This window comes from Bos indicus x Bos taurus, chromosome 12 (assembly GCF_003369695.1).
Source record: "Bos indicus x Bos taurus breed Angus x Brahman F1 hybrid chromosome 12, Bos_hybrid_MaternalHap_v2.0, whole genome shotgun sequence".
In the NCBI taxonomy this organism is placed as follows: Eukaryota; Metazoa; Chordata; class Mammalia; order Artiodactyla; family Bovidae; genus Bos; species Bos indicus x Bos taurus.
This window is the reverse complement of record NC_040087.1, coordinates 54,381,660-54,670,017: the sequence shown is the minus strand read 5'-3', so window position 1 is coordinate 54,670,017 and position 288,358 is coordinate 54,381,660. Positions and strand designations below refer to the sequence as shown.

At 40.9% G+C, this 288,358-nt stretch overlaps 3 long non-coding RNA genes across 4 annotated transcripts; 2 read left to right on the top strand and 1 right to left on the bottom strand.

Annotated features, from left to right (window-relative positions):
• Window positions 1-60,292: 60,292 nt before the first annotated feature.
• LOC113902456 lies at window positions 60,293-281,077 on the bottom strand. 2 transcript variants are annotated; one of them, XR_003513827.1, is made up of 5 exons: window positions 280,895-281,077; window positions 258,798-258,868; window positions 231,031-231,090; window positions 63,917-63,979; window positions 60,293-60,415 (listed from the first exon to the last, which is right to left on the bottom strand). It is a non-coding gene; the product is annotated as an uncharacterized LOC113902456 (long non-coding RNA). The 2 variants fall into 2 exon arrangements; XR_003513828.1 differs by lacking the exon at window positions 231,031-231,090.
• LOC113902457 lies at window positions 168,533-172,086 on the top strand. Its single transcript, XR_003513829.1, has 4 exons — window positions 168,533-168,732; window positions 169,682-169,792; window positions 170,941-171,112; window positions 171,419-172,086. It is a non-coding gene; the product is annotated as an uncharacterized LOC113902457 (long non-coding RNA).
• LOC113902458 lies at window positions 200,429-204,388 on the top strand. Its single transcript, XR_003513830.1, has 2 exons — window positions 200,429-200,692; window positions 201,955-204,388. It is a non-coding gene; the product is annotated as an uncharacterized LOC113902458 (long non-coding RNA).
• Window positions 281,078-288,358: the final 7,281 nt, after the last annotated feature.

Genomic DNA, 288,358 nt, shown 5'->3' with positions numbered 1-288,358 from the left:
AAAAAAATAGAAATCATTCCAAGCATCTTTTCTGACCACAATGCAGTAAGATTAGATCTCAATTACAAGAGAAAAACTATTAAAAATTCCAACATATGGAGGCTGAACAACACACTGCTGAATAACCAACAAATCACAGAAGAAATCAAAAAAGAAATCAAAATTTGCATACAAACAAATGAAAATGAAAACACAACAACCCAAAACCTGTGGGACACAGTAAAAGCAGTCCTAAGGGGAAAGTTCATAGCAATACAGGCTCACCTCAAGAAACAAGAAAAAAAGTCAAATAAATAATCTAACTCTACACCTAAAGCAACTAGAAAAGAAGAAATGAAGGACCCCAGGGTTAGTAGAAGGAAAGAAATCTTAAAAATTAGAGCAGAAATAAATGCAAAAGAAACAAAAGAGACCATAGCAAAAATCAACAAAACCAAAAGCTTGTTCTTTGAAAGGATAAATAAAATTGACAAACCATTAGCCAGACTCATCAAGAAACAAAGGGAGAAAAATCAAATCAATAAAATTAGAAACAAAAATGGAGAGATCACAACAGACAACACAGAAATACAAAGGATCATAAGAAACTACTATCAACAATTATATGCCAATAAAATGGACAACGAGGAAGAAATGGACAAATTCTTAGAAAAGTACAACTTTCCAAAACTCGACAAGGAAGAAATAGAAAATCTTAACAGACCCATCACAAGCATGGAAATCGAAACTGTAATAAAAAATCTTCCAGCAAACAAAAGCCCCGGTCCAGACGGCTTCACAGCTGAATTCTACCAAAAATTTAGAGAAGAGCTAACACCTATCCTGCTCAAACTCTTCCAGAACATTGCAGAGGAAGGTAAACTTCCAAACTCATTCTATGAGGCCACCATCACCCTAATACCAAAACCTGACAAAGATCCCACAAAAAAAGAAAACTACAGGCCAATATCACTGATGAACATAGATGCAAAAATCCTTAACAAAATTCTAGCAATCAGAATCCAACAACACATTAAAAAGATCATACACCATGACCAAGTGGGCTTTATCCCAGGGATGCAAGGATTCTTCAATATCCACAAATCAATCAATGTAATACACCACATTAACAAATTGAAAAACAAAAACCATATGATTATCTCAATAGATGCAGAGAAAGCCTTTGACAAAATTCAACCCCCATTTATGATAAAAACTCTCCAGAAAGCAGGAATAGAAGGAACGTACCTCAACATAATAAAAGCTATATATGACAAACCCACAGCAAACATTATCCTCAATGGTGAAAAATTGAAAGCATTTCCTCTAAAGTCAGGAACAAGACAAGGGTGCCCACTTTCACCACTACTATTCAACACAGTTTTGGAAGTTTTGGCCACAGCAATCAGAGCAGAAAAAGAAATAAAAGGAATCCAAATGGGAAAAGAAGAAGTAAAACTCTCACTATTTGCAGATGACATGATCCTCTACATAGAAAACCCTAAAGACTCCACCAGAAAATTACTAGAGCTAATCAATGATTATAGTAAAGTTGCAGGATATAAAATCAACACACAGAAATCCCTTGCATTCCTATACACTAATAATGAGAAAACAGAAAGAGAAATTAAGGAAACAATTCCATTCACCATTGCAACGGAAAGAATAAAATACTTAGGAATATATCTACCTAAAGAAACTAAAGACCTATATATAGAAAACTATAAAACACTGGTGAAAGAAATCAAAGAGGACACTAATAGATGGAGAAATATACCATGTTCATGGATTGGAAGAATCAATATAGTGAAAATGAGTATACTACCCAAAGCAATTTATAGATTCAATGCAATCCCTATCAAGCTACCAACAATATTCTTCACAGAGCTAGAACAAATAATTTCACAATTTGTATGGAAATACAAAGAACCTTGAATAGCCAAAGCGATCTTGAGAAAGAAGAATGGAACTGGAAGAATCAACCTACCTGACTTCAGGCTCTACTACAAAGCCACAGTTATCAAGACAGTATGGTAATGGCACAAAGACAGAAATATAGATCAATGGAACAAAATAGAAAGCCCAGAGATAAATCCACACACATATGGACACCTTATCTTTGACAAAGGAGGCAAGAATATACAATGGATTAAAGACAATCTCTTTAACAAGTGGTGCTGGGAAATCTGGTCAACCACTTGTAAAAGAATGAAACTAGAACACTTTCTAACACCATACACAAAAATAAACTCAAAATGGATTAAAGATCTCAACATAAGACCAGAAACTATAAAACTCCTAGAGGAGAACATAGGCAAAACACTCTCTGACATACATCACAGCAGGATCCTCTATGACCCACCTCCCAGAATATTGGAAATAAAGCAAAAATAAACAAATGGGACCTAATTAACCTTAAAAGCTTCTGCACATCAAAGGAAACTATTAGCAAGGTGAAAAGGCAGCCTTCAGAATGGGAGAAAATAATAGCAAATGAAGCAACTGACAAACAACTAATCTCAAAAATATACAAGCAACTCCTACAGCTCAATTCCAGAAAAATAAATGACCCAATCAAAAAATGGGCCAAAGAACTAAATAGACATTTCTCCAAAGAAGACATACAGAGGGCTAACAAACACATGAAAAGATGCTCAACATCACTCATTATCAGAGAAATGCAAATCAAAACCACTATGAGGTACCATTTCACACCAGTCAGAATGGCTGCGATCCAAAAGTCTACAAATAATAAATGCTGGAGAGGGTGTGGAGAAAAGGGAACCCTCTTACACTGTTGGTGGGAATGCAAACTAGTATAGCCACTATGGAGAACAGTGTGGAGATTCCTTAAAAAACTGGAAATAGAACTGCCTTATGATCCAGCAATCCCACTGCTGGGCATACACACTGAGGAAACCAGAAGGGAAAGAGACACGTGTACCCCAATGTTCATCGCAGCACTGTTTATAATAGCCAGGACATGGAAGCAACCTAGATGTCCATCAGCAGATGAATGGATAAGAAAGCTATGGTGCATATACACAATGGAGTATTACTCAGCCATTAAAAAGAATTCATTTGAATCAGTTCTAATGAGGTGGATGAAACTGGAGCCTATTATACAGAGTGAAGTAAGCCAGAAGGAAAAACACCAATACAGTATACTAACACATATATATGGAATTTAGAAAGATGGTAACAATAACCCTGTGTACAAGACAGCAAAAGAGACACTGATGTATAGAACAGTCTTATGGACTCTATGGGAGAGGGAGAGGGTGGAAGATTTGGGAGAACGGCATTGAAACATGTAAAATATCATGTATGAAACGAGATGCCAGTCCAGGTTCGATGCACGATACTGGATGCTTGGGGCTAGAGCACTGGGACGACCCAGAGGGATGGTATCGGGAGGGAGGAGGGAGGAAGGTTCAGGATGGGGAACACATGTATACCGGTGGCAGATTCATTTTGATATTTGGCAAAACTAATACAATTATGTAAAGTTTAAAAATAAAATAAAATTTAAAAAAAAAAGATGAGCACTGGATCTGAAAAGTTAAATTCTCTGAAGATAATTTGAAACTGGAACTGATCAATTGATTTTCTTCTTGAAAATACTGATGTTTCCTTACAATCCTTATTAGTACTATATTTATGATAAAGTACAATAAAGGAACCAGACTTGGATTAGATATGTATTTTCAAATGTTTAAGCATCTACTTATCCAACCTGGACATCCAGACTAAATGGAAACAGATGTGGCATAAAACAAACAGAAAAGGCAGAGGTAAGACAGACTCTTACCTAGTTAATGACCTGGATAACCATGATGGTATGGTCACTCACCTAGAGCTAGACATCCTGGAGTGTGAAGTCAAGTGGGCCTTAAGAAGCATTACTGTGAATAAAGCTAGTGGAGGTGACGGAATTTCAGATGAGCTATTTCAAATCCTAAAAGATGATGCTGTTAAAGTGCTGCCCTCATTATGCCAGCAAATTTGGAAAACTCAGCAGTGGCCACAGGACTGGAAAAGGTCAGTTTTCATTCCAATCCCAAAGAAAGGTAATGCCAAAACATGTTCAAATTACCATACAATTGCACTCATTTCACATGCCAGCAAGATTATGCTCATAATCCCTCAAGCTAGGCTTCAGCACTATGTGAACCAAGAACTTCTAGATGTTCAAGCTGGGTTTAGAAAAGGCAGAGGAAACAGAGATCAAACTGCCAACATCTGTTGGATCACAGAAAAAGCAAGGGAATTCCAGGAAAACATCTACTTCTGTTTCATTGACTATGCTAAAGCCTTTGACTGTATGAATCATAACAAACTGTGGCATATTCTTGATGAGATGGGCGTACCAGACCACCTGCCTGCCTTCTGAGAAACCTGGATGCAGGTCAGGAAGCAACAGTTAGAACTGGACATGAAACAACAGACTGGTTCCAAATAGGAAAAGGAGTACGTCAAGGCTGTATATTGTCAGCCTGCTTGTTTAACTTATATGCAGAGTACATCATGCAAAATGTCAGCCTAGATGAATCACAAGCTGGAATCAAGATTTCTGGGAGAAATATCAACAACTTCAGATATTCAGATGATATCACTTTAACTCCAAAAAGTGAGGAGGAACTAAAGGGCCTCTTGATGAATGTGAAAGAGAGTGAAAAAGCCGGCTTAAAATCCAACATTCAAAAAACGAAGATCATGGCCTCTGGTCCCCATTACTTCATGGGAAAAATGTAGAAACAGTGTCAGATTTCATTTTCTTGGGCTCCAAAATCACTGGGAATGGTGACTGCAGCCACAAAATTAAAAGATGCTTGCTCCTTGGAAGAATAGCTGTGACAAACCTGCTGCTGCTGCTGCTAAGTCACTTCAGTCGTGTCTGACTCTGTGCGACCCCATAGATGGCAGCCCACCAGGCTCCCCCGTCCCTGGGATTCCCCGGCAAGAACACTGGAGTGGGTTGCCATTTCCTTCTCCAATGCATGAAAGTGAAAAGTGAAAGTGAAGTCGCTCAGTCGTGTCCGACTCCTCGAAACCCCATGGACTGCAGCCTACCAGGCTCCTCTGTCCATGGGATTTTCCAGGCAAGAGTACTGGAGTGGGGTGCCATTGCCTTCTCTGATGACAAACCTAGACTGTATTAAAAAGCAGAGACATCATTTTGCCAACCAAGTTCTATATAGTCAAGTTTTGGTTTTTCCAGTAGTCATGTATGGATATGAGAGTTGGACCGTAAAGAAGGCTGAGAACCAAAGAATTGATGCTTTTGAAGTGTGGTGCTAGAGAAGATTCTTGAGAGCCCCTTGGACTGCAAGGATATCAAACCAGTCAATCCTAAAGGAAATCAGTTCTGAATATTCATTGGAAGGACTGATGCTGAAGCTGAAGCTCCAATACTTTGGCCACCTGATGCAAAGAGCTGACTCATTGGAAAAGACCCTGATGCTGAGAAAGATTGGGGGGCAGAAGAAGAAGGGGGTGATGGACTTCTCTTTAGTTGCAGTGCCAGAGGATGAGATGGTTGGATGGCATCAATGACTCAATGGGCATGAGTTTGAGCAAACTCAGGGAGATAGTAAAGGATAGGGAAGCCTGGCATGCTGCAGTTCATGGGGTTGCAAAGAGTTGGACACAGCTGAGCGACTGAACAAGACAGCTCTCAACTCTCTGACAATGGTCTTGAACAAAAGGAAGCAAGGCCGTGAGCCCCATTCCCTGGGCCCTGAGAGATACCACAGACTTAAAAGTAAAATGCCCAAGACTCTCCAGAGAGTCATCCCTTGTTATTTAGATCAAATATGTTATAACTTTGATAACTGATGTTTAAGTACTTGCCCTATAGCAGGCTGGTCTAAGCAAGCACTTTATTGTATTACAGATGAAGAAACTGTGACACAGAGGAAACATAATCACAGATGAAGTGATATGCCCAAGGCTACATAGCTAGCTAGTGACAGTGAGGATACCAAGCCAGACTTGCATCCAGAACTCTTGCCCCAAAGCCACATGCTAGACTCCTCTCAGCACACAGAAAGAGTCCCAAGTCAGTCAGCTTGGCTCATGCTCTATGTGGTCTTGGTCACGTGCTGCTTTTCTTTTCTTTTTAATGGTTATTTTTTACTCAGTATATTTTTTTTCATTCGTTCTTTCTTTGTTTCATTGCATCAGGTGCTCATTGCGGTGCATGGGCTTCTCGCTAGTTGCAGTGCCTGGGCTTACTTGTTCCTCGGGCATGCGGGATCTTAGTTTCCAGACCAGGGATCAGATCTGCATCCCCTGCACTGGAAGGCAGATTCTTAACCACTGGATGACCAGGGATGTCCCTGTGTTGCTTTTCTGAAAGTGAGACCACTCACAGATGGTCTCTGTGCAGCCTCTGATTGTTCCATCAGGGAAGATGAAAGGCAGCAAGAAGCCTTGACTTCTTATCTTTGTTTACTTCTTGGTTAATTTGGTTAACTTGTTAACTTGGCTAACTCTTCCTAAATCCTAAATCATTTGGGGAATAAAGTTAAGTTCAGAAACTGATTTCTGCACAAGGGGTACACAATGATTCAGCACATAGTAGGCAGTCAAGAAATGCTTGAATGAATAAGTGACTGTATTAAATGGATCAACTCAGTTAAGTATCTAGATAGCTATGGATTTTATTACCTGCTTATCTCATTTTACAACCATTTTCCCTGCATCATTACCACATTACCCTTACTATACATTATCTCAAACTACTTCTGTTGAAACACTTCAATCAAGTTTAATTCTTCATTTGCCACAGCTTTCTTCTTCCTTTTTGTTCTGGTGTTATTGCTCACGGGTCTTAACTGCACCCAGAATGTCCTACTTTACCAACACTGCAAATTCAAGTCCTACTTATGGTTAAGACCCAACTCAAATACAGCTTATCTGTACTGGAGAAAAGTAATTTATCCCACCTCTGATTATATTAACATTACTGTATACCATAGTTGGTCTTCCCTGGTGACTCAGTGGTACAGAACCCAAGTGCCAATGCAGGAGACATAGGTGTAATCCCTGGGTGGGGAAGATCCCCTGGAGAAGGAAATGGCAACCCTCTCCAGTATTCTTGCCTAGGAGATCACATGGACAGAGGAGCCTGGCAGGCTACTGCCATGGGGTTGCAAAGGAGTCGGACACAACTTAGCCACCAAGCAACAACTACATACATACCATAGTTGGACATGAATATGCCTTATCTCCCCACAGAAAGTTGATTGACAGAAATAACTCTTCTGCTTTATTTTCTCTGTGCCTCTTTGTGTTTTAGGGGTGGAGGTGGCATCTAAATCAGATAGTACTGGGTTTGAGTTGTTAGCGGTTATGAATAAATTCTATATTCCATGTATTATATTCCTTATCAACTTTTTATTTATAATTCATGTTTTATCAACAGAATGTCTCAGCAATTAGCTACATCTCTGGTAGGAGTATTTCAACCTCTTTTCTCCTGTATTCATAATTGTATGTGCCATTTGTGAATTACTCAACAGTGATAAAATCACTTTAAAATGTATTAGAAGTGAGATCAATTTTGTTTTATTATCCTCAAAAATTTGGGGTTATTAATGAGAAAAAGACATTTGTAATGTATAGTAAACTTTACATTTAGTACAACATCTATCTTTAAATAAAAAGTAAGCATTAAATACAAAATTCAGAATCAATTTCCTGTGATTCTTTTATCAGAAAAAAAACTCAGAGTTGAATGCAGAAAATTTGAATTTTCTGAATTTCATTTCAGAAAATTCCATTTTCTGAATTTACATATATATTACATGTAAAGAAATTAGAAAAGAAACAACTTATCCTGAATATTCAAAGAAACTCTCAAAGAAAATAATAATGGATATTATACTTAAATTTATTGTTTCAAAATAAGTTCACATTATTATACTATTCTATTCTGCAATAGAACTATACATTTACATCTGAGAATACATTTGAACCATAGGTAACATTTTATTTTTTGACAAGATATTATTATTGTAATCCATATTGTAATGAATTGTTTCCTTTTTAAAACTTGATTTAAAATGGAAATACATATATAATTGCAATGCTTATAAATACATAACACACACCTTTCCACCCCAGAATGCATTATATTCAAAGAACAGCCAAATAGATATTCCAGTCTTTACTCCTATATCTCATTCAATCCTGTAGTGAGTTAATTTTTAAAAATTCTTATCTCTTTGGGTCTCTGAAATTCCTGGGAAACATTTTCTTCACCCAAAGAGCTTCATCTCTTCCCTTACTATTCTGATCTCTCAAGTCTTCTCCGTACTGCCTTTTGCCACAGAACATCTTATAGTTTCTTCTTTCTAATACTCCTAACACAGAGACACAGGCCCATCCATGTACCCATGCATGCACACATGCACACATATGCACACCATCCCACCATGAACACATCCCAGAGAGCACTATTCTCAGTTCTGAATTCCTCTGTAGTGACAATCTACCTGCATAACTTTCATCCTTTTTCTTCATGGAGTGTTGGATGTAATCCAGGAGAAAAATGCAAGAGTGTATGAAGACATGCATGATGCATTTTTTCTTGTTCAGTTCACTTCAGTCGCTCAGTCATGTCTGACTCTTTGTGACCACATGAACTTCAGCACGCCAGGCCTCCTTGTCCATCACCAAACTCCCACAGTTTACCCAAACTCATGTCCATTGAGTCGGTGATGCCATACAGCCATCTCATTCTCTGTCTTCCCTTTCTCATCCCGCCTTCAATCTTTCCCAGCATCAGGGTCTTTTCCAATGAGTCAGCTCTTCGCATCAGGTAGCCAAAGTACTGGAGTTTCAGCTTCAACATCAGTCCTTCCAATGAACACCCAGGACTGATCTCCTTTAGAATGTACTGGTTGGATCTCCTTGCAGTCCAAGGGACTCTCAAGAGTCTTCTCCAACACCACAGTTCAAAAGCATCAATTCTTCAGCACTCAGCTTTCTTTATAGTTCAACTCTCACATCCATACATGACCACTGGAAAAACTATAGCCTTGACTAGACGGACCTTTGTTGGCAAAGTAATGTCTCTGCTTTTGAATATGCTGTCAAGGTTGGTTATAACTCCTTCCAAGGAGTAAGCGTCTTTTAATTTCATGGCTGCAATCACCATCTGCAGTGATTTTGGAGCCCAGAAAAATAAAGCCTGACACTGTTTCCACAGTTTACCCATCTATTTCCCATGAAGTGATGGGACTAGATGCCATGATCTTTAAGTCAACTTTTTCACTCTCCTCTTTCAGTTTCATCAAGAGGCTTTTTAGTTGTTCTTCACTTTCTGCCATAAAGGTGGTGTCATCTGCATATCTGAGGTTATTGATATTTCTCCCGGCAATCTTGACTCCAGTTATTGTGCTTCATCCAGCACAGCATTTCTCGTGATGTACTCTGCATATAAGTTAAATAAGCAGGTGACAACATACAGCCTTGACAAACTCCTTTTCCTATTTGGAACCAGTCTGTTGTTCCATGTCCAGTTCTAACTGTTGCTTCCTGACCTGCATATAGGTTTCTCAAGAGGCAGGCAGGTGGTCTGGTATTCCCATCTCTTTCAGAATTTTCCACAGTTTGTTGAGGTCCACATAGTCAAAGGCTTTGGCATAGTCAATAAAGCAGAAACAGATGTTTATCTGGAACTCTCTTGCTTTTTCGATAATCCAGCGGATGTTGGCAATTGGATCTCTGGTTCCTCTGCCTTTTCTAAAACCAGCTTGAACATCTGAAAGTTCACAGTTCACATATTGCTGAAGCCTGGCTTGGAGAATTTTGAGCGTTACTTTACCAGCATGTGAGATGAGTGCAATTGTGTTGTAGTTTGAACATTCTTTGGCATTGCCTTTCTTTGGGATTGAAATGAAAACTGACCTTTTCCAGTCCTGTGGCCACTGCTGAGTTTTCCTGTTACATTTATCTAAACTAAAAAAGAATAATGAAAAATTACCTGTATAATGCCTGGTGTTAAACTAATGACAGTAGAATCTGTTAGTAGTACCAGCATTTCCTGCTGAACGAAAGGAATATATTATTTCTTTTAAGTCTTGGTAACCTATGTTGTTAATAAACAAAGTTTTAGAGCAGTTCCAGGGTTACAGAAATATCGAGACAATAGTACAGAGAGTTTCCAAATACCCTGCCCTCAGTTTCCCTTATTATCAACATCTTACATCAGTTTGACAACTTTGTGACAACTAGTGAGCCAAAACTGATACGTTAACTAAAGTCCATTTATTTCAATGACCCTAGAGAAGAAAATATTAGTTTTATCGTCCAGGATCTCATCCAGGATGCATTATTATATTTTGTTGTTATGTGTTCTATGGAGAAGGAAATGGCAAGCCACTCCAGTATTCTTACCTAGAGAATTCTGTGGACAGAGGAGCCTGGCGGACTACAGTTCACGCAGTCTCAAAGGGTCAGACACTACTAAGTGACTAACACTATGTGGTCTAAGTCTTCTCTTGGCTCTAAGAGTTTCTCTGACTTAGTGTTTGATTATTCGGACACTTTAAAAAAGTATCAGACAGGTATTTTGTAAAAGTTCCTTCAATTGAGATTTGTCTAATTTTTCTCATGATTAACCTGGAGCTGTGTGTTTGGGGAGAAAAAACACAGAGAGGAAGTGTCATACTCATCTCCCCACATCAGGGGCACATACTATCAGCATTCCTTATCACTTTCATGTTGATCACCTGGCTGAAGGATTGCTTGTCAGGTTTCTCTACTGTTGTGACCTTACTCTTCCCTCCCCCACTTTTCACAGGTGAACTTCTTGGACTAGATTTTCTTGAGTGCAAACATGGATTATATTGCAGGCTCCAGAGTGTAAGATTAGCTGATACTATGAAAAAATATATAGCTAAAATGTTAAATAATAGGGAATTGGCATAATTTTTCCTACTGAAACTTTAGTTTGCTCTCCACAATTTTAAGGGTGTATATGTATTTAGCTCTATTTTCTGGAGAAAATAGCATGCAGCGTCTTTCTCAAGTAAGGTCAAATCATTTCAGTGAAAGTTTACTCAGTCATATATAGAGAAACTATTTGGTAATTGGAAAAAATCAGATTTCATTTGTAACAAAGCAAAAGGACTATAACATATACACACATGCACACACGAAGTACATATATGTAAAAGGAGAAAGGGTCTATCTAAAACTTAAAGGAAGAGCTCTGGTCATAACAGCTGGATAAACTTTTTTTTTTCCTATAGTATGATGATTTTTCATTATTATTAACACTACTTATGACAAGTCATTAAACTAAAATGAATTAAACCAAACTTATGAGGATATGAAGAAATAACTCTGTATTCTTCTTGTTACAAATTCTCTTAACATCTTTTATGCTTCTTTCTTGATAGCTTGCTTTCTCACTAAATGTCATGTTTAAGAACACATTTTTAAATGGTTTTATCTTACAATGGATTTAAAAAGAAGACCTTCAGTAAAGGGATCCCAAAAGTTTAAACTTCTATTTGGGTTAAAATTGAAATGAAATTTTAGATTCTCTTGTTATTTTACTTTCTATGAAGTTTTAACTCATATAACATTAGGAAACTCACATCTATGTGAAACCACAGAAGGATTAAGAAGCAACTAGACGGCAGGGTCCCAGGGCTCCAGTCTGAAAGGTCAATAAAACTTACCAGAATAAATCAGAAATATGGTGCCAGTTAATTCAGGTTTCCTCATTTAACTTCTTAAATAACCAGAAAAATAAAAGGACATTGAATGGAAACAGATTTTTTTTAAGTCCTCACTGGTACTCCCTCTATAAAGAGCCCCATAATCTCTGGAGTAGGCTTGCACATAGTTGCCTTAAGTTTGCCATCTCAGCAGAATATCTGAACGCTAATAATGTGAACCTAGTCCATATTACCAAGAAGAAGTTATTTGACTACCTAAATCTTGGGAGTTACAATGCCTCTCAAGAAGATGAATGATATGAGAAATAGCATGTAACAAAAACATGTGATAAACTTCTCAGTTTGCTTTATTTATTTATAAGATTTGTGAATTATTAAAGAGGATTAATACATATGAGGTGGAAAGATGCTCCATGGTGTCCAGTGAGAAGTCTCCATTTTTTCCCCTGCTCCCAGCTACCAGTTCATTCCGCAGAGATAGCCAGTTCCCAGTTCCTTGGATAAACCTCAGGAGATATTTCATGCATTTGTAAGTTTATTCACAGAAATATTTCCACATTCAGACTTAAATTGAAGAAAGTAGGGAAAACCACTAGACCATTCAGGTATGACCTAAATCAAATCCCTTATGATTATACAGTGGAAGTGAGAAATAGATTTAAGGCACTAGATCTGATAGACAGAGTGCCTGATGAACTATGGATGGAGGTTCATGACATTGTACAGGAGACAGGGATCAAGACCATCCCCATGGAAACGAAATGCAAAAAAGCAAAATGGCTGTCTGAGGAGGCCTTACAAATAGCTGTGAAAAGAAGAAAAGAAGAGAAGTGAAAAGCAAAGGAGAAAAGGAAAGATATAAGCATCTGAATGCAGAGTTCCAAAGAATAGCAAGAAGAGATAAGAAAGCCTTCCTCAGCGATCAATGCAAAGAAATAGAGGAAAACAACAGAATGGGAAAGACTAGAGATCTCTTCAAGAAAATTAGAGATACCAAGGGAACAATTTCATGCAAAGATGGGCTCTATAAAGAACAGAAGTGGCATGGACCTAAGAGAAGCAGAAGATATTAAGAAGAGATGGCAAGAATATACAGAAAACTGTACAAAAAAGATCTTCATGACCCAGATAATCATGATGGTGTGATCACTCACCTAGAGCCAGACATCTTGGAATGTGAAGTCAAGTGGGCCTTAGAAAGCATCACTAGGAACAAATCTAGTGGAGGTGATGGAATTCCAGTTGAGCTATTCCAAATCCTGAAAGATGATGCTGTGAAAGTGCTGCACTCAATATGCCAGCAAATGTGGAAAACTCAGCAGTGGCCACAGGACTGGAAAAGGCCAGTTTTCATTCCAATCCCAAAGAAAGGCAATGCCAAAGAATGCTCAAACTACTGCACAATTGCACTCATCTCACATGCTAGTAAAGTAATGCTCAAAATTCTTCAAGCCAGGCTTCAGCGATACGCGAACCGCGAACTTCCAGATGTTCAAGCTGATTTTAGAAAAGGCAGAGGAACCAGAGATCAAATTGCCAACATCCACTGGATCATTGAAAAAGCAAGAACGTTCCAGAAAAACATCTATTTCTTCTTTATTGACTATGCCAAAGCCATTGACTGTGTGGATCACAATAAACTGTGGAAAATTCTGAAAGAGATGGGAATACCAGACCACCTGACCTGGCTCTTGAGAAACCTATATGCAGGTCAGGAAGCAACAGTTAGAACTGGACATGGAACAACAGACTGGCTCCAAATAGGAAAAGGAGTTTGTCAAGGCTGTATATCATCACCCTGCTTATGTAACTTATATGCAGAGTACATCATGAGAAACGCTGTGCCGGATGAAGCACAAGCTGGAATCAAGATTGCCGGGAGAAATATCAATAACCTCAGATATGCAGATGACACCACCCTTATGGCAGAAAGTGAAAAGGAACTAAAAAGCCTGTTAATGAAAGTGAAAGAGGAGAGTGAAAAAGTTGGCTTAAAGCTCAACATTCAGAAAACTAAGATCATGGTACCTGGTCCCATCACTTCATGGGAAATAGATGGGGAAACAGTGGAAACAGTGTCAGACTTTATTTTTCTGGTCTCCAAAATCACTGTAGATGGTGATTGCGGCCATGAAATTAAAAGACACTTACTCCTTGGAAGGAAAGTTATGACCAACGTAAATAGCATATTGAAAAGCAGAGATATTACTTTGCCAACAAAGGTCCATCTAGTTAAGGCTATGGTTTTTCAAGTGGTCGTGTATGGATGTGAGAGTTGGACTGTGAAGAAAGCTGAGTGCCGAAGAATTGATGCTTTTGAACTGGTGTTGGAGAAGACTGTTGAGAGTCCCTTGGACTGCAAGGAGATCCAACCAGTCCATTCTGAAGGAGATCAGTCCTGGGTATTCATTGGAAGGACTGATGCTGAAGCTGCAATTTCAATACTTTGGCCACCTCATGCTAAGAGTTGACTCATTGGAAAAGACCCTGATGCTGGGAGGGATTGGGGGCAGGAGGAGAAGGGGAAGACAGAGAATGAGATGGCTGGATGGCATCACCGACTCGATGGACATGAGTTTGAGTGAACTCTGGGAGTTGGTGATGGACAGGGAGGCCTGGCATGCTGTGATTCATGGGGTCTCAAAGAGTTGGACATGACTGAGGGACTGAACTGAACTGAACTGAACGTGTTATATAAGGGATTCTGTGACTCAGAGGGCAAAGCATCTGCCTGCAATACTGGAGACCCAAGTTTGATCCCTGGGTCGGGAAGATCCCCTGGAGAAGGAAATGGCAACCCACTCCAGTATTCTTTCCTGTAGAATCCCATGGACGGAGGAGCCTGGTAGGCTACAGTCCATGGGGTTGCAAAGAGTTGGACACGACTGAGCGACTTCACTCGCTTCACTCACAACATGTTACGTATGTCATTATGTACTTTGTATTTTTTCAATTAAAACACCTGAGAACAGTTTATATTATGTTGTTGTTGTTCAGTAGCATGTCGGACTCTATGACCTCATGGACTATTGCACACCAGGCTTCCTTGTCCCTTCACTGTCTTCCAGAGTTTGCCCAAACTTATGTCCATTGAATCAATGATGCCAGTCAACCATCTCATCCTCTGCCACTCCCTTCTCCTCCTCCCCTCAATCTTTTCCAGCATCAGGGCCTTTTCCAATAAGTTGGCTCTTCACATAAGGTGGCCAAAGTATTGGAGCTTCAGCTTCAGCATCAGTCCTTCCACTATTATTCAGGGTCGATTTCCTTTAGGATTGACTGATTGGATCTCCTTGCGATCTAAGGGACTCTCAAGAGTCTTTTCCAGTACCACAATTTGAAAGCATCAATTCCATATCATAAATGCAGAATTTTATATTTTTAAATGCTCATATTATATTTCATTGTGTAGTTTACATAATTACTATATAAACTCCTACTGATGAATATTCAGTTGTTTATGCACTATGTCTATCATAATTGATATTCCAGTTAACCTTTGTGAATGAAAAAGTGAAAGGGGTTTTCCTGGTGGCTCATATGATTAAGAATCTGCCTGCAATGCAGAAGACCCATGTTCAATCCCTGGGTCGGGAAGATCCCCTGAAGAAGAGAATGGCTACCCAATCCAGTATTCTTGCCTGGAGACTCCCATGGACAGAGGAGCCTGGAGGGCCACAGTCCATGGGGTTGCAAAGAGTCAGACATGACTGAGAAAAACTGATATTCCAATTAATTTTATTATGTATTATTTTTCATGAAGTTCATAATAACTGTGCAAAATTCCCTGTTGTATGTAATTTTTGTTAATTGGAAACCAGATTGTCTTTAGACTCCAAATAAATATTAAACCAATATTTATGGAATATTAAGTATTAGGGCTTCCCTGGTGGCTCAATCAGTCAAGAATCTGCCTGCAATGCAGGAGACCTGCATTGGAACCCTGGTTAGGGAAGATCCCCTGGAGGAGGGCATGGCAACCTACTCCAGTATTCTTGCCTGGAGAATCCCCATGGACAGAGGAGCCTGGTAGGCTACAGTCCATGGGGTTAGAAAGAGTCGGACGCGACTGAGCAACTGAGCAGCAGCAGCATGAGCAGTTAACCCACTGAGGGTTTCCACATGCCCTCAGCTTATCTTGGTATTTTAGTATTCTTTCTAAGATGCATCACATATACCTGACACAAATCAAGATACTGAATCAATAAAAAAAGAAAAATTTTTAAAGATTTATAAATTTATTTATTTATATGAAAATTTTTATTTTTATTTTAAACACTAGGGAAATTAAGTCCTACTTACACATTTGGAAAGTGATCAATTTCTTGAAATTGGAACTCTACTGGAAATCCCAAGACTCATGGTTACCACCCACATAGATGATACAAAGTGGCGAAGGTCAGTGGCAGCATTTGATGTGCTGAGGTGTGAGAAACCTTGCCATCCCAGGCAAGCGTAGATTGACAGAGACCCAGTGTTGGACATCAATAGCTTCTAGTTACTATAGGTCAGTAGGCTTCTGTTCACAGTAAGGTAAGAGAATTTCCTGCCAGAGAAGATGAGATACTGTTTGAGAAAGAAAAATCAAAACATCTTTCTCATTAATGCTGAGTTCTTAAAGGGCTGTCAGGGGAATAGACAAATGAAACTTTGAGAACATGGCTCATAACCAGAGTGATAATTTTCAAAGGAAAACTGTGGAAATCAAATACAATATTTTTGGAAATGATATTCACTGGAACATACAGATCCAAGTTGTAACATAGGAGACCTTCAGTCAGTTCGTTCAGTTGCTCAGTCATGTCAGACTCTTTGTTACCCCATGGACTGCAGCACACCAGGCTTCCCTGTTTATCAGCAATTCCCGTAGTTTACTCAAACTCATATCCATCAAATTGGTGGTGCCATCCAACCATCTATCTCATCCTCTGTTCTTTTCTCCTCCCGTCTTCAATCTTTCCCAGCATCAGGGTCTTTTCCAATGAGTCAGTTCTTCACATCAGGTGGCCAAAGCATTGGAGTTTCAGCTTCAGCATCAGTCCTTCCAATGAATTTTCAGGAGTGATTTCCTTCAGGATAGACTGCAGTCTATCAGGTACTTGGATCTCCTTGCAGTCCAAGGGACTCACAAGAGTCTTCTCTAACACCACAGTTCAAATGCATCAATTCTTCAGTGCTCAGCTTTCTAGATAGTCCAACTCTCACATCCATACATAACTACTGGAAAAACCTTAGCCTTGACTAGATGGACCTTTGTTGACAATATAATGTTTCTGTGTTTTAATATGCTGTCTAGGTTGGTTATAACTCTTCTCCAAGGGGCAACAGTCTTTTAATTTCATGGCTGCAATCAACATCTGCAGTGCTTTTGGAGACCAAGAAAATAAAATATGTCACTGCCTTCACTTTTTTCCCTTGTATTTGCCACAAAGTGATGGGACTGGATGCCATGATCTTCATTTTTTAAATGTTGAGTTTTAAGCCAGCTTTTTCACTCTCCTCTTTCACTTTCATCAAGACGCTCTTTAGTTCTTCTTCACTTTCTGCCATAAGGATGGTGTCATCTGCATATCTGAGGTTATTAATAGTTCTCCCAGAAATCTTGATTCCAGCTTGTGCTTCATCCATCCTGGCATTTTGCATGGTGTGCTATGCATATAAGTTGAATAAGCCGGGTGACAATATACAGCCTTGACGTACTCCTTTCCCGGTTTGGAACCAGTCTGTTGATCCATGTCCAGTTCTAACTGTTGCTTCTTGACCTGCATACAGATTTCTCAGGAGGCAGGTCAGGTATTCTGGTATTCCCATCTCTTGAAGAATTTTCCACAGTTTGCTGTGATCCATGCAGTCAAAGGCTTTGGCATAGTCAATAAAGCAGAAGCACATGTTTTTCTGGAACTCTCTTGCTTTTTTGATGATCCAGCGGATGTTGGCAATTTGATCTCTGGTTCCTCTGCCTTTTTGAAATCCAGCTTGAACATCTGGAAGTTCATGGTTCACATACTGTTGAAGCCTGGCTTGGAGAATTTTGAGCATTACTTTGCTAGCATGTGAGATGAGTACTATTGTCCAGTAGTTTGAACATTCTTTGGCATTGCCTTTCTTTGGGATTGGAATGAAAACCAACCTTTTCCGTCCTGTGGCCACTGCTGAGTTTTCCAAATTTGCTGGCATATTGAATGCAGCACTTTCATGTCATCATCTTTTAGGATTTGGAATAGCTCAACTGGAATTCCATCACCTCCCCTAGCTTTATTCATAGAGATGCTTCCTAAGGCCCATTTGATTTCACATTCCAGGATGTCTGGCTCTAGGTGACTGCTCACACCATCGTGGTTATCTGGGTCATGAAGATATTTTTTGTACACTTCTTCTGTATATTCTTGCCACCTTTTCTTAATATCTTCTGCTTCTCTTAGGTCCATACCATTTCTGTCCTTTATTGTGCCCATCTTTGCATGAAATATTACCTTGATATCTCTAATTTTCTTGAAGAGATCTCTAGTCTTTCCCATTTCCCATTGCCTTTCCCTTCTCCAGGGGACCTTCCCAACCCAGGGATCAAACCCAGGACTCCCACATAGCAAGCAGATTCTTTACCAGCTGGGCCACAAAGGAAAACCTATAGGAGATCTTGGAGAACACTAAACTAGAAGTCATGGGTAATCAGCAATGTTTAATCATTATTATGTAAAGGGTTTTGGTTGAAGGATCTATATAATAACCTGTTTTTAAGGGGTTCCAGTGTCAGGTACTTTTACTCTTTTTAATCAAGTGAGTATTATTGATATTATTATTATTATATGTGTATTATGATATATACATGGAGATGTTAGATTTTATTAAATATTTATAAATTAGAAATAATTTTTAAAAATCTGCCTTTACTTACTGAGCATGTCACATTTTACTTGAAAATATGTGGGTTATTTCCACAGTGCTAAGAGAACAGACTGTATGATTTCAATACCCCGAGACTCTGAAATATTTGCACCTTGTTTTATGCCCCTGGATATGTTTCACTGTTTTCTGGTTTATAGTTTATGGGAACTTGAGTAGAATTTGTATCCTGCTGCTGTTTTCAGTTCAGTTAAGTCGCTCAGTCGTGTCCAACTCTTTGCGACCCCATGAATCGCAGCACGCCAGGCCTCCCTGTCCATCACCAACTCCCAGAGTTCACTCAGACTCACGTCCATCGAGTTGGTGATGTCATCCAGCCATCTCATCCTCTGTCGTCCCCTTCTCCTCCTGCCCCCAATCCCTCCCAGCATCAGAGTCTTTTCCAATGAGTCAACTCTTCGCATGAGGTGGCCAAAGTACTGGAGTTTCAGCTTTAGCATCAGTCCTTCCAAAGAACACCCAGGACTGATCTCCTTTAGGATGGGCTGGTTGGATCTCCTTGCAGTCCAAGGGACTCTCAAGAGTCTTCTCCAACACCACAGTTCAAAAGCATCAATTCTTCGGCACTCAGCTTTCTTCACAGTCCAACTCTCACATCCATACATGACCACAGGAAAAACCATAGCCTTGAGTAGACAGACCTCTGTTGGCAAAGTAATGCCTCTGCTTTTTAATATGCTATCTAGGTTGGTCATAACTTACCTTCCAAGGAGTAAGCATCTTTTAATTTCATGGCTGCAATCACCATCTGCAGTGATTTTGGAGCCCCAAAAAATAAAGTCTGACACTGTTTCCACTGTTTCCCCATCTATTTGCCATGAAGTGATGGGACCAGATGCCATGATCTTAATTTTCTGAATGTTGAGCTTTAAGCCAACTTTAAAATTGTATAAATCTTAATTATGTTCAATTGGTTTTAAAAGAAAGAATTATAGCTCTTACACTCTGCTAAGTGTTTTGCATATATCATTAAATAGATACCTCATCAACAAACTTAAAAAATATGCCTTTATACCAAATGAAAAACAGGCAAACAATCTGAATAAGCATTCTTCAAGTAAAATACACAAATGGTCAGTAATACAAGAAAAGATACTCAACATCATTAATCGCCAGGGAAATACAAGTCAAAACTATGAGGTATACCACTTCACAACTAGTAGGATGGTTAAGGATATAGAAAAACAAGGACACCCTAGACTGCTGATGGGAGAAGGCAATGGCACCCCACTCCAGTACTCTTGCCTGGAAAGTCCCATGGACGGAGGAGCCTGGTGGGCTGTGGTCCATGGGGTCGAGAAGAGTGGAACACGACTGAGCGACTTCACTTTCACTTTTCACTTTCATGCATTGGAGAAGGAAATGGCAACCCACTCCAGTGTTCTTGCCTGGAGAATCCCAGGGACGGCAGAGCCTGGTGGGCTGCCGTCTATGGGGTCAAACGGAGTCGGACACGACTGAAGCGACTTAGCAGCAGCAGCAGCAGCAGACTGCTGATGAGAATGAAAATGAAGGAGCCGCTTGGGAAAATAGTCTGGCAATTTTTCAAATGATTAAACATAGAGTTACAATAAGAGCCAACAATTCTACTCCTAGGTATATATCCAAGGAAAATAAAAACACGTGTCCACAGAAAAGCCCATGCATGAATGTTTATAGCAGCACCATCCATAAGAGCCAAAATGTGGAAGCAGTCCAAATGTTCATCAGTTGATTAATCAATGGATAAACAAAATGTGGTATACCCATATAATGGAGTATTATTGGCATCATCGACTCAATGGACTTGAGTTTGAGCAAGCTCGGGGAGATGGTGAAGGACAGAGAAGCCTGGTGTGCTGCAGCCCATGGGGTCGCAAAACGTCAGACATGACTGAGGGACCGAACAACAACAACTGGCCATAAACAGAAATGAACTATTGATACACGCTGCAGCCTGGAGGAACCTTGAAAACACCTTGCTAAGTGAAAGACGCCAATCACAAAAGGCTACATATTATATGATTCTATTTATGTGAAAGTCCAGAAAAGAGAAAACTGTAGAGACAGAAAGTAGATTAGTGGTTGTTTAAGGGCTGAGAGATGGCACCCCACTCCAGTACTCTTGCCTGGAAAATCCCATGAACAGAGGAGCCTGGTAGGCTGCAGTTCATGGGGTTGCTAAGAGTCAGACACGACTGAACAACTTCACTTTCACTTTTCTCTTTCATGCATTGGAGAAGGAAATGGCAACCCACTCCAGTGTTCTTGCCTGGAGAATCCCAGGGACGGGGGCGCGGGCTCCGTCTATGGGGTCGCACAGAGTCGGACACGACTGAAGCAACTTAGCAGCAGCAGCAGCAGCAAGGGCTGGGAGGAGGGGACTGGAGGTAGAAAAGGACTGCTAAGGGTACATGGCTTCTTTCTGACGTGATTAAAAATAGACCGTGGTGACGGTGGTGGCATCTAAAACTGAAAATGTACTGACTTAAACATCCTAAAAATTATTGTGACGTATACTTTAAAAGTGTGCCTTGCATGGTATGGAAATTATGTCTTAATAAAGCTGTTTTTAAAAATTCACCATCCCCTGGGGGTGGAGAAAAGAGGAAATGAGTAGAACCTGATGGTGTTACATAGTACTTATTCTGCTCTAGTTTATTTAGCTAATTTCTGGTTTCTGGAAGAATTAGCAGTTTTGTAATAAGACAAGGACAGTTTTACAAAGAAGGAAATAATCACAGTGGTCTTTTAACCTTCCATATAATCAAGCAGCATTGAACACCCAGCAGGCTACTGTCAGAGGCAGCTTCTGCCAGCATATTATACAGTATTTATGAAGAATGAATTACACTGATTTCTGAATTGTCAGAATGAGAGAAAGCACAGCTGCTTTCAATGGAAAGAAAATTAGATTGAAAGGAAAAGCAGCAAAGAAATCTTCCAATTGTTTGTGAAAGTCTCTTCCTCTCTCGGTTCACTTAGTCCATGGCCTCCTAGGAAATTAAACTCTTAACCTGATATTTCTCTATATCAATTTATAGCTACTTCTGCCCTGCACAAACAGAAAATCAGTAAGGTATTCCTCTCACTGAAATTATAAGAATTGAATGTTTATTGTGTGTGCAGTCTGCAGTATAAGATGGATATTTTTAGGAAATAGAAGAGAAACTGTAGATAATTTCTTATCACTAAAATATTATGTCCAACGCGTTTTCTTCTTTAAACACAATGTTTTTCCAACCCCACAGACCTGCATACACTTCAGCCAGTGAGCTAAATGCTGTACAGAATTTCTCCTTTAATTTCAGACTAACACTATGAAGCAAGTGAGATAGTACAGATCCTTAAAATGCATGGCAAAAATGATAAAATAGTGTACAAAATACCCACAGATTCAAGGGTAGGAAGGAGCTTATACAGATGGCTCGTTCATTTATTTACCTGTTCACTCATGAGTTTTGTACCTTGTCTCGGTGACTGGTTGTGCAGTGGTAAGTGAAACAAACTATCCCCCTATAGCTTGATGAGATGATAGTCAATCAAACGATATTTACAAATTATGAAGTGCAATAAGAGAAGAAAGTGTGCTACAGTGGAGAAGGGCGAGGGACTGTATTTAGAAGGAATGATTAAAGAAGGCTTCATTGGTGAGGGGGCAGGGATGGAGGGCACGAATGTATGAGAAGGAGTCAAAAATCCAGGGAAGAGAAAACCTTCCTTGCAGAAGGAAGATCATAGACTCAAATGTCAATCAGGGAAGTGAGGAGCAGAATGAAGGGCCTGTGACTAGCACCTAGAAAGTGAACGGGAAGAGTTGTGAAATCAAATTGGAGACATCAGCAAGGATCAGACCTCAAAGGGCCATGATGGACAAGATCCGAGGCTGCTCCATTCCTTGTGCCTTGAGAAGCTAAGCCTGAGAAAATAGAAATGCCTGGAGGCAGCCTCGACCCACCATTGATCCAAATCTTGGGTTAACTGAGCACCACACTTCTATCGCATTGCAAACATTGCGATAGTAAGTTAAATGACATTCTTTAAAAAGCATGCGATTATCATAGCTTTCACACATTTAAGACAACTGAAAAATAAGATAAACTTAATCTTCCAAGAAAAATGTATTTAATATCCCTGTCAAACATATCATCCTTGAAGTGCTGAAGCTAAAACTTTAATCAGACATTCCAAATCATTGTATAACATCATGAAAGATGATTGGGTTCCTTGAACCCAATCACAGTACTCCAGCATTTCATTTAACACGGCATTCACCAGAACATCACATGCTTGAATGCTGAGACCTTTATAGGTATGCTCTCATGGGGTAAAACATTCCAGGATTCTGACAGCATTATTTGACTACAGTATCATCTTGCTTCATTGGCTTTTAAATGTTACAGGAAATCATATCTTCCTATGAGATCTCTATTCCTATGTGATCCTCACAAAAAAACATGAAACTTCAGCCAAGTAAGTATTCTGTCTACAAATTATAGATGAGGTGCAAGGTGACCTCACTGAGCTTCAGATTTCTCACCTGTATAATGGAGATGATACTGCTCACCTGCAAACCTCTTATATCTTTACCAAGAGGACCAAACAGAATAATGGATGGAACAGTGCCCAAAAAACTAGAAATCAAAGGTAACTTGTTATTATATAATCATAAAAGAGGGCACATTTTTACCATATACCTTACAATACTGTAAGGTATTGTGCAAAAGATGTGCAAAAAGATGTACATAGTATTCATGTCAGATCTACATCTTGTTCTGAGGCCCCACGATAATGGACTGTGGGAGAAGACCTAAGCCTGCCAACTCGGAGTGACTTAGTCTCTTCCAGCTTTAAACAATCCCCTTTTAGGTTAATTGGGACCATTTTTAGCAGAGCCAAAGTAAAGCTGCAACTCTGCATCGTGACTGTCTCCCCTGATTCACAGATCCCACCGCTCTGTTCCCAGATAACAAGTGAGCACAGAGGATGCTTACAGAATTTTATGGCTTCATGGGAGGGACCCTGGTGTTCACCCAGCCCTGATCTCTTCTGGTTCTCCTTGGCCTTAGGCTGAGGTAAACTCATTTTTTGTTCTCAGTCCCTGAGTTGTGACTCTGACTCTGCAACCCCATGGAATGTAGCCCACCAGGTTTCTCTGCCCATGGACTTTTTCATGCAAGAATAATAGAGTGGGTTGTCATTTCCTTCTCCAGGTTATCTTCCCAATCCCAGATCAAACCCACATCTCCTGGATCTCTTGCACTGGCAGGTGGATTCTTTACCACTTCACCACCTGGGAAACCCTAAACTCATTTTTCCCTCCCCATATTGGTTTCTGTCCTCTCTGCATCTGCTCATAAATTTCTCTAGGTGATGTCATGCTGGTTTCTTCTCTCAGTCTAGCCATGGTCCAGCGGTCCACACTCTGCACCTCAGCCTGACCTCAGCTTCCTCTGAGAAACAGTTTCCTCAGTGTCATACCATCTGAATCTTGGCCCTGGACTCCAACTGACCTCTGATGAGGCTGTCCTCTCTTCAGCCTCTGTGTGGTGCTCCCCACTTCCTACTGCAGTGCTGGCTCCCTATCTTACTCATCACTGGGAACTTGTGGGAAATTCTGGATTTCCCCAGTGCAAACAACAGGTGCTAGGGAACAGAATATCCTCTCTCTCTCGCTCATGTTATGCTACCACTTCTACAGTCACTGTGGCTATTTCTTGTTGGCAGAGAACAATATGCCACCTATCTCTACCTGGAGTCCCAAATCAGAAATGAGACATAAGGGACTTCCCTCGTGGTCCAATGGTTAAGAATCTGCCTGCCAATGCAGGGGACACGGGTTTGATCCCTGGTCTGGGAAGATCCCACATGCTGCTGAGCAAGTAAGTGTCTATGCTGCAACTACTGAGAGTCAGTAGCCAAAATAAAAATGCTGCAAGATTCAATGAAGATCCCGTGTGTTACACCTAAGACACAGTGCAGCCAACTGAATAAATAAACCACTAAAAATAAAAAAAGAAATGGATGCAAGCCCATCCTGGCTTTGGTTTCACAGCTAACCTATTCTTTTTATTTTGCCTCCATTCTTCACCTTGAGTTTCAGTGAAAAAACTTGAAGAACAAAGGATGCTTGCTGCTCTTCTCTCTCTCTCTCTCTCTCTCTCTCTCTCTTGCTGTCTTCTTCAATTCTTTCCCCCTTCCAGGAATTGTCATGAACTGCTTTACACACATTTTCCTTCTTCTTTCCATGTGGTGAGTAAAAGAGTAGCAAACCTGCTGATCAAAAAGGTGACTTATGCTCATTCCAGTCCTTGACACATTTGCCCATATAATAGACCCTCAAAAGTTAGAGACTCTGTTACACATATTTGCATCAACTGCATATAACCCAGTACTTTGCCTATAATTGGCACTCACTGAAAGCGTGCTGAAGGAATCAATGGATCTCCTTAATTTGTTGGTACTCAGTTGCTCAGTCATGTCCTACTTTTTGCGACCCCATAGACTGCAGCACACCAGGCTTCCCTGTCCTTCACTATCTCCTGGAGTCTACTCAAACTCATGTCCATTGAGTTGATGATGCCATCCAACCATCCTCCGCTGCCCCTTTCTCCTCCTGCCCTCAATCTTTCCCAGCATCAGAGTCTTTTTCAATGAGTCAGCTGTTTTCATCAAATGGCCAAAGTATTGGAGCTTCACCTTCAGCATCAGTTCTTCCAATGAATATTCAGCACTGGTTTCCTTTAGGATTGACTGGTTTGATCTCCTTGCTTTCTAAGGGACTCTCAAGAGTCTTTTCCAGCACCACAGTTTGAAAGCATCAGTTCTTCGATGCTCAACCTTCTTTATGGTCCAACTCTCACATCTATACATGACTACTGGAAAAACCATAGCTTTGACTAGACAGACCTTTGTTGGCAAAGTGATGTCTCTGCTTTTTAATACACTGTTTAGGTTTGCTATAGCTTTTCTTCCAAGGTCTAAAATCTTTTAATTTCATGGGTTCAGTCACCATCTGCAGTGATTTTGGAGCCCAAGAAAAAAATGTCTGTCACTGTTTCCATTTTTTTCCCCATCTATTTGCCATTAAGTGATTTATTTATTTTATTGGTAAAGAAATTGAGGTGAAATATATTGCCCAAGTGAAATAGTAAGTTAGACGCTTAACTAGGACCAGGTCAAGTTTTCTTTTCAACATGACATTCTGCTTTTTACCTAGTCATCCTTCATGGTAATACAGAGCCTAGAATATAAGACCAAATGCAAAGAAGGGAGTCAGGAAGAAATAATAAATCAAATGTTCTCCCCTCAAGGAAAAACTGAGCTTCAAAAATGAAATCCAAAAGCAAATATCTGAAAGTAAAATAGTATGGTTTTTTTTTTTCTTTGTCTATACAGCATCAAATCTTCTCAAATCTGTACTCCTCAAATCTCTGAATAGGCATCTTAGAGAAGGCTGTGTTTTTGCCATAATCAACTATTTGGGCTTAGGGGATGATTTAGAACAGAAATACTTACAACCATTTTCCCCTACAGATATATATATAAAATTAGTAGCTTCTCCACCTCATAATAATATATGAAACATTTAAAAGAAATTAAATTTCCTTGAAAGTGGAATTCTCTCATTTTGCTGAATTAAAAATTAATTACCTGTTGAAAACAGTAACTGGCCCTCTCTCCCTCTAACAGATCTACCACATTCAGAAATCCTTTCAGATAAATGGCTCACTACTGCACACAGAGTAGTAAAAAGATTTGAAATTGCAGCGTATGTTCAAATCCAGCATCTTGATAAACACGCACCAAAGAAATTTGGGCAGCTTAAGGTTTATGAGTGTGAAAGGTTATTTTCTTAACGAACAACAGTAGCACTATTCTCAGGAAGCATACCACAGGGGGAGGTGGGGTTTTAGATCTATTTGTTGATGTTTCCAAAGGGGATTTAAGCAATCCGATTTTGTACAGTACATGCTCTACCGGACCAAGGCAGCCACCAGGATATTCGTGGGGCATGTTTATACCAAAGGTTATGGTCCTTTTGAAGAACACAATGGTGAACAAGCAGGAGGAAGTCTATTTGCTCCGCCTTGGTTTCTGCTTTGTTAGTTCATCATCTCTTTATCCTCTACATTGTTAATTTCTCCTTTTGGGGGGGCTCCAAGATGAGGTGACGTGTTGCTGCTGAGTGTTTGGGGCCTCTAATCTCTTAAGACAGTCACACACACAGGTACTAAGCAGCAGAGTTTGCATACACAATGACATCATGGTGAAGTATTAAAATTTGTCACCAGAACTGTTTTCCTACGCGGATACTGTAATACTACTACAGATAGTGCCACAGTGTGCCTGTGTGTGTGTGTGTGTGTGTGTGTGTGTGTGTGTCCCGTTAGGGAGAAAAAAACACTTGTAAAATTCTTAGAAACTGAAAATGCATCAGTGAATAGGCCTTTATGTTGGATATTTATGGGGAATTTGGTTTGTTTTCTGATTCTGTTTCAACTTTTAAGGAGCACTGTTAATGTGATTAATTAGCAAGAATTTATTGACTTGAAAAATCTCGACAGCCAAACGTATATGATTTTTTTAAATGTATTTTTTCAGGTGAAACTATAAACTGGAGGCCTAATTAAGACCTGCTGTTTCCTGAAATTTTGTGTGCACAGCTCTGGGAAGGAAAGTTGCATGGAACTTTACTTGAAGGGGTACGTGTAATCTTAGGAGAAAATCCTAGCATTCTATTCACTTCTTTCAGACGTAGTCCTTACTTAAGAGCCCTGGTGAATTTATGTCCGTGGTAAACATGAAAGCCTGCTATAGAGTCAGCTTAGGGAAAACTCAAATCAGCTCAAACGTCATGAGTCAAGGACTTCGGCTGTTCCCAGCCAATATTTCCAAATTTATGCTCAAACACCATGATGGATCATGCAATTTTAGTCTTTTGACATTTTCTTACATGTTTCCTTCCCATTACTTTGTTGAGGATGAAAATCTCTCTAACAAGAGAGAGTAAATCAGCCTGCAAGAAACACAATAATAATACAACAGTATCTAATGCAACAAAAAAATTTTGACTTTTGATTGAGGTCACAAAAGGCCTTAAACTGAGTGATTTCTGACTGCTACCCACTTTATATATTTTCATTAGAAAAATCTATTTTCCTTTCCTAAGGCTGCCTTTTTATTAAATGTTGTCGTTCAGTCACTTAGTCGTGTCTGACTCTTCGCGACCCCGTGGACTACAACCCGTCAGGCTTCCCTGCCCTTCACGAACTCCAGGAGTTTGCTCATAGTCATGCCCACTGTGTCAGTGATGCTATCCAACCATCTCATCCTCTGTCACCCCCGTGATGTAAGCTGCAAGAATAAAAGAAATTTACATAATTCTAAAAACTCTAAAAGTTTTCTTAGTTCAGCAATAGATTTATATGACTTCTTCCCAGATATCACTATCCAGAGGTGATAAAGTTCTGAAGTCAGCATTGCTTCAAGAGAGTAAGCAACTTTTTTTTTTTTTTAATTCACTTGAAGGAAGCTTTCTTCTAATGTCTCATGTAGAAAATATGAACTACTTACAACTTGAGAGCAGAAACCAGTCTCATAGTTGTCATTCAGCTGGACATTTTTTTTTAATTGGAATATAGTTGCTTTACCTGCTTTGTCAGATTCTGCTGTACAGCAAAGTGATCCATACACATATATCTCCTCTTTTATGGAGTTCCTTCCCATTTAGTCCACCACAGAGCACTAGGTAGAGCTTCCTGTGCTGTATACAGTAGGTTCTCATTAGTTATGTATTTTTTATATAGTAGTGTATACATGTCGATCTCAATCTCCCAGTTTTTCCTATCCCTCTTTCCCCCACCTTGGTATCCATATGTTTGTTCTCTCCATCTGTGTCTCTAATTCTGCTTTGCAAGTAAGATCCTCTATACTATTTTACTAGATTCCATATATATGTGTTAATAAACAATATTTGTTTTTCTCTTTCTGACTTACTTCACTGTGTATGACAGACTCTAGGTCCATCCACATCTCTGCGTATGGCACAGTTTCATTTCTTCGTATGGCTGAAAAACATTCAATTGCATGTATGTACCACATCTTCTTTATCCATTCCTCTACTGGTGGATATTTATGTTGCTTCCACGTCCTGGCTATTGTAAATGGTGCTGCAACAAACATCTGGGTGCATGTTTCTTTTGAAATTGTGGTTTTCTCCAGGTATATGCCCAGTAGTGGGATTGTTGGGTCTTATGGTAGTTCTATTTTTAGTTTTATAAGTAAACCCCATACTGTTCTCCATAGTAGCTGAATCAATGTACATTCCCACCAATAGTGAATGAGGGTTCCCTTTACTTCACACTCTCTCAGCATTTATTCTTTGTAGATGTTCTGATGATGGCCATTCTGACTGGTGTGAGGTGATACCTAATTAGAGTTTTGATTTGCATTTCTCTGATGAGTGATGTTGAGCATGGAGTGGAACAATTTTTTCTTAAGGGACACAAGAATCAGAAACCATAAACAAAAGACTAATAAATTGTGCTATAAAAAATTGAAAACTTTCTGTTCACCAAAAATTGCCATTAAGAGAGTGAAAAGGCAAGCTTCAAAGTGACAAAATATGATTGCAACATAGATAACTCATAAAGGGCTTACATTCAAAATATACAAAGACTACTGTGATTCAGTAAGAAATAGACAAGCAAGCCAATGTTCAGAAAAACTGGCAGAAGATTTCAAAAGGCTCATTAAACTACAGAACTTTCAAGTGGTCATAAGCATATGAGACTGTGCTCAACCTCATTAGTAATCATAAATATGGAAATTAAAATCACAATGAGACATCACTACTCATTCAAGGATTAGTAATGGAAACTTTAAAAATATCAAAATATCACATGATTCTAAGGATGTGTCCCCCCAAGGCTGAACCGCGGAGTCGTTTCCTTTTCTCAGCGAGCTTCTTGGGTCCCTGCCCGTGGTGGTAAGTCCCGTGAGGGGCTCTCTTGGTGGGGAGGGGGGAATGGAGACAGTGAGGGAGGTGTGCCTGCCTCTCCCCCACTGTAGGGCCAGGTGCCACCTCGTCATGGTTGTCCTCACTATGTGCCATGGGGGATTGACTTTGGGTACCCACCCTTGTTCCCCTTTGATGGGGGTTGAACTTGGGTGCAAGGCAATCGTGGTGGGCGGGGTATATGAAAGGTGCGTCGTCCTGATACACTGTGCCACTCAACAATGACATCTTGCTTCTGTGGTGTCCTAGGCTTCTTCCACAAACGTTCCTGATTCTGGAGATCCTTACTGCTGTCCCTTCAGGCTGTCTTCTCACAGCCAACAGCTCTCTCTTTCCTGGATAGGCTCTCCAAACCCCCTTTCCAGCACCCAGACCTCCTCTGCAGCAGGAGATACAAGGCTCAAGCTGGGATGCGCAGGGCTGCGGCACAGACCATGTGCGCACTTCTTACCCTGCCCTGCCTTCCGCAGACCACCCTCTATGGCATCCCCCTTGGATCCCCCAAAGGTCCCTTTCTGTCCCAGCTGATATTTCCACCATCGGGGGGGTTTTTCTGAGTGTGGGGACCTCCCTTTACCTTCAGCACTCCTCTGCTCCCTTTTTTTGATTCCTCTTATCTTTTTTCTTTCTTTCCTTATACCCAGTTGCCAGGGCATTTTTCTTGTCCTTTTAGGTGTCCTGAGTTTTCTGCTTGTGTTCAGCAGGTGCTCTGTGAATTGTTCCATCTGTAGATGTATTTTTGATGTACTTGTGAGGAGAGATGAATTCCATGTCCTCCTATTTGGTCATGTTGACTCTTCTACCAGCTACACATGTTGAATTTTTGGCTTTGTGAACTTACATAAACTGTAAGGAGATGGGGGAGTACTCACAGAATTTTAATTTCTTTTTTCAAGTGTGGCAACCTCTGCTCCAGGCTGGGACCTGGGAGGTACCATCTCTAGGCTGGGTTAGGATGAATCCAGACAGGAAGATGCTTGGGGCAAGAGAGCAGGCTGCTTTCTTTTTTTCCCTTTTTAAAATTTTTTAATTATTTTATTTTATTGTTTGGGCCATGCCTTGTAGCATGTGGAATCTTAGTCCCAACTAGGGATTGAACCTGTGCCCCCTGCATTGGAAGCACAGAGTCTTAACCACTGGACCACCAGGGAAGTCCCAGAATTTTAAATTTTTAAAATTATTTCTAAAAAAACATACTGTGAAAAGAAAATTGTCCAGCTTGCAAATCTCAACCATGAAACAAGTTATTTTCTTTAGATAAGGCATGGAATTTTGAGCAAACTCCAGGAGATGGTGAAGGATAGGGAAGCCTGACGTGCTGCAGTTCATGGGATCCCAAAGAGTTGGACACGACTTAGTGACTGAACAACAGCAATGCACTAAATATCAGACAAGGGATAAACTGACAATTTACCATCTGAGTACATAATTCTACAGCCTGTAAGCTTGACAGAGCCAAATCACTTATAGATAATATTCAACACAGAGCCCCCTTTTCCACTTCATGGGTAAAGCCTCATTATGTGCTTTCCTAAGTGTGGAGGGAAATACAGGCTCTTCTTTCTCTTTACAGTACTGTAGATACTGCATTTGTCTCATAACTCTTGCCCCAGAAAAGGTCTTGGTCATATCCTATGAGACGATCTCCAGCGCCCTCAAGGTCCTGGAAATAGAAGCATCCATACTTGCCTCTTCCAACAAACAATTTGGCTTCCCTGGCTTCACCTTGCTGTAGGCCTGCCTCATCCCAGATCCAGTGAAGCCCTTGCTGGGGAGCTCAAAGCCCCAGGCCACACAAGGGTAGAGCAGCCACGTCAGAGCTGCTCCTGGCACCAAGGAAAATTATTTGCCCTGAGAGGCAAAGACAGACAGGGCAGTGTCCAAAGTATCAATCCCTCTCTTCTGTGTTATAAAAGGCCCTATTGTAGAAACACAAATCACTCAGAGATGGCATGTACAATGCCTAATCACTTAATAGCTGCTGGGCACCCACTGGGTATGGGGCCTAAACGAGACACTGTCTGTAACTTATTCACCAGAGGAAGGCAGGGGAGAACGTGAAACAGATTTCATTCATCTCCTGTTCTAGCACTTCACACCATGGCAGGCACACATCCTTTCAAACCAGTAAACAATTATAATCATAATAGACATGAGACTGTTTTGATCTGCGTGTGTGTGTGTGTTAGTTGCTCAGTCGTGTCTGACTCTTTGTGACCACATGGACTGTAACCCATCAGGCTTCTCTGTCCATGGAATTCTCCAGGCAAGAATACTGGAGCAGGTTGCCATTTCCTTCTCCAGGGGATCTTCCCGACCCAGGGATGAAACCCAGGTCTCCTGCATGGCAGGCAGATTCTTTACCGTCTAAGCCACCAGTGAAGCCCCTGTGACTTGTGAGTAGCAAGGTAAAGGGATCACACACAACCTTGATATTCACCCTCATCTTGTTGTGAATCCTGCCTCTATAATTAATCAACCGTATAACTTTGGGGAGTTTATAGAACCTTTCTGGGACTCTCTATCCTTATTTGCAAAATGATAATGACATCCTAACTGCTACGAAGAATAATTTCTCTAGTGCGTAGAAGTACCAAAAGTTCTATGTGGCATATAATAGGCAGGCAACAATTTGAGTTCCCTTCCCCATTTGTACAACTCTAAATGCTTGTCAAGACACCTCATTTACATGATCTTATTTGATCCTTTACACAAATCCTACTCACAAATATTTTAATCTTTGACGCAGAACTTTAGGTCTCTGCATTTCTTTTTGTTTCCTTTCAGGAAACACTACTGAAAGGATATGCTTGTTTTCTCCAATGACCTTCGCTCTATTCTTGGGCAAGTTTTACAAAGTACCCAAAGCAATAAAAAGGGTTAATTTTATTCCAACGTTCCAGATGTCTTCAGCACCTTGACTTTAGTAATACACTAAGAACAGTAAGTCTTTTTAATGAAAGTGAAAGGTATGCATTGTACTTAAATCTGGAACTTTTTCCTTCTGAAGAAACGCTGCCACTGGGACTGTCATCCCGCCATTTTAGACGGGGCGAGAGATGTTTTTGCTCAGGCTTACCCTTTTTCCAGCACATTTTCAAGCTACGGCCGTTGGTATCCAAGCAGTTAAAACTACATCAGCACTAATAGCTATGAGCTCATCTTGTATAAAGACATTTTTAGTGAAACACCACAATCTTGGGGCGGTGGGGGGAGGAGGAGAAAAAAAGTTAGCGTGCTTAACCAGGCTGGCTTGGAATAGCTCACAATATGACGCATACCACAGGAAATAGAGTGGTATGAGGCACCTACAAAATATTTTTCAAACAAGTCATTGACGCTGTAAGCCCCATGCCTCAGCTTTAGGAAGTCACTTATTAAGAATCAACACCAGCCGTGCCAAGCTAAGCTTTTGCTCTTGGTGATTTTCCAATTGAATATTCAGGGCCCTGTTTCAGTCTTGTTTTCAGGGGAGTACATGCCTGGAATGTTAGCAAGCTATTTGCTGGAAAAAATGCCCACAACAGGCCCAATGTTGATCACATTAATGCGTTTGAGTGAGTATGGAGTGCAAATGATTGAAAATGCTTCCAGATCCCCATTGCAAGGGACAAAGCAGGCTCTGTTCTCTGATCTGATGGTCATTTTTTTTTTTTTTTTTTTCCAGCGGAGGATGTGGTGCAGGAAGAGGGAAGAGGGCCAATCTCTGTCTAATGGTTCCAAACAGGGCCTGGGCCTAGCTCTCTGGACGCTGACGAGTGGGAAATGAAACACAGATGGGTCAGGTGGTGAGGAGAGGGGGATTACAGGTCAGGCCAAAGAGTTGGAATAAATTAAGTGCTTAGGAGGTAGAGAATGGCACATTGTTGAAGTGAGTGGACAGGGAAAAAACATTCCAGCATTGTTCGGTCCGCAAAGTGAACCCCAAGTTCCTCTTCCCAGGCGAGCATGGGCCACAGAGAGCCTCACAGTCAGGATGCATGTGACCCCACAAACAAAAACATGGCCCAGTGGTGCCTGAAACATGTTTCAAGATTCGAAAGAAGCCAGTTATGCTTTATTACACATGAGATGTAATTTATTGGGAGAAATCTTTGGGTTCATGTGTCAGATCATAGAAAGTCAGATTTGGGGTTCCCGGGGGATCTCTGAGGAGAAGGTGAGTAACCACAAATTAATACAGCAGGGAAATAAAGTGACAAAAGAAATGTTTCATTGTGCCTGAAATATTGAACCAATTTCCCCCCTTTTAGCCTTTTAAACCTTTGCTCACAAATCAAAGAGTAGCTCAACTGAGAAAACATAGCAGAAGCCTGTAATGTCCGATAACCAGAAAAAAATGGCGGGGCCGCGTCCAGTATTCTTCCTCAGTTTTAAGTGCCTTCATAAAGTAGGGGAGAGCGGCAACAAGGACTTTTTCAGAGTGTGAAAACAGAACCCAAGCAATTAGGTAACTTAAAAATAAAAAGGAAGCACTGGCAATAGATCTGTCCATTTTGTATTCTAGGTGTATTAGAGAAATCATGAAACCCCGGAAGGTACACACGCCAGATTGTTTCCTAGCAGGTCGTTGGAAGCTAGGCTGGAGAAAGTGCGTTTTCTGGAAGGAACCAAACCAATATAAGGTGAGGGTAGAAAGCGTCACCTCAAAGGAGAGAGCTCGCGTCACAGCTGCCAACAGAATTAGAAAAGTTCTGAAGCTTGGAATTAATGGTTTCTTTTTTCAAGCGACAGAAATTATTTTCAGAAGTTTATTTTCATACCAGCCATGTTTCCATTTTATGGGTCTGACCTTTAACAGAATATCCCACAGGCAAAGCTGGAGACAGTGGTTGTCGGCCGGCATCAGGGCACTCACGCTGTATGAAAAGCTTCTCAGTTTATCAGTTGGGGCCCTGCAAGTCCAGAGGTTCAGGAGGGTGACGCCAGACAACCAATGTGGAGAGTCTGGAGGCAACCCATCGTTAAAAGGCCGGTGATGTGCATTGTTAATACTTTAGTAAGTTGGTTTCGTGAGTGATACCGATTTAGGTACATGTCATCTTCAGCTGTACTGGTTAGAATGTAAATATTTACCTCCCCCCACCCCCCAATCATCTCCTTTCCAAAGCTTCTATTAGCCCTAGGCTCTGAGTCTTGGAAAGGAACCCTGAGAATAAATAACCTGGTTCCTAAAGCAAATTTGAAAAACGATCATGACACCAACATCAGTATTAAGAGCTGGAGAGGGAAAAAAAAAAAAAAAAAATGACTGCAGAGAAATTTCTAGCTTATGCTGAGCAAAAACAAAAATCTGTTATTCATGGTAAGAAGGACAGACCCATAGGAAACTAATATCTGGTTTTGGATATTTGCTTTTTCCTTTCCAATCAAATGGATGAATTTTTTTTTTAAGTATCCTTTTCTCTCTTGAATAAAAAAATGACCGTGGGAAATAACTGTGGAAGAATCTGAAGGCAAGAATTATTTTGATAGTGCTGAAATGACTGTGTGTTATAATGTAAAATAAGAGTTAATCTTTTTCAGGAAATAAAGTATACATAACAGGACAGGGTTCCCAGGGGGCTGCTGGTTCATCTGGAACACACATCCAGTGAGGTGTCTGAGTAGCTGGGGGAGGCCACTACAGAACTCTCAACCTGACTTTCTGGGTTTGACCCGGAAGTACTAACAAAGGGGGGCTGAGTAGCCTCTCTTGTACCTCTGAGGATACTTGCCAGAAGTTACCAGAGGGTGGAAATGTGCTTACAAGGTAGCAATAGAGCCCATCAAATCTCTGTAAATAAGATATAGTGGATGTACCTAGAGCCTATTATACAGAGTGAAGCAAGTCAGAAAGAGAACAACAAGTATCATATATTGACGCATATATGGAATCTAGAAAGACAGTATTGATGAACCTATTCGCAGGGCAGCAACGGAGACAGAGACATAGAGAACAGACTTATGGCATGGGTTGGGGGGGTTGGGGTAGGCGAAGGAAGGAAGGAGAGGGTGGAACAAATGGAGAGAGTAGCAAGGAAGCATGCTGCTGCTAAGCTGCTTCAGTCGTGTCTGACTCTATGTGACCCCATAGACGGCAGCCCACCAGGCTCCCCCGTCCCTGGGATTCTCCAGGCAAGAACACTGGAGTGGGTTGCCATTTCCTTCTCCAATGCATGAAAGCGAAAAGTGAAAGTGAAGTCGCTCAGTCGTGTCTGACTCTTAGCGACCCCGTGGACTGTAGCCTACCAGGCTCCTCTGTCCATGGGATTTTCCAGGCAAGAGTACTGGAGTGGGGTGCCATTGCCTTCTCTGGGACAAGGAAGCATATTCAACAGCATATGTAAACAACAGCCCATGGAAATTTGCTGTGTGACTCAGGGAACTCAAACCCTGGCTCTGTAACAACCTAGAGGGGTGGGATGCGGAGGGAGATAGGAGGGAGATTCAAGAGGGAGGGGACTTATGTACACCTATGGCTAATTTATGTTGATGTATGGCAAAAATGAAACCAATATTTTAAAGCAATTATTCTTCAATTAAAAATAAATTTAAAAAAAGGTTACAATCCTAATGCAAGATGCAGAAGCTTCCATGTTGACACACACCCTCAAGCAGGCAGTAATGATGAGGCCGTTGTCACCTTCAGCCACTGCTACCTGGCTGCAGCCCTGCCTGACTGTCCTCTCACACCTGGGGACATCTTCTGAGGGCCGTGGCCCTCTGACTTACCAGGCTGGAGGAAACCATGACAGCACAGCTCCCTGGAGCAGTGGTACAAATCTAACATCGTTGCTATCCCCATAGTTAGCATGGTACAGTAGACAGCAATTTCAAGTGAACCTCTTGAAAAGCATCCCCAAATTTTATAAGTTCCAAATTCCATGAAACCTGAACCCATCCCTGGGATTACCATTTGTGAGGTGGAACTACAGAGAGAGTTTTTGGAGAGGAAGGGAAGTACACTTGATTTCTTGATATGTCTGGCTTGAGGCCTTGTAGAATTCATACAAAGCCAATTGGTTGGTAAATACATGATCTGGAGAATAGCACTAAAATCCAATTCTTCTGATCCTTGGTATATGACTGTCATAAGACATCAGAAAACTTTCATTTAACAAAGGACCCATGGAGAAGCCTTCTGCCTAGTCTAGGCATTCTCCTAGAAGTCACCTAACAATCCCCAAGTCTTATCATTTCTTTTTTCTTTTTTGTCTTTAAAAACATAATACAAACAAATGTGAGGACTTGGGGCCACAGTGTAGGAATTCTATTTTTCACCAACAAACTTCTGAAACAAGGAAGAAAATACAATATCCCCTCTTATCCACAGCTTCACTTTCCACGGTTTCAGTTTCCTGTGGTCAATCATGGTCTGAAAGTATTATCTAGAAAATTCCAGAAATAACCAATTCATAAATTTAAAGTTGCATGCTGTTCTAAGTAGCATGACAAAATCTCATGTTGTCTTGCTTCATCCTGCCTCATCCAGCCAGGGACATGAACCATCTCCTTTTCCAGACTATTCAGCTGGTTAGTCACTCTGTGGCCACTGTGTTATCTGCTTAACCGCCATGGTATTGTAGTGCTTGTGTTCAAGTCACCCTTATTTTACTTGATAATGGCCCTAAACCACAAGAGTAGCCATGCTGGCAACTCAGTTATGCCAAAGGAATGCCATAACATCTTTTCTTTAAGGGAAAGGTGAAAGTTGACTTCAGAGAAAAAATCACATGCTGAGGTTGCTAAGTTCTATGGTAAGAATGGAATTAGAGGACGAGATGGCTGGATGCCATCAGTAATGCAATGAATATGAACTTGGGCAAAGTCCAGGAGATGGTGAGGGACAGGGATGCCTGACATGCTGCAGTCCATGGGCTGGCAAAGAATCCAGTACAACTGGGCGACTGAACAACAGCAACAACATGATAAGAATGAATCTTCTAGCCATGAAATTGTAAAGAAGGAAAAAGAAATTGGTGCTAGTTTTGCTGTCTCACTTCAAAATGCAGAAGTTACAGTCATGGTGCCTGAGAAGTGCTTAATTAAGGTGAAAAAGGCATTACATTTGTGCAATAAGATATTTTGATAGAGACACCACATCCTCATAACTTTCATTACAGTATTTAGCTATAATCTGTGCTGCCGCTGCTGCTGCTAAATCGCTTCAGTCATGTCTGACTCTGCGACCCCGTAGACGGCAGCCCACCAGGCTCCCCTGTTCCTGGGATTCTCCAGGCAAGAACACTGGAGTGGGTTGCAATTTCCGTCTCCAATGCACGAAAGTGAAAAGTGAAAGTGAAGTCGCTCAGTCGTGTCCGACTCTTAGTGACCTCATGGACTGCAGCCCACCAGGCTCCTCTGTCCATGGGATTTTCCAGGCAAGAGTACTGGAGTGGGGTGCCATTGCCTTCTCTGTATTCTGTGCTATTATTAGTTATTGTTAATTTCTTACTGTGCTTAATTTACAAATTAAATTTTACCCTAGGTATATATGTATAAGAAAAACATAATATATATAGGGTTTGGTACCATCTGTAGTTTGAGGAATCTGCTGGGGGTTTTGGAATGTATCCCCCTTGGATGAGGGGGTACTGCTGTATTGACCAGTTAACTGCAAAGCACAGGTTTAATATTGCTTTCAAGTTATGGGGACAGATTCACACTTTTCTCCCTTGCCTCTGTTATTAAAAAAAAAAACACACACACACACAAAAACCAGGTGTTCACAAAGCAGCTGATCAGGACAGGATGTGTTCAGCAAAGCCATCTGTACTATATAGACAGAGCCACACCCCAGACTTGATCCTTCTTAGGAGAGGTTTGAGATGCTCTACACAGTGGTCAAGGATGCTCTGTCCACTCAGAGGCTAGAAGGGAGGCTATAGTATTCCTCCACCAAGGGGAGGCCCCGACATTACTACTCTTAAAATGATTCTTTGGTAATAAACTCAAGGAAAATACCATCATCCTGAAGACAAAAATTAATGCGCAAGAGGTACACGGTAGAGACTGCATTCAAATCAAGGACTTCTGTTACCCTGTCTGCCAGATCAGTATCACCTGCATCCAGTCAGTTTGCAGCACTGGGGTGTTTGCTGTATGCTCAATTAAAGTCATACTCTGGTGGGAAAAACCAGATTTCCAAATGGTGATTTTATTGATTCAATAAAATTTAAGAAATTCTGCTTATGGAAAAACTCATTAACCAAAACTAATAAATAAGAGTTTACCCTGCAGTCTGGTTCCTCTTTATTTGACAGAATTAAAAATCACTCTGGTACAACTTAGTTTATTTTTCACTTGTTAATTAAGCTTAATAGTTTAGTAATTTGCTTTCTGCTCTAAGCTTGCGAACCCTTCATTCTTTGCAGCACAACTGGCATTCTCCTGCTCTTAACTTTACAGAGCACAGTTACAAAAAAGTTTCACAGAGGTGAAGAGCATGGAGAAGAAAGGAGTTTTACTTGGGCTGATGTAATGACTTAAGGCTCAGACCAGCCTTGAGGGATAGTGTCAGATTGCACCACATGGTTAAGATTCTACAGCTTAATTTCAAGTGCAATGTCCACATGAGGGACAATATTATTATTGAATCCATGTCCCAGCAAATTTCCACTTCTGTTCAACATATTCTAAAAGAAAAGCCAAAATTGTGCATGCATGGGACACAACCTTTCAATCAATTTTATCCTTTGGCACAAAGATTTTTCTTTGGGAGGCTCCTACTGTACAAACGCTTGTTTGTTCCTTCTTAGTATAAAACATATCAGCTTTTGGTAAAGCAGGAATTTGTTAAAAGTAACTTTGATGGAGTATGAATACGTTATGATCTTTGGGAGAAAATGCAAAGCTTGAGGGGCAGCACTGGAGTCGTCAAGATATTTTGTCACTCCTCAGTTTTCCCTTCAACCTCAGGATAGATGCCCCAACCTCAGGACAGATGCTCCGACCACATCCATTCTAGCCATATAAGTCATACTCCAACCAACCTAGAGTCTCCGGACCAGCCACTGCCCACTAAACGGTAGACCACTAATCAACTCTTACTGCGTAAATCTTAAAATTTAGTAGTTGTAGTAAGTCAGCTGGAGGTGTAGAATCTTTGAAATATATCATATGGTTTGATTTTATAGCATTCTATTATCCCCTTTCCTCCTCCTTAAGCTATATTGAATTAGGCAAAAAGGATTTTTTTTTAAGGCAGGCAGGAACATTCAAGCTAGTTCAATTATACAGATAAAAGTAAATTATTGTTTTGTCTATGGATACAAATTGAGTAGTACTACTGTAAAAAAAAGTGAAAAGATACACTCCAATGTTCATGCTGGGCTGTGCTTAGTCTCTCAGTCGTGTCTGACTTTTTGTGACCCCCACGGACTACAGCCCACCAGGCTCCTCTAACCATGGGGATTCTCCAGGCAAGAATACTGGAATGGGTTGCCATGCCCTCTTCCAGTGGATCTTCACAACCCAGGGATTGAACCCAGGTCTCTGGCACTGTAGGCAGTTTCTTTACTATCTGAGCCACCAGGGAAGCCCAAGAATACTGGAGTGGGTATCTTATCCCTTCTCCAGGGGATCTTCCTGAACCAGGAATCAAACTGGGGTCTCCTGCATTGCAGGTGGATTCTTTACCAGCTGAGCTACCAGGGAAGCCCCTAATGTTCATAGCAGCACTATTACAATAGCTAAGACACGAGAGCAGCCTAAATGTCCATCAACAGGTGAATAGATAAAGAAGATGTGGTATAAATATATATGTGAACACACACATACACACACATATATACACATACATACATACATACACACAGTGAAATATTACTTAGCCATAAAAAGAATGAAACAGTGCCATCCATAGCAACATGGATGAACCTAGAGATTATCATAGTAAGTGAAGTAAGTCAGACAAAGAAAGACAAATGTTCTATGATACCACCTATATGTGGAATCTAGAAAACATGTTTATAAAACAGAATCAGACTCACAGGCATAGAAAACAAACTTATGGTTACCAAAGGGGAAGGGGGGATGGATAAATTGGGAGTGTGGGATTAACAGATGCACACCATTATAAATAATAAAGTACATAAGCAATAAGAATCCACTATATATCACAGGGAACTATATTCAATATCTTATAACAAGCTATAATGGAAAAGAATACGAAAAATATAGAGAGATATGCATATATAACTGAATCCTTTGCTGTACACCTGAAACTAATATAATATTGTAAGTCAACTATATTTTAAAAGAAGAAAACAGACACAAAAACAAACATAAAAGTGAAACGACAAGCCTGCACAAAATAGTTGCTGTTGTTGTTTAGTTGCTAAGTTGTGACTAACTCTTTTGTGACCCCATGGATAATGCCAAATCAGTTTGCAAAGTGGTTGTACCAACTTACGCTTCTACCAGCATTGTGTATGTGTTTCCATTGTTTTACACACTTGCCAGTTTAGGTCTGATATTGTTCATAATTTTAAACATGCAAACTCATTTGAAATATGCAAAAGCAGTGGGTGTTTCCACTTCTCTGTGAAGTTATTGAGATAAAGTCAAAGGGAAAATTCATGAAGTATCTTGGCTCAGTCATCAGCTCACTTTTCTCTGTCCTCATGTTCAGAGTGAATCTCACTTAGGTCTGTTGGGTAACCTCTCACTGTTGGGTAATCTCCCACTGCTGGGTAACCTCCAAATTCCTATCACCAGGTCTCTTCTGGTTCTCACTCAATTGCCTATTTGGGATCTCCTTTTGTATGTTTTTTTAAACAATAGCCAACATTTATTGATCACTAATGCCATGCAAGGGATGTTCAAACCACTTTGCCTATATTGACTCATCAACCCCACAGTAGCCTTAGGAGATAGATACATATATAGACAGATACATAGAAAGATTATTGTTCCATCTTAGAGATAGAGAAACTGAGGCAGAGAAAAGCTCAAAAAGTTTATGCAAAACCAACATGTCTGTTTCAAGGCCATACTTGCATCCGTTTCTCTATACTGCCTTTCAATATTGAATGTTTAATGTGCATCTCCTTTACCTTCCCATTTCTATACTGGTCACCTGAAATTCATAGAAAAGCTAATAACTATAAATGGCTAGATTGACTCACCTCAGCTCACATGAAAAACCTTCATTGTACATGTGTATTTTTTATCTTTTTTGAAAAGGATTCATTCTTCTCCCCCTACTACTGAGAGGTTTTACTCTTTAACCATTTTGATCTAAGTAACAAGTGGATTGATTTTAGAGTTTTTATATTTGCATAATTTCCTCTCAGTTGTTAATCTACTTAGTATTTGATTTGGAATCTTGAATTTTTACTTAACTTTAGACACCTGACTTACTGTCACAAATTTTCCTTAAAACAAAAATAGAAATACGTGCCTAATACTCCATCACACAGATAAACTATAAATTACTTCTTTCATTTCTCTACTGTTAGACACTTATATTATTTCTAGATAGATTATGTTGTTTAATACAATTAATAGTTTCTTTTTGTACTATGTTTATGCACATTATTTTTGCTGGTGCATAGAAAAATTATTAAATGTTATTTATCTTATGCCAAGTCAGTTCACTAAACTTTTAAAATAATTATAGCTTCTACAAATAATAGTCAGTTGATTCTTTACTGTTTACAAGAGTGTACAAATAATATATAATAAAAATAATGAATAGAAATAATATTTTTCCTTCCCTAAAACATAATTTTTATTTGTTCCTCATTCAAGTACATCCAAACTAACATTAAGTGATAACATTTATCACTTCTTGAGCATGAAATAGTTCTAGACGCCATCTTAATTGCCTCAGAAACATTATATATTATTTATTAGTTCATCATTTCCTAGATTTTTCCTACTTTAAAAATATCTCCAATATTGTTTAGTATCTGATTAGCTATTGGTTTGAAATGGATATAGTTTATCATGCTAAGAAAAGTAAATTCAGTTTTTTAATTATTTATTTTAATTGGAGGCTAATTACTTATAATATTGTAGTGGTTTTTGCCATACACTGACATAAATCAGCCATAGGTGTACATGTGTTCCCCATCCTGAACCCCCCTCCCACCACCCTCCCCATCCCATCCCTCAGGGTCATCCCAGTGCACTGGCCCTGAGCATGTATCGAACCTGTCTCTGTCTCATGCGTCGAACCTGGACTGGCAAGCTAGTTCACATATGATAATATACATGTTTCAATGTTATTCTCTCAAATCATCCCACCCTCACCTTCTCCCACAGAGTCCAAAAGTCTATTCTTTACATCTGTGTCTCTTTCACTGTCTTGCATATAGGGTCATCGCTACCATCTTTCTAAATTCCATATACATGCATTAATATACTGTATTGGTGTTTTTCTTTCTGACTCACTTCACTCTGTATAATAGGCTCCAGTTTCACTCACCTCATTAGAACTGATTTAAATGCATTCTTTTTAATAGCTGAGTAATATTCCATTGTGCATATGTACCACAGCTTTCTTATCCATTCTCCTGCTGATGGATGTCTAGGTTGCTTCCATGTCCTGGCTATTATAAACAGTGCTGCGATGAACATTGGAGTACACATGTCTCTTTCAATTCTGGTTTCCTTGGTGTGTATGCCCAGAAGTGCGATTGCTGGATTGTATGGCAATTCTATTTCCAGTTTTTTAAGGAATCTCCACACTGTTCTCCATAGTGGCTTTTCTAATTTGCATTCCCACCAACAGTGTAAGAAGGTTCTCTTTTCTCCACATCCTCTCCAGCATTTATTGTTTGTAGACTTTGACAGCAGCCATTCTGACCAGCATGAGATGATACCTTATTGTGGTTTTGATTTGCATTTCTCTGATAACAAGTGATGTTGAGCATCTTTTCATGTGTTTGTTAGTCATATGTATATCTTCTTTGGAGAAATGTCTGTTTAGTTCTTTGGCCCATTTTTTGATTGGCATTTATTTTTCTGGAATTGGGCTGCATGAGCTACTTGTATATATTTGAGATTAATTCTTTGTCAGTTGCTTCATTTGCTACTATTTTCTCCCATTCTGAAGGCTGTCTTTTCACCTTGCTTATAGTTTCCTTCATTCTGCAAAAGCTTTGAAAGTAAACTCATTTAAAAAATTTTTTTCACAGAAAAGTTCTAAGGCTAGTACTATGAATTCCTATATATCCTCACCCCATTCCCCCTAATTTGACAATTACATAATCACAGTGCATTTATCAAAACTAAGAAATTCATACTGGTATATACTATTAAATAAATTCAAATTTTAAATCTCCAGTTTTCTCACTAATTTGCTTTTTCTTCCCCAGGATCCCATGTAGGGTACCGTATTGCACCTAGTCCTCTTGTCTCCTTCATTTCCTATAGTCTCTGACAGTTTCTCAGTCTCATTTTTTATGAACCTGATAACTTTGAAGAGCTCTGGTCAAGTATTTTCATCAGTGCTCCTCAATTTGACATTCTCTGATGTTTTTCTCATGATTAGAGTTATGGGCTTGGGGAAAGAATACCACAGACAAACCCACCTCTTATCACATCATATAAGTTAGTACATTCTATCAGTCTCACTTGTCTCTGGTGTTAACCTTGCTTAAGGCAGTGTTTGCTAGGTTTCCCCATTACAAAATTACTACTTCTTCCCTCTTCCATACTCTATTCACCAAGCCAGTCATTAAATCTAGCCTACCTTCACCTTCTGGAGGAGAAAATACTGATATATATTATTTAAAATTATTCTATAAGGAAGATTGGTCTCATTTCTTCCATTTCTTGATTCACAAAATATTGATTTCTATTAGTATGGACTCATAGATATTCACTTCATACTTTGGGTTAGATTCCAATTTACATGCTGTGTGCTCAGTTGTATCCGACTTTCTGCAACCCCATGGGGGGTAGCCTGCCAAGCTTCTCTGTCCATGGAATTTTTCAGGCAAGAATACTGGAATAGGTTGCCATTTCCTACTCCAGGGAATCTTCCTGACCCAGAGATGAAACCCACGTCTCCTACATTGGCAGCAGATTCTTTACCATTATGCTACCTGGGAAGCCATCAGTTCAGTTCAGTTCAGTCGCTCAGTCGTGTCTGACTCTTTGTGACCCCATGAACCACAGCACGCCAGGCCTCCCTGTCCATCACCAACTCCTGGAGTTCACTCAGACTCACGTCCATTGAGTCAGTGATGCCATCCAGCCATCTCATCCTCTGTTGTCCCCTTCTCCTCCTGCCCCCAATCCCTCCCAGCATCAGAGTCTTTTCCAATGAGTCAACTCTTTGCATGAGATGGCCAAAGTACTGGAGTTTCAGCTTCAGCATCATTCCTTCCAAAGAAATCCCAGGGCTTATCTCCTTCAGAATGGACTGGTTGGATCTCCTTGCAGTCTAAGGGACTCTCAAGAGTCTTCTCCAACACAACAGTTCAAAAGCATCAGTTCTTTGGTGCTCAGCCTTCTTCAGCCTTCTTCTTCAGCCTCTCACATCCATACATGACCACAGGAAAAACCATAGCTTGACTAGATGGACCTTTGTTGGCAAAGTAATGTCTCTGCTTTTGAATATACTATCTAGGTTGGTCATAACTTTCCTTCCAAGGAGTAAGAGTCTTTTAATTTCATGGCTGCAGTCACCATCTGCAGTGATTTTGGAGCCCCCAAAAATAAAGTCTGACACTGTTTCCACTATTTCCCCATCTATTTCCCATGAAGTGATGGGACCGGATGCCATGATCTTTGTTTTCTGAATGTTGAGCTTTAAGCCAACTTTTTCACTCTCCACTTTCACTTTCATCAAGAGGCTTTTTAGTTCCTCTTCACTTTCTGCCATAAGGGTGGTGTCATCTGCATATCTGAGGTTATTGATATTTCTTCCAGCAATCTTGATTCCAGCTTGTGTTTCTTCCAGTCCAGCGTTTCTCATGATGTACTCTGCATATAAGTTAAATAAGCAGGATGACAATGTACAGCCTTGACGTACTCCTTTTCCTATTTGGAACCAGTCTGTTGTTCCATGTCCAGTTCTAACTGTTGCTTCCTGATGCATACAGATTTCTCAAGAGGCAGGGAAGCCATAGTACTACATTATTTATCTTATTGCTCAAATTGTTTTCAAGTTTTGGCCAGTTGGCTTTCTCAGTTGACTCCAGTGTCCCTTGACATGCCCCCAGCATTTGTTGTTGTTGTTTCATTCATTCTTTTTGCCTCTTTGAATATTTCATTACTTTTTGGCATGGTTCTCCAAGCTTATCTTGTACTTTTACTGGTCCAGTCCTAGAAACATCCATTTCTTAGAAGAGTCTTAGTTCTTTTTATTGGAGAATGGTATTTAAAAAACAAGATCTGAACACTCTATGTTGTGTTCTGTTTTGCTTTTAAAGTGCTATTTTGCATCCCAATGTTCATGGCACCATTATTTATAATAGAAAAGATATGGAAGCAACATAAGTGCCCATTAGTAGATGAATGGATGAAGATGTGGTATACATATACAATGGTATATTACCCAGCCATATAAAAGAATGAGATTTTGCCATTTGCAACAGCATGGATGGGTCTGGAGGATACTATGCTTAATAAAATAAATCAGATAGAGAAAGGCAAGTACTGTATGTTTTCACATATATGTGGAATGTAAAAATTTAAAACAAAGAATGTATATAAACAAAACAGAAACAGACTCACAGATGCAAAGAACAAACTAGTGGTTGCTGGAGAGGAATGGGAGGAGGGGCAAGATAGGTGAAAGAGGATAAGAGATACAAATTACTAGGTATAAAATAAATAAGTTACAAGGATATGATGTATATAGCACAAGGAATATAGCAGGTATTTTATAATAACTTCATATAAAGTATAATCTATAAAAATATTGAATCACTATGTTGTATACTTGAAACTATTACCATATTTTAAGTCAGTTATACTTCAGTGAGGGGGCTTCCCTGGTAGCTCAGACAGCAAAGTGTCTGCCTACAATGTGGGTTTGATCCCTGGGTCAGGAAGATCCCCTGGAGAAGGAAATGGCAACCCACTCCAGTATTCATGCCTGGAAAATCCCATGGACCAAGGAGCCTGGTGGGCCACGGTTCATGGGGTCGTAAAGAGTCGGACACGACTGAGCGACTTCACTCACATACTTCAGTGAAAAAATTAAAGGTCTTGTTTTACTTTAAAAAACTGTAATATATACATATAACATAAAATTTACCATCAATACCATTCGTATGTGTACAGTTCAGTGACATTAAGTACATTTACATTGTGTGGTATGCTGCTCAGTCTCAGTTGTGTCCAACACTTTGTGACCCTGTGGACTGTAGCCCGCCAGGCTCCTCTGTCCATGGGATTATCCAGGCCAGAATACTGGAGTGGGCTGCCATTTCCTCCTCCAGGGGGATCTTCCCAACCCAGGGATCAAACCGTATCTCCTGTAGTTCTTGCAGTTGGTAGGCAGTTTATTTACCACTGAGTCGTCTAGGAAGCCCTACATTTACATTGTTATGCAACTTTAACCACCATCTATCCACAGAACTCTTTTCATTTCATTGCAAAAATGAGATTCTATGCCTACTAAACAATAACTCATTGTTTCCTCCCTCCCAACCTCTGGCAAGCACTCTTCTAAATTCTGCCTCTATGCATTTTACTACTACAGGTACCTCGTATAAGTGGAATCATACAGTATTCATCCTTTTTTAACTGACTTCTTTCACTTAATGTAATAGCCTCAAGGTTTATCCATGTTATAGCATGCGTCATAATTTCCTTCCTTTTCAAGGTTGAATAATATTCCACTATATGTATGTATGTATATACATATACATATATATATATACACCACATTGTGTGGGCCCACTCATCTCTCGATAAGACGCTTGTGTTGTTGGCAGTCCCTACGTATTGTGGATAATGCTGCTATAAACATGGTGTACAAATATCTCTTTGAGTCTCTGCTTTCAATTCTTTGGGTTATATACCTAGAAGTGGAATTGCTAGATCATATGGTAATTCTATAGACCTTTTTTTTTGAGGAATCTCTATACTATGTTTTGGGCTTCCCTGGTGGCTCAGATGGTAAAGAACCTGCCTGCAATGTGGAAGACCTCGGTTTGATCCTGAGGTTGGGAAGATCCCTTGGAGAAGGGAATGGAAATCCAATCCAGTATTCTTGCCTGGAGAATCTCATGAACAGAGGAGCCTGGCAGGCTACAGTCCAGGGGGTAGCAAAGAGTCAGACATGACTGAGTGACTAACACGTGCGCGCACACACACACACGCACACACTATGATTCAGAGCATGTGCATCATTTTACATTCACATCAATAAAGTCCAAGGATTCCAATTTCCCCACATTCTCCCCAGCAACTCCCAAATCATACTATGGACAACACCAAGAGTGAGCCCTAACATTTGTACTTTAGGTGATGATGGTATGTCAATGTAGGTTCATCAATTTTAACAAATGCACCATTTGAGGTGGTTGTTGATAATGGGGGAAGCTATACATGTGTAGGGGCCAAGGTATGTGAAATAGCTCTGTACTTCTCTCTCAATTTTAATGCAAACCTAAAACTTCTCTAAAATGAAGCCTTTTTAAAAAAGATTTAAAAACGTAAACATAATATTTCTCAGCATTTCTTTATGGCCACAGTGAGTCTGTTGAATGGGTTGAATTGAACCTATGGGAATGGGCCAACAACTGCATTTGGACAGTGTCATCTGAGAGAATTAATATACTCATTTTTAACAGCCTCAAATGAAACAGTCTATTTGACTTCCTTCTAGAAATCTCTCATAGTAGTTAGTCCTTAGCTCTACCTGCAAATGAAACAGTAGACATTTGATATTCATTTATTAAATCTCTGGGATGCTATTTGCAGTGAAAATGCTATCCAAGCAATCACTAACAGTATTTAATACAACTTTTTAAATAATTGGTATGAGAATAAGCTGACAACTTAGCAAAGAATGTTGAGAGGTGAACAAACTTTTTGGAACCATATTGCTTTTCTTTGACAGACTCAGAAAGGATAAACTTGTAAGGGGAAAAAAAAAACAAAACACTTTTCAAATTGGCTGATTTAACAGCCTCTTCTCACTAGAGAAAAATCTCTTCAGTCTGATGAGGATAAAGCAATCTAAATGGAAATATTGGTTCCCACAGATTTCTATCGGCTTTGATGATAAAACCTTCTGCCTCATCTATTGCCTTTTGATCTAGCTGAGAAAGGATGCTGGGAGAGGCTTGGGCCAGGCTCCTTCAATGACCAGCTGCTGATACAGCTGTGGCTTGTTAAGGCCACAGGACAAGGAAAAGTTCCAGCATGTTTCCTGTTTTATCACATTCTTAAGTTAACATTATATTACTGAGAAAAGTGATATCCACACAGATGCAGAAATATGGTATGTACTGAAGGCCAAACGGATGGTAAAAATGAGAATCCAGCTACATATTTCAAGAAATTATTAAGATGTAAAAGCTTATCAATAGCACCTTTATTCCAACATAGCAGTTTGAAACAAAGATCTGCTTTTAGATAGTTTACTCGTCTAAGATTGATGGGGAGAGAGTCCGAAGTCTCCAGAGAAACATACTTTCTGCTCTCAAGTATCCAGATGGATTTGCATCCTAGATCCAACCTCAGAGGCTTAAGGAATGCTGCAGAAGGCCTCCAGCTGATAGGGGGGATCTTAACTATGACTCTCCCTGCTTTCCATTAAGGAAATGAGAAGCAACTCACTTTTTACAAGGTGTTAACTAAGCTTGGCCGAGCAGCCCAACTGAAAAATCAAACATGCCCAAACACTTCATGTTTATGAAAACAAACTCCATTAACGTGCCTGGCTTCCCTTTTCATAAAATTGCAGATGATTTACTGCATATCTTAGTGCAGTTCCAATTTTCCTGTAAAATATATGTTCTGTATTATGTTGGGCACATTTTAGGCGATCAATGTGTGATTGTTGAATTGAATTAGAATTGATTTGTTTTCCATGAAAATTATAATAGAGGATTTTATAGAACCAGTGACTATCCAACTGGCATAAAAGAGAGTATTTATACAAGCTATGAGAGCTGGTATGTACTCCTAAAAGGAAGTTAAACATATTTTTTTAATACCACAGTGTTCACCCTTCCAAAGTTGGACTTAAAAGGAAGAAGAACAAATTCTCTAACAATATGCTCCATCAAGTTGCATCTCATTACAACGAGTCATTCAGAATCATTTAAGTGTCTCCAAACCCCTATATATCTGATTATTTAAATTATGCTAGTAAACACAATTCTAGAATTTTCTCATTAAAAACATTCTTTCCAGGATAATATCTACTCTCTCTTTGTCCATTAAAAAAAGATATTCATTAATAAAGCATTTTCTCCACATGGCCAAAGTTACCTTTCTGCTCTTTTCTAACTCTCTACCATTGTTCTAAAGAGGAGAATGGATCAAGAATAATGAGATCCACAACTGTCCAGTCACTTCTCTAGAGCTATGGTCTGTTCCCAAGAGGGATGTTCGCACCCAGGACAGGGCAAGTCAAGCCTTCAGACTGTGGACAAATGCCATTTGAATTGTTATTTAAATTTATTTTCATCTAAAGTTAAGAAGAAATAGATTAAATACAAATAGAAGTACATGTATAACTTATGAATAAGTATATCCATATATATGTATATGGGGACTTCCCTGGTGGCTCAGATGGTAGAGTCTACCTGCAATATAGTAGGCACAGGAAAAGTGCCTGAGTCGGGAAGATCCTGGTGGAGGCAATGGCAACCCACTCCAGTATTCTTGTCTGGAGAATCTCATGGACAGAGAAGCCTGGTGGGCTACAGTCCATGGGGTCACAAAAAGATGGACACAACTGAGCGACTAAGCATGCACATGCACACATATTTGGCAGGTTAAAATAAATTATGTTCCTCTATAGCCATGTAAAGTGATACAGTTCCTTGAATTTTTAGTTCAGTTAAGTAAATAAAACTAAACTTTACTGATTTGTCACTTGCACACTCTAGGTCTTGCAATCAATTTAAAACACTGTTTTACCCTTAGTGCCAAAAGCCACGTGGAAGGGCTAATTGTATAATACACTTTCAGTCCTAAAGACTGTTGGTTTTTGAGAATCAGAATCTAGAAGAGTTTTCAATTAAGGGTAGTCAAGCTAAAATTATAATCATATGGTCTTCAAATATTTATGGAGCACTTAGTATGATCCACTGAAGATAAAAAAGTTAATAAATATTACTTAGTATTTCCTTCTCTCAAGCATTAGGTAATGAGATTAAGTGATGAACAAAGTAGAATTGGTGATTCCTATCTTTATGGAGTTTAGAGGCTAGTGGCAAAAAGACGCAAACTTAAATAAAATGGAGAAAGTTTTAAGCAAGATATGAACAAAGCCTTGTAGATAGTTTCTCCATGATTACCCCTCTCTGCTCCTTCGTTCAGATTTCCACTGCTTTGGCCTCTTTGGCCACTCCTCAGCCCCCTCTGTATGTATTTTACCTGACCATTGTCATTTAGGTGACAATGGATGATAATGAGTTTAATCTGATTGAAAAAGGCCCTGATGCTGGGAAAGATTAAAGACAGAAGGAGAATAGGGCCGGAGAGGATGAGATGGTTGGATGGCATCACCGATTCAATGGACATGAACTTGGGCAAACTGCGGGAGATGGTGAGGGACAGGGAAGCCTGGTGTGCTGCAGTCCATGGTGTCATGAAGAGTCTAACACAACTTGGTGACTGAATAACAACAGTTTGATTAATCCTGGCCTTTCTGAAGTTCCCTGGAAATATAACAGGGTAACTCAACAGAAATGAGATATCCACAGAAAACCTAAAGAAGGGAAGCCAGGGGCAGGAACTGGGAAAGCCAGAGTAGGCAAGAGGTGAAGGATTTTTATGAGATAGGCTTCTGAGAGAAACAAAGATAATTTCACAGAGAGCAGCAAGCTCTGAAAGTCGCAGGTAGGAAACCCTGTGGGTCCCACTCCTGTAGGATATTTCCTTTCTCTTGAATGATTCTTAAATGATTCAAAGTAATTGTCTTTTATTTATTTTAATTTTATTTTCATTGATTTTTGACCATGCTGGGTCTTTGTTGCTGCACACGGGGTTTCTCTAGTCGTGATGAGCAGGGCTACTTTCTGTTGGAATGTATGGGCTTCTCATTCCAGTGACTTCTCTTCTTGTGGAGCCTCAGCTCTAGGTGCATGGGCTTAGGAACCCTGAGGCTTGTGTGATTGTCCAGGTCCAGGGATAGAAACCATGTCCCCTGCACTGGCAGGTGGATTCCTAATCACTGGACCACCAAGGAAGTCCCTAATAATCATTTTAAACTCATGGATTCTCTTAGATTGGAAGTCTCTTTGGATGGTTATGGCAACTTCCTTCTGATTTTTTAAGCTCAGCTTCTTTCCAATTAGCACAAGGCTCAATACAAAGCGAGAAGTTAGTCCTTCCAGAAGCAGTTATTGGATGGTACCTCAAACAAGGCCAGTGACAGTCATGTCAGGGACACAGAGATGTATGTAAAAAGCAGTAACATGCCATTTTGACTGAATGAGAGAGGACTCACTTATCTCCCTCTTACAAATGCTCAGAAATGCTGTGAGCATTGGGTATTTGAAAAATGACTTTGAGAGATTGCTTTCAGCCACCAGGCAGCACCAACAAATATATCATGTCAATATAATATTACTAGATTTCCATCGCATATCTTCAGTCACAGCCTTGTCTGTGTTAGGCACTATCCTTTGCAAAGCCTTCAGGAGACTCTATGGTGGGTAGTGATTTAGGAAGAGATGCGAAGAGTTGCCCATTTCTCAGACGTGGTGGGTGCACTTTGTGGGAATGGTGATGATCATAATCACAGCGATAATGATAAGGTCCCCAGCTGTCGGCTGAAATTCCTTTCTGGGAAACAGCTGGAGATTCATTCTCTAAGGAGCGCATCTGGCTTGATTTGCCAGCACTCAAATCCCATTGATCTGGTTCGGTTCCAGCCCTCTGTACTCACAGTTCAAAGAGCAGGGAGGCCTGTAAAGAAATTACTGCCATATTGTTCAATCGGCCACAGTGAGCCATATATACGATTATAATTAGGAACACATTAAGGGAAGCAGCTCCGTGGAGATAAGCTACTTGACTGCATACGCTTTTTGATGAGGGCTTAGCGCCAATCCGAGAAGAAAAAGATTAAATGTTTGTTACCAATCCTTTTGAACTTGTGGCAGAACATGTGGTAAAGTATTTTTGATTCAAATTAAAAGCATCCTAGGATAAAAATAACCCTGTTCTCCCAGGCCTTTCCAAGTGAAACCATTTGGAGGCTGATTTATTATAGAGCCCTTAACCCCCTTTCCACCCGCATGATTAACGTAAGCATTTCTGAATCCCATGTAAGCCTGGACAGGTATTTGTCTTGTTACACATCTGTGGAACAAATGGCAATACAAATTAGACACTCAACAGATGTAAGTTTTCAAAGGCTGGGCAAATTTAATTTGACTGTGCATGTAAATAAAAAGTTCACTGAGCACTGAGGTCAGGGATGTGGGTTACAGGTAGAGAGGGTGATGGCTTCAAATGTCACCCAGAGGCCAGCCATTCAGAAACTCTGAAGAAGGGGCTTCCTAAACCAAGCAGGGAAAACACAGACTGCTATGGCAGCCCCAGTGAGCCAAGTGTGGGGAAGGCTGAAAAAGAAAAGATGGAGTTTGAACCACATCATCAAGAAAGGCTTTCCATGGTCATTGGGAAGAAAAAAAAAAAGGCCAGATGACCATGTCAGATATTCTAAGCTTCCATGTTGAGAGAAGCATGGTTTAGTGGTTTCCTCTGGGTGTGGAGAACAGAAAGTTTGTTCCAGATTCAGCCTGTTACTTCCTCTGTGGCCTTGGGCAAGTCTCTTAACCTCTCTGTGCCTGTTAATTTGCAAAACTGGGTTACTGGTTTTTAACCCACTGCCAGGAATCTAAGGTTCCTGAATATTCTTCGTAAGTGACTGCTGACCCATTGAAAAGAACATTACATATTTTTTACAAGTTGGAAAAGTTTGTAAATGCATGACATTATTTGTCAAAAGAATACTTTAGCTTAAGTTGGTTTTAATTCTATCATGTGTTATTTTAATTTCCATAAACAGCAAAGTCCCTAGAGGTAAAGGAAAAAACAATACAATATTTTCTCACATCCTCTCACCTAACTTCCATCCCACCCAACATACACACATACACACACCACACCATTTCCTCTTCCCATTGTGAATTCTGAAGACTTTTCCCTGTATAATTTCCTCCCTGATAATGTAGTCAATAGCAGTAATGCTAAACTTCTAAAAGCAGTGCAAATCAATAGGTATTACACAAGTGCTTTTTGGTACTTAAATTATCAAACTGTCAAGATGCCCATATTCTATTATCTAAAGTAGGCTTCTCCAAGTTCCCAAGGATGTTCATAGGTGTTTAATGTACAGAGCTCTTTGATCATATCATTTCAGAACATATTTGATTAAATCCAGTAATATGACTTGCTTGAATATGATAATATATATTGTGAAATTCTAAGAGAGGAAAATGTCATGTTTTCCTAACTTTTTTGGATCCTCTTACCACTGAATTCTCTCAGACTTCTTATTCCGAGAAAACAATTGGGGAAATACTCATCTAAAGGGTTTTGTTGGACTTTTGCTGTTTGAGAAAGGTTAATAAATGTGTGGCTTTTTAAACTGCAGGAAAGTTATGTCCCATCCAAATAAGACTGATGGAGAGTGAGAATTTCCCTTTAGAAAGGACATTAAGATAAATGGACAGGTATTCTTTCATGCTCTTACTTCCACCAAGAAGATACTGTTGCTATTACAGTAGACCTGAGTTATGGTTGTTGTTCAGCCACTCAGTTGTGTCTGACTGTGACCCCATGGACTACAGCAAGCCAGACTTCTCTGTCCTTCACTATCTCCTGGAGCTTGCTCAAACTCATGTCCAGTTAGTTGAATCTGCAAGAAAGGAACCTCCAACGTGGAAGGAAGACTACAAAGGTATTCTTGGATTTTTTTTTCTGTTATGATCCCTTTATTATTAAATGGTATCTTCTTTTATTTCTTTATTTGTTATTTAAAAATAGTTGAATTATAATGTGTGTCAATTACTGCTATATAGCAAAGCAACTCAGGTATGTATAAAAAGACCCTGATGCTGGGAGGGATTGGGGGCAGGAGGAGAAGGGGACGACAGAGGATGAGATGGCTGGATGGCATCACTGACTCAATGGACATGAGTTTGAGTGAACTCCAGGAGTTGGTGATGGACAGGGAGGCCTGGCATGCTGCGATTCATGGGGTCGCAAAGAGTCGGACATGACTGAGCGACTGAACTGAACTGATACATATTTTATTTCATATTCTTTTCCATCATAGTTTATCCCAGGATATTGAATATTGTTCCTGTGCTATACAGCAGGACCTTGTTGTTTATCCACCCTAGATACACCAATTTGCATCTGCTAATCCCAAACTCATTCTAACTCTCTCTCATCCCTCTCCCTTTTGGCAACTACCAATCTATTCTCTATGTTTCTGATCCTGTTTCTGTTCATTTGTGCCATATTTCAGATTCCACCTATAAGTTATATCATATGGTATTTGCTTTTATCTTTCTGACTTACTTCATTTACTATGATAATCTCTGGTTGCATCCATGTTTCTGCAAATGGGATTATTTCATTCTTTCTTATAGTTGAGTAGTATTCCATTGTATACATGTAACACATCTTCATCCATTCATCTGCCGAGGCTGTTTCCATGTCTTGGCTATTGTGAATAATGCTGCTATGAACATAGGGGTGCATGTATTTTTTTAAATAGATGCCGAGGAGTGAGAGTGCAGGCACTTATGGTAACTCTGTTTTTAGTTTTCTATATACTTGAATTTTTGACTGCAGGGCCTATCCCCCATTGTTCAAGAGTCAACTGTACTCTTTTGCTTTGTTTGGTTTGGTTCTTTGCCATAGGAATAATAATAATAAATGTATTTGAAGCACCCTAACTCTATTATAAATGAGTGCCAGTTACTAGAAGGTCAGACAAACCAAACCTGTACTTGATAATAGTTTTATAAATAAATATATTATGTTGAAATAATCCTTATTTTTCTTTGAAATGCCAATTAGTCAGGAAACTCTTGCTGCTTTATAGCCATTAGTCAAGGAAAGTGAGACTTATGACTCCATAGCCATGTAAGAATAACTCACTGCCTCACTCTTAAGTGGCAAAGTGAAAAGGGAGCCAGGGACATCTTTCAGGTCAGAGCAGAATACATGAAAATGAAAACCCATTAACAACTTTTACAACCGATAGTTAGGTAACCACAGTGCCCTTCCTGTGAGTACGTTTACATCATGTGTTTTTCAGGTCTGGCTTCCCAATTAAGCTCTGAGTTCCTTGAGGTCAGAGACGGCATCTTATTTGCAACCTTTTTCCTGGAATATTCCATAGTGTCTGAGTCACAGTAGGCACCTGTCACACATTTACTCAACTGAACTGACATTAAATTATTTGGAACAAAAATATTTATAAAAATATCTCCTATAATACATAGAGTACAGAGGTTGAATCATATTTTCAAACTGAAGTAGATAAATTTTATATTTCCCTAGGTATTTCTAGGCAGAATATACAGCTCATTTGTGGCTAAAAAAGATGACATAAAAGCATAAAGACCTCATCATATCTATTCTGGGTCATAGCAACCTTGATCAAATGCAATGTTTATCTACATGATTTTTTTTACATTTCTTTAAACTTTTTATTTTGTATTGGGATATAGCCAATTAATAACATTGTGATAGATTCAGGTGAAGAGTGAAGGGATTCAGCCATACATATACATGTATCTATTCTCCCCCAAACTCCCCTCCCACCCAGGCTACCACATAACACTTCATGTGCTCTACAGTAGGTATTCATTCATTCATTATTCATTTTAAATATAGCAGTGTCATTTATTTTAATGACATGAGGAATTTTACTAATATCCCAAGTAAATGTCACTCTTTGATTATAACCTAAGGAGGTGTTTGGAATTTTGATTTTTCTACCTGTCATGGAATTACTCCTGACTACTCTTTTTCACCCAGGTATGTGATAACTCTGTCAATGTTATTGTCAAGACTTTGACAAAAATTTTAAGTCCGTGGCCAAGGGAAGAATTCAGTAGTATGAAAACAAGTTCATTTAACTGATTGACAGCATAAAGAAGGCTGAGTGCTGAAGAATTGATGCTTTCAAATTGTGATGTTGGAGAATACTCTTGAGGGTCCCTTGGACTGCAAGGAGGTCAAACCAGTCAATCCTAAAGGAAATTAATCCTGAATATTCGTTGGAATGACTGATGCTGAAGCTGAAGCTCAATACCTTGGCCACCTGTTACGAAGAGCTGACTCATTGGAAAAAACTCTGAGATTGGGAAAGGTTGAGGGCAAGAGGAGAAGTGGGCGACAAAGGATGAGGTGGTGGGATGGCATTACTGACTCAATGGACATAATCTGATCAAACTTCAGAAGATGGTGAAGGACAGGGAACCCTGGCATGCTGCAGTTCATGGGATCACAAAAAGCTAGATATGACTTAGCAACTAAATAACAATAATCAACAGCATTGGAATGTGGGCTTTTTGTTGGCAGTTATGTTCTTATCTAGCCTGCCTTCCTTTGATACATGCAAGGATATTCCAAAAGTCTGTCAAACCTTTGCTGACAAAGATATATTTGAGTCCACTGTTATTGTAAATTTGTTACTATGACACCAGTCTCAGAGCTGACACCAACTGCACAATTGAGCTAAAACGATCATAAAAATTGACGTGGTCAAAACTCATGAACAGAAAGAACAATGCTGGTCACCTCATGTCTAGCACAACACATATCTTTACACTCCTGTCTTGGCTGACAATAATATGGTCACTGCTATTGTGCTCACAGTCATGAAATGTGTGGCCAGTGATGTGGCTCCCTTACACTCCTTTGTCCTTGGGCTGTTTATGATGTGAATCCTATACTTTACATTTGTGGGTTGTAATGCATTCATTTTCCTCTGACTGTCAGGTAATTGCCTTTAATTGAAGGCTTTTGGATTTTGAGAACAGCCCCTTGAATTATTTTACTATTTATTACAATCTACACCACAAACTCCAGGAGTTACCATCAGGCAGATTGTGGTGCCAGATTATGAATTAAAGGATACATTTTCTATCAGTTTTAAGAAGATTAAAAAAACACACACAATTCATCAGAGAATTAAGTGAAAGAATGCCAGTACATATGAGAATTTAATAAAGACAAAGTAGTAGTTTAATTCATTGGGGAAAGAATGGGTTATTTAATCAATGACAATGATACAGAGAAAGAAAATCAGTCTTGTAGCATTTAGTTCAGATGGAGTGAAGATAATAGTAAATAATACATTGATAAAAAATATTTGAAGAAGATTTAGAATACCTTGTGCAATTTTAAGCAACACAGGAAACAGAAGATATTAGAGTCAAAGGACCAACTTAGAATAGGAAAAATTAGCTTTCAGTTAAATAATAAGGGGCAAATACATAATGTTCATCATGATAGATATATAGATAAACAAGTTATAGATAGGTGCATGATCAGTCTTTCAGTCATGTCTGACTCTTTGCAACCCCAAGGACTGTAGCCCATCAGGCTCCTCTGCCCATGGGATTTTCCAGGCAAGAATACTGGAGAAGGTGGCCATTTCTGTCTCCACGTGATGGTCCCGACCCAGGGATCAAACCCGCATCTCCTGAGTCTCCCACATTGGCAGGTGGTTTCTTTACCATTGAGCCACCTGGGAAGCCCCATAGATAGGTAGATATTACCAATAGAAGAAAAAAAGAACTATCCCATTTATAGGAATGGGATAATTGTAGGCAGTTCATGGAAGAGCAAATCCAAATGACAATTGTGTGAAAGGATGCTCCATTTCACTAGCATTCAGGGAAGGGAAACTTAATGGGAAAATAATGTATTACTTTATCAATTTGCCCTCAAACTAGCCAAAGTTATGAACAAGAATACTTGTTACAGATTTGGATAAAAGGAAATAATACAATTTGAATAAAAAGTGAACACACACACACACAGAGTGTTGGAAAGATAAAGGGCTGCAGTCTCTTTTAGAAAGCAATGTGGCAAAATCTATTATATTAAATATACTCTTCAATACAAAATTCTGTCTGGTCATCCTATAGAAAAAAATATATACACTATATAAGTATCTCAGGCAACATTGTTTGAATATATTTCACTTAGAATTGTTTCAAGTAGTAAAAAGAAGACTAAGAGGAAACAAATGGAAGTCTGCTTATAAACGAGTGATTGAATCCACATGGCATAACTCTATCACGGAATATTATGCAGCCACTAGAGATAAGAAAATAGAAGTAGACCATTTGATAGAGTAGAAGTATTTTCATGTGTTATTGGTAATTTAGCAAGTACGTGCAGAAAGGTTCTGATACAATCTCTTAATAAAAATGATTAAAAAACCCCCATTATTCATGTGCATAGGTATGTGTGTGTGTATATGTGTGTGTATTATGTATATATTTACATGTGCATGTATGTATATCTGTGTATTTTTTGCAATTACATGGATGTGGTCACATATATAAAAGATGAATGAATATGTGGTTTTTATGGGCCACTGGATGTGGGGGGAAAATGTGAGAAAAGAGAAAAGGGATCACAAGTAGAAAAGTATAAGAAAATAGTTCTGAACTATAAACCTCTAGCTTATGTACAGCTATACATATCTGTGTGTGTGTGTGCATATATGTTTATACATTATGCAAAATAATACATGGGTATTTAAAGTTGGGTTGAGTGAAAAGGTGGTGTGTGAACAAGTCAAAATTCTGCTTCTAACAAGTTGAAACTACTCAAATGACAAATCAGGGACTTCCCTGATGGTCTAGTAGCTGAGATTCCATGCTCTCAATGCAGGGGGCCCGGGGTTCAATCCCTGGTTGGGGAACTAGATCTCACATCCCACAGCTAAGAGTGCGCATGCCACAATTAACAACTAAAAGACCCCCAATGCAGCAACAATTAATAAGACCCGGCACAGTCAAACAAATAATTTTTTTTAATTTTATTTTATTTAACTTTATAATATTTATTGGTTTTGCCATATATCAAAATGAATCTGCCACAGGTATACATGTGTTCCCCATCCTGAACCCTCCTCCCTCCTCCCTCCCCATACCATCCCTCTGGGTCGTCCCAGTGCACCAGCCCCAAGCATCCAGTATCCTGCATCGAACCTGGACTGGCAACTCGTTTCATATATGATATTATACATATTTCAATGCCATTCTCCCAAATCATCCCACCCTCTCCCTCTCCCACAGAGTCCAAAAGACTGTTCTATACATCAGTGTCTCTTTAATTACAAATTAAGTGAAACAATTTCTGACACTAGTAGCACCCCTGTCAGCTCTCCTTATTCACTACTTTGCTATGCTAAGTCACTTCAGTCGTGTCCGACTCTGTGCGACCCCATAGATGGCAGCCCACCAGGCTCCCCCGTCCCTGGGATTCTCCAGGCAAGAACACTGGAGTGGGTTGCCATTTCCTTCTCCAATGCATGAAAGTGAAAAATGAAAGTGAAGTCGCTCAGTCATGTCCGAGTCTTAGCGACCCCATGGACTGCAGCCTACCAGGCTCCTCCGTCCATGAGACTCTCCAGGCAAGAGTACTGGAGTGGGGTGCCACTGCCCAAGACCACCAAATGCTTTCCCATCTCACGTAAAACTCACAACCTTGCCTAAGGATGAAAAACAGAAAGCAAAAATCACTGTCATTATGTGCAACTTGTATCTAATTTTGCAAATTTAGTTTAAGAAATTGATACACTTTCAGGTCAGATTTTAAAGTCCAAAAGTTTAAATTATAAACTTGTCTTCAAAATTCCCTGCCATCTCATAAGGTCATAAAATCTAAATGATGGTAAAGGCCACCCATGGAAAAGAATGCTTAGAGGCAAAGGCTGTGCTGAGAATTTCAGCATTCTACCCATGAAGCTGTAGGCACTAACATTCTGGTAAAAAAAGACCCAGCTGAGCTGGGAATGAAGACACAGCTTCTTATCTTGGCTTTGCTGAGAACTTGCAATGTGACTCTGGGTAAATCACTTCACCTTTCTGAGCTCCTGATTCTCTTGCAGGTAATTATCCCGGCCTTATCTCCTTCGTTGTTTCAAAAAGAAAATGAGATAAATGATTTGTGTAAAAGTACTTTGAATGGTAAAACGTGGCATGTTATTATTTAAACAAGGCATTATCCTCCCAAACCTACTTAGAGGGGGTTGTAAATGAAATACTGCATATTAATATGATCCTGGGCTTTGGAGAATTTGGCTCCTCGGGGCTCCATTACAGCCTCGGCTCTTTTTCAGCGCAGCATAAATTATGTCCTCCAAACAAGTCTTCAATACCCCTTGGAAGACTGAGAGGCGAGCATGAGTCTGCTTAGTGCCCCTCAAATAGGTACCACTGAAGAGAAAGCAGAGCATTGAAGAAAACACTGAACAGGTTCTGCCTGCCAAGTCTGTGCTCCAGTTGCAGTTTCTCACATGCATGGGTGTTGAGAACAAAGGAAGCATGTCTGTAAACCCAAGTCTAGGCTGGAATTTCCATACCCTGTGGGTATTTTTCCGAGTTACTATAATAGATGCATGTCCATGCGTAAGTGTGAATATACACAAACATGACATTATACAAGCAGATGGCTTTGCCACATTACACACCCAATTCATGAAAAGCTATCGGTTCCGCAAACCTCATTTGCTATTGTAATTGGGTCCTTTTGCCCGTTTGTGTTGTGTGTTTTTGACCCTGGTCATTCGCCCATTCTGTAGCCTTCTAGGTATTCAGAAAGCGCTTTTACTCCCCCACAACTCTAGGCATAGATCAGAAATAATTATTTTCCTACTTACAAATCTCAGAAACGCCTGAACCATTTGTTATTGTTGTTTTTAAATATGAGAGCTTTGGAATAAGGCAAGACTTGGAAAGTTTTGATCATAGAATTTTCTCACTCTAGGGACTCTAACTCAATCTAGGATATCTCACCGGCATTATATTAAAAGCACCAGATCTACTCATTACCTATGAGGTTTCAGAGGACGTGCGATCCCTCGAACAAGGTTCCCTTGTGCGTCCTGATGAACCTTGGGTCTGACTCTCCCCACAAGCCCATAAAGGTGAGAGCAAAGCATTCTGCCATGCACACACTAAAAAAAGTCTCATTCCTGATTGCCAGAGCCCTTGAGCTGTCACTGTTCACCCCCTCAGGGATCCCAGAGGCCCTCATCACCACCAAGAAAGAGTTTTTCCTCCACACAACAGGTTGGTGGGGAAGCATCAGCCTGGGGTCTGAGGGATTCCCACTGACATCCCAGATCAAACACTTATGTGACTTTGGGCAAGTTTCTTAAGGTCTCTGATCCTATGTCTTCAGCTGTCAAATGAACATAATACAGCAAGTCCCCTACATACAAAAGGTTTCCCCAATGGCTCAGGGGTAAAGACTCCACCTGCTGACACAGGATACACAGGTTCAATCCCTGGGTCGGGAAGATCCCCTAGAGGAGAGCATGGCTACCCACTTCAGTATTCTTGCCTGAAAAATCCCATGGACAGAGGAACCTGGTGGGCTACATTCCAAAGGGTGGCAAAGAGTCAGATACGACTGAGCGAATACAAAACACCCGCACGCCTACAATATGAACCTTCAAGTTGAGAACTTTCAAAGAGGCGAACGTGTGTTCAAATATCCAATCCTGTATGCTCACTCGTGTCTGGGGCACACTGTCATGTGCTTCCATCCTCTCCAAGTGGCTGTGGCACTGTGTACTTTACTGTGCCCTCCTGCATAGAGGATAGCAGTAGCGTCTCTTTATTTCAAGCCCCAGTGACGGAGCTGGTACTACTGTACTTTTCAAGGTACTGTACTATAAGATGAAAATCATTTTCTTTATTTTTTTGGTGCTTGTTTTTCAAGGTATTATTTGTGTGAAAGGTACTGTATTACAAACCTATTACAGTACTATAGCCAATTGTTTTAGTTGGGTACCTAGGTTAACTTCATTGGGCTTACAAATATGTTCTTGGAACAAAACTCATTCTTAGGTAAGGGACTTACTGTGTGTGTGTGTGTGTGTGTGTTAGTTGCTCAGTCATGTCTGACTCCTTTTGACTGCATGGACTGTGGCCTGCCATGCTCCTCTGTCCATGGAATTCTCCAGGTAAGAATAGTGAGTGGGTTGCCACGCCCTTCTCAGGGGATCTTCCCAACCCAGGGATTGAACCCAGGTCTCCCACATTGCAGGCAGATTATTTGCCATTTGAGCTACCTGAAAGGATGGTGGTGAGGATGAAATGAGATGATGCTTGCGAAGGGCTTAGGATAATACCAGCAACATAAATGAGTACTCAACCCATGGCAGCCAGTAGTTACAGTAAAACATCCGCCATCACAGCCCTCCTCACTACAGCTGCAGTAGGAAAAGTACTCAGTTACGGAGGGGCCTAACCCCTTTAAAAAGAAAAAAATGTACAGTCTCTACTTAAAGGGAGACAAGCCATGCACATCAATTAGTAAGAGTGAAACTACGCAGATGGCTTTCCTGTCCATAAATCACTAGTCAAGCTACATAAAATGTGTCCAAGGAAACAAGGAAGAGGGAATCCGCACTCCTGGGGTGATTCCTGAGCAGCTCCATGCACAGGAAGAAAGAAAAAATAAAAGTACATTTGGAGCATGTTCATACCTAGTTCCAGACGTAGGTGCACGACAATACAAACTACTGTAGATCGTATGTGCACCGGAAATTATCAACTCTAGGTGTGAGGCACCAGTGTCCCCAGCCCTGGCCTGACAGTGTGGGCACAACAGTGTCTTTGGTTTCCCAGCTTGTCTTTTACAGAACAAATCAAGCTGATCTGTGTGGATGCTGTGGTTGCAGTGGCAGCACAGCTGGATGGGCACAGCTTGGGGTGGGAGAAGCTGTGATTTGTAGCAGCTGCCAATTTCCATAGTGTAAACACTCCCATCACGAGACCTCACTGAGAGCAAAACTGAGAAGCCCATACATACAGCCAGGACAAGCCGGCTCCACTGCACCGCTGTGTGAACGGACCCAGCACTGAGGGAGCTTTTAGCTCTCTAGATCTCTCTCATCACTTCTGCTCTATAATTACTGGATTCTGTTTCTCTGTTCAGTCTGAATTATTTCCATTCCCGTCATTTTTCCCACTGATCTTACCTTCTTGTCCTTGGTCCTTCCTATTGTTCTTCTATGAATCTGGAGGAACCTGCATCCCTCTGACTGTGAAGATAAAGAAAAATACACAGCAATGAGTCATTTAGGGACATACAGACCTGGGTTTATAAGAATACTGTTACAAAATAAGCTTATTTTAAGCAAGAGTCACTGTAATATGCGTCCAGAGTGAACTGCTGATATTCAAGCCCAGGTCCTCACAGCTGCACATATGGTCTATTTTCAATATGCATTAATGTGGTTTATCACCTTCTCTCTCCACCCGATCCGGTCTGCGCATTGCTGCCAAAAATAGCTTCCTGAAATAATACTTGGATCACATTTCCTATTCAAAAGTTCCAGTGGTTTCTCCATCCCTCTAGGAAAAAGACCAAACTCTTAGCTCACAAGTTCAGAGCCAGAACTCCAATGGCTTCGGTTGCTCACATCTCTCTTTACACCAGCCTACTTGCCATCCTTTTCTGCACTTGAACTCCAGTGTTTGTTTATGTAGGGAATGTTTCAATTTACCTTTGCCTCCTAAATCATACTCTTTCTTCATTCCAACATCAAATCCTCCAATTTCTGCAACTCTCTTCTGAGTACTCTCTGCAATTTGATCTTTCCTCCTCTGACCTTATTCAAGTGTCTTGTCTTTACTTCCCAAATGGCTCTTAATTCACACTGCTTGGTATTGAAGCTATTTGTTTGCATAATCTCTAAAAATGGATTACTAACATGAACAGCATAGAACCGTGTCTTTGACTGTTCCCCAGCACTCCCCAGGAGAACTCTCTGTGATGATGTAGATGTTTTTATTCACACTATCCAATATGATAGCTACTAGCCACAGGTGGCTACCAAGCACATGGCAAGTGGCCAGAGAGACTGAGGAACTGGACTTTATTTATTTCAATTCATTGAAAGAGTCACAGTGACTGGTAGCTCCATTTTGGACTGCATGGCTAGACCCTCTACAAGATACAGCACAAGTGTCTACTACTCTGCAGTCATTCAACCACTATTTGTTGACAGAATCAGTGAAATTTCCTAATGTCATAACATAACCCTAGTTTCTCTCTCTCTTTTTTTTTCTACAGCCTGTGGCCTTGTCCCTATCACCCAAAACCTCCTGGTGACCTTGTTGGCAACAGTCGTTGGATGGGATTTAAATGTTCACTAGAACACAGTCCGCTTCTAGCCTGTGGAAGCATTCAGAGAGGAGGGCTGAGTTGGTCAAGAATGAAGCATTTGAAAGCCAGCTGTTTTTCTCCCCAGGGCCACCTCCACTCTCAAGGGCCAGCGTGCCAAAGTCTGTGTGTCTTAAAGTCTCCACTGAGACCTTAAGAAATTGTCCCATCACTTTGGGTCAGTTTTGACGTGCTGTTTAAACTCAGTAAGAAAATTTCAATTTCTCATAGCTGAAACATAGTTAACTCTGGGTAAAACATACATACATACATATATATATGTGTGTGTATATATATATATATATATATATATACACACACACATATATAGACACACACATGCAATTGCTTAATTTGCAGCAAATATTCTGGTGCATTTTTATGCATTCGTTTGCACAGATGGGACAATAATTCATTCATAATTTACAGATTTTTAAAATAATGCAAATACTCTGTTTCAGCAATGTTGAAGAAAAACTCGAAAATTCTTCCTTTTAAACAAGTTAGAAAATGCTAAACTTCATTGAGGAATAACTCCACAGAGAATTTGAAAGCCCAAAGGACCTTAAACATCAGTGAGCCCGACACACCCCCTCTACACTCAACACATATAATCATGGTCGCTTAGAATTGTCTGTATAAAGTTTTAGTAAATCTTTGCCCACAGCAGAGAAACCAGAAACGTATTCTATTTCTGCAGTACTCTCCATTAATTAACAGAATCCTAGTTTATAAGACGATTAAAATGTCTTTTATTTAAAACAAGCAAATTAAATTAGATCACTTCACTTTACAAACATAAAAAGTAAATGTTATTTTCGTTCCCCACTCTGCAGTAGTCATTTAGAATAAGGTAATGTAATAACATTCATCTCATACCAAAAAAAATTAATGTAAGAAAAGGAAACATTTACTTACTTGCCTTATGTTTTTATTAGACACTGAATTTGCAGATGTCACTTTCCATGAATAACTAACCCCAGAATTTGACCCAACTCCTTAGTATTAATAGCTTCTGATTCTCAGAAGACATTTAGAATTGCACTGCATGGTGACCTAGCATATTCCCATACATACACACACACAAAAGCAATGTCAAATGTAGTTAACTGTTTTATAGTACAGCCTAATTCATGGAAGATATTTCTTACCGAATTTGTATCATCTTATTAATATTCTTTGTAGAAAAGTTAGAAAACACTCTTCAGTGACTAGTCATTATGTACTTTGCTTCCCATCCCCAAGCAATCTTTGACCTCTAATTATGCTGAATTGTGGGACCTGTCATGCTACACAAAGATTATATTGTGCTACTGCAAATTCCCAATTTAACAAAAGGAAAACAGATTTGCCTCCAAGAGAGTGATAGTAAAATATACCCACTGTCAATTGATTTCCCTAGTTCTAATTGCAAGAATTATACTCTAAAAAGAGACACTTCTGATAGCCAGATTAATTATACAGCTTTCTTAAATAAATGCAATGTTATTATGTTTGTGCTCACATAGTAACCAAACAAAGTCAAAAGATGCTATCAGAATATTTTCTCAGATAGAGGCTACGTGACCCTCCATGATGTGGACAAGAATATGTACATAATTAATAAGTTTATATAGAGTGCCCCAATAAAGCGGAGAAGGCAATGGCACCCACTTCAATACTCTTGCCTGGAAAATCCCATGGACGGAGGAGCCTGGTAGGCTGCAGTCCATGGGGTCTGGAAGAGTCGGACACGACTGAGCAACTTCACTTTCACTTTTCACTTTCATGCATTGGAGAGGGAAATGGCAACCCACTCCAGTGTTCTTGCCTGGAGAATCCCAGAGACGGGGGAGCCTGGTGGGCTGCCGTCTATGGGGTTGCACAGAGTCGGACAGGACTGAAGCAACTTAGCAGCAGCCCCAATTAAGTGCTTATTAAGTTACCCGCTCTGAGATTCCCCTATGCTCATCCACCTACCTTGGTTTTTCTCACTAATGTGCTTACAGCTTCTTTCTACACAAAGTACAATGGTCCTCTTTGGCTTAACTTGTGATATTTATCTGACATTACAAACACATGGCAACTGTTTTCTTATGATATTACAATGAACTTGGATTTTTTTTGCATTGTTCTATTTTGGTTTAAATTTTCAGTTTAGCTTCCAGGAAAATCAATTTAGTCTGAGACTCAGGTACTTCCTCTTTGAGAAATACCTATATCTATGCAACCTGTTGGGCTTCCCAGGAGGTTCTAGTGGTAAAGAAAGTGAAAGCCACTCAGTTGTGCTCGACTCTTTGTGACCCCATGGACTATAGAGTCCATGGAATTCTCCAGGCCAGAATAACCAGAGTAGGTAGCCTTTCCCTTCTCCAGGGGATCTTCCCAACCCAGGGATTGAACCCAAGTCTCCCACATTACAGGCGGATTCTTGACCAACTGAGCTATCAGGGAAGCCCAGTGGTGAAGAACTGCCTGCCAGTGTAAGAGACGTGAGACACAGGTCCACTGTTGTATCAGGAAGATCCCATGGCGAAGGGCACGGCAACCCACTCCAGTTTTCTTGCCTGGAGAATCCCATGGACAGAGGATCTTGGCAGTCTACCATCCATAGCATCACAAAGAGTCGGACACAACTGAACAACTAACACTTTCACTTCATGCAACCTGTTGGACAGATGGGCTGAAGACCATTTGGGGTTCAGGTATGGAGCAGAACCTGTTCTACGCTCCTGAAACACCCGCACTTGTGAAGAGCATGTTTACAGCGCAAAAACTTTCTTTACTTGAAGCCCCAGCATGAGCTCTGTCCACATTTCAACAAATTAGTTTACATTTATATTCAGGACAACAGACATGAGAGTTGGCTAACATGTTCCCACAGTATTAAGATAATCTAATGGCAGAATGTGGGTCTCTCTTACAATTATGATTGAGCCTATGACTCAAAGCCAGGCCCAGGGCATAATTCACGAACCAAATGCATAGCCCAATAAAAATCATTTCTCATGTTTAAAAACGAAGGAACCCCTAAAAACACCACAGATTGCTTGAATATAGTGGAAAGAAAACTCTCCTAAATAAAACCAAATTCTTTCTTTACCAGGAGGGGGAAAAAAAAAACATTCTAATACTGCATAAAAATTGAAAGAAGATATATTGAAGTCAGTAAGATTTAGCATTTAGAATAGAAAAAGAAAAATATATGAGATGTCAAAATAATATTAAGTCAAACCAAAAGCACTATGCAAAACAGTAAATACAACTTGATGTCATTTTTAAAAGAAATAGGTAGATTGAACTATTAATGGTGATTATCTTCACAGTAAATTATCTTTTGTAATCTACCTGTGCTTTCCAAATTTTTCTACAATAAATAGGCATTAATTTTTAATTTAAAATGGTTTAAATTTTAAAAAGAAGAGCTATTGACTGGAGCTAATAGCAGTACCCTTTGCAGTAATTTATTGTTGTTGTTATCTAGTCACTTAGTCATGTCTGACTGTTTTTCAGCCTCAAGGATTATAGCCTACCAGATTCCTCTATCTATGGGATTTCCCAGGCAAGAATATGGAATGGGTTGCCATTTCCTTCTCCAGGAGATCTTCCCAACCCAGGGATAAAATCTGCATCTCCTGCATTGGCAGGTGGATTCCTTACCACTGAATGAGATAATAGCAGTACACTCTAGTAATAACAACAGCAATAACAATAATGATGATAGGAAATATCTAGATACCCTCTGCTTATTCCAACTATGCTTATTTTGTCATAAAAATATTACTGTAGAGCCCATGTTCATATTGGAGAAGGAAATGGCAACCCACTTCACTATTTTTGCCCGGAGAATCCCAGGGACAGAGGAGCCTGGTGGGCTGCCATCTATGGGGTCGCACAGAGTCAGACACGACTAAAGCAACTTAGCAGCAGCAGCAGCATGTCCATATTGGTTGGATATTTCATTTTCACACAATGTACATTGTCAAACTTGATGAAAATTATTTCAAGTGAAGTTTTCAACCTGCAATGATGTACTTCTCATGAGTTGGTGTTTGTGCTGAGTAACATGCCTGCACCAGAGCCCTGACACTGATAATGAAACAAGTTTCTTTTCTCTGCTGCTTATTTGCTAAAAGTGTACTTAGCAAACCCCTTGACCCATTCATAGACTGAGTAGTTACTGTGTTTCAGGCAAATACCTGAGATACACATGTGAAAGATACAGACACATCAATGTCAAAAGATTCTGCCTCTTGTAGTCCTGTGTGGTTAACATACATATGGAGAGATGCTGGAAGAGGAGAAAGAAGAAATGGAAACAACTAATTACAACATGGTATAATATGTGCTAATAGAGCAAAATACAAATTACTAAAGGAATGTTGGGGGAATCCTTTCATCTGGGAACTAAAGCATTCTTTCTTCTGAGTCTAATCTTCTGAGTCTATTAAAAGTATCTTATGAATACTGGTGTCCACAAGGATCATACTACTTTAGCTCCCAGGGATTCATCAAATGAATGCACACAATTAGGTATAAAATTCAATTGAGATTTACTGAAATTCTCAAGTGATATCATAATGCGTGTCAGTGGGATCTATATGTCTACATTAGCACAGTTCTATTGGAAGGTACAAAGGGAATAGCCAAGATATTAAGTCAGTGTATTTTCCTCCTAGGTAATCCTTACTTCCTAGTTTTTCCATGATTCCTTAAAGGGAAAAAACCACACCTAGGTATGCATATTTTATTTATGGATTTACTTATTGGCCATGCTGTGTGGCATGCAGGATCTTAGTTCCTTGACCAGAGACGGAACCCGAGGCCCCTGCAATGGAAGTGCAGAGTCTTAACCACTGGACTGTCAGGGAAGTCCCCACTGCATAGAGTTTCTTCCCTTGTAAAGAAAGGATATGTTAGTACCCAGGAAGGCTAAGAAATGAGGCTTATTGAAATAGATGTAGCCTAAGATATATTTCAATTGGAAAGAAAGTGCAATGCAGAGTCACTTGATGAGCATGGCAGAGTGTGAAAACGAGAGAAGCCTTAGGCAATGATGGCAGAACCCGATTCCTTAGTCCTGCCTCGCACCCTCCAATATCTTGGAAGATCTGAGAATACGAGTCAATGATCTACTTTCTCTGGTATAATTGGAAGGATGACGAATTTGACTGAATTTGATGGATTTGTCTCTGTGTCTGGTCCAACATGCCACTCACACGACAATGCTGCTATTGGAGAGACGTCCCTTGAGAGCCTGAAGTGGCACTTTTCAACATGGGACATGCCTGGATCCTGTAAGCAGCAAATAGAGCACACAGAAGTGTCGAGAAGGCTGGAGGAAGTCTGGGTTGGAAGTGAGGGCAGCAGAGCATGGAGCCTTGAGACTGCAAGCAAGCGGCCAGGCCCACCCCCGTCAGGTGTGGATATCAACATGACCTCCCCAGAGGCTGCGTGGAGCCAGAACTTGTCAGCAGACCCCAGGGGGGCCGCACAGATGAACTTCCTCACCACAGAGCCCCAGATCTGCACACAGAACAAGGACCTGCATTCATAGACGCTCCACTTGCTGCTACCACAGGATTACAGGATCTCCCCCCGGCCCCCGACCCTGAGACATACGACACCATCTTGGGGAAGGGCAGGGAGATGGTTGATAAATCCGAAAGACTGAACATTTACCCTAAAGAGACTGAGTCATCCAAGAGAAATTATCTAAACAGGAAGAGACAGAAATGCAGTTAATTAGCAAGATTAAAGCACCCCAACCCCTACCCCTATGCCGCTAATAAGCAGAGTTAACAAGCTCAGGAGAAAAATTAAATCATTATCAAAAGATTCCCCCAAGCTTCTGAAAAGCCCAGGAGAGGGAATTATACCAAGTAGTAGTCACAGGGCAAATGTCATTTATCCTATTACACTAACACCCAGGGCTCAAAAGCTGGTCTCTTTGATGCACGGTGACCCTCACTCAGTTGACAACTTGGATTGATCATGGTAGAAGAGAAGAGATCCTCAGTCAGTAATCTGTGATGTCAATAGAGATCATTTTTTCATCAGCTGCTTGCTGCTACTTGCCTAATCCTGCAAAGTGGGCAGTCAGTGATGAGAGTTAGCCACAAATACCTTACTTCTGTTTCTCCCACATTATTACCCCTAGACTTATATGCCCCAAATATTATGAGATAGATAATAAGGGAAAATAAAAGGCATTCATGAATTTGGTAAATGTTTTGGTAGAGCTTAAAAAAATCTAAGTTAGGAGATAGTAGATATAGTTGGAGAAAGCAATGGCAACCCACTCCAGTACTCTTGCCTGGAAAATCCCATGGGCAGAGGAGCCTGGCAGGCTGCAGTCTATGGGGTCACTAGGAGTCGGACACGACTGAGCGACTTCACTTTCACTTTTCACTTTCATGCATTGGAGAAGGAAATGGCAACCCACTCCAGTGTTCTTGCCTGGAGAATCCCAGGGATGGGGGAGCCTGGTGGGCTGCCGTCTTATGGGGTCACACAGAGTCGGACACGACTGAAGCGACTTAGCAGCAGTAGCAGCAGACCTAGTGGCTAATAGGTCATCAACAACTTTCCAAGTTTCCACTTAAGTTCTACCATTCTGGAGAAAGAATGTTGTCACATAAGTTTGGAATGCTGGGTTAAGTAGAAATAAGCAGACGTCTTATCTGAAGAGCTACCTCTAATAAATCGAATGTGCAAAGTGAAAAGGGTTAAGTGTGTAGTTTCTTAAACATATTTCAGTAGCCTCTTGCAGCTGGCCAGTACCAGCTAATGAGAGATTGTAGGCTACTCTTTGCAACTCAGATAGAACTGGGAGTTTGAGTGCAGCCATGCTGGGAACATTTACAACATAGAAATTGACAGCACTAAAGAAAGGCAACTCCAAAGAATGCTCAAACTACCACACAATTGCACACATCTCACACACTAGTAAAGTAACGCTCAAAATTCTCGCTCCAAGCCAGGCTTCAGCAATACATGAACAGTGAACTTCGAGATGTTCAAGCTGGTTTTAGAAAAGGCAGAGGAACCAGAGATCAAATTGCCAACATCCACTGGATCATGGATAAAGCAAGAGAGTTCCAGAAAACCATCTATTTCTGCTTTATTGACTATGCCAAAGCCTTTGACTGTGCGTGGATCACAACAAACTGTGGAAAATTCTGAAGGAGATGGGAATACCATACCACCTGACCTGCCTCTTGAGAAACCTATATGCAGGTCAGGAAGCAACAGTTAGAACTGGACATGGAACAACAGACTGGTTCCAAATAGGAAAAGGAGTACGTCAAGGCTGTATATCGTCACCCTGCTTATTTAACTTATATGCAGAGTACATCATGAGAAACACTGGGCTGTAAGAAGCACAAACTGGAATCAAGATTGCTGGGAGAAATATCAGTAACCTCAGATATGCAGATGACACCATTCTTATGGCAGAAAAGTGAAGAGGAACTCAAAAGCCTCTTGATGAAAGTGAAAGAGGAGAGTGAAAAAGTTGGCTTAAAGTTCAACATTCAGAAAACAAAGATCATGGCTTCTGGTCCCATCACTTCATGGCAAATAGATGGGGAAACAGTGGGAACAGTGGAAACGGTGTCAGACTTTATTTCTTGGGGCTCCAAAATCACTGCAGATGGTGACTGCAGCCATGAAATTAAAAGATGCTTACTCCTTGGAAGGAAAGTTATGACCAACCTAGGTAGCATATTAAAAACCAGAGACATTACTTTGCCAACAAAGGTCCATCTAGTCAAGGCTATGGTTTTTCCAGTGGTCACATTTGGATGTGAAAGTTGGGCTGTGAAGACAGCTGAGCACCAAAGAATTGATGCTTTTGAACTGTGGTGTTGGAGAAGACTATTGAGAGTCCCTTGGACTGCAAGGAAATCCAACCAGTCCATCCTAAAGGAGATAAGTCCTGGGTGTTCATTGGAAGGACTGATACTGAAGCTGAAACTCCAGTACTTTGGCCACCTCATGGGAAGAGTTGACTCATTGGAAAAGATCCTGATGCTGGAAAGGATTGTGGGCAGGAGGAGAAGGGGACAACAGAGGATGAGATGGCTGGATGGCATCACCGACTCAATGCACATGAGTTTGAGTGAACTCCAGGAGTTGGTGATGGACAGGGAGGCCTGGCGTGCTGCAATTCATGGGGTCACAAAGAGTCGGACAGGACTCAGTGACTGAACTGAACTGAAGAGGTTAATTGTTTATTTTTCTTGGAGATCTGGTTCTTAAACTTTTAGGAGCATACCATTGTCTTAGAAATGCTTTCTTAATAAAACATGTGATGGCACTCGTGGATTAATACACTATTGCTGCTGTAACAAATAACTACAAAGTGAGTGGCTTAAAACAGCACAAATAGGGGCTTCCCTGGCAGTCCGGTGGTTAAGACTCTATGCTTCCAATGCAGGGGGGCTTGAGTTCAACCCCTGGTCAGGGCATTAAGGTCCCACATTCCTTTTGGCCAAAATAAATAAATAAATAAAATTTTACAAAAAATAACCTAAAAATATGTCCTGACAGTTCTGTAGGTTAGGCGTCTGATACAGGTCTCGCTGGGCTAAAATCAGGGTGTCAGGATTCCTTTGTGGAGGCTTTAGGAGAAAGCATATTCCATAACTTGTTTCCAGCTTCCAGAGACATCTGAATTCCCCAGTGCATGTCTCTTTTCTCCATTGTCATAGCCATCAGCAGCAGATCAAGTCCTTCTCATGTTATATCACTCTGACCTTCTCTTCTGCCTTCCACTTCCACTTTGAAGGACCTCTGTGATTTCACTGGGTCCACTCAGATAGTCCATGATAATTTCCCTATTTTCAGATCAGCTGATTAGCAACCCTAATTCCACCTGCAATACTAAATACTCTTTCAATGAAAAGTGACATATTCACAGGATCCAGGGATCAGGATATGGAAATCTTTGAAGGGCCATTATGCTGCCTAACATGGAGGAAAAGCTATGACAAACCTACCAAGCATATTAAAAGGCAGAGACGTCACTTTGCCAACACAAGTCCGTATAGTCAAAGCTATGATTTTTCCCAGTCATTTACAGTGTGAGAGTTGGACCAGAAAGAAGGCTGAGCACTGAAGAATTGATGATTTTGAAGTGTGGTCCTGGAAAAGACTCTTTAGAGTCCCTTGGACAGCAAGGAGATCAAACCAGTCAATCCTAAAGGAAATCAGTCCTGAATATTTATTGGAAGGACTGATGCTGAGGCTGAAGCTGAAACTCCAATACTTTGGCCACCTGATGAGAAGAGTTGACTATTGGAAAACACCCTGATGCTGGGAAAGATTGAGGGCAGGAGGAGAAGGGGGCAACAAAGGATGAGATGTGTGGGTGGCAAAACCAACTCAATGGACATGAATTTGAGCAAACTCTGGAGATAGTGAAGCACACGGAAGCCTGATGTGCTGCAGTCCATAGGGTTGCAAACAGTCGGATGTAACTTAGTGACCGAAGGTCAACAAAAAAACACGGGTAGTGTTTTAAGGAACACATTTTAGGGAGTCACAAAAGTCCTTAAATGGAAAGAGTTTTGGGTTACTCACTTTCTAATTTATCTTGCATACATTATTTATCCTTTTAGAACCTCCATGAATTGCTCCATGAAATGGGGATAATGTGTTCTTTACTTTGAAAAATTGTTTGGCTTGATCAATTAAAATAATAGCGGTGATAATGTTTTAAAAAGTCATGATGCTCTACTTATATATCATTATTATTCATAATAACATAATACAGGGTTTTCCTTAAGGTCAAAATCATTTTTATAATGTATAACTCAATTATTCCCTACATGCATATAATCTCGAAAACATGCATAGGACTGACTCTGGCCCTTTGCCAAGAGGAAAGTGCAGATAAATAAGGACTCCAGGTCACTTTAGATTTTCACTTGTGCCTGCATCTAGATTAGACTTCCCAGAGTTCTTTGACTTAGTGAAAAACCTGGATAAATGCAAGATCTTCTGGACTCTTTGAGACTAGATCTGGGCAAATTCCCCTTTATAAGCTATTCTTTCCTCTCTCTCCTACTTTACCTTTGTCTGTAACACTCTTAAGCAATAACACAGATAAGTGGGTTGAGGTGGGATAAAGAATGAAAATCACTTTTAATAACCTGCTGCCTTTTAGACATAATCTGAACCCCAGATCCTTTCCAGAGGGAGTCACAGAACGAAACATCTCAGTCCTAACTGTTGATTACTAAATTGTTTGGTGTTTCTCTGTATTGCAAATAAATGATTTTATTATTACTTAATAAAATGAAATTTTTTTTTGCTGTTTATATATTTGACACCTTGTCTTCTTTTGCCTGTGTGTGTCTAGGTTGCATTACTTAGAATCACTTTTTGCTTGTTAATTCACCAAACATGGATCCTTTATCTCCCCACTGATTCTCAGCATTCTAGGGGTTTTATTACACATATTGTTTCCTGCACCATCCACCAGCCTTGACAAAGAATAGATGCACAGCTGGAAAAGAGATTATTAAGGAATGTGTTTTTAAATGAACCATATATTCTACATGGAAAATAAATCTTCATAAACCATGTGTTCATTTGAGTCTGTAGAATTTTGAACCCTTTTACTCTGCCTTACAAAGAAAAACAAGATCTCTCTGAATGTTTCTGGCAAAGGCAAGTAGCTGTAAGCTGTTAGCTATCAGCCTCTGATAAACCTGACACTACCCCGGGTTGGTTATATAATCCACCACTCCCCGGTCCTGGAGACAGTTCCACCTTTAGAATCTGAGTCACGTTATGCTGCCATCAACAAAACCAGCCAGGCAAGATGGTGACCTGGGCAGAGCTAAGATTACAAGAACAGGATCATTTTCTGTTTTGTTTTAACTCCATTGTAAGGATCACAAGTATCAGGGTTAGAGTCTTTGGTGTTGGGGCTTTTCTGATAACCCCATCATGGCCCAAACTAACTTGTCCTTTCTGGGCTTTATTCCAAGGAACCACCAAAGGATTAGTAGCAGCAGCAACATCTTGGCAAAAAGAGTCTTGAACCAGCCTTGGCCAACCAGTGGGACTTCTGTGGGCTAGTCCTGCCTGTGAACCAGTGTGATGGGTGCATTTTCATTTCCTTTGCCTTGTGACCATGACTAAAACCCTTGGATGTGAAATGTATGGAAGGCATTTGCAGAAGAAGCAGCAGCAGGTCTTGAAACCTAGAATTGTTTCCATAGGAAATGAGAAAAGAAAATGTTAAAACCAAAAATGAATTAGGTGGGGAGAGGAAAAAATAATTCTACACCCTGGATGGGGCTTTTTTTTTTTTTTTTTTACAAATTCTCATGAATATTTTGAAAGCAGATATGACTTTCAGTTTCTTCCTTCCAGCAGGGAAAAAATAATATCCATTTGTACTTTCTATTTTTCTGCTTTTTCTGAAAAGTTTGGCTTAGGCCCTGGGCTCATTCAACAAGGATTGATATGCCTCCAAAATAATAAAGCATAACCAGCATAATATGACTGCTCAATAAAAACAGCTGTGTAGACTTTCAAAGAGACAGTATTGTTTTATGCAAAGGCTTCAGATTTTAAAACAGGTCTAAGAATATCCCCAGGGCACTTCTGGGGAACTCAGGAAATAGAGGCCTAAAAAGGTGTGAGCTGGTCAGGAGATGTCAAGGGCTGGGCCTGCTCAAGGTAACCCAGTTCCATTAAAATGTATCTAGTACATCCTGGATCCTGCAGAATATACCAAGGCTAGCGAAAAAACGAGCCTTGCTCTGATGAAATCTATGGCTTGGTAGCTGGAAGAAGCTGTGGGGTGGTGGAAGGGAATATATTACCCAGGAAATATTTCCAAGCAGTTAGAATTAGACTCAAAGGTTCAATTTGGTCAAGAAGCACACATCTCTGAAAATGGACTTTCAAAATACCTCAGCCTTTCTGAGAGACCTCTGGATCTTCTTCCTACTGTGATTTCTTTACCTCATCACCATGGAACTCGATTCCTCCCCTTGAGATTCACCTTCCTCACTGAGCATTCCTTGTTAACAGCACCTGGCTCCAATCTTTCATGCCTTCTGGCTCAGCTGCCTAGTAAGAATGGCTATACCTAGTTCTGTGTTTACACACCAAGGGGAGTTTTACACATTTTTTCAGCAGCTGTACATGTTTGAGAAGGTACCTCTGCTTGTCTACCTTTCACATAAGATGGTAAATTTATTTAAGAACGAAGACTGTATCCCTTTCCTAGGAATGTCCCACATCTTCCCGTAAAAGTGTTGGATGCTTTGCGACCTCATGGACTATAGCCTTCCAGGCTCCTCTGTCCTTTAGATTCTCCAGGCCAGAATACTGGAGTGGGTTGCCATGCCCTCCTCCAAGGGATCTTCCCCACTCAAGGATCAAACCGGAGTCTCGTGCATCTCCTGCACTGCAGGCAGATTCTTTACCACTGAGCTATCAGGGAAGCCCCATTGGCTACTTAGATATTTATAAATCTATTTTTCTAATGTTAATCAATACTTATCACAGAAACCAAAGTTTGAGTTCTTTTCTATCCTCCAGATCCTAATTCACTCAAATCAACACAATGTTGTGAGTTAAAAGAACTTAATGAACATGAAATAGAGTCCACAGGGAAACAAGGAGTAACCAATCTGAGCCTTATCCACAATACTTGAACAAAGCTTTGTCAGAGGAAAGCCATTCCTCCTCAGGCTGTTTTAAAGCATGGCTGGACAGCAAAAGGACTCAGCCGTACATATTCACCTGAAACTACCACAACATTGTTAATCGGCTATACCCCAATATTAAATGTTTTTGGTGTTAAAAATATTTTTTAAAAAATTTTAAAAAATAAATAAAGTATGACTGGAATTCTTTGATTTCCCCTCCCATGCCCTGTCAACACCACCAAGGTATGAGGTCTGTTCTTCGCCACTTGAATTCGGGTGACTTTCTGACAGGATTGACCAACAGAATAAGCAGAAGTGACTTCCAGGGCTTTGTCACAGAAGGTCATGTGCCTTCCATCTTTTCTTTTTGCTGGAAAATACATTCATAAGCCCAGAGCCACCACAGCAGAAGTTTCCTGGTGGCCACCGTGCTGCAAGTAAGCTCAAGTCACATGAAAAGCCCATGTGCTAGGATCTGGTTGGTAGAAAACTCTGAGCCAAGCCTTCAAGTCATCTCAGTCCAGGTGCCAGACCTATAAGCAGAGAAGTCTCCAGATGAATGTAGCCTCCAGCAGTCTGACTCATGCTCAGGTATTCAAATCTCCCTCCCTGGCTGAGACCTCAGACACCCTGAAGCAAAAACAAGCTGTCTCTGCTGAGCCCCTTCTGAATCCCTGACCCACAAAGTACATGAGCAACATAAAATATTATTTGATGCCTCTCTCTTTTCTGCTTACAGGGAAGATTAAAAGGGCAAGTCCGTTAAGACTGTGTCATTTCATGCATACATGCTAAGTAACTTAAGTCGTGTCCAACTCTGTGCAACACTATAAACTGCAGCCCGCCAGGCTCCTCTGTCCATGGGATTCTCCAGACAAGAATACTAGAGTGGGTTGCCATGTCCTTCTCCAGAGGATCTTCCTGACCCAGGGATGAAACCTGCATCTCTTGCATATACTGCATTGTTGTGTGGGGGTGGGGGTGGGGGTTGAGGAGTTGGTGGGGGGCGATTCTTTACCACTAGCACCACCTAGGAACCCCAAAGTGAAATGAAAGTATTAGTCGCTGAGTCACGTCCAACTCTTTGTGACCCCATGGACTGTAGCCCACCAGGCTTCTCTGTCCATGGGATTCTCCAGGCAAGAATACTAATGTGAGTAGCCATTCCCATCTCCAAGGGATCTTCCCGACCCGGGGATTGAACCCGGGTCTCCTGCATTGCAGACAGATTCTTTTATTAACTATCAAATCCCTCATTTTCATAATTCAGTGGCAAATATTAGGCTATATGTATCATCAGAAGGATGAACATCTAGTTTATGGTTTCTGATACCAGAAACCATAGTCTATATATCTTGTTAAATCACTAAAAAAAGTTTATGTCCAGTGCACAAGTTTATACTGCTTTGCTTCTTTGTTATTACACCAGAGGAACACAGGGAGGTCCTTCCTTTGAGAAACCTAGGAAAGACTTGGAGAAGGCAATGGCACCCCACTCCAGTACTCTTGCCTGGCAAATCCCATGGACGGAGGAGCCTGGTGGGCTGCAGTCCATGGGGTCGCTAGGAGTCAGACACGACTGAGTGACTTCACTTTCACTTTTCACTTTCATGCATTGGAGAAGGAAATGGCAACCCACTCCAGTGTTCTTGCCTGGAGAATCCCAGGGACAGAGGAGCCTGGTGGGCTGCCGTCTATGGGGTCGCACAGAGTCGGACATGACTGAAGCGACTTAGCAGCAGCAGTGCAGCAGGAAAGATTAGCATTCTTGCTTGAAGTTGGTATGACCTGAAGCGGAAATAGTACCAACTCAGCTTCATGAACCACACTCAAGAGATCAGACGTCATAGTCCCTACTCTTGAGCAGATAAGTAAGAGAAGTAAACAGCAAAATGTGCATCACTGAAATCACAAAACTTTAAATAGCACTGCTACTATAGTAGCAATATATTGGGCTTCCCAGGTGGTACTAAAGAACCTGCTTGCCAATGCAGGAAACATAAGAGACAAAAGAGACGTGTGTTTGATCCCTGGGTCAGAAAGATCCCCTATTTTAGCACGCCAGCTGGGAAAAATGGTATTTTTTATCTGAAGATACCTGGACTAGAGACTTTCAGAATATTCACACTTTTCGAATACTGGAAGAAACAGTATTTAGAGTGAGAAAAGAGGTAAGGTTAGACTTCCCAATGACTCAGCAGGTAAAGAAACCACTTACAATGCAGAAGACACAGGAAACAAGGGTTTGATTCCTGGTTTGGGAAGATCTGGAGGAGGAAATGGCAACCCACTCCAGTATTCTTGCCTGGGAACTCCCATGAATAAGAACAAGAAGGTCTTGGAGGGCTACAGTCCATGGGGTCTCAAAAAATAGGACACAATGGAGCAAACATACAGGAGAAAGGTTAAAAATAGGAAAAAATTATGGCAACATTAATAAAAGACAAACTACTAAATAAGAGTACTGATTTAACTACTCTGAAAAATAAAATTATATTTATTACCAGGTGTGCACTATTTCATTGACTAATTATTAATTTAGTTTCTATTTATGTTACATAAATATATCAAACTTAAAACAGGCTACAGGCCAAAATGCAATATATTTCAATGTGATTAAAGGACATTTTTATTATGAGGATTAATAATATTTTCACTAAATGGCAGTGACTTTATTATTTTTATAAATTTCATTGACCATATTCCAGACACCTGAATTTCAGACACTTGGGATTTCAGTCTTTGGAATGATCAAACTAATTAGTCAGATGACTTGAAGAGCACAACCAAGAACACCCTAACATTAATATATTTGGAATTATTGAGGAAATGGTCATGATCTGGTAAATTTTTATCAGCTATAACTGACCCAAATCTGGTTGCTGACATGGAACCCAATTCTCCTCAGACCCAATTCTGTATCCCAATTCAATTTCCTTCATTGGTTAAAGTAATTTTAAATCTGATGCATCTATTTAACAATGAGAAATGGTTCACACGTCACTAATTTTTTCATCCAGGAAGAGAGCATACAGGAGAGACAGATTATATATAGTCAGGTGCTAAGGCTTTCAAAGTTCTCATCTGTTCCCAGGTTCCTTTCTAAGATGTAGCTCCAACTTCTTTCCCGGGCTTAGAAAAGCTAACTCATAAATCTCTATTAGCAATAGGGAAGACAGTTGAAGCAGTCTGCATACATGTGTGCAAATTGATTACTGTTCCTAGAAAAAGTATTTAAAACACATGGAGCAATGTCATGAAAAATAGGACACCTCTCACCAGGAAGATTCATTCTTCACCCCTCCCTCCCATTTTGCTCTGTGGTTGGCAAGATCAAAGAGCTGTAAAGCAAGCCATCGTCAGGGATCCACCTGGAAGCCAGTAGGTTAGCCACCATGTGCCTGAGAAATGCTGGAGAGAGAGCAGTCGATAGTCACAGAGGTGTTTTTTTTTTTTTTTTCCTAATTCTAAGCATTTCCACTGAGCCCAGGTATCTTTGCCTTTAGAAAATTTAACACTTAGAAATTCAGCGGAAGTTCCTGACATCATAAATCCAGTGTAGAGGGCAAAGTCTGTGCTTTTGACAGTCCTGTTCAATAAATACATACTATTTTCTGTGAATTTTGAGTAGCTTTATGCTGGTTATATCCAGAGTCCCCCTTTTCATTAATGAAACTTGCTAGCCCTGGTGACTCATAGATAATATGCCACTGACCTTGTCTCTTCATGAACCAATCTTCTACAAACTAATTGGCAAGTAAAAATTTAAATAGTCCTGGATGGGAATGGAGAGTACACTATGAAATATTTTAAGCATAAAGTTAAACAGCAAGTTGAGCTACAAAACATGTCTTCTGCTTAAATGCCATGTTATTAAATACCTCCCCATCTATTTTTCTCTCTAAAACTTTTATGTTCAGTTCAAAGCTGGTTTGCTATCAACCTGTAAGGTGAACTATAAACTGTCGGTTTGCCTTGTTCTTAAATTCATGTGATCCTAAAGATGCCTTTATTATTAAGGCATTTGTAATTATGCCCTTGAAATGTTAACTTGCTAAAACAGTACCTTTATAACCATTTTTCTATAATCACTTGAATGAACATTGATCTATACAACTGTATCAGTTCCAGTTGAGCACACCTGGAAATAAAAAAGAAATGTGGGTTCATTCATATGGTCAGGATTATTTTATTAGGCTACATGCCCTGGTTTTAGAAGTACCATGCACCATGTATTTAAATGATTCCCTTTTCTCTCAAGAGGATAAATCCTTGATTGAAATAACTTCCTCCTTTTTTTCAATCAGCTCTAAAAGAGAAAGAAACAAATTAAGCACTAGGATCAAATGAATGCTGAATGTAGCAGCTCATAACCACTTCTCAAATTCAGTAGTCTTTGATGGGAAAAGAGATTGTACAAAGAGAAGAATCAGCTGAAGACGAATAATGGGAGAACTGGACCATGAGTTAATTGCCTAAGGGTCACCTAGGAACCTTGATTAAAAACATTAACATCTTGATGTAACAAATCTACAGGACTACTCCATTCCTCTCCCCCAAAACTCCCACAGGTTTTTGGGGGCCTTCTGGTTGCCCTGGTCACAGAAGGTTTTCTTCCTTTAATCAAATCTCCCCTCCCCCCCCACTCTCCTGCTTCACATAAAAAAAAAAAAGAGAGAGAGAGAGAGCCTTTGCTCAGCAGACCAGCTCCACTTCTATTACTCTTTCCTCTGGCCTCCAGCAGCATAGAGCCCATAGTTGGATAGCAGCAGATTCCAGGGCCATGCAAGAATTTCCAGGAGAGCTACCTGAAACAGAGACAGACACCCAAAGGCCACAGGCTGAGCAGTCTCTAGGGGATCTGCTTAGGCAGCTGTGACTACCTATCACAAACATCTGATTCGTATTTGTCTTCCATTCTCCAGTGTTCTGAAGGGTGAGTCCTTAGTGCTCAGGTCAATAGGATAGAGAGGGTCTAGTGTGATGGATGCCTCGGCAGTTAGCTTCTGGTCTGAGTCTCGCTCCTTCTGGCAAGTTCCAGTTATCTCTACTGCTCTTTTCTGTGTATTATTTTTATCCTTTTTTTCCCATTCTCATCTACTAAATTGAACAGTTCTAAAGAATTAGAAGTGGATCTCCTAAACACACTGGAGCACACTTTTCTGTAATCCGAGTTCTCCAGGGGATAATGACACATCCCTCTGCTCCCATTCTCTACCCAACACCTTGACCCTGCTAAACCAAAGCCTGAACTCCACTCTTAGAGCTTTGCTTTGTCAGTCCAGTCTTCCTCTAGTGTCAGAAGAAGTTGTTGCTGTTATTGAGTTGCTAAGTTGTGTCCAACTCTTTGTGACTCCATGGACTGCAGTACACCAGCCCTCCCTGTCCATCACCATCTCCTGGAGTTTGCCTAAGTTCATGCCCATTGAATCGGTGATTCCATCCAACCATTTATTCCTCTGTTGCCCTCTTCTCCTTTTCCCTTCAATCTTTTCCAGCATCAGGGTCTTTTCCAATGAGTTGGCTGTTCACATACGGCGGTCAAAATATTGGAGCTTCAGCATCAGTCCTTCAGGGTTGATTTCCTTTAGGACTAACTGGTTTGATCTCCTGGCTGTCCCTCTCAAGAGTCTTCTCCAGCACTGTAGTTCAAAGGCATCAATTCTTTGGAAGTCTGACTTCCTTATAGTCCCAGTCTCACATCTGTCAGAAGATAATATAGAGCCAAATCACCAGGAAAGTTTTTTTTTTTTTTTTTTTTGAACCACAGACATTTCCTTCCCATGGGAGACATATCAGAATGGTTTGGGAGAGCAGAATGATTTCTATAATTGGAAAAAAACTGATCAAGAGGTCCTTATTCTCCTCCTCTTCCCTTTCCTTCACTTCACACCCCTCCTGGAAATACCCTGAGACTACGCTGAGACGAGAGCCTTAAGCTAAGCCTGTGATTACCAAGAGAAGATTGACTAATCAAGTGACATACCTCTTGTTGGTAATGGTTTTTACTCTTTTCCTTCTTATTAAAGCGTGGGCAGGTGAAGAATCACCTTTTAAAATGCATATCTAAATAAAACCTACAGTCATTCTCCATCATCTCAGTGCCTACTAAATCACTATAGTCACGTCCGACTCTGTGATCCTATGGACTATAGCCCGCCAGTCTCCTCTGTCCAGGGGATTTCCCAGGCAGGAATACTGGAATGGATGTCATTTCCTTCTCCAGGGGGGGGGGGTCTTCCCAAATCTCCAGGGGATCTTCCCAAACCAGAGACTGAAACAGCATCTCTTACATCTCCTGCAGGGCAGTCAAGTTCTTTACCACTAGCGCCACCTAGGAAGCCTAAAGTGAAGCTCTAACTTCACACCCTGAAAGCTCATCTACTGCTGTCTCTACATGTTCCCTATGGTATAATCTTACTCTGTTGAAGGGATTACATGCCACTTGGCACTTCAAGCATGATATCCCTTTGCCTTGAGCTGATCTTCATAGTTAAACATCCTCACTCATCCTCTCATTCGTCATGGTTCACCCAGAGCGCCTTGCTCCAGGAACTCTTTTGATTCTTCCAAAGCTGGGTTACATGCTCATCTCAGGTTGGCCCACCTTGTAAACCTCTTGGACAACTCTTCTTATCACACAGTATTTAGAGTGAGGAGTCTGGCTCCATTTTGGGGGTGTTTGGCTGCAGATAGCTTTTAAGTCCCACTCTTTGTGTCCCACATGTGGACAAGCAGATAAGAAAGCCCGGTGCTCTTCTTTTGGCACCAGCAGGAGATTCAGACTATGCAAGTTTCTGTCCCTAGGCAAGACCTCCCACTCTGGCCTCACCCCCGACCACAATCAAAACTGGAGCCAGTCTCCTTCCCTTGTTCTCTCAAGCATTTCAGATCTGCTTGAGAGAACAGCTCTGCTCCCCTCAGAGACCTCAATTATGTGAGCGGTAAACCTTTTCCAACCCTCTCCCTGTGTGGGGGGTAGTCAGAAGTCTCAATATCTGAACCAAACTTTGGCTGGAGGGTCCATCTGCCACTGAAAGTGACTATGACAGAGTTGAAATCACTGCTTTTCTTGCCCATCTTCTCCTCTAAACTATAAGTTATTTGAAGATAAGAAGCTTATGCTGTTTATTTATGGATCCCGTCTCCCGACTCCATGCCTCGTTTAGTACCTGGCACAGCAATGGACAGTCACTAAATATTTGCTTGTTGAATAAAGTATGTCTTTAGCTGAATCCCTATTTCCATTAAATAAAATGCAAGTAAATTATATTTTTATGATTTTAAGGAAATTCGGTATCATTGAATACAACCCAAACTAATGAGGCATATATATTGTATCTATCACTGATAGATAATATTAATATATATATAATATATAATATCACTATTATATCACTATCACTGATATATAATATTTATATATATTATATATATATATCACTGATATATAATATTAATATATATATTATATATAATAATAGCTAGTAGCTAGTAGCTCAGTCGTGTCTGACTCTTTGCGACCCCATGGACTGTAGCCTATCAGGCTCCTCTGTCCATGGGATTTTCCAGGCAAGAGTGCTGGAGTGGATTGCCATTTTCTTCTCCAGGGGATATTCCTGACCCAGGAATCGAACCTGGGTCTCCCGCATTGCAGGCAGACACTTTACTGTCTGAGCCACCAGGGAAGCCCATATATAATAATATCACATGATATATAAGCATATATATTATATATAAAATAAATATATTGCAAAATGTATATTTGCCTGTTATAGCAAAAAAGAAGAAACACACCAAAAGGTTTTTGTTATTGTTTTTTACAGTTGGGTGTTTCAAAAAGAAATTTATTAAGGTGCAATGCTATGCTTTATGGTCCAGGCTGAGAGGTTATAAGATCACAAGCCCCAGAGGTATTTAAACAGCTGTCACTTGGAAATGTCTATTCCAGTCTCCACAGCCTCAGTGTGGTGTGTTAGGATTACCATTGATTTGGATACTTTGAAGAACCTGGAAGCAATCATGGACACAGAGCCAGGTAGCAAATTATTCATACAGTTATTACACATTTCACAATTATTTCAGAAATGCTTTCAGATGAGATGCTTATATTTCAAAGCAACCAGTATCAAAGTTAAATCTCTACCAGTAGCTGACTTTAATAGCTGCCTACAATACACTTGGATCATCATCTGCATCAATTACAAGGATAATAGGTAAAAACTCTGGTGAACAGGCTACACGGCATAGTGAAATGAAGTAGTCATCTCCAGCCATCACTGATTTGCACAGACAAGACCCCAGCCCTGTTACTAAGCCTTTTGTAGTTCTCCAGCATATCTCTATTGAGAGAAAATATATATATTTATTTAAGCTGGGGTGGGTCTTCACTGTGGCACAGGCTTTCTCTCATTGCAGGACATGGGGGCTTCTCTCTAGTTACAGAACATGGGCTTCTCTTGTTTCAGGGCAAGACCTTCTCATTGCAGTTCATGGACTTCTCTACTTGTGGTTCTTGGGTTAAGTTGCTCCACAGAATGTGGGATCTTAGTTCCCAGACCAGGGATTGAACTGGCATCCCCTGTCCTGGAAGGTGGACTCTTAACCACTAGGCCACCAGGCAAGTCCTGGAAAAATATATTGTTCTATGATGTAACTTTCTATGCTCTTGTCCATCTTCCTGCACTCTCATGTGTTATGAAAGACAAGACTGCCTCTGGCTCCCTGCTGCATCTCCAGCCCTTAGGGAGATGCTCGCCAACTGGGCTACGTTATGACTTCCCTAGGTTCTGGGCACCATAGCCTTTGTGGACCCCTCTCTCGCCAAAATAATGTGTAAAGTGATACTTTATGACTATGTTAATAGAAAGAGGAATTCTATATGAAAATATTTTCTTGGACCTAAAAATTCATCTTTTTCTTGTGATTGTAAAAGCAATTAGAACACTTTTCTGGGCTTCCAACAGTATTCTTGATATTAGTGCCCCATGGGTCAGTTGGCCCTGCTATTCATATCAAAGGCACTCTATTTTACATATGGCAGTGTATATGTTTCCATCCTGCTGTCTCCATTCATCCTACCCTCTCCTTGCCCCACTGATTCCTCGTCTGTTGTCTCTGTGTGCATCTCCTTTGCAAATAGGCTCATCAGTCCCATCTTTCTAGATTCTATATATATGTGTCAATATGTCATATTTGTTTTTCCCTTTCTGACTTACTTCACTCTGTAAATAGACTCTAGGTTAATCCACCTCACTAGAACCAACTCAAATGCATTCCTTTTCATGGCTGAGTAATATTCCATTGTGTAAATGTACCATAGCTTCTTTATCCATTCATCTGTCAATGGACATCTAGGTTGCTTCCATGTCCTAGCTATTGTAAATATTGCTGCAATGAACATTGGGTACATGTGTCTTTTTTCAATTATGGTTTTCTTAGGATATATGTTCAGTAGTAGGATTGCTGGGTCATATGGTAGTTTTATTCCTAGGTTTTATTTTTTATTTTATTTTTTATTTTATTCCTAGGTTTTAAAGGAATCTCCATACTGTTCTTCATCGTGGCTGCATCAATTTACAGTCCCCAAAACATTGTAGGATAGATTCTTATTCACATGAGGCAAAGGGCAATGTCAGGCTTTGGGTAACCCTCTGGCTTGAGTAGTCCATGTGAGTTCTTTGCACATACCAACTAGAGTATTATCTTAGGTTTATAGCACTGATGATGGCCGAGTGGTGCTGACACCTTTTATCAGGTGTGCCCCTCCTTGCCCACGCTGGCACCTGGGATGGTCACCCCACAGCCTCCAGGGCCCTACATCATGTGGCAGGCAGTCCTCCAGGGCAGCCACATCTCTCTCTGCCTGGAACATTCACTGTTCCAACACTCACAGGCCCTTCCCATCCATATAGTGACACTGTGCTCTCAGGTTGATCTTACGTCAGATAACGCACACATTTTCCTGGTTGGAATCACTTTTCTCACTCCACGCATGGCTCCTCTGTGTATCCTTCCTGCTGGTGACCATGTGTGAAAGGCAGAGTGATGGTCAAGATGAAAAGATCCAGGAATGCAGTGATTATTATTTAATGTCTGATTAAGAATTCAAGAGAGAATGTAGTTGGGAGATATATTTGTTGAATGTTTATGCTACAAATTTATAGACAATAAATTCTGTATGACCAGAAAATGAATTATTGTTCACATTTCCTGTGGACTTTTAAAATGACTTGCATTTGTGGTCATAATCCCTGAAGCCAAGTAACAACCTTTGAGAGAAACTTTCAGTTCAGTTCAGTCACTCATTCATGTCTGACTCTTTGCAAGCCCATGGACTGCAGCATGCCAGGCTTCCCTGGCCATCACCAACTCCCAGAGCTTGCTTGTCAAATCACCAGCTCCCGGAGAGAAACTTTGGAAGCTGGTATTTGTGGGCCATGAGAATGCAGTGGGATGCCTGAAATAGGCAATGAATGAGGACCAGCTTCATATAAATACAGTAAGTGAGAATTTCAGAGGCAAACAGATCAACACTATTTTAATACGAGCAGGATCCGAAGAGTCACGGTACTGTGGGTGATTGTGCCATTATGACCTTATTCTTACGGTGGGAATTATTACACTTAACAATTAAGAACAAGAGAGATGATGCCTGGTTCTTAACAGAAACAGATAATGTCTGAACACCACATAGAACCTCCCAGTTCTTCGACTGAAGAATCAGTAAATACACAAGTCCCTCTTCTCTACTTTTCAGTCTAAATCTTCACTGATAAGAATGGTGTAATCTTTTTTTGTTAAATAGTCCTGCAATGCAACAGACCTGGATTCAATCCTTGGGTCAGGAAGATCCCTTGAAGAAGGGAATGGTAACCCACTCCAGTATTCTTGCCTAGGAAATCCCACGGACAGAGAGGTTTAGGGGGCTACTACAGTCCATGGGGTCACAAAGCGTTGAACACAACTAAGTGACTAACACTTTTACTTCTCTATAGAAATAGGTCATGCAAAAAATAAAAATTTGCAGGCTTGGGGCTCCACACACCCTAGGGTATTTTCAGGTTTTGGTTTTTTTATTTTTCTGATTGAGGAAAACCAGCTGGAGGACCATCCCTTGTTTCCATGTAATATATTTCTGCAAGTAGGCCAATCACATGATTTTTACCTTGACTTTACACAAATCCCAAGGATTAGGAGGGACCATGTAATCAACACATCAAAGTTGCTTTCCCCCACTCCCCCACCAACACACACACTTGCACTTACACACACGGCTAGTGACAAGTCTGCTTCAAGCCTCCAGGCCCCAGCAGTTCATCATTTTCACAGGAATTGCTAGAAGCACCCCCATATAATAGCAGCTCTTTGAAGAATTATAGTGAAACTCAAGCCTTATTGAAAAGATTGGAAAACTGTGCTCCCACAGTAATGAGAAAATACTTTCTTTTCCAGGTGTCACTAGAAGAAATTTAGTCATCATCATCATCAGTTCAGTTCAGTTCAGTTGCTCAGTCGTGTCCAACTCTTTGCGACCCCATGAATCACAGCACTCCAGGCCTCCCTGTCCATCACCAACTCCCGGAGTTCACTCAGACTCACGTCCATCGAGTCAGTGATGCCATCCAGCCATCTCATCCTCTGTCATCCCCTTCTCCTCCTGCCCCCAATCCCTCCCAGCATCAGAGTCTTTTCCAATGAGTCAACTCTGCATGAGGTGGCCAAAGTACTGGAGTTTCAGCTTTGGAAGATTTCTTCTTCCAAAGAAATCCCAGGGCTGATCTCCTTCAGAATGGACTGGTTAGATTTCCTTGCAGTCCAAGGGACTCTCAAGAGTCTTCTCCAACACCACAGTTCAAAAGCATCAATTCTTCAGCGTTCAGCCTTCTTCACAGTCCAACTCTCACACCCATACATGACCACAGGAAAAACCATAGCCTTGACTAGACGGACCTTTGTTAGCGAAGTAATGTCTCTACTTTTCAATATGCTATCTAGGTTGGTCATCATCATAGTTGATCCATTTTCAGAGAATCAGGGGTGGGTCTCTTTATTATGTTACTATTAGCAGAAGCAAGCAGACAGTTAAATAGAAGAGAGAGAATTTTTAGATCAAGAAGCAAATACCATCTTTTTCAACAGTGCCTAAACAAGAACTTGATAAAATACCACCATTTCTGATACTTCCCATCCCACATTTTTTTCATTCACAGTGAAAAGAGCAATATGTTGGTCAAGACAAAACTCAGGAACACAGCTATTTAAAAATGAGATACTGACCTGATGAGAAGAGTCAGAACACATAAAGGAAACACATGCTGGTGTTTATGAAATTACACTGGATGATTTTATGGAAAGACAAATAATGCGATAAGAAATAGGAAGGGGGAGCTGAGGGCTCATTAATTAGCAGACTCCAGAAGCACTCTGCAAATGTCTTCAGAACAATGGAGGTCCGCTATAATGTTTTACATGAATTTTGTTTGATAGCAGGGTACATGCTACCTCATATTTCTGATTCTAAAATCCAGTTGATTATTCCAAATAAAATGTATATATTTTTCATAATCCTTGGATTTCCAACTACCCTTAAAGTACTGAGTATCAAGAAAGGGGGACTAAATCATTTGCCACATTATTCGTGAATAAGTAGGGTTGATAAGATAAAACATTAGCAAAGAATAATAATAGAACTGCACGTAGTGTATTGGACAAAGGACTTACAGTTAAATGGCAGAAGAGACTTAAAGAAATCAGAAGCTGGGCTTGTTTCTAATGATGACATTAAATAGAGAATCAAGAACTTCCATAGGTAAGAAGAGTTAATGGATTTTTGCAAGAGTGAAGAAAGGATGATATAAGAACCAAGATGTGAGAGGCAGGTATAAGAACTTTGTTTACTATGAGTTAGGCTGTCCAATGCCAGATACCATGAATTCACAGAAGAACAGATCACACTTTGACTCTCAGGGAGCTTATAATAACTGTAATGGTGTGGGTCTAGACTAAAGTCATGTACAGATGTGAGAGTTGGACCATAAACATGGCTGAGTGCCACAGAATTGATGCTTTCAAATTGTGGTGCTGGAGAAGACTCTAGAGAGTCCCTTGGCCTGCAGTGAAATCAAACCAGTCAATCCTAAAGGAAATCAATCCTGAATATTCATTGAAGGGACTGATGTTGAGACTGAAGCTCCAGTACTTTGGCCACCTGATGCGAAGAACTGACTCATTGGAAAAGACCCTGATGCTGGAAAAAAAAAAAAAAATGAAGACAGAAGGAGAAGAGGGCAGCAGAGAATGAGATGGTTGGATGGCATCACTGACTCCATGGATATGAACTTGAGCAAACTCCAGGAGATAGTGAAGGACAGGAAAGCTTGGTGTGCTGTGGTCCACGGGGTCACAGATTTGGACAGGACTTAGCAACAGAACAGGAACAGGCTGTACTTTTATGAGGACCTGAGAATGTGAATAGTAGTAAGATCTCTAAACCTAAATAATAGAAACATAAAAGGGTGGAAAATAATTTAGAGATAATCCGGTCAAAAATGTCTGTGGTGGCAGCACAATACCTCCTCAAAGATGAACTTGCAAATATGTTACCTTTGCTGGCACAAGGAACTTGGAGTTGCGATCAAGAATCTTAAGATAGGAAGAGTACCCTAGAATATCCAGGTGGGGCCTTATAAAAGCGGGGAGGGCAAGAAGGTAAGGGTAGAGCCAATGATTTTTGTGATCTGTTTCTACTTATACCTTTTCCAGAATGTTATCTACTGGGAGCTCAAATGCAGACTTTTCATTACCAAAAGCCAGCAGTTTCAATAGCATCTTCAGATCTCTCTCCTACTCTTACCTTCTTGCTTAATATGTTAAGGAGCAAAACATGACTCTTCAAAATACAGGATAATTACTTTTCTTTAAATGTATATGTTATACAGAAAGTGAAAGTTGCTCAGTAGTGTCCAACTCTTTGTGATCCCATGAACTATACAGTCCATGGAATTCTCCAGGCCAGAATACTGAAGTAGGTAGGTAACCTCTCCCTTCTCCAGGGGATATTCCCAACCCAGGGATCAATCCCAAGTCTCCCGCATTGCAGGCAGATTCTTTACCAGCTGAGCCACAAGAGAAGCCCAAGAACACTGGAGTGGGTAACCTATCCCTTTCTCCAGCAGATCTTCCCAACCCAGGATTCAAACTGGGGTCTCCTGCATGGCAGGAGGATTCTTTACCAAATGAGCTACCAGGGAAGCCCTATGTTATACAGAAGCCCCAGAACTTTCTCTTTAAAATCTGAATTGAATTTTCCCTTTAAAATTCAGTAGGCTGAGCAGTAAATAACAAACATCACTGACTGAAAGTGGCAATATAACTGAAGCCCACCTCTACCCTCTGGAAGCCCAATACTAGGTGGCAGAGAGAGGATTCAGCAGAGAAGGGGCTTCAAGCAGTTTCTCATCCTCCATCGTCCCTCTTGCCTTATTTGGAGCATGCTTTAGAACCCCTCATTTTAAAGCAAGGAAAAGGATTAAGGAACCATGCCCTGAGTTCCTATTGGGTGGACAATGCTCCATTAGACACAAAATACGGCTGGGGTTACTTGGGAAACAGGGTTCCCACGTTCAAGTCCCTGTGACGCAGAAAACATAAATGTGTCAACTACTTCCAATGGATTAACATAAAAAAAATCAATATCCTGTTTTCCTGAACCACAGAAGTACTAATTGCCTTTAAGTGAGCAATATGTTTCAGTGACTTCCGATGAGCTAATAGCCTCCCTTTCCTTCTTAGAAGCCTAACATAAGGCAGGAATGGGAAGGAGCCTCTGTTTTTATTAAGATTGCTTTAAGAGCGTAAAATGTATGCCGTGCGTGCTCAGTCAAGTCTGCTTCTTTGCGACCCCGTGGAGTGTATCCCTCCAGGCTCCTCTGTTCATGGAATTTTCCAGGCAAGAATACTAGAGTGGATTGCCATTTCCTTCTCCAAGAGATCTTCTCGACCGAGGGATCATACCCGCATCTCTGGTGGTTCAGTGGTAAAGAATCCGCCTGCCAATGTAGGAGATGCAAGTGACATGGGTTTGATCCCTGGGTCAGAAAGGACCCCTGGAGCAGGAAATGGCTGCTCACTCCAGTATTCTTGCCTGGAAAATTCCATGAACAGAGGAGCCTGGAGGGCTACACTCCATGGGGTTGCAAAGAGTCAGACACGACTGAGTGACTAAACAACAACAAAATGTGTGCCCTGAAGATAATAAATAAAGTGAGGACAGAAAAAAAAGAACAACAGAGACATAAAATATAACTCAAAAGTGGGAAAGAAGCTAGCAACTCTGGAGACATCAGGTGCTGAAAATCATCAGAGAATGTGTCCACGGGTCCCCACCATCCCTGCCTTCCTCAGTATAAAGCTAACACAATCAGGTGCTTGTTATTTTCCAGGCCCAGCTATAACCATTTTACATGGACTATCTCATTTAAGCAACTGAGTTCAGTGAGTGGTATTCATGTTCTATGTCTTAGATGCGGAAACAGAAGCACAGAGAATTTAAGCAGCTGGTGCAAAGTCACACAGCTTTTAAGAGACACCATGAATATTTTGAAATGGATGAGGGTACAAACAGTGAACCACCTCTCAGCCACCATCCTCTGGTCCACTTTGGCTTCTTTGCTTAAGGCTTCCCATCTTCTAATGGCCTTAGTGAATGCTGATGGTGAGGGTGAGGAATCCAGGTAAACCTTTTACCAGTAATTCCGATATGCAGATCTTGAGCATGCTCTCCTGGGAGGATGCTTATAAGTGGATATGAAGAGAATTACAGCAACAGTAGAATGAACTGGAGATGCTGCTGGAAATCCTACCAGATGCTGTGACATTGTCAGCACTGACTGATCTCATGTGCGTCATCTGGAGAGATACTGTGAGTGCAAGAGGGGAACAGAGGATGCCTATGCCAGTTGGATAGATGAGACAGAACAAAAAGGTACAAATGATGATTTTACAGTACTTTCTAGAAGGCGATGAGCCACATTGCAAATAGGCATGTTATTATATGAATTGCATATGATATACAGGAGACAAAAGGTATCAGCCACACTCGAATTGCTGAAGTTAAGAAAAGTAAAGGGCTTCCCTGGTGGCTCAGTGGTAAAGCATCTGCCTGGCAAGTGAAGGAGAGACAGATTCAATCCCTGATCCAGGAAGATCCCACATGCCACGGAGCAACAAAGCCTGTGCACCACAACTGCTTAGCCCGAGCTCTAGAGCCCAGGAGCCAAAACTACTGAGCCCACGAGCCATAACTACTGAAGCCCACATACTCTAGAGCCCATGTTCCTCAGCAAGGGAAGCTACCACAATGAGAAGCCTGCCCACTACAACTAGAGAAAAGTCCTCACAGCAATGAAGACCCAGCACAAAAATTAAATAAATAAATTATTTTTAAAAAAGGAAAAGTCAAGTTACGGGATGTGAGGCAAGCTTTCTTTTCTTTGCTTTTTTTCAAGTTATCCAGCTGGTTAACATCAGAGCCAAGAAGAGAAATCAAATTTCCTAACTTAGAGTTTATTGCTCTTTCCATAACCCTGTGCTACAATGTCTAATAAACAACGTCAAGTTTTCATTATCAGCATCTAAATTTCATATGAGCCATAGGCCGTACAGCCTATGGCTTTTAGATTTCTTTCTCTCCATCTGTGTGAAGTTGCTAATTACCTGCTGTCAATGGAAACAACCCTTGTGGGCAGCTGAAGAAATAGATTGGAAACATGGGTTTGAAGTCACCTTAAAAACACAGGTGTTGCTTTGTTCAATTAAAGCCTAATAAGAAACTTCGTGGGATGAAAGGGTGGGAGATGAGAAGGGAAAAATGACGTTATCCTCAGCTAGAATTGTCGGAGAAAGGAGAAAAGCAAGAAAATAGCTTCCTGAGCTAAAAGAGAATTTGGAAAGCTGAGGATGTATGGGACTAAATTTTGTCCATGGAGCAATTTGTGTTTCAGAAAAATAATTTCTGAAAGATTTCCCATTTTTTCCATTTTCAAAAAACATAAATAGGAAGTTGTGGTAGTTAAAATGAAAGAAAAGGTTAGATGCTGATTGAAGCAGGCAACAAATGATAAAATTAAGGGATTGGGGGTTTAATGGTTTTGGAGGGGAGCGGAAGAGATAAGTTCTATTTAATATTTAAAGGTTAATATTCACATGCTGTGTAACAGTATACTCTGGTAGGCACTTCACCTGGGCTACCATACTGCTACTGCTGCTGCGGCTAAGTCGCTTCAGTCGTGTCTGACTCTTAGCGACCCCATGGATTGCAGCCTACCAGGCTCCTCCGTCCATGGGGTTTTCCGGGCAAGAGTACTGGAGTGGGGTGCCATTGCCTTCTCCAGGGCTACCATAGTCAGCACTAAGAATGTCTTTTGGAAAATACCCTGATGCTGGGAAAGGTTGAGGGAAAGAGAAGGGGGTGACAGAGGATGAGATGGTTGGATGGCATCATCAACTCGATGGACTTGAGTTTAAACAAATTCTGGGAGATAGTAAAGAACAAGGAAGCCTGGCATGGTCGCAAAGAGTTGGACACAACTTAGCAACTAAACCACAATAACAAAGAATGTTTTTTTGGTTTGTTTTTAATAATGGTAATATAATTTTCAGAAGCCTCATACACAATAGGCAACGTTTCCAAATTAAAATACATCATGGACTATTGACTCTTATTCTCATTAGGAATTTCATTCAATACAAAATACCAGCAACATTTGTTTTGATTACTTATTTTGCACATACTCCAAGGCAAGGAATTCTCAGGCCCGGAAGAATATATGGAGACACTCTGGAGAGAAGCTTTGCTTAAAACTTCATGAGGCTCTTCGTGCTCCTGCCATCCCCATCATCTTTAAATCCAGGTACAATTGTAGTAGGAATTTGTTCTTTGAAACCCTGCAGCAATATTTCCCTTCATTTCCATGACAACAGCTCCCTATCAACTTCTGAAGGAATTTGCCTGTATTGTAAACAAACCTTTCTTGGCAATTGGCCTATTTTCTTTCTCTATCTCATCTTCCATCTGCTCAAAGGCTTTGCTTCAAAAAGAAATAGGTTGCAGGTGTGTACTTTTTTTTCTTCACCCCCCTCCCTATTTGTTTCTGAAAGAGGTCGATCTTGGAGATTAAAATTCTCTTTGCTAGGACATAAAGAGCTCTCTGAGGAGACGGAGTACCTGTGTGTACCTGTGAACCAGTATTTGGAGCCAATCAACAGCAAGCTTCCCTGGTTCCCTGCCATCCAAGTCCCTTCAGCAATAGGAAGCTGACTAATACGTTTCATGAGGTAAATTCTCACTGCAGAAAAAAACCCAAGAACTATGTAGTGCCAGCCAACAATGAATCAGAAATACTTTTTTTCCTCAAGATTTTTTAAGGAAAGATTAAAGTGTCCATTACAGACAATTTAATGACAGAAGCAGGTGAGAAATTGAAAAAAAATTTTTTTAGTCTTTATTGAATTTGTTACAATATTGCTTCTATTTTAGATTTTTGGCCCCAAGGCATGTGGGATCTTAACTTCCTTAACTTAACTTCCTAAACCGTATCCCCTGACTGGAAGGCAAAGCCTTAACCACTGGACCGCAGGGGAAGTCCTGAGAAATTTTTTAAAATAAATTTTTTTGAAAAAAAATAAAGTTTCGTATGTGTAACTTGAGGTTCCATGACCTCAAAATGGCTACAGTTTTATCCTCAGGGCTTGGAATATGGGTCAGTTATTTGTTCAATACCATAAATATGACATTTTCATAAGTTCATTGACTGACACTCTTAAATCTTTTTTTATTCAGTATCCCAGCTATTCGATCAAGTGACTACCAGTGTAAACACAATTATCTAGTGTGACGCTAAGTATCAAAAAAAAAAAAAAAAGTCTAGCAAGAAAAAAAAATACATTTCTTTCAACGAAACACCAAATTTGAAGAGAGATAACTGGAGAGAGAGTGTTTGGCTAGTTATTTTAGAGAGGTTTGATGCATATAAATCATGGTCTCAGGTCTCCATTGAAAATGTTGTTTTATTTGCTTGTTTTGCTTTTAATTTTCCTTAGAGTTTGGGGGAGGGACCATATTACTGGTAATATCAGAAGAAAGAGCTTTGAAAGCTCCAGTTTGGGAAGTTCAAGGGGCCTTCTCTTAGATGTATTTTCAAGTCTTTATCTCATTTGTCATATCGTCTAACTTTGATATGTGTAATTACATAACTTTACACTCATATTATAAGGAGAACATTCACTGTAGCTGTGGAAACAAACAATAAACAATAAAAAGAGTCCTTTCAACTTTCTTGAACATATCCTGCCTATTATCCAAACATCAAGCGACAAAAAAAAACCAATGATAATTATTCAAGACAAAATAGGTTCAGCAATGTATATCCTGGAAGGTTTCAGAGGTGCTTAGTTTATCATGGAAAGAAAGATTATCTGGGGTTTATCACTTAGCTCTGATGCTTAGTAACTATGTCCTTAGACAAGGTACTTACATTCTCCAAATCTGTTTTCATGTGTAAGTTTCCCACACCCAGAGGGGCCGCAATACTTCTCTTCCAGCACAGGATTGCAGGCAATAAATGTGAGCTTTATTCCCCATTACTGTCTAGGGAGAGAGTACCACCGTGGTCAGAATCATCTCGGAGAGTGGAATCCAGTGTAGAGTTAGCTGTTTTTTGTTTTTAATTAAAATGTCCAATATTGTATTATTAAAAAACAAGTTCTTGGGACTACCCTGGCAGTCCGGGGATTAAGACTCTGCACTTGCAATGCAGGGGATGTGCGTTGGATCCCTGGTCAGGAAACTAAGATTCCAAAAGGCTTGCAGCCAAAAAGTTAAAAAAGCCAATGGGAACAAAAAACAAATTACAAGTGTGGTAGCCCTCTTCACAGATACATCATCAAAAATGGGTGTGTGCACACTAAGTTGCTTCAGTCGTGTCCAACTCTATGCAATACTATGGACTATAGCCCATCAGGCTCCTCTGTCCATGGGATTCTCCAGGCAAGAATACTGGAGTGGGTTGCCATGCCCTACTGCAGGGGATCTTCCCAACCCAGGGATCAAACACGTTTCTCTTACATCCTCTACATTGGCAGGTGGGTTCTTTAACACTAGTGCCACCTGGGAAGCCCCATAATCTGGCTGCCTATGGGCAGACAGGTATAAGAGATGAACTATCTTGGAAAGCTCCACCTCTCTCCACAGCTGTCCTCTCTTACTCTTACATGCACTGCTTAACCTGTTGATAGCTTCCAAAGTTGCCTACCCTGTCTCCTTCATTGTGTTCTCACCTGGCTTTCTGCTAAGACCATAAAGTGTCTGCCTACAATGTGGGAGACCCAGGTTCAATCCCTGGGTCAGGAAGATCTCCTGGAGAAGGAAATGGCAACCCACTCCAGTATTCTTGCCTGGAAAATTCCATGGACAGAGAAGCCTGGTAGTCTACAGTCCATGGGGTCACAAAGAGTCAGACACGACTAAGCAACTTCACTTTCCTAAGGCATTCAGGAAAAGCGTCTTACAGAAAACTTCTCTCTAGGGTTTGTAAATTAACCTGAAACCTCTAGAAGATGCCTGGAGCTGTGCTTTTTGTGCATCTTCTCACTTATACCTATATTTATTTAATCATCCCGAAGTAGGTATTGTCCTCTGCCAGTTTATACTTAGGGCCCAAACTGCCTGATACAAAATGTGACACTGAGAACGTCTCTATGAAATGAATGTACTAAAATGAGTTGAACTAAATCAAAAGAAAAGGGAAGAGCAATTCAGTCAGGCATTTGCAAAGCCTCTTTAGTTGAAGGGACCAGAGAAAAACAAGACATCAAAAAAGGCCATACAAATAAAAACACTGCCTCCAGGTTTAGGGGCCTGGAGTTACAGAGGTGTTTTAAACCTGTCAGTGATGAGGCAGTGGCATCCATTGGACTTTCTCCCTCCATTTCCTCATTCTTTTTTTTTTTTTAATGAGCAGCCAAGTTTTCAGAGCTTATCTGGATTGTGATGCTGCAAAAGAAATGACCATCCTCCTCTCTCACTGTAGACCTACTACATCACCTGTGAAAACTGTGAGCAACTATTATTCTCATATCAAAATAAAAGGTGGTTTAGTATACCCCTGAGCAGGTCAGGGGCTCCTGTATAGAGATAAAATCTCTCTTCCTCCTTCTTTTCTATTTTCCTTCTTCCCTCTTTCCTGCTCCCTCCCTCCTTCAATGACTATGCAGGGCATTCTTTGAAAAGTATTTGGTGCACATGTGTAAAATACAAGAACAGGACTAAGAGCAGAAAGTATTTTGGCCTTGAGTTGAGTCCGTCAACATTCCTTGAGTATTCCCTGAATGGCCAAGTCTCTCCTAGACTTCAATATGGGGGGAGGACGCTTGACACCCCGAGCAGCGTATGTTAGTACCTCAGTCATGTCCGACACTCTGTGACCCCATGGATTGGGGACCACCAGTCTCTTCCATCCATGGGGATTTTCCAGGCCAGAATATTGGAGTGGGTTGCCATTCCCTTCTCCAAGGGATCTTCCTGACCCAGGGATCGAACCAGGTCTCCCACATTGCAGGTAGACTCTGAGCAACTAGGGAAGACTATCCCAAGCAGACACCCACTGCATTGGAGAGACTGAAACAATCACCTCAACAGAAGTTGCCAGCAACAAGATTTCAACTCACGTGAATGAATTCTGTGTGGCCTGGTATACGAGGGCACAGTACAAGAACTAATTCAAGGAGGCTTCATGAAGAACAGTGAGATTTTTTTTGAGTTCGATTTTTGAAGGAGAAGGATCTAGATCATCAGAAGGGAACAAAGAGATGAAATTCCTATAGAGAAGTATTTTTTCTTTGCATAGTGTAAGTGTTTTCAAAACCTAGGACCACTTGGGGAAAAACTAGTCACCTCTGAACCTGATACAATCACCGCAGCTCAGTGGAAAACATAGCAAACGAGGACAACCCAAAGAATGACTTCCCTTATCCCTTTTCAAGGTCAAACAGGGGTGCTATCCCTGGGACACCAGAGAAATGTGAACACATTCGTGCAAAGAGCAGCAATGGGATATTTAAGATGGATAACCAGCAAGGACCTACTGTATAGCACATGGAACTCTGCCCAGTGTGATGTGACAGTCTGGATGGGAGGGGAGTTTGAGGGGGGAATGGATACACATATGTATGGCTGAGTCCCTTTGCTGTTCACCTGAGACTATCACAACGTTGTTTGTTAATTGGCTATATCCCAATACAAAATAAAAAGTTTAAAAAAACAAGACAAACATACAAAAAAAAACCAAGAACAGCAATGGGCTCAACAAACCAGTCAGTCCTAAAGGAAATCAACCCTGTATATTCATTGGAAGGACTGATGCTGAAGCTGAGGCTCCAGTACTTTGGCCACCTGATGGGAAGAGCTGACTTGTTGGAAAAGACCCTGATGCTGGGAGGGACTGGGGGCAGGAGGAGAAGGGGATGACAGAGGATGAGATGGCTGGATGGCATCAGTGACTCAATGGATGTGAGTTTGAGCAAGCTCTGGGAGATGGTGATGGACAGGGAGGCTTGGCGTGCTGCAGTCTATGGGGTGCAAAGAGTCGGACACAACAGAGCAGCTGAACAACAACATTAAGAACCACACAGCAGCAATCTTCTTCAAACTGAAAATCTCTTAACCTAAACTACAAATTATTCATTTTGATATTAGCCTTTTTGTAAGCTTCCCTCTGCTACATAAAAGAATTCAGTACTGTGGAATACCATTAACTATTTTTTTTTACTCATATACTATAAAAATATCACACATATTCCTTTAGATAAAAAATGTAGACAGTGTTCCATTTATTAGGAAACTTATGTGAAGGTGCAAAAATAAATTCACACCGGCTCAAAATCTGTGCTTTGAGTGTTTTCACTTCTTTTTGGTTCAACACCTGCTAGTCTGGTCTTGTGTCTCTTTCACTGGCTCAGATAGTATTTCACCGCTTAGAGGCCTTTGAAAGACAACAGATAAAAAACACTCTTTGGTCCCTTGCCTTTCAATAGAATAACCTGAAACTTCTTATCATGAAGGCCCAGGCAGACCATAATATTGGGGAGGGGCTGGGAGTTCCCAGCCTAGTTCCATGTATAATTTGGTTTCTTTTAAACAAAGAATGGATTAAATTGAACCCAAAGTCATGCCCCAAATAATTTTTTACAGCCATATCAATGACCTGCCTAGGTTGTTCCATCTTCCTCACTTCAAAACTTAGCTCTCTGTTTCTATCACAGCATACGCCTGCACATGCATGACCCATACAGGAGCCCTGGCTAGACATCAAGGCATCAGGGGCTCTGTTTCAGTGAAGTCTACGGTGAGGCTGTGTAAACATGCATTTGAAGAGCTCCGGACGAAGGGGCTTTTAAATAGCCCTGAACAACTTGACCAGCCCAAGAGTCAATTCAGCAGTGACTAAGGCACACCCATGGGTGGTCAGAGAGGGCATGAAATGATCTTGTCGTGCACACCCATATTACGTGAGACGTCTGCAAAGCAATTTTAGGAGAAAACCATTAGTCCTGCTGAAAGAGCTTTGGTTTTCAAATATTAACAAACAAACGTGTGTGTGTGTTTAAAGGATTTTTAAGAACATAATATTTACTTTGCATGTTGTAATTTGCAAGAAACTGGTGCTTAGAAAACTATTGCTTTAGAGACTATGACTTTCAATGGACACAGCAATTATTCACCATACATGGTCCAGGAACTTGCATATTGTAGGTGTTCATTCTTTGTTGAATGAGTGAGTGAATGAGTAAATGAATGAATGAATGAACATTATTGCCATGCTACTCAAACTGAGGAACTCAGCAGCACCATTGAGATAGGTGAGCATGAGTAAACTGACAGAAACTAACATATAGTTTTCTCCTTGCTGAGCACACATGTGGGCTTTCCTAGTGGCTCAGTGGTAAGGAATCTGCCTATAATGCAGGAGAAGTTTGATCCTTGGGTCAGGAAGATCCCCTGGAGGAGGAAATGGCAACGTACTTCAGTATTCTTGCCTGGAAATTTCCATGGACAGAGGAGCCTGGCAGGCTACAGTCCATGGGATCACAAAGAGTCGAACCCAACTAGCACACACAGGACCAGGCACACAGGTAATCTGTCATGGCCAATTATATCTCTGGCATGGCTGGCAATGCCACTCTGACTGGCCAGTGGCAAGTTAATTAACTTCTCTTTAGTTCTATGTCTATTTTTGCAGCTTGGAAATGAAAATACAGACTGGTCATCTTCCTGAGAACCACAGTGAAGCTAAAGGAGACACTGCCAGACAGAATTACAGAAGCCACCACAATGGAATCATCTGGATAAATCCATAGAGACTGAAAGGAAAGAGGGTGGTGGCCAAGAGCTGGGGCCGGAGGTTTGGGAGGGAGGGTTGGGGAATCACTGTTTAATGGGTACAAAGTTTCTTTGGGGCTGATGAAAACATTCCAAAGTTAAATAGAAATGGTGGTTGCACAATATTATGAATGTACTAAATGCCAGCAAAGTATGCACTTTTAAATGGGTAATTTGGGGGGCTTCCCTGGTGGTCTGATGGAATAGAATCCACCTGCCAATGCAGAGGACACAGGTTCGATCCCTACTGCGGGAGGATCCCATGTGCCCATGGAGCTTAGTTAAGACTGTCCACCACAACTACTGAGCCCACGCGCCAGAACTACTGAAGCCTGCGTGCCTAGACCCTGTGCTCCACAGCGAGAGAAGCCACTGCGATGAGAAGCCGGTGCACTGCAACTAGAGAGGAGCCCCTGCGTGCTGCAACTAGAGAAATCCCGTGCACAGCAATGAAGACCCACCACAGCCAAAACATAAAATTAATTATTCTTTAAAAAAATAAAAATAAATGTCATGGTTCAGCTCAACAACAAAAAAATTATACCTTAATATTTACAATTCTAAAGCGTGTTTTGGCCGAGGCTGTGAAAAGAGAAGTGTGGTGAATGTTATCTCTCTATGTGTTTCAAAAGGACATTTTGCTATGTGTTTACAGAGAACCAGAGGGGATAACAACATCAGATATGGTGACAGCCTGACAAAGTAACACTGATCTGAGTGAGGACCTGAAATCACGGGAGATTTTGTGAGTTAGTCGTACAGATTATTTACTGGCAATTGAGAAACTATTTACCTCCTTGATTGTTTAAAAAGAAAACTCACTAATATCCATATATCATGTAGAATAACATTATTGAGCAATATTTGGGATTATAGTCTCTTTACACATAGTCTCTGAAAGCGAGATTGCTTTACCATAAGCTCAGCTGTCACAAGGATATTTGAATTTCACCAATCTTGCTCTTCAGTAAATCACCAAGTATTTATGGAGTTCTGCTCTACATTGCATATGCCCAGTACTGCTGGCAAACTCTAAAGGGTGATAGAAAACGACAAAACAGGATTTTATGTCCATTATTTTATTATTTACAAAGTTGGGCTTTATCAAACAGATAGTATCAAATGGTAATGCTTAGAATTAAGCAAACAAATGCACCCTAATCCTGCACTTATATAACTCTTGGCAACACGCTCTGGCATCTAATACTCTCACAGCCAACCCGGGGGGTAAACAGACTAGGGTTATTTCTTGGTATGCTGGAGGATTAGAAAGCTGCAAGGACCCACAGTAAGTGGTACATCCAGGAGTCGAATTCAGGTCTCAGACATGTTTTGAGTTCTAATTGTGCTTCTGCCATGAACCGGCATGGAGAGAGTCCCTCAGGCTCTTGGATTTCAGTTTCCTCCTGTCTTAAATGCAGTTGTTGTTCAGTCACTAAATCGTGTCCGCTTTTTGTGACCCCACGGACTGCAGTGCCCCAGGCAGTTGGGGCACATTTTCTCAAATATGCTTTTTTTCGGAGCCTTGTATTCTCCGTTATAAAGAGCAGAAACTGCTCATATGTTAGGAAACTCTCCTTTGCCATCATTTCTTAACCCAGGTGTGCTTTTTACTTTAATATAATGCAGTTTTCAGATGCAGTTACCCACATTTTTGAAGGGCTCCCTATGTAAACTTTGTGTTTGTAAAGCCACTTCTAACAAGGTAGCCTGACAAAGAATTTCCCTAAAACTCTTCAACAGACAAGCTCATCAAAGTCACTGGGGTCTTATCCATAGGTGACACTCTTTCCTGGCTGCTATATCCCTTACTCTATGTGACATTTTGGTCCTTGCAAAGTGCCTTTCTGTCTCTTGTCTCACTTGCCATCGCTAGCACAAGGCAAAGGCTCAGACCAATCCCCACTATCTCTCCCTACACTAACACAGCCCTACACCGAGTCCTATTGTGAGCTGACAAGGATGCCACAGAGATAAGACAGGGTGGGAACCTGACCAAGTGACAGCCAATCACAAGAGCTTTTGTCTGTGGATCTAACCAGGGTGATTCATCGGCCACCAATCCCAGAGGCTTTCAATGGGAAAACAAAAAGTCCGCTATGGCCCCAAAGGCTGTGCTTGAGTGTATTCCCTTGTGTAAAAAAAAAAGTTAGGTTAACTGTCAAGAGCAACTTCCCACAGAACAAAGCTCAAGGGAGAGAATTCAAAGCGACGAGCCAAGTGACTTGCTTCTGTGTCTCTACACTGACAGAAAGAAGAGAGACAAGTTGCATAATCCAGGATAACCTGGCCCTGAAAGAGTACCCCAATAACCTCAATTTATTTTAAATGTCAACAAGATCATTGTGAAAAATAAGTTATTGAGAGAACAGGCTCAGCATTCCAATACAGATGGAGTCTTACTTGTGTTTCACATCTATTAGACCCTCCTTGTTCTTACTGTACATGAGTGTGTGGAGATTTTTTTTCTTAAGCTTGCCTACTCCAAAGTATGTTTTAAAATACAAAATCAAGTAAACTCTTTCTTTGCCTTATTTAAATATTTAGAAAAATATTGCCACAGAATATGGTTTTATTTCAGTTGTAGAACACAGAAAAACCTCTCTCCATCATTTGTACCAGGGAACACAAAGTGCACAGAAAACCACAACCAGATGATGTTGGTAGGTAAGTATTCCAGAGAGTGGTAGACAGCGGGTGGAGTGAGAACCTTCTCCACCCAGAGAAAGCCTCTGACCACCCATGTCTACGATGAACTTCAAGAGTTATAAGGAGTAACGTTTCACAGGCCTTCCCAGATGATGCAATTGTAAAGAATCTGCCTGCCAATGCAGGAGATGCAAGAGACTTGGGTTCAATTCCTGGCTCATGAAAATTCCCTGGAGGAGGAAATGGCAACCCATTCCAGTATTCTTGCCTGAGAAATCCCATGGACAGAGGAACCTGGCAGGCCACAATCTATAGGGTGGCAAAGAGTTGGACATGACTGAACACATACATACAATATTTAATAAGGGAAGCAAAGAAACAAAGCAAAAAGGAAACTAGTGAGCAAAGCAAACAAGTGGTCCTTTACGATATGTTAACATTATATGCCTTCTTCACAGTTGAAGAAGGACTGTAAAGAAGGCTGAGCACTGAAGAATTGATGCTTTTGAACTGTGGTGTTGGAGAAGACTCTTGAGAGTCCCTTGGACTGCAAGGAGGTCCAACCAGTCCATTCTGAAGATCAGCCCTGGGATTTCTTTGGAGGGAATGATGCTGAAGCTGAAACGCCAGTACTTTGGCCACCTCATGAGAAGAGTTGACTCATTGGAAAAGACTCTGATGCTGGGAGGGCTTGGGGGCAGGAGGAGAAGGGGACAACAGAGGATGAGATGGCTGGATGGCATCACTGACTCGATGGACGTGAGTCTGAGTGAACTCTGGGAGTTGGTGATGGACAGGGAGGCCTGGCGTGCTGCAATTCATGGGGTCGCAAAGAGTCGGACACGACTGAGCAACTGAACTGAACTGAACTGAACATTATATGCAGGGCCTGCCTGCTTTATCTATATGTCAGCTTTTTAATTATTTTATTTTATCATTAAATGCAAAGTGGTAGAGCCCAAACGAGCTCTGGCAAGATGATCGAGAGATACAAGTTCTAATGGCAGCACTTCTGGCATTACAGTTATACATCCTCAGCCTAGTCCTTTCTCATTTATATAATCATTCGCCATTCAGTGGATACTTGTTATGTATGTAATATTTTCCAAATGCCATGCTGGCTCCAAAAGCCTGTCATGTTTAAGACTTCTTTCAAAAGTGGTGGTACAGGCAATTCCTTAAGTATCAATTTCAGTGATTTATACTCTGAGATCTTGCTACCATGACCATACCTGATTAGATTAGGAACTGGCAGTTGATCCAAACTCGGCCATCTAGTTCCCTTCTAGAATTTTATAAGAAATGGCTCAAATGCTTCTCTATACTGGATAATAAACAACTGAACCATTGTAAGAATTCAGGGAGGTTAAGTGTCAGATATATAGAGAGAACAGGCAGTACAGCAGGGCTAAAGGCAAAGGCAATAAAGAAGGAGAGATGCAACTATTTGCATGGCCATGATACCAGAATCCATGCCTCAGTATACACTGTGAGTGGAAGGATTGGAGAATTGACAGTAAAAGAAGTGGAGATCTTGGTGAAGAATAACTAATATCAGGACTTCCCAGTGGTCCAGTGGTTACAGCTCTGTGCTTCCAATACAGGGGACTTGGGTTCAATCCCTGGTGAGGGAACTAAGAGCCCACATGCCCTGTGGTGTGGCAAAAATTAAGGGAAAAAAAAGACTATTAAAAAAAAAGAATATCTGCTTGCAATAAAGTTCGACAGGACTTAGCAACTAAATAACACCAACAAACAAAAGGAAAGCTTCTGAATCCAATCAATACATGTTCTTTGGGCACTGTCTATGTGTGAAGATACAAATGAGACTAAAACAAGTCCCTATCCTAATGGAATCTACTGGAAGAGCCACACAATAAAGTCATCATACTAACTGTGGTATGTGCTTAGAACACAAAGTCATAGAGAGCTGTGAGATTAAATGTGTGGGGAGCTGGTTTGGCATTGGGGAGGGGTGCTCACTGAGGACTTCCTGGGGTGCTAACATTGGAAGGGAGACCTAAATAAATAAACAGCAATTAAGTGGGCAAAAGTACCTTGGGAAGAACCATGATATGGTGGAGACATTGGAGAAGTAAGAGGCAGAAGAGAACAAGGTTAATCTAGGAAGTTAGATAGAGGCAAGGTCATGCCAAGCCTTGAAGGCCATTTTAGTGATTCCGGTCTTAATCCCAGGAACAGTGGGAAGCTGACAAAGGATTCCAATAAGGAGAGACAGGCTGAGATGAGCATTTAAACCGACAACTGTGACAATCATGTGGGAATTAGTGGGAAGGGCTCAGAGTGGAAAGACCAGGTCAGAAACTTCTGTAGGATTCCAGGGGAGAGATGGTGACAGCTTGGATCTGGGGGCCGGCCGGTATCCTGAACATGCAGGGCTTTAGGGTGAGAAAATGGAGAAGGCAATGGCAACCCACTCCAGTACTCTTGCCTGGAAAATCCCATGGGTGGAAAAGCCTGGTAGGCTGAAGTCCATGGGGTTACAAAGAGTCAGAGAGGACTGAGCGACTTCACTTTCACTTTTCACTTTCATACATTGGAGAAGGAAATGGCAACCCACTCCAGTGTTCTTGCCTGGAGAATCCTAGGGATGGAGGAGCCTGGTAGGCTGCCATCTATGGGGTTGCACAGAGTCGGACACGACTGAAGTGACTTAGCAGCCATAGCAGTAGCAGGGTGAGAAAAACATTTAATTCATCTCTGCCTTCATAATGTGTGGCACAATCCTGGCACCTGGTACAATAAATACTCAGGACATGGTTATTGAATGAATGGAGATCAATTCTCTGACATGAATGGACAGTAATAGTTCCATGTTTCCCCTTCCATATTGAATCAACCCTAAGTGAGAGAAATCTCATGATGGGATTTCTGTCAGAGGAGTTATCTGAGAGTAAGGGAAAATTTTATCCCCGTGACATGACCCCAAAGAAGGGCTCTCTATCCAAGAGGCAGAAAAGAATACTGGTTAAGATCATAGGTTCTGAAATGTATGGATACTAAGGGGGAAGTGAGGTGGGTAGGATGAATAGGGAGATTGTGACTGAGGTATATACACGATTGATACTATGTATAAAATAGATAACTAATGAAAACCTACTCTATAGCACAGGGAAATCTACTCAATGCTCTGCTGCTGCTGCTGCTGCTGCTGTCGTTTCAGTCATGTTCAACTGTGTGGGACGCCATGGACGGCAGCCCACCAGGCTCCCCTGTCCGTGGAATTCTCCAGGCAAGAACACTGGAGTGGGTTGCCATTTCCTTCTCCAATGCAGGAAAGTGAAAAGTAAAAGTGAAGTCACTCAGTCATGTCCGACTCTTAGCGACCCCATGAACTACAGCCTACCAGGCTCCTCCATCCATGGGATTTTCCAGGCAAGAGTACTGGAGTGGGGTGCCATTGCCTTCTCCACTCAATGCTCTGTGGTGACCTAATGAGAAGGAAATCCAAAAAAAGAGACATATAGTTGATTCACTTTTCTGTACATAGTAGAAACTAACAACACTGTAAAGTCTATACTCCAATAAAAATTAATTTAAAAAAAATCATAGGTTATGGAGGTGAAGTACCCAAATAAATCTTCCAACTCACCAATTTCTCATTAGTTAAGACAGGTATACTAGTTAAACCCTCTCTATCTCCATGTCTTTGTTTGCAAGATGGAAATAATATGTTACACCTATCTCAAAGGATTATTATGATAATTAAACATGTTCACCATTAATCACAAGACTTGGCATATAGGAATAGCTCAGTAACCATTATTATTATCATTATCATCATTATTATTCTCACCTAGACTAACTGCTCTGAGGAGAGCACTCTTTATTAGAAGATAGGGCCTGTTGTGACATATTAGATACTCAATAAATTCATGTGGTTGACTTTACGTCCTAATCCATCATCCCGAATGTGAGGATTTCATTTCAGCATGTTTGTTTCTGAGCCATCATTTTTACCCAGGTCTCCTAACATCTTTTGTATCCTGAAAGGGAACATTCTTTTCACCCTGTAATTATCAGCCTTTCCATCACCTTCCTCTTTTCCTGTTCCAAACAAAATTATTCCGTCTCCTTACCTTTCCCCCCACAAATCCTGCCATTTCAAAGTTAATTGCTTCTACTTCCATTACACACCTGCCTTGCTTTATTCTATTAACTTTGCTTTCTTGTAAGCAGATTTGTATCTGTTTCGCTTGTCCCCTTTCCCTTATTAATGACCTTCCTAGCCCTGGCATCAGTTGAGAGTTATCCTTCAACCCGGGTTTATGAAACCAGTCTCCAAATTCTTTGCTGCTTAGCTGATTGCTTTTGGCATCCTCCTTGCTAATTCACCTTTGTTAATTCACCTGTGAGAACATCCCTTCCTTACAGAGTGCAGGAGGGAATTATTCGCCCAATTTTTTTCAACTGCTTTCTTTGGAGGTGGTTTTATTTTCCCCTTCCTTTGATTGTCTAGTACTCTGCATCTTCTAGCTAGAATTGCACATTGTCTATACCTCTGGCAGGTAAAGGAAAGAATAGCCACGCCCCCAGGCACTCTTCCAAAAGACTTCAATGAAAGCCCACCCAGCGCTGTCCCTCTGGATACCTCTGAGCACAGACTGGTCTCCTTCAGGAAAATTCATTCTACCTTTTCCTAGTTTTGTTCTCCACTGGCATTCCTTACCTTCTGTATCAAAACACTGTATAGGGTGATTGTTCTCCTTAACTGTACTCTTAACATTGATTCTATCTACTTATTCTGAACCTAGTTTCATGGCTCATTGCAAACTATTTATCTCCCCACCCACCCACTCACATTCTCTTGGATTTCTTTACACAGTTCTTAAGCTACTTGAGATTTTGTTTGTTTGAACCATGTTTTCACAGAGGGACTCTTTTTGTTTTGTATTTAACTCTTACTGGTACTTCTCTAGGGGTGGTTACCAGGAAAGGTTGCATTTTCCAGCTCTGTGTTTTTGATTGCATTTCTACCTTTACCTCTTAGTGACCCACTTAGTCTATCACCTGCCTTATAATCAAATATGTTCAAATTTGTCTCTATTTGCTGCTGGTTCAGTGAGAAGGAGGACTATTGGGTTAAGAAAGAACCTTAATCTGGCCCCAAGTTCTCTCGCAAATCATGTTCCTGACTGCATTTCGATACTGCAAGTGACAAGAAGCTCACCGCTCTACAGGCAAGATCTTTCACTCTTAGCCATTCCCAACCATTGTGTGGAATCCACCTGGCTATAATTTTTACATGTTTGTACCACTTTTGCCTTCTGTGTTTCAATGCTTTACATCGACTCACCATTCTCCATTAAATATTTTAGGTATTTTAACGAATACCTAAATCCTCAATTCCTACTCTTCTCCAGGCCAATTATCCCAAATTGCTTCAACCATTAACCAAATGTTTTGGCCCCCATCTCCCTTCCACTCTCCAATAGAGTCCTTCATGCCATGTCCCTTCTGACCGCTTCTGACTGGGAACAAAATGCAATGTTCCCCAGGACCATGGTGCAAGGATGAGCATTTCGTTATTTTAAGTAGCTTGATCATGGCTAGCTGGGAAAGAATAAGCCTGCAATGTGGGAGACCTGGGTTCAATCCCTGGGTTGGGAAGGTCCCCTAGCGAAGGGAAAGGCTATACTCCAGTATTCTGACCTGGAGAATTCCATGGATTGTATAGTAAATGGAGTTGCAAAGAGTCAGAAATGACTGAGCAACTTTCACTTCACTAATATCACATTAGCTTTTGAAAATCTTTGCCTTTTTTTTAAATTTTAATTTTTTTAACACTAAAAACAGTTTGTATTGGGGTATAGCTGATTAACAATGTTGTGGTAGTTTTACTGACTCACACAATATTTAATTTCCAAGTTCTATAAAAATTACTTTTGAATCAGATGCCTTCTACTCTAAAATTTTTGTTTTTCAGTTGCTAAGTCGTGTTCAACTCTTTGTGACCCCATGGACTGCAGCACATCAGGTGGCCAAAGTATTGGAGTTTCAGCTTTAGCATCAAGGACTGATTTCCTTTAGGATTGACTGGTTTAATCTCCTTGAGATTAAAGTCTTGAGACTCTCAAGAATCTTCTTCAGCACCACAATTCTAAAGCATCAATTCTTTGGCACTCAGCATTCTTTACGGCCCAACTTTCACATCTGTACATGACTACTGTAAAAATCATAGCTCTGACCATACAGACCATTATCAGCAAAGTGGTGTATCTGCTTTTTCATAGTTGAGTTTGGAACCTGAATAAAAGTCTCAGCACTTAAACTCACTAAGCTGCATTTTGTGATCTCAAGCCTTCTTTTCAACTTTTCCACTTATTAAAAAAAAAAATCCATCTCTAGTATTCAACATAGTTACTCTGCCTTCATTTTGCTTCAACTATAAGTTAGGTAACAACTTCTCCTCCTCTACCCTAAAGCACATCACTGGGAACAATTTTGTCAGAGTCAGGGTCAAGGATACAACCCAAAGAACCCCACATAAAGTTGATCATCATGGAAATGATCATCACTCTTTAGGTCTACCACTATTTAGGAGCTATGACTCTCTGGAATGCATGGTGGTAGTCCTCATTTCTTCAGGTGTACAAAAAGAAGATTCCCCATCATGATTACAAGGACAGCTAATGTGTATTGTGAGTCTTAGTGCTAGGTATTTTTCTAAGAGGGTTGTGTGCATTAGCACATTTAATTTCTGTAATAATTATATGAAATAGGCCATATTATTATTCTCATTCTATCTATAAAGAAACTAGGACATTGAGCAATTAAGATATTAGATCAGACAGTGGTGGCAGAAGGATTTCAACTTAGTTCACAAAGACTCCTGTACTCCTATTCTCTCAATGAGATTTTGTCAAATGACATGAAAACACCCCAGACATTTTATGATTCTCATGATTAACCCACTTAGTACTTTCCAAAAAAGAAATGCAGCTGATTTAATGTAGATTCTAAGTGAGTGTAAGAGTGAATGTGGCCTTCCTTATAAATCATCACAAATCACATCTGCAGTATCCAGAGCTATCATTTTGTCAGCAGTAAGAGCCAAGTTCACAGCTCTCTAACCTCAGGACTTAGGCTCGTTCTTTTTACATTCCACATGACATGAGCCATCCAAATACCCTGGCAGCTTATTGACAGTGATTTAGAGGCCATATTTCCTTGGCTACCCACAGAAATAATAGACTAATTTAAATGTTCAATATTTAGCCTATCACTCTTTTTTCCTCCTGTTTATTTTATTTTATCTTGTATTAGAGTTGATTTACAGTATTGTTAGTTTCTGGAGAAGCAAATGGAAACCCACTCTAGTATTGTTGCCTGGGAAATCCCATGGACAGAGGAGGCTGGTGGGCTACAGTCTATGGGGTCGAAAGAGGCAGACAACTAAACCACCACCATCACTGGTAGTTTCTGGTGTACAGCAAAGTGATTCAGCTATATGTGTGCATATACCCATTCTTTTATATTATTTTCCTATATAGATAATTACAGAGTATTGAGTAGAGTTCCCTGTGCTATACAGCATGTCCTTGTTGATTACCTATTTTATATATAGTGGTGTGCATATGTTAATCCCAAACTCTTCATTTATCCCCCCCAACCTTTCTCCTTTGAACTATAAATTTATTTTCAAAGTTTGTGAGTCTGTTTCTATTTTGTAAATAAAGTCATTTGTATCATTTTTTTGTAATTTCAGATATAAGTGATATCATATGGTGTTCATCTTTCTCTGATTTACTTCACTTAGTACGATAATCTCTAGGTCCATCCATGGTGCTGCAAAATGGCATTATTTTATTCTTTTTTATTAGCCTATCACTCTTTTAATCAGCTCACCTTTCTTGAGCCTCAGTTCTTTTAACCTTGACACATGTGATCCTCAACCTTAGAAAGTCTACTAGATTAAAAAAAAAAAATCAGAAAAAAACAGAAGTTGAGTCTTTCTAGTCTCTTGCTTTCATCTGTAAACCTTACAGCATCTTTTCCTCATAGTGAGCCTTTCTCTATTGTACTAGGGCTTACAGTGAAGAATCTCAGTGCAGTGGGTTGTCCACCCTTCTGCACCAAATATGACAGAAGGGAAGATTTTTATCAAGGCATACAGCATGCTAGGATGTCTCCAGGACAGAATATAGTTCTACCCAAATACCTTACACAATTCCTGTAGGAGAAAACAATGCTATGTGGAGCGCGATTCTACTGACACAGTTCAGAACCAGCAGGCTGACCAGAGTGGGAGTGGCCACGGCAATCAGAACCCGTGGACAGTGAAACAGAGCCCAAGGGAGCCAGGGAAGTTGAGGGTTCACAGTCACTGGCAGAGGAAAGAATGGGAACTAACGAAATGAAATATAAGAAGATAAGGACCAAAGAAAAGAAAAGAAAAACTGGGAAGAAAGTGATCCCTTTGGCCTGGGGTAATTAGCATGGGTCATGTGTGTCTTTTAACAGTCAACTAGCTTACCTTTCCAGCTTCAACTCCCAACATTTTCCTCCATGACTCCAGGGTACACCCAAATCCAAATGTGCCCCCCAGTTGAGCATCTTGGACACGACATCATGACATCATGACCCCTTGCCTTTGTTCCCAATGAAAGAAGATTAAGCAAAGAGAGTGTTTGATGCTGTGCCTAAATACAGTAGCTGTGCTGCTTCTGTTATTACTTATTTTCTCGGTGGCTCAGTGGCATTCAACATAAGGGAAAATTCACTTCTGTTTTAAATGCAGACCAGCTTTCAGAGCCTGGCAGAAAATGGCCAGGATGGGAAAATCTGAGATGGACTTTGGAATGACCTTGACCGTAGTCTGAGTATACAGACAAAGTTGAGTCAGATAGTCTGCCTAAAGTTCCTAGACATTTATTTCATGTTTAGTAAATATAGCCCAAATGCATGCCTCTATGAGCCATTGACTACAAAAAAATTCTTTTCAAAAAACCACACATTTGATCCAGGATGTAGTTAGTGCTCATTGTAGATGCAACGATGCCCCCACTGCCACACGCCACCCCCAATACATTTTCAGAGAAGATTCATTAAACACGTATTTTTTTTTAAAGCCAAATGTCTTAAAAAAACAAACAAACCGGATTGGCGGGAATCTAGCAACATGAGTTGCACATTGGACTTGACCTTTCGAATAGTGGTCAATGAGAGAATGTAGCGCTCATGCTTTGGAGAAAAGCATTGAGGAGAGCGTTGTTCACATACAGCTACTAAAACAACAGAAGTCGTTTTTGTCTCTGGATGTTTCAGGACAAATTGCATCCAAAAGAAATAAAGAGGGGGAATGTTTTTCCTGGCTCCTTCCCTCATAGCTCTCAGCATCCTGGCTTGGAGGGGGCAGAACCACGTGACAGGCTTTTTGAGATGGAGAACATGGGAACAGCCCTTTCTCAGACCATGCTTGCAATCTGTAAATTCCAGCCAAGTCAGATTTCATTCGTCCTCTCCAAAACTGTTGCCAGGCATTAACACCAAAAGAATTATGCTGCACAGACGTTTTAAAGAAATCAAAGACAAACCTCTGCTACCAGCCAAACAAAGTCAACTACCAGAAATATTTTTGTGTGAAACATTATATAAAGACACACCGTTGTTTTGAGTGGTGTTTACGGGTCAAACTTCTTTAGCCACCAAGGTAGAATATGATGAATGAAATACAACTTTTCACAATACACTGCTTTTTTTCTCATGCTTCCTCTGTGAAGGATTGTGAATGTTAAAGACCAGTGATGGGGAACCAGCAGCCAAAACAGAATTCAGGGCCATTCTCACTGACAACATTGTGGAGTTACTGAGGGAACGGCAAGATGAAGCTTTCAGCTTCTTTCAGTGTCTAGGAGAAAATATTTAGAAGTAAATGGTGCTTGGGGAAAGTTTTGTTAGCTTCAAAATCAAGGGAGATGCAATTAGGCTGAAGGAAAGAAATTGCAGCTGAGATCCCTGAAGGGGGAAGCTGAATTTTCAAAGCCACTCATCAGAAAGGGAAATGGCCTTAAAAACACAGGGTGAGTGAACTAAAATGGGCTGGAATAGGTGAATTTAACTCAGATGACCATTATATCTACTACTGAGGGCAAGAATCCCTTAGAAGAAATGGAGTAGCCATCATAGTCAACAAAAGAATCTGAAATGCAGTACTTGGATGCAGTCTCAAAAACAACAGAATGATCTCTGTTTCCAAGGCAAACCGTTCAATATTAGAGTAATCCAAGTCTATGACCTGACCAGTAACACTGAAGAAGCTGAAGTTGAACGGTTCTATGAAGACCTACAAGACCTTCTAGAACTAACACCCCAAAAAGATGTCCTTTTCATTATAGGGGACTGGAATACAAAAGTAGGAAGTCAAAAAGTACCTGGAGTAACAGGCAAATTTGGCCTTAGAATACAGAATGAAGCAGGGCAAAGGCTAATAGAGTTTTACCAAGAGAATGCACTGGTCACAGCAAACACCCTCTTCCAAAACAAGAGAAGACTTTACACATGGACATCATCAGATGGTCAACCCCAAAATCAGATTGATTATATTCTTTGCAGCCAAAGATGGAGAAGTTCTATACAGTCAGCAATAACAAGACTGGGAGCTCAGATCATAAACTCCTATTGCCAAATTCAGACTTAAATTGAAGAAAGTAGGGAAAACCACTAGACTATTCAGGTATGACCTAATCAAATCCCTTATGATTATACAGTGAAAGTGACAAATAGATTCAAGGGATTAGATCTGATAGACAGAGGGTCTGAAGAATTATGGACAGAGGTTCGTGACATTGTACAGGAGGCCACTGTACAGGATCCCACTGTATGGGATCAAACCATCCCCAAGGAAAAGAAATGCAAAATGGTTGCCTGAGGAGGTCTTACAAATAGCTTTGAATACAAGAGAAGCAAAAGGCAAAAGAGAAAAGGAAAGATATACCCATTTGAATGCAGAGTTCCAAAGAATAGCAAGTAGAGATAAGAAAGCTTTCCTCAGCAATAAATGCAAAGAAATAGAGGAAAACAATAGAATGGGAAAGACTAGAGATTTCTTCAAGAAAATTAGAGATATCAAGAAAAAATATCATGCAAAGATGAGCACAATAAAAGACAGAAATGGTATGGACCTAAAAGAAGCAGAAGATATTAAGAAGAGGTGGCTAGAATACACAGGAGAACTGTACAAAAAAGGGCTTCATGACCCAGATAATCACAATGGTGTGATCACTCACCTAGAGTCAGACATCCTGGAGTATGAAGTCAAGTGGGCCTTAGGAAGCATCACTATGAACAAAGCTAGTGGAGGTGATGGAATTCCAGTTGAGTTATTTCAAATCCTAAAAGATGATGCTGTGAAAGTGTTGCACTCAATATGCCAGCAAATGTAAAAAACTCAGCAGTGGCCACATGACTGGAAAAAGTCAGTTTTCATTCCAGGCCCAAAGAAAGGCAATGCCAAAGAATGCTCAAACTACCGCACAATTGCACTCATCTCACACACTAGTAAAGTAATGCTCAAAATTCTCCAAACCAGGCTTAAACAGTACTTGAACTGTGAACTTCCAGATGTTCAAGCTGGTTTTAGAAAAGATATAGGAACCAGAGATCAAATTTGGATTATTTAAAAAGCAAGAGAGTTCCAGGAAAACATCTATTTCTGCTTTATTGACTATGCCAAAGCCTTTGACTATGTGCGCCACAACAAACTCTGGAAAAGTCTTAAAAAGATGGGAATACCAGACCACCTTACCTGCCTCTTGAGAAATCTGTATGCAGGTCAAGATGCAACAGTTAGAACCGGACATGGAACAACAGACTGGTTCCAAATCGGTAAAGGAGTACATCAAGGCTGCATATGTTACCCTGCTTATTTAACTTATATGCAGAGTACATTATGAGAAACGCTGGGCTAGATAAAGCATGAGCTGGAATCAAGATTACCAGGAGAAGTATCAATAACCTCAGATATGCAAATGACACCACCCTTATGGAAAAAAGTGAAGAAGAACTAAAAAGCCTCTTGATGAGAGTGAAAGAAGAGAATGAAAAAGTTGGCTTAAACTCAACATTCAGAAAACTAAGATCATGGGGTCTTGTCCCATCGCTTCATGGCAAATAGATGCAGAAACAGTGGTTGACTTTATTTTGGGGGGCTCCAAAATCACTTCAGGTGGTGACTGTAGCCATGAAATTAAAAGACACTTGCTTCTTGGAAGAAAAGTTATGACCAACGTAGACAGTATATTAAAAAACAGAGACGTTACTTTGCCAACAAAGGTCTGTCTAGTCAAAGCTATGGTTTTTCCAGCAGTCATGTATGGATGTGAGAGTTGGACTATAAAGAAAGCTGAGTGCCAAAGAATTGATGCTTTTGAACCATGGTGTTGGAGAAGACTCTTGAGAGTCCCTTGGACTGCATGGAGATTCAACCAGTCCATCCTAAAGGAAATCAGTCCTGAATATTCATTGGAAGGCCTGATGCTAAAGCTGAAACTCCAATACTTTGGCCATCTGATGCAAAGAGCTGACTCATTGGAAAAGACCCTGATGCTGGGAAAGATTCCGGGCAGGAGGAGAAGGGGACGACAGAGGATGAGATGGTTGGATGGCATCACCAACTCAATGGACATGGGTTTGGGTGGACTCCGGGAGTTGGTGATAGCCAGGGAGGTCTGGCATGCTGCAGTTCATGGGGTCACAAAGAGTCGGACATGACTGAGCGACTGAACCGAACTGAGTGAAGAAATGTGTTCTGTACATAGATGATCCTGGATCCTTTAATTTATCAATGTCCTATCAACTACAAGTACCTAGAAAATTTGGCCAACTTAATAAAAATGACTGGCTGTCACAGGCAAATTTCCATATATGGGAATCCTAGGTTACATGCAACAGTGGAACAATATTAGTAGAAAAGTCTCTAGATCTTCTGTATGACCCATCCATGTCCAAATAAAAGGAAACACAGGCTCAAAGGGATAGGTGACATCCTTTGACTGGGAACTGAGGGTTCATGCCTTGAGGGAATCCTCCATATGCTAAGGAGGCCATAAAGAAAATATAATACCCAAACCTTCCCTGAGATTCTCTCTGAGAAGAGTGAGCAAGCATCTCCAATGGAACATGTTGAAAGCTAAATTCATTCATCATCTTTCCTGCCAATTCTGCTCCTCTTTTTACATCCTCAGCCCCAGCCAAGATCCACTCGTTTATCCAAGCTAGAACCCTCTTTCCTTCTGAACACCTAGTATCCAGTTCTCATCAAGTCCTACTGATTCTACTTTCCAGACATGTCTTACAACTATCCACACCTATTCTTTCCATTGCCACTACCCTTGTTTAAATCAAAATCCTCTTCTGTTCAGACCATTTCAGTGGTCTTTTAGCTGCTCTTTCTGTCTCCTGTCACGACTCCTTCCCACCTCCACCTTCACTCCATAGTTTCTGCAACCAGGATGCTTCTGAGAAAATACAACCATTCAAGAACTCCTTACCACCTTTAGACACTGGTCTGGGAACCCCACAAGCCAAAATTAGATATAGACTTAAAATCATAAATTGCTAAATGATGCTTCCAACCAAAATAACGAACTCACTAGGTCTCCTGTGTAAAAGGCAAGGCACTGACTGGAAAAAAAAGGCATCCTTACAGTTGGAATAGGACTGACGATCTACAAGAGATGAGGGGACTTCAAGAACTCTAACGCATAAGTAAATGCTTCTCACTTGTTAATCTCCTCTAACACCTTCTTATTGCCAAGTAGGTAGCCAGCACTGGACCTCAGCGTGATCCAAAAGATAAAGCATAGCAGCCAAGTCAGGAAGGAGGAGTTATTCTTAAACAAAATGACAGAAATTCTCTATATTTATCAGTATCTGGGGGAAAATAATGTCATACATTTTGAAGATGTTAAACTAAGGGGGATAAAACTTTGTTTGGACTGAGTGGCAATCACTGCTGATACAAGCATAATGGCCATAGTATCTGCATTCAGTGTGCTTGCCAGTGGTTGAGAATCTGTGTGCCAGTGTGGGGGGACATGGGTTCAATCCCTGGTCCGGGAAGATTCCACATGCCGCATGTGAGACTACTGAGGCCCGTGCTCTAGAGCCTGTACTCCGAAACAAGAAAAGTGTAGCAGCCAACAGAAACCTGCACACTCTAACTAGAGAGTAGCCCCCCACAGCCCTGCTGCAACTAGAGAAAGCCTGAGCACAGGATGAAGACCCAGCACAGCTAGAAATAAAATTATAAAAATTAAAAAAAATTTTTTTAAGAACTTAAAGGACTCTGGGGATGTGCTGGATTCCCAAAATAGGTATAAAGTTCAACCCATTGTCTCATCAGTCCCTCAAGAAGACCCCAAAGACACCCTTCTTTTTTACCATAGGGAAAAGATTGGGGACGGTAGCAATCCAGCCTTTGAAATGTGCTTCATAACAGAGTGTAGTAGGCTGGGACGATTGATTATATTCAATTGAAATGCAGAAGAGAGGAAGTAGGAAGGAAAATGGGTATAATCATCAAAATAGGCAGAGTGCCTAATTTGGAAATCAGATCTCAGAAAATGATCTGACCTACAGAGCTGTCCTACCACAGCTATTTAATCTCCAGGATGTAGGTATTTAGTGGATGGCCTCATGTGACAGAGAGAAGCTCTAGTGGTGACAAGCAGAGGCCCCTCTAGAGAGTCCTGGCACCTCCCCAGGCACCAGGTCCTACTCAGTCCTCAAGCCCAGAGCAGGTGGCGACAAACAAAGGCTGGGCTGCCCTCTTGTACCACCACACGGCTATACCGCAAGTCCTGTTCCTGTCCTTTACCCAAGTGGCAAGGAAATCCTGAAAAATTGTGACTTTTTTTGGCAACTGCCTCTGAAGTAGCACTGAGACCTGGGGTCTCAGGATGAAACTCATGGGTCTCACTTGTCAGACTTCCTGTGGGCTGAGCATTCTTGCTCTCTCCTCCCTTGTCCTTGCAGCTGTACAGGGAGACCCAGACATCCCGTGGACATTCTCCTAGTTCCCAGCGTCTAATGACACAGTGGACGTCAGCCCTTAAAATAATGGCTTAGTGGAATCCATTGGTTTAGCTCCTCCTGACATAAAGGGTATGTTGAAGCAATGATACTTCCAAAGAAACTGAAGAGATTGGTGCAATTAAAAAGCTTCTAAATGGCAGGTATGTTGCTTGTTATCAGATTATCCCTGAATTGCCTAGTTTGGCCTGGCTTAGAGGTGAGATAGGCGGGTACTAGGTGAAAGGAGAGTGCTGTGGGATGGAAGTTTTTTCCAGGAGTAACCCTGAAATGTGAGGGTTTCCCAGGTAGCTCAGTGGTAAAGAATCTGCCTGCCATTGCAGGAGATACAAGAGACATGAGTTTGATCCCTGGGTGGGGAAGATCCCCTGGAGGAGGAAATAGCAATCAACTCCAGTATTCTTGCCTGGAATATTCCATGGACAGAGAGGAGCCTGATGGGCTACAGTTCAAGGGGTCGTAAAGGTTGGACATGACTGAGCACACACACACTTGAAACCTTGAAATAAGTGGAGTGCAGAGTAATCTTAAGTGCACACTTTATTCTCCACTTTGTCTAGAAGAACATGTTCAAGGGAATGAATCCTCTGATTCCTAGGAAGTATCTATTGATCTGGTTCCATGGTCAAGAATTTGGAAAGAGGCATATTGAGAGTTGGTGATGAGAAATTTTGAGAAAGGGGTATGTGAATAGACTTCTCAAAATGGGTTCGAGGCCTGAAAGTGAAAGTCGCTCAGTTGTGTCTGACTCTTTGTGACCCCATGGACTGTAGCCCCCAGGCTCCTCTGTCATGGGATTCTCCAAGCAAGAATACTGGAGTGGGTTGCCATGCCCTCATCCAGGGGATCTTCCCAAACCAAGGAACCAAACCTGGGTCTCCTATATAAAAGGCAGATACTTTACTGTCTGAGCCACCAGAAAAGTAGTTTCAAGGCCTGAAAAATGTTACTAATATATCATGGGATGTCTATTTAAAACATACTTCCTTCAGAAGACGGTCTAATTAGGGTAGAACTGCCAGCTATTAATGGTCTCACCTGTTCTGTGTTGCAGTCATGAGACGAGAATATACCCTGCAGTCACTTCCCTAGATACTAATTTTTCTAAAAATAATTTTATTCATTTATTTATTAATTTTTGGCTGCACTGGGTCTTCATTGCTCTGCATGGACTTTCTCTAGCTGTAGTGAGCAGGGGCTACTCTTTGTTGTGGTGCGTGGTCTTCTCATTGCAGGGGCTTCTCTTGTTGTGGCGCTTGGGCTCTAGGCAGGTGGGCTTCCGGAGTTGCAGCTTGTGGGCTGGAGAGCAAGGGCTCAGTAGATGTGACACACAGGTTTAGTTGATCCACAGCATGTGGGATCTTTCTGGAGCCAGGGATCGAACCATTGGCATTGGCAGGCAGATTCTTATTCACTGCGTCACCAGCGAAGTCCTCCCTGGATTCTTGATGAGAACAAGATAGCCCATTTGATGGATGGCGATCATCCTGCTTCCCCAGGCAGTCCACTGCTTTCTCAATGGAGTCACGGGGAAAGAGGTCATCACAGGCTCTCCCATCACCAAGACTGACGAGGCCACTTCTATAGCCAAGGGCCCAATGTGACACCAGGAAAAAGACAGAGATCCCACACCCACCACAGTTCAAAAAAACAGCCAGAAACAAGTCAGTGGAAGTTGCATTTCCCTGAAGCCCTAATTTGCAACAATTCATCCTTGCTAAAATAGAGACTAGTTTTCCATGTTATGGTGTTAGAAGATGTTTTCTTTCTCTTTTCCTCTTTCTGCCCATCCTCTTAGATATAGAAAATGTAATGTGTGGCTAAGTTTAACTGTTATTCTATATGCTGAAAGGTAATGTAGTGTCATGATAGAACTAGAAGTGGAATGATATATGATCTTTGTCTCAATGAGCATCTGATGAAGTTAGGGACACTGGACAAACGAAAAAAGAACATAATGATAAAAAGGTATAAGGATGCAGGAAGGATGCTCGTGCAATAATTGCCTCCAAAAGGAGAGCTTACTGAGGATCTGAGAACTCTAGAAAGGGCTAATGGGCAGGTACAACCACCTGAGCTTCAGGGATGCTGACATGGACAGAATGAAGCCAGACAGCAGCCACGAGGGGAAGTTGCAAGAAGTTACAGGCAAGGAGAAGTGAGGAGAATGCATGGGTGACTGTGTGCAAAACCAAACTTTGGGTGGGTGAGTTTCCATCTGGATCAGACGCAACTCTAAGATCCAGAATGTCCCTATCTTCTCTTTGTGCAGGAAGTATGTTCGCAAAATCATCATGTTGTCTGAAACATGCTTTTAATAGACTTTAAAAATGCATTCTTTCCTTTTCTGCACTCTAATTCCACACACTCTATTTCAAGTCCTCTAGATTTCTAAGGAAACTGTCTTTGTCATTCTCAGCTGCTAATACTCTTTCATAAAGGGGAGGTTTTATTCAAACCTGATAGAAATGTGAAAGAACAAACAATAATGTTCTGCTTTCCATTGCGCTTCTTTTCATCCAAAGTTCTTAAAGCTCTTTGAAAAGATTAATTATATCTCTGAAGAGCTGTAATATAATATGACTGTACCATCATCTCTTTTTTTCTAACCAATGAGAATAAACCACAGAGCAATATAACAATTGACTCAAGTCAAGGAGGTCCCAGGATCCAGGCTAAAAGACAATGTATCGTTTTATAAACCAGGATGTGAAAAAGGAAAGGAACTAAGGATATAGGTCTTGCAGATTGAAAGAAGCAGAGTCTTTTCTCCTTCTTAAACACAGAAGATGTATTCAATTTCCAGTGCTTTTATCATCTGTGAAATACACATAAGTTTGAATGACTATAAGATGACAGTACATCACAGACACTTCGAAGGAGGGCAGAAAGGGAAGTTTTCCTATTTTCCAAAATTATTTTACTTCTGCTGACAAGCGCTTTTACCGACAAGACAAATTTTGGCAAGATTCTTTTTCCCCAGTAAAAAGGAAATGAGCCTCATTTGCCTGAGCTAGAAACACAAATGGTCTCTTTTGCCATTACTTCTAGCTAGAATTTTAAGTCAGCTCACACCCTCTAATTTCCAAGGGTACTGATAGAGGATTTAAAGTTCCAACTCCACTATGGAAAGGTTTCGTTTGCACCCAGAGTCCCTGAGTTTTAATCCAGCTTTGTTTACAGAGCTCTCTTGAGTTTCCAGAACAGCGTTTCATGGTTGGCAGCAGGCTGCAGGGCAGATACACTTTCAGCTATAACATTTTCTTCCTGGCAATTTCAGTGTTAAATTATAAGCAAACAAGCTCTCTTTAAAATAAAGAACTCTACCAAAGTGACCACTTAATTAAGGGCATTCAAATCCCTTGATGCCTTGGCTAATTCACCTGTGCCCTTTTGTGACCTAAAATAAGCCATTTAATCCAAAACATGAGATTTTTTTTTTCCCCTGGGCCAATGAAGCCACAATTTGTCACTCAGATCATTTAGTGCCACATATTGCCATAAGTCTCCCTAAGGCAGTGCAAAGTCATGGTTATGACATTAAGGGTGTCTGGGTAGCCAATTTTAATGAGGAATAAATAATTTCTCCTGTTTGGCTAATACCTGTTGGTGTAGAAAGGTAATCCAAATGTCACTGCTCCATCCCTTTCTTGTAGGAAAAGAATAATGGACAACATCTGCTTTGAATGTGTTCCCGGGGGCTGGGGGAGACCCAAGGTCTCTTTTCTAATCAAAAATGATCTCCGAGAACTGAGAGAGTTATGGACCTTGGACAGTCACAGTGTCGCTTAAGAAAAAAAGAAAAAGAAAAGAAAAACCCAGGAAGTTCCGGGAATATAATAAAAGACTGTACCAATATTATTGCTTACATGTGTGCACATCTGCTCAGAAAACTAGAAAAGTACCCAGGGGAAAAAAACATGTGCAACAAATGTGTTTACTGCTACACTTCAATCAACAGCGGCGATAAGACGAGCTTTTAGATATAGTTTTGGTTCCTTCCAGCTTTTGCTTTTTTCACAGGGCTGGTGGGAAGCTGGGTGGGATGCTCAAAAATGGATGACTTGACAACCTAGGCTCTGTAAAGTACTCTAAGCTGCATCTTCTCCAGACTGCCTTTGTGCCATGCTCAGCATCTGTGATGCCGGGGCACATGGGGTTAGAGCCTGACCCCCATCCCCACCTGCACCAGCTTGCTCCACTGGAAGCCAGACTTCTGCCATTGATCAGAAACTTGTTTTTTTTGTTTTTTGTTTTTTCTCTCTCTCTCTTGGCTTCTTCTTTTGCTGAAAAGTCTGGATATTTAATTTTGCTCCTTTCAGGAACATATGCCCAGATTTCTCCAGATTCAGAAACAGCAAAGTAAACTCGGTTACAAAGTGAAGGAACATAATGGTGACATTTGCTTTTTCTTGTGTTTTCATTTGGCCATTCCCCTGTACAAATCTGCAATGGACCAATGTCTAAACAAATCAAAATAGGGCCTTCTTTTAAATACTAAGTCACCAACTATAATATCCAGCTCTCTTTGGGAAAAATACATATTACATACGCAAAGGAAAAGCTGAGATGTGGTCAGTTGTTTCAGCTGATAAGGAATTAACAAGAAAAAAATGAAAAGAGCTTTGTTCTTTCCTCTTTACTTTAGATTCCATTATTCCTTGGTAGCTCAGTGATGAAGAATCTGCCTGCCAAGCAGAAGACACAGGTTCGACTCCTGGGTCAACAAGATCTCCTGGAGAAGGAAATGGCAACCCACTCTAGTATTCTTGCCTGGGAAGTCCTATGGACAGAGAAGCCTGGAGGGCTACAGTCTATGGGATGACAAAGAATCAGACATGACTTATTGACTAAATTATCACCATCAATAAAGAAGCTCAACAACAAAAAAATCACACTTTCCTTAAACAGCCTCAAATCCCAAGACCTCTTCTCATAGGGAAAAAAATAAGTATCTGATAAAGTAAAAATGGGATTCTCCAGGCAAGAATACTGGAGTAGGTGGCCATTTCCCTAGGGAATCTTCCTGACCCAGGGATCAAACCCGTGTCTATTCCATCTTCTGTACTAGTAGGCAAATTCTTTATTACTGAGCCACCTGGGAAGCCCAAAGTAAAAATGAGCATCATGGGTGAAAAAATGAAAATATGACATCACTTCAGTCTCATCTTAAATCGGGTTGCAAGTCCTTTGAGAAGTCCACATAGTATGCCAGTACATACCCATATTCACAGATGTCTTTTACATTTTGAAATTCTGTCCTTGGCTGTTCTGAGAAGGGTGTGTGGACAAACTTAGGGACCTCTTCACTATCATCCAAGCGCTGCATGAGTTGATGTAAAGTCCAACCACAGATGTTCCTAGTTTTTTGATTCGTTTACTTGTTATTTTTTATTTTTCCTTTCCCTCCTCATCATGGCAGCATGTTATAATGAACAGAACATGAGCTTTGGAATAAGGCAGGCCGGAGTTCAGAACTCTGTTCCATCTCTGAGATGTAAGCCAGTTCCTTATTCTCTTAGGTTGTTTCTTCACTCACAAAATAAGAGAAGCTCTTGTGCTTCAAAGGCATAATTCATGGATCTTATAAGTTCTAATGTGTTAGTCACTCTTAGTCACGTCCGACTCTTTGTGACCCCATGGACTGAAGCCCACCAGGCTCCTCTGTCCATGGAATTCTCCAGGCAAGAATACTAGAATGGGTAGCCAATGCCTTCTCCAGGGGATCTTCCAGACACAGGGCTCGAACCTGGATCTCCCACATTGCAGGCAGATTCTTTACCCTCTGAGCCACCAGGGAAGCCCTATAAGTTCTAAACTGAAGTCTTATTATTATTTGAGAACATCATCATATACCTTCCGGTGTCCAAGTCCAGGTAACCCTACACCAACTGAGGCAGTGCTGTCTCCATACCGACATGAAAAGTGTATTTTAGGACCCCAGCTGTGACAATCCTGGGCACACTGGAATCAACCACACGATGCTGGACCAAGTATGGGAAAGGCTGATTTTAGAGGCACTGGGACAGTGAAAGATCACCAATGACTGACATGCATCACCCGTGTGAATTTCCATTTGATTAGCAACCAATTTCCTTACAAAGAGGAAGGTGTTTGACTGGTTCCCAGGCAGAGATGGGATCATGCCCTCTGCCCAGATCCAAGTCTGTCCCTACCTAACCTGGCTCTATACTGTCAATACTGACATCTTTATACCTAACCAGGGCCCATCCTGAGAGAAGACCGCAGCATCACTGCGAATGGAACTTCTGCCCCTACTCCTCTAGGAAGTCTCCAGAATGGGAAGATTGCACAGAATGATCATCAAGGCTGCAGTGGGTGCATGGAGCAGCCTTGAATAAATGCAGGATGAAACACTCTTCACTTGATAGAAGAGCTGAACATAAAATAAGTGGCCACATGTCCTTTTGGGGAAGAACTAAGATGAAATTGCTATGTACAATTGCCTTGTTGTTGTAATTTTCACCGAAATTCACCTTCTCCTTTAGTCAATGGCTCTGAGTATGAAAATTAAGAGACTTTGACTTTATTAGAGGCTACTGCTTTCAGCTATAAAGAAGGCTGAGTGCCAAAGAATTGAAGCTTTAGAAATGTGGTACTGGAGAAGACTCTTGAGAGTCTCTTGGACAGCAAGGAAATCAAACCAGCCAATCCTAAAGGAACTCAATCCTACATGTTCATTGGAAGGACTGATGCTGAAGCTGAAGCTCCAATATTTTGGCCGCCTAATGCAAAGAGCTGACTCATTGGAAAAGACTTTGATGCTGGGAGAGTTTGAGGGCAGGAGGAGAAGGGGACAACAGAGGATGAGATGGTTGGATGGTATCATCAACTCAATGGATGTGAGTCTAGCAAACCCTGGGAGATAGTGAAGGACAGAGGAGCCTGGTGTGCTGCAGACCACAGGTCTCAAAGAGTAGGAAACAACTTAACAACTGAACAACAACTGCTTTCAGCTTGCTGGTCTCCCATTTTTAAAAAATATGAGTTGAGTAATATCCTTGTTGGCTGACTATCAGTCTTGCCCCCCAAAAACACAGTGTACTCTTAATCATTGCCATGATTCTCTGGTCCTGGGTGCCACTTTGACCTTGATACTCATTTTGAAAACTGTAGTCACTTTACTGGAGAAGTCAATGGCAACCCACTCCAGTACTCTTGCCTGGAAAATCCCATGGGCAGAGGAGCCTGGTAGGCTGCAGTCCACGGGGTTTCGAAGAGTCAGATACAACTTTCAAAAGAGTCACTTTTGAAAGAAAAGAAGTGAAAGTCACTTTCACTTTTCACTTTCATGCATTGGAGAGGGAAATGGCAAACCACTCCAGTGTTCTTGCCTGGAGAATCCCAGGGATGAGGGAGCCTGGTGGGCTGCAGTCTGTGGGGTTGCACAGAATCGGACACGACGAAGTGACTTAGCAGCAGCAGCAGCAGTCACTTTACTGCTGACAGATAACCACAGCCACCTGGCTTTTATTATATTGAGATATTTTTATCCTCATTGCTCTCAGAGAGTCCTCTTCTGTAACAGCATCTCCTACCATCATCAGCCTTGGCTTATAGAGAACAGTTATCCCTGACCTTTTTAACAATACTGGTATCCCTCTTTCCAATGTCCTCAGGGTCTTCCTATGTAATTTCGTAAGTTGGTGGGTTTCCTGTCCTTATATCCACTCTTCCATGCCTATCTCTCTACCACTGTCTTCCAGAACAGTGGTAGAGAATTTAAAGCAATGGAAAAAATCAATTAACTGATTCTTTGAATTGGTTAATAAAATTGATAAACTTTTAGCTAGCTTAAGATAAAAAGACAAAACAATCAAATTACTAAAATCAGAAATGCAAAAAGGCATTGCTATTGATCTTATAGAAATTTTTTAAAAAAAGATTATAAAGGGATACTATGAACAATTGTGTACTAATAAATTAGAAAAGCTTAGATGAAGTGCATCAGTTTCCAGAAAGACATAAACTACCAAAAATGACTCAAGAAGAAATAGACAATCTAAGAGATCTACCACAAGCGAAGACACTGAATTAGTACCCAAAAAACTATCCAAAAAGAAAAGTCTAGAGTCAGATGGCTTCACTGGTGAATTCTACCGTACATTTAAGGAAGAATTAATATCAGGGTTTCACAACTTTCTTCCCCCAAAATAAAAGAGGTGGGAACACTTTCCAATTCATTTTATGATGCAGTATTTCCCTGACACCAAAACCAGACAAAGATATCACAAGAAAACCACACACCGTATCTTTTGTGAGTAAAGACACAGAAATCCTCAGTAATATAGTAGCAAGCTAAATCCAGCAACATAGTAAAAAAAATTATACACCCTGACCAGATGGGATATATACCAGATATGCATGATTGGTTGAAAATCTGAAAATCAATTAATGAAATATACCATATCAATAAAAAAAAAACTATATATTTCAATAGATAAACAAAAAGCATTTGACAAAATCCAACCCCTTTTCATGAGGAAAACCCTTAACTAACTAAAAGTAGAATGGAACTATCTCAACCTGACAAAGGACGTGTAGGAAAAACCCAGAGTTAATATCATACTTAATGGCCAAAGACTGGATACTTTCCTTAAAGATCATGATGAAGACAGGAGGTCCACTCTCAGCCTTGCTATTCAACTTTGTACTTGTGCTTCTAGCCAGGGCAATTTGGCAAGGAAAAGGAATTCAAGCATCCAGATTAGAAAGCAAGATGGCATTTCCAGATAACATGTTCTTTACATAGAAAATCCTAAAAAAACCACTAAGAAGCTAGTAGAACTAACAAATAAGTTCAGTAAGCTTGCACGGTACAAGGTCAAGATACAAAAATCAATTGTATTTCTATACCCTAGCAACAAACAATCTAAAAATAAAATTTAAAAACAATCCCATTTACAAAAACATCAAAAAGAATAAAATACTTAAGAATAAATTAAACAAAGAACTCAAAAACTTATAGTCTGAAAACTACAAAATATTGTTGAAGGAAATTTTAAAAGATCTGAAAAATGCACCATGTTCATGGATCGGCTGATTTAATATCATTAACATGAAAGCCTTCCCTAGTTTATCTGTAGATTCAGTGCAATCTTAGTGAGAATTCCCAGTGGATTTTTTTTATAGAAATTGAAAAGCTGGCTCTAAATTTTTTTAATGTAATTGCAAGGGACCCAGAATAGCCATGGAGAAGGTGATGGCACCCCACTCCAGTACTCTTGCCTGGAAAATCCCACGGATGGAGGAGCCTGGTAGGCTGCAGTCCATGGGGTTGCAAAGAGTTGGACATGACTGAGCAACTTCACTTTCACTTTTCACTTTTATGCATTTGGAGAAGGAAATGGCACCCCACTCCAGTGTTCTTGCCTGGAGAATCCCAGGGACGGGGGAGCCTGGTGAGCTGCCGTCTATGGGGTCACACAGAGTTGGACACGACTGAAGTGACTTAGCAACAACAACAACAGAACAGCCAAAGCAGGTTTGAAACAGCAGAATCAAGTTGGAAGATACACACCTGTGAATGTCAAAACTTCATGCAAAGTAATGGTAAACAAAACTGACATAAAGACAGATATTAAATCAATGGAATAGAATTGAGAATTCAGAAGTAAAGCCATGTGTTTGATGAATGGTGCCAAGACCAGGTAAGGCAATGGAGAATGAATCTGTGCTACATGATATAAAATAGGTAAGATAAACCTGGCAATAGGCAACAATAAAATGATTTCACAGTTGTGACCAGCTCTGGGCTCAGTTTCATCCACTTAGAATTTCAGCAGGACATTCTAAGATGGCAACGAGTCCCAGCTTGACTAGAGTTGGCATATTGTCTCTATGTGGCAGGCACTCATGCCTTATCACTACCATGCATGCTAAATCACTTCAGTTGTGTCTGACTCTTTTCAACCCTATGGACTGTAGCCCTCCAGGCTTCTCTGTTCATGGGATTCTCCAGGGGTTGCCATGCCCTCCTCCAAGGGATCTCCCTGACCCAGGGATTGAACCTGCAACTCATTATGTCTCCTGCAACCCAGGAGGATTCTTTACCACTAGCACCACCTGGGAAGCCCCTTATCAATAGCAAGATGTACTAATTATTTTGGTTTATCTGAGGCAAAGGATAATATTCTCCATCTGGTCTTCTGGATGATGAAGAAACCACGCCTCCTCCCTTTGGCATCAGTCTATGAGAAGTGAGACTCCCTGAAGAAGAAAGGATGGTAGGGATAGCCTAAGTCTTCCTGAGGCTAAAAGAAAAAACCAAGCTCATCACTTCCCTGGTTAAGTTAACTAAGTCCTAATCAACAAGTAAATATCCCCTCTTTCAGAATTGTGGCCTTGTCTTGCCTTCAGTCAGGAAACTATCTCTCTAGAAACAGAAGGCACAGCAGCCCCTCCTGCAATCTCTCAGCCTCTCAGCTGAGGTTCTGTGTCAGAAAATTCTCTTGTTTAAATCAGCAAAAGAGCTGTCTTTCTTCTGCTGTTAACCATGATCGTTTGGCACTGTTTAAACTTAATATTGTTTTTATGATATTTAGGAAATAAGATAAATAGAAGGATCAAATTGTGCGGAGGAGCAGGAAGTGATTTTTACTTTAAAACTCTCCATATTCATCCTACTTTCCCTGGGAGGGTTTAATTCCAAAGTGCCAGTTGGTTATTTTCTGGTAGAAAAAAAATGACAGCAGCTTGTCTGAGTGAAAAAAGGAAACAAGCTACAGTAATATATCACCTCCCCTGCCCCCAGACTTCTGCCTGCCTTCCTCTTCCAAGGGCAACTGCCCAAGAAGCTAAGAGGGGAGGGCATTGGTGGCTAAAAGGTACTCTTATAGTTCATAATAAGCATTCTTTACATTCTTCACATTTTAAAAGTCAGGACTAGGGATAGACCAAAGAGAGAGCTGCCCTTTTATTATATAGGATGAGTTATAATGGACAAGGCAAAAAACAAGAGGATATCTGTGTCATTTTTTACCTTACTTCTCCATGGACTGGTCAATTTTAGTCTGATGACCAGTTCACAGACCACATGTAGGAGGCGGAAGTCATCCAAAAAAAGAAGAAAAGTGGATCCAGAATTTCTGCAATTTAAAATGCTCTCACACTACCATGCATAAAATAGACAGCTAGGGAGAAGCTGCTGTATAACACAGGGAGCTCAGCTGGGTGCTCCATGATGACCTAGAGGGGTGGGATGAGGATGGGGTGGGAGGGAGGCTCCAGAGAAAGGGGATATATGCATATTTATGGAATCAAGATTGCCGGGAGAAATATCAATAACCTCAGATATGCAGATGACACCACCCTTACGGCAGAAAGTGAAGAGGAACTAAAAAGCCTCTTGATGAAAGTGAAAGTGGAGAGTGAAAAAGTTGGCTTAAAGCTCAACATTCAGAAAACGAAGATCACAGCATCTGGTCCCATCACTTCATGGGAAATAGATGGGGAAACAGTGGAAACAGTGTCAGACTTTATTTTGGGGGGCTCCAAAATCACTGCAGATGGTGACTGCAGCCAGGAAATTAAAAGATGCTGACTTCTTGGAAGGAAAATTATGACCAACCTAGATAGCATATTCAAAAGCAGAGACATTACTTTGCCAACAAAGGTCCATCTAGTCAAGGCTATGGTTTTTCCAGTGGTCATGTATGGATGTGAGAGTTGGACTGTGAAGAAGACTGAGCCCGAAGAATTGATGCTTTTGAACTGTGGTGTTGGAGAAGACTCTTGAGAGTCCCTTGGACTGCAAGGAGATCCAACCAGTCCATTCTGAAGGAGATCAGCCCTGGGATTTCTTTGGAAGGAATGATGCTGAAGCTGAAACTCCAGTACTTTGGCCACCTCATGCGAAGAGTTGACTCACTGGAAAAGACTCTGATGCTGGGAGGGATTGGGGGCAGGAGGAGAAGGGGACAACAGAGGATGAGATGGCTGGATGGCATCACTGACTCGATGGACGTGAGTCTGAGTGAACTCTGGGAGTTGGTGATGCACAGGGAGGCCTGGCGTGCTGCGATTCATGGGGTCGCAAAGAGTTGGACACGACTGAGCGACTGAACTGAACTGAACTGATAGCTGATTCACGTTGTTGTACAGCAGAAACCAACACAACACTATACAGCAATTATCATCCAATTTGTTTTCTTGGGCTCCAAAATCACTGTGAATGGTGATTAGAGCCATGAAATTAAAAGACTCCTGCTCCTTAGAAGAAAAGCTATGACAAACCTAGACAGCATATTAAAAAGCAGAGACATCACTTTGCTGACAAAAGTCCATATATAGTCAAAGCTATGGTTGGATGGCATCACTGAATCGACGGACATGAGTTTGAGTAGGCTCCGGGAGTTGGTGATGGACAGGGAAGCCTGGCGTGCTGCAGTCCATGGGGTCGCAAAGAGTTGGATACAACTGAGCGCCTGAACTGTGCTGAACTGATGGTGTTTTTAGTAGTCACATATGAATGGACCATAGGGAAGGCTGAGTGCTAAAGAATTGATGTCTTCGAACTGTGGTGTTGGGGAAAACTCTTGAGAGTCCCTTGGACAGCAAGGAGAGCAAACCAGTCAGTCCTAAAGAAAATCAACCTTGAATATTAATTAGAAGGAATGATGCTGAAGCTGAAGTTCCAATACTTTGGCCACCTGATACACAGAACTGACTCACTGGATAAGCGCCCTGATGCTAGGAGAGATTGAGGGAAGGAGAAGAGGGGTGACAGAGGATAAGATGGTTGAAAGTTATCATCAGCTCAATGGACATGACTTTGAACAAACTCCAGGAGATAGCGAAGGGCAGGGAAGCCTGGCATGCTTCAGTCCATGGGGTCAAAGAGTCGGACGCAACTGAGTGACTGAACAACAAAAAGAAAGATAACATAATTTTTAGATTTCTAAAATGAAGACTGTAAAAATAAGTAAATAAATTAAATGCCCTCAAGTCAATAGGCAGAAATGGTTGGAGGTTTGTAAGGTTCTGCCAGTTAGTATTTTAGAAAATTCAGAGAGACTGTGGGAAGCACTCTTAAATCTGATACTGTCATGTCACTAATAGAACAATCCCAGACTTCTTTAAAATGTTATCAAATGATCAATGTGTCAAAACTAAAGAGACTGGGAGGAGCAAAATAATGAAGACCAAGGAGGTGGTCTTCAATCCCACTCTGTCTAGCCTCTAGGAAGTGGAAAATAATAGTGATATTTTGGCCACAGGAAGTTCCTCATATTAGCCTTTCAAATAAAATCTTAGTATCAGATTTTATAATGACAGAGTACTGTCAGAGGTGAGGTGTTGGTGCCCTGAATTCCATGGTAGGCACAAAAATATGGCCTTGAGGGCAGACTGGGAAGATTCTGTCTGCTCTGGAGAGCACATACTTAGCTGGTCCCTCTCTTTCCTTTATTCCAAGATTTGGTGTGAGAGATACTACCGTGAGGTAGTATGCTGCTGCTGCTGCTTCCAAGTCGCGTCAGTCGTGTCCAACTCTGTGCGACCCCATAGACGGCAGCCCAATAGGCTCCTCTGTGCCTGGGATTCTCCAGGCAAGAATACTGGAGTGGTTTGCCATTTCCTTCTCCAATGCATGAAAGTGAAAAGTGAAAGTGAAGTCGCTCATTCGTGCCCGACTCTTAGTGACCCCATGGACTGCAGCCTACCACGCTTCTCCATCCATGGGATTTTCCAGGCAAGACTACTGGAGTGGGGTGCCATTGCCTTCTCCATGAGGTAGTATATAAGCTGCCAAATACTATAGCCTGCTGTTCCCAACCAAGCCCCCAGTTCACTGGTTCACGTCTCATCACCCAAACCCCAGCCACCCTGGCCCATTAGCCCAGGTGTGTGAGCTGCCACCAGTGGTTGGGAACTAAGGGCACAGTGTGGGAGGCCTTTGCACACTTTGAGATGCCTATCAGAAGAGGGGAGTTCCTAGATACCCTGGGCACCAGGTGAGTGGGGTAAAGTGAGTGCTTGAGTATACACAAGTCATGATCAGCAGGACAGCTGGCAAGACTGATGGTCAAGAGCACAGACCTTGGAGACAGACTCTTCTGGGTTTGAATCTCTGCTGGGTGGTTTGTAAGTTCTGTGCCCAGAAATTCCCATGTCCAGCTTCTCTGCACCACTGTCCTGCACATACAAAATGGGGGAAATAGAATCTACCTCACAAATCTATTTTGAACATTAAACATGACATTGTATATAAAAGCACAGTATCGGGCATGACCCTAGTGCATGCGTGAGTGCTGTCATTTCAGTCGTGTCTGACTCTTTGTGATCCTATAGACTGTAGCCCGCCAGGCTCCTGTGTCCATGGGATTTTCCAGACAAGCATACTGGAGTGGGTTGTCATGCCCTCCTCCGGGGGATCTTCCCAATCCTGGGATTGAACCCGCATCTCTTGTGTCTCCTGTATTGGCAGGTGGGTCCTTTACCACTAGCGCCACCTGGGAAGCCCCTGACCCTTAGTAGATGTTCGATAATTATTGTTACCATGACAATCCCATTATACGGGGGACATTATTTTTAAATTTTTCCCAATCCTTCCTGTTCTACATCCTTTTCTCTGAAGCACCTTCTAGTTTTTAAATGGTTTAAATACACAAAAGTTAGGGATTCCTCCAGGAGGCAGAAGGCCTGCTGCCCTTCATATCTGACAAAGTTTCCCTTTTGGTGTCCTCCTGCTTCAATCATCCATGCAAGGTTTCTGGCCTAAAACTCTCAGATCGGATTTGAAGAAAAAAGTTAAAGGGAATTTATCCCCATCCTTTTCAAACTCAGGAAGATGAATTGCTCATTCGTTCTCTGAGGAAATAAGGCAAAGTATGTTCAGTAATTACTTGGAGGACAAAGCATGCTTGTCAGATTAGGAAGAGCAGATGTTCTCTTGGAGGAGTGGCAAAAGAAAACTGGGGAGGGAGAAACAAGATAAGGAAGAGCAGGGCTGTCAGTCGGGAGAGAACGCAGGGCAGCGTGAACCTGCTTCAGTGCTTATCCATCAAAAGGCAGCTTCCAGAATGTCAGCCTTCCACATGGTCTCCATTCCCGTGACTGCCTCTGCACTTGGCCCCCCGGACTCTGTGTGCAGGAGCTCTTTAAATCCTAACCTTGGAGAAAAACACTGCAACTCTGAGCTCAGTGTATTTGACTGCCGTGCACTGCATTTGGGCCTTAGCTTCTGACACCGGACTCAGCTAAGTTGCAAAATCTTCTTCTCTTTTTCATGCTTGTGCTCAGTCACATCCAACTCTTGGCAACTCCAGAGACTGTGGCCCATCAGGCTCCTCTGTTCATGGGTTTCTCCAGGCGTGAATCCTGGAGTGGGTTCCCATTTCCTCCTCCAGGGAATCTTCCTGACCCAGGGATTGAACCCATGTCTCCCGCAATGGCTGGCAGATTCTTTACCACTGAGCCAAGTTTTTTACCACTTCCCAAGCTGCAAAATAAAGTCCATAAAGTCCGACTGTTGGGGGATCAGACCCTTAAATGGACACATTTGGGTATTGTTTTGCTCATGTAGAGAAATTGCATAACTAAAATAGGAGAGAAGATGAAATATGGGTGGGCAAAAATTTTAGGAAGTGCCCATCTCACATATCAGGTATATTTAATCTTCATAAAATGCTAAAGTTGAGATGGTTTCCTACATTTTACAGACTAGACAGAGGCTCAATGCAGGCTCATCAAGAAGAAAAGGTGGTGGTTTGGTGGTGGTTTAGTCACTAAGTTGTGTCCGACTCTTGTGACCCCATGGACTGTAGCCCAACAGGCTCCTCTGTCCATGGGATTCTCCAGGTAAGAATACTGGAGTGGGTTGCCATTTCCTTCTCCAGGGAATCTTCCCAACCCAGGAATCAAACTCAGGTCTCCTGCACTGCAGGCAGATTCTTTACCAAAGGAAAGAAAAAAAGGAGAGGTCCCAAATGAATAAAATCAGGAAGAAAAAGAAGTTAAAACTGTTACCATAGAAATATGGAAGATCTAAGAAACTTTTATGAGCAACTATGTGCCAATAAATGGACAACCTAGAAGAAATGGACAAATTCATAGAAAAGTACAATCTCCTAAGACTAAAACAGAAGGAAATAGAAAATACGAACAATTAACAGTAATAAAACTGAATTAGTAATTTAAAAATTCCCAACAAGCAAAAGCCCAGGACCTGATGGCTTCACGGGTAAATTCTACCAAACATTTCAAAAAGTTAACGCTGATTCTTCTGAAACCACTCCAAAAAATTATGGAGAAAGGAATACTTCCAAATTCATTATATGAATCCAACATCACCTTGATTCCAAAATCAGACAAAGATATCACACACATGCACACAATAATTATAGGCCATTATCACTGAAGGACATGATGCAAAAATCCTCAACAAAGTACTAGTAAACCAAATCCAGCAATACATGAAAAGGATCATACATCATAATCAAGTGGGATTTATTCCAGGCCTGCAAGAATTTTTCAGTATCTGCAAATTAATCAATGTGATATATCACATTAGCAAATTAAAGAATAAAAAATGATCATTTCAATAGATGCAGAAAAAGCTTTTAATAAAATTCAACATCTGTTTATGATAAAAAAACTCTCCAGAAAGAAGACATAGAGGGAATATACTTCAGCATAATAAAGGCTACATATGACAAACACACAGCTAACATCATATTCAATGGTGAAAAACTGAAAGCATTTCCTCTAAGATCAGGAACAAGACAAGGATATCCACTGTCACCACTTTTATTCAACATAGTATTGGAAGTCCTAGCCACAGTCATCAGAGAAGAAAAAGAAATAAAAGGAATCCAAATTGGAAAGGATCTTGTAAAACTGTCACTGTTTGCAGACATGACACTATGCATAGAAAATCCTAAGTATGCCACCAGAAAACTACTATAGCTCATCAATGAATTCAGTAAAGTGGCAGAATACAAAATTAACATGCTTAAATCTGTTGCACTTCTATACATAAACAATGAACTATCAGAAAGAGAAAGCAAGGAAACAATGCCACTTACCACCACATCAAAACAAAGTATTTAGGATTAAACCTGCCTAAGGAAGCAAAAGGTCTACACTCAAAACACTATAAGAGACTGATGAAAGAAACTGAAGACAACACAAACATTTGGGAAAATATACTGTGTTCTTGGATTTGAAGAACCAATATTGTTAAAATTACCATGCTATCCAATGCAATCTACAGATTCAGTGCAATCCTATGAAAATGCCAATGACATTTTCCACAGAACTAGAACAGATCATTTTAAAATTTGTATAGAAATATAAAAGACCTGAAATAGCCAAAACAGTTTTGAGAAAGAAGACTAGAGCTGGGGGAATCGTGCTCCTTGTCTTCAGACTATACTACAAAGCTACAGTAATCAAAGCAGTATGTTACTGGCACAAAAACAGACTCACAGATCAATGTAACAGGATAGAGAGCATAGACGTAAACCCTTACACTTATGGCTAATTACTCTATGACAAAGGAGGCAAGAACATACAGTGGAGTAAAGATAGTCTCTCGAATAAGTGATGCTGGAAAAACTGGACAGCTGCATGCAAAACAATGAGATTAGAGCATTTCTTCACACCATATAAAAAAAATGAACTCAAAATGGATTAAAAACCTAAATGTAAGACCAAATACTATAAAACTCCCAGAGGAAAACATAGGCAGAAAATTTCTTGACAGAAGTTACAGTATTATCTTTTCAGATCTGTCTCCTAAAGTAGAGGAAATAAAAACAAAAATAAACAAATGGGATCGAATTATACCTGAAAGATTTTGCAGAGCAAAGGACATCATCAACAAAGCAAAAAGGCAACCCACTGAGTGGGAGAAAATATCTCCAAATGATATAACCAATAAGGGATTAATATTCAAGATATATAAACAGTTTGTATAATTCAACATCCAAAAAAAAAAAAAAAAAACAACAACAAATTGCCTAGAATAGGCAGAATAACTGCATAGACACTTTTCTAAGAGGAAACGCAAATGGTCACTCAGATCAGATCAGTCGCTCAGTCATATCTGACTCTTTGCGACCCCATGAACCTCAGCATGCCAGGCCTCCCTGTCCATCACCAACTCCCGGAGTTCACCCAGACTCATGTCCATTGAGTCAGTGATGCCATCCAGCCATCTCATCCTCTGTCGTCCCCTTCTCCTCCTGCCCCCAATCCCTCCCAGCGTCAGGGTCTTTTCCAATGAGTCAACTCTTCACATGAGGTGGCCAAAGTACTGGAGTTTCAGCTTTGGCATCATTCCCTCCAAAGAAATCCCAGGGCCGATCTCCTTCAGAATGGACTAGTTGGATCACTAGGCACATGAAAAGATGCTCAACATTGCTAGTCGTCAGGGAAAGGCAAATCAAAACCACAAGGAGATATCACTCCACACCTGTCAGAATAGCTATCATCAAAAAGAATACAAATAGCAAATGTTGACAAGGATATGGAGAAAAGGGAACCCTCGTAAACTGTTGGTGGGAATGCGAATTGATATAGCCACTATGGAAAACAGTATGGAAGTTCCTCAAAAACCTAAAAGTAGAACTACTATACGACCCAGGAGTTCCACTCCCCCTCAAAAATCACTAATTCAAAAAGATACATGCACCCCAAAGTTCATAGCAGCATTATTTACAACTGCCAAGATATGGAAACAATCTAAGTGTCCATCAATTAATGAATGGATAAAGAAGAATGGAATGTGTGTGTGTGTGTGTATCCACACACATGCATATCATGGATTACTACTCAGCCATAGAAAACAATGAAATTTTGCCTTTTGCACCAACATGGGTGGACTTGGAGGGTATTGCACTAAGTGAAATAAGTCAGACAGAGAAAGAAAAATAATGTATGATATGACTTATATTGGAATCTAAATAATACAACAAACCAGTGGATAAAACAAAAAAGAAGCAGACCCACAGATAAAGACAACAAACTAGTGGTTACCTTTACAGAAACTCAAAGAGGAGCAATATCGGGATGAGGGAGTAGAAAATACCAATTACTGGATGTAAGATAATTAAGGAGGTATTGTGCAACAAGGAGAATAAAGCAAATATTTTGTAATAACTGTAAATGGAGGGTAACCCTTAAAAACTGCTTTAAATTTTTAATTAAATAATACTTTTAAAGAAAGGAAAATGAAAGATACTCACCAAGAGGTAAAGCCAGGCTTCAAATGCCAGACACTAAATCCTATGTGGTACTGTCACCACACGGATTTGCCTCCCTGTGGTATGACCACAAACTGGGTATCTTTCATCTGGTTCTAGCTTTCTTATCAGCTGTTTCTCATTTATAAAGTTTAGAGATTGGAATAAATCCAGGTTACTTCCCAGCTCTGTCACTTATTAAAAACAGGGACCTTCCTGCAAGGGAGGGGGGGGGCCTGAAGATAACAGGATTCTTTCAATGTCTGGAAACACCCAGCCCCCTCACTCAGGGCTGGAGACAAAGCTTAGGTCCGTGGGGGAGCTGGTCATGGGTTGAGAAACCAAGCAAGTGTGAATTCTAATCCTGGTGCTGACATTGACTTCCTCCTAATCCTCGCAGGCACTTTGTTTCTGAGTTTCCATCTCTGCAACAAGGTTAGTAAGACTCATCAATCTCCCAGGATGTGTTCACGTCTGCCTCGTGTTTGCAAGGAGCTAAAAACCTCATTTCTGGGGGATTGTGGCAGTTTTACACGGAGGAACCCTTAGAAACAAAAATCAGGAATGCTAGAAGGCAAGTCATTGAAAACTGCATTAAAAAAATAACATGTGTGAGCCTGCTCGAGGATCTCTAATCTAAACCCATTTTGAGAAGCAGTCATTCCATTATGTGTTCAGCTATCAGGGGAAAAATTTCTGTAGCTGAAGTTCAACCTAGGAGAAGGCACATAGGGGAAGAGTTCTAGAATAATAGCAGACATTCTGGAGTTCACACTCACAGAAGCAGTGTAATCTAATCTGTTTCTCCTTTTCAAAAAATATTCTCTCTATCAACAGAATGGGAAAGACTGAGGGCAGGAGGAGAAGGGGGCGATAGAGGATGAGATGACTGGATAGTATCATCAACTCAATGGGCATGAGTTTGAACAAACGCTGGGAGATAGTGAAGGACAGGGAAGCCTGGTGTGCTGCAGTCCATGGGGTCACAAAGCCTCAGACACAACTGAGCGACTGAACAACCACCACCAACAGAATAATGCATGGAGTTGGAACGCAGGATAATCAATTACACCCTCATTTAAGTGGTTGATGCTTCACTCTGAAGAAACATTCTGGAAGAAATAGAATCACCCAACAAGAAAGAAAAGAAATAGAAACATCCAGAATTTGTACAAGTGCTTAAAGTTTTGAAGGGGTAGAAATAGCCAAGCACTGCAGGAAATCCCCAGATTCTATGCTTATCTATGAGGTGAAACAATTTGCCAGGTGAGCTTCATCTTGTCATGCCTTTTGTAGATGGATATATACAAAACACGCACACATTCAGAGCATACAGCTTTCATCAAAAAGTTCTTCCTTGCCTGCTGTGATGGGGTGCCTGCCATGGAAAGTGGGGAGAAAAGAATGGGTCGGCCAGCTGTGCTCTTTCTTCCATCTGTGTTTCCTCCATCCTGTACATCACAGGAAGAGAAATTTCCTAAGGTTGCCCTTCATACCTTCTGACTATCCTCAGAGGCTGATCACATCTGCACTCCCTCTTAGGAGCAAGGAGACTCAACTTTTCTTTTATGTAGGTCTTCCCTATAATTTTTTTTTTCTCCAACCTGAACTGAATCTCCAACTATCTCTCTCAGGATGCGATAAATCAGGGACTTCTGTTTCCCACTCCAGACTCCATTCTGCCATCACAGTCAGTATACAACCCACAGAGTTAAGCAAACAAAAGAATTTTTCATTTTCTCTTTCACTCAGTAAGGCTCCATTTTCTGTCACCCTCCAACCTTTTGATCTGTGTCCTAATGATGCCGGTCACTTAGGGGCAGAAGTTCAGCGGTGGGTTAAGTCTGGGTGTGTTTATGTGCAGAAGAGGGTGTGTGTGTGCTCACTTCCTGTTGTCTGTGTGCTGCACACTGCCTTTGCTCTCCCAGGGCCCTGAGATCCCACTTGCTGAGTGAGCCCCTTCCCCTGCAATACCAGTTGAAAAGAAAAAAAAAAAAAAGGTTGTTTTCCCTTTTCTTTCCCTCCAGTCACCAAACCCTTTTGTCTTTGCTGCAGCTGAGCTGACATGGGCCAGTCTTATCTTGAAAAGGTTAAGGGAATAGGTGCTGTAACACTGACTATTCCATTTGGTTGTAACGATTTCCCAGTTTGCGTTTCCTAACATCAGTGGATCCATGAATCCTGAAAATTGCATTAAAATGTGCTTGGGTCACTGGCTTTTTTTGTTTTCATTCTGAACTTTTTATTTCGTTTTGGAGGATAGCTGATTAACAATGCTGTGACAGTTTCAGCTGGACAGCAAAGCGACTCAGCCATATACATGTATCCGTTGTCCCTCAAACTGCCCCCCTCATCCAGGCTGCCACATAACACTGAACAGAGTTCCCTCGGCTATACAGTAGGTCCTTGTTGGTTATCCATTTTAAACATAGCGGTGTGTACTGCTGTTTTAAGATGCTTGAAATGAATGAGAAACTATGCATTCAATAACTGAAGCACCATGGAAACACAGACGACACGGGGAAAGCTCTGATTTAAATAAGTCACATAATTTCCCCTCTAGGACCCTTCTCTCCCGTGTGTGTATCTTGCCACCTCACCTGCTACCAGCCTACTCTGCCATCCTGCCACGTCACTTCCAGGAGATAAACTCTCTGACGGCTACTGACATCTGGGTTAAAACAACTAACGAATTTCTCAAAGCGTTGCTGTGTGAGAAATGCATTCTCCACTCATGCACTCATCCCATCCACCTGTTTATCATTCAGCCGCTCATCTTCCAGGCAGATCTGAGTTGTGGCTCCAGGACAAGGTGCAACAAACGGTAGGTGAAACTGGCCTGGAAAAGGACATGGTATTCATCAATCACTCAATACACAGCCTGGCTTATATCTCTTATCTCCCCGAGACCTTCACGCCCACGCCTCATGAGCAAGCACTGTGTACACAGCATGGTGGTACCTCCAGGGACCCCACTCTCTTGCATTTAACTGGCCCCTGAGAGATTCCACAGAAAGGATATTTAATTTGGTGGTTCTCCAGAAACACTGGTTTACTCTCCATGCTGGTTTTCTCTTTCCTCTCCAAGTCTGTGTGACAGACTCTAAGACCAAGAAAGGGTACGTAATTAACTACTTGACCTCTGCTTGGCTGCGTCGACAGAGGATATGTTATGCTTCCTTCCTTCTTTTCCGTTTGTGCCAGGATTCCAAGTTGTGTGTGTCCCTCGGCTGCTTGCACTCTTGTTTCATCTTCCCCCATATGGTGTGACAGATCTCTACCGCAGACCGTTATGGACGGGCTTCCGGTGGGGAGACTGCCCTACTGAGGCAGATTCGTGATCACCATGGAGGAGAGCCACAGTCTGTTTTCCAGGGACCAAATCCAGATGCTACTGAGGAAAATATATTAAAAAAAAAATACCTCTAGGCACTTAATTGTGCAATGTTAGACTGCCCAATGCCAGCTGGTGATTAAATTATGAAATACAGGAGGATTTATAATCCTTGAAATTTCATCTGAGCCCATGTTGTCACAGAGGCTGTCTGACCATATGGTCCATCCTTCTTGCAAGGTTCCAAGAAACTCACCAGGGTATTGAGCCCCCAAGGGTGAATTGCATTGTCTGTTTACTTCCTATGACAGCAGGAGATAAGATGCGATGGGATACTCCTATTCCATTTATTACTTTTTCTTTGAATCTATGTCCTTGTCAAATATGAGTGGTTCTCCCCCTAAAATATGTGACCCTCTTTCCCAAAATGGTTTAGCATTTCTTCCTGTAAGTCCTTCATCATACAGCTGTTCCTTGTTCTTTATCTGAACTGTCACATTTTCCTTGCCTAGGATTTCTATCACTGTCCACATTGTAGTTTTCTATTAGCATTTCCAGAATTTCATGGTGACTGTTTTACTCATCTCTAACTCAAGGATCTGTGACAACATATAAATATATGGGACATAGTTCTTCATCTATGGCTTTGCTTCAACATCAGCAGGAAAATAAAGTCATTATGTTCCTCTCCCTCAAGGTTCTTCTATATCAGTGTATGGAACTTAGGAGACAAAAATGTCTCATTCAAGATATAAATGGCAAACCTACGGTATTTAGGAGATATTATATAAAAATCAACGAGTTAAATTTTAGATACAAAAAGCCATCATGGATCTTTGAACAGAGATATTGAAAAGGAAGATAATGGCCAGCCTGGCAAAGAGTAAGCTACCTTCAATTGGATTTCATGAGTAAGTGTTGCCCCAAAATGGATCTATGTGGAGTTACAGGTAATTTTAGCAAGAAAAAAAAAGTTTTGAAGGAGCAGGAAAAAGATGGGAGATTTAAGGTCAAAGTCATGGACAGTAACCTAAACAATTCACAAAACAGAAAGCAAAAGAGGAAAGTGAAAACTGTCATTAATGCATTTTTAATAAGTACTTGTTGTTTAATTTGTTATTTGAAAACTAAGTTTACCATGCACGTCTGTGTGCTTAGTTGCTTAGTTGTGTCGACTCTTGGCAACCCCATGAACTGTAGCCCACCAGCTTTCTCTGTCCACGGAATTCTCCAGGCAAGAATACTAGAGTGGGTTTCCATTCCTTTCTGCAGGGGATCTTCTTGACCCAGGGATCGAACCTGCGTCTCCTGCATTGCAGGCGAATTCCTTACCATCTAAGCCAGCAGAGAAACCCAAGTTTCCCATAAGAGAGACTATATTCAGGTCAGAAAGGGCATAAGTAGGGGGAAAAAAAGGTTTATATCTTCAGAAACTCAAAAAAGGACTCCAGTTAGGATAGAAAGGTAGAAACATAGTTAGCTAGTTATATCCCATTGACTATATATACTTCAATGGTCAGATCTCAGCAGCTGGATGGATGGCTATATATAAGTGCTCAGTCACTCAGTCATGTCCAACTCTTTGTGACCCTTTGGACTATAGCCCATCAGGCTACTCTGTCCATGGGATTTTTCAGGCAAGAATACAGCAGTGGGTTGCCATTTCCTCCTCCAGGGGATCTTCCTGACCCAGGGATTGAACCCACATCTCCAGCGTCTCCTGCATTGCAGGCTGATTGTTTACCTGCTGAACCATCGAGCAAATGAATGGCTCTACACCATTAAAAACACAGACTCAAGCCAGACTAATTGAAATAAAAGACTGGCTCTGCCATTTACTACGGAGAAGGCAACGGCACCCCACTCCAGTACTCTTGCCTGGGAAATTCCATGGACAGAGGAGCCTGGTAGGCTGCAGTCCATGGGGTCGTTAAGAGTCGGACATGACTGAGCGACTTCACTTTCAGTTTTCACTTTCATGCATTGGAGAAAGAAATGGCAACCCACTCCAGTGTTCTTGCCTGGAGAATCCCAGGGATGGGGGAGCCTGGTGGGCTGCCGTCTGTGGGGTCGCACAGAGTCGGACACGACTGAAGTGACTTAGCAACAGCAGTAGCAGCCATTTACTAGCTGGGCAATTTAGATAGGTTGCTTGACCCCTCCATGCCTCAGTTTCTGCTTCTGTAAAACGATGATAATAATAGTATTAACCCATGAATTGATTATGAGAACTAAAGAAATATGTTAAAAATAATATTTATACATATATATGATTTTTAACAGTTCCTGACACGTAGTAAGCACTGCATAAGGCTTAGTTGCTTATGCAACTAAGTTGTGTTACTATTGGACAGAACTAAGAAGAAGGTACTTAACTCTTTGGACCTCTGTCAAGACAGCTGGCTTAGGGCCTAGCAATAAAACTCTGGACAACTTTAACTGCATTTGCAGGATGGAAAGGGGAAAAGAGCCAAAGGGAGAAGGAAAGAATAGGGATGCCTTAAAAACAATTTCTGCACAGTGCACATTTCTTCCAGGGTTAGGTCCTACTAGACCCTTTATCCCCACATTTTCAGCACCTCAACTCCCTGTAATGGAAACTAAAAAGGCAACTCACTGAAGGTATCCAAGGACATACTTCTGCCATTCTTCTGGAACCCACCAGGACATTTTGCTGTTTGTTATCAACTTCTTTTAACTATAGTAGCGCCCAGTCCTCCAACATCTCTGTGGATTCGCCCCTAATCTCACTAAAAGGCAGATGAGATTCTGAAAAGGAGAGGTGGGTAGAAAAGTTTGTCAATATGAAGGAAACAGCTTGAGCAAAGGCAGAAAAAAATAGGAACCATGAGGGTAGATCAAAAGAACATGTGGACTAGAGTACAAGTACATCTAAGTAATATAAAGGAGAAGAGGGAGCTGGGACCCGGCAGACTTGATGAATGCCGAGGTGAGGACGTCATGCTTAACCTGGGAGCCAACATGGCGAGGGTGGGAGTGGGGGTTGGCGTGGTCACCTGGGAGGAGAATATTTGATAGAATTCAGTGTAGAAGCAAATGTTTAGGAGTCAGATCTGCTCACTAATTAGATCACCTTGCTCAACATCACTGCTCTAACTCTCATTGTCCTTATTGTTTCAAGATTTTAAATATGTATGGAACTTCTACTTTGTGCTAAATACCATGTGAGGCCCTATAAGGTAGTAACTCTAACATTTGTACAGTTCAAGTTAGACCAAAAGATCCATTCTGCATGTTCCAACTCTAACATGATATTATAATCAGGATTCAGCCAACTAGATTCCCAATCCCATTAATGAAGAACAGTCAAGATCTTCACCAAATGTTGTTGCATGTATTCTGCTGCTGCTGCTAAGTCACTTCAGTCATGTCAGACTCTGTGCGACCCCATAGACGGCAGCCCACCAGGCTCCCCCATCCCTGGGATTCTCCAGGCAAGAACACTGGAGTGGGTTGCCATTTCCTTCTCCAATGCATGAAAGTGAAAAGTGAAAGGGAAGTCTCTCAGTCGTGTCCGACTCTTAGCGACCCCATGGACTGCAGCCTACCAGGCTCCTCCATTCATGGGATTTTCCAGGCAAGAGTACTGGAGTGGGGTGCCATTGCCTTCTCGGTGCATGTATTCTACAGACCATTAAACTCTGAAGAATTTTGTTCAGATCTACTACCACTGGCCTGGCAATCATTTCACTTTTTCCAGGTGAATAAACAGGTGAAGAAAACTTGATAAAGAGTGATTGATTCCCTAGACTGCCTAAGAAATTAATTACATATGAGAATAAAAAAAATAGAAAGTGTAATATATAATGAAAACCAGGAGGTATCTTGTCTAAGTCCAATCAGCTTTGGAATTATATCAATAGGTATCTAACTACTTGATTAATTCTTTTTCAGTTTTTGTGTTTTCAAGTCATCTGTGATTTTTTTAATGTCATCTCCTTTCCTTTTAGGAATTCCTGGCAAGTTGACATACATATGGTGAACATATGGTCTTCTCCTAATTGATTTAATTCAGAAGAGGACCCAGGGGAGAGCTCTGAGCACTATCTGTTTGAGAGGTTTCGGGAATGTTTATTTCAGAGTGAAGGGTCTAAGTGTGATAGCATCAGAGTAGTGCCATTGAAACAGGCCAGGCAGTACGCACACATGGTCGGAAGTATCAGTGGTATAAATCATCAGGATGATTTTAACTCAAAGTCTCTGAATTGGCAGAATAATATAAAAATAATATTATTAAATAAAAGTAAGAGTTACTGGTTATGATGTTTATTTCAAGAGGTTTTTTTAAAAAATTGCCTGTACTAAATCTCCCCTACTTGTAAAACTGTCTCTCCCCAGGTGACACTGCATTGCCTAATTAACTGGTGGATCAATTTGCCTACATTCCTAAGGGAGCCTATGTTTGCCTAATACATCCTCCACCTGATAGAGATAATGCTGAAGCTAAACGACTGCGGAAGAGCTGGGGCAATTGACTGCATTCCTTCCCTGCAGACGGCTATAAATAAAGCCATGTGTCTCTCCTCTGTTTGGTAAATGGCTCCTAGATGATAGCAATCCAGCCGCAACAAAACTGAAACCAAATTGAGTTCTCTCTCTCTATTGTCATCCCTGGTTTGGCTCTAACAATAAAGTCAAAATACCTGTCATTAGTTGATGATGACCTTGATTGATGTGGAGTTTGAATCCTTAATATTAAGTCACAGGACTCAATTTTGAAAATCTGGCATCTGGTCACGTTCCTATCGATCTAACGCCCTAGGCCCAAAGCCTGTTTTGTTAAGTGATGCGAATAAGCAACATACCAGATAAAATCAGCCTTTCGGAATCAGGCATAGGAAATTTATATGTAATATATATTTTTAAATATTTTTATATCTTAATATGTATATGTATTAATACATATTTAATGTATATGTATATTAGTGTATATATACTTACACATTTATATGTTTTATATATATACCTACACATATATAACATATGGGGGCTTCCCAGGTGGCTCAGGAGAAGGAAATGGCAACCCACTCACACAGACAGAGGAGCCTCGTGGGCTGCCGTCTGTGGGGTCACACAGAGTTGGACACGACTGAAGTGACTTAGCGGCAGCAGCAGCAGCAGGTGGCTCAATGGTAAAGAATCCCCCTACCAATGCGAGAGATTCAGGAGTTACAGGTTCGATCCCTGTCCCCTGAAGAGAAAATGGCAACACACTCCAGTATTCTTGCCTGGGAAATCCCATGGACAGAGGAGCTTGGAGGGCTACAGTCCATGGGGTCTCAAAGAGTCAGACACAGCTAAGCAACTGAGAACACATGCATGCATATAACATAGAAATGTGTAGGTATATATTATATACACACGTCCTTCATTTCTTGTCTCTTTAGCCCTTAGCCTGAACCAAGTGTTTTTAATGTTTGTTGAATGAATAAACAGTTGGGCACTTTCTACAGTTTACATAATTAACCATCCAGTAGATAATTGTATCGGAGAAGGCAATGGCACCCCACTCCAGTACTCTTGCCTGGAAAATCCCCGGGATGGCGGAGCCTGGTGGGCTGCCGTCTCTGGGGTCGCACAGAGTCGGACACGACTGAAGTGACTTAGCAGCAGCAGCAGCAGCAGCAGATAATTGTATAGTGTCAGTAGTGGTAGGACTAGTCGTAATAACACTGCTACTGCTAAAAAAGCTCTTATTAACTGAATTTTCACAAACTCCAGGCACTAGTGAAAATGTGCTTAGAACTAAATACCCTGTCTCATTGACAACTGTCCTACAAGAGAGATCTTGTTATTTCCCAGATTGTAGATCAAGGGGTTGGGTTGTGAGGAAGTTAAACAATGTGCCTAAGAACAAATAGGTGATGATATAGAATCCAAATAATCTGCTTGTAATCACAGCAGACTCTTTCAACTCAGGGAGTACATTGTCATTTCAATGGGATTTCACTGGAATGTTCAACACTATTTTTGTTTGAGTGGTATGATTTCACTTAAAGATCGTTCCTCTTTCGGAGTTAACTCGGTCATACGAAATTGTTCTGGCAAATTGTTAATAGACTATAAAAGAGAAGGGGCAGGAGTGGAGCCTTTGATTCTGGACACTGCTGCTGCTGCTGCTGCTAAGTTGCTTCAGTCACGTCCGACTCTGTGCGACCCCATAGACGGCAGCCCACCAGGCTCCCCCATCCCTGGGATTCTCCAGGCAAGAACACTGGAGTGGGTTGCCATTTCCTTCTCAGATGCATGAAAGTGAAAAGTGAAAATGAAGTCACTCAGTCATGTCCAACTCTTAGTGATCCCATGGACTGCAGCCTACCAGGCTCCTCCATCCATGGGATTTCCCAGGCAAGAGTACTGGAGTGGGGTGCCATTGCCTTCTCCGATTCTGGACACAGATCACAGTTAAGAACAGAGTAAGACAGGTGTCAGAAAATATTTCTGAAGTGCTCTTGTCCATTTCCACATGCCTAAGCAATCATCAGAAAAATTATTATTGTATCCAGTTAGCAACCATTGGGTCATCTTTGAATTCTTTGAAAAGTAGTAGAATTTCATTGCTTCAGCTTCATGGGATGTTTAGGAATTGTCCTTTAGGAATTCATCCTCAGGAAGAAGACTTTAAGATCTGCTCTGTACAGCACATCCTAGAGTATGCTAGTACATATTGATGTTTTATAAAGCGATGCAACAGAAGTGCCATAGAAAACAGCAGACTAGTCAATGACCCTGAATTAAAAATTCCCTTCCTGAAGCTCATATGACCATAGTACCAAGAGAAAAAAGAGACCCGATACATCTCTCTGTGTGTCATGACAATACACTTTGTTCTACTCAGTGGAACCCAGAGAGGGTGAAGCAATCCAAATATTATTTCAGAGCTAATTGCTAGCTCATGTGATTTCTTTCACAGAATAGAATTACAAACACATCTGGTGTCATTTCTTAATCAACTGGGACTTGACCCTCCATAATGGTTAATTACATTTCATTGCATAACTTGAGTATAAGTTGTACACTTAACATTTCTACATTATCACAGCTATTAATATTAACTTAATAAGAGGAATAATATAGCCTCACACCAGAGGCATCTTTGGGATACCTTGGATGTCATCTCTGTTTGTGAAGAGAAGCAGGATTGGAGTCTATCACTTTTTAAAGGTCTTTTCACAGAATTTCTTCCAAAGTTTTTCCAGTGTCATCTCATGAACCTCTCTTTGACTATATGGGCAAGGTGACTACCCAGTGCAGAGCTCCCAGACAGCATGGTTATAAGTATTCTTTCTCATAGTCCACTACAGCACACTCTGGGTGGTCAGATTGTGTGCCCCAATTTGAGGGTTGGAAGCCTGGACACAGGACACAGTCTGGTAGCAACTAAGCAACATAAGTTGAACACAGTGTCAGCTCTCTTCCGGGATAGGACAGTGTTTTGAAGGAAGCAGGACAAGATTGATCAGACTACAAGGGAATTCACACCATAGGAGCTAGTGATCCTGCTTAAAACAGTCCCCGTACTAAAGAACGACAATTTGAGTAAATATTTGTCCGGTGAACAATTTACATTCTTCCTTTCCCATAAATGTCTAACTTTCAGCAAATATCCACTTGTCACCTGCACAAATTGTAGGTGTTGAAGCCAGGCCTGTGACCCCGAAGACCATCTTTGCCATTTCTGAATGACCTATGTGTCTAAAAATGTGCCCGACGCCTACAAGCAGTTGAGCTCCTGAAATGTTCTCAAAGAAATACAAAGCATATGCCATGCAGCTGGCTCACATATCAGCCATGGTGTCAGACAATTGCTCTCTGAAGGGCTCTGGTTTTTGGATCAGGAGACACCTGTCATGCTGGTCATGCAGTGGAGAAAGCATGGGGCTGAGATGGCTGAATTCTGAACCTAACTTGGCCACCAGGCATGTATGGGCACGGGAGAGTTCCCTTTTTCCTAGCCTCTACTTCCTCACTTGACAGATGATTCTATGAGCTTTAAGTTTCTTAACCCAGTTCAAAACACCTGTGCCCATATGATTTTACAATCAAACAGGATAATGGGGACTTACTTCAATCAATCTATTCTGAGAGCTTCTTTGAAATTCTACTGAGCATCCCAGATGGCGCTAGTGGTAAAGAACCTGCCTGCCAATGCAAGAGACAGAAGAGACACAGGTTCAATCCCCAGGTCAGGAAAATTTCCAGGAGAAGGGATGACAACCCACTCCAGTGTTCTTGCATAGAGAGTCCCAGAGACAGAGGAGTCTGGTGTGCTGCAGTCCAAGGGGTCACAAAGAGTCACACAACTGAGCACACACAGCACAGATACCTTGGAGAATATTGTTTTGCAGAAAATTATTTTTTAGTACTTTATATTGGAAAAAAAGTCCACATTCACCCTTCAACAAATCTATGATACATTTTGAACACCATAAACTACCATAAATCTTATCACATGCACCAGCCCTCATTTGTCAGTACACAAAACTTTACAGTCAAGCATACGTATCCATTTTGCAAATTTTGTTCAGCAGATTCACAATAAACTAGCACAAAGAGATCAGTAGAACTTATTTTATGGTAACAAAGAACTGGAGAAACACAGAAAATAGTTGTTTTGTTTGCTTGAAGCATTTTGTCTGAGTCATGGGATTCATTAGCCAACCAGGACAAGTGACAAGAAGAAAATTTCCTCTAGCCATTATGAACAATTCTGAGCCAAAGTGATTTGACATCTCAGCCAAAAATGGTCCCTCTAGGGTCAAGTTGACCTCTCCTTGAGAAATAGCTCTGGTTTAAAAGCTCCCACCTAAACAGGTTTCCCTGATGGCTCAGCAGATAGAGAATCCATATGTAATGCAAGAAGCACATGAGTCTCGGGTTCAATCCCTGGGTCAGACAGACTCCCCTAGATGAGGAAATGGCAACTCACTCAAGTATTCTTGCCTGGAAAAGCCCATGAACAGAGGAGCCTGGCAGGCTACAGCCCATAGTGTCGCAAAGACTTGGACATGACTGAGCAATTAAGCACACACCCAAACAGAAGAGCTGCTGCTGCTGCGGCTAAGTCACTTTAGTCGTGTCTGACTCTGTGTGACCCCACAGACGGCAGCCCACCAGGCTTCGCCATCCCTGGGATTCTCCAGGCAAGAACACTGGAGTAGGGTGCCATCACCTTCTCCGAACAGAAGAGCTCCCCCGCTTCAAACACTGAGCACACAGACTAGGTCATCCCTAAATCATAGAAAAATAATAAAATCAGAATGAATAATTTCATGTCAATTTCACTTGACAAGGCAATTTCACCTTCCCAACTCAAACTACCCCCAGTGATCTTTAGAGGACATTTCCCTCAGAACGGGTGCTTTGTTTTGCTTTATTATTACAATTTTCTCTGCATAGGAAATAGTAGAGACACACAACAGACTGCAAAATCAAATTTTAACTAAAAGTCACAGACCTTGACATGTTGGAAGCTTTGAAAATATTTTGTAATTTCAGTAATGATGAGAAGTTATGCACCCTGCACCTCTATATCTAAAGCATGAAATGGAAACCAGCAACCATTCATCTACTTTCTGTCTGGAGCTGTAAAACTGTCCTGGGATGTGCTGAAGAGGCATCTAGGGGTGTTTCAGAAAGGAAAGTATTTGCTAATGAGAGACCAATTTAGATAGCAAAGAATTGAGAAAGAGTCAGATTTAACCCCTCAAAAGCAGATACTAGTTTGTGGGTAAAAGCTCTTAAATAAACCACAGCTCTAGTGATACTTGTTTTCATTAGGACCAATGCTGCTGCTGTTCAGTTGTGTCTGATTCTTTGCAACTCCATGGACCACAGCACACCAGGCTTCCCTGTCCTTCACTATCTCCCAGAGGTCACGCAAACTCACGTCCATTGAGTTGGTGATGCCGTCCAACCATCTCATCTTTTATCACCTCTTCTCCCCCTGCCCTCAATCTCTCCTAACATCAGGGTCTTTTCCAACACCAATAGTCCCTCATGTAGGCTTTCTAACCTAGGTTAATAGACTTCTCCAGGTTTACCAGATGTCCCTACTTGGGATGGCCTCCATAGACAATTTCTATCTACACTAACATCTTGTCCCTTAGCTCTTTCCAAGTTTCCTCCTTGTCAATCATCTACCCAGAGAACCTCCATGATCTGCCCTCCCCTCTCTCCCAGGTGGACACAGATTCCGTTGATTAAAGGACATCCTATATAACCTGCTGTCTCATCACCATTCATAATACCACTGCCTTTCACTCTCAGAAGTACACCATTTTGGAAGATAAATTAAATGGCTGCCTTCTCTTGCTTTTTTCCCTTCCTCCTTATAACATCTTTAATATCTTATTTATGCAGCACCAAAATACCATTCAATATGAATGTCTACCTGATCACTCCTCCAGCCCTGCCACTCCCTTGCAAGCTCTAGACAAACAGTTTCATTCCAGTATTCCATGTCTATTTGAGAGCCCTTCTAGAACCATAGACTCAACAAATAATAGATCTTTTTCAGACAGACCAGTTACTCTCTGGCATTATTATTTCTGTTAAAGAAACCAGTTAAGCTCAATACTGGAATATCATCTTGTCAAAAAAATCTTAGGTCATTTCCCGTAAGTCCTTCTAGATCAAGATGCTACAAACCCATGTTTTATGCTCCCTTCCACTGGAAGCACCTCCAGCCCTGATTTTGTCACTCCCAGAATATTACAAAATGCTTGCTCATGGCTGCTTAAAACTTAGCAGTGATGGGAATTTCCTGGTGGTGCATTTAAGATGCTGCACTTCCAATTCAGGGGGTGCATTTTCGATCCCTAGTCTGGAAACTATTAATAAGATCCCCCATGCTGCAAGGTGCAGCCAAAATGCAAAAATTAGCAGTGATTTCAAAGGCCTGCTAAATGAACTTAAACCTTTTGCCATGACTTTCAAAGCCTTGCATAGTATGCCTTCAAATCAACTTGTTGATCTTTTTCAGTTCTAACATACTAGAACTTTATGATTCTGAATATCCTCCCTTATTTCTCAGTAGCAATCAATAATACATTCTAGAACTCAGGTGACTCTACCTACAAATAGGTTGTATTCATTTCTGAGAATAATCTGTAATTCCTTGCCTTTATAGTTTCATCTGTGTAGTTTAGAAAAACTTTTTTAACAAATTTTATTTTTCAGAATCATTTCAGAGATTGTACAGGAAGTTTCAATGTCCTATGCCATTTCAGCCTGGAATGTTCTTACCTTTGTTTGTATTACTGAAGTCTATCCATCCCTCAAAGACCTATTTAAATACCATTGTCTCAGAAAACCTTTCTTCCTCCACTCTCCCCCAAATAATTAATATGGTCTCTTGCCTTCTTATTCACCACAATTACTATCATTCTGTATTTTCAGGACTATACATTATAGTGGCCTCTGAAGGTTCTACTTCCTTCCAGTCATAGAAATCTCCAAATGCTTTTCCACATTGCCGCCAGGCTGATCTTTCTAAACATGAACTTCATCATACTATTTCCTAGCTTAGAGGCTTTTAATGATTCTCTATTTCCCATAGGACAAAACTCAAACTCCTCATTATAACATGCAGCAATTTGAACACTATTTACATCTCCAGACTTAAATCTCCTGTTTCTCAATTTTCACTCTTTATGCTATAGCAAGGCCTACCCAGGTAGTTCAAGGGTAAAGAATTTGCCTGCCAATGCAGGAGACTCAGACCTGGTTTGGATCCCTGGATCAGGCAGATCCCCTGTAGGAGGGCATGGCAACCCACTCCAGTTTTCTTGCCCGGAAAATCCCATGAACAGAAGAGCCTGGTGGGCTACAGTCCATGGGGTTGAAAAGAGTTGGACATGACTGAGTATGCCTTAACAACAGAGCCTCATAATTTTTTCCACACAGACTATTGGGTATTTTGTTATTGTCTCTTCCCACAAATTCTTTTTCCTCCTTGTCTATCTGGAGAGCTTCCCTACACTCAACTCTGATGATAATTTCCCTGTGACCCTATCTTTGATCATCTACATTTTTTTGCCTGCTCCACTTCAGACAAAAGTAATTACTTTCTTCTCCTGGTACTACCAAATTGTGCTTATATTATTTGTTATCACAATATATTTCATTAATTAGATTTTTCTACTAGATTGTGAATGCTCTAAAGACAGGATTTATGTCATAGTTAAGAGTATGGACTCTGGAGAGAAGATATGGATTCAAATCTTATCTCTCCTACTCACTAGCTGAGTGATCTTGCATATCAATTAGCTGTTACTACAAGAATACAGCAACAACAAATTATCAGTGGTACGTAACGATTCTTTTTTTGCTGAGTCTGTGGGTTGACTGGTAGTTTGGCTAATTTAAGTCAGTCTTGGCTGATCTTGGCTGGGTTTGTTTATGCATTAGTGGTCAGTGGTGCATCAGCTGGGGCTGAACTGTCTGGGATGGCCTCAGCTGGGATAATTCATTTCTACCCTTCTCTCATCCTCTAGAAGATCTTCCTGGATTGTCCTCACTGTGGGAGCAGAGTTTCAAGAGACCTGCAGTGATATACACGGCCTCATGAGGTCTAGACTGAGAACTAGCTCCATGCTATATTTATTCCAATCAATTGTCCAAACCAAAAGGGCTTCCCTGATGACTCACTTCACTGTACACTCAAAACTATCACAACATTGTAAATCAACTGTAATATTGATATGTGGGTAAGGAATCCACCTGCAATGCAGGAGACATGGAAGATGTAGGTTCGATCCCTGGGTCAGGAAGATCCCCTGGAGAAGGAAATGGCAACCCACTCCAGTTTTCTTGCCTGAAAAATCCCACGGACAGAGGAGCCTGGAGGGCTACAGTCCATGGGGCCGCAAGAGTTGGACATGACTGAGCTACTAAGCACGCACAGCACATCAGCCAAACCAAATACAGTCCAAATTCAAAACATTGGGAAATAGACTCCAAATGTCCTAGAAAAGATGCAGAGACACATTGTAAACAGCATAGATATAGGGAGGTCATTAACTGGAGCCACTTTTGCAAGGAATTATCTCATTTTAGGCAACTACCACTTTAATAATCAACAAACTTTTTAAAAGCATTTACTACCATGTCCTGTTTCAGATGCCAAGGATACCACAGTAAACAATACTACCAAAAATCCAATCCTCAAAAAGCTTGAGTTCTAGAGGGGTAGAGAGGGAATAAATTAAAAAAGAAAGTAAAGCATGTCATTTGTTAGTAGTAAGAAGGGTTGAGAAGTCAGTGAAACATGTACATACTGCTATATTGAAAATGGATAACCAACAAGGACGTACTGTATAGCAGAGGGAATTCTGCTCCATGTTATGCTAAGTGCTAGTCCTAAGTCACTTCAGTCGTGTCTGACTCTTTTGTGACCCCATGGACTGTAGCTCACCAGACTCCTCTATCCATGGGATTTTCTAGGCAAGAATACTGGAGTGGGTTGCCTGCCTTTCTCCAGGGGATCTTCCCAACCCAGGAATTGAACCTGTGTCTCTCATGTTGCCTGAAATGGCAGGCGGGTTCTTTACCACTAGCTCAACCTAGGAAGCCCCTGCTCCATATTATGTAACATCCTAAATGGGGAAATAATTTGAAAAAGAATAGACACCTGTATAACTGAATCACTTCATTGTACACTCAAAACTATCACAACATTGTAAATCAACTATAATATAAAAAATATGAAAGTTTTAAAATTTTTATATTAAAAAAATATTTTTATTTTTTATATTAAAAAAATTGCCTTTTATTTTTTATATTAAAAAAAAACTGTGGCTACTACAAAGCCACAGTTATCAAGACAGTATGGTACTGGCACAAAGACAGAAATATAGATCAATGGAACAAAATAGAAACCCCAGAGATAAATCCACGCACATATGGACACCTTTGACAAAGGAGGCAAGAATATACAATGGATTAAAGACAATCTCTTTAACAAGTGGTGCTGGGAAATCTGGTCAACCACTTGTAAAAGAATGAAACTGGACCACTTTCTAACACCATATACAAAAATAAACTCAAAATGGATTAAAGATCTCAACGTAAGACCAGAAACTATAAAACTCCTAGAGGAGAACATAGGCAAAACACTCTCTGACATACATCACAGCAGGATCCTCTATGACCCACCTCCCAGAATATTGGAAATAAAAGCAAAAATAAACAAATGGGACCTAATTAAACTTAAAAGCTTCTGCACATCAAAGGAAACTATTAGCAAGGTGAAAAGACAGCCTTCAGAATGGGAGAAAATAATAGCAAATGAAGCAACTGACAAACAACTAATCTCAAAAATATACAAGCAACTCCTACAGCTCAACTCTAGAAAAATAAATGACCCAATCAAAAAATGGGCCAAAGAACTAAATAGACATTTCTCCAAAGAATACATACAGATGGCTAACAAACACATGAAAAGATGCTCAACATCACTCATTATCAGAGAAATGCAAATCAAAACCACTATGAGATACCATTTCACACCAGTCAGAATGGCTTCGATCCAAAAGTCTACAAATAATAAATGCTGGAGAGGGTGTGGAGAAAAGGGAACGCTCTTACACTGCTGGTGGGAAAGCAAACTAGTACAGCCACTATGGAGAACAGTGTGGAGATTCCTTAAAAAACTGGAAATAGAACTGCCTTATGATCCAGCAATCCCACTGCTGGGCATACACACTGAGGAAACCAGAAGGGAAAGAGACACGTGTACCCCAATGTTCATTGCAGCACTGTTTATAATAGCCAGGACATGGAAACAACCTAGATGTCCATCAGCAGATGAATGGATAAGAAAGCTGTGGTACCTATACACAATGGAGTATTACTCAGCCATTAAAAAGAATACATTTGAATCAGTTCTAATGAGGTGGATGAAACTGGAGCCTATTATACAGAGTGAAGTAAGCCAGAAGGACAAACACCAATACAGTATACTAACGCATATATATGGAATTTAGAAAGATGGTAACGATAACCCTGTATACGAGACAGCAAAAGAGACACTGATGTATAGAACAGTCTTATGGACTCTGTGGGAGAGGGAGAGGGTGGGAAGACTTGGGAGAATGGCATTGAAACATGTGAAATGTCGTGTATGAAACGAGATGCCAGTCCAGGTTCAATGCACGATGCTGGATGCTTGGGGCTGGTGCACTGGGATGACCCAGAGGGATGGTATGGGGAGGGAGGAGGGAGGAGGGTTCAGGATGGGGAACACATGTATAATTTTTTTTTAATTAAAAAAAAAAAAAAGAAGTGAGTGAATTTAAAGAAGGGGAAGTGGAAATGAAGGTTGAATGTAGGGGACTTTTTAGATTGAGTGGCCAAAGAAAGGGATCGGAAGGGGTAAGAGCACGAACCATGAGGATGGGGGGTCCGTGTTAGGTGAGTTTCCCAGGCAGTGAGGCAGGAGTGTGCTTGGCAGTTCCCACACATAGTGAGGCCAGTGTGGCTGGAGGATGCAGAGCATCAGGGTGAAAACGGGAAGAAGATATGCGGTGAGAGGGGATGGTGTGGCCAGGAGTCGTCTGTCTTTTACGCTAAGTTTGATGGGAAAGTCATTGCACAGTCTGCATGAGAAATGACATAATTGACTTAACAGAACAAGGAAGGCCGCTGCCAAAAATAGACTGCAGGGAGCACTGGGCAAAAGAAGGAAGAGCAATTAGGAGCCTATTACCACAATGCTTTGCTATCCCACGCAGACCTCACATTCTCCAGAGCCAAATCTGCATGCATACCCAGAGTCACTCAGTCTTTTTTGGTTTCTCTCACTGCCCACTCTTTCCTCCTCTCCTTCCTGTGCTTTTTATAGAAGTGACATAACCCAGCTTTAGGTCCTATTTCTAATACATGCTCTCAGCTGCCACCCCAGGGCAAAGGTCTTCATTGTCACGTGGTTTCTCAGGAAAATGCTTGGAACATTTTGAAAACGCACCTCTGAAATATAAAATGCCAGAATAAAGTCAACTTCTTTGCATTGTCTAAGGCAATTTGAGACATGCTACAGACAAGGGGATGTAAAAAAACAAAGAAAATTTGTAATAGAAAGAAAATTCAACGTGTCCTGCTAAGTTTAAAGTGGATAGCCAAAAATAAATAAATAAATAAAGTGGATAGCCAACAAGCGCCTACAGTATAGTACATAGAACTCTGCTCAATGTTGCCTGGTAGCCTGGATGGGAGGTGGGTTTGGGGGAGAATGGATACCTGTGTATGTATGGCTGGGTCCCTTTGCTGTTCACCTGACTGTCACAACATTGTTTGTTAATTAGCTATATCCCAATACAAAATGAAAAGTTTAAAAAAAAATAAAGTTCAACGTTTTGTTTGAGTCCAAAGGGCATGCCTACTAACTGTGTCACCTTAGTGAAACAGTCAAACTGGACTCTGCCTCCTGTACCATCCCAAAAATGGGGGTAAAAATACTGATTATGATGGATGGTGGCAAGGATTAAATGAAAGAGTGTGTATGGTCCCAGAGTAGCGTCTAGCATCTATGCTAATTCCCTCCTTTTCAAAATGGGCAGTGTGGGGATGGGAGAGATTTTATGTGTGAGTAAAGTTACAAAAAGATAGAATTTAAAGTCAGTGAATGTTAGGGTGGGGTGAATTCTTTTTGTATCCCTGAATCTGAGTGAAGATGGACTGAGAGTAGGTGTCAGATTGTAGCTCACTGGAGTACTTTTGGGTGGTTTGGAAATTTTTCAACTCTGAGAAAATTGATTACCCCCAAATAACCCACCATTTGCCTTGGCCCTGGGCTGACTGCAGCCCAGCGTTTGCCACAGTTGAGGCACTGTTTTAGACCTCAATGTGTTAAGGCCTTTGAGATTAGCCTCCACTTTGCCCTTGGAGCCCCTGTTCATTGCTAGGGTCCTTAATGTGTCAGGCACTTTTCCTCCCTTCCTCGCAGATACTTCCACTGACCTTACCTGAGCCTATCAGTGTGCAAGGTAAACTCTGAGGTAGAACACAGTATCACAAGCTCCCACTGCCTCCAGTATAAAAGCATAAACAGCAAAGAATAGGCAGGACTAACAAAACAATAAATACAAATTACAATTATAGAAATCACATAATGTGCAGCTCAAAAAAACCCACATACATAAAAGTTCTTGGCTGCTCTTAGAAATTGTATTAAAGTCTAGTCCACTCAAACCTATCTTGATTGGACTGTGTATGTGTGTGCATGTATGTGCACACACACACACATGTTCTCAGTTGTGTCCAACTCTTTGCCATCCCATGGACTGTACCTTGCCAGGCTCCTCTGTCCAAGGAATTTTTCAAGCAAGAATACTGGAGTAGGTTGCCATTTCCTCCTCCAGGGGATCTTCCTGACCCAGGGATTGAATTTGCATCTCCTGCATTAGCAGGCAGATTCTTTACCACTGGTGCCACCTGGGAAGCCCTACGTGGTCTTATTAAAATTTGGTGCCATGGTTTCCTCTAACCCCTAGTCCCTCAATTAACTGGTAGGGAAACAGTTGATGTTAATAATATCAGTAATAGTTCATATGTATTGAGTCCTTAGTATTGCTGAATTGTACATGTGTTCAGTTTAGTTCAGTCGCTCAGTCATGTCCAACTCTTTGAGACCCCATGAATCGCAGCACGCCAGGCCTCCCTGTGCATCACCAACTCCCAGAGTTCACTCAGACTCACGTCCATCGAGTCAGTGATGCCATCCAGCCACCTCATCCTCTGTCGTCCCCTTCTCCTCCTGCCCCCAATCCCTCCCAGCATCAGAGTCTTTTCCAATGAGTCAACTCTTCGCATGAGGTGGCCAAAGTACTGGAGTTTCAGCTTTAGCATCATTCCTTCCAAAGAAATCCCAGGGCTGATCTCCTTCAAAATGGACTGGTTGGATCTCCTTGCAGTCCAAGGGACTCTCAAGAGTCTTCTCCAACACCACATTTCAAAAGCATCAATTCTTTGGCGCTCAGCCTTCTTCACAGTCCAACTCTCACATCCAAACATGACCACAGGAAAAACCATAGCCTTGACTAGACGGACTTTTGTTGGCAAAGTAATGTCTCTGCTTTTGAATATGCTATCTAGGTTGGTCATAATTTTCCTTCCAAGAAGTCAGCATCTTTTAATTTCATGGCTGCAGTCACCATCTGCAGTGATTTTGGAGCCCCCCAAAATAAAGTCTGACACTGTTTCCACTGTTTCCCCATCTATTTCCCATGAAGTGATGGGACCAGATGCCACGATCTTAGTTTTCTGAATGTTGAGTTTTAAGCCAACTTTTTCACTCTCCACTTTCACTTTCATCAAGAGGTTTTTTAGTTCCTCTTCACTTTCTGCCATAAGGGTGGTGTCATCTGCATATCTGAGGTTATTAATATTTCTCCTGGCAACCTTGACTCCAGCTTGTGCTTCTTCCAGCCCAGCGTTTCTCATGATGTATTCTGCATATAAGTTAAATAAGCAGGGTGACAATATACAGCCTTGACGTACTCCTTTCCTATTTGGAACCAGTCTGTGGTTCCATGTCCAGTTCTAACTGTTGCTTCCTGACCTGCATACAGATTTCTCAAGAGGCAGGTCAGGTGGTCTGGTATTCTCATCTCTTTCAGAATTTTCCACAGTTTATTGTGATCCACACAGTCAAAGGCTTTGGCATAGTCATGTGTATACACACCCATTTAATCCTTACAATACCCTATGAAGTAAGTACCATTAACTTTACCCATTCCCTCGTGGCTCAGACAGTAAAGCATCTGCCTACAATGCGGGAGACCCAGGTTTGATCCCTGGGTTGGGAAGATCTCCTGGGAGAAAGAAATGGCAACCCACTCCAGTACTCTTGCCTGGAAAATCCCATGGACAGAGGAGCCTGGTCTGCTATAGTCCATGGGGTTGCAAAGAGTCAGACACGACTGAGCGACTTCACATTCACTCACTAACTTTACCCCTATTTAGTAGACTAGGAGTCTTAGGGAGGCATAGAAAATTTAAGTTACTTAATCAAGATCTGCCTTGCTGGTAGGTGGCATGATGGAGGGTTGTTTCCAAGACGTCTGTTTCCAGATTCTGGGCACCTGCCTGCCTATCAGACATGAATGTGATCCAATATAATTGTGATGGAAAAAAACAAAGTCAAATGGTAATATCTGAATGGCACTCAGGAAGATGTCTCTATCTCTACCACACTGTCAAGAATGTAAATTTCTAGTGGCACTCGGTGCATTCTCTTCCTCTGGAGTATAAAAGGTGGGAGAAAAAAAAAACAGGTTGATGAAGGCAGAATTGGAAAATTCACTGCATTCAAGAGACATTTTCTGATTTAAAAAAAAGAGCTAATTGGAAATCATTTTAAAATAAATTTACATGCTTTTTATCTAATTAACCATTTTAGAGTAAAAATATAAAAAAATTAGGGTAGTTTTATGATGAGTGATAGAAAAATGTAAATAAATCTAAATTACTGAAAAGAATAAAATTATGTTTAGTAATGTAATGTAATCATGATTAGTCTCTTGTACTTCTGATGACAGGAAAATAACTCAGTACTCTCTGAGGGGCAGTCAACTAACTTCACTTACAACACTTTGCATTAGTGTCTTTTTTCACTTTCTTTCTTCCCCTAAATGGAATGATTTCTTTTTTCAGTTATGAAAAGGATCATTTTCCTTATGAGTGAAAAATTTTGATTTTGAATTGTTACTTACCTATCTTCTAAAAATGTTCTTATAATCTTGAGTGCAGAAGACACTCATCATTTAGAGAAATATTTGCCCCAAACATTGCATAAGGCAGTCTAATTAGTATCTGTAGTTTGAGCTCCTCTGATGAGTATAGAAACAACAACATTTAGAAGCAGATTCAGGGGTAAGCTAGTGGAGGTGATGGAATTCCAGCTGAGCTTTTCAAATCCTAAAAGATGATGCTGTTAAAGTGCTGCACTCAATATGCCAGAAAATTTGGAAAACTCAGCAGTGGCCACAGGACTGGAAAAAGTCAGTTTTCATTTCAATCTCCAAAAAAGGCAATGCCAAAGAATGTTCAAACTACCACACAATTGCATTCATCTCACATGCTAGCAAAATAATGCTTAAAATTCCCCAGGCCAGGCTTCAGTGGTATGTGAAACATGAACTTCCATATGTTCGAGATGGATTTAGAAAAGGCAGAGGAACCAGAGATCAAATTGCCAACATCCATTGGATCATTGAAAAAGCAAGAGAGTTCCAGAAAAACATCTTCTTCTTCTTTACTGACTATGCCAAAGTCTTTGACTGTGTGGATCACAACAGACTGTGGGAAAATTCTTAGAGAGATGGGAATACCAGACCACCTGACCTGCCTCCTAGAAATCTGTATGCAGGTCAAGAAGCAACAGTTAGAACTGGATATGGAACAACAGACTGGTTCCAAATAGGGAAAGGAGTATGTCGAGGCTATATATTGTCAACCTGCTTATTTAACCTATAAGCAGAGTACATCATGTGAAATGCCAGGCTGGATGAAGCACAAGCTGGAATCAAGATTGCCGGGAGAAATATCAATAACCTCAGATATGCAGATGACACCACCCTTATGGCAGAAAGCAAAGAACTAAAGAGCCTCTTGATGAAAGTGCAAGAGGAGAGTGAAAAAGTTGGCTTAAAACTCAACATTCAGAAAACTAAGATCAAGGCATCCAGTCCCATTGCTTCATGGCAAATAGATGGGTAAACAGGGGAAACAGTGAGAGACTATTTTTGGGCGGCTCCAAAATCACTGCAGATGGTGACTGCAGCCATGAAATTAAAAGACACTTGCTCCTTGGAAGAAAAGCTATGACCAACCTAGACAGCACATTAAAAAGCAGAGACGTCACTTTTCCAACAAAGGTCCATCTAGTCAAAGCTATGATTTTTCCAGTAGTCATGTATGGAAGTGAGAGTTGGACTACAAAGAAAGCTGAGCGCCGAAGAACTGATGCTTTTGAACTGTGGTGTTAGAGAAGACTCTTGAGAGTCCCTTGGACTGCAAGGAGATCAAAACCAGTCCATCCTAAAGGAAAGCTCCAATACTTTAGCCACCTGATACAAAGAACTGACTCATTAGAAAAGACCCTGATGCTGGGCAAGATTGAAGGCAGGAGAAGAAGGGGACAACAGAAGATGAGATGGTTGGATGGCATCACTGACTCGATGGACATGAGTTTGCTTAAGCTCCAGGAGGACAGGGAAGCCCAGTGTGCTGCAATCTGTGGGGTCACAAAGAGTCAGACATGAGTGAGTGACTGAACTGAACTGAACTCAGGGGTATGGTCCTGTGAAGCCTACAATGCAATGAATAGTAAATAAATTTTATTAAAATAGGCATTTAAAATTACTATGATCAATAATAACCTATGTGAAATATCCCACTTAATTTTATAAGCTCTCTTTATGTAATTGACACGACTGCTTTGTTCTTATTCTACAAAAAACCATCACAGTTTGATTCCTAAACCAAAGATTCTCAGAATAGTCCTAAATGTTTGCATGGCAGTTTTACAGGTTGATTTGTTTCTTGAAAAATAACTCGGTAGCATGAAAAGTGGATAAAGATCGGGCATACACATTTTTTATTGTCCATATGATTTCCACTCGAGTGAATGTGTATATCAAGTTTAAGACCTCTGGTGAGCATTCTGATGTGCTTAAACAAGAACATACGTTATTGAGAAGAATCAGATTTTTGAAACCTAAGGGTTCGAGAACATTTAAGTTCAAAAAATCATTCTGGGTTGTCAACAAGTCAGAGTATGACCCATGTTGATAGCGATCCTTATATCCCCTAAATAGAGAAAATAGATGTGTGAATTCAGACCCACAGGCACGCACCGATACCCCAGACCGATGCGGATATAGGCAATCCTTTATGTCTGTTCTGACTTTGGCTTTTGCAGCTGCTGTTTTCTCAGTGTTGTCTCCGGGGCAGTTTCCTGTTGCCATAGCTGATGGCCTGCCCACGCCTGCCTGGGCCTTTCAAGTGTCAACACTCCCAGGCCGGCTGCAGTGGTCAAATGCTTGTTAATGAGATATAGCAGCTGGGTAGGGGTGAACCACTGAGACGGATAAAGGAATGCCTCTGGTGCAGGAAGCGATGCCTTTTGAATCTTTTCAACAGAGTGAAAGCTTTCAAATCAAAGAGGGTATGTTGTATTCATTAATAAACCCAAGTTCCCATGCAGTCACATTAAAGCCAGCAGTTTAACTTTGCATCAGACAGGTGAATTTCCCCCGATTTTACCATGAAAGACAGTGAGCAAGAAAACAAGGCTTGAGCTTGGAACAAAGCAGGACTTCCTCATCTGTGGGGCTGAGCGGACTGCTAAGCCAAGCAGGGGTTGCTGCATTTATTTTCAATTTGTCCTTCTGTCCGTGTATTTGTGAGTGTGTGTGTGCACACGCACGCGTGTGTGGTTCAAAGCTCATAGCAACCACTCCTGCTCACTTCTCTGGAGTCATTTAGCCAGAGCATTTCTATTTTTTTCCTCTTTCTTTGAAAACCTGACTTCAAAAACATAATTAACAACTCAACAACTACTTGTGAGGAAAAACACACACAGGCGTGGATGCCAGCCCATGTCACCTCTGTCACAGAAGGAATATATCTGCCCCCCACCCCCAACATCCTACCCTCTTCCCAACCTGTCCCTGAGATGGTTTCTCTGGGGGACTGTGGAAGTTGGCAGCAACATGAGGTAGCTCCAACAGCTGGAAGAAGGTGCAGGAGGGAAAAAAAAAATCCTGAAAGCATCTAACTTATCTAACTGAGGGAGTTGTAAAGATAGTGTTGAGGAAACTATTTTCTTAAGTGCCTTTGCTAAAAAATTGGACTCATAGGGAATGCAAAGAGCCACAATGAATAGATAAAAGATGGATTTTCTGTTTTAGGGTTGTTTGAGATAGTTCAAAATGAATGACACAATCTTGGAAGTGGGAACATATAACTTGAACCAACAGAGATGAAAAAATATTCTAGCATCTCACCGCCTCCATTTCTCCAACAGTCTTATGAGTTAGCTAATAATTCACCAGGGCTAACTAAGCACTACAAAACAAAGACAGTATCTATGCATTATCCCGACATTTCTAAGTCCAAAGAAGACTAGTTATCTAAGGAAATGAATAGAGGGGAAGAGAGGCATTCTTCAAAGTACTTCAGTGTTTAGTATATTCACAAATTGATTTACTATAGGTCTCAATTCTTAAAAGAAGGCCTTTAACCTATATGAATAAGAAATGGAAATTCCATTTATTGAATGCTTAGAAAAATGTCAGGCAACAAGCTAGACAGACAGTTCTTAAAAGATTATATCCTGGCATGCCAATAATTCCTCTAATCGCAGGACCTAATCTTACACTTTTTAACCCTCCATAGCATCTACCACATATCTACTACTTGTAGCTCTCTGGGTCAAACAGAATTGACAAGTAAGTAAATGAAGTCCGCCACTATTTCTGGTCATGATTGTGCTGAATATCTAGCCAATGGAACTAGAAAGAAGGGTGAGGATGAGGAAAGGAGCACAGGAATGATTAAAGACAGATGGAAAATTGAAAAGAACCAAAGGAATCCAAAGAAGCATTGCATTATTAATAACAACAAATTTAATAAATTTACTGAATTTAAAAAAAAAAAAAAAAAATATATAGATGTAATATAAATCTCTTTAAATGTTAAGATAATACCATGGGTGGTGGTTGTTCAGTCACTAAGTCATATCCTACTCTTTGTGATCTCATGGACTGTAGCTGGCCATGCTTCCCTCTCTTTGTCATGTCCACTGGGTCATGGACATGGATAATTTTATGAAACATTTTTTTTTCTGTTTTACTAATCAGGATCTTCAGTTGTGGAGAGTTTGTATCACATATCCAAAACCATAGTGAAAGTGAAAGAATTAGTCGCTCAGTCACGTCTGACTCTTTGTGACTCTATGGACTGTAGCCCGCCAGGCTCCTCTGTCCATGGGATTCTCCACGCAAGAATACTGGAGTGTGTAGCCATTCCCTTCTCCAGGGGATCATCCTGACAGAAAGATTGAACTCAGGTCTCCCACATTGCAGGCAGATTCTTTACCATCTGAGCTGCCAGGGAAGCCCCAAAACCGTAACTGATAGATAATTTTTAAAAGAACATTCTTTATCCTGTCTGCACCACCTGCCAAATTGCCTCCCTGGCTGGGCTGATTTTGGCCACATCACTCTGACCTATTAGATATTGTTTGGTTGTTTTTTTTTTTTTTTTCTTAAAGGCAACCAACCACTCCAGAATATTCAGTGCTATATGTAACTGCTTACGTGTGTATGGTGTATGTATGTGTTTGAGGCAGGGTAGAGGAATGCATTATTACTAAATAACCCAGAAATTCTAAAGAAAGTACATAATGGACTTCCATGGAGCCTGTATTTCACTAGAATTAGATTACAGGTGACTATGGAGTATGTTATATTTCATATTTTAAAGGGCATCTTCAAGCTACATTGGGCTTCTCTGATAGCTCAGTTGGTAAAGAATCTGCCTGCAATGCAGGAGACCCTGGTTCAATTCCTGGGTCAAGAAGATCCGCTGGAGGAGGGATAGCCTACCACTCCAGTATTCTTGGTCTTCCATGGTGGCTCAGCTGGTAAAGAATCCGCCTGCAATAAGGGAGACCTGGGTTCAATCCCTGGGTTGGGAAGATCCCCTGGAAGAGGGAAAGGATACCCAGGCCAGTATTCTGGCCTGGAGAATTAGATGGACTGTATAGTCCATGGGGTCGCAAAGAGTCAGACATGACTGAGCAACTTTCACTTCACTTTCCAAGTTACATACCTTGGTAGCACTCCAGAATGGGATTAGAAGGAATAAAGAATTGAGGAGCAAAAAAAGGGTCAGTTCTAGAAAAGGGCCTTGATTAGAATCCACAGAGCATCTCCTTCTGGAATACCTGTTGTGCCCAATCTCTCCTCTATGTCAGCTTAGGAAAAGTCTTTCTTATTCAATGCATGAGACCTAGGTTGAATCCCTGGGTCGGGATGATACCCTGGAGAAGGGAATGGCAACCCACTCCAGTATTCTTGCCCGGAGAATCCCATGGACAGAGGAGCCTGGTGGGCTACAGTCCATGGGGCCACAAAGAGTTGGACAAGACTGAGTGACTTATGTGAGTGTGTACACACACACACACACACACACACACACACAAGGACATTCTGTACAGAGAAAGTCTGCCAAAGCTTGACATTTCATATATACTCAAAAGACATCATCCAGTGGTTGGGTTTCTAAAGTCTCATCTCTTTCTGCCTTCACCCCAAGTCCTGAGTGCCTCCAAGGAACTGCTGGGTCTTTTCCTTCCAGCAATAATAACAATCTGAGTTATGTGGGGCCACAGCCTCTGTCTGCCCTGGCTTCCAGAAATTTGCCTATCTTTTTACTAGCATCCAGTCCAAGCCAGCCAGTGGTAAGTTGGGGATCCACCTGGAGCCTAGAGAGCTTTCTCCTGCCCAGGAAGGGAACACAGAAGCCCATATCCAAGCTCTGTAAGCAGCTCAGAGAAGAACTCTTTTGCCTGTATCCCTCTTTTTTTAAGGATCTTAGTAGTTCCTTGGAAAGATGAAATCCTAAGCAGTGCAAAATTATTGCAATTTCTATGTACAACAGGGAAACGCGTGCGCGCGCACACATACACACACACACACAACAGAAACCTCATTCCCAGAACACACATGCCCTTAATGTAAGTTTGGCATTTGGCACACTACTGCATTTGGGGTGGGGTTTTTGTTTGTTTTCTTTTTCTGCCTTTCCCAAATCACTCTCAATTTGCACCATATTCTCTCATGTCTTTTTTTTTTTTTTTTTTTTTACTAAGAAGGTTTTGACTGAAAATATTCCAAGTGACAAGTAAGTAGCCCCTTCTCAAATAAAACCTGCAATAACATGCCTGGATTACATTAAGGAATGCTGGAGGGGATCCCAAAAACCAGTGTTTGAACAGTCAACCTGACAGAATCCTAGGACACCATTGAAAGGGCTCATGTTACCTAACTGACTTAGAGCTAATCGGTGTAATCCACGTGACAATACATTGTCTGATTTGGGGAATCTGCTGCCTTAAGGAGAGAGGGGCAGACCCTAGGGAGCCCCTGGGAGCGCCCCCAGCCTCCACCCCAGCAATGTGACAGCAGCCGCCTTGCCCTCTGGCTCTGCTTCTGAACAATGTGGACCAAGAAGCTTCATAGAGTGAGATAACTTGGATTTATGGAGGTGAGTAAGCTTAACACAGAGACAAAAACAGGGAGCAAACCACAGAACGCGATCAATAGCTAATGTCCAAAGCCCAGGAGACAGAAGAGCCGTGAACCTCAGTTTCTTGGCAGGAAATCCAGATTGGTCTAGAAAGAAGCTTTGGGAAAGCGTTTGAACCAGTCTCAACAGAATGAAAACGTTTCTAAATGAGCTCTTTGACTAATTCTTCTCTTGGAAAATACGCAGACCAATTGAAGGGAAGGTTAAGTCTTTTAAGGGCAACTTAAACTTTCCTGTGGCTATTTAGCCCATTTCTGAGAATTAGTCTCAAGACTTTTTTTTCCTCCTTATCTGTTTCCCTTCTTCTTTAATTTTTTATTAGTTAATTTTTATTGCAGTATAGTTGCTTTATGTCTCAAGCCTCGTTAAAGCATAAGAATTCAAGAATAAACTCTCAGTAGTAGTGGATTGTCGCCTCCGGGATCTGGGTTAAATATCTAGGTAAGACAATAAATCTTAGTACCAACAACTGTATGTTCTGTCAAATGCCCTCCCACTCAAGAAAAATACTCCCAATATCTACTATTGACACTTTTCCTAAAGAACACTCTGGTGTGAGAGTCTGGTTTGAAACTGTTTGATCAGAAAGGAAAGTATGTGCGTTTACACTCTGGTTTCACTTCATGTCAGGCCATGCTGCCTATGAGAAGGCTGGTGGTACAGAATGCCACTCACCCTCCTTTATACTTACATCCCACAGACATGGGGATGTAACTTCAGAAAAACAAAGGATACTAGAGGGAGGAAGAGGAAGAGAAAGAAGTTGAGGATTAGAAGCTATAGACTACAGCTTCTACCCAATTTTGAGTGAGATTGATAATCTTCAGTGGCTTAAATAGCAAGATGGTCCTCTTGACTATCAGCATAGGCACCAGTTAGATTACTATTTCTTATCTCTTGTTCAAAGCTCTACTTCAAAGGACGATTATCAACTGTTCAAGTGGACAGCAAAACCTCGAAATGCCTTAGAGTACTCCAAAGAGAGGAAAATATGAAAGCATTCTTTCTTGAGGAAGAGGTAGGTCTGGGGTATGTTGAAGAGAAGAGAAAGAGGCTGATAATCCAGTCATGGTGCTCAAGTACTGATGAGTAAACAGACACTCAATAAGTCCCTGGGAAATTATGGAACTTAATTAGAAGTCAGAGTAACAGGGTATTTGGATGAAACTGTATTTAATTCTAACCTGGGAAAAGCTAGACATTGTAACATAGCAAAACCATTCAATGTATTCCAATAATTTTTTTTAATGATTCACTCATTCAACAAATATTTATTGAGCAACTGTTAGCTGCCAAGGTCTGTTGAGGTGTTGGCAAAACTGCTAAGAACAAAACAAGTGAGAATCCTGCCATCAGAGAGCTTATATCCTGGATATTATTACCATGTTGCTATACAATCAATTACAGACAACTGAGACTGCAAGGACTGGCCTTAGTCAATTATTCTGGCCATTTTTCTCTAATAATTTATGTCATAGTACTATTAATCACAGCTTAATTTGAATCTGTGTGTGTGTCTGTGTTTGAGTGGGGGTTGTTTTTGTTCAGTTGCTAAGGTGTGTCTGATTCTTTATAACCCCATGGACTGTACCATACCATGCTTCCCTGTCCTCCACTATCTCCTGGAGTTTGCTCAAGTTCATGTCCTTTAAGTCGGTGATGCTGTCTAATGATCTCATCCTCTGTGGTCGCCTTCTCCTCCTGCTCTCAATCTTTCTCAGCATCAGGGTCTTTTCCAAGGAGGTGGCTCTTCACATCAGGTGGCCAAAATATTGGAGATTCAGCTTCAACATTAGTCCTTCTAATGAATATTCAGGGTTGATTTCCTTTAGGATTGACTGGTTTAATCTACCTGCCATCCAAGGGATTCTCAAGAGTCTTCTCCAGCACCACAGTACGAAAGCATCAATTCTTTGGTGCTTAGCCTTCTTTCGTTCCAACTCTCACATCCGTACACAATTACTGGGAAAACCATAGCTTTGACTATATAGACTTTGTTGGAAAAGTGTGGGGGTAGGAAGGGAGTTTTAAATGTGAAATTCAGAAAATAATCACAGAGGAGAAGGTTATTTTGGGAAGATAGTTAGCCTTCCTGGAGGCACTCTGGTTTTTCCTTCAAAATAATAGTTTCTCAGGAAAAATAATTTACTTTCTAAAATCTTCTAGGACACTTCCTTCAGGATCATGTGTTCACAGTTCGCTCAACTCAAGGGAAAGGAGAATAACTTGAATATGCACCAAACACAGGAAATTTATAATGAGGACAAAATCCAAGGATAGAAGAGAAGCCTAAGTGTTGCTAAGGGCAGAATGAATCTGGAACTTGACTGTTTATCAGGTAGGAATTCTGCCAGATATTGTTTTGTGCATAGAAATAGACCAAGCATTACCTAATTATAATAAAACTTGAATTCAGAAAGAAGAAAGGCAGTAGCCTTTAAAAGGTAAATATAAGTTGTGACTTGTTACATTTTATAGGAGCTTTGCAGCAATAATAAAATAATCATCGGGACAAATCCTTATCTTTAAAGATAAGGATTAAAGGATTCAATACCGTATACGATATTTTCAAGTGCAAGGACAACAAGGAAGTTCTCTGTAGAAAATGCCCATCTGATTGAAGCACTTTCTTTCATTTTTCCAGCCCTGCCCTTGCGTTGGACTCTTCCTCCTGCTTTGCTTTCCAACACATTCTCTGGAGGTACCTAATAACTTTTGCCCAGGATTATACACTGATTGTAGCTGATTTGACTCTGTAATATATTTGTGTTATAAATGTCTATGTATCTGTTCTATATCCTCTTCCCTTCATACAGCACACACACACACACAAAGAAAAAAAAGGGAAAAAATCTCTAACAGATCAATTGCAGACTGATCCCACAGGAAGAAGCGAATGCTTTGATTTTTGTCTTAGGTAAGCTCCAGTACAAACAACGTTCAACTGTTCACACTCAATTTCAATTTCAGCCTTCTTATTCCAAACCCCAGATTGATGAATATTGCCAGGTAACATAAAGACTATGCCTCGCTTTTCTATAGGATAGATGCATCGATCCCAAACTATGTTTTAGCCATCTGCTTTCATTCAGTGAGTCTTGCTGTCGATGTGCACTGAAACTTTTGTTCCCAAAGTGATACCACTTTTTTTTTCCTTCTTCATATTGGGTCACTGTAGTAAAGGGAAACTAGACATTTTCTCCGTACAATAGAAAAGCCCCACTAAATGATGAACATCAAAAAATATCCCCTTTGAAAATTATTAAATCAAATAAACTTGTTTTGGTTGAGTGGTCAAAGGTCTGTATTAGAAGCAGCTACTCTTCTAGTTTATATGATATTTTAAGATGGTTACAGAGGTCTAGTGGGCTTCCCTGGTGGCTCAGATGGTAAAGAAAACGCCTGCAGTGTGGGAGACCTGGGTTCAATCCCTGGGTTGAGAAGATGCCCTGGAGGAGGACATGGCAACCCACTCCAACATTCTTACCTGGTGAATCCTCATGGACAGAGGACCCTGGCGGGCTACAGTCCATGGGGTCACAAAGAGTCAGACATGACCGAGCGACTAAGCACACTCACACACACAGCGGTCTAGTGGACACAGTGGTATCATTTTAAATTGTCTTGAGAATGAGGAAACACAAGGGATGTGTTCAGTTGACTGAAATGTGGCTAATGATTTCCCAGTGGATTGAGCCACAGATTATATAAACCACAAAGGTGATTGATGTGATCAGTCATCCCAAAATGTAGTTTAGCAATCACCAGCTAAAGTCCATGTTGCCTCAGCTGTCCCGGAACCTAATTGATTCTTGAAGGCACTGTTGAATTTCAGGTGTCCCTCATCTAGGAAAACTAACAAAAATCCAAACTTTCAAAACAAGCTACTATAAACTAATCTAAACGGCAGTAGAGTGTTCCCTGAAAATTACCCTTAAAATATGTATTATATGCATTGTTATTAGCAAAACTATGAATTGTATTCAATGCTTCTGTGTCACATTCGTTGTGTAAACGGATGGTGCGTGAATTACAATCTCAACTTACATGAGATATGAAGAACAGAAGTGATTGGAAAATAGTGTGTGTTCAAAAACCCATTTTGCACAAAGCAGTGAAGAACAAAGGCTAACCAATCTGACCCCAGCAGTCACAAATCTTGGAGATTGAACCCAACCATCAATATGTCTCAAACTTCTAAAATATCGAATTTTTTTAGCCACTACACTCTTTTTTAACCTATATACTGTTGACTTTAGGGTATAAATCATTAACAGTCATACTTTAAGTTTGACCTTTCACTTTCTTATCTAGAGAAAATTTCATTTTCAAGTATTCGATAATATGTAAAGTATTCAAAGTGTTGTAAGAGAACGTTTGGCCCATATCACCCAAGCTCAATAGCTAACAGTTGCTGCCACCTATAGGTCCAGTCTCAAGAGAAGGATGTAGGACCTGAAGAGGCTTGTAAGTTTCAAAGGCACAGTTCAACAGAGTAAGTTTTTAGGTTTTAGAGGGTTTTCCTCATAGGAAAACACAGTTAGAACCTTTGACTGTTGATGCAGTTCCCTGAAAAATTGCATTAGAAATGACAAATTTCATTGATTTCATCAACCATGATCTCTTTAAACCAACTCATGAGGGGCAGGAACTTTAGCAACCTCTTTACTCACGAAACAAGCAAATGAAACAAAATGAATCAAATTAACTGAAACTTAATTATGACTGCCATGGCTATACAATCATGGAAAATAAGTGACAAGGAGATATTTTCTATTGTGTCTATTAATATGTATCGCATGTGAGAGTCTGAATCTTTTTGGCTAGACACTTTAGCCATCCCTGTGATAAATATTTATAGTATAGTATAATTTCATCCTAAGGCTGAAAGAAAAGAAAAAATTTATATCCATAAAACAACTCAAACTTAAATCTCAGCTTCAGGATTTTATGTATCTGTAAAATGGAGATAGAAATGACCACCTTCAAATGTCATATTAAAGATTAGAAGACATTTTATTTTTATAGATCATCTATACATGCACATAAGCATATTGCTAAGTCACTTCAGTCGTGTCCGAATCTGTGCAACCCCATAGACGGCAGCCCACCAGGCTCCCTCATCCCTGGGATTCTCCAGGCAAGAACACTGGAGTGGGTTGCCATTTCTTTTTCCAATGCATGAAAGTGAAAAGTAAAAGTGAAGTCACTCAGTCATATCCGACTCTTAGCGACCCATGGACTGCAGCCTACCAGGCTCCTCTGTCCTTGGGATTTTCCAGGCAAGAGTACTGGAGTGGGTTGCCATTGCCTTCTCCACATAAGCATATAAACATTTATATTTATTCATTGAACATATATATATACACATATGTATCCATAAATATATATGTATAGGGCTGGCCAAAGTGTTCGTTTGGGTTTTTCCATAATAGCTTACAGAAAACCAGAATGAGCAAATTTTTTGGCCAACCCAATATGTATATACATATATATATATACATTCTCAATGGTTAGCACACAATATTTTATAAAAATGTTACCTTGGTCATACTGACCAATTTTATGATGTTTGCTAAGTCATTTCATAATTGGAATCTTGCTTCTTTGTCAAGTGAGGAGCTTAGACTAAGTAATTCCTAGATTCCTCCTGGGCTGAATATTCTACCATAAGGCATTTGATTTGGGCATCCTCTCAATCATGACCATTTGGACCCGTTTCTTTATAAGGGCTGGATAAATGGTTAAGGATCAATGTCCTCAATGTCGTGTGCTTCCTCTGTATTCTGTACTCGGAGACCAGAAGACAAGGAAAGTCTTCTGGACTGATGTCCATTTCAATATTCCTAAATACAACTGGCCTCCCTGTTAGAAGCTAAATCCGGTCCTCCCATTTTGGAGTGTTGAAGTCCCAATTCCCAGTATCCCAAATTCAACCCTATTGGGAGACAGGGCTTTTAAAGAGATGATGCAGTTAAAATGAGGCCATTCGGGTGGGCCCTAATCCAATCTGACTGGTGTCCTTATAAGAAAAGGAAATTTGGACACATAAGAGACACTACTCTGAAACACCTGAGACACCAGGGTGTCTGCCCACAAAGGAAAGACCATGTGGGGACAGAGGGACAAGGAACCAGAAAAAGACAACATCTGCAAGCCAAACAGAGAGGTCTCAAAAGGCCCCATGCTGAGAACACTTTGGTCTTGGGATTGCAGCCTCCAGATTATAAAAAGATAAATTTCTAGTGCTTAAGCCTCCCAGTCTGCAGTATTCTGTTATGGCAGCCCTAGCAAATGAATACACCTCTTGCCCTAATCTGTGACTGATGAAGTTACTTATGTTCTCAAATTGCTTATACTTCAACCAGAGAGGATAATGATTTCTTTTTAAGTTGTAAGATTAAAAATGATGATATGTATAAACCTACTCATGCCTATCACAAAGCAGTTGTTGCTGCTGCTGCTGCTGCTAAGTCGCTGCAGTCATGTCCAACTCTGTGCGACCCCATAGACAGCAGCCCACCAGGCTCCCCCATCCCTGGGATTCTCCAGGCAAGAACACTGGAGTGGGTTGCCATTTCCTTCTCCAATGCATGAAAGTGAAAAGTGAAAGTGAAGTCGCTCAGTCGTGTCTGACTCTTATCGACCCCATGGACTGCAGCCTACCAGGCTCCTCCATCCATGGGATTTTCCAGGCAAGGGTACTGGAGTGGGGTGCCACTGCCTTCTCCACACAAAGCAGTTACTCAAACACTAATCTTTCCCTTCCTGAATCTTGCCACTGCTGTCAAGTGAACTTGAACTTATAGAATATAATTTCATCTATTCTTTGTTCTTCCAATAGCCACCTGGCCTATGCATATAGAATTCAATGAAATATTTTAAAATAGATATTGATATGTAACATCTTTTGTCAAACTACATTCAATGCAATTAGCTATATTTAATAACATTTTTGCTGAAAAGAACAAATATATATGAAGTAAAAACCCTCCTTGTCACTCCAGACAGTACAAGTACTATATCTAGGTAAGTTCTAGGCTCTCTCTACAAAACTTCACGGATTTCACCATTTAGATACATTTAGATAAACAATTCAAAGTCTAAATGTCCATTCAAATCTCAATGTATCTGTGCATGTTTGCTGAACTTTCAGAATCAAATAGGATCGAGATCATCTTAGTATGTCTTTTTTTTCTCCTCCCACCTTTTAGCAAAAACTCAAACAAAAATGTTGGTGCTGCTTCTCTTACAACCTGCATCTTCCCTCTTTTCACACTCCATCTTCTTACATTGCTACCTTCTTATATTAGTATAGGGTTAACTCAGTATCTTCCTAACACAATTTTTTAAAAATTTACTTCTGTAGATTTTATGAACTAGTGAAAATTAGGGCTAATAAAAACCAAATCAATCACTATACTTGAAAACTCTACTCATTCAAGAAGGCAAAACTTTCAATAAGGATAGTCTGCTTACTCTTTTGGCCCAATTTCATAATCTTTTTATTTCTCCCTCCTCTCTTTTCCTCCAAATCCAAAACCCCAAGACTCTTCCCAGAAGCCCACTAGAGAAGAAAAATAATGAAAACAAATGTAAGTTAAACATTTTGCAAACTTTGGGAAATGAACTGTTCTGGTTCATTTCAAATTTGCTGGCAAAGATCCAGGATCATATAAGAACCAAGAGCACATGTCCACAGTGAAGAGTGGAGAGTGCACATGGCGAACAATTATCTAATTAAAGAGGATGCCAACTCTAGTAATCAGGCAAAATCAAGAATTTTCTTCATATATGACTGAGAGAATTGTGACTGCCATCACCCCACATTTAAGTTAAAAAAGTAGTATAACAAAGTTCTCAAACTGATTGCTGGAAAAAATAGATGACAGAACTTGAAAAATACTAACTTTAGCATAAGTGGTAAATACAGGAAAAGAGAGAAATCATTTGAAAGTAAATGTAATAATCTAGTTCTTTTAATGCCCGGTAGCCCCAGGTCTGGAGAAGGCAATGGCACACCACTCCAGTACCCTTGCCTGGAAAATCCTATGGTCAGAGGAGCCTGGAAGGCTGCAGTCCATGGGGTCGCTGAGGGTCAGACACGACTGAATGACCTCACTTTCACTTTTCACTTCATGCATTGGAGAAGGAAATGGCAACCCACTCCAGTGTTCCTACCTGGAGAACCCCAGGGACGGGGGAGCCTGGTGGGCTGCTGTCTATAGCATCGCACAGAGTTGGACACGACTGAAGCGACTTAGCAGCAGCAGCCCCAGCCCCAGTTCATTTCAGTCTCTCAGTCATGTCCAACTTTTTGCCCCATGGTATGACTATTTATTTGAGAAATCGCAGTAGAATAAACAAGGCAATTAAAAAACTAGAAGAGAACAGTTATTAACATTCCAGTTAGTATCTTTTGTGGACAGCATTAACCACCCCAACCCTATTCACCACTCCTTGTCTTTATACACTTTCCAATGACTGGCCTGTGGTAGGCATGTGGCCCAATTCTTGATGCTGTGCTGTGCTTAGTCACTCAGTCATGTCCAGCTCTTTTGTAACCCCATGGACTATAGTTTGCCAGGCTCCTCTGTCCATGGGGATTCTCCAAGCAACAATACTGGAGTGGGTTGCCATGCCCTCCTCCAGGGGATCTTCCCAACCTAGTGATATTTAAACAGAAGTCACTGGATAGGACTTTCAGGAAAGCTTTTAAAATATGTATAGCTACCTTTAGACCTAGAAATGATACAACTTCAGTTCAGCCTTTTGCTTTTATCTTTTCCTCCTTTGCATATCCTTACAAGATGCCAAAAAAAAAAAAAAAAAAATGCAGTAGGGCTCTCTTATGACCATGAAAAGATAAAATAAGCACAAGGAAAGAGACCAATGTGCTAAAGATAGCAGAGCCCCAAGATGCAGAGATCTTCTTTACAGGATCAACCCCATGCTGCCTATCCCTAGATTATTGCTTTAAGGGATGAATAAAAGAGGAGAGATAGATAGTTATTCATCTAATTAAAGAGGGAACCAGCTTTGGTAATCAGGTAAACTCAAAAATTTCCCTCATTTATGACCTGTCTATGGTAGCCATGTGGCCCAATTCTGGATAGTGATACTTAAACTTTTGTTTTTTAAGCTTCTATAGTTGGATTTTCTACTATTCATTTCTACTGATAACTACTAAAATATCCTTAAAGAGATTTATAAAGTAGTTCATCCATAAAAATAAGAACAAGTTGCTATGGAAAAGGAACAACCAGAGAACTTGAAAGAATTCTTGTGATTTCCACACAAGATTGCCAAATTAAAAAGGATAATAATAATAGAAAGGTTAGAGGATAGAGAAAAATTTGGAAACTTCCTGGCAGTCCAATGATTAGAACTCGACACTTTCACTGCAGTGGTCCAGGTTCAATCTCCAGTCAAGGAACTAAAATCCTGCAAGCTGCTTGATGTGGCCAAAAAAAAAATGAGAAGAAAAGGATAGAGTAAAATCAATTCTATGATTATAAAACAAATAAACAAAGATATAAAATTTAAGAGAAAAGTTCACAGAAATGGCAGATAAATCCAGTAGGCATGAAATCTGGTCTAATAAGATCTCCAGAGGGAAAAACCAAATGGGAGAATATAATCAAAGAAACTGAAAGAAATTCATTTTTCCTCTGAAGTTCAGTTCAAATTAAAAGGAATTCACAAATTTCCAAAAAATGAATGGAAAAAATAACTATAACTTGGAAGTTTTAGGGTTCTAAGAATATCGATAGATCTAATAAGCACCCAGGAAGAAAATCTAAGGGTTGCACCTACAAAGGAACTGTCATCAGGCTTTTTATCATCAACAGAAGAGGTTAGTAGAAAATTTAACAATGTAAAGTTTTATAGGCAAACGATTTTCGATGTCATGTTGGACATTTGGGGGGACTATTATTTTGGTAATGTAATAAGGCTGTAATAAGGATGTGATAGGGCTTCCCGGGTGGTGCAAGTGGTAAAGAATCCACCTGCAGTGCAGGAGACACGGGTTTGATCCCTGGGTTTGGAAGATCCCCTGGAGGAGGAAGTGGCAACCCACTCCAGTATTCTTGCCTGGAAAACCCATGGACAGAGGAGCCTAGTTGGCTGCAGTCTATAGGGTCGAAAAGAGTCAGACACAACTGAAGCAAATGAGCACTCATATGAGCACAAAGATGTATTAAGAATCTGACTCCATTCTTGACACTTTACCCCTGACAGTTTTCAATCTCCACTCTTCTCAGGTCCTTCTTGCCCTACATCTAGGCAGACGTCTAAGAAGGACCATATACTTCCTCCCTGGCACTAGCAAGGGGCTCAAATGCTCACTGGAGCCTTTCAGCACCTCTAACCACAATTAAAGCCAAAGACACTTGTCCTTCCTCTCACTCAAGCCACTTCTGACTGGCTTGGGTACCTGCCATGCCATCTTCCCAGAAAGCCTCATTATATGAATAATAATTTTCAACCCCCCTCCCCAGGTGAATGCATGATGTCATCAGTCTCAAATTTAGACTAATTTTGAACAGGGTATTGATCCTGCCCACCTGGAGAAAACCACAATATACAAAGCCTGAAAAGGCTAACTTCCAGGCATTTTTCTGGGGGGGGAATCTATTAAAGATGTTCTCCAGAAAAGTGCAAAATGTTGCCAAGATTATATTTATCTTAAGAAAGAAATATGTCTCAAGACATAGAAGACCATCCTAAAGTAGATCAGTCCTGGGTGTTCATTGGAAGGACTGATGTTGAAGCTGAAACTCCAATACTTTGGCCACCTGATGTGAAGAGCTGACTCATTTGAAAAGACCCTGATGCTGGGGAAGATTGAGGGCAGGAGGAGAAGGGGACGACAGAGGATGGGATGGTTGGATGGCATCACTGACTCGATGGACATGAGTTTGGGTAGGCTCTGGGAGTTGGTGATGGACAGGGAGGCCTGGAGTGCTGTAGTTCATGGGGTCGCAAAGAGTCAAACATGACTGAGTGACTGGACTGAATGGATAGAAGATTTAATTCAGCAGTGTAATGAAAATAAATCCTGGGATTTCTATGACAAGTCCAAAAATGAGTTAGACTAAATCAGACAAGGAAGTCAAAACTCCAAGTAGTCAGAATGTATAGAATAACTTCAAAAGAAATAACATGATTGAGAAGTTTAAACTTCTTTTGAACTTTTTATTTTGTATTGGGGTATAGTCAATCAAAAATGCTGTGATGGTTTCAGGTGAACCGTGAAGGGACCCAGCCATGTATATACGTGTATCCATTCTTCCCCAAACTCCCCTCCTATGCAGGCTGCCACATCACACTGAGCACAGCTCCATGTGCTATTCAATAGGTCCTTGTCAGTTAATAGTTTTGAATATAGCAGTGTGCACATGTCCATCAGAAACTCCCGAACTATCCCTTCTCCCCAGAAACCATAAGTTTGTTCTGTAAGTCTGTGAGTCTCTTTCTGTTTTGTAAGTTCATTTGCACCATTTCTTTTTTAGATTTCATGTATCAGGGATGTCATATGACATTTCTCCTCCTCTGTCTGACTGACTTCACTCAGTATGACAATCTCTAGATCCATCCATGTTGCTGCAGATGGCATTATTTCATTCTTTTTAGTGGCTAGGCAATTACTCCGTTATGTATATGTACCACACGGAAAGTTTAAACTTCTTAGTGAAATGATATGTTAATAAATATGTTTCTTATGTCAGTAAGAATAAAGAAAATTGAAAACTTCAGGGGGAAGAGAGCTCAGTGACCAAGTTATAATTCAACCATGGAAAAAACTAAAAATAAGAAAACCATATAATTGATGGTATGAAATACAAACAGTAATAATTCAAAGAATCTGTTTGGCACTGATATTCATTTAGCAGTGTAGAGTTATTATTTCTTTCTCTATGCATCAAGTATTATTACTTGGTACTTCAGGTAAAAATATATACACGCTATACTGAGTACTCTTCGTTACTTTTCAGTTTGGGGATCAACTTAAGATAAAGCATAGAAGATATGGTTTCAGATGAGAATGTCATTGTTAAAAATATTAACAATGAAAAATAGTATCTTAGCTAACAGATGCCTGAAATAAAGATGGAGAGGGTAAAAGGAGATAAAGGCATTATATATACATATATGTGTATACACACATGAATGTATGTATATATATGTGTACACACATACAAGATATATATATACATAAAAGAATATTAAAATATATGCATATATAAAAGATACTGTGTATATATAGACACAATATCTTCTTTATGGTATCTTTAATAAATAGAAGTTCTTAATTTTAATGATATCCAATGTATCAGTGTGTCTTTCCATTGTGATACCATTCTGGGCCTCTAGCTTTCTTCCAGGTAAGTTTTAAATTAAGAATTTGATTATGTTAATAGACATAGGACTATTTAGATTTTTCTGTTTCTTGTGTCATTATTGGTAAACTTATTTGTAAGAAATTTCTCAATTTCATATAAGTTGCCAAAAATTTTGTAATAAGGTTATCTATAAGTTTTTTTCTTACCTTGTCTTTGTTTTCTTTTCTTTTTTAACTTACCTTGTGTTTGTGTGTGTATATAACTTTTGCTTATAGACTATTTATAGTCTACATATTCTTGAAATTTTAAATGTACATACATATATATATATGGTAAAGGGATATATAAAGCACTCTTGTGAAGCACTAAAAAAAAATATTGACAAATCAATATAAGAAATGGGCAAAATACTAATATTGTGTTTCCTTAATTATAAAACAAAAGTAATATCTACTCCATAGAGTTTAATTACAAAATCTTTGTAAAATAAACAAATGAAACAAAGCAATTATAATCATGTTATTATTGTTATCTAATATTAAAAGAATCTATTTTAAATGTAAACAAATTTGGATGGTAAATATAAAGACAAAAGGAAATATAGCCTATTTTAAATTTTCATCTTTCAACTAGATGTGTTGTTCATAGGATAGTCAGAAAGAGGAAAAAAATAGAAAACAATTTATCAATGTGGACTGAAGATTTGCTCATAAATAAATTTGTCAGTGCAGAACACAGTCTGAATTAACTAATTTTCATTCATCTCAACTCTTTACTTCATCAAGACTATCACCATTTTTTAAAAGAAGAATGTCTTCCAATCTCATAGGAAATATTTTCTAGATCCAGAGCTAGAAAGATGGGAAACAAAGCTTCTCATCTTTCAGCTTCAGAGAAATCCCTTCATTATCAGTATGCATTTATCAACTTTATCTGCTATGACATTGATAATTAAATCTAAAATAATGTCTCACTTTAAGAATGTGTGTAAAATACAAGTAAAATAATACCATAATATTAAAGTAGTATTCACTAAACATTTAGTAGCACTAGCTAAACAATATGAATGTGTTTTAGATTGGCAACAAAAGAAAAAAAATCATTTTAAGGATTTTCATTAGTTTTGACTCTAAAGCTGACAACATTTTGTAAAGTAAATTTTGTATTTATTTGAAGTATTGGACATGATTGTACATTACCTTAAAAATTCCTCAGAGTTCATGAGTTTTTTTTGGCACCTATGCAGCTTAGATATATAATGGGACGTTATTAAAAGTGTGATGGATGGACATCAAAATGACGTTCAGCCAGCTGCTATGAGGCAGCCATTAACCTGAACTAGATCCCAGAGCGGCTCACCTGTCTTGATTTCTAGAATTTTACATGGAAAATAATCCAAAATGAAACTGGTCTTAAAATGAGTAATAACTTAAAGTTTCATTTAAAAAAAATCATCAGAGAAAGGAATTATTTATATTTCAACATCTAATTTTTATCCTAGAGTTTATCTATGAATCTTCATGCACTCACAAAATGATATGCTTAGAAACGCATTTTTTGTAATGGAGAGACCATTCTCCCCAATTTTTATTTCCTTGTAAAATGTTATTTTCTGGAATTACTGGATAAGTTCTCATTCTAAAGGGTAACCAGGCTGTTTCTCTAGAGGTAGAGCCTTAAATTCTGCTTTGAATGAGAGAACATTTTTTGGCCACACAGCATGTGGGATGCTAGTTGCCTGACCTGCAGTGGAAGCCTGGAGTCCTAACCACTGGACGGAGGGGGATATCCCTCTTGTTCTTTTTTTAAAGCAGGGACCTTTGGAATACACAACTTGAAAATCGAGATCTCTTCTGGAATTCTCCATTTTGAAAGATGGAAGAATTAGGCTATGAGGGGACTGTTTACTTGTGGGTGAAGAGTAGCCAAAGTTCAGGTGAATGGATTCTGACAGGGAAGCTGGATGTGTCTGTGTGTGTCAGAAGCTGGATGGGCAAGGACATTGACAAGGTAGATATCCTGGTAAACTGGGGTGGAAAAGCCTGTTCAGGAGAAACAGACAGATGGAGAGTGGACTGGGGTATGTAAGATTAACTTCAATTCAATATATTTCACAAGGTTTGGGGCTTCCCAGGTGGCGCAAGTGGTCAAGAATCCACTTACCAATACAGGAGCCGCCAGAAACGTGGGTTCCATCCCTGGGTTGGGAAGATCCCCTGGAGAAGGAAACGGCAACCCACTCAAGCATTCTTGCCTGGGAAATTCCATGGACAGAGGAGCCTGGCAGGTTATAGTCCATTGGGTCTCAAAGAGTCAGACATAACTGAACATGAACACACCAAGGGTCACACCTATAGTCATTGCCTGGGGTTGCATTCTGGATGTTTAGAGCTGATGTTCAGAGTAGAAAAGGAAGGTGGGAGGTCAAAAGGGAGAAGACGACCATCATCTTCCAAAGTTTCAGAAAGCCAGTTGCTAAGTAACCCTCAGTTTGAAGAATAAAATAATGACTCAGATTGAAACTTGTCTTCAAACTAAATTTCTGTTACAATGTTCAGTTAACTAAAATGGATAGATATTTACTAAGTAAGGTTCAGTTCAGTTCAGTCACTCAGTCATGTCCGACTCTTTGCAACCCCATGAATCACAGCACGCCACGCCTCCTTGTCCATCACCAGCTCCTGGAGTTCACTCAAACTCATGTCCATCGAGTTGGTGATGTCATCTAGTCATCTCATCCTCTGTCGTCCCCTTCTCCTCCTGCCCCCAATCCCTCCCAGCATCAGAGTCTTTTCCAATGAGTCAACTCTTCACATGAGGTGGCCAAAGTACTGGAGTTTCAGCTTTAGCATCAGTCCTTCCAATGAACACCCAGGACTGATCTTCTTTAGGATGGACTGGTTGGACCTCCTTGCAGTCCAAGGGACTCTCAAGAGTCTTCTCCAACACCACAGTTCAAAAGCATTAATTCTTTGGTGCTCAGCTTTCTTCACAGTCCAACTCTCACATCCATACGTGACCACTGGAAAAACCATAGCCTTTACTAGACGGACTTTTGTTGGCAAAGTAATGTCTCTGCTTTTGAATATGCTGTCTAGATTGGTCATAACTTTCCTTCCAAGGAGTGAAAGTGAAAGTGAACGCAAAGTCGCTCAGTCGTGTCCGACTCTTTGCGACCCCATGGACTGTAGCCTACCAGGCTCCTCCATCCACAGGATTTTCCAGGAAAGAGTGCTGGAGTGGGTTGCCATTTCCTTCTCCAGGGGATCTTCCCAACCCAGGGATTGAACCCAGGTTTCCTGCATTGCAGGCAGATGCTTTACTGTCTAACCACCAGGGAAGTTCCCAAGGAGTAAGCGTCTTTTAATTTCATGGCTGCAGTCACCATCTGCCGTGATTTTGGAGCCCCAAAAAATAAAGTCTGACACTGTTTCCACTGTTTCCATCTATTTCCCATGAAGTGATGGGACCAGATGCCATGATCTTAGTTTTCTGTATGTTGAGCTTTAAGCCAACTTTTTTCACTCTCCTCTTTCACTTTCATCAAGAGGCTTTTTAGTTCCTCTTCACTTTCTGCCATAAGGGTAGTGTCGTCTGCATATCTGAGGTTATTGATATTTCTCCCAGCAATCTTGATTCCAGCTTGTGCTTCTTCCAGTCCAGCATTTCTCATGATGTACTCTGCATATAAGTTAAATAAACAGGGTGACAATATACAGCCTTGACGTACTCCTTTTCCTATATGGAACCAGTCTGTTGTTCCATGTCCAGGTCTAACTGTTGCTTCCGGACCTGCATACAGATTTCTCAAGAGGCAGGTCAGGTGGTCTGGTATTCCCATCTCTTTCAGAATTTTCCACAGTTTACTGTGATCCACACAGTCAAAGGCTTTGGCATAGTCAATAAAGCAGAAATAGATGTTTTTCTGGAACTCTCTTGCTTTTTCCATGATCCAGAGGATGTTGGCAATTTGATCTCTGGTTCCTCTGCCTTTTCTAAAACCAGCTTGAACATCTGGAAGTTCACAGTTCACATATTGCTGAAGCCTGGCTTGGAGAATTTTGAGCATTACTTTACTAGAGTGTGAGATGAGAGCAATTGTGAGGTTTTAGAGTTTAAATAATTTAAATAAGCAATTTAAGTAAGACAATAATAAGCAACTTTTAAAATGAGTAAACTTAATGTTTTTTTATGTAGGCCAAAGTTTGCCAAGACGAACAAAGCAAAACCCCTTAATAATTCAAGAAAAAACCCAAATTATTAGATATGTTAGGAATTAATTAGCTTAAAAACAAGTTTTTATTTCATTTTCGTTTTTTGAAAAACAGATACTATTTTTAATAGTAGACCCTAACTTTGCTTCACAAAAAGGAAAAGTCATAACGACTGAGTTATACAGTCTCAGAATATGAAATGTAACGTCAAAACTAGAGTCCATGGATGCAGTCTATGTACTGCTGAAGCTATATGTAAATATTAGCCTTAAAAGAATTTTAATGTATTTTCTCTGAGATAATTTCCATAAATCTTAATCATATTCTCAAAGGAATCCAATGCTCCCAAAACAACTAAAATTTAGAAACAGCCCTCAAGGGAGGCCACACTCACCGCATTGGAATAGACAGCATGGGAAACTGTCTCCGTTGATCTTCTCTAGAAGAGAACCAGTGTTTCCCTTGCAGGGCTCTCTCTCCCCAGTGTCAGAGGGCACTGCTTTGTCTTAAAGCAGGAAGAGACTCCACCCTGTTTTTCTCACAGCTGTCAGCCACATGGAGCCAACAGACAGTACCAGTGGCTTCTCCATTCCTCCTCTCATGCAAAGAACATTCTAGTCACAGCCCTGGGTCTGCCTCCTCTAATGTTGGAGAGATAGGGAAATGCCCCTCACGCCACTGGCCAGAGCCTGATTTGCAGAACCCAACTCTCCCTGCAGATGGGTCCCAAGGCTGAGTCTTTGGGGGCCCGTATTAGGCTCCCCTATTTGGCCTCAGTTCCATGCCATATGCTTTAATGCAACTCCAGTTGGGAGCCATGACATTGAGAATAATTGGGCCCCCATCAATATCGTTAATCCTCCTCTTGGTCCTAACATTTCTTCTTTACTAGTTAGAACCCAGAAGGGGGGATAAGTAAGTATCTAGGAACACAGAACTCAAGTAGGAACCTCCAGAGAAGCCTTTGCAATTTACACGTTTCGCATCCCTTATCTCCTTTATTCTTTGAAACAACCCTAAAATTTAGGTAAAAGTCTTATTTTACATATGAAAAATGTTCAGGTTTGGATAGCCACTAAATTGTAAGGCTGAGGTTCAAATGCAGATCATTTGCGTTCAAATGACTCTTTACATCTCGTCATCCCAACAAATACATAACCCAAGTCATTCCTGAGGATGGTGTGTGCCACTGTGGTCCATTCAGGTATCAGAACCTGAGGAGAACCTGCCACCCACCCAGCAAAGTGTGTGAAGCAGCCACCCTTTGACACTCAGATAAACAGCAGTGCCCTCCTCATATCATCCTTATCATTTCTATGACCGTAATTGATAAGGCTTAAGTGGAGATTTAAATCACCAAAATACATGGAAGCAGAGGTTAGACAGAAGGGGTGAATATAGTGCCAGTGCCTTAATTGCCACAGATAAGCACTAAAGAAAGAAAGAAACTAATTCCTCTCTTTGGTTGTGAGAAGTGAGACATGTTCTAAGGGCTTCTGAGGTTAACTGGGAGATCAGGCCCCATTACAATGGAGCTATCCATGAACATCCTTCTTGTCACACACACACATGTGTGTGTGTGTGTGTGTGTGTGTTATTAGCTTAGTCATGTCTGACTCTTGTGACCCCATGGACTGTAGCCCACCAGGCTCCTCTGTCCATGGGATTCTCCAGGCAAGAATACTGGAGTGGGTTGCCATTTCCTTCTCCAGGGGATCTTCCCACGCAGGGATCAAATCTGGGTCTCCTGCATTCACAGGTGGATTCTTTACTGCTGAGCCACCAGGGAAGCCCCAGGAAGGCACAGACCACACCCAAACTTTGCCTTACCCATGTTCTGTTCAAAGGGCCCGACTGAGAGGGGATGGGGCTTCTAGAGGAGAAGCCCACCATTCTGAAGAGGGAGACTTTATTCTACAACATTCCACAAAATTCTGGACTATTTTACTCAGTATTTAATTAATTTTTAAAGGAAGAGGAAGCTAGGGGAGAAAAAAACCACTACCCATGGTCACAGACTCCAAGGAGCATAATTTGAGTCCTTCCTTTGCAACAAAACAGTTAAAATCTCTGGGTCTAAAGGTAAAAATTATGAACGTTATGAACGATGGTCAGTGTAAATATGACTTTTCCAAAATGTACATTTGATCAAATTGTCCCAAATTCATAAATTGATCAAATTTAGCCCCCAAAGTCACTAAATTTTAGGATAACTTTTTATTAGGATAGATATTCATAAACAAGAAAGTGTTTTTATGAGAAGACTAATTCAAGTGAGATACACCATGTCCAAGCAGGAAAAAATAGATATACCTTTTTTAAAAAAATGTAACTGCTAATGAACTTAGGTTTCAGGGGGGTTTGCTTCCTTTTCTAAAGTGCCAGATGACCTCTACAAATCTTCTTCCTAGTGATTCTGAATGAATCAGGGTGTTGGTAGTGCCATTTAACATCCCCCACTGAAGAAGGGTCTGTGAGCCAGTCTGGCCTGATTAAAAGCCAGAGATGGTATGTGTATTCATGTTGCAGGAAATCTCACAGAATGTGCCTGGTGTGCTGAGAAAAATCCCATGTTTTGTAAATAACCTCCCTTAAGTCTGATCTGAAAGTGCTCTCTTCCTGATTTCATCAATAAGGTTACTATGTGACTTTAAAAAATTCCACTGCTCTAGGAAAACTTCTGTTTCCTTTTATGCCCAGATTTAGCAGGTTTTTCAAAGCCCTTCTTATTAAGAAAAGTTGTGGCTGGAAAAATGGATAAGTAGTTACAACTATTCCAGGAAACTATAAATATTCTGGTTTAAGGCTTTTAAGAAATTATCCTCTCCTTTATTGTCTCCCAGGGCCCACCTACAACCGGGTGCTGCCCTCCCAAAGTGAAGTGGATGGTCCTAAATGATCATAGGTGGGTTTTAAAAAATAAACACAAAATTAGTTTCACACCTACTTAGACAGCTTAGAATTTTAATGTGTGAAGTATGCCAGGACTCTGAGTGAAATAAAGCTTTGCATTCAAACTGATGTCAGCCAATCAGAAAACAGTACCGAGTGCTGCCCATTTCATAATTAGGGAGCATTACTCCAAGTTCTAGATTTTACTTATTAATGAATAAAGCATTTCTTGACCCAGTTTCACCATTTATTCAGAAGGACCTTGTTTTTAAAAAGTGTTAAAATAGCATGAAGGCCCTGATTTATGCCCACCAAATCCAGGAAATTCAAAGTTAATCCTCGGAACTATTTGTGTCTAGTTTTGCAGCAAACATTCTATATAAAACTGTGCTCTGTTCAAGGATGACACAGACTAAAGAAACTACAGCAGGCTGTGCTGCAAGCTTGGATTTTTTTCAGCTTCAAAGCTATAAGTTCTACACGGACATATTCCTCTACTGCATTTTTCTTTCTGCCATCCCTTATTTCAGTTTTGCTTGCCCATTCTTGCTTATACCTTTTGACAACCAACAGACTTCATCCAATAGTCAGGAGCAATAGCAACTACTTTTTTACCAGGAGTCCCAGTGAGGAGGTAACTCTCAGATATTGGGAGATGATAACAGTTACAAAAGCTCCTCTTCTTTCTCATTCCCCAAACTCCTCTCCTGGGAATCACACTCCTCTCTCCTCCCAGATGCTGAGTAAAGGTTCTTTGTGAAGGAAAAACAATACCAAAAGTGGAATATGACTCAGTAGACCATCATTCCCATTTCCCTCCCTGGAATGCCACCTGCTGTCTGTCTAGACAGTCCAAACACCCACTCATCCCACACATGCCATTCACATGCCACCTCTTTTGGCAGGTTATCCCTGTCTTTGGGTCCCAGTTTCCCCAAGAGTGACATTAAAGTGGAGATTCAGATCTTGAAGGTCTGCTTCAGTCCTGAGATGCTATCTTTTCATAACCTCCCAAGTACACAGTGAATTTCCAGCTCTGAACTTCAAGGAGCTTCCTCTGTCCCATTCATTTGGTACTTAACTTCTGCCGACATTTAGCCGTTCACCTCCCAGCCCACACGGGCTACCTGTGAAGCCTTGAGTAAGTTACTTCATCTCTAAGTCTCAGTTTCCTCGTCTATGAAATGCAGATCATATGGTATGCAGTATACATTACAGAATTATTCTAAGGGCTACAGGACAGAACACGTACAAAGAGCTCACCACCACAGCTGACAATTAGTAAGTGCTCCATGAATACTAATGGCACAAAGTGAAAAGGAACTAAAGAGCTCCTTGATGAGTGTGAAAAAGGAGGGTGAAAAGGTTGGCTTAAAACTCAACATTCAAAAAATTAAGATCATGGCATCTGGTCCCATCACGTCATGGCAAATACAAGGGGTAAAAGTGGAGGCGATGACATATTTTATTTTCTTGGGCTCCAAAATTACTGCAGTTAGGGACTGCAGCCATGAAATTAAGGGACGTTGGCTCCTTGGAAGGAAACCTACGACCAACCTAGACAGCATATTAAAAAGCAGAGACATCACTTTGCCAACAAAGCCCTGTATAGTCACAGCTATGATTTTTCCTGTAGTCATGTAGGGATGTGAAAGTTGGACCATAAAGAATGCTGAGCACCAAAGAATTGATGCTTTTGAATGTGGTGTTGGAGAAGACTCTTGAGAGTCCTTGTGGACTGCAAGATCAAACCAGTCAATCCTAAAGGAAATCAACCCTGAATATTCATTGGAAGGACTGATGCTGAAGCTGAAGCTCCAGTACTTTGGCCACCTAACGTGAAGAGCCCTGACGATCACTGGGAAAAAACCCTGATGCTGGGAAAAACTAAAGGCAAAAGAAGAAGTGAGTAGCAGGGGATGAGATGATTAGATAGCATCACCCCTCAATGGATATGAATTTAAGCAAACTCCAGGAGATAGTGAAGGACAGAGGAGCCTGATGTGCTGCAGTCCATGAGGTTGCAAAGAGTTGGATATGACTTAGCAACTGAAAAATAACAACCAAACAATAACAACCATGAATACTAGCTCAAGTTAATTCTAGCTATTTTTTCACGTATAAATTCCCTGTCATCCCAAACATGATCATAAGCTACTTGAAACAGAGAACAATACATCAGCCTATGTGTCCCCATCTTGCTTACTACAATGTCTTAAATATAATGGGAATTGAAGAGTGTTTTGTTGATTACTTGACTGTTATGGCTTTGTCTGATTTTCAGTCATTAACCATTCTGTACCTAGGTTTTCTGTCTATGAAGATGTGACTTCTACCAATTCAGCTCCTAAAATTATGTGGAGATAATGATCCATGAGTGCACACTTAGTAGCTCAGTCATGTCCAGTTCTTTGCAACCCCATGGACTATAGCCCACCAGGCTCCTCTGTGCATAGGATTTTCCAGGCAAGAATACCAGAGTGGGCTGCCATTTTCTTCTCAAGGGGATCTTCCCAACCCAGGGGTTGAACCCATGTCTCCTGCAGCTAGTGCACTGGCAGGAAGATTCTTTACCACTGAGCCACTTAGGAAGCCAAAACAATAGTATAAATTGTTTCCAATTCTATTGCTATGTACATAATTTTAGGAGAGCAGTCTAAAAACAGGAACCAATTGGCATTGGTTTGGGCCCTGCCCTGCTCTCATTGGAAAAGACCCTAAACCTGGGAAAGATTGAAGGTGAAGGCAAAAGGTGAAGGGGGAGGCAGAGGATGAAATGACTAGATAGCATCACAACTCAGTAGACACGAATCTGAGCAAACTCCGTGAGACAGTGGAGGACAAGGAAGCCTGGCATGCTGCAGTCCATGGGGTCTCAAAGAGTCAGACAAGACTGAATGATTGAACAACTGCCCTGCTCAGAAAGCATGCAGTCAAAAGAGACTGAACTGAAGTTAATGGAAGTAATTGTGTTTCTCCATTACAATGTACATTTGAGTGGTTATGAGTGTATTGGTGTGTTTATTATTTGTTTTTCAGAGAAGGGAGTTCCGGAAGGGATGATGGGAGAATGGAAATAGCAAAGGCATATAAAGGAAGAATGAAGGAAGGGGAGGAGGAAGAAAGCAAAAGCTAAGAACAGGAAAATGAAAAGAAAGGTGTTTCAGGAGAGGTAAGGTGAAAGGACATGGAACAGTCTGAACATGGAACAACAGACTGGCTCCAAATAGGAAAAGGAGTACATCAAGGCTGTATATTGTCACCCTGCTTATTTAACTTATATGTAGAGTACATCATGAGAAATGCTGGACTGGAAGAAGCACAAGCTGGAATCAAGATTGCTGGGAGAAATATCAATAACCTCAGATATGCAGATGACACCACCCTTATGGCAGAAAGTGAAGAGGAACTAAAGAGCCTCTTGATGAAAGTGAAAGAGGAGAGTGAAAAAGTTGGCTTAAATCTCAACATTCAGAAACCTAAGATCATGGCATCTGGTCCCATCACGTCATGGGAAATAGATGGGGAAACAGTGGAAACAGTGACGGACTTTATATTTTTGGGCTCCAAAATCACTGCAGATGGTGACTGCAGCCATGAAATTAAAAGACGCTTACTCCTTGGAAGGAAAGTTATAACCAACCTAGACAGCATATTAAAAAGCAGAGACATTACTTTGTCAACAAAGGTCCATTTAGTCAAGGCTATGGTTTTTCCAATAGTCATGTACAGATGTAAGGGTTGGACTATAAAGAAAGCTGAGGTCTGAAGAATTGATGCTTTTGATCTGTGGTGTTGGAGAAGACTCTTGAGAGTCCCTTGGACTACAAGGAGATCTAACCAGTCCATCCTAAATGAGATCAGTCCTGGATGTTCACTGGAGGGACTGATGTTGAAGCTGAAACTCATACTTTGGCCACCTGATGTGAAGAGCTGACTCATTGGAAAAGACCCTGATGCTGGGAAAGATTGAGGGCAGGAGGAGAAGGGGACGACAGAGGATGAGATGGTTGGATGGCATCACCGACTCGATGGACACGAGTTTGAGTAAATTCCAGGAGTTGGTGATGGACGAGGAGGCCTGGCGTGCTGCGGTTCACAGGGTCACAAAGAGTTGGACATGACTGATTAACTGAACTGAACTGAAGGTGAAAGGAAAAGAATTGTGAAGAAGGATCCGGCAGATAAAGAGAGACAGGCTACTGTGGCTCCAGAGCTGTAGAGAAAACTCCATCTTCAAGTCTAAATGTGCAGCCTGCTTACCTGGCCTCAAAATGTTAATAAGAAGCATGGGAATAACCTCTTAAAAATAGAGAGTTTCACTCTGAAGCTGAAAGTTGGCTATTATTAGGTTGCTCTTTATTTCGTTTTTCTTTCTTTTCTGGTGGTTTTGGGTCTTTGATATGGCGCACAGGCTTCTCCACTCGTGGCACAAGAGCTTAGTTGCCCCTCTGTGTGTGGGATCTTAGTTTCCCGACCAGGGATTGAACCCATGTTCCTTGCATTGCAAGGCAGACTGTTAACCACTGGACCACCAGGGAAGTCCCTTACTGTTCTTATTTGATGGAGATGTCCAGTGTGGACTAGAAGACGATGGGTTTGTGGGCTGAGGGGACCACATTAAATCATTATTTCTAGTCTTTTTGGCAGAAGCCTCTTCATAATTCTGAGGAGAGTGTGTGTGCAACAGACATAGATTTTTTTAGAGATTTCTTTTCCACTTGGTGTTTTTATTTTCCCCTTTCATACATCAGAGCCTTCTAAAAATCCAAGTTCTGTAAAGGAAAAAACACTTTCCGTCAAGCTGAATGCGCCTCCAGTAGAACCAGCATGGTTTCACAAAGGACTTTCAACAGTCTACACCGACATCTTCTGGGTTGCTGAATAGTTTGCCTTTCAGTTGACTTAAGAATACAGTGCTCTTAACCAAACCATGGCCCACTGGGGAAACCAATCAGACACCAGGCTTAAAACCCCAAAAGTAACATGAATGGCCTTCTGTGAATCTGAGGTAAAGGCTGGTGTTGTTAGAAATTACCCAAACTTCCAGGCAGATCTGCGTATATAGAAATTGATTAACACACCCCAGTCCCATTCCGCCTACATTTCAGGAAAACACGCTCATCTGCGTCCACATGGGCAGCTGATCCCTGCGGGTTACAGGGATTTTTCAGTGAAGATTAAATCTGTTTGGTAGGGGAGACATTAGCACTAAAGACCTCTGTAAGATAAGTTTTCAAAATCAAAACTGTCAGGAGTGGGGTTGGAGCGGAGGCGGGGCAGGGGGTGGAGAGGTGGCTTAACTGCAAATGTAATCAACAAGCACAGTGCCAGCGGCTTCTCCGACAGCACTGGATTTATTGGAATGCTTGAGCTCCCACAAGGGAAGAAATCATTTCCTGTGAATTCCAAGTCCTGCAGGTTTTTGCAGTGTAGCCGTTTCCTCCTGTTGCTGAGCACCCTCTCTGATTATCTCTCCAAGGTCTGCATGCCTCTGCCGCTATGCAGCAGTGGACAGCCCTGGTTGGTTTCCATGGAAACACAGAGCAGGAGACACTTGAACCTGGGTCCTGAACCAAGAGATTTACACTCTTAGAAAACACATTGGCCTCTAGAATTTCAGTGCTATTTGAAAACAGATACTTCAGTTTTCAAGAGTTCTCTTGCAAAACGTCCAGCTATGTCAGAATTGAAGTCATGCCTTATCAGGAGGTGGAAAAACAAGTCCTTGAAGGTTGCTGCTGCTGCTGCTGCTGCTGCTAAGACGCTTCAGTTGTGTCCGACTCTGTGCAACCCCATAGACAGCAGCCCACCAGGCTCCTCCATCCCTAGGATTCTCCAGGCAAGAACACTGGAGTGGGTTGCCATTTCCTTCTCCAATGCATGAAAGTGAAAAGTGAAAGTGAAGTCACTCAGTCGTTTTGGACTCTTCACAACCCCATGGCCTGCAGCCTACCAGGCTCCTCCGTCCATGGGATTTTCCAGGCAAGAGTACTGGAGTGGGGTGCCATTTCCTTGAAGGTTCAGTTCAGTTCAGTCGCTCAGTCGTGTCCGACTCTTTGCGACCCCATGAATCGCAGCATGCCAGGCCTCCCTGTCCATCACCAACTCCCAGAGTTCACTCAGACTCACGTCCATCGAGTCAGTGATGCCATTCAGCCATCTCATCCTCTGTTGTCCCCTTCTCCTCCTGCCCCCAACCCCTCCCAGCATCAGAGTCTTTTCCAATGAGTCAACTCTTCGCATGAGGTGGCCAAAGTACTGGAGTTTCAGCTTCAGCATCATTTCTTCCAAAGAAATCCCAGGGCTGATCTCCTTCAGAATGGACTGGTTGGATCTCCTTGCAGTCCAAGGGACTCTCAAGAGTCTTCTCCAACACCACAGTTCAAAAGCATCAATTCTTCAGCACTCAGCCTTCTTCACAGTCCAACTCTCACATCCATACCTGACCACAGGAAAAACCATAGCCTTGATTAGACAGACCTTTGTTGGCAAAGTAATGTATCTGCTTTTCAATATGCTGTCTAGATTGTCATAACTTTCCTTCCAAGGAGTAAGCATCTTTTAATTTCATGGCTGCAGTCACCATCTGCAGTGATTTTGGAGCCCAAAAAAATAAAGTCTGACACTGTTTCCACTGTTTCCTCATCTATTTCCCATGAAATGATGGGACCGGATGCCATGATCTTCATTTTCTGAATGTTGAGCTTTAAGCCAACTTTTTCACTCTCCACTTTCACTTTCATCAAGAGGCTTTTTAGTTCCTCTTCACTTTCTGCCATAAAGGTGGTGTCATCTGCATATCTGAGGTTATTGATATTTCTCCCGGCAATCTTGATTCCAGTTTGCGTTTCTTCCAGTCCAGCGTTTCTCAGATAATCACGACAGTGTGATCACTGACCTAGAGCCAGACATCCTGGAATGTGAAGTCAAGTGGGCCTTAGAAAGCATCACTACAAACAAAGCTAGTGGAGGTGATGGAATTCCAGTTGAGCTATTTCAAATCCTTGAAGGTTAGGAGAGGTGAATTTACGTCAACTTCCCCAGATATGTTTTCCTTGCATAGCTCTGGAAACACTTTGGCACTCAGAAATCAGGACTATTTGAAACCTTGTGGAATCAGGGAATCAGATGACTTAAGTTTCTATCACAAACCTTCCACCTCTAGCTGTGTACCTTGGGCAAGTTTCTTGACTTCTCTGAGTCTCAGTCTTCTCATTTGTATAATAAAGAAATTTCTTTAAAAACTGGACTTCTAGGGTTATTATGAGGATAAAATGATGCAATGTATATGAGGCCTTGTACAGAAGAAGCAGTCAGTAACAGTCTTCCTTGAGGTGAAGTCAAAGTGAGTAAAGAATTTAATATCAAAAGAGTAATTACAAAATTCATCATTCGTAATTTGTTGAATGGTGTGTTAAAGTACATTACCTCCCTGCCTAGTGGCTTTCTTTTTCCAAATATTTTTTTAGTATTCTTTTTATTTTTAATTGGAGGATGAATACTTTGCAATGTTGTGTTGGTTTCTGCCATACAACAACACAAATCAGCCATAAATATATATATATGTTCCCTCCGTCTTGAACCTCCCTTACCCCATCCCACCCTATAGGTCATCACAGAGCACCGTGTTGAGCTCCCTGTTTTATACAGCAACTTCCCACTAGCAATCTAGTTTACACTTGGTTCGGTTCAGTTCAGTAGCTCAGTTGCGTCTAACTCTTTGCAACACCATGCACTTCAGCACACCAGGCCTCCCTGTCCATCACCAACTCCTGGAATTTACTCAAACTCATGTCCATTGAGTCAGTGATGGCATCCAACCATCTCATCCTCTGTCGTCCCCTTCTCCTCCTGCCCTCGATCTTTCCCAACATCAGGGTCTTTTCAAATGAGTCAGCTCTTCACATCAGGTGGCCAAAGTATTGGAGTTTCAGCTTCAACATCAGTCCTTCCAATGAACACTCAAGACTGATCTCCTTTAGGATGGACTGGTTAGATCTCCTTGCAGTCCAAGGGACTCTCAAGAGTCTTCTCCAACACCACAGTTCAAAAGCATCAATTCTTCGGCGCTCAGAGCTTTCTTTATAGTTCAACTCCCACATCCATACATGACTACTGGAAAAACCATAGCTTTGTCTAGACAACCTTTGTCAGCAAAGTAATGTGTCTGCTTTGTAATATGCTGTTTAGGTTGGTCATAGCTTTTCTTCCAAGGAGCAAGTGCCTTTTAATTTCATGGCTGCAGTCACCATCTGCAATGATTTTGGAGCCCAAGAAAATAAAGTCTGTCACTGTTTCCACTGTTTCCCTATTACTCCCCATGAAGTGATAGGACCAAATGCCATGATCTTAGTTTTCTGAATGCTGAGTTTTAAGTTTTTAACTCTACTCTTTCAGTTCTTCTTCACTTTCTGCCATAAGCGTGGTGTCATCTGCATATCTGAGGTTACTGATATTTCTCAGACAATCTTGATTCCAGCTTGTGCTTCTTCCAGCCCAGCATTTCACATGATGTACTCTGCATATAAATTAAATAAGTAGGGTGACAGTATACAGCTTTGACATACTCCTTTTCCTATATGGAACCAGTCTGTTGTTACATGTTCAGTTCTAACTGTTGCTTCTTGACCTGCATACAGATTTCTCAGGAGGCAGGTCAGGTAGTCTGGTATTCCCATCTCTTTAAGAATTGTCCACAGTTTGTTGTGATCCACACAGTCAAAGGCTTTGGCATAGTCAAAGCAGAAGTAGATTTTTTTTGGAACTCTCTTGCTTTTTCAATGATCCAATGGATGTTGGCAATTTGATCTCTGGTTCCTCTGCCTTTTCTAAATCCAGCTTGAACATCTGAATGTTCTCAGTTCATGAACCATTGGACTAGCCTGGAGAATTTATCTTTATAGTACACTCAGAATTAATACTACCCTCATGTTTCCTCTGAAACACATAGAATTTATGGTCTATGAAAAATAATTTTAAGATGCAGTACACATATACAATGGAATACTACTCAGCCTTAAAAAAGAGTGAAATAATGCCATTTGCAGCAACATGGATGCAACTAGAGATTATCATACTAAGTTAAGCAAGTAGAAAGAGAAAACAAAACACCATATGATATCACTTATATGCAGAATCTAAAATATGGCACAAATGAACATATCTACAAAAGGAAACGGACTCAAAGACACAAAGAATAGACTTTCAGTTGCCATGGAGGCAACCAGGGGAAGGAGAGGGATGGGACTGGGAGTTTGGTGTTGGTAGATGTAAACTATTTACAATGGATAAACAATAAGGCCCTACTCTATAGCACAGGGAACTGTATCTAATCTTCTGGGATAAAGAATAATGGAAAAGAATATTTATTAAAAGAATATATTCATGTATAACTGAGTTACTTTGTTGTACAGCAGAGGTTGGCACAACATTGTAAATCAATTATATTTCAATTAAAGAAAAGGAAAAATGAAACAGTTTTATATTTAATTATATCATATCCTTACTGTTTCCTGTATTAACTGTGGTGGTGGTAGTTTAGTTGCCAAGTCGTGTCCAACTCATTGAGACCCCTTGGACTGTAGGCCATCAGGCTCCTCTGTCCATGGTATTTCCCAGGCAAGAATATTAGAGTGGGTTGCCATTTTCTTCTCCAGGGGACCTTGCTGACCCAGGTCTCCTCCATTGCAGGAGGTCTCCTGCGTTACAAGTGAATTCTCTACCAATCGAGCCATTGTCTATCTAGCTAAAAAAGTTATTTGAGCACAAAGACCATTTCCTGTATTCTAATCCCTTAACTGCCAACCTAACTTTCAGCAGAGAAGGTGTTCAATAATAACCTTTTATTAAATTAAGAATTATCAATTGGTAATTGATGTCCTTTTATCACAATTACCATTTGCTTTGACATTAACCACATACCCTGAATGTTCACCAATGGGGCTCCATCCATGGCAATCTCTGGTCAGGCGCTTCGTTCCCTCAACTCTACCTGTGACCTATGCTTAACATTTATTACCACCTCAGTATCCCCAAGAGTGATATTTCCATTTCCCCAGCACTGAATTGGTGCTTCTTTGAATTCAGGGCTTACAGGAAGGCTATATGGCTGTCAGACACTAATGTATGTGATTTCTACTTTAAGAAATAGGAAAAGCCAAAGCAGAACGGGCTATTCAGTCCCCACATAGATGCTGTGAGACTTCAAATAATATAGTACATCTGTAGAATTCACAGAAGCAAGAAGCATGAGACTGTCAGCCCAGGAAACAAACTAAGTGTGGAGGAAGGGAGAGGTGCATTCATGTTGAATGAATGGGCAGTCTATACAGGGAAGAATGTGAGCAAAAAACAAATGGGATTACATAAAATTGCACTACTCAAGCATAACGCACTTTCACAACTGAGTGACTATATATTTGGTGCTTCCCTGGTGGCTCAGACGATAAAGAATCTGCCTATAATGCAGGAGACCTGGGTTCAAGGTTGGAAAAGTCCCCTGGAGAAGGGAATGACAATCCACTCCTGTATTCTTGCGTAGAGAATTCCATGGACAGAGGAGCCTCGCGGACAACAGTCCATAGGGTTGCAAAGAGTCAGATATGACTGCATGACTAACACAAACACTTATATGTGTATATTGGGATCATCCTGTACATAAAGCATTTATAAAATAACATTTAGCTCAATTAATAATTTATCCTAATTATGTTTATGTCATTCTATTTTACTTCTGCAAGAGTACTTTTAATTGCTATAGGGTATTCCATTCAATGAAGAAACTTCTACAAGATGTCCACTTTATAAAATTATTAGCCATCCTGAGCTATAAATATATAGCTAAAATTTTCAAGTATCCTTTATTATATTAATATCCTTAGAAGTTCCAGGAAAGTTCCAGAAATTCTGGTACCACCACTTCTTGCTCTCTTAACTCTGTATGTTCCCTCTAGTCACTGGCCCATTTCTGACCTTCTTTGTTCTGCATATCTTCCACTAAAATCTCCAAATCCACTCCTTGCCCCTGTCCTATGTCTCAGGAGACAGATCTTCATGAACTTCATTGATAAGCTCCGTGGACTTCTTGCTTTTGGTTGAGTTCAGTCACTGAGGCATGAAACAAGATCAGAGGGATGGAGACAGGAAAGTAAAATGGGGGTAGATATTCCCTTGACTCCTTTACCTGGAAGGTTGGCCAGGGGCTAACTGCATCCCTGAACTGAGCATCACAATGTCCATCAGCATCAGCTTCCACAGATCTCTTCTACCTTTCTCTCTCTAGGTCCTAGAGATGGTTCCCTTCTCTTGCCTCATCAGGTTAAGGTATTAATAGTAACAGAGCCCACTATTAAGTAGCCCCACAGAACTGTTATCCTTCATAGTTTTCCCACTCCCTGTCCAAATCTTTGCAAGTAGTCCATTTATTAAAATCCAAAATTATCTAAATTGAGTTTGTCATCAGTTCAGTGTCACGCCACTATCTGAGTTATCCTGTCTGCAGCCAAACTCCTTACATGAGTTGTCTTCATTGGTTGTCAATGCTTTCTCCCTTCTTCCTCAAGAAACATCCATCACTAACACAAACAGTAATGCATCACACATTGCCAAATCCTAGATTGGAGCCCCATCTTTCTTAGTCCACCTGCAGCACTTGGTCTAGTGAAACTGTCATTCATTCTTCAAATACTTTAGTCACTTCATATCAGGGACATCATTTATAGTTCACCTTCCTTTGCTGGTTCCTCCTCATCTCTCTTAACCTCTAAGATAAAACTGCAAATGCCCCAGTCTGTGGACCCCTTCTCTTCTCTATGTTTACTTTTTCTTGGTGATTTCCTGTAGTCCCATAGCTTTAACTATCATTTCAATACCAACTACTTCCAAATTCATCTACGTGGTCTATTACCTCTCCCCTAAATTCCAGACTCATATGTCTAACTGCTTACTCAACATATGGTCATGGGGAGGGAGGAGGAGAGGGTCAGATGTATTGAAAGAGTAACATGGAAACTTATATTACCATATGTAAAATAGATAGCCAACGGGAATTTGCTGTATGGCTCAGGAAACTCAAACAAGGGCTCTGTATCAACCTAGAGGGGTGGGATGGGAAGAGAGATGGGAGGAAGGTTCAAAAGGGAGGGGATATATGTATACCTATGGCTGATTCATGTTGAGGTTTGACAGAAAACAACAAAATTCTGTAAAGCAATTATCCTTCAATAAAAAAAATAAATTTTAAAAAAGTTATCTCTTCTTTCACACATACAATACCTAACCCTTGATCTTTTTTCCCCTGCAAATGTGTAGATGGCAACTGTTTGTCTAATTTTCAGACCCAAGACTTTGGTGCCATCTTTCCTTCTCTCGTACCACATATCCACTCCATCAGGAAATCCTGTGGACTCTGACATCAAAATGCACAGAAACCTACAACTCTCTCCAGTATGATTTCTCATCAAGGTGAGAGAGATGCCTCGGAACCAGTCTATTTTGTTTCCTCCCCAACAGACTCTTCTTAGAGGAGCCAGATTATGTCATTTATCTGCTCAAAACCCTAGCGACCAATGTCTTTATTTGACCTGCAAGGCTGTAAATTCCTTGTTCTGCACATTCCTGTCTATCCTTATCTCATATCTCTCTCCCCTTCACAGAGTATTCTTGCTAGTCCTTCCACACACTTAGCTTACTCTCATCTCAGGGCTTTTGCATTTATTGTTCCTTCTTCCTGGAATGTTCCTGTAATATTTGTCTGCTAGATATTCACAGAGATGGCTTCCTGAGTTTCTTTATGTTTCTGCTTAAGCATCATGCCATCAGAGAGGTTTTCCATAGGGACCTTGTTTTAAAAAGCATGTAACTGAACCCCCTGCAACACTCTGTAAACCTGCTCCTGTTTTTATGGCAGTGATTACCACTTGCTGTATTTTATGTTCATTTTTGTTTCTTTGTAGCCTTTCCCTGGCCCCTAGGATTAACCTCATTGAGAGCAGAGATATGTTTGCTCTCTACTGTGTCCCCAGCACATAGAACTGAGCTTGACACATAGAAATGCATTTAATGCATAAACAAATGAATGAAAAGATGTGTGCATGTTTTTTTAAATGTTTATGATGAAAGTTTATTAGAGGAAATAGTTTAATGCATCTTCATTTATTCGTTAGTGAACTTTGACAGTTACTAGTATAAGGTCATTTGGTTTTATTCTTCCCATTCTATTTCTCTTCAGTCACTTCTTACTAGTTTTAAAGCAAACTCTGGATGTCATGTCATTTCATCTGTAAGTTATATGTGTTTTTTTATTGTCCTCTAAAATTTTATGCAATTTATATTCATGATGAGCTGTATTGAAAAAGCCCCCTTCATCTCCTACTCATACTAGCAGATACGATCATATAAAGATTATCTTTGTCAATTTTATTGGTGAAAAATCTCAACTGTTTCATTTTTAAAATAAAGAGAACGATAAATAAAAACACTATTCCTAAGGTCTATGATAACGTTCTCTTCTTTTGGTGACTTCTCACAATTCCAAAATTCTAAGAGACAGAAATGTATTAAACCACCTTTTCTTCTCCTCTTAAAAGTTTATCTCATGCAATTATACACAATAACTTGTATAATTATAAGATCTTATCCCTATCTTAACTCTCTCAGAACATAATACAAAAGGTACATTAGAAGCATCATAATTTTAAAAAATACTCTTTCTTTGATTTTAACAGTTTAAGAAGACAGTCTGGAGTGAATAGAGAAATTATTGAGGAAAACAAGGTGCGTGACCCTGACATCTTCTCCAGTCAGTCACCTCCATGGATAACCTTATGAAAGATCTTTCTGGAGCCTTGGCTCCATCTTTGAAGCCATCTTCTAAATCTGGATAGACAAAGCCAGCCCAAGGTGCCCCTGAGCCTCTCATCTACTGAAACTGGAGACACGCTGCATCCTGGCAACACCAGGATGGCTCAGGTCAGCAGCTCCGGCAGTCACCCAGAACAACTCTATGACTCTCCCTGGAGAGACCTTCTCTTCCCATAAGTGTCAGCATATTAAGCATCTACCGTGTCGAATAAGATGATGAGGATTTTGGGGAAGAAATGTGAAGACAAATGTGGGTATTTGAAAGCAGAAAAGAAAATCCAGTGCTCAAAATGGCATTCTTTAACTGAGACTAGCTATAAATTTTTTCTCTCTTGTTGATTTCCTGTCTTGGAAAGAACCCATTAATGGAAAAAAAAAAAAAAGTACAAGTTGGAAGCTCAACTGTGATTTTTTTTTTTTTAATGGTAAATCTGGTACCATTCATATCTGGAAAATGTGAAAGGAAGATTTGAAAATCTCATTTTGTCATTTTATCCAAATGCTGGAACAACCTATGTAAAAGACACAAAAATAGGTGTACAGTGGGGCGGAGGGTGAGGAAGTGCTTTCCTTGCCTTCCCCCCACTTGCTTTACCAACAGAGCTTGAAGCCTCTTAGTCTGTCGTCACCTTTAACTCCACTCCTTTCCTGCCAAGAATCTGATGGCTGAGTTTCCGGTTAGACGGGGAGCAGGATAAACCTTTGTTGTAATTTGCTGGAGACCCTATCCGGCTAGATTTTTGGATGAGAAATTTATTGCTTGTCCTCACTGAGGGATATAACACCAGGTCAACAATCTTCATAGCCCATTTGAATGGACATTCACTGGACCACGGTTGTGGCCTACTCATCCATTAGTGTGCAAATCTAACTAGAGGTGAAGGGCTGAAGTGGAGGGCTGCAGGGAAGGGAGCATCTTCACGCTGATCCTTTCTGCACTTCCTGACAGGGCTCCTGGGGTTTCCAAGCTCGTTTCTCCAAGTGTCTGTGGCTCCTGCCTTCCAAGTTCTGAGGAAGTGTTCTCCTCCTATAGTGTTTCAGAGGCCCTCAGAGCCGCTCACAGTAGCTACCAACCAAAGTTCACAGACTGGCCTTCTGGGGTGCCCTTCCAGAGACTTTTGGGAACAGAAATCTAAATAATACTGAGAGTAACAGACTGCTGGCCATTCTCTCAGCACCCTAGACTAAGGCAGGGTGGATTTTCTCTGCTGATTCTATCGTGGCTGAGGGTGGGTACTCACAGTCCCCAGAAGTCTTCTCCCAGCGAGGAGCAAGCCACTTTATCCTCAGCAGAGAGCATGGGCCCTGTCTGTGCCAGGAAACAGCCTAGAAGGAAAAGAAAGAAGAGAAGGGGAGGAGAAGGGGAGATGGGAGAGGGGAAGGAAGGAGGAGGAGGAAGGGGAGGAGAAGGAAAAAGCAAGGACTTCACTGCTTTCATTACATCTGTTTCTTCATGTCATTCCAGAAACTGAAGAAGCCAGTGAGAGATAGGGGCTCTTCATTTAATTGCTTGATAAATGTAGAAAGGTTTCAGTAGTATCTCAACTTACAGAGCAGTTATGCTCCTCATTGACTCAATGGACATGAGTTTGAGCAAACTCCAGGAGATAGTGAAGGACAGGGAAGCCTGGTGTGCTATAGTCTATGGGATCAAGAAGAGTAGGACAAAGCTTAATGATTGAACAACAATAATGTCGAAGTGCTAAAGAATCTGCCTGCCAATGCAGGAGATGCGGGTTCTACCCCTGGGTCAGGAAGATCCCCTGGAGAAGGAAATGGAAACCCATTCCAGTATTCTGGCCTGGAGAATTCCATGGACAGAGCAGCTTGGCAGGCTATAGCCCATGGGGTCACAAAGAGTCGGACGCAACTGATTGCATGTACACATGTTTCAAGTATACTGGGAAGATTCTCTACTTAAAGGATCCATATGAGGACTCCATTTAAAAAGTGAAAACTCCTTTTTGAAATGAGAATAACTGCTTTCTTCATTTTGCTTTATTAATGTAGCATTCCCTTTCACAAGTTATATAAAAAACAGAATTTAAAATGTTATATTTAAATAGAACTTGACTCAGAAGTTAAAACAGATAGTTTTACTCATTCTTTAAAATAGCCTGATGAGGAAATAATACACTGACTCTGACTCTGGCCAACAACATAGTTTGCAAAGAGTTGATGTGACTAGAACTTGGGTCCCTGGGCACCAAGTTTGTTAGCTTTGAGAAAAAATAAAAAGTTGCAGCAATGCCTCAGTTAATAACTTATTTGGGAATAAACATGTTCAATAACAAAGTCTCTATTATATGTTTTTTAATTTTTTTTACAATTTTTAATTAATTTATTTAATTGAAGGATATTTGCTTTACAATATTGTGGTGGTGTTTGCCATACATCGACACGAATCAGCCATGGGTGCACATGTGTCCCCCATCCTGAACCCTCCACCCACCTCCCTCCCCACCTCATCCCTCTGGGTTGTCCCAGAGCACCAGCTTTGAGTGCCCTGTTTCATGCATCAAACTTTCACTGAAAAAAGTTGTAGCAATGTCTCAGTTAATAAATTATTTGTGAGTAAACATTTTCAATAACAAAACCTCTATTTTAAAAATAAATAAATACTTTGTAAAAGAACAAAAATTTGAAGATAAATCATTGTATGAGGACTGCCCTCAATTCTTCCATCTCCTCTTTTATTTCTCTTTTTAAATTTATTTTTTATTGAAGGATAATTGCTTTATAGAATTTTGTTGTTTTCTGTCAAACCTCAACATGAATCAGCCATAGGTATACATATATCCCCTCTCCTCTTTTATTTCTTTCTCCATTCTTAGATAACAGTCCCTTCCCACCTCACTCCAGTTCTCCTTAAAGCTTTCTCTCACTTTCCTCCCAATTAATCATTCACTATCAGCTAATCAAAGAAAACTTTAATGTGTCAGAGTCTCAGAGTATCAACCTAGACAACAGTGGTGTCAAAAGGTTTGTAATTCAGCTTATTGGCTTAAAGTTTTTGCCTTCTGTAAAGAAAACTTCAGAAATGTACACTCCAGTGTTCACAGTAGCACTGTTTACAGTAGCCAAGACATGGAAGCAGCCTAAATGTCCATCAACAGATGAATGGGTAAAAGAAGATGTGGGATATACACACAATGGGATACTACTTAGCCATAAAGAAAGAATGAAATAATCCCAGCACCATAGTTGGACCTAGGGATTATCATACTTTGTGCAATAAGTCAGAGAAAGCCAAATAAATGATATCACTTAGATGTGGAATCAAAAAAACTGATAAAAAAAATTAACTTACTTATAAGACAGAAATAGACTCACAGACATAGAAAACAAATTTATGGTTACCAAAGGGGGAAGGGAGGGCAATAGATTAAGAATTTGAGATTAACAGATATACAATACTAGATATAAAATAAATAAATAACAGGACTTACTATATAGCACAGGGAATTAGATTCAATATCTTGTAATAACCAATAATGTCAAAGAATCTGAAAATATATATATATACATATATAAGTAATTGTATTTTGTAAAAGTATATATATATATTTGAAGATTTTAAATAATTATTTTTTAAGTAGGAAAGTAAGTCCTATTGCTTTATTATTATTCCAATCCAGTTTATAACATTTCTGATAATAGTTAAGAAAGGTCATTAGACCATATGTGTGTCATTAGTTGAGGTATCAGTATACTTATGTAATTTAAGTAGGAAAGACATTCAACTGAAAATATTTGCTAAAGACACATCTGTCATGCCAGACAGTGGGACTCATCAGACTGGAGCCTTCAGGGAAGATCACTAAGACAGAAAAGCTGAGTCATCAGGAACCATGTCTGAGATGGATCTGGCAAGCTAGACACTGGCAAGCTGATTTAAGAATCAAGATCAAGGAGTGCGCAGGGCTGGGAAAGGCAGAAAGCAAAGCTTGAGGCTAGACTGTGTCAGATGTCAATAGCCAAGATGTTAATTAGCCAACAGGCCTCAGAGGTCAGAACAGATGAGGGAGACAGACAGACAGGGCCAAAGTACTCAGGCAGACTAAATGAGGGGCACCTCTAAGAAATGTCAGAGCTTTGATCTTAGACTGTATGTGCACCCTCATCTACCCACATAGGAAGGTTGCTTAACACCATGGCAGAGGTTCCATCCCAGGGTCAAATGCTGCCCAGATATGTGGCGTCTTACTCCACTGTTTAGAAATTAGAGATAAATGTTGACAACAGAAAAAATAAGAAACAGAAGAGTAACATTCCTGTTCTCCTGAAGCCCTAGTTAAGTGGTAATTCCCCTCTTAAACTAAACTGCATTATAAAAGAGAAAACTGAAGGGAGTCTAATGCCTTCAGAAATCAATTTTTGAATCATTCTTGAGTTTTTGTTTGATCTTACTGATGCATCTTTGGCATGTCAGTGAAAATATAATTTCTGTTTTTATGTAAACAAGAATCTTCATCTCTTTTGCATTGATGAGCCAAGGCAATTTGAATATTAAACAGTGAAAGTAATCAATATAGGAAGTTAACATGAGGAGCACTTATCCTTTGGAGTGACAACCCAGAACATGACTATTTTTCTGTAAGAATTGCACTCCCTTCTCTACACATAAGGGTTGGCCCTGGCTGCCATGTTGAACCTATCTCTTTGGCAAAGCTGGTTGAACCAGGGGCGGTACCTAACACAAGTTGGGCCAATCAACATTTATCTCTTGAGAAGCTGAAACAGAGATTCAAGGAAGCTAGTCTCTACTAGTTTCTCAAACTGAGGATATGCAAAAGCAAGTACTCTTGGGGTGTCCTTTTACCATTTTGCTATCTAATATGGCAGAGTCTAGCCACATGTGGCCATTTAAGTTTAAACTGAAATTAAAAAATTAGATTTTTACACATGTATACCTGTGATGGATTCATTTTGATATTTGGCAAAACTAATACAATTACGTAAAGTTTAAAAATAACATTAAAAAAATTAGATTTTTAATTATCCCTGCCATATTTCAAGTACTCAATAGCTGCGTGTAGCTGATGACTACCACATTGAGTGGTGCAAATATGGAATATTTCAGCACTGATTTACCCATATTCAGAGAAGCAGAGTAAGCCTGTGTGCAGAGACAGGGGAAGAAAGTAGAATTATAGACAGAAGTAGAACCAAGAGACAGAAAAGGTAGGAGATTAGCTTTCTCTATTTTCAAGACCCTTGTTTTGGTCCCTAAGACTCAATTTTATGGGATTTCCCTGCTGATCCAGTGATCAAGCCTTCCAAAGCCGGGGATGAGAGTTCAACCCCTGGTCAGGGAATTAAGATCTCATGTGCTTCATGGCCAAGAAACCAAAACATAAAAAACAGAAGCAATATTGTAACAAATTCAGTAAAGACTTTTGAAATGATACACATTAGAAAGAAAAAAAAAAAAGATTCAACTTTTATCTGTCTTTAAACTCCATGATAAACATGTCTGCTGCTGCTGCTAAGTCACTTCAGTCGTGTCCAACTCTGTGCGACCCCATAGATGGCAGCCCACCAAGTTCCCCCGTCCCTGGGATTCTCCAGGCAAGAACACTGGAGTGGGTTGCCATTTCCTTCTCCAATGCATGAAAGTGAAAAGTGAAAGTGAAGTCGCTCAGTCGTGTCTGACTCTTAGCAACCCCATGGACTGCAGCCCACCAGGCTCCTCCGTCTAGATTAACACAATTTGAATCATCTTAGCCTTCCCCATCTTCTTTCTCAACACACTGGTGCTGAATTACTTGGATTGTTGTTTAGTTGCTACATCATGTCTGACTTGTTGTGACCCCAAGCACTGTAGCCCACCAGGCTCCTCTGTCCATGGGATTATCCAAGCAAGAATACTGGAGTGGGTTGCCATTTCCTTCTCCAGAATTATTTGGATAGTTCTATTGCTATTTATTTAATTTAGTCTATTTTTTTAAAAATGTATTTTCACTTTAAAAAAAGTGAAAATTTCAAAAGTGTACTGACCCCTAGGTATTAATTTTTAATTTCAGATCTCCAAATAAAATAGTCCAGGCTAGTTACTATGGGTAAAACTTGAGTGGATTAAAGTGAGATCTTAGGTGGAGAATTAATTGGGAAGTGAATTGTTTACTTCATCTATCCAGAAAAGTACTAAATAAAAGTGGCTCCTGGAGAAAGAACTGGTCAAAAAGTACAGTGAGTCTCAAAGTTGCCACATGCATAGATTATCTCAGAAGATTGCAGAGAACTGAAGTTGTGTGACTTTCTGAGTTGCCTCAGAAAGATTTTGTTTCCATTTAGTGTCTTTTTTTGCTACAACGTTTTGGGAGAGAAGGCAGTGGCTCTGTAACTGCTGACATAACTTGAGAACACTCAGGCTTGCAAAGCAAGAGTAATCTTGACCTCCATTGGGCAGAATACCTTTGATCTTCACCAGCCACTGTAGCTGCCTGACATTATCTCAAATGTTAAACAGAGAGCTCTCTTGCTCCAAGCTACATTAACTCCACTATCTGTGCAGTGATCCCTTACAGGTGAGAGGCTGCTATGAAAAGCAACTGAAGTCCAGGAGTGTTAGAGAGAAGGATTTCTAACCAAGACAGAACCAGCTTGCTACCTGCAACTCTGCCAAGAGGGGTGGATCATCTTTCTTATGTGTTGATGGGTTTGTGTCTGTAAGTTTAGGAGTTGTTGCTGCTCAGTTGCTAGGTCGCTAGGTCTGACTCTTTGCGACCCCATGGACTGTAGCACACCAGGCTTCCCTGTCCTTCACTATCTCCCAGAGTTTGTTCAAACTCATGTTCACTGAGTCAGTGATGCCATCCAACCATCTCATTTTCTGTCACCCCTTCTCCTCCTGCCTTCGATCTTTCTGAGCCTCTGGGTCTTTTCCAGTGGGTTGGTTCTTTGCATCAGGTGGCCAAAGTATTCGAGCTTCAGTTTCAATATCAGTTTAGGAGTAAGATCCAGAAATATAAAGGCGAGAAGGACTAAAATTAGGAAGTCAAAGAGGAGAGCCTGAGTAGAAAAAAGAGGAAATACCAAGACTAGATTCTGTAACAGGAAAAATGCAGAGAGAGAAAACTAAAAAATTCAGAGTAGTAGTCCAGAAAACACATTAAGGAAGAGAAATATCTCATGCATACAGGTTTAAAAGTTGCTTCTTGTGAGATGCTCAGTGCAAATGTTCACTCCATCGTCTCGCCCATAAAATTTTAGTAACACCTCCTCCCAAACAACAAAAGCCTCTCTTGTTCAGGGAGATGAGCTCGCCTGGCACATTCATGAGAAGTGGACCAAAAACAGATCCCTCAGTACAAGGCTGTTCTATGTACTGCTTCTTCATAATCAGTGCTCAACTTTTATTAACAAAATGGTGGCCTTGAAGCAGTTTAATTTCATAGAAAATTACATTTCAGTCATCTTAAGTTCAACCTTCATATTTTTTCCCAAGAAAGGTTAGTTGGTGCCCAGATTTAATGTGAGACAAGGAGAAAGGAGGTCTTCCCAATGGTAAAGAACCTGCCTGCCAATGCAGGAGACCTAAGAGACCCAGGTTTGATATCTAGACCAAGGAGATCCCCAGGTCAAGAAGATCCTCTACGGGGAGGGAGGAGGGAGGAGGGTTCAGGATGGGGAACACATGTATACCTGTGGCGGATTCATTTTGATATTTGGCAAAACTAATACAATTATGTAAAGTTTAAAAATAAAATAAAATTAATTTAAAAAAAAAAAAAAGAAGATCCTCTAGAGGAAGGCATGGCAACCCACTCCAGTATTCTTGCCTGAATCCCATGGATAGAGGAGCCTGGAAGGCTACAGTCCATGGGACTGCAAGGAGTCAGACACGACTGAAGCAATGGACAATGAGAAAGGAACGGTAGTAACAAACCAATAATAACCACCACCACCACAATAATGGCTATCATTCACTTGCCATTTATTATATTCTGGGTACTGTACCTATATATCCATCTATCTCGTCTAATTCCCACAGCAAACTTAAGTGGTACTACCCCATTTTATAGATGGTATAATCGAAGCAGATTAAGAAACTGACTCAAGGTTAAGCTCTAAGTGGTGGAAGCAGAATTCATATCCAGGCATGCAAGTCATGGCTATAGTAAGAAATGAGTGGCACACATGAACACTGGAACTCGAGAAGTTTAATCAATGCATGAGGAAACTAGAGGAAAGTATTCTAGGGCTAGTTCCAGTGGAATCCACTACTGTCCCTGGTTCAAAGGGGCAGGGGAGGTGGTGCTCATCAGCAAACTGTGTCTTTCAGAAGCTCTGATCATTGGTCAGGGATATAGGCAGCCCATGGGGACCACAGAGAGGAAGCTGGTGGATTTAGTAGTCTGACCACACACCCTTCCTTCTCTCTGCTGGAGCGCCCCCCTGCCCCACCATTGGTAAAACTGAATGTGAAGCCAACACTTTCTGTGAGCAGATTCTTCGAGACTTTTGAGTTTCAGATCTGAGTCAGTGGATGAAAGAAAAGTGGAAGTATTAGCACTCAGTCCTGTCCAACTCTTTGAGACTCCATGGACTGTAGCCTGCCAGGCTCCTTGGCCCATGGAATTCTCCAGGCAAGAATACTAGAGTAGTTTGCCATTCTCTTCTCTAGGGGATCTTCCTGACCCAGGGATGGAACCTGGGTCTCCTGCACTGCAGGTGAATTCTTTACCATCTGAGCTACCAGGGAAGCCCTGAATCAGTGGATAAACCATAGCAAGTGAGAACCCAGAACCATACAAACTAATAGACCCATAAAATAACAAGGACATGAAACTCTTGGGTAGGCTTAGACTTTCCCAGGGTTTAAGACTATTATATCTAGATATCAAGAGTAGGAAACTTGAGTTCTGTTTGATGTCTGGTTTGCATACAGATAGAAGTCACATGGACTTCCCTGGTGGCTCAGTTGGTAAAGAATCAGCCTGCAATGCAAGAGAATTGGGTTCAATCCCTGGTTTGGGAAGATTCTGGAGAAAAGAATGGCTACCCAATCTGGTATTCTTGCTTTGAGAATTCCACGGACAGAGGACCCTGGTGGGCTACAGCCTATGGGGTCCCAAAGAGTTGTACACAACTGAGTGACTAACACAGATACAAAGTTCATGTAGGTTTCAAGTTATATTTACTGATGGCTGAACTTTTCATTGTTCTGAAATATATATGCAGTTAGTTCTGCTGTATAATTTGTTTTGAAAAGATAGTTTTCTTACAACATGATTGATATGTTAGGGAACAGTTTGAGTGTAATTTCTTGTGCACCATTTTGTCCAGTAGAAATACTAGACTGAAGGCAGAAAGCTGCATCAGCTAAATAAAGATGTATAGGAATATACAAAGTCCACCCCGCCACACACACATACCTTAAAATCTACCACTTATCTCAGTTTCTTAATGTGTTACGAGCCACATCCATGCATACCTGATATTACAACTTTCCATATAAATGCATGATTTCACATAATACAGTGATTCTTAGGAAAGAATATGTCACATTGCAGCAGGACTGGGTGTAAGTATCACTGATGGGCCAAAGCCTTATCTCAACAACTGGCGTTTCACTGCCTGACTCTTCCAAGCAGTCTCTGAATCATGAAAGGTTCAAGCTAAACCATGTGTCCTCTTAGAAGTTATCCTAGTTTTCCTTGTCTGTGTTTGAGCCCTTCCTTCCCCAAATCTCTACTGAGGGCTTTTCTCCTCACATGTTTTGTAGATCATGGGTGGAAAGTGAAAGTGAAAGACACTCAGTCGAGTCCGACTCTTTGTGACCCCATGGGCTATACAGTCCATGGAATTCTCCCCGAATACTGGAGTGGGTAGCCTTTCCCTCCTCCAGGGGAATCTTCTCAACCCAGGGTTCAAACCCAGGTCTCCCGCATTGCAGATGGATTCTTTACCAGCTGAGCCACAAGGGAAGCCCAAGAATACTGGAGTGGATAGCCTATCCCTTCTCCAGCAGATCTTCCCAACCCAGGAACTGAACTAAGGTCTCCTACCTTGCAGGCAGATTCTTTACCAACTGAGCTATCCGGGAAGCCAGAGTCTGTCAAAAGAAAACAGGGCCTACTCTCTCCCCACCAGAGAGGTGATAAAACTTGAGTTTAAACCTTTTCTGCTTTGTCTAGGCCAGAGGTTTTCCTAACATCAAACCATCGACTAGTGGTGGTCAATCAAGAAGTTCCTAAAGTCCTTAGGAAAATAAGATAAATAAAAATAATGTGACCATTTTTTCATAAAATGAGATTCATTGAAAAAGGATTATCTTTTATTCTGATCTTTTCTACATGAAATGGTCATTATCTGGTGTTTTATTTTTCTTATCACCTTTACCTTCCAAAATGAAAATAGTTTTAAAGTCTGTTTCCCAATTTTTTTAATTTTTTAAATTTATTTATTTTTTAATTGAAGAATAATTGCTGTATTATAAAGTTCTAACATCTAGGCATCACGTCTTCTCTAGATATGCAATTATAGTTTGCCAGCCCTCAGGGGATGTTCTGGGCTCTATTATCTTCCTGATCATGGGATTTTGGCAAATGTACTGTCAAGAGAGCAGACCTGTTAGCAGCCCCTGAAGAGAAAATCCAGAACTCCTACGTCCTCCATTGAAATATTCAAACTGAAAGTTTTAAATCAAATACTTAATTTCCCATACTGTATCACTTTCTGCATTCAAGTATAGTATGGGACAGCAGTCAATAGGAGACACAAAGAAAGGTAACCAGATGTGCCTAGGCAATATTGAAAATCAATGTCTAGTCCCATGTCCTTCTACCCTGGCCCAGAGGGTGAGGGAATTCACCAAACCTGGGAGGAAACATAGTTTCAGGACCAAAGTGAGGCAGCCAGGGGCAAGGAGATTGGGTAGGAAGCGAATGGCCTTGGAAGCTTTATTTCATTCTTACAGGAAGAGAACTACACCATGTAATGTTGAAAGAGGAAGCTGACACTACAAACTGAATAAAGGTAATAAAACAGTTGTTCTTCACCTTTTTCAATAATCTGTTCATCCTGTCTAACTCCCTAGGGACTTTCTCTCTCTCTCTCTCTCTCTCTCTCTCTCTCTCCTTCTCTCGCTCTCGTTCTCTCTCGCTTGCTCTCTCTCTCTCTTTCTCACACACACACACACACACACACATCAATATATAGAGAGATATGTGCTGTGCTGGGCTTAGTCACTCAGTCATGTCCCACTCTTTCGGACGCCATGGACTGTAGCCCTCCAGGCTCCTCTGTCCAGGGGATTCTCCAGGCAAGAATACTGGAGTGGGTTGCCATGTCCTCTTCCAGGGGTTCTTCCCAACCCAGGGATAAAACCCAGGTCTCCTGCACTGCAGGTGGATTCTTTACCATCTGAGCCACCAGAGAAGCTATAGAGAGATATAGCCATTCCCTGTTCTAAAGGAATTAAACATGTTTTTTTTTTTAAACATGTTTAAAAAAAAAATAAACAAATACTCTTAAGAGAATGAAGTAAAAGATATAATAAGGACAAAAGTAAATCGAATTCAGAAAAAAATAAAAAGAATGTGTGTTGGAATGATTAATTTCAGGAACTCTATGAAGTAGAAGTTAGAATGCGTGTAGAAACAGCAAATAAACCAGCCTCTTAATCAGGATGGTGTGGGGTGGGAGTAGGGAAGCAATGGGAAATGAAGTTAGATGAGGAAACCAAAACCAGTTTATAGACAGCTTGGATGTAAAGAAAAGAATTGCAGTCTCTGCCTCCTCTTTTATTAGCTCCTTTCTGACATGTTCTCTTACCTCCAATTCCAATCTCTTTAATTCTACTGATTTTACTCCTTACTCAAAAGTAGGCAATGTGGACCAGACCCTAAGTTCTGTGAATAGTTGTTTAAGGCTTATAGGTTGCATTTTGTCTTTGCAAAGATGTGACGGTTCAAGTTAAGGACATACTGTCTGGAAGGACCACAGGGCTGGCAGAAGCACTGGCACCCCAGGGGTCTTTCAGTCAAAGGAACACTACAGTATTTATACTGGTCAGAGTAATTCCCAGATTCCTATTACCTTCAGTCTGCTGAACCACCATTGTGATTCAGGAAAGGAATTTAAGTCTTGTGAAAAAAAAATTATCATTATGAAATTCATTTAAACAGGTATTTTAGGAGATTATAGTCCTTGCAACACAACTTCGATAAATTGCTGTTGCTTTTTGGTTGCTAAATTGTGTCCAAATCTTTTGTCACCCCATGGATTATAGCCCACCAGGCTCCTGTGTCCATGGGATTTCCCAGGCAAGAATACTGGAGTGGGTTGCCATTTCCTTCTCCAGGGGATCTTCCTGACCCAGGGATCAAAGCTGCTTGAGACCTACCTCTCCTGCTTGGCAGGCAGATTCTTTACCACTGAGCCACCAGGGAAGCCCCTTCAACAAATTATAGGCCTGCTAATACTTAACCAATACTTATTTTACTTTTATCTGTGAACTTTGATGAGACTTCCTGGGCATTTTAAAGCCCGATTAGTCCAAAGGGGTAATGAATTATGAACATCTAGTCTTATTTCTGTTGTGCTGTTATTTTCCTAATCATTTTTGGTTTCACAGTCTTCCACATCTAGGATAACTATTGGATTATTTCCCCCTTCTTTCTGGTACATTTAGAGTTCAGTTTGAGAGCACATCATCCCTCATCCCTCAGAAGAAATAACAAGAATGTTCATGTCTAGTTTTAACAAGTGGGTGATCGACCCCAACTTTGGAGTCAGAACTTCACACTCTCGAAAGAGACCATTATGTGTAACTTTTCACCCTGTGAGAAAAGCAGGATACATCAAGCCTCCACTGAAGGTTTTTCTTTCATCTTTACGAGTCCCTCTCATGAGCTAATTTCTTTCCTAGACGATCTAAGCCCCTTAAAGAGCAGGACTGCGCCCTGACAGACACCCTGGCAGGCAGTTGATCATTAATTTTACATGCTCCACACCTGCTTTCTGCTGGACTGTATATTGTTTGCGAGACGTCCTCCCATCAATACAGAAAGGCTGCTGTGCACGGGTCAGGGTGAGATCTTTATCTGAGCTATTATCAGCAGTCCAGACAGACTCTCAGGCTTTCCCTCAACAAGTCCAAGTTTGCAGAGTTCACAGGGCTTAAACCTACATGAATACAGTAGGATTTTTTATGCAAAACAACAGCTGCAGAGGCAGTCTCCACAACACGCCCCCACTGAGTATGTGCAGATACTAAAAACAGGTGCATCTCCAGACTAAAACTGCTGTGTGCTGTAAAAAAAAAAAAAAAAAATTTAAAGCATGACATTCACTTCTTCATCAGACCAAGGTCTCAATAAAGTATGTAGTGGAGGCCCATAAAGGAATTCAGAAACACGATCAGCTGAAATACCAAGGCTTAAAAAAAAAAAAAAGCCATAAAGGTAGAACATAAAATCCCCAGAGCAGAATTTCTGTTCTCTTACTTTTGGTGAGCATGCCACCTTTTGAAAGTCTCAGGAGGCTGCCAGCCCTGCACATAATAAAAGCAACTTTTAAACAGCAAGCTAATTAAATTATATCATCTTTCTTCTCTTTCTTGGACTCAGTCTAGGGTTCCAGTTTTAGACCATGTGGGGAAAAGTTGACATTAGGGCTTGTGTGGGTGGAGGAGAGGTCAGATCTGACCATGATCCTGTCCAAATAATGTCTTGCAGCCTGGCTCAAGGGTGGGACGTGCAGGCTGGAAAGAGTGAGCCCCCGGCAGAGGAGTGACACTTCGGTGGCCCCAAGGCCAGGAAGGCTGCAAAGGCGGTGCCCAGTAAATGTCAACGCTGTGTTGGCTCTTTCCACTTGAAAGTGACTTGCAGCAGTTTACTTAGAAATGAACACTGCCTCATACAGAAAGGGGGAAAGGAACGCATGTTGTTTCCAGACATAATTGAGATTGAACTCTAACCAATTCCGAAACAAGCGTTACTTTCCGCAGCCCCGGAGAAGCCAGCTGGCCCCACGGCAGGAGGGAAGTATTGCAATCGCCGGGGACACAGAGTGCTCTGTCTGCAGCCCGCGAGAGAGGCGGCGCTGTCACCTGGGCTGCCCATTCATCTTTGTGTGTCCGCGTGGCAGGGGTGGTGTGAGGAGGAGGTTACGTGCCCCCTCCAACATGAGTGCCGGTTCTGGGGTCTACGTGGTCCCCAACACCACTTCCAGTCGAGGCACTGCTGATCCGGGAAAGGGCTCAAGGTTACTTTCAACCTGCTTGTAGATTTCAATACTGCTGGCCTGTCCTGCAGAGCTCTGAGCATATCCTTGCCTCCTAGAGCATATCCTTGCCTGACTTCTCCCCAGGCTCTTAGTGAAGTCTCCAGTGGCCCTTGAGGAAACCAGGGACAAGCCCAGGGACAAGACTCAGCCTCACCATTATACTGACGTGTGAAAGCTCTCTTTGGAGGCCAGCCGCACTTAACAGCCTCGATTTGGAGACCGAGAATTCTCAAATTATGTAAAAGCTGAGTAAAAATAATGATGCTGCTGCTGCCTTTTATTATAGAAGTTACACATTTAGTCTCTTGCAACCCAACTCCTGGGGATGTGAGTGTGACTGCATTGCTGACTCACTGGCTTGGGACCCTCTTGAGTTTCTATCTTCAGCAGAAAGCCGGGACTTTGATCTGGAGTAAAACAAATTCTGATGAAGGGAGTAGTTGCAGAAATAATTTTCTTAGACATCATGGCACTATTTTGAAGCTATACATTCTTAATGGTATGCTTTTTCAGATTTTTTTTAAGGTACTCAGTCATGCCCAATTCTGTGTGGCCCCATGGACTGTATCCCTCCAGCCTCCTCTGTCCATGGGACTCTCCAAGGAAGAATACTAGAGTGGGTTGCCTTTCCCTTCCCAGGGGATCTTCCCGACCAAGGGCTTGAACCTGGGTCTCTTGTGTCTCCTGCATTGGCAGGTGGATGTTTTACTACTGTCCCACCTTGGAAGCCCCTTTTTGTTTTAAGGAAGATGGTAAAAGGGATTGAAGGTTTTCAGGGTTCTTTTTTTTTTAATATCATAAGGTTACCTTTGGGCTTCCCTGGTAGCTTAGCTAATAAATAATCCACCTGCAGTGCAGGAGGCCCCGGTTCAATTCCTGAATCAGGAAGATCCCCGGGAGAAGGTATAGGATACCCACTCCAGTATTCATGGGTTTCCCTGGTGGCTCAGATGGTAAAAAATCCACCTGCAATGCAGGAGACCTGGGTTCGATCCCTGGGTCGGGAAGATCCCCTGGAGGAGAGCATGGCAACCCACTCCAGTATTCTTGCCTGGAGAATCCCCATGGACAGAGGAGCCTGGAGGGCTACAGTCTATGGGGTCGCAAAGACTTGAACATGACTGAGTGACTAAGCACACACATACAAGGTTACCTTCTGTCCCCACAATTCCATTGTCAAGAGAAAGAACTGAATTTTACTATTGAATTAACTGTCAAAAAGATAGTTGATACAAATTCAAGTATACTGAATGTATTTAGCTAAGATGTTTACATATTGATAAAACATTTCCAAATGTAGATAGAGGTGAGTAGCTGCTGAAGTTTGTTTGTCTGCCAAAACAGGGGCGGCAAGCAGTCTGGGTTGAGATTGAAAAATGAGGCATTAAATCTTCCTCTGTTTAGCTGGGGGAGAGGAGTTGTCAGAAGCAAGTCTGCCTTCAGAAAATGGAGTGATCAAGAGAGTCCAGGTCACATTGTAACAAACAGCATGGCCTTTTCCAGTAGACTGATCTGCTTTCAGAGCCAGTTCTGCCAGCGGGAAACCTGAACACATTGTCTGAACTCTCAAAGCTTTGTTTGCCACATTTTAGACTACCTGAAGTCATGTTAGAGCTTCCCAGATGGGGCAAATGGTAACTAACCTGCCTGCCAATGCGGGTAGATGTAAGAGACGTGGGTTCGATCCCTGGGTCAGGAAAATCCCCTGGAGGAGAGCATGGAAACCCACTCCAGTATTCCTGCCTGAAGAATCCCAGGGACAGAGCCTGGTGGGCTACAGTCCATAAGATTGCAAAGAGTCAGACACGACCGAAGAGACTTAGCACACATGCAGGAAGGCTGTTATGCTGACTAAATGAAGCAGTGGATGTATGAAAGGTCCACTGATGTTATCTGATGTCATAAGCAAGAGTCTCAACACCAAGCATGAGAAGCAAAGAAGAGAATGTCCAGACTGCAAAATAGATGAACAACTAACAGTCAAGAATGTGACGTACAATGATGACAAAGAACAAAATCAAAGTTGCCAGAAGCTGTAAAATTACCCAGACAGCTGGGGATCAAATGGTGGAGCTGGTGATGAGGACTCAGAACCATTCAAAAACCCTGGAGATCAAGTAAAGAAAAACCTTTAGACCTGAAGCCAAAATATCTCTGTGATATTATCTTCCTAGCATTATCTTCAGCCCAACAAGGCAGAGAGTGACTTGTGGTGAGGACTGAATTGAGCCACGTGACTCCTGTTACCAGCAAGACCAAAAGGAAGAAAGGCAGTCTAGGTGAAGGACAGGAATCTTCTAAAGATATCCATCAGTGATCATGTGCTTTCTGTATGATGTCATCCTGTCTTAAGGCTTTGTATTAGTTTCCTGTGGCTGCTGTAACAAATCACCACAAACTTATTAGCTTAGGTCAACACAAATTTATTATCTTAAAGTTATGGTGCTCAGAAGACTCATGGGGGACTTCTCTGGTGGTTCAGTGGTTAAGAATCCGCCTTCCAATGCAGGGAACGCAAGTTCAATCCCTGGTCAGGGAACAAAGATCCCATGTGCCGTGGGAGCAACTATAAGCCCACGTGCCGCAGTGAAAGAATCCGTGCACCACAATGAGGATTCAATGCAAATAAACATTTTTAAAAGAAGAAAAAGACTCACTGGGCTACACGCAAGGTGTCAGTTTGACTCTGTTCATCCTGGAGGCTCTAGAGGAAAATCTCTTTTCTGTCTCTCCTATCTTCTTGATGCTGCCTGCATTCCTTGGTTCATGGTCTCTTACATCATCTTCAAAGTCAGCAGTTTAGCCATCTTCAAGTGCCTTTCTCTCATCTTTCTCTCTCTCTCCCTCTCTCTGACTCCAGCCCTCCTGTCTCCCTCTTATAAGCTCTTAAACCCAATATGTCAAAAGCAAGCTACTGAATTCCACTCAACACCCTACCCACAACAAAACCTGTCCTTTCCACACCTTTCTGCTTCTCAACCCATGACAAGTAAATACATTATATCTATGCTCAAACCAAAAACCCTGAAGTCATTCTTGACTTCTCTCTTTAATTCTATAGCCAATGCGTATGCTTGCCCACTCTGTATGTTCTTACAAATATGCTATGCTATGCTAAGTCACTTCAGTCGTGTCCGACTCTGTGTGACCCCATAGACGGCAGCCCACCAGGCTCCCCCGTCCCTGGGATTCTCCAGGTGAGAACACTGGAGTGGGTTGCCATTTCCTTCTCCAATGCATGAAAGTGAAAAGTGAAAGTGAAGTCGCCTAGTCGTGTCCGACTCTTATCGACCCCATGGACTGCAGCCTACCAGGCTCCTCCGTCCATGGGATTTTCCAGGCAAGAGTACTGGAGTGGGGTGCCATTGCCTTCTCCGAGTTCTTACAAATACTTATATGCAAATGTTCATCTCCGAGTTCTTACAAATACTTATACGCAAATGTTCATAGCAGCTTTATTTGTAAGAGCTCCACACTGGAAACACCTCAAATGTTCATCAACAGGTGAAGATGGAAATAAAGTATGGTATATCAGTATCACATAATGGAATATTTTGCTGTTGTTTAGTCATTAATTCATGTCCAACTCTGCAACCCCATGGACTGTAGTCCACCAGGCTCCTCTGTCCATAGGATTTCCCAGGGAAGAATACTGGAGTGGGTTGCCATTTCCTTCTCCAGGAGATCTTCCTGACCCAGGGATCAAACTCTCGTTTCTGACATTGCAGGCAGATTCTTTACCACTGAGCCACCTTGGAGGCCCATAATGAAATACTACTCATCAGTAAAAATAAATAAATAAACAAACTATAGGGACTTCCCTGGCGGTCCAGTGGCTCTACCCTCCCAATACAGGGGACCTGGGTTTGATCCCTGATCAGGGAGCTGCATACTACATGCCACAACTAAGATCTAGAACAGTCAAATAAATAAATAGATATTTTTAAAAGTAAAATAAGGTATTGATACACACAATAACATAGATGAATCTCAAAATAACTACGCTGAGGAAAAACACAGACAAAAGAGTATATGCTGTATTCACTCATATAAAATTTTAGAAAATTCGAACTAATCTATAGTGACAATAGGCAGGTGAGTGGTGGCCCAGACAGAGCTGGGGTTGAGGTTAGGGGCAGAAGGGAGGAATGACAAAGGAGCTCAGGGAAACATTTGGGGGTGATGAGTATGTTCACCGATTTGATTATGATGATGGTTTCACAGGTGCGTGTATATGTCAAAATCTATCAAATTATATAGACTTTACATATGTATGGCTTATCATATGTCAGCTATAGTTCAATAAAACTGTTAAAATCATACCGTAATTATTAAAAATATGCCATTTTTACTGAGGTTGTCTTCCACATGGAAAGGTATTGATTAAAATGATTCACAGTTGAAATAACTACTGACATTTTGTCAAGAATTCAACACGATTAAAGCTGCTAAAATTGTCGTGATTTCAACTCTGATATCCTACTGTTTAATTCTTCTTCAGAAAATGTAATTTTAATTCAAAGAAAAGAGAATATGCTAAGATGACAAAGTTAATTTTTTTTGAGTTGGAACATTACTCTTAAAATTATGGCTTTCATGTAATTTTTAATAACTAAATTTTATGCTTGCTTTTCCTGAAAAATGACAGAAAAGACAATCTGTAAAATGGCATGACAAAATTCCCCATAGAAAAATATCTAGAAATTCTGGCTAAAAAAACACCTACATCCTTTAAAACACAAGGTGAGTTTGTAAGGAAATATAAGGTGGTATTTTGCACACCAGAAACAACTGGAGAAATAATTGAAAAGCAAACAGGCAACTTTGTCAACTGAAATTTCAAATTTTCCAGTGGGGTTATATGTGTTCATCTTGGCTTTCAAGAGTTTGAATTCTAATTCATGGTCAGAAAATATGGTCTGCACCTACTCAGTTCAGTTCAGTTCAGTCGCTCAGTCATGTCCAACTCTTTGTGACCCCATGGACTGCAGCACACCAGGCTTTGTTATCGACCACCAACTCCTGGAGCTTACTCAAACTCATGTCCATTGAGTCGGTTATGGCATCCAACCATCTCATCCTCTGTCGTCCCCTTCTCCTCCTGCCTTCAATCTTTCCCAGCATCAGGGTCTTTTCAAATGAGTCAGCTCTTCTCATCAGGTGGCCAAAGTATTGGAGTTTCAGCTTCAACATCACTCCTTCCAATGAACACCTAGAACTGATCTCCTTTTGGATGGACTAGTTGGATCTCCTTGCAGTCCAAGGGACTCTCAAGAGTCTTCTCCAACACCACAGTTCAAAAGCATCAATTCTTCAGCACTCAGCTTTCTTTATAGTTCAACTCTCACATCCATACATGACTACTGGAAAAATCATAGCTTTGACTAGATGGACCTTTGTTGGCAAAGTAATATCTCTGCTTTTTAATATACTGTCTAGGTTGGTCTTAACTTTTCATCCAAGGAGCAAGCATCTTTAAATTTCATGGCTACAATCACCACCTGCAGTGATTTTGGAGCCCCCCAAAAAGTCTGTCACTGTTTCCACTGTTTCCCCATCTATTTACCATGAAGTGATGGGACCAGATGCTAGGATCTTAGTTTTCTGAATGTTGAGTTTTAAGCCAACTTTTTCACTCTCCTCTTTCAGTTCTTCTTCAACAGTTCCTCTTCACTTTCTGACGTAAGGGTGGTGTCATTTGTGTATCTGAGGTTATTAATATTTCTCCTGGCAATCTTAATTCCAGCCCGTGCTTCCTCCAGCCCCGCATTTCTCATGATGTACTCTGCATATAAGTTAAATAAGCAGGGTGACAATATACAGCCTTGACATAATCCCTTCTTAATTTGGAACCAGTCTGTTGTTCTATGTCCAGTTCTAACTGTTGCTTCTTGATCTGCATACAGATTTCTCAGGAGGCAGGTCAGGGGGTCTGGTATTTCCATGTCTTTAAGAATTTTCCACAATTCGTTGTGATCCACACAGAGGAATGGATAAAGAAGATATGGTACATATATACAATGGAATATTACTCAGCCACAAGAAAGAACAAAATAATGCCATCTGCATTCCATGGACTGCAGTACACCAAGCTTCCCTGTCCTTCACAATTCCAGAGTTTGCTCAAACTCATGTCCATTGAGTTGGTGATGCCATCCAACCATCTCATCCCCTGCCATCTCCTTCTTCTGCCTTCAATCTTGCGCAGCATCAGGGTCTTTTCTAATGAATCAGCTCTTGACATCAGGCGGCCAAAGTACAGAGCTCCAGCTTCAGCCTCAGTCCTTCCAATGAATATTCAGGACTCATTTCCTTTAGGATTGACTGACTAGATATTCTTGCTGTCCAAGGGACTCTCACAAATCCTCCAGCACCACAGTTGAAAAGCATCAATTCTTTGGCGCTCAGCCTTCTTTATGGTTCAACTCTCACATCTGTACATAACTACTGGAAAAACCAGCTTTGACTATACAGACCATTATTGGCAAGGTAAAGTCTCTGCTTTTTAATGTGCTGTCTAGGTTGGTCATAGCTTTTCTTCCAAGGAGCAAACATCTTTTAATTTCATGGCTGCAGTCACCATCTGCAGTGATTTTGGAGCCCAAGAAAAAAATGTCCATTACTGTGTCCATTGTTTCCCCATCTATTTGCCATGAACCAATAGGACCAGATGCCATGATCTTAGTGTTTTGGAATATTGAGTCTTAAGCCAGCTTTTTCACTCTCCTTTTTCTCATTTATCAAGAGGCTCCTTAGTTCCTCTTTGTTTTCTGCCATAAGGGTGGTGTTATCTTCGTATCTGAGGTTACTGATATGCAGGTATGAAAAGTGGATAATATATGTATGTGTCTAACTGATTCGCCTTGCTGTACACCAAAACTGACACAACACTGTAAATCAACTATACTCCAGTAATAATTTTTTAAAAGAAGAGAAAAAAGTCATAATAATATAATAAAATCCTGTGATGCTATAAGTAGCGAGAATCTTTGAATAATAAGGTATCTAGATGAGCAAATATTTCAGGTAAATGAAACTATCCTTTTTAATACTATAGTGGCTTACCTTTTGGCTAAATGAAAGCTTTTATAAATTCCACTAATTCCTGAATCCATATTCAAAGTATAATAACTATAATGTAACTTTTTATTGAACCTCCAAGCAGTAGGCCGTACTTGTAACTTAAAAAAATATATGAATAGGGAGGTTTTGCTTCAAGATAATAAACCAAGTACATAAGTTGACCATTTTCTCAAAATCCCAGTGAAATGTAAGTAAAGATGTATAATAGGGAATAGTTCTTAACAGTGCTGAGAGGTGGGGTGGGGGAGCCAATCAGAATGCCAGAGACCTGATGGGAGCGAGCACTTGTGTGAATCTTACTTCCAGGTAGCCATGGTGGAAGAAAGTCAACCCCAGAGTCCTCAGCCTGGGAAAAGACCCAGCAAATGTGAGACTCTTTCCTCTTGACTGTAAGTACAGTCATAACAGATTTATTTAGAAAGTAGGAATGGGTGGCAATCCAGTAATCAATTTATTGATAAGAGGACAGTACATTAACCTCTGGGCCACATCTCCTTCCACCCTCTCTACCCAAACAGGACCCTGGCAGCAGGAGGGTTTGCACTGGGACAAAAGCAGAGGAGGATTTACTAAAGAAAATACATCATCTTCCAGGGGAGTGATGGTGTGAAGGGCATCCCCTGGGAGTATGGTCCCTCTCATTCTGACACGTGAGATAGGAAAAGCTGTCTACTGTTGCTTTAACCCCAACCGCAAATCAGTGAAATCCAAGAAGGAAAATCAATTCATTCAAATAATGAATATGATGAAGAAAAGGGTGAGTTACCTTAGTAATAAGGTAAAAGTATACTTCTCTCCTCTTAATAAGGAAAAAACAACCAGAAAGCTCCAGAGGAGGAAAAATAAAATAGCTAAAATAAGTATCTTGGTCTCCACCTAAAGCATTTTTGAAATGTGTTGTTGTTTGGTTGCTAAGTCGTATCTGACTCTTTGCAACCCCACGTGATTTGTTGTTGTCCACGTGATTTCCCAGGCAAGAAGACTGGAGTGAGTTGTCACTTCCTTCTCCAGGGGATCTTCCCGACCTAGTGACTGAACTCGTGTCTCCTGCATTGCAGGCAGATTGTTTACTGCTGAGCCACCAGAGAAGCCCCACATGAAGAGTAGAATCGATAACTAATTGTAAAATGATGCTGAGCATCTAATAAAGTAGGAGAGAAGCCATTTGACATTGACTCTAACACTCCCTTGAGTGGCACAATTTTCGGACAAATAATTTCTTTCTTATAGTCTGGCTATGAATAACAGTAGCGAATATTTATTGTTTTTCAATTTTAAAAATATACCTATAGTCACCAACAGTCCAAGAAGGTTCCCTTTTCTCCACCCACTGTCCAGCATATATGCAGGGAAGCAACTGAAACACAGACACAGTGAACAGACTTGCAGACACAGTGGGAGAGAATGGGATGAATTGGGAGAATAGCACTGAAACATGTACATTATCATATGTAAAATAGATAACCAGTGGGAACTTTCTGTTTTGATGCAGGGAGCTCAAATCTGGTGCTCTGTGGCAGTGCAGAGGGGCGGGATGGGATGGGAGGTGGGAGGTGGGAGGGAGGCTCAAGAGGGAGGGAACATGTGTATACCTGTGGCTGCTTCATGTTGATGCATTGCAGTATTTATACAATATTGTAAAGCCAATTAAAATCCAATTAAAAATAAACAAATTTATAAATATATATATATAGCCAAAGCACAGAAGACTAAATAATACTTCCAAAGCAAAATACAACATTCATAAACTTTAGCAATGTAAAAAAATACAGCTGGGAAATGTATAAATCTGAAAAGGCAGGAAAAGAAAGAAAACAAGAAAATTGTCTGAAATTGACAGATTAAGAAGTAGAAGCCTAAGAGATTATTATGTTAAATTATAAAGGAAATTTAATAAATTAAATTAATAGTATATCAAATATAACAAAAATATAGTGAAGAGGAAAAGGTAAGAGAAACTATAATTAGCTAAATTCTTATTTCATAAAGGAAATTAATTAAATTAATTAAATTCTGTCTAAAGCTGACAAATCAAGAAATGATGCCTATATAAACACATTATTAAAGATATCAAACAATCCTTGAAGTGCTGAAACCAGAATGATTTTAAGTGGTTATCTCTAAATAAAGCAGTATTTTCAATATTTTACATAGTTCTACTTTGTCTTACCTTTTTGTTCCATGAACTTATTGTTTTTGCAATTAAATAAAAATAATAATAAACTTATACTTCTAGGAGAGCTTAGAAATTACCCTCATTCTAAATATTTTTCAAATTTCATACATAACTAAATATCAAAATATTTAAGGCTGAAAATATATGAGCAAAATAATTTTAGAAGAAATTATGGCACAGATTCCTTTTAAGATGAAACAGCACTTCAATATATAATTATAATTTATCAGGGGAAAAAATTTAAGGTACTACTTTAATTTAAAAAACCGCAAAAACATAAAATTATATTCTGTATCTTTTACTTACTATGTGCCCATAAATGAGTAATTTATCACTGAATCTCAATTTTCCCAAAATCCCATAAATAAGCCCAATGATATCTGTAAAAGCTGTTGGCAGAATTGAGATTATTTTAATGAAACTACTAGTTCATTTTAGATTTCAAAGCTGCTAGATTATTCACCAATATATATATAATAAATATCTGCCTATGTATATATAAAAAAAAGAAAAACCCTCAGGATAGGATAATGGAGAGATCACAGATTTTTTGAACAAAGACAAGTTCACATCCTAGCTCGGATGTCTTATGAGTATGTGCCTTCAGACAAATAACTTAAAACTTTCCATTTCTCACATTCTGGATTTGCACATTGGGGATGGTAATCCATCTCAATGATAAGTTCAAAGGATATCAAGTTTTATGACCTGGCTGCTTTCACTTACATAGATGATCCCAGACAGATGAAATGTTGTAGCTGGGATTTCTTTGTTTTCTTATGCATCACTGTCTATAGAGCACATCTGTCATGTAAAACATGAATCTGACATCCTTTATAGGTTTGGAGAATGCCCCACTTCCTAAGTCTTGACTGAGATCCAAGACTACAAGGAGCAGAATAAATTGAATACTTATTTCCCAAACCTCCTTCTCTCTTGCACCTAGGGTGTGGCCTGGAACCTTGACTAAGCCAGTCAGAGAACCAGACTTGGATTTCAGACCTGGAGCACAAGAGGACAAAGGTGTGGGAGTTCACGTTCTCCTTCCTGGCAGTGCCTACAGGAGCAAAGCTATGAGCTGAAATCCTGATGCAGCGCAAACTGTCACTTCTGACCATCAGAGGGGTTGTCATGAATGGTTCTGTGGCCTTTCCAATCAATCTTTGAGCTACCCAATCTCTTTAATAAACATTTCAGTTTGCAACTAAGAACTGACTGGTATGCTATGTAATGTTATGTCTCAATATTGTTGGTATCTCTCCTAGCAATCCTTTAAACCTGTCCAATCCCAAATCTACATCCAGAAGATGTTCAGAGAAATGCTTCTAGCACATGAGCCAATTCCTATAAGCCTCCTGATATAGGTATAGATATAGATAGATAGAGATATTAATGTAGAAATAGACCTAATTTCTTTGGAGAACCCAAACTAATATGCATACTTAGAAAACCTTCAATGGCCAAAAGATTAACTCTACCAAGAATTAATTGGTGGACTTTGAACAACTGAAGAGAAGTCTCTGGAGGTTTACCACTAGACTTATTTCTAGGACTTGTCCTATTCAAGAGTTTTAACTGCTGTAGATGAAGGCATTAAAGACATGCTGATGAAATTTTTGGCTGACACAGCAGACAGCTAAGGTCACTTTAGCAATATTGCTTATAAACCATTCAGTTCCCATGGCATCCAGCTATAGACTGGGTTAAACAAGTAGTTTGCCCCAATCAGCTTTGTTTATCACGTCATTAGCATTCAATGGGTTAATATATGTACAGTGCTTAGAATAAGACTTGGCACATAAGCAGTGTTCAATAAATATGTGCTACTAAATTATTATTATTATTGTTATTATATCTAGCTAACAAAGACCTGACTTTTCATTCATAAGTCTAGGGGGCTGGGAAAGATCATAATAAATGTAGTAGCTGCAACAGGTGCAGTTTTGACCATAGACTCATTCACTCTCCTTGAAGGGGAGGTGGTTTTAGTGAGGGAATCACGATGGAGCAGAGGAGATGATAAGAGAGATTCCAGCAACAAAGCCTGCAAAGAGACGCACAGGTAATACAGACACTCATATAGTTCCTTGCACCTGGTGGTGTTTAAAAATATCTGTAGTACGTGTTCGTTGAGTAGTTTAGTGAAGACAGTGCCAAAGAACATTGAGAAAGGAGAGAGAGCCATGGTGCGTGTATATGAAGCAGACATAGTGAGACTGTCTTAACTAAAGCCGATGGTAAGTAGAGAAAATAGGTGAGACAGAGAAAATGGATGAATCAAACTAATGTATGATTGCGAATACTAAGCTAATGAATTTGGCCTGGAATCTTGGTTCTGAAAGGATGGGGAGAGCACTTAGTGAGTAATGTTTTAGGAAGACTACAGCAGACCTTAGAGCAACTTAGTAGAAGAGTTATAAGAGATAAGAAAAGTCATGAACACATTATCAAAATAATCCTACAGTGTGATGGGGATGGTAAAACTTTGAGAGAAAGTTCACATGTAAAAGTCCTTATTTCTCAAAAAGTTAAATGAGTGATTACTCAATTTCCATTATTTAATTTCATTTGCTTTGAAACCAGAGGGTCAAGTTTGTATATATTATCAATTCCAAGTGCTTATAATTTGATAAAGCTCTCTAAATTGTTTGTCTTGTCTTTTGACTTGGTCAAAAGAATAAACTTTTTATATCTGAACCCCTGAAAAATACCGTATGTTTGAGAAATTAAACCATTAAATAAGTAGTCAGCCTTGACCAAGAAAAACATATGTTTGTGTGTTAGAGAGTCTAAAGGAAAAATTTGTCAAAAGCATCAAAAGGTTTTTATTTCTTTGTGCATATGTTTTTTGAGCTTGCAATCTATATTACCTAAATGAAAAGAGGAAAAGTTCTTTTTTAATGTGTTTTCTAAAAATTAATATCCAGAAAAGTGGCATTAAGTGATAGTTTTATTTATTCTAGATTAATAATATAGATGTCAGTTTTGAGGATTGTTTCAAATCTTAAATATTTTAAAGCTGTGCTGATAAAATGCAATTTCAAATTTTCTGTTCCATTTAGGTATTGCTAAAGCATATGCAGTGTGCATGTTTTTCCTAAAATTCAAACTCACACAATCTGTTAAACTTGGGGCACAGACCAAAAGCCTTGGATTCAGCACCAATTTCTCGACTCATCTCACAACCCACACCCAAGCCCTCAGCAGATGATGAGGATTCTACTTTCAGAATATATCCAAACTTCTGACACTTCCTACCATACCACTTCCTCTGCTGACACCTGATCTGAGCCACCATCATCTCTCACCTAGGTTGTCTCAAAAAGCCTTCCAACTGGTCTTCCTGCTTCTACTCTGCCCACTTTTAATCAATTTTCAAAAGAATAGCTACAATGACTGAAAACTCTTGCCCGAGAGCTCTGTGCTACTCTGCATTCTAGGACAAGGGTCTTGTTCTTTGGGAAAGTCAGGTGCGCTCAGGGTGTTTAGATTTGCCATTTCCTCCACCTGGGGGAACATTTTTCTCCTAGATGTCCAAAGGGTTGACTCCCTCCTCCTCCTTCAAGTATCTACTCAGATGTCAGCTCCTCAGTGACCAACATGATAAAAATGGACATGTGCATGTGCTAAGTCTCTTCAGCCATGTCCAACTCTTTTGCGACCCCATGGACTATAGCCCGCCAGACTCCTCTGTCCATAGGGATTCTCCAGGCAAGAATACTGGAGTGGATTGCCATGCCCTCCTCCAGGGGATCTTCCCAACCCAGGGATCAAACCCAAGTCTCCTGTGGCTCCTGCATTATAAGCAGATTCTTTATCACTGAGCCACTAGAGAAGCCCCCAAATGGATACATACCCCCATACGCCTTATCCCCCTTCTCTGCTTTCCTTTTCTCCATATTCCACATACTTGCCTGATATTGTACTCATTTATGTTGTTTATTGTCTAGAATAAAGTTCCAAGTGGGTAGTGCTTTCTGTCTCTTTCATTCACTGCTCTATACTATATATACTAAGCATCCAATAAATACATTAAACCAATGAATTAACCTATTAATTTCATTATGATTCAGTGTTTTATCAACTGTTCATGAGGACTGGATCAGGAACAGCAAGGACATATCAGGTCCTTTAAATATCATTGACACTACTGAAAGCCAGGTAGAAAAGTCCTGGTTTAGAGCATATACTTTATAATCAGATATGGGTGCAAACCCACCTCTATCACCTTCTGGCCATGTTATGGAGGGAATGTTACTTAAGCGCCCTATGACTGAGATTTTTCATCTATAAAATGTATGTGAAGGCTCTTAGATTACTGATAAAATTGAAGGCAAAATGCATATAAAGTTCTTAACATGGGATGTGGCACATAATTAGTGGTTTATAACCATCATCGTCATTATAGCAATATGATCAGAATAACTAGAAAAATAGGTAGATTAGTCCCTTGGGATTATTTATACTTGTTTGTGTACCTAACCCAGTTGGCCCGAATGTATCTGAACTCAATGTATAAAGCACTGAACTTCTTTCAATTTACACTTGAAAAACAACTAGGAGGTTAATGGTGGGCTTCCCTGGTGGCTCAGACAGTAAAGAGTCTGCCCGCAATGCAGGAGACCAGGGTTCAAGCCTTGGGTCAGAAAGATCCTCTGGAGAAAGGAATGGCAATCCACGCCAGTATTCTTGTCTGAAAATTCCCACGGACAGAGGAGCCTGGTGGGTTACAGTCCATGGCATCACAAAGAATCAGACACAACTGAACGACTAACGCTTTCAGGAGGTTAATGGAACTGTTGTGTATCTTGGTGGTGGTAGTGTTTACACGGTTGTATGTCTTTGTCAAAATTCACAGGACTCAACAATGCAAAGGTGAATTGTACTTCATGAAAGATATGACATTTCAAAACAACAAATGGGAGCATTAGTGCAAATGTGTGGAACCAATTGTAGTAGTCCGAATTAATTCCTTGCTTTTCCCCAATAAGGAGCAAAAATCACAGGGGAGAATCTAATGACATCAGAGGTAAGGAATTTGGCCCTCAATGCACAGGAGACATGAAATGGCTATGCTTGCCTAATTCCAAGTAAAAACACTTATTTCAAAATAAAAACAAAACACAGGATAGCATTGCAAAGCAATAAAGTGCCTCTCGTCTCTCTCTTATATCAACTCTAACAGAAAAGTGGCAGCTACCAGCCTCAATCCAAACACATGAAGCAGCCTTATTATAATACATATATAATTTTATGCTTCTCAATGCATTAGAAACAAGTGTCAATTAATCTACAAACAGTTTGGGGACTTCCCAGGTGGTCCGTTGGTTAACAATCTGCCTTCCAATGCAGGGGATGCAGGTTCAATCCCTGGTCAGGGAACTATTAATAAAATCCCACATGCTGCAGTGCAAGTAAGCCCGTGCTCTGCAACTCTGGAACTTACGTGCCACAACTAGAGAAGCCATCGTGCCACAGTGAAGAGTCCACGTGCCACAGCCAGGACCTGACGCAGACAAATACATAAAATAAACACTTTTTTAAAATCTAAAAACCGTTCTTAGATATGACACCACTCAGTAACTTTCATGGCTATATGCCAAAGCAACATATCCAAACGTTTACCATTCTTTTGATGCATTAACTAGGGACCCATAGTTAAAAGAAAACTTCTAGACTTTAATGATATTGCCAGGCCTAACGAAATTTACACACACATATATATATATCAATGAGTAGAAAATACATGGTTTTTTTAAATATGCGTCTATAGTTAAATGTTAAAGTTATAGTTTTCTCAAACATGAAGGCAGCTATAGTTTCCCATGTGGCTACCTACAATGCTGTCAGTGGGGAGGAGAGAAATCTAAGCCTTTGTTTTTAAAAGAGATTCTATGTAAAGGTAAGCTTCTATTTAATTCATTTATTATTAGTTTTCCCTAAATTTTTGGCCATACTGACTGGCTGCCAAATAAAGAGGAACAAATTAAAGAACAATTGAGAGTTATTTGCTTAAAGCTAATAACCAAACTTTATAGACAATTTCTCATTACCACGTACTTAGAAGAAAAGAAAAATCAACAATTGGTATTTTCTAATCCCTGTTTAAATACTCAGCCAAGATTACTCAGAGATTTAGCTAGACATGCTAAATGAATACGGCAGAAACAAGGCCCAATTGAATTGAATTTGAACAGCTGCCTGTGGTGTCTAGACCATAAATGATACTGTATTTCAAAAACAAAATGCTTAATGGTTAAGTATTTCCAGGGCCCAAGATAGAAGCACAAAGTGAACTCATTTCTTTGTAGGCTGTTGGAGTTCCCCAGATATTTTTAAACACCTGTTTCAAGGATATATTTTTGTGTGTTTAAATGGTAAACAGATTCAAATCAAGGAATAAGGTCACTATGACATGGGTTGAATTCCTAAACTGACATGTATAGGAGGGTAATTGGTAAGGGTAGAAATTTTTTTTTCCTAGAGAAAGTAATCCAAATGCAATTTAATAAAAGGCAGATGGCAAATTGGAGAGAGTTTAGTATTATAGAATATGTGCAGTTCATTTTTTAAAAACTATTTGTAAACACCCGATCAAGTATGATTTTTATACTTCAAACCACTGAGATTAATACAAAGCAGAGCAGTTTACAGACAATTCTGCTCCTTGTGATAAAGATTTCCATCTTGGGTACAGATTAGCTCCACTGCCAGTGGCGTAAGAGCTTCAGGATTCGCCAGAATCTCCTACAGTATTGTTCCTGTTCAGTCACTCAGTCAAGCCTAACTCTTATGACCCCATGGACTGCAGCACACCAGGCTACCTTGTCCTGCACCATTTCCTGAAGTTTGCTCAAACTCATGTCCATTGAATGGGTGATGCTATCCAACCATCTCATCCTCTGCTGCCCCCTTCTCTTCCTGCCCTCAGTCTTTTCCAGCATCAGGGTCTTTTCCAATGAGGGTCTTCTTCACATTAGGTGGCCAAAGCATTGGAGCTTCAGCTTCAGCATCAGTACACAGTATGGTCATGGCTTAAAATAGTTTCAAAGCAGACAAGACAGGTGCGTATAAAAATAGAAGTAGGGTCCTCAGAGCCCCTATGGGATCTTCCTCTATGCAACATGGAAGGTCACCTAACAGTTAAGTATTTCACACATCTCTGATCCCACCAATTATAAAAAGGCATGGTGAATTTGCAGAATATTCAAAGCAAATCAATACAGATAATTGAAGGGTTGGAAAACAGACAAAGACAGAAAGAGCCAGCTTTTCCCCTGTTTCCTCAGGGCAGGGATTTTGCATCCCGTTTTGCTCGAGCAGTGAGTAAAACATATAAGGTGAAGTGAGTCCTTTGTAAAAACCTGTTGGTTAACCTAGGAGTAAAAATGTAAAGAACATACTGCTGCTGCTGCTGCTGCTGCTAAGTCACTTCAGTCGTGTCCGACTCTGTGCAACCCCATCAACTGCAGCCCACCAGGCTATACTGGAGTGGGGTGCCATTGCCTTCTCCGAAAGAACATAATAACAGTCTTAAAGGAAGGATTACTGCTACTGCTGCTGCTAAGTCACTTCAGTCGTGTCGGACTCTGTGCGACCCCATAGACGGCAGCCCACCAGGCTCCCCCGTCCCTGGGATTCTCCAGGCAAGAACACTGGAGTGTGTTGCCATTTCCTTCTCCAATGTATGAAAGTAAAAAGTGTAAGTGAAGTCGCTCAGTCGTGTCCGACTTTTAGCAACCCCATGGACTGCAGCCCACCAGGCTCCTCCGTCCATGGGATTTTCCAGGCAAGAGTACTGGAGTGGGGTGCCATTGCCTTCTCTGTAAGGAAGGATAAGGATCACTATTTCCTAAAAATGGTAACTGACTGTTTCTGCCTTTACCCAGAAGAAAAGCTATGACAAACCTAGACAGAATATGAAAAAGCAGATACATCACTTTGCCAACAAAGGTCTGTATAGTGAAAGATATGGCTTTTCCAGTAGTCATGTACCTATGTGAGAGTTGGACCATAAAGAATGCTGAGCACCAAAGAACTGATGTTTTCGAACTGTGGTGCTGGAGAAGACTCTTGAGAGTCCCTTCGACAGCAAGGAGATCAAACCAGTCAATCCTAAAGGAAATCAATCCTGAATATTCATTGGAAGGACTGATGCTGAAGTTGAAGCTCCATATTTTGACCACCTGATGTGAAGAAGTGACTCTTTGGAAAAGACCCAGAAACTGGGGAAGGTTGAGGGCAAGAGGAGAAGGGGTCAACAGATGGTTGGATGGCATCCCCAACTCAATGGACATGAGTTTGGGCAAACTCTGGGAGATACTGAAGGACAGGAAATCCTTGTGTGCTGCAGTCCACGGGGTTGCAAAGAGTCGGGCACGACTTGGCTAGTTAATGACAACAACCCATGATATAGAGCAAAGATGGAAGACAAAAGCCAGTTATGATAGGTTAGGATTCATCAACAGGGTGACCAACTTGTTCCAGTTCAATCAAGACTTCCCCAGTTTTAACAATAAAAGTCCTATCCAAGTGAGACATAAAATATCACCTGCCATATTAGTAACTTAAGGACATTGCAGTCATTGGTCATTACATTAGTAAAAGTGAAACTCACTCAGTCATGTCCAACTCTGCAACCTCATGGACTATACAGTCCTTGAAATTCTCTAAGCCAGAATACTGGAGTGGGTAGCCTTTCCCTTCTTTAAGGTATCTTCCCAACCCAGGGATTGAACCCAGGTCTCCCACATTGCAGGCAGATTCTTTACCAGCTGAGCCACAGTGGGAAACATAAGCATACTGGAGTGGGTAGCCTATCCCTTCTCCAGTGAATCTTCCTGACCCAGGAATTGAACGGGAGTCTCCTGCATTGCAGATGGATTCTTTTACTAACTGAGCTATCAGGGAAGCCCTGGTCATCACATTATGGCCACCCAATGGTGAGCCCTGAGGGAACTCAGGACGGAAACCAAAGAATGCCCTCCATCTAGCGGTCATCAGATAGTAGTCACCCCAGAGGGTACAGCCTGAGGAATCTCAGGATGAAAAAACAAGGATGCTACTAAACCAAACTCCCAGCCACCATATAGAATGGATAAACAACGAACTGTATAGCACAGAGAGCTATATTCAATATCCTGCTGCTGCTGCTAAGTCACTTCAGTCATGTCCGATTCTGTGCGACCCCAGAGACGGCAGCCCACCAGGCTCCCCCATCCCTGGGATTCTCCAGGCAAGAACACTGCAGTGGGTTGCCATTTCCTTCTCCAATGCATGAAAGTGAAAAATGAAAGTGAAGTCGCTCAGTCGTGTCCAACTCCTAGTGACCCCATGGACTGCAGCCCACCAGGCTCCTCTGTCCATGGGATTTTCCAGGCAAGAGTACTGGAGTGGGGTGCCATTGCCTTCTCTGATCAAACACCTAAGAAGATATAAAAATAATATTACACAAACACCTTCAGAAAAGAGAGAAGAAAATATTTCAGTTGTTTGGACCAGCCTGAAACCTTATATCAAAACTTGACAAAGACATTTCAAGAAGAAGTACAGACAAATATTCTTCAGAAACACAGATATGAATATCCTTAATAAAATATTAGCAATGAAACCTTTGAGTATGTAAAATGGATAATACATCATGACCAAGGGGGTCGTTACTGCAATGACATAGTAATGCAAAGTTGGTTCAACATTCAATATACAATCACTGTATTTTATTATATCAACAGACCAGACAAGGAAAACCATACATACAATCTGGAATATATGCAGAGAAAGCATTTGACATAATTAAAAATCCATTCTTGACAAAAAGTCTCAGTAACCTAAGAATAGATAGGAACTTTCTCAATGTGATAAAGGACCTTTGCAGAAGGCCTATAGTTAGTATCATAATTAGTGGGGAAATACTGACTGCTTCCCCATCTCACTACTTTTCAAACTAATTTTTAAAAAGAAGAACAAAGCTGAAGGATTTATGCTACCTAATTTCAAGAAAAACTATAAAACTACAATAATAAAGATAGTAGCTATGACATGGGATAAATAAAATAGATCACGGAAGCAAAACAGAGGGTTCATCAATAAACTCAGTCATGTGGTCAATTGCTTTTCATCATGACGAGGTAATTCAAAGGAGAAAGGATAATCTTTCCAACTGGCTATCCATATGGGAAAAATCACCATCACCTCTTATACTCTAGTTTCTATTAAGAAGTCTTAAGAATACAGAAAGTCTTATTTTTGCTCCTTTACTCACAGTAAAGGTTGGTAAAATTATCTAGTTACCCATTACCATGAGTAGAAATGTGTCATAATTTCAAAGATCACATTTTATTTCTGCATTTTTTCTAACATTTTAATGTATTTTTCTTATTTTTTCAGCTTCATATTCTATTTATATATTATGTTATACATAATTATATTGTATTTCAGATAACTTCAGCATCTGAAGTCCTTGGTTTAGACCCCATTTGCGACCCCATGGACTGTAGCCCACCAGGTTCCTCTCTCCATGGGATTCTCCAGGCAAGATTATTGGAGTGAGTTGCCAATATTAGTGGGTTCCTCTCCAGAGGAAGCCCTTGAGGGCATAAATTTATTATTTTTCCTAACTCTCATCACTTGTTTCTTCCTTTTTTTCCTAGGGGTAATAGATTTGATTTTTAAATTTTAATCTGTGGAACTCTGGATCTAGTATGCTTTTCTAAAAAGAGACTTGTGTCTGCTTATACAGGATATAAGATTACCTTATGTATTCTGGAAAGACATTTAATTAGTGTATTAACTTGGGTTTTGTGAATTACACTAGTAACATAAAGTTAGACTCCAGGCCCATTTAAGAGTAGATGCATGCATTCATTCTGTTATTTCAGTCATGTCTGACTCTTTGTGACCCTATGGATTGTAGCCCACTAGATCCCTGTGTGGAGAAGGCAATGGCAACCCACTCCAGTACTCTTGCCTGGAAAATCCCATGGGTGGAGCAGCCTGGTAGACTGCAGTCCATGGGGTCGCTAAGAGTCGGACACGACTGAGCCACTTCACTTTCACTTTTCACTTTCATGCATTGGAGAAGGAAATGGCAACCCACTCCAGCATTCTTGCCTGGAGAATCCCAGGGATGGGGGAGCCTGGTGGGCTGCCATCTATGGGGTTGCACAGAGTTGGACACGACTGAAGTGACTTAGCAGCAGCAGCAGCAGACCCCTGTGTCCATAGGATTCTCCAGACACAAAAACTGGAGTGGATTGCCATTTCCTTCTCCAGGGGATCTTCCCAACCCAGGGATCAAACCCACATCTCTTATATCTCCTGCATTGGCAGGTGGGTTCTTTACCACTAGTGCCACCTGGGAAGCCCAAAAACAGAGACAGGGACAAATAAGTTTAATTTCAGCTTTGTGCAAGCAGAGATTTTTATGGCCACATTTTCACTGAAGGCATAGTCCCTTCAAGGGGCCCAAGATTCTAGGAAGGTCTTAAGTTTGACTGCTCTCCTTATAGATCCACTTGGGTTCTCCCAGTATCTGTCATTGCCATCAAAATCCTTGACTTTGACTTTTGCTGCCAAGGTAGTCTGAAATTCTTTTAACCCACCACTCTTGTTTCAGCTAGTTAATATATGCTTGCTATACTCTTTTCTCTTTTTTCTGTTCCTTAAAAGGTTCTCTTCCTTCTTTGTGATGTAAGCAATACATTAAAAGTGGTTTGGAGGTACTTTCCTATGGTTCAGTGGTTAAGAATAGACCTTGCAGTGCAGGGGCCATGGGTTCAATACCTGGTCAGGGAACTAAGATCCCGGAGAAACTAAGCTCAAGCACCACAACTACTGAGCTTGAGTCCACAACTAGAGAGTCTGTGCTCTGCAAGAAAAGATCCTGATGACAGACAAAACAAAGATTCCGTGTGCCACAACTAAGACCTCACACAGCCAAATAAATAAATACAATATTTAGGGGGGGAAATGGTTTTGCTGTTGTTGGAGAAGGCAATGGCACCCCACTCCAGTACTCTTGCCTGGAAACTCCCATGGATGGAGAAGCCTGGTAGGCTGCAGTCCATGGGGTCACACAGAGTCGGACACGACTGAAGCGACAGCAGCAGCAGCTGTTGTTGTTGCTTACACCACCTACCTAGTTTTCACTATGAGGATTTTTAGACTATGTAATCCATCCCTGGGTTTCCCAGGTGGCTTGGTGGTGAAGAATCAGCCTACCAATGCAGGAGACACAGAAGATGCTGGTTCGATCCCCAGGTCAGAAGATCCCCTGGAGAAGGAAATGGCAACTCACTTCAGTATTCTTGCCTGGAGAAGTCTATGGACAGAGGAGGCTGGCAGGCTACAATCTGTAAAGTCGCAAAGAGTCAGACACAGTTGAGCAACTGAACACACAATCCATCCCTACTGCTGGAAGTAGGATCACACACAACGGTTCAAGTAACTTTAACACTCCTTTCAATCAGTCAATCAATTCAGTCTCTCAGTCACGTCCGACTCTTCGCGACCCCATGAACCGCAGCACGCCAGGCCTCCCTGTCCATCACCAACTCCCAGGGTCCACCCAAACCCATGTCATCGAGTCAGTGATGCCATCCAACCATCTCATCCTCTGTCATCCCCTTCTCCTCCTGCCCTCAATCTTTCCCAGCATCAGGGTCTTTTCTAATGAGTCAGCTCTTCGCAATAAGTGGCCAAAGTATTGGAGTTTCAGCTTCAACATCAGTCCTTCCAATGAGCACCCAGGACTGATCTCCTTTAGGATGGACTGGTTAGATCTCCTGGCAGTCCAAGGGACTCTCAAGAGTCTTCTCCAACACCACAGTTCAAAAGCATCAATAACACTGATTTTAACTTGGCTCTTCTCTTTACACTGATCCTTCAGAAAAGCAATGGAGTGAAGCAAGTCCTGTCTTTAGATTAGACTCCTTCCAAGTGACACCACAAAGGCCTTAACATGAAGTGAGGAGGAGAAAAAGAACCCCCAAAATATTTTATGTGAAGACACCTATAGACCTCTGACAACATCTCCAAACTAGACTATTTGCAGGCTTCCATCTCAGGTTCTTCACAGATGGTGAGGCAACATTCACAGATGACTCATGTCGACTTCACACATGATATTCTGACTGGGAGAATTTTTCGTTTCATTTGTGAGCCGAAGTATACCTTCCTCACTACTAGTAGGGACTCCACATGATGTTTATTAGATGTCATAGCTCCTTTAAATATAAATCCTTGGTATCATTCAGTTCATTTCAGTTGCTCAGTCGTGTTTGACTCTTTGTGACTCCATGGACTGCAGCACACTAGGCTTCCCTGTCCATCACACACTCCCAGAGTTTGCTCAAACCCTTGTCCATCAAGTCGGTGATACTATCCAAGCAGCATCATTAGTGACCCCTTTAAACACCATTGTGTTTTTTCTATTCCAATTGCCTTTTGTGTTCCTTTCACAGAGCCAGTAGTTCACTCAACTACATAAAATTTACTAAAAGGTCTTTCTTTCAGTCACTTCTAATGACTCTAATAATAAGTCTAGCCATGATAACTCCTGTAACTGCTTATTAAGTAGACAAAACCAAATGCAAAATTCATCTTTCTGGTATGTCTGTTGCAATGAGATATAAGGAGAATATACAGACATCTGCTGCAGTTAGAGCAAACTGGAAAAACTCTGGAGATTAACTGTATTGGACACCAACTTGGAAATATATCAGTATTGTAAGTTTAGAAAAATGAAATCCAGTTTTGCAACCCATCTCAGTTTTGCCAATTCAAATATAAATACATGTGGTAGCAATCAATGTCTATGGATTTTCTAGGCTACTATTAAAATGAATGCATTTATTTACAATGGTATACTTTATGTAAAACTTCTATTGTTTAAAATTCTAATTGTTAAAATATAAAGATTTAGACACTTGAAATAGGGGGTGCTGGCAAAATGAAGAGGATAAAGGAGAAGGTGAGAAAAAAAATAGGAAGAATGTCTGAAAAATGTGAAATGTGTAAAAATGTGAAAGAAGGAAAAAGAAAAAGAGAAAGCATAAAATGGGATAAAAAGAATTTGGGGTGGGACAGAGAAGTAGTCTGAGAGTAAGAGAAAATTGGAGATTGAGAATCAACAGAAACTGTATTGGCTTAGCCAAAAAGTTCACACGGGTTTTTCCACAACATCTTTCTGGTAAAAGCAACAAAATTATGCTGAGTTTGTAAGTTAGTTATCTGTATGTAAATCACCACCAACCTATTTCTAAAAATGATGCCTTTAATCAGAGCTCCAGATTAATGTTTCCAATCATTTCCTGCACTCTCCTACTGCATGAATGAGACATCTCAAAAATCAATAGGTGTACATCAAACAACCTTCTGTTCCTAACTCAGTCTCCTCCTCTGAACATATATATCTAAAACCTGCTGCACACAATGTTTCTTACCAAAGTAAACAGTACACTCTACTCATCTACCAGGTCAATTATGATGAATCCTTTTCTCTGTGTACTCGGATAGAAAATATTTCCCAGCCTCCTTTGCAGTTAGGTATGGCCATGTTACTGATCCTACCAATAGAATGTGGATTAAAATGAAATATGCTACTTCCAGATCTTAAACCTTCACACTCTGTGCATTTGCCTGACAGCCAGACGTGCACAGAACCCAGGGGAAGACTCAGAACCTCGAGGGTGAACGAGGCACTAGACGAAAGCAGCAGAGATCCCTGAATGACATAGAATAACGTCTTCCCCTAGGACAGACCCTTAGCAAACTGATACATGAGAAAGAAATGCATCTTTATTATATTGAGGAATTGAGGTTTGGCGAATTATAAAGGCTTACCTTCCCAATTATTGAGTTGGCCAAAAATTTCACTCTAATTTTTTGTAACATCTTATGAAAAACCTCAAATGAATTTTTGGCCAACCCAATAAATTGGCTTCTTCTGGTAAGGAATTCTGATAACAACACCAAAAACACACAGCAGTGACTTACCAGTTGGAAACCAAGCAGTAAAGAAGCAGTTGTCACAAGTTCTGAAAAGATGGCAATATATGTTATACAACTGTGAAATATTTAATAAAAGAGTTGCCTGTTATCCACACAACAACAAAATCTAAACATCTAGGAGCAGGAGCTAGAAAGCAGAGGAATGAATGCTTTGTGTTACTTGTTACTACTGGCTGCCTTAGGCAAGATATAGGTACAAGAAGGAGATGAGCCTTAAAAAAACTGCCTATTTCAAGCAAAATTTAAAAAGAAGAAAGTAAAGAAGTTTAGAAACATTCACTGCTCCTGGACATCTAGTAACAAAACACTGAGAAAAGCTTCCAGCAAAAACTGTTCAGTAAAATTTCTCAGTGAAACAAAACAATCAACCTTGTTGCAAAGATTGAATAAGGGCCCTAATCTATTCCTGATGTTTATTGTTGCAGAGAGCCTCAGTTTGCTTCTAATACATTAAGAGAAATAGTGGAGTGAGAAAATTATTTTTAAGGAAAAATAAAAGCAAGTGTTTGTTGTTCAGTCACTAAGTCACGACCCCATGAACTGCAGCATGCCAATCTTCCCAGTCCTTCACTGTCTCCCAGAATTTGCTCAAACTCATGTCCATTGAGTCGATGATGCCATCCAACCATCTCACCCTCTGTCACCCCCTTCTCTGCGTGCCTTCAATCTTTCCCAGCATCCGAGTCTTTTCCAATGAGTCAGCTCTTCACACCAGGGTGCCAAAGTATTGGAACTTCAGCATCAGTCCTTCTAATGAATAGTCAGGGTTGATTTCTTTTAGGACTGACTGGTTTAATCTCCTTGCTGTCCAAGGGAATCTCAAGAGTCTTCTCCAGCACCACAGTTCATCAGCACTCGGCCTTCTTTATGGTTCAACGCTCACATCTGTACTTGACTGCTGGAAAAACCATAGTTTTGACTATACAAGCTAGTCTGTCTGTGTTATTTTTTTAATAGTATTTGCTGTCTCTGTGTCACACGTTGGTCTCACAGTATTTCAAACTTATCATTATTATTATATTTATTATGGTGATCTGCAATCTTCAATATTAATATTAGAATTTTTTTGGCCCTCCACAAACCATGCTCATATAAGACAGCACACTGAATTAATAAATGTTCTTGTACTACGGCTGCTCCGCCAACTAGCCATTCTATCTCTTCCTCTTTTTGGACATGCCTACTCACTGAGACACAACAGTACTGAATTTAGGCCAGTTAACAACTCTTCAATGTCCTCAAGCATTCAAGTGAAGCTTGAAATTTGAACACTGTCCCTGACTTTAAATCTAAAGCTACAAATGATTAAGCTTAGGAAGGAAAGCATGTCCAAAGCCAAGACAGGCTGATAGCTAGGCCTCTTTCTCCAAACTGTTAGCCGAGTCGGGAATACAAAGGAAAAGTTCTCAAAGGGAATCAAAAGGGCTACTCCAGCAAACACATGAATGATAAGAAAACTAAACAGCCTTATTGCTGATATGGAGAAAGTTCTAGTGGCCTGGATAGAAGATCAAACCAGCCACAACATTCTGGCTGTTAAGCCAAAGTCTAATCCAGTGCAAGGCCCTAACTCTGTTCAATTCTATGAAGACTGAGTGAGGTGAGGGAGCTGCAGAAGAAAAGTTTGAAGCTAACAGAAGTTGGGCATGAGGTATAAAAGGAAGAAACTCTCTCTATAATAGAAAAATGCAAGGTGAAGAGGAAGGGTTGATGTACAAGCTGCAGCAAGTTACCCAGATCTACCTAAGATAACTAATGAAGGTGGACGCCCTAAACAACAGATTTTCAATGTCAGTGAAACAGCCTTATAGTAGAAGATGCTATCTTGGACTTCCATAGCTAGAGAGAAAAAGTTAAAGCCTGGCTTCAAAGCTTCAAACAGCAGGCTGACACTCTTGTTAGAGGCTAATGCAGATGGTGACATTAAGTTGAAGCCAATGCTTATTTCCCATTCTAAAAATCTCAGAGCCCTTAAGAAATATGCTAAATCTACTCCGCCTGTGGTCTATAAATGGAACAATAAAGCCTGGATGACAGCACAGCTGTTGACAACATGGTTTCCTGAATATTTGAAACCCACTGTTGAAACCTCCTGCTTATTAAAACAGTTCTTTCAAATGTTACCATTCATTGACAATGCACCTCATCACCCAAGAGCTCTGATGGAAATGTACAAGGAGATTCATGTTGTTTTCATGCCTGCTAACACGACATCCATTCTGAAGCCCATGGATCAAGGAGTAGTTGCAATATTTAAGTCTTATTATTTCAGAGACACATTTTGTAAGACTATAAATGCCACAGATAGTGATTCCTGTAATGAATCTGGGCACAGTAAATTGAAAACCTTTTGAAAAGGACTCACCACTCTAAATGCCATTAAGAATATTCACGATTCATAAGAAGATGTCAAAATATCAAGATGAATAGGAGTTTGTAAGAAGTTGATTCCAACTTTCCTGGATGCTTTGAAGGGTTCAAGACTTCAGTGAAGAAAGTAACTTCAGATGTGGTAGAAACAGCAAGAGAACTAGAATTAGAAGTGGGATCTGAAAATGTGGCTTACTTCCTGTAATCTCATCATAAAACTTTAATGGATGGAGAGTTGTTTCTTGTGAATGAGCAAAGTTTGAGATGGCATCTCCTCCTGATAAAGAGGCTCTGAAGATTGTTGAAATGACAACAAAGGATTTAGAATATCACATAAACTGAGTTGATGAAGCAGCGGCAGGATTTGAGAGGGTTGACTTTCACCTTGAAAGAAGTTTTACTACGGGTGAGATACTATCAAACAGCGTTACATGTGACAGAGAAATCAGCTGTGAAAAGAGGCGCCAGTTGATGCGGTATACTTCATTGTCTTATTTTAGAAACTGCCACAGCCACCCCAAACTTCAGCAACAACCATCAGTCATCAACATTAAAGCAAGTCCCTCTACTAGCAAAAAGATTAGGACTTGCTGAAGATGCAGATGATGGTTAGCATCTTTTACCAAAAAAAATTTGTTAATTAAGGTAGGTACATTTTTGAGACTTAATGTTATTGCACAACAGACTCTAGTACATAGTGTAAACATAACTTTTTTAAAATTAAATGAATTAATTTCATTGGAGGCTAATTACTTTACAATATTGTGGTGGTTTTTGCCATACATTGACATGAATCAGCCATGGGTGTACATAACTTTTATACACTAGAAGAACAAAAATTTCATGTGACTCTCTATATTGTGATATCCACTTTACTGCAGTGGTCTGGAACCATAGCCACAATGTCTCCAAGGTATGCCTTAATTTTTGAGACAGTTATACTGACAAAGAAATTGTGAACCTGGTGTAATAATGCACATAAGTGTTCAGTGAACCTTAAGATATCTTTCAAGTAAGAATGGGGTATGAAAGCTGTGCATCCTTCAAGAAAGGCAAACTCCCCACCATCTACGTCAGATGTGGTCAAGGAAGATATGTACAAGTGACAATCTCCCAGGGAACAGAACTAGGGGTCATGAACCAGGGAGTTTCTCCAAGACAGCAGAATTGGGACTAATCAAGAAACTTCCCCTGCCTTCAAGATAAGGGACCGTCTTTCATGATGTCTATCCAGTGAATTTCACCAGTAACTGACTGCTACTCACTCTGCCTTCTTCTAAATGGAAGTGTTTGTTTGTACTTATTGGGTCTCTATTACACCATTGTATAGTCTTTCCTAGTGGCTCAGTGGGTAAAGAATCCTCCTGCAATGCAGGAGATACAGGAGACGTGGGTTCAAACCCTGGGTCGGGAAGATCCTCTGGAGGAGGAAATGGCAATCCAGTCCAGTATTCTTTCCTGGGAAATCCCATGGACAGAGGAGGCTGGCAGGCTACTGTCCATTGGGTCACAAAGAGTCTGACATGATTGAAGCACTGAGAACTCACACACCATTGTATATGGGTGGAGAGCAGGTAGAATGTCAGTTAGTTTCCTCTTTAACTCACCAAACTATGAGAAGCCACATCTCTCACTAAAAATACTCTGGAGATTCTGCACTCTGAGCAGGATGAATGACAAGATGGGACCTTAGGTTGTTTCTCTTGCAAAAAGAATGTCTACTATTGGAGAAAGGAATACCGAAAAAGGCACTTGGTGGTTGGAAGGGCAGACTGTGCTTGTGTCTTCAGCAGTTTATTTTCTCCTCCTTTTGGACATCTAGAGATAGCTCATTTCCCAGTTGTTGCTGCTTAGGTCATTAAGTTGTGTCTGACTCTTTGTGATCCCATGGACTGTAACCCACCATGCTCCTCTGTCCTTGGGATTTCCCAAGCAAGAATACTGGAGTGGGTTGCCATTTCCTTTTCCAGGTGGTCTTCCCGACCCAGGGATTGAGCACGTTTCTTCTGCTTGGCAGGCAGACTCTTTATCAGTGAGGCACCTGGGGAGCTCTAAAATTCTTTTGGTGGTCTCCCTGGTGGCTCAGTGGTAAAGAATCCACCTGCCAATGTAGGAGACGTGGGTTCAATCTTCCTGGTTCAAGAAGATCCCACATGCCCCACAGCAACTAAGCCCATGTGCCACAACTCTTGAGCCTGTGCATATTTCCCAGGCTCCTTTGCCATTAGGTATGGCCATGTGAATAAGTTCAGATCAATGAATGTGACAGAAGTGATATACACAATCTCCATGAGTGGACTCTCAAAAGCTCCCCACAGTTCTCCACATTATTTCTCCTTCTGTGTCAACCAGCTGGATGGAGGATCAGGGGAGGACTCTGAGGGCTTAGGGGCTTTCAGAGCCAAGAAATGGAAGGTGTTTTGTTCCCCGAAGGAATGATTTCAAACAGTGACACTCCCACTCACCACTACCAATGTGTACTGGACTGCACCACGAGCCAAAAAATAACTCTTTATTGGGTCAAGTGCACTGAGATTTTCAAGTTGTTATAGCAGTTGTTGTTGTTCAGTCAGTCATGTCCAACTCTTTGTGACCCCATGGACTGCAGCATGCCAGGCTTCCCAGTCCTTCACTATCTCCCGGAGTTTGCTCAAATTCATGGCCATTGAGTTGGTGATGCCACCCAACCATGTCATCCTCTGTCACCCCTTCTCCTCCTACCCTCAATCTTTCCCAATATCAGGATCTTTTCCAGTGAGTCAGATTGTCACATCAAGTGACCAAAGTATTGGAGCTTCAGCTTTAGCATCAGTCCTTCCAATGAATATTCAGGGTTGATTTCCTTGAATACTGAAAATGAAGCTCAATTTTCCACTCTCTCTCACCTCTTACATGTCATTTTTATATGTCTATTTTGATGCCTAAGTGTATTTCAAATCCTGCTCTTTCTCACTGCCTATTTTATCACAGTCTTAACTCAGGTCCTCCTAATCTTGCATCACAATTATTAATATAGTCTTCTAATGTATAACCCTATATTTCATTTCACTGCCTATACCCCCAATCATCTTGGACACTGCTTCCAGGAAATTGTCTAAAATGCAAATCTCCCTACTCTGGGTCCTTCAGTGGCTTCTAAATGCCTTCAGGGAAATTCCAAACCCCTTAACATGAACTATAAGAGCTTCCATGATTTTATCACTGTCTACCTCTCTGGCCTCATTTCCCCCCACTCCAGCACAAGGTCTCAGAACATCTTCCATACAAGAGTGTTAGCTTTCCAATTACGCAGCTCCTTCAAGTAAACAACCTATAGCCTGGCTGCCTGCTTGGAATGTGGATAAGAAACAGATTCCTGTTCTCATTAAATCACTCTGGAATTGTCTGCTCTATCTACTGGTACCCTCTGGTAAAGAATCCACCTGCAAGGCAGGAGACCCTGGTTCAATTCCTGGGTTGGGATGATCTCCTGGAGAAGGGATAGGCTACCCACTCCAGTATTCTTGGACTTTGCTAGTGGCTTATATGGTAAAGAATCCACTTGCAATGCAGGAGACCTGGGTTCAATCCCTGGGTTGGGAAAATCTCCTGGAGGAGATCTTGGCAAACCACTCCAGTATTCTAGCCTGAAGGACCCTCATGGACAGACATGCCTGGTGGGTTACAGTCCGTGGGGTCACAGAGTCGGACACGACTGAGCGACTAAGCACAGCACAGCACATCCACGGTACCTTCATTCCTCACCCCTTACTCCTCACTCTTCATCTAGTACCCCAACTTCTTTTCCTTATTACTAAACTGTTGGTCCATTTCCTATCCGTGTCTTAACATCACATATATTTAGAATATTGGCAGATCTTATTTCTCCTAACACTGGTTTGACGCACTTGATTTCATCCCTCGGTGCTGTATTCCTACTGATGGTTAGCAGGCCAACAGCCTCCACCATGCCAGCATCTACTCTCCACTCTTTGCCAAGACAACCCAGTCTCAACATTTCTCCTAGTTTTCCCACAATGGAATCATTGTCTGTTTTCCCCTCCTTCTAGGGGTTGAGAACAAGACTGAAACATGAGCTTCTTCAAACTTCCATTCTAGTGTTCATCCGCTTTACTCCATTTCGAATACGTCCTCCCACTATTTTGCCTAGAAATTTCCAGTCACCTTTAAATTCCAGTTAAATCCCAATTCAACATTACCTCTTCTGTGAAACCGTACTTGTTCCTCAAAGTGGTTCTACCTTCTTTTCTTCATACTCCCATAGCACTCTTTAATACTCTAATTGTATCACTCATTTCATTGTATTTCAGTATTTTGTTTCTTGTTCATCTCTGTCTAGAGTGTACATTGAGGATAGAGCTTTATCTTCTTCATTCTTATTTGCATCATTCCTAGCATAAGATGAGTGTGTTTCTTGAGTAACTAGAGTAAAAAAATCATTAATCCCCAAAAGATAGTTGAGGAAGAACAAAAACAGCAGGATTCAGCTTGTCAGAATAGAGTACCAAAAACACACTAAGTTGGGTCATAAGTCCTGAGTCAGTCACTATCTCCAAGAGAATTGAGCAAAGCATCTTAACTTGACTAGATTAACTTGAAGGGTTTTCCAACTCCAGATTCTAGATATAACCCAGACATATTCTTCCCATGCCAAAAGTAGCAGGGGATGGGGACACGTAGAACAAGTTATCACAGGTAACACCAGACTCTGCACAGAATATAGAGTTTGGTGTATTCTAACTGTGGTCAACTTACTTTTCACAATGTCAGTAGTAGTCATACTTTGTTAATCAGAATTCCATTTACTTCTTGGTTGCCTCCTCTAACCTCTGTATTTTCATGAACAAGCCTTTTTTCATTTGGTCTGTCTGATCACTGTCCAACTTCTAAAGGAGCAAGAGCATCTTCAAAAGTTTTGCCATTTCACTGATCACTACCTCTGAATATATAAACAGAAATACATTGGTTTTAAAAATAATTATTTCTAAGTCAGAAGTTAGCTGCTTCATGAGAAATATCTTACTTGTAAGAGAAAATTGCCAATGATATTCAGCTTGGTTTAGCCCAACTTGGATAAGGAGTCCAAATCTGTCATAACTGATACTCACCCAAGCTCATACTCAAAGAGTAAGGAACATATGTATGTTATCAAGTCATTATCTCATTACTGCCATCAGTTCTGCGTGTGTGCTGGGCAGAAGCATGTCTGCCTAAGCCCGAGAATGAAAGCTTAATGCCAATAGTTATCAGGCTGCTGGGAAAATGGTAAAAGCTAGACTGTGGTAAGATTAAGATTCAACTGTCTACACAAAGAAGTTTAGAAAGCTTGAGAAAAAAAATTGGCCCTAGTGAGCAAGTAGATTTTATGTTCCTTTAACAAATTTAAAAGCTTTCATTTACACACATAAATAAATGTATCAGTTTTTCAGAAAGGCCTGACATCTCATATGCCCAAATTAAAAAAAAAAAAATTATAGTTCTAGCTACTGATTCGTGTTAGAAATGGATCTCAAAGTTCCATTATAGTTAGAAATGTGTCTTGAAGTTCCCTTTAAAGTAACATAAAATTTCAAGTGTGTCTTCAGTTTCTGGGGAAGAAACTTCTCTTGCTCATGTTTTATTTTAGGAAGATTTTAAAAATCAAAACAATGTTGGACATATGTAGAATGGGGATTTTGAATCGTTTTCTTTCTTTCCCACTGGATCCTAATTATTGGGGAGGCTAGATCCTCTTTTCTCCTCTATCAGCAGGGAGTTGCAGAAATGACACTAGCCAGACTGTCGGAACAAACACCAAAGTGTGAGTTTCCCATGCATTTTTCCACCATTAAGCCAGAGCCAAATAAGACTGGAAATTTCTGCTCTTTTTGGCTCCATTTCCCCAAATATACACTATCTGCGGTTTAAGATGCAAGTCCTATGTTTCTCTAAAATTCAAGAAAAGCCAAATACACATAAAATTCATTGGTCAGTTAAGCAAATATCTAGTGTTTCGGTGCCTAGGAATTTTCAGCAACAAATGTGATAATTGGTTTGGATATTTTTAGTGATCCTATTTCCATTCCTTTAAATTTAGTATCAGAGCAAAACCAACCAATACACATGCAACTTTTGATACCTAAAACCTCTGCAGCAGATAGAAGCTTTATTCCTTGATTGACACTTCAAATTCCTGAAACTAAAAAAAAAAAATTTAACACAGCATAATGATATATACAGACTGGTTCAAAACTGGAAAAGGAGTATGTCAAGGCTGTCACCCTGCTTATTTAACTTATATGCAGAGTACATCACGCAAAATGCTAGGCTGGATGACTCACAGGCTGGAACCAAGATTGCCAGGAGAAATAACAACCTCAGATATGCAGATGATACCACCCTAATGGCAGAAAGTGAAGAGGAACTAAAGGGCCTCTTGATCAAGGTAAAAGAGGAGAGTGAAAAACTGGCTTAAAACTCAACATTCAAAAAACAAAGATCATGGCATCTCCCATCATTTTATGGCAAATAGATGGGGAAACAGTGAAACAGTGTCAGACTTTATTTTCTTGGGCTCCAAAATCACTGCAGATGGTGACTGCAGCCATGAAATTAAAAGACACTTGCTCCTTGGAAGAAAAGCTATGACAAACCTAGACAGCATTCTAAAAAGCAGAGACATGGCCAACAAAGGTCCATACAGCCAAAGCTATGGTTTTTCCAGTGGTCATGTATGGGTGTGAAAGGTGAACCATAAAGAAGGCTGAGCACAGAAGAATTGATGATTTTGAAATGTGGTGCTGGAGTAGACTCTTGACAGTCCCTTGGACAGGAAGGAAATCCAACTGGTCAATCCTAAAGGAAATCAACTCTGAATATTCATTGGATGGACTGATCCTGAAGCTGAGGTTCCAATACTTTGGCCACCTGATGCAAAGAGCCGACTCATTAGAAAAGACCCTGATGCTGGGAATGATTGAGGGAATGAGGAGAAGGGGACAACAGAGGATGACATGATTGGATGGCATCACCAACTCAAGGGAATCAGGCAGATAGGGAAGGACAGGGAAGCCTAATGTGCTGCAGTTCATGAGATCACAAAGAGTTTGACATGATTTAACTGCTGAACTACAATAGCCGATTAACAATGCTGTAATAGTTTCAGGTGAACAGCAAAGGAACTCAGCCATACATATACGTGTATCCATCCCCAATTCATGGGAAATAGATGGGGAAACAGTGCAAACAGTGTCAGACTTTATTTTTCTGGGCTCCAAAATCACTACAGATGGTGACTGCAGCCATGAAATTAAAAGACGCTTACTCCTTGGAAGGAAAGTTATGACCAACCTAGATAGTATATTCAAAAGCAGAGACATTACTTTGCCAACAAAGGTTCGTCTAGTCAAGGCTATGGTTTTTCCAGTGGTCATGTATGGATGTGAGAGTTGGACTGTGAAGAAGGCTGAGCACCAAAGAATTGATGCTTTTGAACTGTGGTGTTGGAGAAGACTCTTGAGAGTCCCTTGGACTGCAAGGAGATCCAACCAGTCCATTTTGAAGGAGATCAGCCCTGGGATTTCTGTGGAAGGAATGATGCTAAAGCTGAAACTCCAGTACTTTGGCCACCTCATGCGAAGACTTGACTCATTGGAAAAGACTCTGATGCTGGGAGGGGTTGGGGGCAGGAGGAGAAGGGGACAACAGAGGATGAGATGGCTGGATGGCATCACTGACTCGATGGACGTGAGTCTGAGTGAACTCTGGGAGTTGGTGATGGACAGGGAGGCCTGGCGTGCTGCAATTCATGGGGTTGCAAAGAGTCGGACATGACTGAGTGACTGATCTGATCTGATCTGATCTGATTCCCCCTCAAACTCCCTTGCCATTCAGGCTGCCACATAACATTGAGCAGAGTTCCCTGTGCTCTATATTAGGTACTTATTGGTTATCCATTTTAAATAAAGCAGTGTGTACAGGTCCATCCCAAACTTCCTAACTATCCCTTTCCCCCATCCTTCCCCTCTGGCAACTGTAAGATCATTCTCTAATTCTGTGAGTCTCTTCCTAAAAACAAACCTGTTAAATCTTAGTTTTTCTAACCATCAAAAGACTCTCAACATAAGAAATGACCTCCAAGTAAGCACCAAGTTTGGGGCAGCACCAGTAAAGCATCCTTGTAAAGTAATGATGTCAAGGACATGGCTAAGAAAGACGAAAGGGTGTGTGTACCAGGGCTTCTCAAGATCTTGAAGCCCTGCCTTTCAGATCCTTTCTCCTAGACAGAAGGGCCTCTGAAAATCTTAGCAAGATTACTCTCAAGCATCCTGACTCTCAGACCTAGATTTTAAAATAAGAAACAAAAAAATGTTGATTTTAAAAAGAAGCATGGTCTGGCTTTGGACTGATGGGGTGGATTATAATTTGATACACATAAATCCACAAAAATTTTAAAGAAATTATGTTAGTTTGAAATTAGAAATGAAAAGAAGCCTTTTAAGCCTTGAATTGGGGAGTGAAGGGAGAGGGAGAAAGCAGAATAAGAAAACTGGTCACTGAGAAATAAGGATCTTTCTTTGAGGAAAAGGAAGGCTGATTCAGTGGGCAGGTCCCGAAGGCAGAGCAAGTAGCCATGGAGAATCATTCTAGGGAAAGAACTGGACCCTAATCTAGGACGTGTCTGCACTGTAGCTGGATTTCATCATTATTCTAACCCAGGGACTGCTTGTGTAACTTCTATTCCGTCCTACTTTTGAATTAAAATGCCTCTCGTGGTTCTCCTATGGCAGAGCTACCATTTTATTCACATGTTGGGTGTTGCAGAGAGGCAGAAAGCTCATCTAGCTCACATGTCTTCAGAATTGTACTCAAAAAACTTCACCTAAGAAATGTATCCACACCTGCACCTAAATTAGCCGATCAGATCCCAGACTTCAAGCTAATGCTGAAAAAAGATGAGATTAAGAGGCTTTGAGATACATGAACATACAGAGTGTTTGGGGAGAAATGTAAATTATCTGCGGCCAAAAGTTGGACTGTGACAGATTAACGTTAACTGCAAATTCCTTGCTACTTCTATTGAATTCTGACTGGCCTTAGTGTCCTGATTAACCCACAGAATACTTCCTAGGTGACATAGTGGGACCTCTGAGGCTAGATTATAAGAAGACTTGCAGTTTCCACCAGGGTCTATTGGAACACATTCTCTGAGAACTCTGAGCCATCACGTAAAATGTCTGACCATCTTAAAACCACGAAGCTGTAAGAAGCATAAGAGGTCTGCAGAGACCCTGTTAGATAAGACACCATATGGACTGAAAGGCTGATGAGCTCTGAGGCACCAAAAAGGTGCACAAAAAGGCCATCTTGGAAGTGAATGCTGCAGCCTGAGCTGTACCTGATGACATCATATGAAGCCATTCCCAAACGCCTGATCTATGTTATTGAGAGAAAAGGAAACAAAAAAAAAGAAAGGTTTCCTTCTTGGATGGGACGGGAGTTTGGGGGAGAAAAGATACATGTATATGCATGGCTGAGTCCCTCTGCTGTCCACCTGAAACTATCACAACATTGTTAATCAGCTATTTATACCCCAATATAAAATAGTTTTTTTTTAATTTAAATTAAAAAATAAACAGTTTTAAAAAGAAATGGTTCCTTTAAGCCACTAAGTTGTTTTTTATTTTTAATTTGAGGATAATTGCTTTACTGTATTGTATTAGTTTCTGCCATACCTCAACATGAATCAGTCAAAGGTATACAGATGTCCCTGCCCTCTTGAACCTCCTAAACAGAAATTTCTCTAAAGAAGACATGCAGATGGCTAATAAACACATGAAAAGATGCTCAACATTGTTCATTATTACAGAAATGCCTATCAAAACTACAACAAGGTATCACCTCACATCAATCAGAAAGGCCATCATCAAAAAAACCTACAAAAAATAAAAGCCACTAAGTTTTCACAGTTACACACCAACAGAGAACCAGAATATTTTTCTTGCTTATTTCCCCACCATGTTCCCCCCAAATTAAAATCTTTCTATTTTAGAATCGTCCTCATTTTTCTAAGCTTCTGATATAAGACAGGTACTTCTAGAATCGCCCTAATGGTCGAACTCATGGTGTTTTTTCTTTCACCTGAGATAACTGTTTAACTACAAACATGAGCACACCTTTCTAGGTTATCTTTTGAAAACATGCAGCCAAAACTGAACTCATAATTCCACAGAGTACTCTACTTTTCAACTACAGCATTTGTTGATGTTACTTGTTAGCTAGAAAATGCTACTTTTTTGATAAAAGCAGGTGAAATTGCTGTAGTATCTTACAGTACTGGTCCAGATGATTTTTGTTATTTGGCTTAAAGACGACCAGTTTCCTCTTCCATTTGACTACTGCGACTGAAACATATTGTGAGGAAGCCCAGGTCACAGGGAGAAGTTCTATGCAGATTTTCTAGAGTACTGTCAGGCAGTGGGAGTTGACATCTATGTCAACATTTCAGTGGACCCCTGCATACTGGGTCTCACGTTTCCACCACCACTACCTCCATTTTGGAATAAGGATATCTATAGCTTCTGAGATGGTTCAGTGGTGAAGAATCCACCTGCTGAGCAGGAGACGTAAGTTCGATCTCTGGGTCAGGCAGATTCCCTGGAGAAGGAAATAGCAACCCACTCCAGTATTCTTGCCTGGGAAATCCCATGGATAGAGGAGCCTGGCAGGCTACAGTCCATGGGGTTGAAAAGGGTTGAGCATGACTTAGTGTCGAAACAACAACTTAGCAGTTATCCTATGCCGTTTCTTGGCATGTTGATTATTGGAGGCAAATAATTTGTCTCTTTAGTTCACATATCTTCCGACCAAGAGAAATGGGACTCAAGAAGCTGTACCTCAGCAGAAACCAACACAACATTGTAAAGCAATTATCCTCCAATTTAAAAAAAAAAAAAAAAAAAGAGGGGTTGCCACATTCTTCACATTTGTATGGTTTCTCCCCAGCGTGAATTTGCCTATGTTTAATAAAGTCTGATTAAAGACTTGGCCACATTCTGTACATGTAAAAAAAAAAGAACAAGTGTACCTGATGATACACACCTACAGAGCTCATCACGCCTGGACCCCATTTTGATAGTGAGATTCTGAACCCAAGCCTGACTGAGTCTGAGACTAAAATGAAATGAGATTTTTGAAGTCTCAGAGAAGTTTATTTTGATGAAGAGATTGCTAGTGTAATAGCCAGAGTATTGGCTGTAGACATTTTCTAAAAATGGCGATAGTGATATTTTTAGTCATACACGTGCTTTTAGAAATTGCCACTCCTCCATCAAGAATTAAGGTCTCTTTCTTTTCCCTTTGAAACTGGACTAGCTTTTATGACTGCCTGAATCCCCTGTTTCACCTCTCTCTCAAAATGCTCACCCTTGGAAACTGGTCACTATGTGGTAAGGACGCTCAGGCCACACACAGAAACGCATGTATCTACAATATTTGGCAACATTTCTTGTCATGGTCTCAGTCAGTCAACAGCCAGCACTAACCATCAGAAAATGGATGGGCACGTGTTCAGATGATTCTAGCCTCCAGACTTCAAGCTGCCCCAGCTGATGTCGAGTGGGAAAGAAACTATCACCGTTGAGCTCTGCCTGAATTACAGATTTATGAACAAGATGAATGTTGTCATTGTTTTAAGTCATTAAACTTTGGGAAGGAGAATTTAAAGCCTATCAAGAAGAGAATTCTTCTTCCTTCCATACAGGAAGCACAAATATTCCTGTCACAACTTCTGTTTATAGAAATTATTGCATACTTGGATGAAGAAAAATTACAATGTCCTGTGAGACTGTCATACAGACTGAAGTAAGTCAGAAAGAGAAAAACAAATATCATATATTAATGCATATGTGCGGAATCTAGAAAATGGTACAGATGAACCTATTCGCAGGGCAGAAATAGAAACACAGACAAAGAGAACGAGTGTATGGACACCAAGGAGGGGAAAAGAGGAGTGGGATGAATTGGGAGATTGGATTGACACGTATTCACCACTATGTGTAAAAGAGACAACTAATGAGCACCGACTGCATAGCACAGGTACTCTGCCCAGTGCCCTGCGGTGCCAAAGAGGGAAGTGTACAGCAGAAATTAACAACACTACAACGCAAATAAACGCCAGTGAAATTTTTTTTTTTTTCCTGTGAGGATCAGCCTCTAGACAATCCCCCAGTCCTTGCCAAAGCTGAGAGAAGCATGGCCGTGTTTGAAAACACAGATGCTCCCTGTTTATTATTAAAGGCAACGGGGTTCCTGGCTGGGTTGAAACCGAGACCCAGAATATCACAGTGTAAGCTCAGTCTCACCCCACTCCCCACACGGTCTAGAACTGCTCGAATCCTCTCCACAATGGCAAAAAACAGAATTTTTACTGAGCAACTGGAGAATGCTAAGGGCAATTCCATAAGCTGAGCATACATCAATAACAAATAAAATGCCATCATTTAAAAAAAAATCCCATGGACCTTAACATTCTCTTTAAGAGAAACAAAATAACAGATAAATGAGAGTATATTGGAGATTATCATGCTATGGATTAAAAAAAGCAAGAACAAAAGGACAGAAGTACCAAGGAGAAAGCAATTTTTTATTTATTTTTATTTTTTCTTTTACTTTTTATTTTATATTGGAATATAGCCAATTAATAGTATTGCGTTAGTTTCAGGGGAACAGCAAAGGGACTCAGCCATACATATACATGTATCCATTCTCCCCTAAACTTCCCTCCCATCCAGGCTGCCACATTACATTGAGCAGAGTGCCCTGTATTATACACTAGGTCCTTGTTGGTTATCCATTTTAAATATAGCAGAGTCCATCCCAAACTCCCTATCAGTTACCCCTGTTTTTCCCCGGCCCCCAGCAACCATAAATTCATTCCCTAAGTCTGAGTCTGTTTCTGTTTTGTAAATAAGTTCATTTGTATCATTTCTTTTTAGATTTCACATACAAAGGATGTCATAAGACATTTCTATGAGGGAGCAATTTTAAATATGAGAAGATGTTGTTGCTGTTCAGTCACTAAGTCTTGTCTGACTCTCGGTGACCCCATAGACTGTAGCATGCCAGGCTCCTCTGTTCCCCACTATCTCCTGGAGTTTCCGCAAATTCATAGCCATCGAGTCAGACATGAATCCTCTGGCATCATACCTTTTGCCTTTTCATACTGTCCATGAGATTCTCCAGGCAAGAGTAGTGGAGTAGGTTGCCATTTTCTTCTCCAGTGGACCACACTTTGTCAGAACTCTTCACTGTGACCTGTCCATCTTGAGTGACCCTGCACAGCACCGGCTCATAGCTTCACTGAGTTATGTAAGCCCCCTCCCCATGACAAGGCTGTGCTCCATGAAGGGGATGAGAAGGTGGCACAGAAGCAAAACCATCAGAGAAGTAAGGGAGTGAGCCTATGGCTGTCAGGGGCAGGGGTGGCATTCCAGAGCAAGGACCCCGAGGAAGACGTCTGGCATTTTCCAGCATCTATGGTAGATCGAGAAGCTTAGTGGAAGGGGGAGGGTACCCGGAGACTCAATCATCGGTGAGGGTTTTGCACTGTAGCCCAGCCTCAACATCATGGTGGTGAAAAGTGCCAAAGCACTGATTCCAGTCTCAAACGAGGTTGCACTTGTGTGGCACTTGTATGCAGTGTATGAACCCGACCCTGGGCCAGCCTCCTGAAGTTCTGGGCACTGTGGGAAGGTGAGGGTTGGGCAGGAACACTGAAAGCCTGGGTCTAAGCAGCTCTACAAGAACTTCCCCAGGAGGAAACTACATGGTAAAACACAAATAACCAGGGAACAAAATACAAGTCTTTCCTCCGAGCAACATCCCTTTTCCTTTTCTACCTAGCACCTGTGCTGTCTACATCCACCTCACCCTCAGAAAAAATACACATTTGTAAGCACTTTTCACTTTGAATTAATCACGCTTACTTTTGCAAAAATAGTACAAATCACTTTTTTCCTAAACAACTTGAAAATAATATGTCAATGGATGCCTCAGAGTGCATTAGATTTATACAGACAACTGCTATGCAGATAAAAGTAGAAGCGGATAAAGGGATTTGGGGTACTAGGGAAAGAAGGTTGTGATTTAAAACAGGCTCTCAAGGAGCCCAACTGACACTTTTCTCCTCAGTCTCCAGAAGATGTGAAGGAAGCCAGGCATTTCGCCATGGATGGAGTGTTCTAGGGAAGTGCCAGCAAGGCACAATGAATGAAAGGTGAGCCGCAGGAGATGAGGTCAGAAAAGCAAAAGCCTTAGGTTTTTATGAGGACTTTGTCTTTGATTAAGAGTGAAATCGGGTGAAATAAACAAGATGTGGTGTGTGTGTGTGTGTGTGTGTGCGTGTGTGTGTGTATACAAACACAATGGACTACTACTCAGTCATTAAAAAAAAAACAAACTAATACTATTTGCAGCAACATGGATGGCCGTAGAGATTATCATACCAAGTAAAGTCAGTCAAAGACAAACATCACATGATATCATTTACACGTAGAATCTAAAATACGATATAAATGAACTCATTTATGAAACAGAAACAGACTCACAGACCCAGAAAACATATTTTTGGTTACCAAAGGGGAAAGGGAGGGTACGATAAATTAGGAGTTTGGTATTAGCAGACACAAACTATTATATATAAAATAGATAAGTAACCAAGTCCCTATCCTATAGCACCTATAGGGAACTATATTCAATATCTTATAATAAACCATAATGGGAAAGAATATGAAAAATAATATATAAATATGTATAACTGAATCACTCTACACATGGAACTAACACAACATTGTAAGTCAACTATCACTTCAATAAAGAATAAACAGAAGAGTGAACTCAGGAGCCATTGCAGAATTTTCAACCAAAGAGTGACAGGAGTGGACAGTCAGAATTACTGGCTGCGGTGTTGAGAAACAAGCTGTAGGGAGAGCTATGCTAAGTGCAAGTGGACCATTTAAAGGCAATTACAGTAATCTAGGTAAGAGATTCTTGCCTGGAAAATCCCATGACGGAGGAGCCTGGTAGGCTGCAGTCCATGGGGTCGCTAAGAGTCAGACACAACTGAGTGACTTCACGTTCACTTTTCGCTTTCATGCTTTGGAGAAGGAAATGGCAACCCACTCCAGTGTTCCTGCCTGGAGAATCCCAGGGACGGGGGAGCCTGCTGGGCTGCCGTCTATGGGGTCGCACAGAATGGGACACGACTGAAGCGACTTAGTAGTAGCAGCAGCAGCAGCAGGTAAGAGATTACGATGGCGTGTCAATGGCAGAGCCAGTGGGTAGGGGAAAAATAATTCGACTTTGAGTATTTTCAAGATGTTAGAAAGAAAAGGTGCTTGTCCTTTTCAAGCACCCCTCCAAAGGAGAGATGAGTGGTGAGCGACAGAGCGAGACCTTTAAGGTGGTAACAGGCAAAAGGCAATCCAGACAAACCAAGGAGGGTCAAGGCCACCATATGAGTGACCTCAATGGACCCAAAGTGTGCAGCAGCCTAGCGCAGCAGAACTCCAGGGAGCTGTGGCAGAGAAACCAGACTCATGCAGCCTTTGAGAATCTTAGTAAGTGTCTGTTTGCTGAAATCAATGGCATAATTTGGCGGGTCCGCTGTGATGCTTTTTGTCCTGGATTCTGTATCAAAACTATTGATTAGCTTCCCCAGTGACAAAACCTCACCACCTCCTTGTGTTTACTGTGCTGTTTCACCTTTTCCACTTTTAGTCCACAACTGTAAAAGTATAAAGAAAAATGAAAGGCCAGAACAAATACAGACCAGAAACGGAAAACTTCATAACTCACATCAGTCCCATGAAGAGTGCTCTTTGCCGCCACTCAGCTTCCAGCTTCCATTCTGGGGCTTCTTTATTTTCCTTTTAAAAGATTCAGAAGCATTACTGACTTAAGGTTGTAATACATTGGGATCTCCCCTCAGATACATTTGGCAGGTATTTATGTTTGGGGAAATCTTTTGACCTAATGGAGAAGGCAATGGCAACCCACTCCAGTACTCTTGCCTGGCAAATCCCATGGACAGAGGAGCCTGGTAGGCTGCAGTCCATGGGGTCGCTAGGAGTTGGACACTACTGAGTGACTTCACTTTCACTTTTCACTTTCATGTGTTGGAGAAGGAAATGGCAACCCACTCCAGTGTTCTTGCCTGGAGAATCCCAGGGACGGGGGAGCCTGGTGGGCTGCCATCTCTGGGGTCACACAGAGTCGGACATGACTGAAGTGACTTAGCAGTAGCAGTAGCAGTTTGACCTAATACCCACCTTATTAATACAGTGAGACTGTAAGCTCCATGAAGTAATGTGGACATGGGTATTAACACAAAGATCTCCTGAGGCCACATCCTCCCCAAGACACAATTTTCCACTGACTTGCCCTCCACCCAACCAGAGTGGTAGACTCAGGACATGTGTCTCCAAGGCATGTGCTCATGTACTCAGTCGCATCCCATTCTTTGAGACCCCATGGACTGTTGCCCTCCAGGCTCCTCTGTCCATGGGATTTTCCAGACAAGAATATTGGAGTGGGGTTGCCATTTCCTCCTCCAGGAGATCTTCCTGACCCAGGGATCGAACACGCATCTCTTTCATCTCATGCATTATCAGGCGAATTCTTTACTACTGAGCAAGCTGAGAAGCCCATGTGTCTACAAACATCTACCATTTAATGAAGGAGGAACAAACAAGGAGCTAGAGAAGAAGGGTAGATACCACATTTGCCCGACTCTGATTTTTCCATTCCCCAAGAAATATTCCAAAAAGCCTCTTTGGGTATATGAACATCTTAAGAGTATCCTCAAATTTTTGATAAATTTTGTTAAAATGAAATAAATTACATGTAAAGGGGGGGAAAGCGATGGCTAAGCTGATTTATTTCCATTATCAGAATTTTTAACATTCTTCAACTAGAAACTTGTTCTCCATTTTTTTTTTCTCCCTCCATATCCACTCAGTCATGCAGTCCTGGGTTAACATTTCTGTTAACAGTATCCCTGGAATTCCTTTTCCATTACTAGTTTCTATTTCAACTATTTCTATTTCTTTTACCTTCTCTTTACTCTCAGATAACAGCAGTGGTCCTAGACCTGAATTTCTATGTGTATTCTTTCCTCTTAGCCCTAGCTTCTAAATTAATCTTCCTAACACACTTTTATCAGGTCACTCCCCTGCTCTGAAGTGAAAGTGTTACTCTCTCAGTAGTGTCCGACTCTTTGCAACTCCATGGACTGTAACCCACCAGGTTCCTCTGTCCATGGGATTTCCCAGGCAAGAGTACTCCAGTGGGGTTGCCATTTCCTCCTCCAGGCCTCCAGGGAATCTTCCCCAACCAGGGATTGAACCTGGGTCTCCTGCATTGCAGGTGGGTTCTTTACCACTGAGCCACCAGGGAAGCTCCCTGTCCTCTGAAACCTTCCATAATACCCCAGTACCTACAAAATGATGCCCAAAAGCGATACAGAGCTGCCCCCTGGTGGCCACCTGGTGATTCATGGCACTAGATTCTAGACTCAACCTAGGCTTCAGAAAATAATAGTTCTCATGGAAGATGAAACACCTTTTTATGTTCTAAAGGTCAATGGCGGGAAATTAAGAAGGTAGAAAGAATCCTTCTCTTTCACCTCTGTGGAAAAGAGCACCCATGAGGAATAACCTTATGCTCCCAAGGACGTTAGTCTTCCCATATGGCTCTTTTAGAAGCTTACCATGCCCCCTAATCCCATTGCATTTGACTAGACTTATTTCTCAACTTAGACTCAGTGACCAGAGGGGCTTGGGTTACTGAAAGTGAGCAAAAAGTCATGAGCCTATTCTACATTTTATTCCAACTATACTAAAAATTAGAGCAGATTGTCTTCAAATTTCATTGTCTATGTTTGTAAATGGTAGATACTGGTGGTGGATGGGGACAGTTTTCATGTAATTCAAGAAAATTTTTGTGCGTCAAGAATTCCTTGTTCTCCTGTTGGAGCAAGAATCAAAGCTATGGTTTTTCCAGTAGTCATGTATGGATATGAGAGTTGAACCATAAAGAAGGCTGAGTGGCAAAGAATTGATGCTTCTGAACTGTGGTGTTGGAGAAGACTCTTGAGAGTCCCTTGGATTGCAAGGAGCTCACACCAGTCAATTTTAAAAGAAATCAACCCTGAATCTTCATTGGAAGGACTGATGATGAAGCTCCAATACTTTGGCCACCTGATATGAACAGCCAACTCATTGGAAAAGACCCTGATGCTGAAGGAATAGAAGAAGGGGGTAGCAGAGGATGAGATGGTTAGATTGCATCACTGATTCAACGGATATGAATTTGAGAGGGTTCCGGGACCTGTTGGAGGACAAGGGAGCCTGGTGTGCTGCAGTCCATGGAGTCTCAAAGAGTCAGACACGACTTAGTGACTGAACAACAACATTTCAAGAGCAAATGTTTTACGACTGCTGGATAAGTTATAATTCCAGGTATTTTATAACACAAGGATTCACATATTATAAAGACAAAACATTCTGGTCCACTAAAAGAAAATTATTTTAATATATATTAATTATGACTCACACAGTGAATTTAACATTTGGAACTTTATGAAAAGTTGTGTTCTCTTTGTTTTTGAATAGCAGGGTTTTTTTTTCCCCCCCTGCATGTGTCTGAACACGCAAGAATGAAATCTGCCTGATTTATCTGTACTCTAAGAACATTCTCCTTTAGTCTAGAAGTGTAAACCTCAGATATTGGATCATTGCCGGCTCAAGCTCACAGATCATTGTAGAACTGAGTGAATCTTGTCTTAATACTGTTATTAAAATATGAGTTATGGTAGATTTAACATCTCAACTGTAAGAAACCTCAGTCGCCATTAGGGCTGGAAGGTACCCATGTACTAATGATACTCAGAAAACCACAAGGAGGTCTGCGGCCACTCCCTTTGCCCCTGTGATTGGTCTAATATTTAGCAAGCATCTGCTGAATGAGGGGATGTATAGGGTACAGTAAGACAGAGGTGTGGATATTAATAAGAACTGTGTGAGGAAGTTTAGTTCTCACCCAATATCTGTCCTTCACCCTACCATATGAAGATATCAAATTGGTTTCATTCTACATGTACTGATTTATTTTCAGTTGTGCTGGGTCTTCATTGCTGCACAATCACAGTGAGCTGAGAGTGACTCTTAACTGTGGTACACGGGCTTCTCATAGAGGTGGCTTCTCTTGTTGTCTCCAGGGCCCGAGGGCTTCAGGACCAGGGATAGAACCCACGACCCCTGTGTTGGCAGGTGGATTCTTATCTACTGTACCAGCGGCCAAGTCCCTCTACATGTATTTTAAAGGATAAATATGTACTTTCACATGTGAATACTACTCTGTCTGGCATTTTTGGAGCACTTGTTTATCTACTAGATATTATCTTCAAGGGAAATGGATTGACACTTTTTTGAAACCATCCAAAGATACATGGTATGTTTATCCTGCTAGGCTGAGAATACAAGTAAATAAAAAAATCCAACTAAAATATAATTCAAACCAAAAGAAAAAAAAAGTAGATAAAGATAGGTAGATGAAATGTGATCTCATTATAAAGGTATTGATTTAGACTCTGGTCACCTAACCCTGCTAGAGTAATAAGGACTGCATTTACCTACCTGCCTTAATTTTCAAAAGAAAAAAAGCATACAAAAATACACAACACTTTTTCAGATTGTGGATAGCTGGTAGTGTAAGACATTAAGCTTTGAGAGAAGCTAAACAGGGTGAGTCCCATAAGTGGCCCAGCTCACTCTTGCCTCAAGCCTCAAAAGGGTTTTTGAACACAACTGAGGGACAAGAAACCCCAACAGAGTTTGATAGAATTTGGGGCTCCTCTTGTGGCTCAGCTGGTAAAGAATCCACCTGCAACGCTGGAGACCTGGGTTCGATCCCTGGGTTGGGAAGATCCCTGGAGAAGAAAACGGCTACCATCTCCAGTATTCTGGCCTGGAGAATTCCATGGACTATTCCCTGGGATTGCAAAGAGTTGGACACGACTGAGTGACTTTCAGTTGAGTCGAGGACACAGCTGAAAATGAGGAGACCAGGCCAGCTAGAGTGAGCAGGGCAGAGACCTGTAGAGGAGAGAGGTGCAGAGAGAGGAAGAGCTCAGAAATCCACAGAGGTTTCCTGCTTGAGCCCTGAAGAGCAAGCACATAAGGAAAATACTGAGGCCAAAGAGCCACCTGAAAGAAGCAGAAGGAACAACCCTCAAGTTCCCCCAGGTTTAGGAAGAGCTCCCTTTTCCTGCCAACCAGAATGAAAAGACTTCATCCTACAAGGGGCAAGGAGAAGAGCCTTCAGAAGGGTATTACTTGTCCATGGGATTCTCCAGGCAAGTATACTGGAGTGGGTAGCCATTCCCTTCTCCAGGGAGTCTTCCCAACCCAGGGATCAAACCCAGGTCTCTGACACTGCAGGCGGATCCTTTACCATCTGAGCCTCCAGGGAAGCCCATATTACCTGAGCAGTGCTGCCAAATTAGACACAGACTACAAGCTACTCTGGACCTGCCTAAGGATGCTTAAAAGCAAGCCTCAAAAGGATCAAACTGATGCCAACCAACTAATTGCACCCCAGAGCAAAGCCCAGAAATATTTAAAGTGGTACCAAAAAAATAAATAAATCTGTATTCCACACCATAAAATTCACAATATTTGGCATTTAAGCAAAAGTCACTAGGCATGGAAAGAAGAAAATAGGACCTATGAGCAAAGGGGAAAAAATTAACACAAAGAATCTTAATCATTTTGGGTAGTTTGTATGTTTCCTGAAGGGAAGGGTATAGGGGTCCCAGGGTAAGAAATGTAGGATTTTAATGTGAAAAAAAAAAATGGAAACTCAGTTGAAAGGCTTGGGTAGAAATGTAGACATGAGATAATGTTCTTCTCAAGAGCTGCTGCTCTTGAAAAAGGAAGATGGGAGATCTGTTTTAAATGTGTGAACCATGGGGCTTGCATATGGCAAACCATGAAGGAAAAGGTGTTTAAAAGCGCCATTGTTTTTTTAATTAATGTAACTTGGGAAAGAATGTTATCATAAGCCAACAAAGGAACGCTGGAAGATGATAAGATCAACCTTGGATGTGTTGAGTGTGGTATCATTGTGGGTCACAACCCATTGAAGACCAACCATAGGAGACAAAAAAAATAAAAGATGGAGAGGGCAGAGTGGATGCCGCCACCCTCTCTTCCTGCTTTCTGGGAGTCAGAAGCCCCAAGGCATGCAGCTTTGCTGCTACCCTATGCCTTGCTGAGTCCTCCAAGTTAAATTCAAAGAGGAAACCCCAGTTGACAGCACAAGGCTATGGAAAAGCTGTTTCTAAATACCCTGTAATTTGGCCGGGAATTCCCCTACAATGGGGCTCCTGGGAAAGCCTGAGAGCTGGTGACTTGCATCCTTTGCCTCAGCTTGTAGACCCAGGCTGGTGCTCACATTTCCTCTCGGGGCCCTGGTCTGAAACTCCAGGTCACTTAGCCCTTCTGGCCCATCTGTGCAGGTTCTCTGCAGACTAGCTCCAGGCACGTTCCATCCTGCCTGGGCCTGGTGGCTCCCACCCTCTCAACCTGGGCAGAGTGAAATTATTTCTGGTGAGGCGATTTTCCTCCCAGGGTGCGTACTTCATGCTCTAATCTAGGGCCCTGGTGCCTGGTCAAGTGAAAACTAAAAAGTGAAAGTGTTAGTCACTCAGTCATATCAGACTCTTTTGTGACCCCATGGACTATAGCCCACTAGACTCCTCTGTCCATGGAATTCTCCAGGCAAGAATACTAGAGCGGGTTGCCATGCCCTCCTCCAAGAGATCTTCCCAACCCAGAGAGCGAATCTGGGTCTCCTGCATTGCAGGCAGTCTTTACCATCTGAGCCACCAGGGAACCCACAGCTTAGCTAGGAGTCCACCAGACCAGTGATCTGTCATTTATTCTGGACTTCTGTTTTATTAACTCAGCTTCACCTGGTTGCTCAGTACTGAAGGCTGTTTGGCATGCCTTTCCCCTAAATGTTCGATGTAGTTCGATTTCATCAGTATTCAGTCCATATTGTGGAAATAAAAAGAGCCATGATCTCCAAAGTGAAGCTTCTCCTTCACAAGACTTCCTGCAGATAATACTTATATCATCTCTCAGGGATTTATCAGTCTGGGATCAGAGGACTGTAGACTGTACCTATGAGTTTCCACAGGAATCTCAGGTATTTTGTTTTGTGCATATTTGAAACTATTATTCTGAGAAGGTAGCTATAGGTTTCATCCAACTTCCAAAAGCATCTGTGGCACAAGAAAGGAGAAGAAATCCAATAACAGCAGTTGTCCCATAACAGAGCTCTCTCTTCATTCATATATTTGAAATAAGGACTAACTAGTAAGGCATAGGGGCTTCCCAGATGGTGCGGTGGGAAAGAATCCACCTGCCAATGCAGGAGATACAGAGACTCATATTTGATCCCTGGGCCAGGAAGATGCCCTGGAGGAGGAAATGGCAACCCATTCCAGTATTCTTGCCAGGAATCTCATGGACAGAGGAACCTGACAGGCTATAGTCCATGGGGTCACAAAGGGTCAAACATGACTGAATGACTGGGCACAGTAACATATAAGGTGGGAAGAATGAAGAGTAACAGGATGCCTAAGGCAGAATCCTGGGCAGTCCCATCTACTTTGGAAGAATAAATAAACCGTATATAAGAAATCTATATGAAAGCTGGACAAAATCACAGTCTGTCATATCCCCCTATTCTCTTTTCTTCATAGATCTAATAATAGTTGGCATCATCTCATTTGTTTCTACTGTCCTTGTCCTTATTGTCTATCTTTCCTATCAGAATATATCTTATTCTCTCCATTTCCAGACCTAAACAGTGTCTAGCTCATAAAGGAAATTCAGTCAAGATGTGATGGCCATAGACATGAAGAAATGAACAGAAAGACAAGAGCAACTCTAAGACTAAACTACATCCTGGCAGTACCATGAAAAAACAAAACAAAAACACTTGTTTTGCTCCTCATTTCTAGGTATCCATTTCTTTCTCCCCCCAGAAAGCTCTCACTGAGAGAAGCCACTTATATTCTGTCCTACTCTCCTGTCCTATTCTCTGTCATCCAGGGGATTCCAGGGAATTCCCTTCACCCCATGCTGTGTTCTCTGTTTTCTTCCTTTGTCCTCTTGAAGCCCGTTCTCACTCTGTTCTCCATGAGTGACCACCCTTACCAGACAGCCCTCACCATGAGTGACCGCCCTCACCAGGCAGCCACTGGAAAGGTCATTCTTCCCTCAAGCAGCTGCAGCCCCCAGAATTTCTAGTGGGCAAAAATCTCCTAGCCACACATACTTGAAAGGCTAAATTAATAACGTAATGCCAACAAGCGCCTCTAACTTCAAAGGCGGGAAGGACCCGTGGGCCCTGGAGTTGTCAAGAAAAACTTCATGGCAAGAGTGTGACTTGAGCTGGTGCTTGAAGGATTAGGTTTCAAGGAGTTCAGACTGGTGGCCTGTCCCAGGGCAGGGCCCCAGGCAGGACAGATCAGCATTTGTCGCGCTCACTGGGTGACGAGCCAGACTGCTGGAGAAGGGAATTGGAGCTACTATTTAAACAGGCCCAGAAGGATACTCAGCACTGTAGGTCCATTCACAGCTTGAGTTCAAATAAAACTGAACTTGAAATTCTCTAAGTAAACTTCATCACCTCTCAAACACTTATCCCTTCAGCACACCATGGCATGTTCCTTGATTTATGAAATCTTTAGAAGGTGCTAAAGGGCCTGAAGGAAGATATTCAACTGCAAATTCCTCAGTGCCTCCCTCTCTGGGACTCTACTCTGGCAGGAACGCTAATTGTTGTTGTTGCTCAGTCAGTCAGTCGCGTCTGACTCTTGGTGACCCCGTGAACTGCAGCACACCAGGCTTCCCTGTCCTTCACTGTCCCCTGGAGTTTGCTTAAACTCATGTCCATTGAGTCAGTGATGCCATCCATCCATCTCATCCTCTGTCGTCCCCTTCTCCTCCCGCCTTCAATCTTTCCCAGCATCAGGGTGTTTTCCAATGAGTCAGCTCTTCACATTAGGTGGCCAAAGTATGGAATGCTAGTAATGAACATTTGCCATGAAAGGTGTCCAGCAACTCTTCACACTTATTTTCTTATTATAATTCTTCATTAGAATTTTGCCTTTTAAAAATGTTTCGGGAAGGTTTTCTGTCCCTCTTTCATTTCCTCAGGTTCCAGTCCCCAAAATACCCACCTGCAGGACCTCCTGATACCTGAGCCTACAACCACTAGAGTCACTCTTACATTTCCAATGGGCAAAGACATTACCTGGGGCTTCCTAGGTGGTAAAGAACCCACCTGCCAATGCAGGAGATGTAAGAGACACGGGTTCAATCCCTGGGTTGGGAAGATCCCCTGGAGGAGGGAATGGCGTTCCATTCCAGTATTCTTTCCTGGTGAGTCCCATGGACAGAGGAGCCTGGCGGGCTATAGTCTAGAGGGTCTCAGAGAGTCGGACATGACTGAAGCAACATAGCACACACACAGCATTGTTTGGAATGAGTGACATTGCAATGTCACGAATGACTCAATGGACATGAGTCTGAGCAAACTCAGGGAGATAGTGATGGACAGAGAAGCCTGGCCTGCTGCAGTTCATGGGGTCGCAAAGAGTCAGACATGACTTCGCGACTGAACAGCAACAATACCACAAACTGAGAGAGCACTTTGTTAGACCCAGCCTGGTCTCCTTAGATGTAGAGAAGTTCCTAAAGAAAGTGAGTAAGTGAAGACTGTGGGTAGAGTAGGACAAGAGAGGATGAACATTTCACACCATGAGAAGGGGTGAATGTGAGATGACTGGGTAATGAGGGAGCTAAATGAAGTTAGGGTCAGTGATGGAATAAATGGCCAGAGAGAAAGAGCTTGCCCCCAAGCCCAAGCTGAGTTTATTCCAGGCAGCTGTAGGTAGAACCAACCTAAGTGCTCCAAGCAACTGTTGGAGAAGTAATGAAACCAGAAGATGCCCTAGAACACATGATCTTAGAAAATATAAAAAGAGACTTTAGCTATGAACAAGACAGAAAAATTAACCCTGCCTGATTTTTCTACCATCTCAACAAAGCTCTTCTACATATAGAATAGAGAGAACAGCAGATTTCCATTCTTCCATAACCTTAGAAATCATTTCCAGGGATAATTCCCATAAGCATGCTCTCTGCAGTTTCCCAATCCTTCTTCCTTCCTCTTGGAAGCCTGTTGGCATCTCTCCTTTTAGACCTCAGCAGCCCAGACCAGCTTCTACCTTCTTCTGTGGTCTCAGCTTGGTCCCCCTGCCCCCATACCACCTTCAGCCCCAGCATAAATTCCCCGCAATTCCCTCCTCCCCATCCTCTTAAAGAACAACAGCTGGTTCCCAATATGAAGTCACTGGTCCCTTCTATCAACAACTCAGCTGGCGGCATGGAAATTCATCATTCTCCCAAAGATGTGAGTTTTAAAATTAATTTCAATTCCCCAAATCTACCTCTCAGATATAATCTGTACCTCTCATATAATCTGTGTCTTTCTCAATTTAGTAAGGTAAATGACACATTCTCTTCAAAGAACTACCTACGACCGATTCACGTTGATATTTGGCAGAAAACAACAAAATTCTGTAAAGCAATTATCCTTCAATTAGAAAATAAAAAAAAGAGAGAAGAACAAAAAAGTTTTTTCTCAAATATGTTGGGTGTAACTCATGTTTTCTGATAAACCTTTTTGATCTTCCCTCTGTTAAAAATATTAAGTTGCTTTATGTATGGATATGTGCTGGTAGTTGGAGGTTTTTACTAGAAATTCTTTTGATCTGAATTTGAATCTCTCTGATAATTTTCAGTTTTAGGGGTCTAAGCAGTTTTTAAATGGAACGTAAAGATTCAGACTCCAGAGTCATGAGGACCTAAGATGGATCCTATCTCAACCACTTCCTAAATCTGTAATTTAGCAAGATGCCTAGCTTCTCTGTTTTGTAGGTTACTCTGTGATTAAATGAGAGTAAGTAATCAATTTTTGTATATATGCACAGCAACCAGCACAACAAAAGTGATCAATAAATCTGAGCATTCTTATTTTTTTAAAAAAAGAACTATTTGAAACTGATTATTTCCCTACCACATTACACTGATTTTTAGCTGTTTCTACTCTGAATAAAACAAATACCTTAAGTTCTATCTTTTCCTATCCACAATATGTACCCCAATTCTGAGCATCGCCTTTTAAAAATAAAATATTAATCGTGGCTCTTCTCTCCAGACTTCTTTTTGACTGTATGCATTTCAAATTTTCATGAAAATCTAAACAAAAACTACAGCGTCTTTCCAAAGCTGAATAGTTTCAGTTGAGTCACTTGCTTCAGACAGGGATCCCAGCATAATGAAACATGTGCTTGGCTCCTTGTCAAAAGAAATACTGCTTTCCTGTTCCTCTCATGGCCAGTCCCTCAGCCAAACATTGATCCCTGGGGATCTGTGAAGTTTCCACACCTCACTTATTTTAGAGCTTAAGAGAAGGAATTTTTCTAAAGTACCCAGGACTAAGTGATCGGTTTGGATAAAGTGCTATTATTTTTTTATTAGAATCATTCTCTGGGACAGCATCATTGGTTTCTTCCAATCACCTTCATACGTTTTTGACTCTGATGCAAAGATTAATTGAATATAATAAATAGAATTAATAGAATATGATAAACTGTGAAATAAACTGTTTCCTTTCTTGTTCCACCAACAAATCTCCTTGTCCTCCCAAGTTATATTTTGTCACTAAAACTAAAGATTCTTGCCTTAGAAATCCATCAAATCAACTATGGCATGCTGCATAGGGAAGGCGCATTCAATTAAGTCAAAACACCTTGGTTCTGTTCCAAAACCTGCTTCTAATTCTGCAGGCCTAATTCCACTGGGTCCCAATTTCCTCGTTAGTAAAATGAGTAAGGCAAGCTATGATTACCACACTCTTTGCAAACTTCATTATTCATTCATTCAGTATTTAGGGAAAACCTTCAATGCCTACAATGGAGACATAAAATGTCTCCAGGAGCCCACGGAGCAAATGAGATGGAGAAACAATATCCACAGAGGAAAAGGAACTTGGAAGATACATATGGAAGAAATGTTCCCTAAATGTTCCTGGAGATGGGGGTGGGGCAGGGGAGTGCAAAAGAGAGGTCTAGTTAGACAGGGACTTGTGGAGTTAGAGATGGTCTGGCAAACAGAAAGGACAGGATGAGGGGCTGAGGATGGGGAGAATGCCAAACACAGAGAACAGACAACAAGACAATATACTGTTAGTTTTTAGAATTTGTGAAAACATGACATAGGAGAAGGAATGACACTTGGGGGATGGTGGAGATGCCAGGGTTAGTTGGAACTCAGTGCTTGGTGAGGAAAGTCAATAGATGGTGAACCAGAAAGGAAGCTGGGGCCACATTGCATAGGAGCCCTACATGTATCAGGGTTTCCACTTAACCCGGGCAATGGGATGCAGTGAAGGCGCTGAAGCCTGAGAGCATGGTGGCAGCTGGGTGGGGATGGACTGCGGATAGCAGGTCTGGCAGTGGCAAGATCAGTTGGGATACTCCTGCAGAACCTAACCAAGAGAAAAGGCAGACCCAAGATAAGGAAGTGGCAGTGAGGATGCAGAAGAGGGGCCATATATGACAGAGATTTCTGACCATTAAATATGGGTGGAGAGAAGAAACTGAGACCATTGGATGTTGGTCCCACTCATTAAGATGACATGTGAAGGTGGAGGAGCCATTATGAAGGCAAGATGAGATGTTCAACTGGGGCTGTGTGGTGCCTGAAGTGTCTTGAGAGTGTGCAGATGGAGCTATCCATCAGGCGGTTATAGTCAGGTCTGGAGTTCAGGAAATGGGTCAAGACTTGGAGGTTAAAGACTTGTGATTGCCAAGGGGGAGGAGAGATGGTGAGGGGATGGAGTGGGAGTTTGGGGTTACCAGATGCAAACTAGCATATATAGGATGGATCAACAACAAGGTCCTACTATAGAGCACAGAGAGCTATATTCAATATTCTGTGATAAACCATAATGGGACAGCATATTTTGTGTATATATATGTGTATGTGTATATATGTGTATACACACACACACACACACACACACACACACACACACATACAAGAAAGCAGCAGAGGATGAGATGGTTGGATAGCATCACCAACTCAATGGACGCTAACTTGGGCAAACTCCAGAGATGGTGAGGGACAGGGAGGCTTATTTTGCTGCAGTCTGTGGGGTCACAAAGAGTTGGACATGACTTAGTGACTGAACAACAAATATATGTGTGTGTTTGTGTGTAACTGAATCATTTTGCTGTAAAATTAACACAACATTGTAAATCAACTATACTTCAATTTAAAAGAAAACTGCCAAAAAAAAAAAAGACTTAGAGGTTAACCTGGACATCCATAATAGCATCTAGATGGTAGAGGTGTATTGACTTTGCTTCTTCTCCCCTTAGCGTTTTTCATACATCCCCTGCACAGTGCTGCTAGGATTAGAATCTCCAGAAATGCTTTTTAGGTTGACTGATTGCATGAGTGGTTGTGGTATTCCTACTTGTCAAAAAATCCATAGGATGGAAGGCAGCTTTCTCTTAAAATCTGAGGAAGGGACCTGGACTTACACACAAAGGGAATTCTTTTGGAAGGGAAGTAATTCCATCTTTTGGAATGAAAGTAAATCCTAAACAAAGCATCTCTGTCTAATATCACATCCCAAGACCATTTCCTAGAATCCTTAGAGCAAAATATCCATGAGTTATTGGAGTTAAGACTTCAGTGGATTGAGAAAAATGACAGAAAAAATACAGGCAGGTAGAAGGTAGGTATATCTGAAAGAGTACACCAATGAATGTGTGATCTAAACATGGGGATTCATTCTCTCCATTTAAACATCAAACTGTGCATTTAAAATTGGTGTCATTCGCAGATGGAGAGAAGAGACTAGTGGACACAATGGCGGAAGGAGAGGGCAGGTTGAATTGAGAAAGTAGCCCTGACGTATATACACTACATGTGCAAAACAGATAGCTAGTGGGAATCCGATATATAACACAGGGAGCCCAGCCTGGTGCTCTGTGATGACCTAGAGAGGTGAAATGGGAGGGGGAGGAAGGCTCAAGAGGGATGGGATATATGGCTGATTTGCATTGTTGTACAGCAGAAACCAACACACATTGTAAAGCAATTGTCCTCTAATTAAAAATAAAAAGTAACTAAATAAAAGGTACTTGATAAATTTAATATAGTAAATAAAATTGGTGTCATTTACTACATGTGTGGGGCTTCCTTCAGCAGGCAAAGAATCTGACTGCAATGCAGGAGATGCAGGAGACACAGATTCCGTCCCTGGGTTGGGAAGATCCCTGGAGGAGGAAATAGCAACCCACTCCAGTATTCTTGCCTAGAGAATTCCATGGATAGATTCCATGCCTAGAGGAGCCTGGTGGGCTACAGTCTATGGGACTGCAAAGAGTCAGACATGACCAAACAACCGAGCATGCGTAAGTACTTACTGTATGTGCATGTGGGAAGTGCTGAGGAAGGTGCGGTGGTTTTCAGCCTCAGTGGGACAGATGTAAATGGTGAAAGGTGATGGATGGAGAAAAAATGGAAAGACAAGTTTCCAGCCATCTGTGTCTTTGGGGGGGAAAGTTTGAGGCTAAAGCTTAAGGTAGAGAGATAAAGGTAAGAAAGGACACAAACTTCATATCCCCTGCTCATGCTTCGGAGAAGGTAATGGCACCCCACTCCAGTACTCTTGCCTGGAAGGCTGCGGTCCATGGGGTTGCTGACAGTCTAACACGACTGAGCGACTTCACTTTTGCTTTTCACTTTCATGCACTGGAGAAGGAAATGGCAACCCACTCCAATGTTCTTGCCTGGAAAATCCCAGGGACAGCAGAGCCTGGTGGACTGCCATTTATGGGATCACACAGAGTCGGACACGACTGAAGTGACTTAGCAGCAGCAGCAGCTCATGCTTAGAAAAGGATGGCTTCTTTTTCTAAATACACTGAAAACGTTCATATGGCCCATGATTTAGATAATAAAATTTTTATCAGGGTTCTTCCAAGCAACCTACCTGCTGGTAAAGTTATGAAGCCATGCAAGTGTTTTCCAAAGAAATAGATGAGTGAGATGGAAAGAGGGTAAGGATAGAACACTAAGATTGGCTCCTAAATCGTTTCAGTTAACAGACCATTTGAGAATCTGTTTATCTATGGATCTTCTCCCCCAGGGAAAAAATGTTAACAAATTTTAGCATGGAATTTAATGGGGTTCACTGATTCCAGGATTCCAGGATACCAAGTCAAGAAGAGGAAGGAAGAGGACACACACAAAAACAATTTCCACCCTTGCATTTTGCTATTATAAACCAGTCTTTCCAAAAATGCTAATCGTCAGTAAAAGAGACCCTTGGGGGTTTTGTTTTGTTTTTCCTGCCATTGAGAAGCTACTACAGTGTTTCTATGCTGAAGAGAGAGACACTGAGAATTTGACACTCTTTGTACAAAACGTATATGTCAATTATATTCCAACAAAACAATGAGTATGCATTCTTTACTTGAGATTCCATGCATACACAAAACATGGAAAACTACAAAGCAATCAAAATAAACTACCGATGCATGCTATCCCATACATGTATACCATTACATTAAACATTATATTATGTCAAAGAAGGCACAGACAAAAGACCACACATTGTATGAATCCATTAATATAATGTCCACAAAAGGGAAATTTAGAGAAACATAAAGCAGATCAGTAATCACCTAGGCTACTGGGAGTAGGAGCAGATCCCTCCTACAAACAGACACAAGGGAATTTAAGTCACTAAACTGAACACTTATGGGCGAAAATTCTTTGTACAATACACCTTGATAAAGCTACTTTTCAAAAGATGTCTCCAGAAACCAACCAGCACCTGAGGATTTTCAAGTGGAGCATTGATGTTTGGTAGGCATTATTTCATGCTATTTGGAATTTACTTTATAAAATCCTCCTGTATTAAGTTGTGGACAATCAGATTGTTTCTTTTCAAGGAATCCTATTACATCAAGCCTCTGGACTGAAGTTACAATTGCAAAGGAGATTAGTCTAACAACTCTCTTCCATTAAGTACTCTAGAAATGGCTGCACTAACTTCCTGTGGTCAGGAGGGAACGTGTGATCATGTGCAGCTCATGTTCCATGGGGATGACTCCTTTGTGCTACTCTTCCATGGAGAGCTGAAGTGGTTTGGCATAACATAAATAATCTTTTTGTCCTTGGTAAGAATTTGCTTAAGTAGAACCATCATCCTTATGCCATTAGGTTGAATTTTAGGACTTAGTCTTGTTTTGCTGGCTTTCAGTCCATTTATATTTGGCTTTCTTAGGAATTAACCACAAACCATTAGTGAAAACAATACAGAGGCCTGGAGAATCATACAGAAAGTCTGGACAAAAGCAGTCAAGGAAGTCCTCAGCAAAATTTCTCAGAAACTTTTTTCCTTGAGTTCTCCAAGGACACAGACAAACACCTCTATTTTAAAAAATCATTAAAAAGAAAAAAAAACATCTGAAACTATTTCCATGGGAAATCTCTGACCTCTCCTCAGCTTCCCCCCTCCCCCACTCCCTGCTCCATGACACAACACCCCAGCAGATGTACGTGGAAAAAGGCCAAGACTGTATTAATTTTGAAAAGAAAAACAAAATTTAGTCCTGTTGTCTATAAAGAGAGGAGAGCATGGCAACCCACTCCAATATTCTTGCCTGGAGAATCCCAGGGACAGAGGAGCCTGGTGGGCTACAGTCTGCTGCTGCTGCTGCTGCTAAGTTGCTTCAGTTGTATCCGACTTTGTGCAACCCCACAGACGGCAGCCTACCAGGCTCCCCCATCCCTGGGGTTCTCCAGGTAAGAACACTGGAGTGGATTGCCATTTCCTCCTCCAATGCATGAAAGTGGAAAGTGAAGTCGCTCAGTCGTGTCCGACTCTTATCGACCCCATGGACTGCAGCCCACCAGGCTCCTCCATCCATGGGATTTTCCAGGCAAGAGTACTGGAGTGGGGTGCCATTGCCTTCTCCAGGGCTACAGTCTATGGGGTCATAAAGAGTCAGACAAGACTGAAACGACTTACATACACACACAGGTCTGTAAAGAAAGAGGAAAGATCTAGAAGTATCTTTTAAGTATGGCTGAAGATTCTACCTCCAAGATTCTGATGAATGCAGCAGGGAGGGATGTTGGAATACTTTACAAAGGGAAAGACTGTCTTTAGAAGAGTCTGACATAACCCTCAGGTGGGAGAGGCAGGATATGAGGATTCCAAGTAAGGGTGAAGGGCAGCACGTGTTCTCTGAAAAATCTACCTACATTCGTTTGCCCACTGCTGTTTAGTTGCTCAGTCGTGTCCAACTCTTTGCAACCTCATGGACTGCAGCCCGCCAGGTTCCTCCGTCCATGGGATTCTCCAGGAAAGAATACTGGAGTGGGTTGCCATCTCCTTCTCCAGGGGACCTTCCTGATGTGGGGATCAAACCCACATCGCCTGCATCATGGGCGGATTCTTTACTGCTGAGCCACCTAGGAAGCCCTTGTTTTCCTATAGGAGTTGGATATTTCCTCAATACTCCCACCATATCACTCTGAATATAGCTCCAAAGAATAAATGTTTTGGTGTTGGTCATAATGGATTGTTGTCCTTCTTCCTCTAGAGATACAACTGTGATGTAACACACGGCTCTCTCCACAGTTCCTGGCACACTGCCTTTCAAAATGTGTGTTCTAATGTATCCGATAAAACTGTAGAAAGGCTCTTATAGAAGTTTTTATAAACAAAAGTAACTATGGAGTGAAATTAATTTATTGGAACAATTACATTGATTAACAACCCATTTTACCAGGAGGAAGAATATTATCATTCAGATTTTTCCAGCAGGGCTTCCCTGGTGGCTTGGTGGTAAAGAATCTGCCTACCAATGCAGGAGACACGGGTTCAATCCCTGATCTGAGAAGATCCCACATGCTACTGAGCAACTAGGCCCGAGCACCACAACTATTGAGCCTGTACTCTAGAGCCCGCAAGCCGCACTACTGAAGCCCTCGAGCCCTAGAGCCCATCCGCAACAGCAGAGAAGCCACTGCAGTGAGAAGCCTGCGCACTAAGGTTAGAGTAGCCCCAACTTATCTCAACCAGAGAAAAGCCTACGCAGCAATGAAGATCTAACACACTGAAAAATAAATAAGTAAATAAATAAAATTTTTAAAAGACATTCCAGCAGGTTTTGTGCTCAATAGCCACAAACTTGTTTTTGCAAACCAGTTGCTTATATGAATGTGCAACATATATTTGCCTTTATCACTAGGCGTTTCTCTAATTAATGTCATGTCAAAGAAACGTTCAAGCATGCCTTCGTAATGTTCATGTAAAATTTCTTCCTGACCATTACTTTTTGTCAAATCTAAATAAAGGATTTGCTGTATGTAGTGCGCTTCATTCTTTGTATTGTGCCTTTTATCTATAGTTATTGCCACCTGTTTTGCAAACCAGCCAATCTGTTGTGGTGGTGTCAATATTTGAAGTTATATGATAGTTTCTCTTTATAGATGAAAGGCACTGTACCAATATTAAAATACAGTTTGATCCTACAGAACACTTTATAATTAGATGCAACGTGCTTTTGGGAAAGCCCTATAAAATGTGCCCAATAGTGTGATAAACCATGCCTGTGAAGTCATCTCTCATTCTGCATAACTCTTAACTCAGCAGCATGATTTTCATAGGAAAATTGAACTCTAATGACAGAAGGTCACTAGTAAGAGAAGGAAGGGGAAAAGATGCAATCAGTTCCCAATACTTTTATAAAGCTGGTTTTCATTACACTCAAAGCATAGCAAGGGGAGGTATTGATTAAATAAGTTACCACTAGTTATTTCATCACATAGTTAAACAACAGGAAAGCTAGACCTAAAAGCAACTGATACAGATCTGCCCGTGAACACATAGCAGGGGAAGCGGCCACATTCCAGTCTCTGCCATTTGGTGACACCTCATTGAAAAAGAGATAAGGAACAAGAGAAATGACTGTGAACTTTCTTTATCCCAGCTAGTTAAGAGGATGTTTACTTCCACTCACCTTAATGACTACGTATCAGTAGTTTCTCCATATCTGATCTAAAGTAAACAGATCTTTTTATGATTTATTTCACTACAATTTCAGTTTTTTATGAAGACTACACTGAGTCTGAAGCCTGGAAAGATGTGAATGGTCCTTAAGCAACAGGGGAGCTCAAATGCCCAAGCAGAAAGACAGCATGGTTCATTGTTCAAACACCTTTTTTCTTAAGTGATCCACAGTGATGGCAGGAGAGAAAATGATGTGTCTTAGACCTGGCTAAAGTTAAACGTGCTTTAATAAAGACCCTGGGAGAGGACTTCCCAGGTGGTCCAGTGTTGAGTCTGTCTTCCAATGCAAGGGAAGCAGGTTTGATCCTTGGTAGGGAAACTAAGGAGAAGGCAATGGCACCCACTCCAGTACTCTTGCCTGGAAAATCCCATGGACAGAGGAGCCTGGTGGGCTGCAGTCCATGGGGTCACTAAGAGTCAGGCACGACTGAGCGACTTCACTTTCACTTTTCCTTTTCATGCATTGGAGAAGGAAATGGCAACCCACTCCAGTGTTCTTACCTGGAGAATCCCAGGGACGGGGGAGCTTGGTGGGTCGCCGTCTATGGGGTCGCACAGAGTCGGACACGACTGAAGCGACTTCGCAGCAGCAGCAGCAGCAGGGAAACTAAGATCCACATGCCTCAAGGCAACTACTGAGGCTGTGTGCCGCAACTAAGACATGATGTGGCCATAAACAAATAAATAAACACGTACAGTTTTTTAAAAAGAGACCACAAGAGAGGAACTCAAAAGAATGCTCGAAAAGCTATCTTGGAGAAACTCAACCAATTCTACTCATTTGTTAGGTATCTCAGAAGAAAAAAGTGGGGAAATCTACAATTGAAAGTCATTAATTCTAAAATATAATGGTCGACTATAACTCAAAGTGTTGAATTAAATGATTTTGTTTTTATTTTTTTAATTTATTAAATGACTGCTTTTAAATCCATATTTCAAGGTATATATAATTTATATGCTTCTTTTCCTAAATGTACTTTTGGAGAACTATTTGATGCAAAGGGGATATGAGACACTTTTTACTAAATCTTGTGTTTTAACAGGTAAAGATAAACCTAAATTTATTCTAAACTCAGAATAAATTCAGCCTTCCCAGGTGGCTTTAGTGGTAAAGAACCAACCTGCCAATGCAGGAGACATGGGTTTGATCCCTGGGTTGGGAAGGTCCCCTGAAGGAGGGCATGGCAACCCACTCCAGCATTCTTGCCTGGGAAAATCCTATAGACAGAAGAGCCTGGTGGGCTACAGTCCATGGGGTCACAAAGAGTAAGACACTACTGAAGCAACTTGGCATGCATGCACGCACAGAATAAATTCAATTAAAACTGGATTTTGCTCATGGCCAAGTGATTTCCTCATCCCTTGAGTTGATATTTTAATTCCATAAAAGAGCTGTGAGGTTGTAAATTGCTGCAGCTGCTGCTGCTGCTAAGTCGCTTCAGCCGTGTCCGACTCTGTGGGACCCCATAGATGGCAGCCCACCAGGCTCCCCCATCCCTGGGATTCTCCAAGGAAGAATACTGGAGTAGGTTGCCATTTCCTTCTCCAATGCGTGAAAGTGAAGTCACTCAGTCGTGTCCGACTCTTCGCTACCCCATGGACTGCAGCCTACCAGCCTCCTCCACCCATGGGATTTTCCAGGCAAGAGTACTGGAGTGGGGTACCATTGCCTTCTCCGTGTAAATTGCTAGGCTTCCATTTATCCAGTGTGCTGCTACTTTAGAATAACCTTTTCTCTCTCTACCCTAAAAATCAGTACTGTTGTATGAGGAGCAAGCTTGGAGTCTATTAAGCAGACCAGTATCACTGGATCATATGGTAACTCTAGTTTTCTGAGGAACATCCATAACGTTTTCCATAGTGGCTATGCCAATTTACATTCCCAGCAATAATATATCTATTTCTTTTTCATATGTAAATGTTTATAATATGAATTCTACCATATTAATGTGTATTCAGTCACTTCAGTCATGTCCAACTCTTTGCAACCCCATGGACTGTAGCCCACTAGGCTCCTCTGCCCATGGGATTTTCCAGGCAAGAACACTGGAGCTTATTGCCATTTCCTTCTCCAAGGGATCTTCCCAACCCAGGGATTGAACCTGGGTCTTCTGCATTGCAGACAGATTCTTTACCATCTGAGCCACCAGGGAAGCCCCGTGTTAATAGTTTCTAGTAATTGATATTCTCTCTTTCTCCCATTTCCTAAGCTACCAAAGTCTAGACCTTAAAATATGTACTTGGTCAAGCTTCTCCAAAAATCACTCCTTACAAAATGAAGTTTACTAGATATTCCAAAATAAGACTCAGTTGAAGGGATATGTGCTTAACTTCCTACCTTGCAGGAAGATGGTGGCAGTTGAGCTTGGACCAGTATCATTTTTTTAATAACAGCTTGAGATAGAATTCATATACAGTAAACTTCACCCCTTCAGTGTATACAGTTCAATGATTTTTAGTATATTCAGAATTGAACCAGGTGCAACCATCACCATTATCTAGTTTCCGTACATTTCATCACCCCCAAAAGAATCCCTAAACCCATTAACAAGGACTCCCTACCCCTCACCACCTCCAGCCCCTAGCAGCCACCAATCTATGTTTGGTCTTGGCACTCTTGTCAAAGCACCATGTTCTTTGAACGACAAATCTGTACCAAGTAAGCTTCATTTTTCTTCTCTTCTTTTTCACGTATTTAAAATTTTCTGAACCATTTAAAATTTCTATGTTGCCCTGAATTTCTCCTTGCCTGTCCATCTTAGCGATACTCTTGTGCCAGGATTCTTCAATTCACCTATACACTCAATGTCTTTTTATTATTATTATTATTATTATTATTATTACTCTAACTCCAAAGCTCAGAGGCAACAGCCCTTTTATTGCCAAAACAGGCTAAGTGAGGAAACTAGTTGGTGTTTAAGAGTCTGGGATTGGAAGAGAAAGGACAGGTACAATGAGAGTGTGCCTTGACTTCAATTTCACAAGCCACCCCCACCCCCAGCTCCGTCTGGTACCTTTCCAGTTCTCAGCATCTGAAACAATGCCTGGTGTCTGGCACCTCTGGCATAAATCATCAATGAGTAAAAGAAGGAATACACATATTTCTTTATGACAGGTTTACGGATTTATCCCTCCCTTAGAGCTCCCCAGCTCCCCAGTCAGTATCCTTATTTTCCTTCAAAAATTACCTATTACATAGCATCCTGGTGCTGTATGTAATATACAGAGATATGTCAACTTGGAGTGTGTTTCCTAGATGGCAGCATTCAATGAATTCTCAGAATCCTTCTCTTTGGTGAACACCAAATTATGAGGAAGGCTTTCAATTAAGTCCCCCCAAATAATGGCTTGTACACTTTTCCCCACTGCAGATGAAAATATAAATAGCTTCATTCACAAGCATCGGTTCTCTCATTCATGTTTCTTGGCATCTCTTTCCTAGCTCACCCCGAGACTGTCTCCTTCAGTGTGTGCAGAGGATTCCAACCTCTGTGATGTTCTTCCATGCAGACAGGTGAGGGGAAGGAATAGAGGTGTGGGGAAGGAGCCTGCAAGTCTCCACAAAAACCTTCCTTTCAGTTCAAGCATGAAAATGGAGATAAAAAGCCAAACCTGCAGACACACTGAACTCGGCGGGAGCCAAGAGTTACCTTTGAGATTGGCAGTTCCAAAAGGCATCAACAGGAATCCTTCTGGAAATTACCAGTTGGGAAATGTCATGCCATTGATTGTGACAGACACGAAGCAGCTGCGCTTTGTTGAGGGCGAACAGGGGCCGGGCCTGAGCAGTAACGACAGCGGGCCAGCTGCGGCCTGTGCCCCACTTCCTCCCCACAAACCTCTCTCCCTCGGCGCTTGCCAAGCACGGCAGCGATTAATCACCCTGGAGAAGTGGATCTAACACGGCTGCAATTGCCTGTTGAAGATTAACTGAGTCTATCATATTTCCAGCCAGATTCAGGGGCTGGGGGTGGGGTGGAGGTGAAGAGTCTTTTTATCAGGGAAAGATTGTCAGTCAAATGAATTGCAAAGATCTCATTCCCATTCCGACTGAAATTTAAAGACTCTTCTAGCCAGAAATCCTGATTGTTGAGTGAGAGACACAGAAAGGACACACATATTTGCCTTGGTGAATTCCTGGTGTGGAATCAAAGGTGAACAGTGCAAGCTAATACAGGTGGCCCTGTAGCCTAAGTTGTTGTGCAAAGATCCATTTGTACATATTCTGCCTATTGTTTGTATAAACAGTTCTTCTGCACCAATGCCCTCGTTTCCTGGGTGAATTGCAGTCTAGGTCAGGGATCCTGGGCCACCAGCCTCACCCTCAGGGGAAAGCGGACCTCCCATTGAAGGGCTACCCTCCTCCCTCTGAGAAAGCCGCTGCCTCTGAAAGTCACAGGGCCTGGGCAGGGGAGCTGCTCAGGCCACACACTGCAAAACCAGCGGCTGCCAGGGAGATACGTGGAACTCACTAACTCCATATGCCTGAGGCGGAAAGTTTGCATGACCCCAGTTCTGGCTTCTGGGTGACAAGCAACAGGCATTGCCTCGGGTAGCTCTGGAATTCCCTTGCTTTTTTGTCTATGATCCAACAGATGTTGGCAATTTGATCTCTGGTTCCTCTGCCTTTTCTAAATCCAGCTTGTACATCTGGAAGTTCTTGGTTCACCTATTATTGAAGCCTAACTTAAAGGATTTTGAGCATTATCTTGCTAACGAAGGTTGAGCACCCAAGAATTGATGTTTTCGAACTGTAGTGCTGGAGAAGACTCTAAGAGAATCCCATGAATAGCAAGATCAAACCAGTCAATCCTAAAGGAAATCGACACAGAATATTCATTGAAAGGACTGATGCTAAAGCTCCAATACTTGGGCCACCTGATGCAAAGAGCTGACTCATAGGAAAAGACTCTGATGCTGGGAAAGACTGAGAGCAGGAGGAGAAGGGGACAACAGAGGATGAGATGGTTGGATGGCATCACTGACTCGATGCACATGATTTTGGGCACGCTCCAGGAGATGGTGAAGGGAAGCCTGTCCATGGGGTTGCAAAGAGTTGGACACGACTGAGTGACTGAACAACAACAGGGTAGCTATGATCTCAGGACCCTGAGTGGTGGGTACTGGGTAAACCCCAGGGTATCTTTATATCTATATGTAATCACTGTCCTTAAATACCCCAGCTTCAGGCCTCCAGGAAAATTTCCAGAGACTGTCATTTCACCAGGGGAAATGATCGTGTCTTCTTACTAACTTCAGAATATCTCATTTGACTGTCTGCTCATTCCTTTAAAAGTGTCATCACGGCATCATCTGCAGGCAAGCTAACTTCTATTTTAATCTGTTCGTTTATGTAACATTGACTCCTGCCAAACATACTGCTGTTTTTATTTAAAAAGCTATGTTTACATAAATACTTCTTAATAACATAAATATTTCTAAATAACACCTAAGGCATATATGGACCACCCTTAAAATAGAAGAAATCTATAGGTTTTTACATGGGGAAAGAAACCCCCAATACATTGGAAGGCAAGAAAAGCAAAGACAGAATGTTTTGAATGAGCTCATTTCCTGAAAGATAGTCATACATAGAATATAATTTGAAAGAATATGCAAGTTGTTGACAGCAGCTGTTTCTAGGAGGAAAGATTATTGAGAACTTGTACTTCCTACATTTTTAATTCCTGTAATATCTGAAATGTTTTTTTAATAGATCCTAGTAGTTGGAAAAACAATTAAGATAAAAGTAAGTGCCAGGCAAAGCCAATCATTACTTGTAATTCGAGAACAGAGAATGCTTAAGGCCCTAGGGCCTCACCACTCAGAATGTGGCCCCCAGGACCCCAACAGCAGGACACCTTAGAAATCCTGAATCTTAGGCCCTTCTCTGTGTCTATATTCACAGTCACATTTAAGTGGAGAAAGCATGGTCTGCCCATATTACTATTACCTCCTTCACCTCATGCATTTGATTCCTTTTCATAATAATGAAAATAATTTTCAGAAGTTAGAAAAATATCCATAGCTATTTTATTTTATAACTTGTACTAAGAGACAAACATATTAGGAACAGATTTTTAACCATTCAATCGCAATGGTCCCGGCTCCCACTGAAAGGGAGGCACTCCTCTCTTTACTGAGACAGAAAGTCAAGACTGAATCCATGTTCTCCAGTGCACATAGTCAAGTAAAAGAGAGAGGAATAAGGAGACGGATGAAAAATGTATAAATATGGTATGTGGAAGTTTAGTTGTTCAGTCTGTGTCCGACTCTTGCAACCCCATGGACTATACCTCACCAGGCTCCTCTGTCCATGGGATCTCCCAGGCAAGAACACTGGAGTGGGTTGCATGTCCTTCTCCAGGGGAATCTTCCCAACCGAGGGCTCAAACCCAGGTCTCCTGCACTCAGGCAGGTCTCCTGCATTGCAGCCAGATTCTTTACCAACTGAGCCACCAGGGAAGGCTAAAAATGGTACAAACACAAGGGAAAAAGTGAAAAAAGAGCCACGACTAACCAAAAAGTCTATGTGCTGTTTTGCTGAATAAACAATATTCAATAATGCCTTTGCTGATCTTGCTGACTTTTCACCACTCAGAAGTGGAGGAAGGATACTGATTGGACTTAATTGTGACCATTGAGGAAGGGTAAGCTGGTGATGTAAAAATAAAAAGAAATTTGGGGTGGAAAAGTAACAATGTCATCTTGAGTTTATCGTATTCAGTAAGTCCCCTCCATAGGAACTTTCAAGTTGTGAACTTTCAAAGACGCAAATATGAGTTCCAGAGCCCATATGCCAGCTATTGTACTGTGCTACTGTATTTTTCAAGGAACTCTTTTCAAGGAATTTTTTTCAAACTAAGAATAAAACTGTTTTCTTTACTTTTGTGTTAGTTTTTTGTGTATCATTTGTGTGAAAAGTATTATAAACCTATAACAGTACAGTATATATAACTGATTTTGCTAGTTGTTTATCTGGGCTAACTTCATTGGACTTACGAACTAATTGGATTTATGAACTAATTGGATTTATTGGAAGAGAACTCATTTGTATATAGGAGACTTATGCTTACGACAGAAAAACAGTGGGTATAGCTAGATTTTAGACACGTCACACTGATCTGAGCATCTAAGATGAATATAGTTCAATTAGAGGAGAATGTCCTAAAAATGAATCATTTGATCTATTCATCTGCCCATCGTCAAGGTTGGAGGAGGAATATTCATAAAGAGATTGGTTCTGTTAAGAAAATTTCAGAAGGTCACTTAACAAACAATAAATCAGTGTGCAGATGATCAAGGTTTTTATGACACTCTCCTTTAACATATTTATACAGTATTTGATCCTAAGTCCAATTAATAGGAGCTTAGATGGGTGAGTTGAAGGTGTGAACTCGTAGGGAGAGATTGATCTGTGTGCTCTCTTGGGAACAGGAGATTTGGAGACTGCCAATAAGAGAAAATGACACACTATGCTGGTCATTTTCTGAAGAAAGAATATAAAAGGCTGGATAAAAATAAGGTGCTTTGAAGTACCATTACATGCATGACTTTCGCGGACAGCCCTGGAGGCTGGGACAAGAGAGGGTGCAGTGATCACTTAAGAGTCAGGGGCCGGTCGCGCCTACAAGCCTAGGGTCTACCACACATCTGGAACATTTCAATAGAGGCCGGGGAGATAAGATTGACAGCTTCATGTCAGACACAATTAGAGGAACCAGGGTTTCAATCCCTGATACGTGAGATGAAAGTGAAGTGGGACAAAAGCAGAAATAATAGCAACTCTTTAGATAAAAGTGAATAGGTCAGAGATGTTTGTGAAATAAATAAGAGAGATCCACCCAAGTCATGCGCCTTTGAACCCAGCAGTGTCTTGACAACCCTCGCTGACATTCCAACACTTGAGGCAGAAGAGATAGCTCAGCAGAATTGTCCATCCAGGATTCTAGTCCTTATTATTACATGTCATTTCTAAAGAGCATTATCAGAACTTGTTAGTTGATCTTTTTAATACTTAAATGAAAATGTATGGAGATTGTATTTAAAATATGGTTCTCATACATAGCTCCTTTTCCCTCCACAAAAGATAGAAAGAGACTCTGTTTTAATGGATAAATGGGGCTGTTCATTAAATTATTTAATATGTGGTCTATTCCTTTGGATATAACCTTCAACTTAAAAGCCCTCACATTTTTTGAAACTGGTGCTATCAGACTAAAACAGTGGAATTAAAGACATTGGTTTATATTGTTTTCTTGTTCAAGTAAAGATTTGAGGTGCCTTACAGAAAAAAAAAAATGTATGATAAAATGAACAGAATAGAAATTTAAAGAAAAATTAGAACCTGAGAGAGAAAAGAAAAAACACGATGACTGTGTGCTTTGTAGTTTGCAAGATTGTTGTGAATAAGTTGCAAACTCTGCCCTGGGCTTCCTGATAAAGACGAATTATTCTCATAGTCATGAAAAAATTATTAAACCTCTGCATAGGAGATGATGCAGAAAAAGCACATGTTGTTGGTTTTCTTTCTTTTGTTAATAAATGGACAAGGCAGGGTCAACATTAATCTCTGGCCTTTTTGAAATCCTATAGCACTGACTGTGCTCTTCGAAGTGTGTTCTCAGGACCAGTAGCAGCAACAGCTTCGCTGGGAGCTTGTTAGACACGCAGACTCTGTCCTCCCCCAGACCTGCCAGATCAGGAACTGCATCTTTTTTTTAACATTTATAAAATGCATTTTATTTTGTTTTTATTTTTTATTGAAATGTAGTTGATTTACCACGTTGTGTTCATTTCACGTATACAGCAGAGTGATTCAGGTTATATACGTTTTTTTCCTTCTTTAGATTCTTTTCCATTTTATTACAAGATATCTAATATATAGTCAGAACCTGCATTTTAACAAGATCCCCAAGTGATCCACATGCGCATTAAAGCTTCAGAAACACAAATTAATGACATTAATGATCACATATTGTCTTGTTTTTACATAAAGGTTTAATATGTGTCCACCTAATGTTCTAGCAAACTATCAGCCGCTCGGGGCAGAAACTAGTTTATTTCTTTTTCTTCCATGACATCAAGCACATCAAGAACATTGTAGCATGAATAAAATAATTTTTAAATAAATAAATAATCCTAAGAGGAAGGAAATTAGACCAAGAAAATCAAAATCAAGGTATACAAGGTAAAATTATAGTAAGGGTTATATGCTCTAATAGCTTGACAGTGTTTAAAATAACATTAATAACAACTAAGTAGTAAACTAAGTAATAACAACTAACTAAATAATAAAAAAATTATTACTTATTTGTGGCAGTGGAATAATAAAAATAAGCATTTTTATTATCGTCTTCACAGCACTATAAAGTAGTTCTATTGCTCTCATTTTATAAATGGGAAAATTGAGATAAAACAGATTGTTCAAATCAACCACTCAAAAGTAGTAGAACTATAGTTTAAGCATAGGCTGTCATTACACAAGCCACAGTTTTAGCCACAATTATCTAATGAGAACTGATGCCTGGGTTTCTGACTGATATGAAACAGCAAGACCAAGTGTTGAGATCAGAAAGTAGGAAAGCTCACATGGATCCAGTGATTGGCTCTGACGGAGGTTCTTAAGTGACTAGCTCACATTTTTAAACAACTGTGGCATGCTTATATTTCTGTGACTCTGTAAACTCACAGGCCTGTTTGTACTAGTTTGAAAAGTATATTCTATCAGTGGAGATAGACACAGGGAAACGAACTGGGTAATAGGACTGGTGAGAAAGCTTATACATTACAGCACTCCAAACTACAAAACAGTTAATAACTATTCAACCCCAGGGATGCTTCTAAGTATAAACCGTTTCCCTAGACAACATTGCCAAAGATAACTTATCCTTTCTTGAGAAACTAAGGCTCCAACAGGTCAGCATGAATTAGAGGTTTCTTTGGTGACATGTGTGTTAAGTTACCCATATTTTTCATGATCCACCTCCTGTTGATGGCTATTGTAAAGAAAGAAGATAGCAGGTATGTGTGTCTATGTATATGGTAGGAAATATGTATGTAAGGAGTGTCATCACAGGTGAAGGTGAATGTGTAGTGGAAAGATCCATGAAAGGTGAGAGTAGTGACCTAAAAGGAAGAAGATGATAACATTCCTCCAAAAGGCTGAGGTTTTTCTTTATTTCTCATAACATCCCCAGTACCTAGCACTATATTTGGTATTTAGAAGGTATTTGATAAGTTTTATTGGATGAGTACCTACTGTGTGCTTAGTGAAGTATTCAAGAATTATCTGTTGAAATTTACAATAACATATCTAGTTTGAAGTACCAGTCTGACTAGTAATGTGATTTCAAGTTGTTTCACCCATCTACGCCTCAATTTCCTCATCTGTACAATGGGCACATAATGTTAACCTCATTAAATTATGATGATCAAGTGAAATAACATAGATATATTGTTTAGCATGGCCTATATCACATTATGTCAATAAATGTAGCTAGAAATACAAACCTTCCAGCCTCAGTTCTTACCCATGACATCTTAGTCCAGCTTATGATTTTTTGCAGATATGTAGACCAGACAGGGGAGAAGGTGATGGCACCCCACTCCAGTACTCTTGCCTGGAAAATCCCATGGATGGCGGAGCCTGGTAGGCTGCAGTCCATGGGGTCGCTAAGAGTCGGACACGACTAAGCAACTTCACTTTCACTTTTCACTTTCCTGCATTGGAGAAGGAAATGGCAACCCACTCCAGTGTTCTTGCCTGGAGAATCCCAGGGATGAGAGAGCCTGCTGGGCTGCCGTCTATGGGGTCGCACAGAGTCGGACACAACTGAAGTGACTTAGCAGCAGCAGCAGACCAGACAGGACCATGAACTGGCTGCCTTTGAGTGGTGGCAGAGCCGGGGCCATGATAGACCTTTGATCAGGTCTAGTCCTCCTTGGCAATAGTCTATGGTGTCACAAAGAGTTGGACATGACTTAGCGACTGAGCACAAGTCCTCCTTAGTGACCATTCACAGGAGAAGGTCTTTCCTTAAGATACTGAATTGTGTGGGCATCTTTCTCCTTAAGTCTGTCTTCCAGGCTCTTACACAGCCCCCAGTGAACAA